The 239,547-nt window shown below is 43.2% G+C and overlaps 5 protein-coding genes and 6 long non-coding RNA genes across 15 annotated transcripts; 6 read left to right on the top strand and 5 right to left on the bottom strand.

Moving 5' to 3' along the window:
• The first annotated feature begins 3,007 nt into the window (after window positions 1–3,007).
• LOC124255715 (von Willebrand factor A domain-containing protein 5A-like) lies at window positions 3,008–56,025 on the top strand. Its single transcript, XM_046689622.1, has 7 exons — window positions 3,008–3,115; window positions 5,137–5,339; window positions 7,164–7,386; window positions 10,593–10,765; window positions 48,966–49,067; window positions 49,346–49,456; window positions 55,898–56,025. The coding sequence occupies exons 1-6, from the start codon at window positions 3,064–3,066 to the stop codon at window positions 49,376–49,378; spliced, it is 786 nt and encodes a 261-aa protein (XP_046545578.1). The 5' UTR covers window positions 3,008–3,063; the 3' UTR covers window positions 49,379–49,456; window positions 55,898–56,025.
• LOC124255719 lies at window positions 49,567–50,215 on the bottom strand. Its single transcript, XR_006892736.1, has 2 exons — window positions 49,814–50,215; window positions 49,567–49,710 (listed from the first exon to the last, which is right to left on the bottom strand). It is a non-coding gene; the product is annotated as an uncharacterized LOC124255719 (long non-coding RNA).
• Window positions 50,296–51,322, bottom strand: LOC124255720. The gene is made up of 2 exons (XR_006892737.1): window positions 51,201–51,322; window positions 50,296–51,051 (listed from the first exon to the last, which is right to left on the bottom strand). It is a non-coding gene; the product is annotated as an uncharacterized LOC124255720 (long non-coding RNA).
• Window positions 56,026–57,708: 1,683 nt separating the features above from the next.
• LOC124255718 lies at window positions 57,709–63,769 on the top strand. The gene is made up of 3 exons (XR_006892735.1): window positions 57,709–57,854; window positions 59,452–59,529; window positions 63,660–63,769. It is a non-coding gene; the product is annotated as an uncharacterized LOC124255718 (long non-coding RNA).
• A 270-nt stretch (window positions 63,770–64,039) lies between these two features.
• LOC124255716 lies at window positions 64,040–83,820 on the top strand. The gene is made up of 3 exons (XR_006892734.1): window positions 64,040–64,197; window positions 77,300–77,485; window positions 83,662–83,820. It is a non-coding gene; the product is annotated as an uncharacterized LOC124255716 (long non-coding RNA).
• Window positions 83,821–83,841: 21 nt separating this feature from the next.
• Window positions 83,842–84,658, top strand: LOC124255721. The gene is made up of 2 exons (XR_006892738.1): window positions 83,842–84,315; window positions 84,354–84,658. It is a non-coding gene; the product is annotated as an uncharacterized LOC124255721 (long non-coding RNA).
• A 10,106-nt stretch (window positions 84,659–94,764) lies between these two features.
• Window positions 94,765–98,896, bottom strand: LOC124255729 (alpha-(1,3)-fucosyltransferase C-like). Its single transcript, XM_046689636.1, is given in 3 exon segments — window positions 94,765–95,446; window positions 95,448–96,533; window positions 98,730–98,896. Coding segments are annotated over 2 exon segments (726 nt in total). The 5' UTR covers window positions 96,036–96,533; window positions 98,730–98,896; the 3' UTR covers window positions 94,765–95,308.
• LOC124255728 (monocarboxylate transporter 12-like) lies at window positions 98,315–159,763 on the top strand. 2 transcript variants are annotated; one of them, XM_046689633.1, is made up of 7 exons: window positions 98,315–98,385; window positions 99,308–99,424; window positions 155,472–155,685; window positions 157,464–157,607; window positions 157,833–158,630; window positions 159,114–159,164; window positions 159,429–159,763. In XM_046689633.1, exons 3-7 carry the CDS (start codon window positions 155,499–155,501, stop codon window positions 159,650–159,652), a joined length of 1,404 nt encoding a protein of 467 aa, XP_046545589.1. In that variant the 5' UTR covers window positions 98,315–98,385; window positions 99,308–99,424; window positions 155,472–155,498; the 3' UTR covers window positions 159,653–159,763. The 2 variants fall into 2 exon arrangements, with proteins under 2 accessions (XP_046545589.1, XP_046545590.1); XM_046689634.1 differs by lacking the exon at window positions 98,315–98,385 and having other exon boundaries at window positions 99,282–99,424.
• Window positions 151,487–175,269, bottom strand: LOC124255730. Its single transcript, XR_006892742.1, has 3 exons — window positions 175,257–175,269; window positions 165,039–165,043; window positions 151,487–151,556 (listed from the first exon to the last, which is right to left on the bottom strand). It is a non-coding gene; the product is annotated as an uncharacterized LOC124255730 (long non-coding RNA).
• An 8,911-nt stretch (window positions 175,270–184,180) lies between these two features.
• On the bottom strand, window positions 184,181–200,332 carry LOC124255713. Its single transcript, XM_046689620.1, has 2 exons — window positions 199,456–200,332; window positions 184,181–184,602 (listed from the first exon to the last, which is right to left on the bottom strand). The coding sequence occupies exons 1-2, from the start codon at window positions 200,330–200,332 to the stop codon at window positions 184,181–184,183; spliced, it is 1,299 nt and encodes a 432-aa protein (XP_046545576.1).
• Window positions 200,333–203,612: 3,280 nt separating this feature from the next.
• Window positions 203,613–226,152, top strand: LOC124255722 (monocarboxylate transporter 13-like). 4 transcript variants are annotated; one of them, XM_046689625.1, is made up of 8 exons: window positions 203,613–203,925; window positions 204,584–204,717; window positions 213,855–214,008; window positions 215,245–215,460; window positions 216,177–216,320; window positions 219,451–220,245; window positions 220,947–220,997; window positions 224,858–226,152. In XM_046689625.1, exons 4-8 carry the CDS (start codon window positions 215,268–215,270, stop codon window positions 225,064–225,066), a joined length of 1,392 nt encoding a protein of 463 aa, XP_046545581.1. In that variant the 5' UTR covers window positions 203,613–203,925; window positions 204,584–204,717; window positions 213,855–214,008; window positions 215,245–215,267; the 3' UTR covers window positions 225,067–226,152. The 4 variants fall into 4 exon arrangements, with proteins under 4 accessions (XP_046545581.1, XP_046545582.1, XP_046545579.1 ...); XM_046689623.1 differs by having other exon boundaries at window positions 203,614–203,925; window positions 213,855–213,990; XM_046689624.1 differs by having other exon boundaries at window positions 203,614–203,925; window positions 204,551–204,717; window positions 213,855–213,990.
• Window positions 226,153–239,547: the final 13,395 nt, after the last annotated feature.

The following is a 239,547-nucleotide window of genomic DNA, read 5'->3' as shown; positions in this document are numbered from 1 at the left end:
GGTGGTTATCAACAATTATTTCCGTGAAAATGGTTAGCGACTAAACTTAGCGAGTTCACGATTTGAATTTGGGCGAGTCGATTGTCATACAGTAGGGGAGATCAATAATTCGCTTGAGAAAAATCAAATAAATGTACTTGCTCACAGTATAAACTGTATTTTTTTATGTATGTATGCTACTTGTTACAAATACAAGCATAGTGGTTCCTTAAATAAGGCATTTATGTTGTTGAAAATGTTTTATTTTGTTCATTACACAACCTGTCCCACAACGGGACGATTCCATGGCAAGCGATTTCCAGGAAAAGGGCCCCTTCGCGCCTTGTGTTCTTGCGCGCCTAACAGTTCGGTTTTAAAACGCTTATCAGTCTTGCTAGAATGAAGATAGCTACTCAGTAGCTTTATCTTCTAATTATAACAGGCCATTTTCCAAAATTGGAGTCATATCCTTTTTACATAAAAAAAAATAGGGTTGAATTAGAATGACAATAGGACATATAATCAATGAGTCTATGGTCTTAAAGGTGCAAACTACACTCAGTTACAGTTTGGCTCTGGGCAGTTCCCATATACCCTTTAACGTATGATTATGCCGGTTGTTTAGTCTACAATGTCACAAAAACACAGGACAGAAAACGAGTGAATTCCTAATTTTTTACGCGTATGTTGTGCCCTTAAACGCGTATTGACAAAAACTAGCAAGGCAATACATTCTTAGAGCGAAACCTCACAAAAGAAACCTGCATTTCATTTATAGAGTGTCCTACAAAGCGACATACCTTGATATGCAAGCTGAACACCCTTTTCTACGGTAAAACGATATGTTTCAATTCAGCTCACGGGTTAGGCCTTATGTTAAGCTCAGCTATGGTGGCCTTGTGTTGCATTGACTGTCTACAAATAGCTCAAGTACAAAAGAAAACATCATATAAATCAGTAGATGTCGGCTACGGCGGTTTTTGCGGCACGATCGTTTTGTGAAACGTGGCCAACAAATATAACGATACAATAATGTTCAAAGTTTATAGGAAGTATGATGTTCTCTGTGCATCTGGATGTTGGCTAGATGTTCTACACATAGTTATTTGTCAGATATATCAGGGATACTCTACAACAGGGATAGGTCACTCGCTTGCTTTCTTTACCATTTGTACTAATTAACGAGTGCCTCGTCATGCTCCAACGCACACAGTGACTTGGTTCGTTCCCAGCGTAACTTCGGCTGCGTTTAACAGTACTGCAGCCAGTGTTTTGTATCAGTCGGAAGTTTACAATGAATGAATGAATGAATTAAGAGCAAGAATTACCGTATATGTGAATGAATGAAAGAAATAAAGAAAAAGAACAAAAGAAAGAAATGCATATGTGAATGAATGAAAGAATAAATGATACACCACGGCCATCCCTCCCCAAACATGTTAAAGAACTCAAAACTATCTGTAGAAAACATGTGTTAACATCAGCTATCCTCTTTTTTAAAAATCTACTTTGAGACATTTGTTTTCATTAGTAACTAATTCAGATATCTTATTGCATGTGTGGAATGGCATGGGCATTGACAGAATGTTATATCTGACACTGTCACAGATCCCTCACAAACAGAAAGTTTAGAACTATCACAAAGCGTTGTAAACACCTTTCCAGTTTTGTCATATACTAAGATTAACAAGAAAGAAAGAAGTTTTAGAACTATAACACTCAAGCATCACAAGCATCAATGGCGTATCAGAACAGATCGGCGATATGTCATATTTTTCACACACCTCAAATACACCCAAACAATATTAAAAAAAATATAATACTATCACTATTACTTGCAAACACCTTTCACCTGATGGTATATTCCCCTCATAAAAATAAAAGGTGTATGTGAAAGATGTTTTAGAACAATAACTAGAAACACTCAAACAACGCCCTGTAGTATTTCAATGGCAGATGGGCGATATGTCATACTTTTCACACACCTCAAATACACTCTAACAAATTTGTTTTAGTTATAAAACTATCACTATTACTTGCAAACACCTTTCAACTAAAGGTATATTTCCCTTCTAAAAATGAAACGAATATGTGAAAGAAGTTTTTAGCGATAGAATCTAGTCTTTCTTCGCTGTGTACTGAGAATTGAAGCCAGTGAGCTACAACATGCCGACTTGAAACTTTACTACAAATCTACTGTACTAATACTGACACTAATAACAATTATTTGACTTAAAATGAAGTGACAGAATAGGTAACTTATCTTCTACATGTAGGTTTTCAGTTGTCACAACACTCAGCGTATGTAATCAGCTGTTGAAAATAAACCGGGCTACACTAGTCACGTGACGAGCCGGGGCAAACGCTAACAAAAACTATATATATATTATTTTTTTTTCTGGAGCGGACACGGCCACTCCCCTGCTCACGCTCTGGGGAGCGGACACGGCCGATCCCCTGCTGTCACTCTGGGGAGCAGACACGGCCGCTCCCCTGCTCTCACTCTGGGGAGCAGACACGGCCGCTCCCCTGCTCTCACTCTGGGGAGCAGACACGGCCGCTCCCCTGCTCTCACTCTGGGGAGCAGACACGGCCGCTCCCCTGCTCTCACTCTGGGGAGCAGACATGGCCACTCCCCTGCTGTCAATCTGGGGAGCAGACATGGCCACTCCCCTGCTGTCAATCTGGGGAGCCTCTGATTCTGGGGAGCAGTCACGGCAACTCCCCTACTATCACTCTGGGGAGTGGACACGGCCGCTCCCCTGCTATCACTCCTTTCCGCTCTGGGGAGCGGACATGGCCATTCCCTTGCTCTCACCTTGGAAGGTGGACATGGCCGCTCCCTTGCTCTCATTTTGCTCACCTACCCTGGGGAGCGGACACGGCCACTCCCCTGCTATTACCCTAGGGGGTGGACACGGCCACACCCTGTTTCAAGACCCTCTTTGGGACGCATGTGTTGTCCCTCTTTGGGACGCATGGTGACCACTCCCCCTTGGATATATATAGGCTCACCGGCATATGCTAATCACGTGATCTGTGTCGATTTCACAACACTGTGGAAACAGCAAATGAAAGATAGACATGGCGCTTGGTGAATGTGTAGGACTTGTGTCTAGCGACAACAGGTCTCAAGGTGGGATTTTGTATTTGTGACAAACCACATGTTTTAGCTCCTTGACACATATACAGCACGGTCGAGCATAACCTGGTAGATCTATATGGTCTTGCTATCCAGCGGCCTGTTCTATTCTCGGCAGTCTAGATATTGTGATAGTATCCCCGTTACTTTTTTTTTCACATGTTTTTATTCAGTTCAAGAGTATACATATAATTGCAGAGTCTTCATATACACTACATTGATTCAGGATACATTTAAATATCAAATATCTACATGTCAAATAGATCTACATAGATTGGAACTATTGAAGCATATCCACCAGTGGTCTCCATTTTTGCTCAAATTTATGTTCTTTATTGTTCTTTGTTGCAATATATCTTTCTATTTTCATTATCCGTTACTTTGTCATTGTGGGCAGACCGTGTCACATTCCGAACATTCAAATCGTGACGCAAACATTGGCCCAGAACTGTTGTCACGGTAACAGCTACGCACAACTAGCACTTCCGCATTTGACGGTGCGCATTGGTTTACGGTTCCCTTGGAAATATTGGCTCTTCCCTATTCTCCGAATACGCTGTGTAGAACTCGTGTACACACAGTCGAAAGTACAATCGATTATTGTGTTAGATGATCTTAAATGTCACAGGCAAGCTTATTTGTCATTTCCAGTGAATGGGTGCATATCGTAGCGTCTCTGTTAGAATAACTTAGACGCTGGCCTAAATTACGCCTCCCTCAAATTGAGCCAAATATAGCAGACTGGCCAATAGGTGATATGACTATATGCCTCAAGTATGGGGAGAGTCGGTGGTCAGACATATCCGGGAACCACACGTGACACTCCTGGAATATTGCAGTGTGCAAAATGAAAAAGCAAGCCAAAACTTTCAAAAGGTCTCCTGGCAAAAATGCATGGTCACCCAGACAGACATTTCAAAGCGAAAATGGAGATTAACTAAATGTGTTGAAGGGGTAGCACAGCCTGGAAAAACAAGAGACAACTCATAAATGAGGACACATTTGCTCCAAAACATTGTGTTCCTCGTAATATATAGTTGACATGGATGCAGTTACAATTGTTCTATCCCACTCTATCATATATGTGTATACACGATAGCCACGATCGACCTGTGAAGGTCCGGGTTAGAATATTGGCCTTCAGTAACCCTTGCTTGTCTAAGAGGCGACTAACGGGATCAGGTGGTCAGGCTCACTGACTTGGTTGACACATGTCATTTCTTCCCAATTGCGCAGATCGATGCTCATGCTGTTGATCAGTGGATTGTCTGGTCCAGACTCGATTCTTTACAGACCGCCATACAGCTGGAATATTGCTGAGTGTGGCGTAAAACTAAACTCACTCTCACATGATAGCCAAACACACACGCATGCACGAACGCACGCACGCACACACACACGCCATATTGTCAACAGGGAACCTAGGTCTGAATGAAGAATACATTCACTAACAAAAAAACATAAGTCAAGTGGTGATTCCAACTCTATTATGTCGCAAGTGCATCAAGCATGTGTATTGTACTCACAGCTTTCAATGTGGCTGCAGTCAGACTACCAGCCTGACTACCAGCATAGATGTAGACATCAACATATAGTAAAAGACAAAACTGGAGAACACAATGGCATTGCCCTGGACACTGGAATTATGGATGTGATGACACTGAGATCGAGAGCCAAGGGGATCATCAGTGAAGGATATAATATATGTAAAAAAACCCCAGTAATTAATGAAAGTGACGGGGGTTGGCTGACAAGTCGACACCATCATGCAATGGTGATGAGGATTTAGTATTTGGTCCCTGAAAGTATTCAGTAAAGGTCATAATGACACTAGGTTTTTTTATTTTGTCTTTTCTTGCCTTTGTTATATGTGATCTACCATGTGAGATGCATTTGTTGTGTTGTTTTCCTGTGCAGAAAACTGTCCAGATTGACAAATAAGAATTATTATAAGAAGATTATTTCCAATTTCATGGTGTTTAAATGCTTAAATTTATCAATTCAATTCTTTGCAGTTCCTTTAAAATCAGTATCAACGGATGTGACAATTCAAGCTTTTGTAGCAAGAGTTGAGGCGACCTTGACCTATCTCAACAATGAAGACAACTGCATGGAAGTGGCATATGTCTTTCCAATGGATGATCACAGTGCTGTCTACAAGCTCATAGCTGACATTAATGGAAGGAAGATTGTTGCAGAGTGCCAAGAAAAACAGCAAGTAACTAACTTGTTTATATTGGTTATGACAGTAGTTATAAATAGCTAGAGCACATGAAGAAACAAGGCTTGTCATTAAACCTCCAAGAGATTATCTAACATTATGGAGACTTCATCCTGTTGTTTTGACAGCACCTTGTTGAATATCCTAACCTAACATTGATATTCTATGGGAGTTCCTTCTGAGATTTATTGTGTATTTGTATACAATTCATGTAAAACATGTTACAGTCATTACTTGAGGAACTGGGTTGACATGTTACTTTTATTGCTGTAGAATTGAACCTGCAGCTCTTTGTATTTGTAGCCTAATGACTATACAACCAGGTTACAGAGGTGCTGATAATCCTAAATGTTTCAAGTGCATGCCTACAATTATTATTTCCAGCAAGACATCTGTTTTATGGAAAGCGCGTTGGAAACATATAAAAGTGTTGATAATGGATGCATTTTTGGGCTTAATAGAGGGACATCACAGGCAACTGGAGACAATTTGAACTCAAATTGTTCATAAACGTGCAAGTGGTGCATATGGACAAAAATGATTAGGCTTGGTCATATGTGTTTCTGAACAATGCTAAGCAACTGAGAAAGAAAAGACATTTATTGAAGTGAGGGTGAATCTAAAGAATCTTATACATGCAACAAAAAATATTTGGAGAACTTTTTTTTTGCCACAGACAAACATGACAATAAAACTATTCACAAGCATAAGGTGAGAGGTTTCAGATATTTCACACCAAGGCAAATACGTGTATTATGAAGTTAGGAAGAAACAATGTGGAGAGAGATAACTATGGGATCGTTTATAATTTATAGGTGATTCTCCCTGAAAATCATCATCAGCCCCACAAACAAGATGTACACTCAGATGAATGGAATGGAAATCAAAGAATGCAATGGTATTCTGTTTAAAGGAGACAAAGTCATTTGCCTAGTAATCCTGCGGCATCACTGTAAACTTTCTGTATTGGTGTAACATGAACTTCATCATTGACCAGTTCCTCTATGGTGTACACATCTGTCATAAAGGCTATGTTTTTCACATAAATCTATTTAATATCTTCAGAGCTTGGTTACAACCTTAATATCTAGAACAATTGGAAGATGTTCGATGTTTACATAGACGATTGCATAGGCTGATGTAATTGACCTCATGCACTTTAAGGTCAACTCAGTTTCACCATTCATCTGTTGCGTCAATGGACAAAGAACATCAACAAGTCGGGGCTGGTTCTAAACCAACAACTTCAATTGTCAACATTGCAAGATGTTCATCTACCTTCACCCCTCCATTGGTGTTACCTTCAGTGGTGGCTGATACAATCAAATATTTGTGATGGAGTTCAAAGCAACACACTATCTGTTCACCCTCAAGACAGTTTTTCTAGACTAATGCTTAGTCCCTGAATATATATGATTTTTATAGTAACAAATAAACCCATTTAAGTTGGAAAGGAGCCCGATTGAGTTGGGGCATCCTGAACCTGGGCAAATCTAGACTTGCTTCATTTAGAACTTTAGCATTGCAGGTTAATCCCACCATTCAGCTGTGGGACAGGTGCATTATGTGAGATAGGATAAGTTTATCAAGAACAAATACAAACCTGGATATTTCTTAAGTACCAAATTGCTGCGACTTACAGTCAAAATATACTTCAGCACATAACATTTCCACTCAACACAATATACACATGTGGCTGTGGTAATAATGAGGATGTATGTACACATTTATTGAGAAAATCTACAAACTGATCTTAACATGACTTTCTGGACTCTTATTGTTCATCCCTTGATGGTGACAAATGGTGATGTGTTCACTCAGGCAAAAGAAACCTACCAAGAGGCAGTGAGGTCAGGACACACAGCCATGTTGTTGGAGGAAGATGACAGAGCGGGTGATATCTTCAAGTGCATGTTGGGAAATCTACCCCCAAAGTCGGAAGCTGTACTCCAGTTTGCCTACATCAGTGAGCTGACTGTGGAGGTTGATGGCTCCCTCAAATTTTTGCTGCCAGCAGTGCTCAACCCTCGATACACCCCAGCAGGTACAAGTCCTGAAAATACACAGTTATCTGAGTGCAGGTATAGGGAGGCCTTGGGTGCAGGGAGAGTAAGGAGTGTGCAGATAGATGGCAGGGGGAGATGAGTTTTAAGGACAGGGTAGTTGAAATGCAAGGGTGGTTTACAGGGATAGTTAGGAGGGGGGAGAAGTCAGGCCACAAGCCTTTATGTCATTGCATAATTATTTTTATATCATAACAAATGTCGGAAATGCACTATCCTATATGAATTCAAGCAAAGCCAGACACTCCGTACAGTACTGCTCACTTTCCTTAAACTTGCAACTCATGCACAAAAACTAGATATCTACATTGACATGGTTGATTATTAACCCCGCCGCGCGTTTAGCGCGAAGCAGGGGATGTAGTATTAGGCTCCGTCCGTCTGTACGTACGAATTGGAATATCTTAAGAACTGTTAACTAGATTATTATCATATTTGATACCTAGGTTCATCACAGTCTCGTCCCAGTCTGGTTTGGTGACCTTGACCTTCATTTGAAGGTCACAAGGGGACTTTAACGTTTTACCCTTGTCAGCAAGATATCTCAAAAACCGTTCACTGGATTTTCTTCATATTCAACACCAAGCTTTATCTAGGAAAGGCGCAGGGCCCCGTTGTTTGTGGTGACCTTCACTTAATTTTCAAGGTCATGGCGACACTTTGAAGATTTCAGTATGTTAACCTGCATGTTAAGCTTGTCAGTGAGATATCTCAAGAACCGTTCTCTGTATTTTCTTTATGTTCAACACTAAGCTTTATCTAGGGAAGGTGCAGGGCCCAGTCGATTTTGGTGACCTTCACCGAAATTTCAAGGTCATGGCGACACTTTGAAGATTTCAGCATGTTAACCTGCATGTAAAGATTGTCAGCGAGATATCTCAAGAACCATTCACTGGACTTTCTTCATATTTGACACCAAGCTTTATCTAGGGAAGGTGCAGGGCCCAGTCGATTTTGGTGACCTTCACCGAAATTTCAAGGTCATGTAAAGATTGTCAGCGAGATATCTCAAGAACCATTCACTGGACTTTCTTCATATTAGACACCAAGCTTCATCTGGGGAAGGTGCAAGGCCCAGTCGATTTTGGTGACCTTCACATAATTTTCAAGGTCACAGCGACACTTTGAAGATTTCAGCATGTTAAACTGCATGTAAAGATTGTCAGCGACACATCTCATGAACAGTTCACTGGATTTTCTTCATAGACTTTCAAGACTTCCCCTGAATGTTTTTCAATAAGCAATTTCTTTATTACTATTTTTGCATATTTCATACACTAAGACATTTATGTCAAGGTGAAAGTGAGCCTTGAAAATATACTAGGCACATAAAGAAACTGTGCATACAAAATTTTATAATCTAAATTTATATCAGAGATTAGTGACATGTATCCAACATGCATGCACGTGCCATGTTCCGTGACGTCAGTGAGTTCGTCCTTGAGACGTGCAATACGTCGTTGCACGTGCATTCCGGGAAAGAGAAACACAGCAAATGAATGCCACACAATACTGTCACTTTGGAAAGCTCAACCCCTGCCCTTGCGATCGTTCCAAAAATTAAACGGCTATTGAAACACATAGCATGCCAAGGCTCACGTCTGCACAACTTCATGAGGCCATTGGGATGGTCCGTGGGGGAATGTCTCAACGACAAGTGGCTGCACATTTCCACCTACCAGAACACAAATGACGTCATCGATTGGCCACGTTCTGGACGTCCACGTGTAACAACGCCAAGACAGGACAGATGGATAAGGGTGACACATCTTCGCCACAGGTTTCAGACTGCAGTGATGACTGCCCGAACCATCCCAGGACTTCCCCAACACAGTTCGACAACGTTTACGTCATCACGGGATCAGACCACGACGTCCCGCCATACAGCCTATCCTGACACAACGTCATCGACAAGTTCGCCGAATGTGGTGCCGAAATCATGTCCGCAGACCCTTGTTTTGGCGGAGAAATGTTGTTTTTACAGATGAGTCCAGGTTTAACATTTCCCATAGTGATGGACGTCAATGTGCCTATAGACGTGTGGGAGAACGTTATGCACAGGCCTGTGTCTTGGAGAGGAATCGCTTTGGTGGTGGTTCCGTGATGATTTGGGGTGGAATAACAGCACGCCAAAGAACTCCTTTGGTGATTGTTCAGGGCAACTTAACTGGTGTGGGCTACAGGGATCAGATTCTTCGACCTGTGGCAATTCCTTTTCTGCAACGTCATGGCCCTGGGTTAACATTCCAACAGGACAATGCCTGCCCCCATACGGCAAGGGTTGCTATGGATTTCTTGCAACACCACAATGTTGACTTACAGCCTTGGCCTGCAAATTCACCGGATCTCTCCCCGATAGAGCATGTTTGGGACGAGATGGTTCGACGTCTTCGCCGTCTTCCTCATCCGCCAGATAACGTCCTTGACCTTGCAACAGACCTTGAGAGAATCTGGCGTGATATCCCACAAGCCTTCCTTGCACGTTTGATAGGCTCTATGCATCGTCGATGCACTGCTGTTCTCAATGCCGATGGTGGACATACCCGTTATTGAGCTTGTGACATGGTTGTTTGACCCCTGTCCCGCTTGTGGACGTCATTGTGATTGACTTTTCAAGTGAAATTCTCCCGACTTGTTATGGTCTCATGATCCCTCCATTAAAGTTTATATGTACCTTTGACATTGTTATCGTACTTATCAACTGGGGTAATATTTTGACACTGCACAGTTTCTTTATGTGGCTAGTATATTTGTGCATTTGAACAACTACAGATCAAGATATCAAGAGAGGTTGACTGCTCATGTGTTTGTTGACATTTAACTTCATCTTAAATTATGCCCATCACTTTCATTACTTTTAAAGTTTGATTTGATAATTTGCGGCGGGGGATTATGTCACCTTAGTGACAATGCTTGTTCAATTGATTCCAATAGCTCTCAATTCTTTATTACTATTAAAACATACTGAGAGATATCAGTCAACTTGCGACTGGAAACCATTTGGACTCAAATGGCCGACATGGCATCTTGTTGGAAAACACCTATCTAATTGGCCAGACCAGAGTTTGTGTTATTTTTCTGATGATTATTGTATTACTGTGAAACATTAGAGTGAGGAGGCAGGAATAGAGAGAGGGTCATACCAGAATGACAGGCTAACTCAATGTATTCTGGGTGATTGTTTCAGACAAGGTTGCCACTAAAGACAATATCATCCCCTTTGTGAGTTCCATGCACTTAGCATACAGTATGGACTTCAAGGCAAAAATCATATCTGAAGATAAAATCCTGAAAGTATCATCTGAACATGACACACTACAAACACTTATGAAAATGGAGGAATCAAGAAACATCATGGAGGTAGGTCTGTACTCTGATGACATTTAGGTGTGTACTGGGCAGGTGGTAGATCTGTGCAGTGGTCAGTGTTGTCACTGTACAGGGGTCACGTGGTAGAACTGTACAGTGGGTAGTGTTATGGCTGTACAGGGGGCAGCTGGTAGATCTGTACAGTGGTTAGTGTGACAGTACAGGAGTCACGTGGTAGATCTGTACAGTGGTTAGTGTGACTGTACAGGGGTCACGTGGTAGATCTGTACAGTGGTCAGTGTTGTGACTGTACAGGAGGCAGGTGGTAGATGTGTACAGTGGTTAATGTTATGGCTGTACAGGAGGCAGGTGGTAGATCTGTACAGTGGTTAGTGTTATGGCTGTACAGGAGGGAGGTGGTAGATCTGTACAGTGGTTAATGTTATGACTGTACAGGAGGCAGGCAGTAAATCTGCACAGTGGTTAGTGTTATGGCTGTACAGGAGGCAGGTGGTAGATCTGTACAGTGGTTAGTGTTATGGCTGTACAGGAGGCAGGTGGTAGATCTGTACAGTGCTTAATGTTATGACTGTACAGGAGGCAGGTGGTAGATCTGTACAGAGGTTAGTGTTATGGCTGTACAGGAGGCAGGTGGTAGCTCTGTACAGTGGTTAATGTTATGACTGTACAGGAGGCAGGTGGTAGATCTGTACAGTGGTTAGTGTTATGGCTGTACAGGGGTCAGGTGGTAGATCTGTACAGTGGTTAGTGTTATGGCTGTACAGGAGGCAGGTGGTAGATCTGTACAGTGGTTAGTGTTATGGCTGTACAGGAGGCAGGTGGTAGATCTGTACAGTGGTTAGTGTTGTGGCTGTACAGGAGGCAGGTGGTAGATCTGTACAGTGGTTAGTGTTATGGCTGTACAGGAGGCAGGTGGTAATGTTATGACTGTACAGGAGGCAGGTGGTAGATCTGTACAGTGGTTAATGTTATGGCTGTACAGGAGGCAGCTGGTAGATCTGTACAGTGGGTAATGTTATGACTGTACAGGAGGCAGCTGGTAGATCTGTACAGTGGTTAGTGTTATGGCTGTACAGGAGGCAGGTGGTAGATCTGTACAGTGGTTAATGTTATGGCTGTACAGGAGGCAGCTGGTAGATCTGTACAGTGGGTAATGTTATGACTGTACAGGAGGCAGCTGGTAGATCTGTACAGTGGTTAATGTTATGACTGTACAGGAGGCAGGTGGTAGATCTGTACAGTGGTTAGTGTTATGGCTGTACAGGAGGCAGGTGGTAGATCTGTACAGTGGTTAATGTTATGGCTGTACAGGAGTCAGGTGGTAGATCTGTACAGTGGTTAATGTTATGACTGTACAGGAGGCAGGTGGTAGATCTGTACAGTGGTTAATGTTATGGCTGTACAGGAGGCAGGTGGTAGATCTGTACAGTGGTTAGTGTTATGGCTGTACAGGAGGCAGGTGGTAGATCTGTACAGTGGTTAGTGTTATGGCTGTACAGGAGGCAGGTGGTAGATCTGTACAGTGGTTAGTTATGGCTGTACAGGAGGCAGGTGGTAGATCTGTACAGTGGTTAGTGTTATGGGTGTACAGGAGGCAGGTGGTAGATCTCTTCAGTGGTTAATGTTATGGCTGTACAGGAGGCAGGTGGTAGATCTGTACGGTGGTTAAAGTTATGGCTGTACAGGAGGCACGTGGTAGATCTGTTCAGTGGTTAATGTTATGGCTGTACAGGAGGCAGGTGGTAGATCTGTACAGTGGTTAATGTTATGGCTGTACAGGAGGCAGGTGGTAGATCTGTACAGTGGTTAGTGTTATGGCTGTACAGGAGGCAGGTGGTAGATCTGTTCAGTGGTTAGTGTTATGGCTGTACAGGAGGCAGGTGGTAGATCTGTTCAGTGGTTAGTGTTATGGCTGTACAGGAGGCAGGTGGTAGATCTGTACAGTGGTTAGTGTTATGGCTGTACAGGAGGCAGGTGGTAGATCTGTACAGTGGTTAGTGTTATGGCTGTACAGGAGGCAGGTGGTAGATCTGTACAGTGGTTAGTGTTATGGCTGTACAGGAGGCAGGTGGTAGATCTGTACAGTGGTTAATGTTATGACTGTACAGGAGGCACGTGGTAGATCTGTTCAGTGGTTAATGTTATGGCTGTACAGGAGGCAGGTGGTAGATCTGTACAGTGGTTAATGTTATGGCTGTACAGGAGGCAAGTGGTAGATCTGTACAGTGGTTAGTGTTATGACTGTACAGGAGGCAGGTGGTAGATCTGTTCAGTGGTTAGTGTTATGGCTGTACAGGAGGCAGGTGGTAGATCTGTACAGTGGTTAGTGTTATGGCTGTACAGGAGGCAGGTGGTAGATCTGTACAGTGGTTAGTGTTATGGCTGTACAGGAGGCAGGTGGTAGATCTGTACAGTGGTTAGTGTTATGGCTGTACAGGAGGCAGGTGGTAGATCTGTACAGTGGTTAGTGTTATGACTGTACAGGAGGCAGGTGGTAGATCTGTACAGTGGTTAATGTTATGACTGTACAGGAGGCAGGTGGTAGATCTGTACAGTGGTTAATGTTATGGCTGTACAGGAGGCAGGTGGTAGATCTGTACATTGGTTAATGTTATGACTGTACAGGAGGCAGGTGGTAGATCTGTACAGTGGTTAGTGTTATGGCTGTACAGGAGGCAGGTGGTAGATCTGTACAGTGGTTAGTGTTATGACTGTACAGGAGGCAGGTGGTAGATCTGTTCAGTGGTTAATGTTATGACTGTACAGGAGGCAGGTGGTAGATCTGTACAGTGGTTAATGTTATGGCTGTACAGGAGGCAGGTGGTAGATCTGTACAGTGGTTAATGTTGTTATGGCTGTACAGGAGGCAGGTGGTAGATCTGTACAGTGGTTAATGTTATGACTGTACAGGAGGCAGGTGGTAGATCTGTACAGTGGTTAATGTTGTGACTGTACAAGAGGCAGGTGGTAGCTCTGTACAGTGGTTAATGTTATGACTGTACAGGAGGCAGGTGGTAGATCTGTACAGTGGTTAATGTTATGACTGTACAGGAGGCAGCTGGTAGGTCTGTACAGTGGTTAATGTTATGGCTGTACAGGAGGCAGGTGGTAGATCTGTACAGTGGTTAGTGTTATGGCTGTACAGGAGGCAGGTGGTAGATCTGTACAGTGGTTAGTGTTATGACTGTACAGGAGGCAGGTGGTAGATCTCTTCAGTGGTTAATGTTATGGCTGTACAGGAGGCAGGTGGTAGATCTGTACAGTGGTTAAAGTTATGGCTGTACAGGAGGCACGTGGTAGATCTGTTCAGTGGTTAATGTTATGGCTGTACAGGAGGCAGGTGGTAGATCTGTACAGTGGTTAATGGTTATGTTATGGCTGTACAGGAGGCAGGTGGTAGATCTGTACAGTGGTTAATGTTATGGCTGTACAGGAGGCAGGTGGTAGATCTGTTCAGTGGTTAGTGTTATGGCTGTACAGGAGGCAGGTGGTAGATCTGTACAGTGGTTAGTGTTATGGCTGTACAGGAGGCAGGTGGTAGATCTGTACAGTGGTTAGTGTTATGGCTGTACAGGAGGCAGGTGGTAGATCTGTACAGTGGTTAGTGTTATGGCTGTACAGGAGGCAGGTGGTAGATCTGTTCAGTGGTTAGTGTTATGGCTGTACAGGAGGCAGGTGGTAGATCTGTACAGTGGTTAGTGTTATGGCTGTACAGGAGGCAGGTGGTAGATCTGTTCAGTGGTTAGTGTTATGGCTGTACAGGAGGCAGGTGGTAGATCTGTACAGTGGATAGTGTTATGGCTGTACAGGAGGCAGGTGGTAGATCTGTTCAGTGGTTAGTGTTATGGCTGTACAGGAGGCAGGTGGTAGATCTGTACAGTGGTTAGTGTTATGGCTGTACAGGAGGCAGGTGGTAGATCTGTACAGTGGTTAGTGTTATGGCTGTACAGGAGGCAGGTGGTAGATCTGTACAGTGGTTAGTGTTATGACTGTACAGGAGGCAGGTGGTAGATCTGTTCAGTGGTTAATGTTATGACTGTACAGGAGGCAGGTGGTAGATCTGTACAGTGGTTAGTGTTATGGCTGTACAGGAGGCAGGTGGTAGATCTGTACAGTGGTTACTGTTATGGCTGTACAGGAGGCAGGTGGTAGATCTGTACAGTGGTTAATGTTATGACTGTACAGGAGGCAGGTGGTAGATCTGTACAGTGGTTAATGTTGTGACTGTACAGGAGGCAGGTGGTAGCTCTGTACAGTGGTTAATGTTATGGCTGTACAGGAGGCAGGTGGTAGATCTGTACAGTGGTTAATGTTATGACTGTACAGGAGGCAGCTGGTAGGTCTGTACAGTGGTTAATGTTATGGCTGTACAGGAGGCAGGTGGTAGATCTGTACAGTGGTTAGTGTTCTGGCTGTACAGGAGGCAGGTGGTAGATCTGTACATTGGTTAGTGTTCTGGCTGTACAGGAGGCAGGTGGTAGATCTGTACAGTGGTTAGTGTTGTGGCTGTACAGGAGGCAGGTGGTAGATCTGTACAGTGGTTAGTGTTAGTGGCTGTACAGGAGGCAGGTGGTAGATCTGTACAGTGGTTAGTGTTATGGCTGTTCAGGGGTCAGGTGGTAGATCTGTACAGTGGTTAATGTTATAGTCATATGACTGTACAGGAGGCAGGTGGTAGATCTGTACAGTGGTTAGTGTTATGGCTGTACAGGAGGCAGGTGGTAGATCTGTACAGTGGTTAGTGTTATGGCTGTACAGGAGGCAGGTGGTAGATCTGTACAGTGGTTAGTGTTATGACTGTACAGGAGGCAGGTGGTAGATAGATCTGTACAGTGGTTAATGTTATGACTGTACAGGAGGCAGGTGGTAGATCTGTACAGTGGTTAGTGTTATGACTGTACAGGAGGCAGGTGGTAGATCTGTTCAGTGGTTAATGTTATGACTGTACAGGAGGCAGGTGGTAGATCTGTACAGTGGTTAGTGTTGTGACTGTACAGGAGGCAGGTGGTAGATCTGTACAGTGGTTAATGTTGTGACTGTACAAGAGGCAGGTGGTAGCTCTGTACAGTGGTTAATGTTATGACTGTACAGGAGGCAGGTGGTAGATCTGTACAGTGGTTAATGTTATGACTGTACAGGAGGCAGCTGGTAGATCTGTACAGTGGTTAGTGTTATGACTGTACAGGAGGCAGGTGGTAGATCTGTACAGTGGATAGTGTTATGGCTGTACAGGAGGCAGGTGGTAGATCTGTACAGTGGTTAGTGTTATGACTGTACAGGAGGCAGGTGGTAGATCTGTACAGTGGTTAATGTTATGACTGTACAGGAGGCAGCTGGTAGATCTGTACAGTGGTTAATGTTATGGCTGTACAGGAGGCAGGTGGTAGATCTGTACAGTGGTTAGTGTTATGGCTGTACAGGAGGCAGGTGGTAGATCTGTTCAGTGGTTAGTGTTATGGCTGTACAGGAGGCAGGTGGTAGATCTGTTACAGTGGTTAGTGTTATGGCTGTACAGGAGGCAGGTGGTAGATCTGTACAGTGGTTAGTGTTATGGCTGTACAGGAGGCAGGTGGTAGATCTGTACAGTGGTTAGTGTTATGGCTGTACAGGAGGCAGGTGGTAGATCTCTTCAGTGGTTAATGTTATGGCTGTACAGGAGGCACAGTGGTGTTAGATCTGTATGCAGGTGGTTACAGTGGTTTATGGCTGTACAGGAGGCACGTGGTAGATCTGTTCAGTGGTTAATGTTATGGCTGTGTACAGGAGGCAGGTGGTAGATCTGTACAGTGGTTAATGTTATGGCTGTACAGGAGGCAGGTGGTAGATCTGTACAGTGGTTAATGTTATGACTGTACAGGAGGCAGGTGGTAGATCTGTTCAGTGGTTAGTGTTATGGCTGTACAGGAGGCAGGGAGTCTGCACAGTGGTTAAGATGGCTGTACAGGAGGCAGGTGGTAAGATCTGTACAGTGGTTAGTGTTATGGCTGTACAGGAGGCAGGTGGTAGATCTGTACAGTGGTTAGTGTTATGGCTGTACAGGAGGCAGGTGGTAGATCTGTACAGTGGTTAGTGTTATGGCTGTACAGGAGGCGGGTGGTAGATCTGTACAGTGGTTAGAGTCATGATGTGGCTGTACAGGAGGCAGGTGGTAGATCTGTACAGTGGTTAATGTTTATGGCTGTACAGGAGGCAGGTGGTAGATCTGTACAGTGGTTGAGTGTTATGGCTGTACAGGGAGGCCCACAGTGGTTGCCTGTGGAGGCAGGTGGTAGATCCAGGAGGCACAGTGAAGCAGTGTTATGGCTGTGTACAGGAGGCAGGTGGTAGATCTGTACAGTGGTTAATGTTATGACCAGCAGGCAGTGGTCCTGAGTGGTTAAAGGACTGTACAGGAGGAGGCAGGTGGTAGATCTGTACACAGTACTGTTATGGCTGTACAGGAGGCAGGTGGTAGATCTGTACAGTGGTTGAGTGTTATGGCTGTACAGGAGGCAGGTGTGGTAGATCTGTACAGTGGTTAGTGTTATGGCTGTACAGGAGGCAGGTGGTATCTGTACGGTGGTTAGTGTTATGGCACAGCAGGAGGCAGGTGGTAGTCTGTACAGTGGTTAGGTGTTATGACTGTACAGGAGGCAGGAGTAGATCTACAGGACAGTGGTAAAGACACACATGATATGAAGGATACAGGAAAGGACCAGGTGGTAGATCTGTACAGTGGTTAGGTACAGGTAGATCCAGGACTGTACAGGAGGCAGGTGGTAGATCCACAGGCAGGTCCCAGGATCAGTGTTGTAAATGAGCCAATGTACAGGAGTGTACAGGAGGCAGGTGGTAGATCTGTACAGTGGTTGAGTGTTATGGCTGTACACAGGAGGCAGGTGGTAGATCTGTACAGGAAGGAAACACAGGAGTGGAGGCCACACAGACCACAGGAAGGCACAGGATCCCAGCACAGGAAAGATCCAGGAAACAAACACAGGAGGCAGGTGGATCCCAGGAAAGCACAGCAGGATCCAGGAAGGAACCAAGGAGGCAACGCATGATCCTGTACACACATGGACCGGTAAGGAGGATCCAGGCACAGGGACCACAGGAGGATCCACAGGACACACACAGTAGATCCCACAGCAGGACCCCACAGGAGGACAGACCCCAGGGATCCAGGAACACCACACACAGGAGGCAGGATCCCAGGAAGACCACAGTGGAAAGCACAGAGGAGGCAGACCCTGTACAGAGAGCCAGGAAGAAGCAGATCCAGGCATCCAGGAAAGAAGCAGGACTGCACAGTGGAGGTGGATCCAAATCCACAGACACAGGATCCAGGAAGGACAGGAGGTGATCCACAGGAACAACACAGGAGGCAGGTGGATCCACACAGCAGGAGCCAGTGGAGGATCCCAGGAAAGAAAAGCAGGACTGTACAGAGTCAAGGATCCAGGACAGCACATGGCACAGGCAGGTCATAGATCCACACACACAGGACCACAGGATCCCAGTGGAAAGACAAGGAACAGGCACAAGAGGTGGTAGATCCAGGACAGTGCACAGACATCCACTGCACAGGAGGTGGGATCCAGCACAGGAAAGACCAGGACTGGACAGGCACAGATCCACAGGAAAGACCACAGGATCCAGACCACAGGATCCAGTGGACACAGGAAGGTGTCAAGGATCCCACACAGGAAAGAAAGGAGTGCACAGGAGGCAGGTAGATCCACAGTGGTGAGCACAGCAGGACACAGGAGGTGAAGAGATCCAGGAAGACCAACACAGGTCAGGATAGATCCACAGGAAAGAAAATAACAGGAAAGGTACAGGACATGGATCCCAGGAACACAGATCACAGTGCATCACAGGAAAGACACAGGACCAGGTGGTAGATCCAGGCAGGTGGAAGACAGGAGGATGGAAGACACACAGTGGATCCCACAGTGGAGGCAGGAAGACATCCAGGAAGGACCAACAGGTGGTAGATCCCAGGAAGGCAGGACAAAAACAGGCAGGTGGTCCAGATCCTGTACACAGGAAGGAGGAAAGGATCCTGTATGGAAAGAATGGACCCTGCACAGGAGGCACGTGGATCTGTACATAGCACAGCAGGACCAAAGGAGGCAGGCAGGTAGATCTGAAATAGTGGACACAGAAGCAGGATCTGTACAGAAAAAGGATCTGAAGGAAAGAGGCAGGAAGGAGCACAGGTAGATCCAGGAACAGATCCACAGGAATGGATCCAGAAGGAAGAATGGACTGTAAGGAGGATCCACACAGGATCCCACAGGAAAATGTGGTAGATCTGTTCAGGAAAGAAAGGAATAAAATAGATCCAGCCCAGTGGAAAGGCATGTGGCATGTGGATCCACAGTGAAAGGAAAAAAGGTGGATCCAGCAGGAAGAGGAAAGTAGACCCTTCAGTGGAAGAAAGAAAGGAAGGAAAATAGTGGAGGCAGAAAAGGTGGATCAGGAATAAAGCAGGGAAGAAGAAAATGGATCTAGTTCAGGAAAGACAAACAGGGAAGAAGATCTAGTAGGAGGGAAAGAATAAAGAAGGGGAAGGAGGTGGTAGATCTGAAATAGTGGAAAAGACAGGAGGTAGGTGGTAGATCTGAAGGAAAGAGGAAGGGAGGTGGTGGTAGATCTGAAATGAAAGGAAAGAAGGAGGTAGATCTGAAGGGAAAGAGGGAAGGTAGATTCAGGGAAAAGAGGAAGGAAGGAAGAGATCTGAATAGTGGAGCAGGTATGGCCGTACGGCGAGCGCAGGCGGCAGATCCGGTAACGGTGGTTAATGCCATGACCGTACAGAGGCAACGCGGGTGATCCGTCTCAGCGGTTACCGTTATGGCCGTACGAGGAGGCAGGCGGCAGATCCGGTACAGCGGTTACTGTTGACCGCAACGGAGCGCGTGGCGGTGATCCGGTAACATGGTTAGTGCCATGACCGTACAGGAGGCAGGTGGCAGATCCGTTCAGCGGTTAGCGTTACGGCCTGCACAGGAGGCAGGCGGTAGATCCGTACTGGCGGTTAGTGATATGGCTGCAACAGGAGGCAGGTGGCAGATCCGCACAGTGGTTATGTTATGCATTGCACAGGAGGCAAGCAGCTTGCAGATCCGGTACAGCGGTTAGTGCTATGGCTGCACAGGAGGCAGGTGGCAGATCCGGGTATTGCGCGGTTCAGTGTCATGACCGCACAGGAGGCAGGTGGTAGATCCGTACAGCGGTTAATCGTTATGTGACCGCACAGGAGGCAGGCGGTAGACCGCACAGCGGTTAACGCCATGGCTGCATCGAGGCAGGTGGTGCAGATCCGCACTGGTTAACGCCATGACCGTGGCCGAGGAGGCAGGTGGTGATCCGTACAGTGGCCAGTGTTATGGCTGCACAGGAGGCAGGTGGTAGATCCAGCCAGTGAAAGCAGTGGCTATGATCAAAAACAGGAGGCAGGTGGTAGATCCGTTCAGTGGTTAATGCCATGACCGGCACAGGAGGCGGCGGGTAGGATCTGGTGCACAGTGGTTACCGTTATGGCTGCACAGGAGGCAGGTGGTAGGATCCGTACAGTGGTTATCAAATATGACCGCACAGGAGGCAGGTGGCAGATCCAGGCCAGTGGAAGCCAATGCTTGCGGATCCAAAATAAGAGGCAGGTAGCAGCTCCTGGTACAGTGGTTGATCAAGCATGGACTGCACAGGAGGCAGGTGGCAGATCCAGGGCCGAGGAAAGACGTTATGACTGCACAGGAGGCAGCTGGCAGCCCCAGAACAGTGGAAAGCACATGGCTGCACAGGAGGCAGGTGGCAGGATCCAGCACAGTGAAACAGGTTCCTGGCTGCACAGGAGGCAGGTGGTGGTGGACTGCACGGTTAGTGTTCCTGGCTGCAACAGGAGGCAGGTGGTAGATCCGTGGCTGAAAGAAGCCAGGCTGCACAGGAGGCAGGTGGTAGGATCCAGGAAAGAAGCAGGGCTGCACAGGAGGCAGGTGGTAGATCCAGGCCAGAGCCAGCATGGCTGAAACCAGGGTCTGGGTGGTAGATCCAGCACAGGAAAGCACAAGCAGGACTGCACAGGAGGCAGGGTAGATCCCGAAACCACAGGAAGGAGGCAGATCCAGGTCAGGAAAGCCACAGGAGGCAGGATCCACAGGCAGGACTGTACAGGAGGTAGAAGCAGGACTGTACAGGAGGAATCCCACAGGAAGAAGGAGGTAGATCCACAGTGGAAACAGGACCACAGGAGGCAGGACCCAGACACACAAGCACAGACCACAGGCAGGATCCACAGGAAGACACAGGACCACACAGGATCCAGGAAGAGGACCAAAATAGATCCAGAACCAGTGAAGCACACACAGGCCAGATCCAAACAGTGGACACAGGACACAGATCCAGAAGACACACAGACTGCACAGGATCCAGGAAGACAGAGGATCCAGGAAAGACCACAGGATCCAAACCAGGAACAGGACCAGGACAGGAGGTGGATCCAGGAGCACACAGGAGGCAGGATCCAGGCAGGAACACAGCACAGGTGGTAGATCCAACAGTGGAACACAGCAGGACCAAGGAGGCAGGCACAGGAAGACAGCAGGACTGTACAAGAGGAAGAGGAAGACCACAGGAGGATCCCAGTGGAAGACAAACAGGACCAGACAGGAGGCAGCTGAACCCAGGAAAGCACAGCAGGAAAAGGAGGCAGGATCCACAGGAAACCCACAGGAGGTGGATCCAGAAGACTGAGCCACACAGGCAGGATCCACAGCACATGTGGATCCAGGCCAGTGGCACGAGGTGGTAGATCCACAGGAAACAGGATCCCAGGACAGTGGAAGACCACAGGACTGCACAGACCAGGATCCAGGAAAGAGGCACAGGAGGTGGATCCACAGGACCACAGGAGGTGGATCCACAGGAAGACCAGCAGGACCTGTACAGGATCCCAGGAAAAGGACTGCAGGTGGTGATCCCAGGCCACAGTGGTAGATCCACAGCAGGACTGCATGGAGGTAGATCCACAGTGGACAGACCGTACAGGAGGTGGTGGTAGGATCCAGGAAACAGCACACAGGATCCAGTACAGTGGAACAGCAGGACCGGCACAGGAGGCAGGAATCCCACAGACACAGGAGGCAGGTGGATCCACACTGAGCCAACAGCACAGGAAGGAGGATCCCAGGAACACAGGATCCCAGGAAACAGCAGGATCCAAAATAGATCCCAAAACCAGGAACACAGGATCCAGGCAGGATCCAGACACAGGAGGTAGATCCCACACACATGGCCACAGTGATCCCAGGCCACAGGAGGCACAGTGGAAAGCACACACAGACTGTACAAGAGGTGGCCCAGTGGAACACATGACCAACGGAGGATCCCAGGAAGACAGACCAAAATGGAGGCAGCTGGACCCAGCACAGGAGGCAGGTAGATCCAGGAAACCACAGGATCCAGAAGACCACACAGGAGGATCCAGGCCAGGAAGAAGATCCAAAACAGCACAGGAGGTGGTAGATCCACAGTGGAACAGATCTGAAAGAAAGGAAGACAAACATGGACTGAAAATAGAGGTGGTGGTGGAGAAAGACACACAGGAGGTGGATCCACAGGAAACAGGACACAGGATCCAGGACCAAACAGGAGGCAGGTAGATCCAGGAAAGAATGGACCAGGAGGCAGGTGGATCCCAGGAAAAGACCCCACAGGAAGGATCCAAACCAGCAGTGGAAGGAGGTAGACCCACAGGAAGGCACAGGAGGCAGGATCCCAGGAAAAGAGGCACAGGATCTTGTACAGGAAGAAGAGGTGGATCCAGAAGAGGACTGAAAAGGTGGTAGATCCAACAGGAACACAGCAGGACTTGCATGGAAGAGGTGGATCCTTGTACAGTGAAAGCACAAACAGGACAAGGAGGTAGGTGGTAGATCCAGAAGACACACAAACAGGACAGGAGGTAGATCCAGAACAGTGGAAAGAAAAGCATGGACAGGAGGCAGTGGTAGATCCAGGAAAAAGAAGGACTGTACAGGTGGTGGTGGTAGATCCAGTGGAAAGCACAGCAGGACTCAAAAGAGAGGCAGGATCCGAAGAAAGGAAACAGGAAGGAAGGAGATCCACAGTGAAAGCACAGGAAGGAAAATAGAGGTGGTAGATCTGTACAGGGAAAGAATAAAGACCAGGAGATTCAGGCACAGCAGACTGGAGGTGGTGGTAGCCTGTACAGTGGAAAGAATAAAGAGGACTGTACAGGGGATTCAGGAAGGAAGAATAAAGAGACAGGGAGGTAGCTGATAGGTTCAGGTGGAAAGAAGGAAAGAAGAAGGAGGTAGATCTGTGTTAGTGAAAAGGAAGGAAGATTCAGGCATTGGAAAGAAAGGTGGAAAGAAGGTGGTGGATTCAGGGATAGTACAGCCGGGTAACAGGAGCGCAGGCGGCAGATCGATCCTGCACAGTGAGCCAGTGTTCATGGCCGTTCCAGGGTCTGCAGATCCGCACAGCCATCACATGGACCTGCACAGGAGGCAGGTGGCAGATCTGTTCAGTGGCTGGGCAAGCTATGGCTGCACAGGAGGCAGGTGGTGGCAGATCCACAGGGAAAGCCAGTGTTATGGCTGCACAGGAGGCAGGTGGCAGGATCCAGCACAGTGGCCAGTGCCATGACTGCAACAGGAGGCAGTGGTAGATCCACAGTGGCCACCGTTAAGGACTGCACAGGAGGCAGGTGGCAGGATCCAGTGAGCTACAGCTGCACAGGAGGCAGGTGGTAGATCCAGCACAGTGGAAACAGGCCAGGACTGCACAGGAGGCAGGTGGTGGATCCACAGGAAAAGACAGCAGGACTGCACAAGAGGCAGGTAGCCCCACACAACAGGACTGCACAGGAGGCAGGTGGTAGATCCACAGGAAGGACAAGGACTGTGGAGGCAGGATCCACAGGAAAACAGGACCGGAAGAGGCAGGACCCAGCAGGAAGGAGGATCCCAGGACCACAGGTGGTAGACCCAGAAGGAACACAAACAGGACCAGGCACAGGACCCAGTGGAACACAGGAAGGCAGATCCACAGGAAGGCAGGAAGAGGTGGATCCCGAAACACAGGAGGTGGTAGATCCAGGTGGTGGATCCAGGAACAGGAGGCAGGATCCCACAGTGGAAGCAGCACAGGAGGCACAGGATCCCCAGGAAGAACAGCAGGAACAGGAGGCAGGTGGATCCCAGAAGCAGGAAGAAGGAGGAATGGACCGAAGGAATGGACACACAGGAGGCAGGTGGAGGCAGGATCCACAGGAAAAAGGATCCCAGGAAGACACAGGTAGATCCAGCCCAGGCAGGTAGATCCACAGTGGCTGCACAGGAGGCAGGTGGATCCAGGCAGCCCCACAGGAGGCAGGACCCAGGAAGACCAAACAGGACCGGCACAGTGATCCAAGACAGCACAGGAGGTGGATCCACAGGACCAACAGGATCCCAGACAGGAAAGACTGAACAGGTGGATCCAGGAACAGGAGGTAGATCCCACAGAGGCAGGTGGACCCACAGGAAACAGACAGGAGGCACAACCCCAGGCAGGAAAATGGAGGTGGTAGATCCACAGGAAGAAAACAGGACTGCACAGGAGGCAGGATCCCAGGCCAGTGAGCACAAACAGGACCGTGGCTGAGGAGGCAGATCCAGCACAAAACAGGAGGTGGATCCCAGACACTTGAAAGACCAGGACTGCATGCAGGATCCAGGAAAGCACACAGGAGGTGGTAGATCCACAGGAAGAGACCAGGAGGTGGTAGATCCAGAAACCAGCACAGCAGGACCAAAAATAGATCCCACAGGAACAAAAAGGATCCAGTGGAGCACAAAGACCAAAACCCCACAGGAACACAACAGGACCCACAGGAGGCAGGATCCCAGGCCAGTGAGCACAACCCAGGCCAGGAGGCAGGTGATCCAGAACCCAGGAAGACAAGGACCGGTACAGGAGGCAGCTGGAATCCACAGCAGGACCTGCACAGTGGAGGTGGATCCCAACACACAGGATCTGTACAGGAAAGAATACAGGAGGCAGGTGATCCACACACAGATCCAGACAGTGGAAGAGGACACAGGATCCAGGAAAAGACCACAGGCAGGTGGTAGATCCCACAGGAAGACCAGACAGGAGGCAGGTAGACACAGGATCCACAGGAACACAGCACACAGGAGGTGGTGGATCCCACAGGAAGACAGATCCAGCACACAGGACTGTACAAGGCACAGGAAAGACAGACTGTAGATCCAGTGAGCACAGCAGGACAGGAGGTAGCCCAGGAACACATGGACAGGAGGCAGTGGAGGAAACCCCACAACAGGATCCCAGCCCCACAGGCAGGACCCACAGTGGAAAGAAAGATCCACAGTGGAAACAGCATGGAGGCAGGTGGTAGATCCAGGAACACAGGTAGATCCCAGCACAGCAGGACTGGAAGGAGGTGGACCCAAAATAGATCTGTACAGGAAGAGGACAGGAAGGAGGTGGATCCAAGCAGGACTGTACAGGAGGTGGTGGTGGATCTGTACAGTGGAAAGAATATGACTGAAGGAGGCAGGTGGTGGATCTGAAGGAAAGAAAAGGAAAAGGAGGCAGGTGGTAGACCACACAGTGGAAAGCAGGATCCCAGGCCAGGAGGCAGGTGGTAGATCCACAGTGGAAACACAGCAGGACCCAGTGGAGGCAGGTGATCCACAAGATCCACAAAAAGGACTGCACAGGAGGCAGGTGGTAGATCCAGGAAAGACAGGACTGCACAAGGAAGACAGACCACAGGAGTGCAGGTAGATCCAGGAAAGCACAGCAGGACCAAAATGGACAGGTGGTGGATCCACAGGAACAGGATCAAAATATGGAGGCAGGTAGATCCAGGACAGTGGACAGGAAGGAGGTGGTAGATCCAGCATGACTGCACAGGCAGGTGGTAGATCTGTACAGGAAGGACAAACAGACTGCAATGAGGCACAGATCTGTACAGTGGAAAGCACAAACATGGCACAGGAGGCAGGTGGTAGATCTGTAACAGTGGACACAGGGAGGTGGTAGATCCAGAAACCAGGAAAAACAGGCACAGAGGAGGTGGTAGATCCCAGGAAGGCACAGGAGGCAGATCCAGGCACAGGAGGCAGGACCCACAGTGGAAACAGCACAGGGAGGCAGGTGGTGACCCCAGGAACACACAGGCATGGTGGTAGATCCAGACACAGGATCCCAGGAGACCAAATAGATCCAGGACAGTGGAAACACAGCACAGTGGATCCAGGAAGGAAAGGAAAAATGGAGGTAGATCCAGGAAGAAAATAGTGGATCCCGAAACGAAAAGAAGAGGAAGGAAGGTGGTAGATCCACAGGCATAAAAGGAGGTGGTAGATCTGTACAGGGAAAGAAAAAGGAAGGAGGTAGATCTGTACAGGGAAAGAAAGAGGAAGGAGGTGGTGGATCTGTAATGGAAAGAACACAGCATGGACTGAGTGGAGGTAATGGAAGATCTGAAGGGAGCACAGCAGGGAAGGTATGGATCCACAGTGGAAAAGACCACAGGGAGGGGTGGTAGATCTGAAGGAAAGAAAAGAGGATCAGGAGGTGGTGGTAGATCTGAAACAGTGGAAAGAGGGGAAGGAAGATCTGAAGAAAGGGGAAAGAGGAAGGAGGTAGATTCAGGTGGAAAGAGGAAGGAAGAGGTGGTAGATCTTGTATTAGTGGCGGTGGAAGGACTGGAGGTAGAAAGAGCAGCGACCGTACAGGAGGCAGGTGGTAGATCCGGTAACAGTGGTTATCGTTATGGCTGCATTGCGAGGCAGGTAGATCCGGAAAAATAGCGGTTAATGTTTGGCGACTGCACAGGATGGGCAGGTGGCAGATCCGGTACGCGTTGCCGCGTATTGCACAGGAGGCAGGTGGCAGGATCCGGTATTGTGCGGTTTAGTGTTATGACCGTAACAGGAGGCAGGTGGTAGATCCGTTCAGCGGTTAACGTTATGACCGAGGCCAGGAGGCGGCGGTGGCAGATCCGCATTGCGCTGGGGCGCGTTATGGCCAAAAGCCGAGGAGGCAGGTGGCAGATCCGGGTAACGCGGTTACCGTTAATGGCTGCAATATGGAGGCAGGTGGCAGATCCGTACAGTGGTTAAATGTTATGATCCCGCATTGCGGAGGCAGGCAGGTGGTAGATCCGTAACAGTGGTTAATGTTGAAAACTGCACAAGAGGCCAATGGTAGCCCACAGTGGCTAATGTTATGACCGGCCAGAGGCAGGTGGCAGATCCGTACAGTGGTTAATGTTATGACCGTAACAGGAGGGCAGCCGGTGGTGGTCTGCACAGTGGCGCCAATGTTATGGCTGCACAGGAGGCAGGTGGCAGATCCAGCACAGTGAAAGCCAGTGTCTGGCCTGCAACAGGAGGCAGGTGGCAGATCCGGTAATACTGGTTAGCAGTTGTGGCCGCACAGGAGCGCAGGTGGCAGGATCTGCACAAAGTGGTTGGCGTTGGTGGCTGCACAGGAGGCAGGCGGTAGATCCGGTGGCCAGTGAAACAAGGCCAGGGCCGTACAGGAGGCAGGTGGTAGATCCAGGCCAGTGGTGCCATGGCTGTTCAGGGTCAGGTGGCAGATCCAGTACAGTGGTTAATGTTATGACCGTACTGAGGAGGCAGGTGGTAGATCCGTCCAGTGGTTGGCGTTACGGCTGCACAGGAGGCAGGTGGCAGATCCAGGCCAGTGGTTTGGTGTCATGGCTGCACAGGCAGGCAGATCCGGTACAGTGAACATGTTATGACCGCACAGGAGGGCAGGTGGTAGATCCGGCACATGGCCATCAGCTATGACCGTACGGAGGCAGGTGGCAGATCCCGCACAGTGGCCAGCAGGCCAGGATCCGCGCGGCCAGGACCGGGTGGCCGAGGAGGCAGGTGGCAGATCCACAGTGGAAGAGCCGGATCCCAGGCCCCAAGACAGGACTGCACAGGAGGCAGGTGGTAGATCCACAGGAAGAACAGGACCAACAGAGGTAGCCAGGATCCAGGCAGGACTGCACAGGAGGCAGGATCCAGAAACCAAGGAAACACAGCAGGAAGGAGGCAGATCTGTACAGCACAGGAAGGAGGATCCCACACTGAGCACAGGACCGGAAGGCAGATCCAGGAAAAATACACAGAACAGGATCCAGGAAACAGGACCACAGGAGGTGGATCCCGAACCAGGAAGACCACAGGACAGGAGGCAGGATCCACACACAGGATCCCAGGCCAAGGAGGTGGTGGATCCACACAGACAGGATCCACAGCACAGCAGGACTGTACAAGGCACAGTGGAAGACAACACGACCACAGGATCCCAGCAGTGGAACACACAGGACCAGGCAGCCAAGCACAGGACAGGAGGATCCAGGAAAGAGGCAGGTAGATCTGTACATTGCCCCATGAGGCAGGATCCCAGGAAGAAGCACAGGAGGCAGGATCCCAGGATCCCACAGATCCCAGAAGGAAGGATCCCAGATCCCAACAGGAAAGCACACAGGAGGTGGATCCCAGGCTATGGAAATGACCGTACAGGAGGCAGGATCCACAGGAAAGCACAGCAGACCGCACAGGATCCAGTGGAAAGAAGAGGCAGATCCCACAGGCAGGACCAGGAGGCAGGATCCAGGCCAGGAAAGACAGACTGTGGCCAAGGAAACACAGGACCGGTGAGGTGGTACAGATCTGTACAGTGGAAAGAAACATGGACCAGACACAGGAGGCAGGATCCAAAGAAAGACACACAGGAGGCAGGATCCAGGAAGGACCACAGGAGGCAACGCAGATCCACAGGAGGTGGATCCAGGAATGGACTGTACAGGAGCCGGCAGGATCCCAGGAATGGAGCACAAAGGACCACAGGAGTCATGGTAGATCCAGCACAAACAGTGGACTGAAGGACCCAGTGGACACAGGAGGCAGGATCCAGGAAAGAAGAAGGAGGTGGTGGATCCCAGAAAGGAAAGGACCACAGGAGGCAGGATCCAGGAACACAGGAGGTGGTAGATCCACAGGACACAGGATCCAGGAAGACACAGTGGTAGGATCCAGGAACACACAGGACTGTACAGGAAAGTCATGGTAGATCCCAGGAAGACCAAGGTGGATCCCAGGAAGCACAGGAGGTGGATCCGAAACCAGTGGCACAGGATCCACAGGACTGGAGGATCCCACAGGAAACAGACAAGATCCCAGGAAGACACACAGGATCCCGAAGACAGGTGATCCACAGTGGAAAGCAGGACTGCACAGGAGACAGGTGGTAGATCCACAGTGGAAAGACACACAGATCCACAGGAAACAGGAAGACAGGAGGTGGTGGTGGATCCACAGGATCCACAGTGGAAACAGGATCCAGGAGCACAAACACAGGATCCAGGAAACAGGACCCTGTAACAGGAGTCAAGGTAGATCCACAGTGAAGACAGGGAAGGAGATCCAGGCCAGGAAGGCAGGACTGCACAGGAGGCAGGTGGTAGATCCACAGGAAACAGCAGGACCAAAATGGAGGTAGATCCAGCACAGGAGGTGGATCCACAGGAAAACAGGACTGTAATGAGTCAAGGATCCAGGAAAGACACACAGGAGTGGTAGATCCACAGCAGGACTGCACAGGAGGCAGTAGATCCAGTGGAAGACAGGACTTGCACAGTGGATCCAGGAAGACAGGACAGGATCCAGGACACACAGGACTGTACAGATCCACAGGAAAGCACAAAGAGATCTGCACAGGAGGATTCAGGACAGTGGAAAGAAAGAGTGGACCAAAAAGGAGGCAGGTGGTGGATCCAGGCACAAAACAGGACTGTATGGAGTCAAGGATCTTGTACAGTGGAAACAGCAGGAAGGAGGTGGTGGTAGATCTGTACAGGGAGCACAGCAGGAAGGTAGTAGATCTGTATTAGTGGAAGAATAAAGACTGTGGAGGTGAAGCAGGATCTGAAGGAAGAAAGGACTGTATTAGGAGGTGGTAGACTTGAAGAAGGAAAGAGGAGAAGGAAAATAGGAGGTGGACCAAGAATGGACACAGCAGGAAGGAAGAAAGGAGTTTGTAGATTCAGTGGAAGAAAGACAAAAGGACTGTAACTTTGTACAGGGAAAGGAATAAAGAGACTGTACAGGAGGCACGTGGATCTGAAAGGAAAGAAGGACTGTACAGGAGATCTGTATAGTGGAAAGAAACAGTGGACTGAAGAGGTGGATCCAGTGGATAGTGAGGAAGGTGGTAGATCTGAAGGACTGGAAGGGGTAGTAGATTCAGGGAAAGACAGTGACTGAAGAAGCAGATTCAGGAAAGAAGGAGGTGGACGAAACAGGGAAGGAAGGTGGATTCAGCAGGAAGAGATCTGAAGGGAAGGAAGAGTGCGGTGGCGGTGATCCGTACAGTGGTTAATGTTGTGACTGTACAAGAGGCAGTAGCCTGGTATTGCGGTTAATGTTATGATCCGTAACAGGAGGCAGGCGGTAGATCCGTACATGGTTAACGTTATGACTGCGTCAGGAGCAAGCAGCTGGTAGATCCGGTACAGTGGTTGGGGCGTTTAAGACTCAACAGGAGCAAGCAGGTGGTAGATCCGTTCAGTGGTTAATGTTATGGCTGGCACAGGAGGCATATGGTAGATCCGTACAGTGAAGCCAGCGTTATGGCTGCAACAGGAGGCAGGCGGTAGATCCGGTAACAGTGGTTGAAGGCGGTTATGACTGTATTGCGGAGGCACCGGTGAAACCACAGTGGTTGCGTTGCGGCTGCACAGGAGGCAGGTGACCGTACGAAAATATGCTGACCGGTACAGGAGTCAAGTGGTAGATCCGGTAACGTGGTTAATGTTAAGGACCGTACAGGAGTCATGTGGTAGATCCGGTACAGTGGTTAATGTTAAGGACCGTAACATGAGGGCAGGTGGTAGATCCGGGTAACAGTGGTTAAAGGTTATGGCTGTACAGGAGGCAGGTGGCAGGATCCGGTACAGTGGTTAAGCGTTACGGCTGCATTGCGAGGCAGGTGGCAGGATCCGTAATAGTAAGTTAGTTATGGCTGTACAGGAGGCAGGTGGTAGATCCGTTCAGGCGGTTAGCGTTATATGGCATTGTACAGGAGGAAGGTGGCAGATCCGGTATATGGTTAGTGTTATGGCTGCACAGGAAGCAAGCGGTAGATCCGTACAGTGGTTAGTGTTAGCGGATCCGCAAATAGTCATATGGCAGATCCGGCATTGAAAGGTTAGTGTTAATATTGCGGCCAGAGGGCAGGTGGGTAGATCCGTAACGGTGGTTTAATGTTGGCGATCAGGCCAGGAGGCACGCAGATCCGGTTCAGCGGTTACCGCCATGGCTGTAACAGGAGGCGCAGGGTGGTAGATCTGTACAGCGGTTACGTTACGACTGTGCCAGGAGGCAAGTGGTAGGATCCTGTATTGTGCGGTTAGCGTTGGCGACCGCGCCAGGAGGCAAGCGTGGCAGATCCAGTGTTAAAGTGGTTAGTGTTACGACTGCGGCAGGTGGCAGATGGCTGATACATACAGTGGTTGAAAAGCTATGGCTGCGTCATTAAGGCAGGTGCAGATCCTGCACAGTGGTTAGTGTTATGGCTGCGCTGAGGAGGCAGCTGGTAGATCCGGTACAGTGGTTATGAAGCGGCTGTATTGCACAGGCAGGTGATCCGTACAGTGGTTAGTGTTGGCGACTGGGTAACAGGAGGTAGGTGGTGCAGATCCTGTAACAGCGGTTAGTGTTATGGCTGCACAGGAGGCAGCTGGTAGATCCGGGTACAGTGGGTAACGTTAAGACCGTATTATGAGTCAGGTGGCAGATCCGGTAACAGTGGTTAACGTTGGCGGCTGCAACAGGAGGCAAGGTGGCAGATCCGTACATTGGTTGACGTTATGCATGACCGTATGAGGCAGGTGGCAGATCTGCACAGTGGTTAGCGTTATGGCCGTACAGGAGGCAGGTGGCGGTGATCCGTAACAGTGAATAATGTTACGACCGTAACAGGAGGCAGGTGGCAGATCTGTTGTCCAGCGGTTAATGCCAGACCGTACAGGAGGCATAGCGGTAGATCCGTACAGCGGTTACTGCGTTATGGCTTCGTACAGGAGGCATAGGTGGTAGATCCGGTACAGCGGTTAATGTTATGATCTGCCGGTGGAGGCAGGTGGTGGTGATCCGGTACAGTGAAAGACAATGTTAAGGACTGTACAAGAGGCATCGTGGTAGGCTCTGTACAGTGAAAGACGTTATGACTGCACAGGAGGCAGGTGGTGCGGATCTGGCAACAGTGCTGACCGTTTATGACCGGGTAACAGGAGGCAGCTGGTAGCGATCCGGTGCCAGCAAAGTTAATGTTATGATCTGCAATATGAGGCAGGTGGTAGGATCCGTACAGTGGTTGACGTTGGCTGGCTGTAACAGGAGGCAGGTGGTAGGATCTGTACATTGGTTAGTGTCTTGGCTGTACAGGAGGCAGGTGGTAGGATCCAGTAACAGTGGTTAGTGCTGTGGCTGCATTATGAGGCAGGTGGCAGATCCGTACAGTGGCGAAAGCCGCACCGTACGAGGAGACAGGCGGTGATCCAGCCAGTGGTTAGGCGTTGTGGCTGTAACAGGAGGCAGGTGGTAGATCTGGTAACAGTGGTTAGTGGGTTGCGGACTAGCCGTTCAGGGGTCAGGTGGTAGATCCTGTACAGTGAAAGCCACGTTAAGTGACTGTAACAGGAGGCAGGTGGTAGATCTGTCTTGTTAGTGTTATGATCCTCGTACAGGAGGCAGGTGGTAGATCTGTATTAAGTGGTTAGTGTTATGGCTGCAACAGGAGGCAGGTGGTAGATCCGTACAGTGGTTAGCGTTAAGGACCGTAACAGGCAGGTGGTAGATCTGTGCAGTGGTCAGTGTTGTCACTGTTACAGGGGTCACGTGGTAAGATCCTGTACAGTGGGTAGTGTTATGGCCGTACAGGGCAGCTGGTAGATCTGTACAGCCATTAGCAGTGACCGTGATCCGTGCAAGCACGGCAGATCCGTTCAGTAGTTAGCGTTATGACTGTACAGGAGTCCCGTGGTAGATCTGGTACAGTGGTCGAGGTGTTGAGCCGTACAGGAGGCAAGTGGTAGATCCAGCACGGTGGTTAATGCTATGGCGGTACAGGAGCCCAGGTGGTAGATCCGTACAGTGGTGCCACGTTATGGCTGCACAGGAGGGAGGTGAGCCAGATCTACTGTACAGTGGTTAATCATTATGACTGTACAGGAGGCAGGCAGTAAATCTGGCACAGTGGTTATGTGTTATGGCTGCACAGGAGGCAGGTGGTAGATCCGGGTATTACAGTGAGTTAGCGGTTCCGGCTGTATTGCGGAGGCAGGTGTGGTAGATCTGTAACAGTGCTTAATGTTATGACTGTACTACAGGCAGGTGGTAGATCTGCAAAAGCCAGTTCCAGCGATATTATGGCTGTACAGGAGGCAGGTGGTAGCTCTGCACAGTGAAAGTGTGGCGTGAGAGCTGTACAGGAGGCGGGTGGTAGATCTGTACAGTGGTGCCATCGTTATGACTGCTGTACCGGAGGGTCCATGGCAGATCTTGCTTCCGAAAAGTGATTTAAATCATGGCAACATACAGGAGGCAGGTGGTAGATCTGTGCCAGTGGTTGAATCAGTATGTAGCTGTACAGGAGGCAGTAGGTGAATCCGTATGCAGTGGTTAGTGCGTTATGACCGCGGCCGAGGAGGCAGGTGAGGTAGATCCTTGGCATTGGTGGTTAGTGTTATGGCTGTACAGGAGGCATAGGGCGAGATCTGGCCACTGGTGGTTAATGTTGTAATGAGCTGTACAGGAGGCAGCTGGATAGATCTACAGTGGGTAGTGTTAGCAGCTGACCGTAGAGGAGGTAGGCGTGGCAGATTCGTACAGTGGTTAATGTTTACACCTGCACAGGAGGCAGGTGGTAGATGTCCTGCACAGTGGTTAATATTAGGGCCGTACAGGAGGCAGCTGGTAGATCCGTACAGTGCTTAGCGTTATGACCGTACAAGGGAGCAGCTGGTAGATCTGTACAGTGGTTAATGTTGACCGTACAAGAGGTGAAAGCAGTAGCCTATTACAGTGGTTGAATATTATGACTGCAACAGGAGGCAGGTGGTAGATCTGTACAGTGGTTAGACGTTATGACTGTACAGGAGGCAGGTGGTAGATCTGTACAGTGGTTAGTGTATATGACTGTACAGGAGGCAGGTGGTAGATCTGTGCACAGTGGTTAAGTATTATGGCTGTACAGGAGGCAGGTGGTAGATCTGTACAGTGGTTAATGTTATGGCTGTACAGGGAGGCAGGTGGTGAGATCTGTACAGTGAAAGCCAATGTTATGACTGTACAGGAGGCAGCTGGTAGATCTGTACAGTGGTTACCGTTATGACTGTACAGGAGGCAGGTGGTAGATCCGTAAGAAAGTGGTTGTGTTATGGCTGTACAGGAGGCAGGTGGTAGATCTGGTACAGTAGTTAATATTATGGCTGTACAGGAGGCAGGTGGTAGATCTGTACAGTGGTTAGTGTTATGAAGCTGTACAGGAGGCAGGTGGTAGAGTCCTATTACACAGTGGTTGAGTATTATGACTGTACAGGAGGCAGGTGGTAGATCCGTACAGTGGTTAGTGTTATGATGACTGTACAGGAGGCAGGTGGTAGATCTCTTCTACAGTGGTTAATGTTATGGCTGTACAGGAGGCAGGTGGTAGATCCTGGACGTGGTGGTTAGTATTAGTGGCTGCAACAGGAGGGCAGGTGGTAGATCTATTTGTGGTTAGTGTTATGGCTGTACATGAGGTAGATGGTAGATCTATACAGTGGTTAATGTTATGGCTGTACAGGAGGCGGCAGGGTAGATCTGTACAGTGGTTAGTGTTATGGCTGTACAGGAGGCAGGTGGTAGATCTGTTCCAGTGGTTAGTGTTGTAGGCTGTACAGGGGAGGCAGTGGTGGTAGATCTCTTCAGTGGTTGGTGTTATGGCTGGGTACAGAGCCGGAGGCAGGTGGTGGAGATCTGGTACAGTGGTTAGTGTTATGGCTGTACAGGAGGCCACGTGGTAGATCTGTACAGTGGTTGTGTGCTGGCCATGGCTGCAGCCACCCAGGAGGCAGGTGGTAGATCTGCACAGTGGTTTGAATGTTATGGCTGTACAGGGGAGGCAGGTGGTAGATCCTGTAACGGTGGTTAATGTTATGGCTGTACAGGGAGGCAGGTGGTAAGATCTGTTCAGTGGTTAATGTTATGGCTGTACAGGAGGCAGGTGGTAGATCTGTACAGTGGTTAGTGTTATGGCTGTACAGGAGGCAGGTGGTAGATCTGCACAGCAGTTAGTGTTATGGCTGTACAGGAGGCAGGTGATCCGTATCTGTACTAGAGTTAGTGCTGTGGTTGCACAGGAGGTGCAGGTGGTGGTAGATCTGTACAGTGGTTAGTGTTATGGCTGTACACAGGAGGCAGGTGGTAGATCTGTTCAGTGTGGTTAGTGTTATGGCTGTACAGGAGGCAGGTGGTAAAAGATCTGTTCAGTGGTTAGATGTTATGTGGCTGTACAGGAGGCAGGTGGTAGATCTGTACAGTGGTTGAGTGTTCCAGGTGTATGGCTGTACAGGAGGCAGGTGGTAGATCTGTACCCGCATTGGTTAATGTTATGGCTGTACAGGAGGCCAGGTGGTAAAGATCTGTGCAGTGGTTAGATGTTATGGCTGTACAGGAGGCAGGTGGTAGATCTATGCGATTGGTTGATCATTATGACTGTAGGAGTAGAGGTGTATGTGGTAGATCTTGTTCAGTGGTTAATGTTATGGCTGTACAGGAGGCAGGTGGTAGATCTCTGTATGCAGTGGTTAAATCATTATGACTGTACAGGAGGCAGGTGGTAGATCTGTGTGGAAAGAAACAGGGAAGGAAGTTGGTGGATTCAGGCATGACTGTGGCAGGAAAAGAAGCGGGTGGATTCAGGAAAGGGAAGTTCAGGTGATTTAGCGGTTATATGGCTGTACAGGAGGCCAGGTGGTAGATCCTGTACAGTGGTTAGTGTTATGGCTTCTTGTACAGGAGGCAGGTGGTAGATCTGCTGTACAGTGGTTAGCACGTTATGACCTGTATTGAGGAGGCACGCAGGATCCATCTAGTAGCACATCAGGAGCAAAGGATCCACAGGAAGAAAGGACCAAAAGGATCCGTTATGAAACTGTACGAAGGAGGCAGGATCCGAAACCCAGGAAATAGATCCAGGCCACAGGTGGTAGATCCAGTGGAAAGGAAAATGACCCACAGTGGAAATACAGGTGGATCCAGGAAACAGACCGTGGATAGATGACCTGTACAGGATCCGGTACAGGAAGACCAAAATAAGGATCCACAAACACGGACCGGTGGATCCAAAATACAAAATAGACCCACAGGACCGGTACGAGGCAGGATCCACCACGAAGACGGATCCAGGCACAGGATCCCAGGAAGATCCAGGCACAGCAGGACCACAGGATCCACAGGAACACACAGACCAATATTAATGATGATGACTGTACAGGCCAGGAGGCAGACCCACAGTGGTAGATCTGTACAGTGGTTAATGTTATGACTGTACAGGAGGCAGGAGGTGGTAGATCTGTACAGGTGGTTAAGGAAGTTATGCACACAGCCTGTACAGGAGGCAGGATGGTAGGTCTGTACAGTGATGGTCCCGATATTATAAATGTATATGGCTGTACAGGGGAGGCAGGTGGTAGATCTGTACACAGCAGGTTGGATGTGCACAGATGACTGTACAGGAGGCAGGTGGTAGATCTGTACAGTAGTGTAATGTTATGACTGTACAGGAGGCAGTGGTAGATAACTGTACAGTGAAGTTGAAAGATTATGGCTGTACAGGAAGCAGATGGTAGATCTGTACAGTGGTTACTGTTATGGCTGTACAGGAGGCAGGTGGTAGATCTGTACAGTGGTTAGGATGTTATGACCAAAATGAGGCTGTGTACAGGAGGCAGCAGATCCATTAGATCTGTACAGTGGTTAATGTTGTGACTGTCACAAGAGGCAGGATCTGTCTGTACAGTGGTTAATGTTATGACTGTACAGGAGGCAGGTCAATGACCGGCAGATCTGTACAGTGGACCTGCACATGTTGCTTGACTGTACAGGAAGACCAGGAGGCAGCACAGTGGTAGGTCTGTACAGTAGGCACACAGGAAGGATGAAACTGTACAGTGGATCCCAGCCCGATGGTAGATCTGTACAGGTATCCAGATGGCTGCACATTACCCAGGTGGATTAGGTGTAGTGGCTGTACAAAGGAGGCAGGTGGTAGATCTATGTACAGTGGTTAGTGTTATGAGGTGTACAGGAGGCGAGGTGGTAGATCTGGACCAAACAGTGGTTAATCAGGATTTTGCACCTGGCACAGGACCCAGGACAGGCAGATCTTATGAGAGTGGTTAGCCCCAGTGGACACATGGCTGTACAGGGAGGCAGTGGTAGATCTGTACTGGAAAGAAGAGGAAGGAGGCAGGTGGATCCAGCCCCAGGTGAGCACACAGTTATCAGTATGCACTGTACAGGGATGGCAGGTGGACCAAAGGATCTCAGGTACAGGAAGAGGATCCAACAGGAATCACCACATGAGCCCTGATCCAGAATGGTGGAAGGCAGGTCCCAGGTAGAATCAAACTGACTGCACAGTGGTTAGTGTCCAGGACAGTGACTGTACAGGAGGCAGGATCCACACAGAGGCTGATCCACAGTGGTTAATGTTATGACCCAACGTGATCCAGCCCACAGTGGAAGAATGGATCCACAGACCACAGGATCCAGGACAGGAAAGACACAGACCCAGGAAAGACAGACCGGTAGGATCCACAGTGGAAACAGGATCCAGAGGCAGGATCCAGTGGAAGACCACAGGCAGATCCAGCACAAAATCCACAGTGGAAGGATCCAAACCAGGTGGAAACAGCACACAGGAATCCACAGGAAAAAAGACAGATCCAGGCCAGGAAAGACAAAGAGGAACAGATCCCAGGAAGGAGGATCCCAGGACCACAGGAGGCACAGTGGTGGAACAGATCCTGTACAGTGGAAGACACACAGGAGTCAAGGATCCAGCAGGAAAGTAGCAGGACTGTACAGGAAGGATCCACAGGAAGACAAATACAAAAAGTAGATCCAGTGGAAAAGAAAGGACCACAGGAGGTGGATCCAGTGAGCTCAATATGGCTGTACAGGATCCAGCAGGAAAGCACAGGAGGTGGTGATCCAGAAAAGGAAAAAGACTGGAAGGAATGGATCCCGTGGTAGATCTGTACAGTGGTTAATGTTATGGCTGTACAGGAGGCAGGTGGTAGATCTGTACAGTGGTTAGTGTTATGGCTGTACAGGAGGCAGGTGGTAGATCTGTACAGTGGTTAGTGTTATGGCTGTACAGGAGGCAGGTGGTAGATCTGTACAGTGGTTAATGTTATGGCTGTACAGGAGGCAGGTGGTAGATCTGTACAGTGGTTAGTGTTATGGCTGTACAGGAGGCAGGTGGTAGATCTGTACAGTGGTTAGTGTTATGGCTGTACAGGAGGCAGGTGGTAGATCTGTACAGTGGTTAGTGTTATGGCTGTACAGGAGGCAGGTGGTAGATCTGTACAGTGGTTAGTGTTATGGCTGTACAGGAGGCAGGTGGTAGATCTGTACAGTGGTTAATGTTATGACTGTACAGGAGGCAGGTGGTAGATCTGTACAGTGGTTAATGTTATGACTGTACAGGGAGGCAGGTGGTAGATCTGTACAGTGGTTAATGTTATGACTGTACAGGAGGCAGGTGGTAGATCTGTACAGTGGTTAGTGTTATGGCTGTACAGGAGGCAGGTGGTAGATCTGTACAGTGGTTAGTGTTATGGCTGTACAGGAGGCAGGTGGTAGATCTGTACAGTGGTTAGTGTTATGGCTGTACAGGAGGCAGGTGGTAGATCTGTACAGTGGTTAGTGTTATGGCTGTACAGGAGGCAGGTGGTAGATCTGTACAGTGGTTAGTGTTATGGCTGTACAGGAGGCAGGTGGTAGATCTGTACAGTGGTTAATGTTATGACTGTACAGGAGGCAGGTGGTAGATCTGTACAGTGGTTAATGTTATGACTGTACAGGAGGCAGGTGGTAGATCTGTACAGTGGTTAATGTTATGACTGTACAGGAGGCAGGTGGTAGATCTGTACAGTGGTTAATGTTATGACTGTACAGGAGGCAGGTGGTAGATCTGTACAGTGGTTAATGTTATGGCTGTACAGGAGGCAGGTGGTAGATCTGTACAGTGGTTAGTGTTATGGCTGTACAGGAGGCAGGTGGTAGATCTGTACAGTGGTTAGTGTTATGGCTGTACAGGAGGCAGGTGGTAGAGATCTGTACAGTGGTTAGTGGTGTTATGGCTGTACAGGAGGCAGGTGGTAGATCTGTACAGTGGTTAAGTGTTATGGCTGTACAGGAGGCAGGTGGTAGATCTGTACAGTGGTTAGTGTTATGGCTGTACAGGAGGCAGGTGGTAGATCTGTACAGTGGTTAGTGTTATGGCTGTACAGGAGGCAGGTGTACAGTGGTAGATCTGTACAGTGGTTAGTGTTAGTGTTATGGCTGTACAGGAGGCAGGTGGTAGATCTGTACAGTGGTTAGTGTTATGACTGTACAGGAGGCAGGTGGTAGATCTGTACAGTGGTTAGTGTTATGACTGTACAGGAGGCAGGTGGTAGATCTGTACAGTGGTTAATGTTATGACTGTACAGGAGGCAGGTGGTAGATCTGTACAGTGGTTAATGTTATGGCTGTACAGGAGGCAGGAGGCAGGTGGTAGATCTGTAGATCTGTACAGTGGTTAATGTTATGGCTGTACAGGAGGCAGGTGGTAGATCTGTACAGTGGTTAGTGTTATGGCTGTACAGGAGGCAGGTGGTAGATCTGTACAGTGGTTAATGTTATGGCTGTACAGGAGGCAGGTGGTAGATCTGTACAGTGGTTAGTGTTATGGCTGTACAGGAGGCAGGTGGTAGATCTGTACAGTGGTTAGTGTTATGGCTGTACAGGAGGCAGGTGGTAGATCTGTACAGTGGTTAGTGTTATGGCTGTACAGGAGGCAGGTGGTAGATCTGTACAGTGGTTAGTGTTATGGCTGTACAGGAGGCAGGTGGTAGATCTGTACAGTGGTTAGTGTTATGACTGTACAGGAGGCAGGTGGTAGATCTGTACAGTGGTTTAATGTTATGACTGTACAGGAGGCAGGTGGTAGATCTGTACAGTGGTTAATGTTATGACTGTACAGGAGGCAGGTGGTAGATCTGTACAGTGGTTAGTGTTATGACTGTACAGGAGGCAGGTGGTAGATCTGTACAGTGGTTAGTGTACAGGAGGCATAGATCTGCTGTACAGGTACAGGCAGGTGGTAGATCTGTACAGTGGTTATGTTATGCTGTACAGGAGGCAGGTGGTAGATCTGTACTGTACAGGAGGCAGGTGGTAGATCTGTACAGTGGTTAGTGTTATGGCTGTACAGGAGGCAGGTGGTAGATCTGTACAGTGGTTAGTGTTATGGCTGTACAGGAGGCAGGTGGTAGATCTGTACAGTGGTTAGTGTTATGGCTGTACAGGAGGCAGGTGGTAGATCTGTACAGTGGTTAGTGTTATGGCTGTACAGGAGGCAGGTGGTAGATCTGTACAGTGGTTAGTGTTATGACTGTACAGGAGGCAGGTGGTAGATCTGTACAGTGGTTAATGTTATGGCTGTACAGGAGGCAGGTGGTAGATCTGTACAGTGGTTAGTGTTATGGCTGTACAGGAGGCAGGTGGTAGATCTGTACAGTGGTTAATGTTATGGCTGTACAGGAGGCAGGTGGTAGATCTGTACAGTGGTTAATGTTATGGCTGTACAGGAGGCAGGTGGTAGATCTGTACAGTGGTTAGTGTTATGGCTGTACAGGAGGCAGGTGGTAGATCTGTACAGTGGTTAGTGTTATGACTGTACAGGAGGCAGGTGGTAGATCTGTACAGTGGTTAATGTTATGACTGTACAGGAGGCAGGTGGTAGATCTGTACAGTGGTTAATGTTATGGCTGTACAGGAGGCAGGTGGTAGATCTGTACAGTGGTTAATGTTATGGCTGTACAGGAGGCAGGTGGTAGATCTGTACAGTGGTTAGTGTTATGGCTGTACAGGAGGCAGGTGGTAGATCTGTACAGTGGTTAGTGTTCTGGCTGTACAGGAGGCAGGTGGTAGATCTGTACAGTGGTTAGTGTTATGGCTGTACAGGAGGCAGGTGGTAGATCTGTACAGTGGTTAATGTTATGACTGTACAGGAGGCAGGTGGTAGATCTGTACAGTGGTTAATGTTATGGCTGTACAGGAGGCAGGTGGTAGATCTGTACAGTGGTTAGTGTTATGGCTGTACAGGAGGCAGGTGGTAGATCTGTACAGTGGTTAATGTTATGACTGTACAGGAGGCAGGTGGTAGATCTGTACAGTGGTTAGTGTTATGGCTGTACAGGAGGCAGGTGGTAGATCTGTACAGTGGTTAATCTGTACATGGCTGTACAGGAGGCAGGTGGTAGATCTGTACAGTGGTTAATGTTATGACTGTACAGGAGGCAGGTGGTAGATCTGTACAGTGGTTAATGTTATGACTGTACAGGAGGCAGGTGGTAGATCTGTACAGTGGTTAATGTTATGACTGTACAGGAGGCAGGTGGTAGATCTGTACAGTGGTTAGTGTTATGACTGTACAGGAGGCAGGTGGTAGATCTGTACAGTGGTTAGTGTTATGGCTGTACAGGAGGCAGGTGGTAGATCTGTACAGTGGTTAGTGTTATGGCTGTACAGGAGGCAGGTGGTAGATCTGTACAGTGGTTAAATGTGTTATGACTGTACAGGAGGCAGGTGGTAGATCTGTACAGTGGTTAATGTTATGGCTGTACAGGAGGCAGGTGGTAGATCTGTACAGTGGTTAGTGTTATGACTGTACAGGAGGCAGGTGGTAGATCTGTACAGTGGTTAATGTTATGACTGTACAGGAGGCAGGTGGTAGATCTGTACAGTGGTTAATGTTATGACTGTACAGGAGGCAGGTGGTAGATCTGTACAGTGGTTAGTGTTATGGCTGTACAGGAGGCAGGTGGTAGATCTGTACAGGACAGTGGTTAGTGTTATGGCTGTACAGGAGGCAGGTGGTAGATCTGTACAGTGGTTAGTGTTATGGCTGTACAGGAGGCAGGTGGTAGATCTGTACAGTGGTTAGTGTTATGGCTGTACAGGAGGCAGGTGGTAGATCTGTACAGTGGTTAGTGTTATGGCTGTACAGGAGGCAGGTGGTAGATCTGTACAGTGGTTAGTGTTATGGCTGTACAGGAGGCAGGTGGTAGATCTGTACAGTGGTTAGTGTTATGCTGTACTGTACAGGAGGCAGGCAGGTGGTAGATCTGTACAGTGGTTAGTGTTATGGCTGTACAGGAGGCAGGTGGTAGATCTGTACAGTGGTTAGTGTTATGGCTGTACAGGAGGCAGGTGGTAGATCTGTACAGTGGTTAATGTTATGGCTGTACAGGAGGCAGGTGGTAGATCTGTACAGTGGTTAGTGTTATGGCTGTACAGGAGGCAGGTGGTAGATCTGTACAGTGGTTAATGTTATGGCTGTACAGGAGGCAGGTGGTAGATCTGTACAGTGGTTAATGTTATGACTGTACAGGAGGCAGGTGGTAGATCTGTACAGTGGTTAATGTTATGACTGTACAGGAGGCAGGTGGTAGATCTGTACAGTGGTTAGTGTTATGGCTGTACAGGAGGCAGGTGGTAGATCTGTACAGTGGTTAGTGTTATGGCTGTACAGGAGGCAGGTGGTAGATCTGTACAGTGGTTAGTGTTATGACTGTACAGGAGGCAGGTGGTAGATCTGTACAGTGGTTAGTGTTATGGCTGTACAGGAGGCAGGTGGTAGATCTGTACAGTGGTTAGTGTTATGGCTGTACAGGAGGCAGGTGGTAGATCTGTACAGTGGTTAATGTTATGACTGTACAGGAGGCAGGTGGTAGATCTGTACAGTGGTTAATGTTATGGCTGTACAGGAGGCAGGTGGTAGATCTGTACAGTGGTTAGTGTTATGGCTGTACAGGAGGCAGGTGGTAGATCTGTACAGTGGTTAATGTTATGACTGTACAGGAGGCAGGTGGTAGATCTGTACAGTGGTTAATGTTATGGCTGTACAGGAGGCAGGTGGTAGATCTGTACAGTGGTTAGTGTTATGACTGTACAGGAGGCAGGTGGTAGATCTGTACAGTGGTTAGTGTTATGGCTGTACAGGAGGCAGGTGGTAGATCTGTACAGTGGTTAATGTTATGACTGTACAGGAGGCAGGTGGTAGATCTGTACAGTGGTTAATGTTATGACTGTACAGGAGGCAGGTGGTAGATCTGTACAGTGGTTAATGTTATGACTGTACAGGAGGCAGGTGGTAGATCTGTACAGTGGTTAGTGTTATGACTGTGTTAGATGACTGTACAGGAGGCAGGTGGTAGATCTGTACAGTGGTTAGTGTTATGGCTGTACAGGAGGCAGGTGGTAGATCTGTACAGTGGTTAGTGTTATGGCTGTACAGGAGGCAGGTGGTAGATCTGTACAGTGGTTAATGTTATGGCTGTACAGGAGGCAGGTGGTAGATCTGTACAGTGGTTAGTGTTATGGCTGTACAGGAGGCAGGTGGTAGATCTGTACAGTGGTTAGTGTTATGGCTGTACAGGAGGCAGGTGGTAGATCTGTACAGTGGTTAATGTTATGACTGTACAGGAGGCAGGTGGTAGATCTGTACAGTGGTTAATGTTATGACTGTACAGGAGGCAGGTGGTAGATCTGTACAGTGGTTAGTGTTATGGCTGTACAGGAGGCAGGTGGTAGATCTGTACAGTGGTTAGTGTTATGGCTGTACAGGAGGCAGGTGGTAGATCTGTACAGTGGTTAGTGTTATGGCTGTACAGGAGGCAGGTGGTAGATCTGTACAGTGGTTAGTGTTATGACTGTACAGGAGGCAGGTGGTAGATCTGTACAGTGGTTAATGTTATGACTGTACAGGAGGCAGCTGGTAGATCTGTACAGTGGTTAATGTTATGGCTGTACAGGAGGCAGGTGGTAGATCTGTACAGTGGTTAGTGTTATGGCTGTACAGGAGGCAGGTGGTAGATCTGTTCAGTGGTTAGTGTTATGGCTGTACAGGAGGCAGGTGGTAGATCTGTACAGTGGTTAGTGTTATGGCTGTACAGGAGGCAGGTGGTAGATCTGTACAGTGGTTAGTGTTATGGCTGTACAGGAGGCAGGTGGTAGATCTGTACAGTGGTTAGTGTTATGGCTGTACAGGAGGCAGGTGGTAGATCTCTTCAGTGGTTAATGTTATGGCTGTACAGGAGGCAGGTGGTAGATCTCCTATGCAGTGGTTAAAGATTATGGCTGTACAGGAGGCAGTGGTAGATCTGTTCAGTGTTAATGGCCACAGATGGAAGGACACAGGAGGCATGTGGTAGATCTGTACAGTGACCAAGATTAAGGCGGTACAGGAGGCAGGTGGTAGATCCAGGACAGTGAGGTGGTAGATCCAGGAAGGCACAGGAGGTTCCACAGTTAAAAGGACTGTACAGGAGGCAGGTGGTAACCAGATCTGGAAGATGGCAGGACTGCACAGGAGGCAGGATCCCAGACACAGGACTGTACCACAGGAGGCAGGTGGTAGAGCACAGTACAGGTCCTTCAGCACACAGGAAGGAGGCAGGTGGATCCCAGGCAGGCACAGGAAGTAGGATCCCAGCAGGACAGGTGATCCACTGTGCAGGTGGCAGGAAAGGCAGGTACAGTGGGATCCTGTCAGGAACACAGCAGGAAGGAGGTGGTAGATCCAGTGGTGAAAAAGACAGAATGTAGATCCAAGAACAGGATCCCAGGATAAAACAGATCCACAGGAAGAGACAGGCAGGATCCCGAAACCACACAGGTGGATCCAAAGGCAGGTGGTGGAGGTGGTGATCCACAGTGGACCAGGAGGTGATCCATGACTGTGTACAGGAGGCAGGACAGTGGCCAAGAAACAGGACCTGCACTAGGAGGCAGGATCTGTACAGGTGGATAGGTGCACAGTGGAAACAGAGCACACAGTGGAGGCTGATACCAGGAGGCAGTGGTAGTGGATCCACAGGGAAACAGGCCAGTGGATCTGTACAGTGGTTAGTGTTATGGCTGTACAGGAGGCAGGTGGTGGAAAGGTGGTTAAAGTGTTAGATCTGTACAGGAGGCAGGTGGTAGATCTGTGAGCCACAGTTAGTGTTATGGCTGTACAGTGGAGGCAGGTGGTAGATCTGTACAGTGGTTAGTGTTATGTGGCTGTACAGGAGGCAGAGGTGGTAGATCTGTACAGGTGGTTAGTGTTACTGTGGCAGGACCCACAGGAGGCAGGTGGTAGATCTGTACAGGTGGTTAATGTTATGACTGTACAGGAGGCAGGTGGTAGATCTGTTCAGTGGTTATGTTATGGCTGTACAGGAGGCAGGTGGTAGATCTGTACAGTGGTTAGTGAGCACTGTTATGGACTGTACAGGAGGCAGGTGGTAGATCCTGTACAGTGGTTTAGTGTTATGACTGGCACAGGAGGCAGGTGGTAGATCTGTACAGTGGTTAGTGTTATGACTGTACAGGAGGCAGGTGGTAGATCTGTGCAGTGGTTGAATGTTATGACTGTACAGGAGGCAGGTGGTAGATCTGTACAGTGGTTAGTGTTATGGCTGTACAGGAGGCAGGTGGTAGATCTGTACAGTGGTTAGTGTTATGGCTGTACAGGAGGCAGGTGGTAGATCTGTACAGTGGTTAAGTGTTATGACTGTACAGGAGGCAGGTGGTAGATCTGTGGTTAATTATGACTGTACAGGGAGGCAGGTGTAGATCTGTACAGTGGTTAATGTTATGGCTGTACAGGAGGCAGGTGGTAGATCTGTACAGTGGTTATGTTATGGCTGTACAGGAGGCAGGTGGTAGATCTGTACAGTGGTTAATGTTATGACTGTACAGGAGGCAGGTGGTAGATCTGTACAGTGGTTAGTGTTATGGAGGCTGTATCTGTACAGGAGGCAGGTGGTAGATCTGTGTACAGTGGTTAATGTTATGACTGTACAGGAGGCAGGTGGTAGATCTGTACAGTGGTTAATGTTATGGCTGTACAGGAGGCAGGTGGTAGATCTGTACAGTGGTTAGTGTGTTATGGCTGTACAGGAGGCAGGTGGTAGATCTGTACAGTGGTTAATGTTATGACTGTACAGGAGGCAGGTGGTAGATCTGTACAGTGGTTAGTGTTATGGCTGTACAGGAGGCAGGTGGTAGATCTGTACAGTGGTTAGTGTTATGGCTGTACAGGAGGCAGGTGGTAGATCTGTACAGTGGTTAGTGTTATGACTGTACAGGAGGCAGGTGGTAGATCTGTACAGTGGTTAATGTTATGACTGTACAGGAGGCAGGTGGTAGATCTGTACAGTGGTTAATGTTATGGCTGTACAGGAGGCAGGTGGTAGATCTGTACAGTGGTTAGTGTTATGGCTGTACAGGAGGCAGGTGGTAGATCTGTACAGTGGTTAATGTTATGACTGTACAGGAGGCAGGTGGTAGATCTGTACAGTGGTTAATGTTATGGCTGTACAGGAGGCAGGTGGTAGATCTGTACAGTGGTTAATGTTATGGCTGTACAGGAGGCAGGTGGTAGATCTGTACAGTGGTTAATGTTATGACTGTACAGGAGGCAGGTGGTAGATCTGTACAGTGGTTAGTGTTATGGCTGTACAGGAGGCAGGTGGTAGATCTGTACAGTGGTTAGTGTTATGACTGTACAGGAGGCAGGTGGTAGATCTGTACAGTGGTTAAGTGTTATGGCTGTACAGGAGGCAGGTGGTAGATCTGTACAGTGGTTAGATGTTATGACTGTACAGGAGGCAGGTGGTAGATCTGTACAGTGGTTAATGTTATGACTGTACAGGAGGCAGGTGGTAGATCTGTACAGTGGTTAGTGTTTATGGCTGTACAGGAGGCAGGTGGTAGATCTGTACAGTGGTTAGTGTTATGGCTGTACAGGAGGCAGGTGGTAGATCTGTACAGTGGTTAGTGTTATGGCTGTACAGGAGGCAGGTGGTAGATCTGTACAGTGGTTAATGTTATGACTGTACAGGAGGCAGGTGGTAGATCTGTACAGTGGTTAGTGTTATGACTGTACAGGAGGCAGGTGGTAGATCTGTACAGTGGTTAGTGTTATGGCTGTACAGGAGGCAGGTGGTAGATCTGTACAGTGGTTAGTGTTATGACTGTACAGGAGGCAGGTGGTAGATCTGTACAGTGGTTAATGTTATGACTGTACAGGAGGCAGGTGGTAGATCTGTACAGTGGTTAATGTTATGGCTGTACAGGAGGCAGGTGGTAGATCTGTACAGTGGTTAGTGTTATGGCTGTACAGGAGGCAGGTGGTAGATCTGTTCAGTGGTTAGTGTTATGGCTGTACAGGAGGCAGGTGGTAGATCTGTACAGTGGTTAATGTTATGGCTGTACAGGAGGCAGGTGTGGTAGATCTGTACAGTGGTTAGTGTTAGTGTTATGGCTGTACAGGAGGCAGGTGGTAGATCTGCAGGTACAGTTATGGTTACAGGGAGGCAGGTGGTAATGTTATCTGTACAGGAGGCAGTGGTAGATCTGTACAGTGGTTAGTGTTATGGCTGTACAGGAGGCAGGTGGTAGATCTGTACAGTGGTTAATGTTATGGCTGTACAGGAGGCAGGTGGTAGATCTGTTCAGTGGTTAGTGTTATGGCTGTACAGGAGGCAGGTGGTAGATCTGTACAGTGGTTAGTGTTATGACTGTACAGGAGGCAGGTGGTAGATCTGTACAGTGGTTAGTGTTATGGCTGTACAGGAGGCAGGTGGTAGATCTGTACAGTGGTTAGTGTTATGGCTGTACAGGAGGCAGGTGGTAGATCTGTACAGTGGTTAGTGTTATGACTGTACAGGAGGCAGGTGGTAGATCTGTACAGTGGTTAGTGTTATGGCTGTACAGGAGGCAGGTGGTAGATCTGTACAGTGGTTAGTGTTATGGCTGTACAGGAGGCAGGTGGTAGATCTGTACAGTGGTTAGTGTTATGGCTGTACAGGAGGCAGGTGGTAGATCTGTACAGTGGTTAGTGTTATGGCTGTACAGGAGGCAGGTGGTAGATCTGTACAGTGGTTAGGCAGGTGGTGATCTGTACAGTGGTTAGTTGTATGGCTGTACAGGAGGCAGGTGGTAGATCTGTACAGTGGTTAATGTTATGACTGTACAGGAGGCAGGTGGTAGATCTGTACAGTGGTTAATGTTATGGCTGTACAGGAGGAGGGTGGTGGTAGATCTGTACAGTGGTTAATGTTATGGCTGTACAGGAGGCAGGTGGTAGATCTGTACAGTGGTTAGTGTTATGGCTGTACAGGAGGCAGGTGGTAGATCTGTACAGTGGTTAGTGTTATGGCTGTACAGGAGGCAGGTGGTAGATCTGTACAGTGGTTAGTGTTATGGCTGTACAGGAGGCAGGTGGTAGATCTGTTCAGTGGTTAGTGTTATGGCTGTACAGGAGGCAGGTGGTAGATCTGTACAGTGGTTAGTGTTATGACTGTACAGGAGGCAGGTGGTAGATCTGTACAGTGGTTAATGTTATGGCTGTACAGGAGGCAGGTGGTAGATCTGTACAGTGGTTAATGTTATGACTGTACAGGAGGCAGGTGGTAGATCTGTACAGTGGTTAGTGTTATGGCTGTACAGGAGGCAGGTGGTAGATCTGTACAGTGGTTAGTGTTATGGCTGTACAGGAGGCAGGTGGTAGATCTGTACAGTGGTTAGTGTTATGGCTGTACAGGAGGCAGGTGGTAGATCTGTACAGTGGTTAGTGTTATGGCTGTACAGGAGGCAGGTGGTAGATCTGTACAGTGGTTAATGTTATGGCTGTACAGGAGGCAGGTGGTAGACAGTGGTTAATGTTATGACTGTACAGGAGTCATGTGGTGGTAGATCTGTACAGTGGGTTATGACTGTACAGGAGTATGATCTGTACAGTGGTTAGTGTTATGGCTGTACACTGGGCAGGTGGTAGATCTGTACATGTCTTCTTTATAAGTTAGTTAATTGTATTGCAGGTGAAACTGGCAACACCTTTTGTGTGTGACCATGATCTCACTCTCTCAACATCTTCTATGAGAATGTCCACAAGCCACAGAGAGCAAGGACACAAGAGGAAGGTGGTAGAGGTCTGAACAAAGGTAGGGATCCACCTAAAGCTTCTTTAAAGTGATGCCAACTATGTTCAGGTTAGCCACAGATCATCATGGTTCTTTCTTGTTTTAGAGTCACTCTAATATCTCAGTAGACAAGGGTTGTGAGCGAGTACAATTCCTACTATTACTTGCTCCCAATATCAAGGCAATACACAGACTAGTGCAGTGTTCAATCAAGTTGTGGAAGTTATACTTCTCAACCCAACCAAAGAAAATATTAACTATTTTTTGTTCTATTTTAGGTGCAGGCAATTTTTTCAAGAAGAATGTGTTGATGGTTAACTTGTACCCCAAGTTTGGTGAGAGTGCAGTATTCGAGAATGGAGAATTCATATTTGTCATTGACAGGTCAGGTATGTCAGCGGTTATTACTATCCTAAGTCAAACTGTATGCATAAAAGGTCAGGTTATTGTTTCTCCTGAGTATCTGAATGTTTTTAAGCTGATGTTATCCTGATATTCCTCCTCTACCTTCTTACACTGACGACAATATCTGTGATCCAGTTTAAGCTGATGTTATCCTGATATTCCTCCTCTACCTTCTTACACTGACGACAATATCTGTGATCCAGTTTAAGCTGATGTTATCCTGATATTCCTCCTCTACCTTCTTACACTGACGACAATATCTGTGATCCAGTTTAAGATGATGTTATCCTGATATCTGTGATCCAGTTTAAGCTGATGTTATCCTGATATTCCTCCTCTACCTTCTTACACTGACGACAATATCTGTGATCCAGTTTAAGCTGATGTTATCCTGATATTCCTCCTCTACCTTCTTACACTGACGACAATATCTGTGATCCAGTTTAAGCTGATGTTATCCTGATATTCCTCCTCTACCTTCTTACACTGACGACAATATCTGTGATCCAGTTTAAGATGATGTTATCCTGATATTCCTCCTCTACCTTCTTACACTGACGACAATATCTGTGATCCAGTTTAAGCTGATGTTATCCTGATATTCCTCCTCTACCTTCTTACACTGACGACAATATCTGTGATCCAGTTTAAGCTGATGTTATCCTGATATTCCTCCTCTACCTTCTTACACTGACGACAATATCTGTGATCCAGTTTAAGCTGATGTTATCCTGATATTCCTCCTCTACCTGATATTTCTTACCTTCTTACACTGACGACAATATCTGTGATCCAGTTTAAGCTGATGTTATCCTGATATTCCTCCTCTACCTTCTTACACTGACGACAATATCTGTGATCCAGTTTAAGCTGATGTTATCCTGATATTCCTCCTCTACCTTCTTACACTGACGACAATATCTGTGATCCAGTTTAAGCTGATGTTATCCTGATATTCCTCCTCTACCTTCTTACACTGACGACAATATCTGTGATCCAGTTTAAGATGATGTTATCCTGATATTCCTCCTCTACCTTCTTACACTGACGACAATATCTGTGATCCAGTTTAAGCTGATGTTATCCTGATATTCCTCCTCTACCTTCTTACACTGACGACAATATCTGTGATCCAGTTTAAGCTGATGTTATCCTGATATTCCTCCTCTACCTTCTTACACTGACGACAATATCTGTGATCCAGTTTAAGCTGATGTTATCCTGATATTCCTCCTCTACCTTCTTACACTGACGACAATATCTGTGATCCAGTTTAAGCTGATGTTATCCTGATATTCCTCCTCTACCTTCTTACACTGACGACAATATCTGTGATCCAGTTTAAGCTGATGTTATCCTGATATTCCTCCTCTACCTTCTTACACTGACGACAATATCTGTGATCCAGTTTAAGATGATGTTATCCTGATATTCCTCCTCTACCTTCTTACACTGACGACAATATCTGTGATCCAGTTTAAGCTGATGTTATCCTGATATTCCTCCTCTACCTTCTTACACTGACGACAATATCTGTGATCCAGTTTAAGCTGATGTTATCCTGATATTCCTCCTCTACCTTCTTACACTGACGACAATATCTGTGATCCAGTTTAAGCTGATGTTATCCTGATATTCCCTCCCTCCTCTACCTTCTTATCCACTGACGACAATACCTTCTTCTGTGATCCAGTTTAAGCTGATGTTATCCTGATATTCCTCCTCTACCTTCTTACACTGACGACAATATCTGTGATCCAGTTTAAGCTGATGTTATCCTGATATTCCTCCTCTACCTTCTTACACTGACGACAATATCTGTGATCCAGTTTAAGCTGATGTTATCCTGATATTCCTCTACCTCTTACACTGACCTTCTTACACTGATGACGACAATATCTGTGATCCAGTTTAAGCTGATGTTATCCTGATATTCCTCCTCTACCTTCTTACACCAGTTGCCAATATCGATGCTTGCAAAGCAACGTATCATCACATGGCTAATCCCAAGATTTACTTGCAAGTATTCGTTGGCACAAAGCGAGGGTGTGGTCAAACAGTCGATGAAAGTAAAAATTCCCTTGAATTTATAAAGAATGTGCAGAATTTGCAAAGCGCTAGCCAATCAGAGGACTTGCCCCACCACACCACCTTTGTGTGCGGACATATCGTCATACATTTGTGTCAAGATCGTTTAGTTGAGGAGTCAAAATTTGGTTTTCAATCGACTTGCAGAAATAACAATAAAGAATTGTAGGTGCGTCATGAGTGTTGCTCGATAGGCCAATCATCCATGATTATGTTTACATAAAGTTTTAATCGATTGCATCTGCGATGGTAGCGTGGCGATCGGCAGCGCCAGTCGGGTAGGGTGCACCCTAGAAGTGTCCGGCCTTGTCATTATGTATTGTACTGTGAAGCATTTTAAATTATGGGTGTCATCTCAAAGCAATATTATTAAAATCATGAATCCTCGGAAAGACGAGTGCCTGGTGACTGACTGGTGCTTGTTATAAAGTTTATAGTCCCAACGAAACGATTTCACATTTTTCCAAAGGCGTTAATGTGTTTATAATGCCAGTTTAGGGCTAGCAGTGATTATGCTTTGGGCCGTATTGAGACGCTTGTTTTGTTTTCAAAGGGAAGCCACTAAATACTAAAGTCACTTGCCTCCGGGCCCAAAATATATGTGTTAAACGGAAACATTACTACAATCTACCCAATCAATTAAAAATTTCAGCAAAGTGTCCTTTAACTTGGCGGGAAAATGCAATAATAACATTAAAACACAACATCATCTGCGTTCTTATATGTACAATGTATTTATTGTAGAATGGGACCATAGATGCCTATAATACAATCATGTATTACTAAATTCAACCATTTAGATATTCTTTCATTAAAAACACGGTAAATGTGAATTTCAACTGTTGCAGAATAAACCTCTAAACTGAATTTGAAATTAAAATTATGCAATAGTTGGTTGCCAATGCTCTTTCAAACCGAGGCATATCTGGCAATCAAGATGGAAATATTGCACTTAATAATAGGCTCTTGGAGTGGCCCTTCGATGAAAACTTTCTTTTTTTCCTGGGCATCTACAAAACAAATGATAATTTTATGATATAAATATAATGTTGAATAATGAGTTCATTTTCATTTTGTTGTTACATAAGACCAGGCTGTAGGTACTCGTCTAAGCCCAGGTAAACTCATAATCAAACTTCATTAGGAAGAATAATGATAACAGAAAATATATTAATTGTAGTCATGATAAAATAAGGGGAAGATGATAACTCATAAACTTCTTGCAACACAACCTGTATAGTTATGTTGTCCATTTAGGACTGATTGTGGATGTAAAGACATAAAACATAAAATCATACAAATCTGTACACAATCTTAATATAACTTCACTATGAGATATTTTAGATATCCATGAAGTAGAACTGTACATTAGTTTTTAATTTCCTGAATACTTCTACTCATGTAATTTTATTACATGTTAAATTATTAGGCAGATATTGTTGAAATAGCTCCTTCACTTATGCCTGCACCAACTGGAATCAAGTTTGCAAATCTGTCTTCATAATTGCCAAACGCAAACATGGTATGTAGACAGTTTTGATAAAAGTTTTTTCATATCTCTTAGAGTGGAGAAAAATGCAGGTAAAACCAATCCAGAATTCATGATTTGGGCCAAAGTCAACGCCGATATTGCATATATTGCTGCTGTAAAGGATGGCTTGATGACTACTGAAAGCTGGACTGAGCCTAGCCAGTCATAAAACTGCACAATAGTAATGTTTCCACGCTTTGTTTCTTGCAGTTGTAAAATTGCCTAACTCATCTACATGCTGAAACAGTCTTCCTTTTTAATGTTAAATATTGGTTGGTATCGTGAGGATGCCATCAACAAATTCATCTACATTGTTGTCCGGATGATACTGGTGAATTGTGTCAAATAAACCCAAAGAATTCATCAGCTTCAACAACCATCAGAATCTGTCGCTTCTTCCAGGCATGGGTATCTGTGGGTTCATCGGGTGAGGTGGTCAATGAAGAATGACTTCCATGCTTTGTCCCACAGTGCATCTCTTGAACTGAAAATGGATTTTACACAATATTAATATTAAAAATATAAATTTAGAAAGATGTTCTAAATAGTTGTTAAAATTATGCAATAGTTGGTTGCCAATGCTCTTCAAACAAGGTCTAGTTACTTACTCAAGATGGGAATATTGTATTTAATAATTTACACTATACCGTTGTTTTACATGAGAAAAAGAAACAATATTAATATTTGATTATACAATTGCTTTGATATCTTTAAACTTATTTCTGCGAGGTACCAGATATACAAGTACCAATAACTACAAAATATCAACACAAAATTACTCATTTTTTTCAAAGACATCATTTGTGAATTTCTTACTTCCATTGCTACTTACCTGCAATCGTCGGTGAACAGTTGATTGAACCGATGAATAAAGAATGTCAGAGAGAGAGGAAGAACTGACACCTAGTTGTCTCGACCCCACTTTGAGTAGCCCTTCCGCGACTGCCGATGAAAACTTTTTCCTGGGCATCTGCCAAACAAATGATAATTTATATAAATAGTGTAATGATATAAATAAAATGTTGATTCATTGTTGCATAAAGTCAGGCTGCTGGTACTATTGTATAGTAATATAATAATATATAGCAATATAACTCTCTAACTTCAGTAGGAAGAATAATGATAACAGAAAAAATGCCATGAATTGTTACATGATAAATAAGGACCTTTTTCCAGAAATATAATCACCAAAATGAACAATAATGGAAATATGTACTTTTTTTCAAACGATTAGGAGAATGAGACTTTTGTAGAATGATTTGCAAATATATATTCAATGCTATATTAATGGACAAAATGAATGTTATGTGTCGCCTGCTGCTAGCATGATAATTGAAATGTTCAGTATAATGACGCAAATATGGGTTTACGCAAAAATCATAAAAAATAAAATACCGACATCGTGAGCTATATAAAAAGTGTACCACGCAAAAGAGGAAATCGCCGGTGAATGTTCACATGTTTATTTTAAACATGCTAGTAATAAAGCTGCTCTTGTGAAAGCGCATGAAAATCAAGTGTGTGGAGTAAAATATTTCGGAAAACATCATATTTCATCGTATTGCACGAGCTAAAAATAAGGAATGACGCCAACGCCACAGACTTATAACTGCCCCTATACAAATCTTTATCTTATTTTCTTTTCATTACACCTCGCAACTAAGGATTTGCATTGAGAATTAGTATCCATTATTGAAAATCAAAATCGGACTTTTGGCCGATTTTACACTCCGCCCATTGTTCTCACAGAACGACGAAAGCACACGGATAGTATTCATCAAATACAAAGACAAATAATGCTTTAGCACCCTCTAATACCTTCTAATGCACTGTTGCAAATGTAAGTATATGCATGAGAATACATGAAAAAATCAAATCTTACCTTTTGCAAATGAAAATAAAGCTAAATCGATGACTGAAGTCAACACACGCTTTTTCCAGCTTCCGGATAGGTTGGCGCAGTACAAGCCGTGAGCGCTGATGGTTTTATGCGCACTGGCTAGAGGGCCGCCCCTCTATTATATGGTCTCTGCTTACACTGACCATAATATCTGTGATCCAGTTTGCTGATGTTATCCTGATATTCCTCCTCTACCTTCTTACACTGACGACAATATCTGTGATCCAGTTTAAGTCATGATGTTATCCTGATATTCCTCCTCTACCTTCTTACACTGACGACAATATCTGTGATCCAGTTTAAGCTGATGTTATCCTGATATTCCCTCCTCTTCCTTCTACACTGACGACAATATCTGTGATCCAGTTTAAGATGATGTTATCCTGATATTCCTCCTCTACCTTCTACACTGACGCACAATATTCGTGATCCAGTTTAAGATGATGTTATCCTGATATTCCTCCTCTACCTTTCTTACACTGACGACAATATCTGTGGATCCAGCTTAAGCTGATGTTATCCTGATATCCTCCTCCTCTACCTTCTACACTTGACGACAATATTCTGTGATCCAGTTTAAGATGATGTTATCCTGATATTCCTCCTCTACCTTCTTACACTGACAACAATATCTGTGATCCAGTTTAAGCTGATGTTATCCTGATATTCCTCCTCTACCTTCTTACACTGCCGACACAATATCTGTGATCCAGTTTAAGATGATGTTATCCTGATATTCCTCCCTCTACCTTCTTACACTGACGAGGCAATATCTGTGATCCAGTTTAAGATGATGTTATCCTGATATTCCCCTCCTCTACCTTCTCTCTCACACTGATGACAATATCTGTGATCCAATGAAATATGATGGCCTACAGTTCTGTGTGTGTTGAATGTTTCCATCAGGTAGTATGCATGGTGATCAGATGAACAGTGCCAAGCAGGCCCTGCTGTTTCTTTCCTCAAGAGTCTGCCAGTTGGATGCTACTTCAACATCATCATAGCCTCGCAGCTCATATAGCTGCTTGTTTCCTGGGTGAGAGATATAGTGTGTTGTATATCTGCTTCCTCTCACAGATTCCAAATGTGGTTGTTTACAGAAAATATTTCACCAGGATTGTTTTTAAAGTTTTAAAACATTTGTAAGAAGAGATGCGCAGAATTCAGTTTGAACTTTGAGAATGCAATACAATAATTTATCCCCGTTGCTCAATGGCAACTTTGAAATGATGTGTCCTTTGAAAAAACTACATGCAAAAATTACAACCTAAGCAAAGTTTATTGTCAAGTGACTTGTACTGCCTGCTCTAAGTGTGGACTTGTGTTGGCTCTTTTATGGTGCCAGCCCATGTAGACAATCCATCTTTACTTTAGAATGTTAGTTTCAAAACAGCCGCTTTCTGAAAGCACTGTAAATGGAAAGAGTTGTAGTATCATATATATCGCTGGTACAGTTGTTGGAGACAACTGTCATGGTAACAGTTAAGGGAGACAACTTAAACTCCTGGGTTTACAGGCTGTTTGCAAAACTGTAGTGCAAGGTAGATAATTCATTCATAATGGTCAGTTTAGAACTATGATCCAGTTGTCTATAATATGCCTCGGCCAAAACTGTAGTCTTGTATTGAGAATGTAAATTTAAATCTTACTAAAATGTTTTGTCATTGTACTCCTGACTGCAGGCCTAATCACAGGTGTGTTGATGTCACCCTTCTTATTCAGTGGGGACAATCTTACTCCAGGAGACCGGTCCTGGCGTAAGAAATGATGTGGCGGCTCAAATGTAGTATTAATTAATATTGTCCTGAATGCACCAGGATGTGGACAATTTAAACATTTCGAAATAGGTCTCTGTCTGAAGCACTAGGCTTTATCTTTAAAATGCTCAAACCACTGATCAACACTTATTCCAGGTTTAGTAAACAGTAAGGCATTTCGCTGCAGATAAATACTCTAGTTATGACTCAAAAATAAATTACCATTATCAGGATCATCCATAATGGCCTTTGAGATTATTTCATGATGAAACAACATTCTCTCTCACCATTAATATATAATAATATATTAATATATAACAGCTGTGTATTGGTTCCCTCTGGCTTTTATATAAGTATTTAATGTGCTCTGGCTTTTGTACCTGTCTAGAAACCTATAACAACCTTTTAATCTTCTTCAAAACGGTGATAACCGCATAACTTGTCAAACCAAACTTGATTACAAAACCTAGGAAATCTTGGTCTCTCCACAAACCATGCTTGGTCGTAAGAGGAGGATCCTGTGGTCAGGCTTGGTTGACTTCTCTTGAAAGTGGTTGCATGTCATCATGACCCAACTGCATAGATCGATGCTCATGATGTCAATCACTGGATTATATCGTCCAGGACTCAGTTATTTTCAGACTGCTGGAATATTGCTGGAGTGCAGCGTTACAATTAACGAAAACAAAACAAACACAAAATAAAGTTGTTTCAAAGCTTCTGTGTTAGGGTTTCAGATAAAGCTTCCTGTATGCATGTAATTCAGGACAAAAGTATCTTTTAATTTTCTTATGTATTATAACACCTGTACCTTCATTGATTAACTCTTTTATCATAGCTATATGTACAGGCTGGTTTCTTGTTTAACATATAAGTACCTTAATGTTGGCCTGTATTATGACAATAACCATGTATATGTTATTCAATCCAATTTCTATTTGACTTCTTTCACATGTGGAAGTGAATTCTATGCTGAGGAATCCTAGCTGAAGCCTCCCCCTGCTACTCAGGAGTCTATGGATTTGCATATATGGGTGGCACTGAGATCCCATGTCCCTTTGCAGTATGTGTACAGCAACAGCTGTATCCAGGGTCATTCTAGACAGGTAGTCCAGGGTCATTCTAGACAGGTAGAGGGTCATTCTAGACAGGTAATTCTGGGTCATTCTAGACAGGTAGTCCCGGGTCATTCTCTAGACAGGTAGAGGGCTCTGCATGGTGTACCCTGCCTCATAGGAACGGTGTCATTCTGCATGGTGTGTCACCACAGGCCCTAGTCATTCTAAGAAAGTCCCAGCCTGCCCTGCATGGTGTAGAGGCTCAATCTGTATGTGTTCTATCACCTGTATGCAGTCCCAGGGCCCTGCATGTGAGTGTCTGCCCTGTATAGGCAGTTCTGGCCCCAGTGGCCTGCCTATAGAGTAACACTGGGACAGGCATTTCTGTCATTCTGCATGTGCAGTCCAAATGGCCTGTATGTGTGAGGCCCACCCAGCATGGTGGCCCTGTCATTCTGCATGTGTAGTCCCAGGCCCATTCTGAGGTAGTGCCCAGACAGGTGGCCTGCCTGCCTGTATGCAGTCCAGGTCAGCCCATGTGGAGGCCCGCCTGGTGATGTACTCTGGCCCGGTCTTAGGACAGGTAATTCTGGGGTCATTCCCAGGACAGGTGTAGTCCCAGGTCACCCCAGATGGTGGGAGGTTTGCTCTGACAGGTACTCTGGGTCGTCTGAGACAGGCAGTCTGAAGTCGCCTGGACAGGTACCAACCAGGGTCACTATAGGTGAGTACTGTTCTTAGGACAGAACATTAAGCCCATGGCAGTCCTGAGGGTCATTCTAGATGGTGGAGTGTCTGGTCTTACAGGGCTCTGTCTTGTGTCCATGTCATTCAGGATGGTAGGAGGTCGCCCAGATAGGTAATTCTGGGTCATTCTAGATGGTGTGTCCAGTCTTCTATGTGTAGAGGAATATTCTTAGACAGGTGGCTCTCAACATTCTTGCATAGGGTCCAGGGCCCATTCTATTATGTAGGAGGGTTGTTCAGATGGTGGTTCTGCCCACCTGTATAGGAGTCCCAGGCCCACCAGATGTAGAGGGCCTGTAGACAGGTTCTGTCATCTCCTGGTGGAGCGGTGTAGTCCAGGTCGGCCCAGATGGTGAGTTCGAGTCTTGTGGCGAGGTAATTCTAGTCATTCCAAAATGAGATAACTCCATTTTAATTTGATGTATATTCATGCTTATTTTACGATGATTCTTTGACGTTCTGACAGAGGGTCAATCAGACAGTGTCTTAGTCATTCTGATGTGTATCCAGGTCACCAGATGGTGAGTGTCATTCTTGTAGGTACTCCTGGGTCATTCAGACAGTAGTCCCAGGGCTCACTGTGACAGGTAGAGGGTCATTCTAGACAGGTAATTCTGGTCATTCTAGACAGGTAATTCTGGGTCATTCCTAGACAGTCCAGGGTCATTCTAGACAGAGTAGAGGGTCAATCTAGACAGGTAATTCTGGGTCATTCTAGACAGGTAGTCCAGGGTCACCCAGGGACAGGTAGAGGGTCATTCTAGACACAGGTAATTCTGGTCATCTCAAAAATATAGAGAGTAACTCCTTCTCACTTTAATTTGATGGGATATAATTCAAGTGTTGATGCATTTTGATGATGTGACAAGAGCTAATATACAGTTCTTGTCTTACTCAGATATTTCCTTCTGACGGATGGGGGCGATCAAATGCAGATGAAGTTATCTCCTAGTCAGAGCCTCATGCTCATGACAAGGTAAGTTAAAGTTATGTCAGCATTTCAGCTCTGCAGTTAACATTGCAATAGTTAAGCGCTACAAATCATGTCTTTAAACTGTAACTTTCTTTAATGGGGTCACCATTTTGAGGAACAGAAACCTGCATAAATAAATGAATCCTTATTTAATGAAGATTTTACAGACAAATTAAGTGTGGGATTATGTATGTCGTGATACAAATTTTTCTCAAAACACTGTCTTTGAAAGAAATTTTTTCTTAAAGGCACATAGTAACAAAACTTATGACAACATAAACCGAAACTACTGAGAATAAACGAGCAGAGTTGTCATGACTTGACTTACTGCTGAACACTGTTTCTGTGGTTGTGTTTGGTATGTTCTGACTTTAACATACAGGTGAACACTACTTCTGTGTTGTGTTTGCAGATTTTTTTCACTATGATGCCTATAACTACCCTTGGCTGAAGCTGGAATTTCAATATGCCTGCACTCGTAGGTTGTGGAATCAGGGTGCAGTTTGTTGCTTTGAGTAACAATGAAATCACATATGAATAAGCTGCTTAAAATCATGGCGATGCACATGAAATTATTAATGAGTCCCAGGCAGGCTTCAAGGCAGGGTATTCCACATTTGATCCCGCATATTTTCTCTTCAGGCTTTAGCTAAAACATATTCTTGTAAAAGAGAGGTAGATTTTATTGCCTTTTATTGATTTCTCAAAGGCTTTGACACAATAAGACATGGTGTTCTCTTGCAATCTTTTAGCCGAAGTTGGTATTTCTGGTAAATTTTATAATATAATATCATCAATGTACAGCAGTTTATCTGCATGTATTAGAACTTCAAAGGGTTTATCTAAGTGTTTTACATGTAATATTGGTATTGGCCAGGGTTGTGTGCTAAGCCCACAGCCGTTTATCATATTTATTAATAAGTTGTTTTCCTTAATGGAACAGGACGGTGGTATAGGTGTTGATGTTTCATCTGATTTTAACAATTTGTGTTCACTTATGTTTGTTGATGATGTTTCTGCACTTGTTTTACGATACTGCAATCAGTTACAAACAGAAGATAAATGCACTTTTGAATGTCTTTTGTAAACAAACTGGAATGTCAGTTAATCTTAGTAAAACAAAAGTTCTTGCTTTTGGAAATGCAGCCTGGCACACGGAATAAGGAAAAAAGTGGTTCTATAATGGTAATCCTATTGAAACTGCATCCTTTATAAATATCTATGACTTGTATTTAGACCAAAGCTTGTATGGAGTAAAGCCGCAGCCGTCTGGTATCTCGCCAACAAAGGCAATATTTTCTGTAAATGTTTTTCTTTATTTAAAGGTCACATGCAACGAAAACACAACTTCTTTGCAGATTCTGATACCTTCTAGCATGGACTTACCAAAACAAATCATCAAAATGCAAATTCAACTTATAAAGTTGAAAAATAACGCTGATGAAAAAAAACGCGCGAAATCGTGAGTTCAAACGATTCACTAATTTTCCCCCAGCGCTTTGGGGAAATTCAAGTGGTTTCAATATTGGCTGGCGCCATAGCACGCAGGCGCAGTGAAATAGGTTCGCAAGCAACTTGGAAGCTGGGTTGTCCGGGTGAATACCGTGAAGGCTTTGTGTGAGCTTATTTTTCTAATGTTTTGTTGATATCTCACAGGCTGGAAGCTTTTTATATGTTATGACAGTAAATTAACTGTTTTATATAATTTCATTTGTCTATTTCACCACACGTTCTTCTCCTTACTCGAGTCACTTTCTCAGTTCGATACTTAAAAGCAAATGTCATTATTTAGCGTTGACAGAATTTCTAACTGTGATATAGATATGTCGCTGTCACAGACAAAACTCAATGTCTTGTTTTATTGACACCTGTGTGTCTGCCTGCCTGTCTGCTAATGACAATATTCAATACACAACTGCGAATCACTGACCACATGCAATTTGAACTTAACACTAATCAGGCTATACACCATATAAACAAAATGCATTGATTTATGGCCCGAGTTCGGTCTCTGTCACATTATGTAATTACACAGACAGGCAGGTGTGATACTTGAACACATGACATGTTATGATGTCTGTTGATTGCAAAATGTTATACACAAAAAATGAGCATGTATTTACAAAACCCAACATCTCTATATATACACACACACAATGAGCCGTGAGGGCATCTGTAAATGAACCAGCCGTTACACTTGAGTGCACACCCACCCGCTCTGACTGGGTTCGGTATCCCGGCTGCTTCTGTTTCTTGGGAAGTAAACCCAAGTACACAATATTGCACTTTTGATTTGCGATTGTACGCTTTATAATTTTGTTTATATGTTTTTCATAACCAGCAATGTATATTATATGTCATGAATAAGTGATAATTGTGTTTTAATTATGTTTGGTTGCATGTGACCTTTAAACTGTAGGGTTTCATTCTATTTTGGTCTGAGATTTGGGGTAAACTAACTATTGTAGCATCATTGAGTCTGTTCAGGTAGTAAATTTTGTAAATATTTCCTTTTGAAAGTTGGTAAACCTACCTGTCATAACATGGCTCTTGGTGATTGTGGCAGACTTCTCTATACAAATTCACTTATATGACTAAAAGTAATTAAATACTGGTGCTCACCCATTGTATATGCCTTATAATAGACTGCCAAAACATTGTTATATTGTGCTCTCAAGTCCTTAGATGATGTTGGCTGCACTAATTTGTGTCAAAAATATTTTATTTAAGTATGGTTTTGGCTATGCATGGATCAGCAGGATGTTGGCAATGTTGATTATTTCATGTCCTTGTTTAAGTAGAGACTTTCGGATAATCTCAAACAATGTTGGTCCACTTGAATCTCAAAATTCTACCAAGAGTTTTATTAATCCCCTGTTGAAGACATTTTTTAAATGTGGAAAGTTGCATTTCTATTTTAAATTTGATATTCCTTTACATCTCAGATCCACTCACTCTTTAAATTTAGATGTGGTAATTTTAATCTAGCTGCTGGAAACTGGAAGATAACAAAGCCAATTACAAGGAGAGATTATGTGTATTTTGTAAATCTGATGACAAATGTTATTGAAGATGAATTCCATGTACACTTTAAGTGTGAACATTTTTCTGATTTAAGGTTAAGATATATTCTAGAAATATTTTGACTGATTCCTTTGGACCTAAATGTTAATTTTATTAACATTATGAAAAACACATAATGATTGTATCATAAGAGATGTCAGTATTTTTCTGTATTATGTACTTTGGCCACATTAGAAATGTTCCTCTTTACACAGCATGTGCAATCTAAACTATCTATATCATATGCAAATGATCTGTATGATGGGCCTGTGGCCTTTACTAAATAAACTTGTCTGTCTGTCGTGACGACATTTTGATGCTGGGGGTCTGTAAATGCTGCATTTTGTATGACTGTTTAACATATTTCCAGGTAGTTTTTTATTCACTAAAAGTTCAATAAAATGTTGAAAACAAATGTAACATTTCCCAATATATCATCAAAAAGGAAAGCCAATGAGGAAACAATAATGTAACGATGCTTGTCACAGGAGCAGCCTCAGATCAACTTAAATTGCAAGGTCAAGTGCTCTGCTTAGTTACGCGACACAATACATCCTGTGAAGTTGAAGCTTTTGCAAAGATCCCAGATATTCATCTCTTGAAAAGTTCTGCCAGCTGACAGAAAAAGTCAAAATGCTGGAAGGGACTTGGAAACGGATATCTTGACCTGTATATCTGTGCTACATTGTACACCAACGACTTTACCCAGAATCACAAAATCGGTTCGTGACAATATTAGAGGCCGTCAGTGTTGGCAGTAAGATCCAATCGCTGTTCAAGCCATCAAGCTGGACTCTCATTGTTATAACAATGTTATTAGCCATGCATTCACAGCACGATGAACAACCTAGGTAGTAGAAGTGACATTATGAACATTCATCACCAGGATCCAGTGTTGCACCAAAACAGTTGTCAAGTGAATTTGTTTTTTGGGAAATATTTTTTTTATCATCTTTATTTCCATTATTTTACATAAGTACATGAAGAATGCATCTACACATAAGTACATCTACATACAAATATTCATATACAATATTAGCTACAAGGCCTTGTTTGTTTTGTGGCTACAGAGTGTTTATATCGTGGGGATCGGCAGTGGGCCCACATCGCTTGTCCTGAGGTGTCATAGAGCAGGGGTGGTCATGCAGAATTTGTTGCAAGCAGTGCCAAGTTGCAAGAGAAGCTGTCAGTCAGTGACAGTGTAATACATCAATGCAAGTAAGCAACACTTGACCAAGAAGCCAGTATGAAGTAGCAATGTCAGTCATGCCAGTCATGTATTATGTCTTTGATGTTATATTCCTGAGTACTCTTGTAATGTCTTAACTACTCATAGATGTTATCAGTAGTTATGTGAGGTGGAATTTTGACATTTTGGAACCACATGACCCAGGGAAATGACAATGAAACGGTTGGTTTTCTGGCATATGATCCAATGTTTAACAGGTTATTCAGCTTCTGAAGAAGTCTATGCAGCTATCAACCACTGATCCTGCTTCTTGATTCCACCACTCAGGGCTGACAGCAGCCCCCTCACAATTCCCTAGCCAGTTGCCGGTTGTATACAGTGGAGACAGGTGTATTCAGTATGTGTCTACTGAAGGAGAGGTATGTCGTCGCGATGTTATGTGTCACAAATAATTCTCCCGGGAAACACCTTTGGCGGGCCAGTCAGAAATTCTCAAGCTTCAATCCCCTGCCCAGTTTTAAAACCAGATGACAGTGGCAATATGTATGACTTCACCATCAAGTGAATCTGATACTGGGACCAATGACAGATGGAACACAATCTTAGTTATGATGCAGGCTAAAATGAGTACATTTTGCACATATGACATGGAGAAGGTCAGGAGAAACAATTTCACCTTTAAATTTATGAAAGCAGAAGACCTAATTATGTGCTTTATCCATTGGTAACAATTAGCAACACAACAGTTTTGTCAGCAAAACATGGGAGTGGTCGGTAGAGTAATTGTGATGGAATGTACATGTATGTGAACAAGGCATAACTATCTTCAACATGGGTGTACCTAACGCATTGCAGTAAGGTAGTCCTTGTCACATATGGTGTACTAACGACATGCAGTAAGGTAGTCCTGTCAAGCAGGCAAGGGTGTACCTTAAATGTATGTAGTAAGTAACGTAGTCCTTGTCAATGCATGGATGTGTACTCAACGCATAGCAGTAAGGTAGTCCTGTCACATATGGGTGTACTAACGCATTGGTGCAGTAAGGTAGTCCTGTCGCGATATGGGTGTACCTAGCCGCATTGCAGTAAGGCAGTCCTTGTCGTGATATGGATGTACTAAACGCATTGTGCAGTAAGGCAGTCCTGTTCACATATGGTGCGCCAACGCATGCAGTAAGGTAGTCCCAGCTTTCACATATGGGTGTACTAACGTACAAAAGTAGTAAGGTAGGCCGTCCTGTTCTACATATGGGTGTACCTTAACGCATAGTGCAGTAAGGCGATGATGATGCAGTCACACCGTCCATTTTCACTCTGTTGGACGGCAATAATTTAAATGTTTTAGCTGGCTGCAGTTTCAGCCAGCTTATCTAAACCATCAAGGCTTGGATTATCATAATCTAAAGCATATTAATTTCGTTCAGTTTCTTCTAAATTGGCAGATAGTGGTAATCTTGACGGCTATCAAATTTAAAGAGTACCTCTTTGCTATGCCAAGAAAACAGATTGACCAGGATAGGTGAGAATAGTCATGTTTCGAGGTCAGTCACCTTCACCTGCTCTTCCATGTTCTTCAATTTCATTGCAGGTGAAGGTGACCGGAACTTAACCTAGGTCTTTGACTTCTCGCCAGCCTCATGTATTGAATCAACAACTGACCTTCATACAGACTAAAATCTATCCATGTAAAAGGCAAACTCAAAGGCCATTATCCCAATTCAGATCTCGTGAGCCAAATGTCACAAAACAAGTAATTTACAGCTATGCAACAGCATCATGGCATAGAGCAAGCCCATGGCATAGAGTCTCCGCACCAGCAATTGTCATTAGTCTAGAGAATAGTTTGAGAGATGATCAAGAATAGCATTTGTTAGTAGGTCTTATCAAATCAATAATATTTCCATTCTGTGTGAAGGCAATACCACATTAGATAGTAGGAATAATAATAATTAGATGCCTCCAGGAACCACCTGTGTATTTCAGAGCAGATCAGCCATTACACATTTTGGTGGAGTCAATGCCTGCTGTCCCATACAAAAAATTCTTGTGAGTCAGGATCAGGAAGGCCATGACTTTTTATATATTCCTCCCTTGGGGCAATTGTATAAAGCATTTAAATGTCCATTTAAAAATCCCTAATGACAGTTGTAAATAATAATATTTGAATAAAAGAGCTATAAAACAAAAATCCACGCTTTTTGTCTTGTAGAGACCACCTTTACAGGGCCCTCCACCCCTTACACAGCCAAGAGCAGGTAACTCCTAGACCAGAACCTCGTGAGACCTCACCTTCCATACTGTTGTTTCCTCATTGATAGACGCGTATCCATTACAAGAAAGTTTTCTTTTCCGGCGAGAATTATGAGTGGGTCAGAAACAGCAATTCGTATGTATGGTTCTCTTTTCCCGCATGGGCAATTTGAAGGCTTGTTCTGAACTTTTCATTCATAATTTTAGTTAGTAACTTGGTACCTGTCGCTGTGTCGGCTCGGCCGGGCGCTGCCAAGATGGCGGCCAGGTAACCTTCGCTAGCATCACTGTTCATTGGTTTCCTCGTGGTGGTTTTCAATGTTACAGGTGGGGTTAGTAATTTTACCGCATATGTGGTTACATAGGTCAAGCTTCCACTGCTTGCATTTTCATCTTTAACGCATAATAAAAAGTCGAGTTTAAGTGGCCAGCGCGCATTATGGGTTATTGTCAACTGTAATGCCACGCTGTCGCATTAGTTGTGTCACGCCTACGCGTATTTTTTCATATATGTCTGCGTGTATGGGGTTGCTTTACTTGTTGCAGCTTTAAATCCTGTACCGTGCAGCCTTGGCGCCATTCCCTCGGGCTAAGGACACAATAATTTGGTCTTCGCCACTGCTACCCCACCCAAACTGACCATGAGGGAGAGGGGTGTGTGGCATGTGCCACTTTTACGCCTCAAACAATTAGTGGTTTCAATACGATCTCGCGGTTGCCTGCCAGCAATCTGACCGGGCGGGGGTGATATCTGCCCCAGCATGGTGGATCCCCCGGGCCCAAACGCTCACACAAAGATAGCCTACGGGAGCCGCTTCCTGGCATGGAGCCGCTCCCCAAAAGCTGCAAAGGTTCCAAGTGGAGGCATCCAATACCAAACCCTCAACTTGCTCCTCTCTCTGCCCCCTGCTGTGTCGGGTAATCAGTTGTGCCCGCTGGAATAACTAAACTCCGCTTTTATTCCAGGAACAGATGGTATGCCAGTGAAATCTCTTCATTGATAATGCAAAGTGCTGGATGGGTTCCAGGAGAAGGTGAAGGAGCCTTCACCGCTACCGTCGCGGGGGTGGATCTGACGATCTAGGGGCTAAGGCTGCCTCCCGGTGTGGCTGCTCCTACACAGGGCTTCCACCCTCAGCTGGAGTTTAGGCTCCCCGGGGAAGCTTCGCCACCACTAAGGTCGCCGAAGGCCGCTTTCACGCGATCCTACCACCACTGGTAGGTGAGGTGGTAAATCCTCTCCTTGACCGGTTCCCCGCCGAGATTTGATTCTCGCCCCTGACGCTGGCAGGAGGTACCAGTTGGGGAGAGGAGACGCGTCCGGAATCCACCAGCGGTGGACTAGCGCGCCTTGCTCTGGGGCAATGCTAGGGGGTTGTCTCGCCGCCCCTGGCCTCGCCAGGCAGGGCAGGCGCCCCTTTTCCTGCTAATTCACTGCTCGCGGAAGTCTGGCGCATCGGGCCATCTCGAGGGAATGCCACCGGCAAGGCCGCCCAGGCAACCTCAAAGCAGTGCAGTCCACTCGCCTACCTGTCTGCACTGTGGTGGGACAGCTGGTGGCCTGCCAGCGCTTGTGGCTCACTCATTGAGGCCGGGTGCTCAAGGCCAGCTCAATGGACGGCACCCCCGTGATCTGGCCTAGGGATAGGCATTCGGTGCTGTGCGCCAGCCAGATGATGGGTGCCGGGCCATGGGCTTGCGCCGCCTGTGGTTGTCTGTAGCGCTGCATTCGCCGCCACACCAAACAAGCTTCCTGTCGGCCGTTCTATACCATGGGATCCTCCCTGTTCCTGGGGCATTGCAGGTAGTAATGGAGGTCAGCTTGAGTTGCCCCTACCCTTCAAAGACTCAAAGCTCTTGTTGGAGCAGCCCCTCCGGCCGGGCCAGCTGCCTTTCCGCTCACACTGGCTTATCCTTCTGCCCCGGCGGGTTGAGCGCGTGCTGGGTGGGACTGCCCTTTGCAGTCCGCTTCGAGCAGGCTGGGCCGCTGAGTGGGGCAAGGGGCAAGCCTGCTCAAGTGCAGCAGCCTTTCAGCGGGCAAGTGGAAGCTGGGCCCGCTTCCTCGCTGATTCCTTCCCCCAGAGTTCTTTGTTGCCCCCACTCACGCAAGCCGAGACATGCCGACCGTGGGGTGCACTGCCCTCCTGCCACAGTCTCCTGTCGGGCGGTCGCCTGTCCCTATTCCTCCGGGAGTGGGAGGCAGCCACCCTAAACTCCTGGGTCCTGTCCACGCTTTCAGGGGATACGTATTTGCCACAAAGTGGAGGCGTAGATCCTCTTGTCCTTTCTTCCGGGTTCGCACACGTTTAATTCTCTCATCTCTCACTTAGCAAGGACGCTTCCTCGCGCCGGGCTAAGCCCCAGTCCTTATTGAACATGCGCAGCTTATCGAGGTGGGGACCCCTGTGGGTCAACAAGGACAGGGGTCTTTATTCCACCTACTTCCTAGTGACCAACAAGTGATCGAGGGTTCAGGACCCATTCTGAATCTCTAGAGGGTTGGAACCAGTTACTTGAGGTGCCGCCTTTCTGGTGATGGAGACACTTTAGGTCAGTGCGGATCTCCTCTTGTCTCTCATATACATATGAGCTTATACTCAAACAGGGCGATCCCCAACCTGTAGGGTTGAAAGCTCATCCGGTTAGGGCAGTTGCTACATCGAAGCTTTACGCTTGCAGCCCTGCCCATTGAGGAGATCTGCCTGAAAGAATGCTGCCATTTGGAGCCGGGCCCCGAGCATGCTCATCCGCCATTACCAACTTGACAGACTCTCCAGTGAGCTGCTGCTCGGTTCGGTCAGTCAGTTCTTCCAGTGGGCATGGTTCCACCTCTCTAGCCGCATTGAGCTTTCGAGGAAGTATGTGAACCATTCTATGCCAAATTTTTAACACTGGTGTTGGGTTTTTAAAAATCTTGTTTACATATTCCCTTGGTGACGGGTTTTATGTGGTGATGGTTTTATTCCCATGTCTTTTGCATTCTGCTCTAGACTTTTACTGGCCTTGGAAGCTTTGCTAAATATATTCATATTAAGGCATTTCGCTTCTGGCGGCTTATTATGGGACCCTTTATCTTCGCCCCAGTAGATTACGGGAAGGAGGGAGGGTGTGTCTCGTTAGTTTGCTTTTAGCTGCAGGTTTCGCTGGGCAATTTACATATGTTCGACCCCGACCCTGGCTCATGCCCCCCGCCTGATTGGCTATGGTGGGACACGGACCGGTAAGTGCTTTTTCTGCTATAATTAGCTTGGGAAATTCCACTTTGTCGGGGGTGTTTTCTGCAGACAGAATGCCGCCCTTAGTCTGCCGGAACCCGCCTTTAGGAGTCTGTCTTATGCTTATAAGTACCCTAAGGAGGAATATATAAAAGAATCGAACTAACCTGTAGAGGTTTCAGATTCTTTGAATATATTCCTCCTTGGGGTACTACCACCTCCCCACATTCTGTCTGATGTCGCTCAGCATGGAAAGTGAGGGTACGAGGTTACGGTCTAGAGTTACCTGCTCTTGGCTGTAGGGGCCAGAGGGCCCTGTAAGGGTGGTCTCACAAGACAAAACGAAGTTTTTTGTTTTGTAAATATTTTATTCAAATATTGTTACAACTGTCGAGGGATTTTAAATGGACATTTAAATGCTTATAAGAATATATTCAAAGAACCCCAAGGAGGAATATATTCAAAGAATCTGAAACCCTACAGGTTAGTTCGAATTTTGGTCGCGAGCTGCGGGCGGTTCTTGGAGGGGCCCTAACTTAATAACTATAGAAGAGGATAAACCGTATCTTCAATGGAGACACCAGCAGCAGAAGTAGCGATATAGCATTGGTAAACGGCTGCAGCAGCAGGATATAGCATTGGCAATCGTGAGGCTGCAGCAGCAGGATATAAGCAGCATTGGCAATCGGGTTGAAGCAGCAGGATATAGCATTGGCAATCGAGGTTGCGGCAGCAGGATATAAAGCATTGGCAAACGGCTGGAGCAGCAGGATATAGTAATGGCAAACGGTTGAAGCAGCAGGATATAGCATTGGCAAAACGGGTTGCAGCAGCAGGATATAGCATTAAGTAATCGGCGTTGCAGCAGCAGGATATAGCACGGGCAATCGAGAAGTTGCAGCAGCAGGATATAGCATTGGGAAACGGGTTGCAGCAGCAGTATATATAGCATTGGCAAAACGGTTGCAGCAGCAGGATATAAAGTATTGGCAATCGAGGTTGCAGCAGCAGGATATAGCATTGGCAAAACGGCGCAGCAGCAGGATATAGCATTGGCAACTCCAGGTTGCAGCAGGATATAGCATTGGCAAACGGTTTGCTTTGGCAGGATATATAGCATTGGCAAACGGGGTTGAAGCAGGAGGATATAGCATTGGCAAACGGGGTTAAGCCAGCAGGATATAGCATTGGCAAACGGGTCGAAGCAGCAGGATATAGCATTGGCAATCGAGCTTGCAGCAGCAGGATATAGCATTGGTAAATCCAAGCTGCAAGCAGCAGCAGCAAAACGATAGGTAAAGATATAATACCGCTGAGAGGCAGGGAATATATTAATATGCTAAAATAGTCCCCACCACTGATAAGCAGCGGGAAAATAATATCCAACCGAAAAGTAGGCCCCCTGAATCCTTTTGTGAACTTTATATGGCACATGTTTAAGCCCCAAAAGAATCCCACCAAAGTTAACGCATTACGCTGAGCTCCACACAAATGAACATTAACTCATCCGCTAATTTCCCACCATATTTCGTCTTTAACAAGCCACTTCGTGCTTAAGGGATTCTCACAGGAGCCAAAGCATTAGCACAGCTAATGTTTTTGATAAAACTCTGGAAAAATTCCCCATGGGAAAGGTGGATCGCTTTGCCCATGAGAACATTGAGCTAAGCCAGCACTTCTGGCAGTGTCATACCTTATTATGGCATGCCCTCTCCAGCTCCTCCTCACTGCCCTAACCTGCCCGTTGAGGGTGGGTCTCAAGGGCCCACCTCGATGGCCGAAAATGAGGCAAGTGGCACCGCCCGGCGGCTATGGGGAGCATGTTGGGCAGCAGCCACTCAGAGATGTCGGCGGTACAGTAAGCTGGTCTTGGTCTGGGTAACCCATACCATTAGATCCGAGTGGATCACGAAGCACCACGGGTGGGCCGGAACGACGATTCCTCGGCTGATTACTGGGGACCAGTTCCTCCATCTCATCCCCCTCGGAATTTTTAAAACACGCATAACGCTGAAGTGCCACCCCAGATAGAGTGCTGAGCTCCAGCCATATAGGATGACCTAACCAGCCACACTGAAAAAAGAGCTAGATAAGTGAAAGGGAAATATATCTTGTTAGATTGTGCCAAGTTCGACTACTGGTAAACCAAAAGCAGGATTCGGGGATACATCGGACTCCCCATCTAAATTAGATATATTGTTTTAATTATAAAAGTGGGCTAATGCCATCTTGCCGTCAGAAGTTGCAGCACCAATCCTGGGAAAAGAATGGGGAGAAAATGCTGAGGTGTCTACATCACTGTGCACCTCATGCTTTTTTAAGCACGTACCTGGAACTGATATCTTGTGAGAGGGGAGTGGCTCGAGTGGGATAAAGGCTCTGCTGTGGACCAGTTGGGCTAATGTTAAGGTAAGAAATGGACAGCTGTCAAAGGACACATAAGGATGGAGGAAATGGCCACAAGCACGCCTTTGTTTAGCCTATCAAATCTTGGAGCGCCCTCAAAGTAAAATTCTAGAAATTTCGCCGCAGCATGTGTCCAGCTTCACATCATTGACAGCAAATGCCTGGTTGGTCAATCCGAGGTCTGGTAATGAGCTCTCCTGTCCTGAAAAATCCAAAGAATGCTGTACAGAAAACAGCTTTGAAAAGACATTGCTCGTGATATCGCTAAGGAACAATCAGCTTTGGAAGATTAAGGATTATTAACTTCAACAAATCAACAGCAATTGGTTTCATGCGGTCATACATTGGCGACTGGTTACTGACATGCCAGCAGGTAACTTCGAAAACAAGAAGTGATCGGCAATCCTGCCACCCATTTGCACTCTGGCGAAAGGACGATAGCGCGGAGACGTGATGTTCTTTAGCTGGTACTCGCTGGAGTAATGGTTAACCGAATAGATTCATATGAAACGCACAACCTGACTCAATCAGGGCCGCCGGTCATGGTGACAGCCTGGCGCGCTTTGTCTGAAGGTGTGGAAATGCCCGTAAGCCAGGTGGTAAGGTCACCGCGGCGTTGGCCCATTATGAAATTGTGTAGCAATCGCTGGACCTCCTACCCAGGAACCCGGCCCGAGGCGTGTTGGTGTCAGGGTCTGCTAAGCTGGCGCATTACGCGGAACTGGTCCCAATTCGAAATCTCGACAGAGAGTCAGCTATAACATTGGCATGGGTGCTAATGTATACAGCTTTGAATGTGATACTGTAACTGCAAGCAATATAACCAATGGTATTACTCACAAGGGACATACAATGGTGGGTCACGAAAGACTGCGTGTTGTTGATTTGATCGACCGCTTAAACAGTCGCACTAAACAGTATTCTTCTGTTGGACAAACGCATCAGCCCCTAAATTTGGATTGGCAGACAATACAATAGGGGAACAATTCCTCGCCCCGCCTCCTCGCGACTCCATTGCTGCTATGGCCACATGTCCACTCTGTCTTGGTTGTAAGCTAACCAAAACCTGTAACTGCCTGCCGTTTGTGCAAAAAGCTGTATTGACCGCGATTTCGATGTCCACGCAGGACTCCTGAAAAATCCATATGCCATTAAAATGTTCTAGGAAATTATAACCACAATACCAAGTCATCCTTTGATGCCCTTTGTAGACCGACATCCATCAAAATGGTGACTTTAACCTGTAATATCCGGCCGATGAGATCGCCGACAAAAATGTCCGCATTCTGGAAATGGTGGTGGACACATGAAATTGAGCTTTACCGACAAGAGACTGGAGTTCCCGCTTTGTTGGCCTTCTCTTACGATCCGCGACTCAGCCACCCTCTGATGCGCGCGGTCGCCTTCAACGATTTTGTTTGTGTGGATTCGAACGCAGCCTGGCAACTGAAGGTCTCCTCTCCAGGCCCTCTCTTTGTTCAGCTTTCTTCAACACAACCTCTGCACTCCACAGTGGGGTCTGCCTCTGCTAATGATTGCGGATTTTTTTGACATTCTTGGAAGACTCTGCAACTTCGAAACTTAAGCTTAAAACCGTAGAAAGCCATAATAATAAATGAGAGGCAAGTAATCAGAAGGGTTAACCAGTGAATAATGAAAGTGAAGAGACTCCAACATGTTACTGACGCTGACCGGAGTTGGAGCTCAAGACATTTCGTCGTCAGTTTCCCTTTGTTGAAGTCCCAACAAATATTGAATGGTAAAATCACAAGGATTGTTTTGAGAAAACCCACCCTGTGCATTGGTACGCGGCTTGATCTGTTAGTGTCAGTACGCGCGCAACCAGAGCTGCTAACCGTCGACATCGCCCCCACTGATCTAAAGTGTGGATCCCTTATTATTTCAGATCGAAATTGTTGATCATACACCCTCCATCCATCTCCTCACCTACCAGGCAGCATTGGCATGAGATGGATTCAGAGAGTGGCGACAACATTCCCTGTAACAATAATTAGGTGAAAAAATGTTTTGACATGTAAATCCCATTATAAAGATATGGAATGCCGGCGTCCATGCACCAAGAGTAATTGGTTTTACTCCCAAGCGCATTGATGCATGGTGACCTAGAGAGACACTAACACCATCTATCGTAGTGATCAGTTCCATTTTCGCTTAGTTATCGACAGCACCAATCTTCACATTAGAAGTAAGTACTTGAAAGATCAACGCACTTCACCGCTGTAGATTTTGCCATCGGTGGCCTTGGGTTTCTAATGTGAGCACAGATTTCCTGTTAATGGCTATATATGAAGAGGGGATCTGAAATGTCAGGACACCAGTGATTTTGAAGCCTATAAAAATGGTGTAGGACAAATGTCCTGAGTGGGTGTCTGGCTATAGGCCATTGACCTGCAAAAGCTCTTTTTGATTTTTTTTAATTCCAATGCCATCATATAACTAAATTGTTAATGACATTTAATGTTGCAACTTTAGATTGAAGATTTACAGCAAACTTTAGGCTTTTTTTCAAAGATTTATGACTTATAAACACATAAATGAACATCAATCACCCTCTTGTGAATAAAGAGAGGACTGAACAAAAACAGAAGTGTTGTTATATTTCTAATATTCAGTTGTTTCAAACAGACCCTTATAAGTGAACATGATGTCATAGCTTCGCTTCTTTTCATCCAACTCGTTTAATCTCAGCTAAAATGTCATAGCTAAGTGGAAATACAATAATTAACAGACTGATTTTCTTTTGTCAAACTCGCTTGTTACACTTCAAAACAGTCAAAACTTCCTGGTTCCAGAAGACAAAATTGGTGTGTAGTCATTTCTGCATAGTGAAGAGCAGTTAACTCTTTCTCAACACCAGTCAACCAGAGGCATTTAGGTGATTTACTGCCATGAATAACAGAGTCTCTAGAGACTCTAAGGTCATTGATGAAGCCAATGTTTATGAAGGATATTTATAAGCTTGTAAAACGCTATTAAGCACACATCCCATACACCATTTAAAGCTCTTAATCCCACTGTTGATAAATATGAAATTTATTTTTCTAATATTATTCTACAACTTAAATAAAATTGATTTTTTCAGTTGAAAAATGCAAGCCGCTTATAATGTCCAGGAAAATTGTGAAAAGAAGCAAAAACTAGCGTGGTGATTTTAAGTATCGTGCATTATGTCATATCATCCCTGTGCCTTTTACGTAATCAGAAAATTATTATAAAAAAGATTTCTTTAAATAATATGTATGGTCGCCTATTTCCTGCATATTAGTGGCTTCTCCTACCAGTAACATGACACAACAACGAAAATACCTCGTTTTTCTAAACTTTTATGAATAACATGGTATTTAATCGCTTGATGGCTGGGTATCAATCGAAAGTTCTGAACATCAACAACATCACTATACCCTTGCTACAAGAGCATTTTCTACAGTTGTGTAAGAAGCTTTATTATTTTATTGGATAGAGATTGGTTTCTAATGACGCTTTTCAAACAGTTCTGCTATATGGGTCATGATTGGTCAAAAATCAGACACGCGGACATAAGGCAGCCAATCATATTGCAGCAATGGATACCGCCCTTTCGTGAAACGTTAAACCTTTCTAGATTTAGACCGAAAGTTTTGGGTAAAATAATGCTATTCTGAACATATTAAGCAAGAAATCGCGATTCCATAAGTAAATAATGGAACTTATTGACATACATCGCATAGGTTATGACCTGTGACAAAAAAAGCTTCATGCATATATTTTTCAAAAGATTAAAACATCGCTTCCAAGCTTGAAAGATTGAGGCGGCGAAAGCGTGAGATATCAGTTGTCAGTGACTTGACTTGGGTTACGACATGATCGCTATCAAAAGATGGAAATAGGTAATTTTATATGTAACGCTTTGACAACTTTATGAATGCTGTTGTTGATTTTATTCATTAGTTTATTCAATTTATTTCTAATGATTTCCTCAAACATCGTGACGCGGTGGTGTAATCGGAAACCCTGTTTCTGGATTGTCCAATGCTTAAAAATAGCAGCTAATCGCTAATCCAATACATGTACATTTGGCAGCTTTATTGTGATAAAAATGGATGCGTAAATACATACATGCCGTGGAAACATGATCAAGATTTCATGGTTAGTTTTGATGAATTTTGTAAAATGATAATGTTCGTAATTCTATTAGGGTCCAATATGTGAAAATACCATCAAATTATCGGTCGGCCCGAAAGGTCCTAATTAATAAGAAAGTAGTCGGGTCATTTGAAAAATGTTTATCGGATCTGGCGACCGATGGCCGATGACAATCTTGAAACCCTCGACAACCGCGTGGAGAGGGAGACAACCGGTTATGAAGATTACTTGGTTTGAAAAAGCAATTTTAAGAATTGGCTTCCAAGTTGGCCCGGATATACTGGGAATCTGCATTTGGCTACCGATGTGGAATCGGAAATTTCAACCGATGCAGATGCTGGGGCTTATGGATTAAGATAATTCTCATTGGGTAAGCACTACAGTTCTCAGAAATACATTGCCTGTAACGACTGCAACATGCAGCCAGCTGCCTTTGGCTGCTTAGGGTCCCTTCCATGTCCCTCACTGTGGTTGTATTGATTGCTGCCTTCCCTCTTTTCCAGGCATGACCTAAAAATGAAGAACAGATTGATTTTACAGAACGACAGGATGATCGCATTGATGAGATCGGGCGAGAAATCGACACTCAGAAAGCAGTCGTAATCGGGCACACATATAATACATAACGCCACTGGTAAATCCAAGGACGAACTATGGCTGCAGATAACAGGAATGCGAAGTAGGACACCGATGAACGCCGGAAGCAAAATGCTAAGGATGCAAGAGAACAGTTTTGATAACCGCGATTTGGTGTGAATCACTAAATGTAATTATAAGTATTTAGGATTGATGATGTCTCTAGGACTAGTATGGTCTACAGCATGCAAGAAAGTTGGGGCACTTCAAGCATCTAAAAGCAATAATGCCTGTTTATAATTTGTCTCAAGCAAAATTTTATATCATTTAATGTAGCTTCCTTAATTTTGATATAAACATTGCACCCATTCTATGGTTCTGAAACTTGGGGTGTAAAACATCATGACTCTATAGATGAAAATACAAACTCTTACATTTTTAAGAAATACTTAGGTGTCGGTAAATAATATGTTTCCAACAAATAGATTCTTGGCTAAACAGGTAGATATATTCTATGTTTGTTTCCAAACACAATTAAGAGCACTCCAGCTATTGTGCATAAAGTTAATGCATATGGATGCTTAAGTAGGATACCTGTATCAATGTTAGGTTACTGCTTAAAACAATTAGATGACAAAGGGAAAAATATATTGGGTGTCTGATATTAGAAATTATTATTATTACACCATTAAATATGAAAATGGAGAGGGGTGACTTGTCAATCAGATTGTGGTCCAGTGCATCTGAGCAGGAGGGCAAGGGTACATCAGGGGTGACATTTTTGTGCCTTTGGGGAACACTCATAATTCTATAAGCTTTAAGCATGGTAGTACTGATGGTGTTAAGGAAGATCATGCAGGTGAACAGGAATAAACTTTGGTCTGGCCCTGTGTAAGTGATGCTGCAATGACAAGTGTCACTCATCCCCCAGGTGGAGGCAGGAATGATGGCATCTGGGAGGGCAAGGCTGACTGGACTTGTTGGTACAGAGTGTTACCGCCAGCAGGATGTAGACATAGATTGGAGTGATCGATGCAACTGAGGATGACCTTGGATTATTTTGTCCACAGGATGGCCCCCAGTTGCCTCATATCAAGGAGCTAAAAAATAATGGCTGGTAGGAATTGTTGTGTATAAGCTGATATGTGCAAAATGATGCTGTCAACATATGTTCATTTAGGGAGACAGTTCCATGGTGATAAACAAATTGAGAAACCACTGGTAGTGTAATATGTGACAACTTTGAAACTAAGTATGTAGACTAAAGTTCTAGTTGGGTTCATTCCCATTACACACGTATAACCTCTGACACAACCTTTGTGTGTCGCTTATCAGTCGTGGTGCAACACGTGATAATAATACATTTCAGAGGAAACAAACTTCTTCATCAAAGGAGAACCCATGTTAACCTTGAAATTGTATAGTCGTAATCGGAGAAATCAATTTTAAATTATGTGGTGAAGTTTCAAACACATTATGAAATGTAACTCTGCAGAAGTCTTTTAGAAGTTATCTTGCAGGGAAAAATAGGGGTGATCTTCATACATATGGCCATTGGTTTCTAAGCGTAATTTGGAACAGCTTGTTCCTTTGTCATTGAAAAGTTTCTGTAAATTCACATGAAAACAACTGTGGCAACAACTTCCAGTGACTTCATCTACGCGGTTCTTGACAGTGCATTGTTTTAATTTGATGTTTATTTCATTAATGATGGCTTCAGCCCTTTGTGTCAGCTCCATGGCCATGATGCTGGGAAGAACAGCATTTCAATAATGAGAGTTGTTTCATAATCTTTAGAGGAACACATGAGTTAAAGGGTTTTAATAATTGCCACATCACAGGTAGAGACAATAATTACACATGAGTTAAATGGTTTTGATGGATTGCCTTACCACAGGTAGAAGTAACTACACATGAGTTCGCTGGGTTTAATAATTGGCCTTACTCATTGGTAGAGACCATTACACATGAGTTAAAATGGTTTTAATGATTATGCCGCACTACAGGTAGAGACCATTACACTTGAGCGTAGGGTCGCCTAATATATCCCTCAAGTGATCGATGTGACATTGTTTTGGCATTTAATATATGTAACATTTTCAACCCGCATTAATAACTAAGAATAGTGCTTAAGAGTATTTGTGGAATTGTGGATAAGCTTACAAACAAAACCCATAATTCATGGTGATACGTAAAACGTAAAACATCGGATGTAAAATGCAGTGAGATTGTAAATGATAATATACTGAGTCAAAAAGAAACTTCACATTCTTTCTTCAGGGCACTATAAAAGAACAAGAGATGGTAAGATGGTTAAATTGTTATTATTTCATTGCTGAGATCTGTGTGTGATGTACTCGATACACTGACAGTGCCATAATCAGTTCCATTAGGCTACAACGCCGCTCCAAAACATGGGTATACAGAATGTCAAGTCACAAGAATAAAATGCGAATTTTCAGTTCAATATCGTAGGTATGGTCACCGCCCCGCGATTCACCACACTGCCAAACACCGTCTTCCTCATCGACCGCCTGATGCTTCGTGAACACGGTTTGGGATTCTGCGCCATTGCTCTTGCAAGGCAGCCAAGTTCCTGCAAATTCTGAGGTTGGTTCCTAAGACCACGAAGCCTTCTCCCCAAGCAAATCCCAAACGTGTTCTCTATTGGATTAAGGTCAGGGGACCTTGATGGCCAGTCCATGACATTAATTCAAGCCGCTTTGAAGGAAATTTCGCATCAACATCAAAAGTGGTGAGCAAGCGCCGAGCACATCATGCTGGAACTGTAGACCTGGGCCATGAGCCACCATGAAAGGAACGAAGTTCAGGGGTGAGCACCTGGTCACGGGTAAGGAGCAGCTGTGAGGTTAAATCCATGGATGACCAGAAGTTGGGAACGGTTGTTCCCACAGAAAACACCCCACACCATGCAACTTCCGGCCACCGAATCTGTCGACTTTCTGTACACAACATTGGGCACATACCGCTCACGACGCCGCTCCAGACTTCTATGCCTGCCAGTCCGCGAATCTGAGGGTAAACCTGATTCATCGCTAAAGATCGCTCTCGATTCCAGTCTCTGGGTCCAATCGGAGGTGACGCTGGGCCCACAGCAGACGCTGACGCTGATGAAACGGGCGGCAATATTGGCCCACGATATGGACGCTCGAGAATGGAGATTGGCAGCCCGCAACCGATTTTGAATGGTCTGTGAGGACAGTCGAATCTCTAAACATCTCAGCCCTGGTTCCGGTAGCCGCGTGAAATCTGTCAGGTGGTAGGTGACGAGGACGACATTTGATTTCCGTCTTCTGCTCGTGACACACGCGGGACAACCCGACCTTGGGCTATCGAGAGGTGGTGCCAGTTTGTTGTAGATCGACTCTCGCAAGTCATACACAGTAATGATGGCTGCATCCCATTACTCTAGCCGTGACGCCAATAACTGATCTTCCCGCTTTGTAACATGCCAACGGCATCGGTGAACGTTGCACATTTGACAATCGTGGTGGCATTTCTGGGCAACCAAGTAGGAACTGTGGTTTAAAAGTGTTTTTCAATTCTGAGGCCATCGCAAACACATGCATATGAAGAAAACTTCGACTGTGAAGATCACGTGATCGACTGCACGCAAAACCTGATTTGGCACTCAACGCCATTCTTTTGCACGACGTAATGGATGGGTTTGAGCCGGGTTTTGCTAACGCTTTTCTAGAGTCGAAAGATAGATTCCATTTCTCGGATACATAGATGTACTCATCGTGAGAAAAATTATTCATTATATTTCAAATTACATTTTGTGAAGTTTCTTTTTGACCTCATCATATTCCAATTGCTTTAAGATTACACTCATAGCAAAACACATCTTTCATCCTAAAACTTATGTTCCACGTGCCCGGCTAGAGCCAGCATGAAAAACTAATTTGATAAACAGAAGACGCTGGTCTCTGGCATAACATCCTCTGGATAATGACTGGATATGGTATTGTTAGATTCTCTGATGATCGATTAAAAATGGCTGACAAACCTTATAGACCTCACACCATCAAGAACAGTTTATGGTGTCACTATTGCTTCATTTTACTGAGAGGGATCCCCTGAGAAAAACATCATTCAAACATTTAGTTACAAACATTCACTTTGATACAGCATAGGATCTCAAGACGTTGTAGCAGGGTAGGGACGGTACTCTTCTTAATGAAAACCAACACCTGCTGGGGTGTATTGGGACTTGTGCCTAGGATTTAAATTTCTATTGCTCAGTGATGTATATTTTGTTTTCACCCTGTAACATAATGATACAATAACAATCAATAACACACTCATATTATCACATCTATACTAGTCAAATTCGTACATTATAGTTACAGATAATGATTATACGTCTAATAAAAATATATTTAATGTCATACAAATTACTTAAACCTGCAAGAACCTAATAAAACATATAAAATGATAACTAAATGCAGTTCACAAAAAGTATTATATAGATATACTTCAATAATAATAATCATGATATGATTTCCTAACTCTCCAATAATATTAATTTTATCAGAAATACATTGAAATATGAAAATACATTTTTGTAAAAGGATAAAATACCTACCAAATTTCTATGGTACTCAGGTGAAAGTGAGCATCGCCTACCTTAGTGAAACAGCATGTCCATCTATAGTGAGTGAGTGAGTTTTAGCTTTACGCAGCACTCAGCAATATTCCAGCTATATGGCTGCCATCTATAAGTAATATAACATACCATTAAGTATATTATGCCATCGTGAATAAAACATATATCACTCTATGCCATAATAATTATGAAATGGATGCTATTGCATTAATCATGATTAACCTATACATCCATAAAACAAAGCTGCATTATTAATATATACACACCTTTACCAACACAACATTATCTGTACCTCGTCATTCTCTTACAAATATATACAATAGTTATTAACATAATATGGGATTTCAAATGGCAGAAACATTACATGTACCCATCAAGTATACAACATGGCTTCAGACAAAGATGGCTGCTGAGCAGGCACAAATGTTCGTGGTGTCACTTGGGTGGGCGTATAATAAATCGATAACCAGAGTATATTGCAATTCTAACTTCAATAATATGATATATTAAGGAACACTTCTTACCTAACTGGTTCACTCCGATATGATCGCATCGCGGACCCTTATCAGTAATTTTCGCGGAAGTAGCTGTCAAAAATACTACTAATAACATATTTGTATTTCCTTTATGTTATTATACATTAATATCCATTTTGAGGAATGCAGATGCTTTTTCTCAAGTTCCAAACTTCAGAGCTTAAGTTCCAATTTGGAAACATTTTCAATTGATCTCTTTGTACAATCATATCTGAGTCCTGACAGTGGCCAGTGGCATTGTTTCAAAAGGAAGGTACAGAGTCAACAGTAATTTCCACATCTTAAACCATGTGTTACACTTTCATTAACATATTGCAATACATATTGCAATACCAACACACATTACAATATATCGTAATACTCTAACATTCTCTTGGCAATAATTCTACCCTATGTGTCACCCGGACCTATTACAGCACATTATATTACTAATAAACATCATAATAATCCTGGATGCATTAAACATGAAAAATTGCCTATAAATATTTGACTCTAATCTTAAAACACATTCACACCTTCACATCACAGAATAAGTTTTAACTTTAAGCAAGAATAATGTCATACAATATAACTATATTTTAAATATTGAACCTCTGGTACATAATGTTTTATAGTTAAGCTAACTAACCTTAAACTGTGAGAGAGTAACTTGTAGACAAAAAGGAGAAAACAGATGTCCTGGCCAAAATATCATGTCATATGTTTAAAGCAGCCATAGTCTCCCTGGTTTAAGGTGCCTTGTGCAGCTGTATGTGGTAGAGACTAACTTAAAATGTGCTGATGTTAGTGAAGCAAAAATAGACAACATTAAACTGGACCAATAAGAGATCAAGGCATAGCTTGTCCCTCTGAGTGAGGAACAAAAGAACACCCTCTCTCCCAATAGAGCCCAGGTCCAGCTTGGGGCAATCAAGTTGGAGACATTGCAACATACATGCTCAATAAAAACCTGTATTCAATAAAACTACTTTCACAACCAAACTTGAATAAAGATGACACCGCATTCTTCACACAAAATAAATAAAATATAAAACTATGACACTGCCACTGTATTGTGTCAATTGCATTGACAGGTACAAATGTTGTAGTCTCAGGGAAGTTGATCTGTATCACTAATTCACTAATTCACCGAACTGACTGCAACATTTACTGGTAGAAATTCTACTGCTTGTCAGCTAATATGCAGCTACATTCCAGTAGTAAATGCCACCCATATATCACATTGTTACGCGGTTGGATTCCAGATAGTATCTAAATAGTTAACCGAATAGGACCTAAAGAGAAACTAACTCTAGCATGAAACAAACAAACGACAAAGAAATGTGGAATGTAGATTACCTGTAATTTTAACTAAATTCACAATTCATCACAAATCTCTGTATACAAACCCGTCACAGTGGCAGTACAAATTCAGGGGTAATCTTAATATAAGAGCAGCAGATTATAGCAATAAAAACAATTATGGTAATATTCATCTCTCAGCAACTGTAATCCTGAGACAGGGTAAGTGACCATCACACATTGTACATGTCTTTAAAAATATATGAGTTGAGAGGCAATAGACTGGCTCCCCTTAGATACAAAGGAAAAGCCTAGAAAAATTCCACAACATCCCTCAGAGCCACTTCGGAGATGCCTATAAGGTATCGTAGCCCCATGTCTGATCTCAACAGGTACAATTGTGTAAACAGGGTGACCAGGTAGGTGGCACAATGTATTAACGCTGTCTCATAACAACATGTAAAGTGTAATAAGTAATATGCAACTCAGCCAGATGTTTGTGCCGTATACTGGAGCATTGAAAACAATGATATGGGGGCTGACATGGTCCTCAATGTGTTCAATAAATACTTGAGAGATACCGAACAAAAGTAGGATAAAAGTTCGCTTTCCTTAATATCTCTACACAGTTTTGTTCCTAGGGCAGCTATGGCCTTTAAAAATCAAAACATTATGTGTGAATTCTATGTTTGCATAAGTCTGTTTTGTGAGAGGTCTTTTAGCAAATGCAAAGTAACTAAAGCGAAAATTGTTATGCCTGTTAAATGATGTAGAAATAATCCATATACTCTGACCACTCTAAACAGCCTCCAGTCAGGATATCATTCGAAAGCATTTTCATTTCAGATTCTCAGTGGGACAGAAGACGTGACATTACCATTGCAAGCATCGCTGCCAATATTGTGGTCTCAAGTATACAGCATTTGTTGGTGTAGACACAGAGATGAACAAAAGCTGCATCTGAAAAGTCAAACCTTAGTCCACAGATCTAAGTGCCAAAGTGAAGCAAGACAACAATTCTTTCATGTACACCAACGGCAGTTTGTTAGTCTAGGAACTGCTGATATCAATGGTAACGGAATTCTTCCAATTAGTCCATCCAACTGAAGTTCCACACCATCACTACCTTAAACAAACTGGACCAAATTGATAACAGATCACTCTATGACAGCAGGTTAAATCTAATTTGTCATCAAAGTGCAGTTAAAATTTATCAATCAATCAATAGCAGGTAGATATAGTTGGTTTTAGATAACCACCAATAGGTATATCAGCCAGTTTAGACTAATACCAATAGCAGGCTGATATAGTCAGTTTAGATTACTACCACCAATAGTAGGTTGATATACTGGTAGTCAGTTTAGGATAACTACCAATATCAGGTTGATATAGCCAGGCTTTAGATAACTACCAAAAGCAGGCAGACATAGTCAGTTTAGATTACTACCAATAGCAGGGTTGATATAATCGCCGAGATACTACCAATAGCAGGTTGATATAGTCAGCTTAGACAACTAACCATTAGCAGGTTGATATAGCTCAGTTTAGATAACTACCAATAGCAGATTGATATAGTCAGTTTAGATAACTACCATTAACAGGCTGATATAGTCAGTTTAGGAATACAAGCAATAGTGAGGTTGATATAGTTGGTTTAGACTACACAAACCAATAGCTGTTTGTACCAATACAATGTTACTTTGATTGCTAATGAAATGACTCTCTTACAGTCAACAACACGCTTCGAAGTGTTACAGAACCTGTTTAAAATTGGGACTTCCATTTCATTGCTCTGAAATATATTTTGATAAAGACTCCCAGTTGAAAATCTAAAACTGAATGGTTGGTACCTGGAATGTCTCATGATTGGCTGAGGTTATTTTTCTCTCTTTTAATAGATCCATCAGTACCAAGGGGATTGGTGGTAAAAGTCTTAGGATTGGTGGTGCTAGGGCTACTACAGGAAAGTCCCTCAGAGATTCAGTGCAAGGGAATTCAGAAGGGAAATTTCCACGCTGCAAAACGAAGCTGCTGTGTTGCTAAGAAGTTCTGGCTTCCATGCATGAAGAAACAAGAGGGATCATTAGAGGTTTTGTGGACAACGCCATTAAACACTCTGTCCAATACACTGAGTGTAGTCAGATCTAAAAACACTGGCATCTCCACACATGCTTACTGGGCGGCCTTAAAAGGCCAAGGGCTTAACAAATGTAAGGTTAAAGATTATGCAGAACTGCTGTATTTAACATATTTCATGATTTCAGTGCTTCCTCCTCCTCTATCTCATAAATTGCCCACGGAAGATAGACCTGTAAGTTATTGTATATCTCTGTAATAACAAACTGAACAACAGACAGTGCCGACATGAAACAGGCTTACGTTAATCGTGAAAAATCTGTAAAATCAGTACCTAATATGCAATTCAGGCTTGGATGCTAATATACTCAATTGGTGGAAGTTGGTCCTGACATGTAAATTATTAGGTTGATGCTTGATATTGGAAAAATTTAACCTTAAAATGTATATATTTATAATTTCTTATCCTATCTCACTCTGACCATCCGACCTTTAAGGCCCCCACTCCAACAGAAGTCAATCATCTCAATAAGTGTGCCGGGTTACTCAGATGATCACGCGACCCTCTGTGCCTGTCATTCCCTTTCTTGTCACTACACCGAAAGTGGACGCAGGTTGTTCCCTTCAGGTATGGCATTACTTGATTGTGAGTATGGTCAAATCAAATCGAAGTTCTTCTAAGAAACACAAACATTTGCAGGATAAGTGTAATTGGCAATTTTTCCGCTAAGCTGATCCATACGCTTTGTGTGTGTGGTCCATATATTGTGTAGGGTATTGTGACTGGTCGTGACATGTTCCTGGCTTGTTCACACCTTGGATGATGAGATGAATTTTCTGAGCATCGACGGGTCGCGATCTAGACGATGGCGGACAGAGATCAGTCAGAGGCCTGCTGGAGGGTCCTTCATCTTCTAAACGCAAGCAACTCCGATGAAGATGTTTCTTTAGATGTGGCCCCTCAGATTCTTTATTTGAAGTGGAAAATTCACGTCATTGCCTTTCATCTTCAAACTATCTGTAGTCCCCCTCACCAGACAAGATATTTCTCCTCCAGAGTGGTAGTGTTAACTACCCTCTTCACAGCACAGTCTTGACTTTCTACATTGGTGATGATTTCACAGGACCCCTAGTTTGCACACTGGTGGTGGTTGTTTCCACTCGCCGCTTGGGTCGGGTGTTACACTTCCCTCTGCTACTGTATGGCGCTTTGGTCAGAGCATTCACTCATGCTGCAAGTGCAGCTCAGTCTCGGCGCTTTCTACCACCAGGATCTACTCACAATATCTATGACTTTTTGGGGGAAACAGGATAGAGGGAGGACAGCTTAATTTATCATTGCATTATATTAACTATTGCTACATATTTTCAACGGGTAGTAAAGATCATAAATATTTGAGTAGTAAGACAAGCATTTTATCTTCAGTCTGTTTTCTCTTTAAATTAGTTAATGATTAATTCGACATGAGATAAAGGGACAAAGTTAAATCCTGACAACATAGAATTGATGTCATCATATTGCTTTGGGCAGATCACAAAAAACATTTTACTCAGACTGTTTCCATGGATGGAATATACATAGAGATTCACATTGACTCCTCTAATCACATGGTGACCAAATACAGATCCAGAATCATTTCATTGTCTCAAGATTCCACAATGACTATAACATAACACTCTGTTTGTGGATCTTTTGCAGATATCCTTGTTTCCTTTGAAAGATCCTGGTATGGCTAGGTCCGCAGGTTCTCTCGTGGAGGTCGTGGTGGTATTCCTCGTGGAGGTCGTGGTGCTAGTTCTCGAGGAGGTCGTGAGTGCAAGTTCTCCTGAATGTGAAATTGTAGCAAGAAAGGGGTGTAAAAGGGCAGGTATGTGAGGAAAAGAAGCAGAAGTCAGGAGAGAAGTTTAGGATACCAGAAGAAAGCTGGAAAGGAAATGTGTCATGGAAGAGGGCATGTATTCTTGAGTCTGAGCTCTGATGATGATGAGCCGCTATGGGTCCACAACTACAAGGGAACATAAGTAATAGCACAAACATCTCTAAGTTATAGTTTCTTTTGATAAATATCAAAACTGGGGTGCATTGAATACATGTTAGCACATAATAATAGTGACTTATATAATCATGGTATGCATAGAAACTCTGATGAATAAGGTCTGTACCGAGGTGAAGGTTATTGCTGAGAACTGGAAACCTTGACCTTATGTATTGTAATACTTCTTTCCTACCTCACCAACATACACATTATCATCTAGCATGCACGCCAGCCATATGAGCTTAAATATTCTCGCTAACTAACGCTAAACCCAATTTCACCTCACCTCACTTACTCACCAAAGCTTTGACCTTGACATGAATTGTGAGACACAGATCTGCATACAAGGTGCCTCTATATTAAGACATTTTATAGTATCTAACAATCATATGAGTTGTCCAGATGGAATATTCTAAAATAACCGCACCATATATTCCCGGTGGGATCACTGTGACTGGCCAAATACCTTCACATGTTATTGGGCATGTAGTGATGGGGTGGGATCACTGTGACTGGCCAAATACCTTCACATGTTATTGGGCATGTAGTGATGGGGTGGGATCACTGTGACTGGCCAAATACCTTCACATGTTATTGGGCGTGTAGTGATGGGGTGGGATCACTGTGACTGGCCAAATACCTTCACATGTTATTGGGCATGTGTGATGGTGTGGATCACTGTGACTGGCCAAATACCTTCACATGTTATTGGGCATGTAGTGATGGGGTGGGATCACTGTGACTGGCCAAATACCTTCACATGTTATTGGGCGTGCAGTGATGGGGTGGGATCACTGTGACTGGCCAAATACCTTCACATGTTATTGGGCATGTAGTGATGGGGTGGGATCACTGTGACTGGCCAAATACCTTCACATGTTATTGGGCGTGTAGTGATGGGGTGGGATCACTGTGACTGGCCAAATACCTTCACATGTTATTGGGCGTGTTGTTATGGGGTGGGATCACTGTGACTGGCCAAATACCTTCACATGTTATTGGGCATGTAGTGATGGGGTGGGATCACTGTGACTGGCCAATCACCTTCACATGTTATTGGGTGGGCTGTGCCAAAATACCTTCACATGTTATTGGGGGTGGGATCACTGTGACTGGCCAAATACCTTCACATGTTATTGGGCGTGTAGTGATGGTGTGGGATCACTGTGACTGGCCAAATACCTTCACATGTTATTGGGCGTGTAGTGATGGGGTGGGATCACTGTGACTGGCCAAATACCTTCACATGTTATTGGGCATGTAGTGATGGGGTGGGATCACTGTGACTGGCCAAATACCTTCACATGTTATTGGGCGTGTAGTGATGGGGTGGGATCACTGTGACTGGCCAAACACCTTCACATGTTATTGGGCGTGTAGTGATGGGGTGGGATCACTGTGACTGGCCAAATACCTTCACATGTTATTGGGCGTGTAGTGATGGGGTGGGATCACTGTGACTGGCCAAATACCTTCACATGTTATTGGGCGTGTAGTGATATGATTGTGAAGAAGGCAAAAACATGGATGAAGAAACAGACCGCAGGCAAGGACAGCATCAATGGATGTCATATAAAGCAGAGGATCTTGTCCGAACTGTTAAGGCAGTGTAAGTTACTACAAAATATTTCAGTTTCACTTCATATCATGATTCAGATGTGATCAGATCACAACCGATATTGCCTAATTCATCCTTTGTAGAGAGTTCTGTGTGTCTGGATCTCAGTTACCTGTTGACCTTGTTTATTCATGTGGATATGTATGACACATCTTATATTGACAGATCTGGCCAAGTTGTGTGCGGACAAATAACAACAACGGCAAAGTTCCAGAAGAAATGACCTGAGGAATTGAAATTATAGCCTTAGTCTGACTATGCCTTCTCTTATATGTGTACTCAAGCATCTACTTATTGTATTTGTTACGCTATACCATGTTGTATAGCCATTGTATAGGTTATGCTAACAGATCCATCTCCATTGTGCCACACATTCATATATTTTTGTATATGCCTCACTGAAATGAGAAAAAAGTTGTGCACGGACAGGTTGTGTCATGTTTAAAGGAGATAACTCCCATGGTGTTAGTAAGGTGCATCTTTGCAAGTAAATCAGCTCTCCCTGTGAGCAGACAACTAACCCTCTCTGCTGGACCCTGAGCAGACAGCTGACCACTCTATCGGGCTGGAACTGCCTCCGTGGTATAGTGCGGTTAGAGTGTCCGCCTGGAGAGAGGAAAGTCATGGGTTGGATCCCCGCCGCCATACCAAAAAAGACGCTAAATATGGCACTTGTTGGTCCCTGCCTGAGCTCGGCATTAATGGGGTACAACAAGGACTGGTCGGCTGAGTCAGTATAATGTGTCTGGAGTGGGGTATTGATGCTTCACCGCGCATGGTATCTCAGTGGCATAGCACTATAAAACCAGCTTAAGTCTGGGCTAGTACAAGGAGCCACACATACACACGCATGCACATCAGTCATATGAGCAAAGTTTTCTTAAGGCAACATAAATACCATTTCACTTCACCTCACCTCACCTCTCTGCTGGATTCTGAGCAGACCGGCCAACCTCTCTGCTGGACGCATGAAGAGACAAGAGAAATCTATGCTATGCCATAGCATCTTGAAGATCTGGCCAGCCCCTAGGCCTGCTGTGAGTGAGAGTGAGTGAGTTTTGTTTTACACCGCACTCAGCAATATTCCAGCTATATGGCGGTGGTCTGTAAATAATTGACTGAGACTGACCCTGCTTTGAAGCAGGCAACAAGTATAATATTCCTACCATTGGGTTTAACCTGATGGGGTGATACGGCTACCACTCACCCTAACCATGCCAGCACCATTGGGTCTTTAACCTGAGGGGGTGATATGGCTATCACTCACCCTAACCATGCCAGCACCATTGGGCTTTAACCTGAGGGGGAGATACGGCTATCACTCACCCTAACCATGCAGCACCATTGGGCTTTTAACCTGAGGGGGTGATACGGGGCTATCAATTACCCTAACCATGCAAGCACCATTGGGTTTTAACCTGAGGGGGGTGATATGGCTATCACTCAATCTCTAACCATGCCAGCAATTATTGGGCTTGAACTCGAGAGGGTGATAATGGCTATCACTCACCCTAACCATGCAAGCACCATTGGGCTTTTAACCTGAGGGGGTGATATGGCTATCACTCACCCTAACCATGCCAGCACCATTGGGCTTTTTAACCTGTGGGGTGATACGGGCTATCACTCACCCTAACCATGCCAGCACCATTGGGCTTTAACCTGAGGGGTGATACGGCTATCACTCACCCTAACCATGCCAGCACCATTGGGCTTTAACCTGAGGGGGGTGATACGGCTATCACTCACCCTAACCATGCCAGCACCATTGGGCTTTAACCTTGATGGGGTGATACGTGGCTATCACTCACCTCAACCATGCAAGCACCATTAGGCTTTTAACCTGAGGGGGTGATACGCTTATCACTCACCCTAACCATGCCAGCACCATTGGGCTCTAACCTGAGGGGGTGATACGGCTATCACTCACTCCTAACCATGCCAGCACCATGACTTCAAACAGAATAATGTCAAGCATCTATTCTGAAATGTACATGTAGTTTGGAAGACTAGCACAGGAAGGGGGTGGGTTGGGACCTGAAATATGATTAGTTTGCATGAACTTAAAGTTCATTCTATTGCAACTTGTTGTCTAAAAGAGCATCAACTCCTACATTATCATCATACAGCTCTATAAGGAGTTTCATGGATATGAGAGAGGAAGTGTTTGTTAATCAAGGCATGTCAGCTCCTACATCAATGTAATATTAAACATAATCATATGTTAATCACAGAATTCCCTGATGCCTTTTCTACCAGAAGTCAATACTTCAATCTACTGGTACAGAAAGAGGTGTTACTTTGGAATGAGGTACATAATCTTGACACTTGTTCATGCAGTTACAAATCCTCGCACAGAACTCTGCATATCATTTTCTTGTGAAGCTGTTTATGATGTGATTCAATGCTGTCGCATAATTTGACCTATATTTACTCTATTTAGCTGAAAATTCTTAAATGTGATGAAATGGGATTCAAGTAGATCCTGTTATGTATAAAACCTATATTATATTAAGGCTTCAACTCCCTCCATAGCTCCATGGCAACTATAGTGACTAGTGTCCAAGTGAAATGTATGGGCCCATTGCTTGTGTACAGCCAAGTGTAGTCCAGGCTTGTGAACATTGTGAAATGCCACACTGACAGAATACATCATGTCATTCTTGGCACGCTGTTCACCCAGCAGAAAAACGGGTACCCAGTTACTACTAACCTAACTTCTAACAGGCAGCTTGGGTTATCCGGGGTAATAATGTGCTGTGCTATTCATTGTTAGCGCTTATGAGCATACCTACGGTGGAGTTATGGTGCTATATAAATGGACATTACTATTATTACATGTGCAGCAGGGTTTATTTATATTGCTCCAAATGTGTTTATTTTTTATTCCATCATTCATTTCCCGGCTATTCACATGTCTCATAAACATCATTATATGTTAAATGTTCATTTGTTCTATATTGTCTTTGTTGGCCGCTGAACGCCTTCTCTATACATCTTCACCTTTTCCTTCTGTTTCCTGGAGCCTTGTCAACAAGGATTTCACTTCATTTCCGCTCTATTATTAGCCAGATAACCCATCCTTTGGGATTTCCCTGTTCTATTTATAGGTCATATCAAAGACTTCCTTTGATGTGTTACCTGCTTCCTAATTGGCTATTGTGTCCTCTGACCTTACTTTGGCCACCTGTTTTCCACCCCACTCCACTTGCTGTTGCTGAAACTCACTCACTCACGCATAAATTCCTATAAAAGGTGCAAAATGTCATTGAAATAATAATAATAGTACAACATTAAAATAATCTTTCACTGGTAATATATCAATTTAGTTTAATAAATCAGTTTCACAATTAGTATAAATTAATAAACATGACAAAACCATGTGCTCCCCATGCATTTTTCCAAAGTGCAATATCTCTTTTATCCTGATATTTAAATTGATAACATGTTATATTTACTGTGATATTTAAAACTGTTCAATATTTATTGTTAAAATTATTTACTTGATTTAATATGGACTCAAGTTGCTGTTGCTGAGATGGAAGCTCATCTTTTCCTTCCTTTTGACCCCTCAGCAACAGCTTCATCCATCATTATTATAAAATCATTCTCATCACAACTGCCCTGTGTCGCCGTTAGCTGCAGCCCTGGAGCCTAACTACAGAAACATCTGCCACACATGTATTATTGTTATTATTACTGCATCAAAGGTTGCATTATGTTACAACTGCCACCAGAAGTTATATGGCCGCCAGCATACCAAAAGTTCACAAGTTATTGTATTTATGTATATAATGACACATATAGCCTCAAGCAGAAATATCCTCCTCCGTGAGTTATATGGCCGCCATACCAAAAAGTTCACAAGTTATTGTATTTATGTATATAATGACACATATAGCCTCAAGCAGAAATATCCTGGGATGTGTCGGTAATAATGCTTGTAGGAAGTTCACTGACCTGAAAAACTCTGCTCATTACTCTGATGCATTTCTAAGCATTCTTGTATTTGTTGTTTATTGTTTTATCATGTAAATTAAACATTCCGGTCAGTTAGAATGTTGTCCTTCATTCTTTAGTGTGTATTCCCTGTCTAATACATACATGTTGACAATGTACTCTGCACACTGAAGTATTTAGCTTAAGTTTGTTAGCCTGCAGATAATAGAGGCTGAACCAAACAATCCAGTGATCGATATCATGAGCAGCAATCCACATAATTTGTATAGGATGCAATCAAGCAAGTCACCAAGCCTCCGATCATTGTATTACATTTGGTTTACTGTAAGAACTAAAGATATGATGCTGAGGGACACATCGAAACATGCAGTCCCTCAGAGGTGGTAAGGTTGGGCTGGGGCTTGCGAAACAGTGTATAATAACCTGCCCTTGAACGCCTTCAGTTTAGTGAAACAGAGTTAGATTCAATTAGATTATTACATTTTTTCGTTGTTATTTGCCTTTTTATAGAAGGCAAATATAACATTCAGATGTGATTAGTGTAAAGCCATTAAATGCCATAAATTACATGTGCATATTCACAACACATATTGTGCATGACCCAATCAGCTCCGACTCCATAGGAGTGCTACAGATTTCAACTCTCGATGTTTCAAGGTCTGCTTACAAGACAGTGGCCAACCACATCCCTGTCCATAGTAGTGGGCTATTCATTTAAGGTCCATTTGCCTGACATACCAATTCTGCAATGACATCTTTGTATGACTAGAACTGATTATTGCTTCCAAAACGAAATTGAAAACATATCCTGGTTTGGCAGAGAATCACAAAAAGAAGAAAAAGACAACAACTTTTTTTCTCTATATACAAGACACAAAGCGTATGTTAGGCAGCACCATATTGGAAGTCCCGGTCCTAGAAATTTCTGCCCCGGCCTTGATTTTTATGCGCTAGATTTATGCCATCTTTGTTTCTCCCTACGAACCAAGTGGTACTCTCAGGTATGGGCACCTCCACCTCGCATCTGGATCCGCCTATGTATCTTTTTCATAGAAATATTTTATCTACGTTCAGTATATTGGGATAACACTGCAAACCAACGAGGATTGATACGATATGACCTTTCTTTCGTCATCCATAAATACACCGTCAGCGTCATTGAACGTGTATGGCAGGATTATGGAAGCTACGTTTAATTATATAATGTTTAATATTAACAATATTGACCAAAATATGCACACCCTCTGAAAGGAATCCCACATAAAAACGTCCCTTCTAATGCGTTCTGTGTTTTGTTCAACCCACTCTCCTAGACAGTAAAATATAACGTAACGTTTCACAGGTGGAAAGCATCGTTTTTGACATGGCACGTCATGTGTTAATACAATTGTCAACGCGTGGTATATGCACAACTGGGGAATTAGCTCATGTTTAAGATGAAATATACGTACAATACGTTGACAAGACGAAGGGAATACGTTTAGCCTCAAACTTCTTTAGTTACATGACAAACAAATACACAAAACATAAAAAGAGGTGTGGAGAGAGGTCCTGCTCAACCTCAGGGAGCGATTCCCACGAGCGGCATTATCCTGCCTCGTGGTCGTCCCAACACAGACAGTCGGAATCCCGGACTCCGTATTCTTTCCTTCACCGTCTAGATGTGAGCATACCAAATAAAGTATATATACAGTTTTTGACAACAATGGACAGGCGACGACTCATCAATGGACAGACAGAAAAAACAATAGCACTTTCTTGACCAGTTGATGTGATGGCAGACACTTAGCTAAGGGGCCGACCAACAAAGGTTATAATGTCATATAGAGAATTCAATTTGTATCTTCTGATATCAATTATATCAACACGAGTTGATAGTTACAAATATCCGAGGCTTGCCGAGGATATTTTTACTTTTATCAACGAGTGTTGATATATTTGATATCAGAAGACACGAGGGTGAGATTCTATTTATCATCCAAAATCACTCTTCATTAATTTTCAATGAAAAATGTACATCTCTGAACATGGTAATTGCCATTAGACTTGCAGTGCAGATGTCATAGCATTGTGATGTCATCAAGTACATGACGTCATAGCATTGTCAGGGCATTGTATTAAAATCTACTGTCAAAACGATATCTCCTAGAGATATCGTTTGATCTCACACAAGCGATATTCCTGTGAACACAGTTTTGGATGATAAATGAATTGAGTCCAAACTGATAGGAGTGAAGCTGAATATAAAACCAACAGTTCAGATCGGTAAATAATCACTAAGGAACAATTCTTGATGTCATTGGAAATCTCGTGCACCAGATATAACTATGCAAGTCTGACGTGTTGTAATGTACATTTCACATCCAGGTATTTACTGCAGTGGACAGATTCAATAAACATTTCATTAAAAGATCTTTGAAATCAGAAGGTGAGGCTCAGTACCAAAAAAATGACAATAATTAAATTGCAGAGAATACAGATTAGCATCATATAAATAATTACAATAAAGTCTCGCATGTCTTGAGTACATAGTTTTTAGTTTTAAATATTTGGACGATGGCTGTCCTGAATTAGTCCTATAACACATTCATAAACTACTACTAATGATGGTTTGTGAACAATAGAAGTGTCAGACAAATCAGTTGTCCGCGGTCACTGATTATTTTGTTTACGCCAAATGAAATCCAAGGTACATGTCATCTTCCGCAGATATCATCTTCTATATAACCTTTGTAAGTCTGTGTATACTTGGGAAGTCCTCAAATCAACGTGGATAGAAGTACAAATATCACACAGCACTGAATCAAGATTTAGTGTTTCTCACAAAGTATTCTCTTGTCCATTCTAGATATTCATTGTACGCTTCGTCGTTTTGATCTAGATATTTGATGTAGCCTGCCAATTCCTCCGTACTTTGATACTCAAGAACATTTATATAGGAGGTGAGGCGGAGCAACGCGGGCGTAATCTCCTCCTCCAGCTACTATAGGTATCTGGTGGCGCCGCAGAGACGACCAGAACTTTTCCGAAATATAGTCTCGACAGTAGCTGTTCTCGAAGGCCAGATAAAACTTATAGTGTTTCAATACTTCATCCGTTTTGTCTGCTGGAAGATCCATTTCACCACAGTATCCAAAGGTGTCGACATGAATGAACTTCCTCAGTTCCTTGACAAGGTTTCCCCGTTGCGCCTGGTCCCTGCAATTACTGGCTACCCACGCCACTCCGTGAGTCTTTGTGCTGGCGAAGTTTGGTACACCACGATTTGGACGTTTCCTTCTAAATGTTCCACCGTACGGGGAGTACACTTCACTGTCACTTCGATATGTACTTGTCCAGTTGAAAACATTGGCATATCTGTAAAAGTTGAATGCTGCATTCGGTGGAGGTTCTCTAGTATGAAATATCCACACTTGGTTTGACTGGCGTTGCCGGGGCAGGCTACCCAAGTCTTGAGCATGAAACAATACCGCCTGACTTCCCACCAGACGTGTCTTGTCCTTGGTCAGGTGGCATTTATAATCACACATGTCGAATACTGTTGAGAAGTTCGCCGCCCAGTTGACATCCTGGAACCACGGGGTCCACAGAAGAATGGATACTGGGGCACAGCACCTCGTCTTGTGCTTCAAGAAAAAGTCTTACAAACGGTCCTCCCCCTCTCCGAGGTCGACTAATTAGAATATGAGGGTCCCACACCACACCGAGAGTGCTTTTATGTGTCCTTAATGCAATGATAGTCATGATAATTATTAAGGCACCAAGAAAATAGTATTTTCGTCGCATAGTTTCTTTAAATAACCTATTCACCTGTAAACGATAGACTCTCGATCTGCTGTACACCGCTGGGAATACAGTACACAACGCCCAACGGGTCGGTGTTTCAGGTTGTCGCTGAACGTACGGCCACGTGTTTTATGGAACACTTTAAGCCACATGCAGTGTAATGGTGCAGGATCCTCAGCAAAACTTGTGATTGATTTGGTCGTCAGTCTCTACTCTCCTTCCCTACCATGTGTTCCTCGCACCTGAAATACAAAGTGAGGAATACAACTGGTAATGACCAATGTCGTGTCTAATAATGTATGTATGTATGTATGTATGTATGTATGTATGTATGTATGTATGTATGTATGTATGTATGTATGTATGTATGTATGTATGTATGTATGTATGTATAATATATATACGAGATAAAATATTTGTGAAATGTTAAACCATACCCAAATATTTTCTCACTGTTCACTTAAACACAGTAACTTGCAAACGTTGCTGATTTTGCAAAAACAACCTGGTTCTGCGAAAAAGTTTTTAGTCCGATATATTTAATTATTCAGAGAGAAATGTCATGACCAACTCCACCACGCACTGACGACATGATGGTCATTTTTAACTCCTAATACGAGTGGTAAAACAGTCATCTAGTTTTCGCTGAAATCCTGTTATTTTCTTTTACCAAACACTTACATCTATACTGCGCTAAGTGAATAGTGAAACATTTTCAACATAAAATTTAAATTTGAAGTCTGACTGGAGATCTTGATTGTGACAAACCATACGAACTACTCCCGCTGCTTGCCAGTCTCACTGCTACTAATGAGGACGGTATTACCAGAGTTTGAGGCAGTGTTTGAAGATGGGGACTTTGTTGCAAAACAAAGTATAGTTGGACTATACTTTGGAACGACACAGTAATTATTGGCTTGACACTGGTTAAAGGTCCAGTTACCATGGTTTCTGGCTCGTCCCATGACTGCACAGTACTCCACAAGGTTCCAAGATTTTATCGGTCATGCTGGCCAGATTGGCACAACAACAGTGTCAGTACCAGGGGCATGTTAAAGACAGATGCAAATGGTTATGACAAAAGATGTCACAGGTGTTTGATGGAGCTAGCATTCATCTGTTTTATCTATCTGCGGAGTCTTCTACACATCAGGTAACTGGAGCAGTTGCACCACCAACCGTGTGAAATAACTTCTTAAAGGGTGACACTTTGGCTTTAACTTTCATTGCTAATCGCCTCATGCACACATGCACGTACACACACACACATGCATACATAAATTTATTTCTGGCCTTTGATTAAACTGGTCATTTTATCTTGCACCGCTGTTCCTGGGTAAACCCCAAAACTGACGTAACAATTGTACTTCCAACAGACTTGCCCATCCGTATCATAGACAAAGGTATATGTATTGCTATGATATGTCACAAATGTATTACACCTTAACAAATGATGTCAGTATCACCATCCACTGTATTGTTTGCATACAGGAGCCCAACCGATATGAATGACAGTTGTATTGATTACAGGGAGTGTATGCACGGTTATACGGACAAGCGTTATACATGGCCACTATACAAGAAAGTCCAAAAACACTTTTACCATTCCTCGATGAAATCCTTACAAGTCAAGGCTTGTAAAATGAAGTTTGACTGACGTTAAGTCGCCTTTCCTTGCAGATATCATATACCCTAATTACAACAGATAGACACAGGTCAAAACAACAACCTGAGTCAGGGCATTAAGATTAACGTCCCCATGGAACATACGTGAAATTGCCCGTTAAACGTAAAATATATGGGAGATGTGGTTGGTAGAGACTTTAATTGTTTTTTTAAGATATCTAGTTTCGGCTTTGTTACGGTATGTGTGTGTAAGAGTCAGTGTGTGTGTGTGTGCGTGCGTGCGTGTGTGTTGTGGTGTGTTATTGCACCAAACGCTCTAGTAACAACACTGTTCTTGCCTATGCAGGCTGGCTGTTTCAACACGTTATCGCTCCGGCAGGACCTTCCTGAACAAATCCGAATGCGCGGCTCCTGTTGTCCGTTAGCTCCTGACGTAGAAACTTCGTTTTCCTGTCTCCATGTGTCAAGGTAAAGAGGTTTAAACACACATTACCAGGGAAAGTGTGCTAGTCCCATAGAGAGCCTTCAATTGTAAGCCTATTTTGACGGGATGTACACAGTTACACATTTGCCGACTATCAGTTTCCAATACTGGGGGAAATATCATGTCGTGTGTAGCGGATCCACACAGATTGAAGATTATCACAGTTAGACAAAAACGCTTATTCAGTTACCTGCAGTTAAGAATGATTTCTTCTTTACAAAAATAGAACGTGACTCCAGCAACACGTGACTACCGTGTACCAACAGGCAACACGACATATTCATTTCTTGTATAGGTCATCATCTGACGACGCTGTAGCAGTACTTACAATATAGATCTTGTTTCGATCATTGGTCGCGGCTAAAAGGGCAGCATAAGGTGATGTCCAGGGTATGACCCTGCAGATGACTGGCCGCGTAAAAATACGCTTGATTTGAATAATACTGAACTGACCTGTATACCCCACATGTACTGACGGGTGTTGATATGACCCTCACCGCCATGCCACTTGTGTCAACAACTGGTGCACGTGGTAACTGGGTGGTGTGTTATCTCGTCACGGTCGCCCCCGCTATAACACTGGTGTTTCTAAGGGCGCAGGACTGACCTCGACCAACTGACATTTCGGAGAGGTCACTGGAATATGTCCTGTCTCATTATCATAGCATCCATTTTCCAATTAAACGATTCCAGCCTGCTCGCGACCGTGTTATCGTATTGTGTTGTAGCAGATATATGTAATGCTAAACTACGATGGAAGTGATGAAAGGGCTGACAGGTTTATAACTGACCTAAACTGTCGTGTCCAGACTGAGTGACTGCTAGTTACTGACAAACATGTCTTACTACAGTGGGCAGTGCATGTCAAAATCATTAACAAAATTGCAATGCATATTTTTCTCAAAGGTCACCGCTACCAATGACAACATTCCATAACTCCCAAACAGTTCTAAACGTTATGGCATCTGGCGATAACGCTGTGATAAGGCTGTATATAGATCAGCAAAGCAACCTCACTGGGAGGTGAGTATTCATACCATGGCATACATGTAAAGAGAATTGAAAAACGTGTGAGTGAGTGAGTGAGTGAGTGAGTGAGTGAGTGAGTGTGTGTGTGTGTGTGTTTGACAGAGAGAGAGAGAGAGAGAGAGAGAGAGAGAGAGAGAGAGAGAGAGAGAGAGAAGAGTGACGATGAACGTGTGTGTGACGATGACAGTGGGTATACGTATTAGTGACGATGTGACGATTGGTTTGATGATGTACGTGTCTGTAAACCTGTATAGAACATCGGTATTGATACCAACCTATGTGGTATGTCAGTGTAACTGCACCTAGCATCTGAATGAACAGAGCCGTGTCATGCGCTGGTAGGTTGGTAACCAAGCAGGAGCCCAACTATACAGGTATTTGTGTACATAGCATGTCTGGCGGCTAACCTTTGCTGTCTTCCAGTAGGTTGTATAGGTTGTACCTCACTTTGCTGTCTTCCAGTAGTTGTATAGGTTGTATCTCACTTCGTTGTCTTCCAGTAGGTTGTATCCAGCTTTGCTGTCTTCCAGTAGATTGTATGGGTTGTACCCCGCTTTGCTGTCTTCCAGTAGATTGTATAGGTTGTACACCACTTTGCTGTCTTCCAGGAGGTCGTATAGGTTGTACCCCACTTTGCTGTCTTCCAGTAGATTGTATAGGTTCTACCCCACTTTGCAGTCTTCCAGTTGGTTGTATCCCACTTTGCAGTCTTCCAGTAGATTGCATAGGTTGTACACCACCTTGCTGTCTTCCAGTAGATTGTATAGGTTGTACGCCACTTTGCTGTCTAACAGGAGGTCGTATAGGATGTACCCCTATGTGCTGTCTTCCAGTAGATTGTATAGGTTGTACCCCAATTTGCTGTCTTCTAGTAGATTGTATAGGTTGTACCCCAGTTTGCTGTCTTCCAGTGGGTTGTATAGGTTGTACGCCACTTTGCTGTCTAACAGGAGGTCGTATAGGATGTACCCCTATGTGCTGTCTTCCAGTAGATTGTATAGGTTGTACCCCAGTTTGCTGTCTTCCAGTGGGTTGTATAGGTTGTACCCCCACTTTGCTGTCTTCCAGAATATTGTATAGGTTGTAACCCACTTTGCAGACTCCCTTGTTACCGTTACGTAATTACGAGATGAGCAAATCATATCAGCTACCTCTTGATGTAATGGAATCTTCCATAACAATGGGACTTGGGTTATAATTACAGGTATTGTGGACTTGAAAGTATAATATGAATTCAAAAACATTTTGATACCGAAACACGAGATTAAAGATCTGTGTGATTGTTATCTTTAACATATGATATAAAAAATATTTACCTTATGAAACTGAATATGCTATTATCCCAAAGACGATGTACGTTTGCATGAAGTGTAAGCAGTTTGGTATCAAATCCAGTCATTTCAGTAAAACTGTCAGACATGTTGATAATACTTACATAACAATTTGCTGAGGGACTGGAAACCCGACTTGACGTCTTGGATCCAGCTGGCAAATGTGTCTCCTATAAATAGTGAAAGATGACATAATATTTGGAAATATTGATATGGAGACACTAATGTTTTCTGGACTCGTATCTGGAAAGTGGTGTGAAAGTGAGAGAGTTAAGTCGACACTACCAATATTAAAAAGTAATTATTAAACAATGTCAACATTTACCAATCAATCCAATGTCTTATAAAAAGCCAATAATTAAATGAGGACTATCATGGTAAAAACAGTTATCCCTTGTGATCGAAAAAACAACACAGTCAAAAAGGACATTCTCTCATCACAAGGGAAAATGGAGGATCCTCTTCTTTCAACAGGTATTCATGAGTATACCTTGAACGACATCGTCGTATGATGACCTCGCCAAATCTGGACTGACAACTCGGTGTGTCCAGTGTTTACAAGTGTTACTAGCTACAACTCGGTGTGTCCAGTGTGTACAACTGTTACTAGTTACAACTCGGTGTGTCTAGTGTTTACAACTGTTACTAGTTACAACTCGGTGTGTTCAGTGTTTACAACTGTTACTAGCTACAACTCGATGTGTACAGTGTTTACAACTGTTACTAGCTACAACTCGGTGTGTCCTGTGTTTACAACTGTTACTAGTTACAACTCGGTGTGTCCAGTGTGTACAACTGTTACTAGCTACAACTCGGTGTGTCCAGTGTTTGCAACTGTTACAAGCTACAACTCGGTGTGTCCAGTGTTTACAACTATTACTAGTTACATCTCGGTGTGTCCAGTGTGTACAACTGTTACTAGTTACAACTCGGTGTGTCCAGTGTTTACAACTGTTACTAGCTACAACTCGGTGTGTCCTGTGTTTACAACTATTACTAGTTACATCTCGGTGTGTCCAGTGTGTACAACTGTTACTAGTTACAACTCGGTGTGTCCAGTGTGTACAACTGTTACTAGCTACAACTCGGTGTGTCCAGTGTTTACAACTGTTACTAGTTACAACTCGTTGTGTCCAGTGTGTACAACTGTTACTAGCTACAACTCGGTGTGTCCAGTGTTTGCAACTGTTACAAGCTACAACTCGGTGTGTCCTGTTTACAACTATTACTAGTTACATCTCGGTGTGTCCAGTGTGTACAACTGTTACTAGTTACAACTCGGTGTGTCCAGTGTTTACAACTGTTACTAGTTACAACTCGGTGTGTCCAGTGATTACAACTCTTACTAGCTACAACTGGGTGTGTCCTGTGTTTAAAAAGTTACTAGCTACAACTCGGTGTGTCCAGTGATTACAACTGTTACTAGCTACAACTCGGTGTGTCCAGTGTTTACAACTGTTACTAGTTACAACTCGGTGTGTCCAGTGTTTACAACTGTTACTAGCTACAACTCGGTGTGTCTAGTGTTTACAACTGTTACTAGTTACAACTCGGTGTGTCCTGTGTTTACAACTGTTACTAGCTACAACTCGGTGTGTCCAGTGTTTACAACTGTTACTAGCTACAACTCGGTGTGTCCAGTGTTTACAACTGTTACTAGCTACAACTCGGTGTGTCCAGTGTTTACAACTGTTACTAGTTACAACTCGTTGTGTCCAGTGTTTACAACTATTACTAGCTACAACTCGGTGTGTCTAGTGTTTACAACTGTTACTAGTTACAACGCGGTGTGTCCTGTGTTTACAACTGTTACTAGCTACAACTCGATGTGTCCAGTGATTACAACTGTTACTAGTTACAACTCGGTGTGTCCAGTGTTTACAACTGTTACTAGTTACAACTCGGTGTGTCCAGTGATTACAACTGTTACTAGTTACAACTCGGTGTGTCCAGTGTTTACAACTGTTACTAGTTACAACTCGGTGTGTCCAGTGTTTACAACTGTTACTAGTTACAACTCGGTGTGTCCAGTGTTTACAACTGTTACTAGTTACAACTCGGTGTGTCCAGTGTTTACAACTGTTACTAGTTACAACTCGGTGTGTCCAGTGTTTACAACTGTTACTAGTTACAACTCGGTGTGTCCAGTGTTTACAACTGTTACTAGTTACAACTCGGTGTGTCCAGTGTTTACAACTGTTACTAGTTACAACTCGGTGTGTCCAGTGTTTACAACTGTTACTAGCTACAACTCGGTGTGTCCAGTGTTTACAACTGTTACTAGTTACAACTCGGTGTGTCCAGTGTTTACAACTGTTACTAGCTACAACTCGGTGTGTCCAGTGTTTACAACTGTTACTAGTTACAACTCGGTGTGTCCAGTGTTTACAACTGTTACTAGCTACAACTCGGTGTGTCCAGTGTTTACAACTGTTACTAGTTACAACTCGGTGTGTCCAGTGTTTACAACTGTTACTAGTTACAACTCGGTGTGTCCAGTGATTACAACTGTTACTAGTTACAACTCGGTGTGTCCAGTGTTTACAACTGTTACTAGTTACAACTCGGTGTGTCCAGTGTTTACAACTGTTACTAGTTACAACTCGGTGTGTCCAGTGTTTACAACTGTTACTAGCTACAACTCGGTGTGTCCAGTGTTTACAACTGTTACTAGTTACAACTCGGTGTGTCCAGTGTTTACAACTGTTACTAGTTACAACTCGGTGTGTCCAGTGTTTACAACTGTTACTAGTTACAACTCGGTGTGTCCAGTGTTTACAACTGTTACTAGTTACAACTCGGTGTGTCCAGTGTTTACAACTGTTACTAGCTACAACTCGGTGTGTCCAGTGTTTACAACTGTTACTAGTTACAACTCGGTGTGTCCAGTGTTTACAACTGTTACTAGCTACAACTCGGTGTGTCCAGTGTTTACAAAGTTACTAGTTACAACTCGGTGTGTCCAGTGTTTACAACTGTTACTAGCTACAACTCGGTGTGTCCAGTGTTTACAACTGTTACTAGCTACAACTCGGTGTGTCCAGTGTTTACAACTGTTACTAGTTACAACTCGGTGTGTCCAGTGTTTACAACTGTTACTAGTTACAACTCGGTGTCCAGTGTTTACAACTGTTACTAGTTACAACTCGGTGTGTCTACAAACAACTGTTACTAGTTACAACTCGGTGTGTCCAGTGTTTACAACTGTTACTAGTTACAACTCGGTGTGTCCAGTGTTTACAACTGTTACTAGTTACAACTCGGTGTGTCCAGTGTTTACAACTGTTACTAGTTACAACTCGGTGTGTCCAGTGTTTACAACTGTTACTAGTTACAACTCGGTGTGTCCAGTTACAACTGTTACAACTGTTACTAGTTACAACTCGGTGTGTCCAGTGTTTACAACTGTTACTAGTTACAACTCGGTGTGTCCAGTGTTTACAACTGTTACTAGTTACAACTCGGTGTGTCCAGTGTTTACAACTGTTACTAGTTACAACTCGGTGTGTCCAGTGTTTACAACTGTTACTAGCTACAACTCGGTGTGTCCAGTGTTTACAACTGTTACTAGCTACAACTCGGTGTGTCCAGTGTTTACAACTGTTACTAGTTACAACTCGGTGTGTCCAGTGTTTACAACTGTTACTAGCTACAACTCGGTGTGTCCAGTGTTTACAACTGTTACTAGCTACAACTCGGTGTGTCCAGTGTTTACAACTGTTACTAGTTACAACTCGGTGTGTCCAGTGTTTACAACTGTTACTAGTTACAACTCGGTGTGTCCAGTGTTTACAACTGTTACTAGTTACAACTCGGTGTGTCCAGTGTTTACAACTGTTACTAGTTACAACTCGGTGTGTCCAGTGATTACAACTGTTACTAGTTACAACTCGGTGTGTCCAGTGTTTACAACTGTTACTAGTTACAACTCGGTGTGTCCAGTGTTTACAACTGTTACTAGTTACAACTCGGTGTGTCCAGTGTTTACAACTGTTACTAGTTACAACTCGGTGTGTCCAGTGTTTACAACTGTTACTAGTTACAACTCGGTGTGTCCAGTGTTTACAACTGTTACTAGCTACAACTCGGTGTGTCCAGTGATTACAACTGTTACTAGCTACAACTCGGTGTGTCCAGTGTTTTACAACTGTTACTAGCTACAACTCGGTGTGTCCAGTGTTTACAACTGTTACTAGTTACAACTCGGTGTGTCCAGTGTTTACAACTGTTACCAGCTACAACTCGGTGTGTCCAGTGTTTACAACTGTTACTAGCTACAACTCGGTGTGTCCAGTGTTTACAACTGTTACTAGTTACAACTCGGTGTGTCCAGTGTTTACAACTGTTACTAGTTACAACTCGGTGTGTCCAGTGTTTACAACTGTTACTAGTTACAACTCGGTGTGTCCAGTGTTTACAACTGTTACTAGTTACAACTCGGTGTGTCCAGTGTTTACAACTGTTACTAGTTACAACTCGGTGTGTCCAGTGTTTACAACTGTTACTAGTTACAACTCGGTGTGTCCAGTGTTTACAACTGTTACTAGCTACAACTCGGTGTGTCCAGTGTTTACAACTGTTACTAGTTACAACTCGGTGTGTCCAGTGTTTACAACTGTTACTAGCTACAACTCGGTGTGTCCAGTGTTTACAACTGTTACTAGCTACAACTCGGTGTGTCCAGTGTTTACAACTGTTACTAGTTACAACTCGGTGTGTCCAGTGTTTACAACTGTTACTAGTTACAACTCGGTGTGTCCAGTGTTTACAACTGTTACTAGTTACAACTCGGTGTGTCCAGTGTTTACAACTGTTACTAGTTACAACTCGGTGTGTCCAGTGTTTACAACTGTTACTAGTTACAACTCGGTGTGTCCAGTGTTTACAACTGTTACTAGTTACAACTCGGTGTGTCCAGTGTTTACAACTGTTACTAGCTACAACTCGGTGTGTCCAGTGTTTACAACTGTTACTAGTTACAACTCGGTGTGTCCAGTGTTTACAACTGTTACTAGTTACAACTCGGTGTGTCCAGTGTTTACAACTGTTACTAGCTACAACTCGGTGTGTCCAGTGTTTACAACTGTTACTAGTTACAACTCGGTGTGTCCAGTGTTTACAACTGTTACTAGTTACAACTCGGTGTGTCCAGTGTTTACAACTGTTACTAGTTACAACTCGGTGTGTCCAGTGTTTACAACTGTTACTAGTTACAACTCGGTGTGTCCAGTGTTTACAACTGTTACTAGTTACAACTCGGTGTGTCCAGTGTTTACAACTGTTACTAGCTACAACTCGGTGTGTCCAGTGTTTACAACTGTTACTAGTTACAACTCGGTGTGTCCAGTGTTTACAACTGTTACTAGTTACAACTCGGTGTGTCCAGTGTTTACAACTGTTACTAGTTACAACTCGGTGTGTCCAGTGTTTACAACTGTTACTAGTTACAACTCGGTGTGTCCAGTGTTTACAACTGTTACTAGCTACAACTCGGTGTGTCCAGTGTTTACAACTGTTACTAGTTACAACTCGGTGTGTCCAGTGTTTACAACTGTTACTAGCTACAACTCGGTGTGTCCAGTGTTTACAACTGTTACTAGCTACAACTCGGTGTGTCCAGTGTTTACAACTGTTACTAGCTACAACTCGGTGTGTCCAGTGTTTACAACTGTTACTAGCTACAACTCGGTGTGTCCAGTGTTTACAACTGTTACTAGTTACAACTCGGTGTGTCCAGTGTTTACAACTGTTACTAGCTACAACTCGGTGTGTCCAGTGTTTACAACTGTTACTAGCTACAACTCGGTGTGTCCAGTGTTTACAACTGTTACTAGTTACAACTCGGTGTGTCCAGTGTTTACAACTGTTACTAGCTACAACTCGGTGTGTCCAGTGTTTACAACTGTTACTAGTTACAACTCGGTGTGTCCAGTGTTTACAACTGTTACTAGTTACAACTCGGTGTGTCCAGTGTTTACAACTGTTACTAGCTACAACTCGGTGTGTCCAGTGTTTACAACTGTTACTAGTTACAACTCGGTGTGTCCAGTGTTTACAACTGTTACTAGTTACAACTCGGTGTGTCCAGTGTTTACAACTGTTACTAGTTACAACTCGGTGTGTCCAGTGTTTACAACTGTTACTAGTTACAACTCGGTGTGTCCAGTGTTTACAACTGTTACTAGTTACAACTCGGTGTGTCCAGTGTTTACAACTGTTACTAGTTACAACTCGGTGTGTCCAGTGTTTACAACTGTTACTAGCTACAACTCGGTGTGTCCAGTGTTTACAACTGTTACTAGTTACAACTCGGTGTGTCCAGTGTTTACAACTGTTACTAGTTACAACTCGGTGTGTCCAGTGTTTACAACTGTTACTAGTTACAACTCGGTGTGTCCAGTGTTTACAACTGTTACTAGTTACAACTCGGTGTGTCCAGTGTTTACAACTGTTACTAGCTACAACTCGGTGTGTCCAGTGTTTACAACTGTTACTAGTTACAACTCGGTGTGTCCAGTGTTTACAACTGTTACTAGCTACAACTCGGTGTGTCCAGTGTTTACAACTGTTACTAGTTACAACTCGGTGTGTCCAGTGTTTACAACTGTTACTAGTTACAACTCGGTGTGTCCAGTGTTTACAACTGTTACTAGTTACAACTCGGTGTGTCCAGTGTTTACAACTGTTACTAGTTACAACTCGGTGTGTCCAGTGTTTACAACTGTTACTAGTTACAACTCGGTGTGTCCAGTGTTTACAACTGTTACTAGTTACAACTCGGTGTGTCCAGTGTGTACAACTGTTACTAGCTACAACTCGGTGTGTCCAGTGTTTACAACTGTTACTAGTTACAACTCGGTGTGTCCAGTGTTTACAACTGTTACTAGTTACAACTCGGTGTGTCCAGTGTTTACAACTGTTACTAGCTACAACTCGGTGTGTCCAGTGTTTACAACTGTTACTAGCTACAACTCGGTGTGTCCAGTGTTTACAACTGTTACTAGTTACAACTCGGTGTGTCCAGTGTTTACAACTGTTACTAGTTACAACTCGGTGTGTCCAGTGTTTACAACTGTTACTAGTTACAACTCGGTGTGTCCAGTGTTTACAACTGTTACTAGTTACAACTCGGTGTGTCCAGTGTTTACAACTGTTACTAGCTACAACTCGGTGTGTCCAGTGTTTACAACTGTTACTAGCTACAACTCGGTGTGTCCAGTGTTTACAACTGTTACTAGCTACAACTCGGTGTGTCCAGTGTTTACAACTGTTACTAGCTACAACTCGGTGTGTCCAGTGTTTACAACTGTTACTAGCTACAACTCGGTGTGTCCAGTGTTTACAACTGTTACTAGTTACAACTCGGTGTGTCCAGTGTTTACAACTGTTACTAGTTACAACTCGGTGTGTCCAGTGTTTACAACTGTTACTAGCTACAACTCGGTGTGTCCAGTGTTTACAACTGTTACTAGCTACAACTCGTTGTGTCCAGTGTTTACAACTGTTACTAGTTACAACTCGGTGTGTCCAGTGTTTACAACTGTTACTAGTTACAACTCGGTGTGTCCAGTGTTTACAACTGTTACTAGTTACAACTCGGTGTGTCCAGTGTTTACAACTGTTACTAGCTACAACTCGGTGTGTCCAGTGTTTACAACTGTTACTAGCTACAACTCGGTGTGTCCAGTGTTTACAACTGTTACTAGCTACAACTCGGTGTGTCCAGTGTTTACAACTGTTACTAGCTACAACTCGGTGTGTCCAGTGTTTACAACTGTTACTAGCTACAACTCGGTGTGTCCAGTGTTTACAACTGTTACTAGTTACAACTCGGTGTGTCCAGTGTTTACAACTGTTACTAGTTACAACTCGGTGTGTCCAGTGTTTACAACTGTTACTAGTTACAACTCGGTGTGTCCAGTGTTTACAACTGTTACTAGCTACAACTCGGTGTGTCCAGTGTTTACAACTGTTACTAGTTACAACTCGGTGTGTCCAGTGTTTACAACTGTTACTAGTTACAACTCGGTGTGTCCAGTGTTTACAACTGTTACTAGTTACAACTCGGTGTGTCCTGTGTTTACAACTGTTACTAGTTACAACTCGGTGTGTCCAGTGTTTACAACTGTTACTAGCTACAACTCGGTGTGTCCAGTGTTTACAACTGTTACTAGCTACAACTCGGTGTGTCCAGTGTTTACAACTGTTACTAGTTACAACTCGGTGTGTCCAGTGTTTACAACTGTTACTAGTTACAACTCGGTGTGTCCAGTGTTTACAACTGTTACTAGTTACAACTCGGTGTGTCCAGTGTTTACAACTGTTACTAGTTACAACTCGGTGTGTCCAGTGTTTACAACTGTTACTAGCTACAACTCGGTGTGTCCAGTGTTTACAACTGTTACTAGTTACAACTCGGTGTGTCCAGTGTTTACAACTGTTACTAGCTACAACTCGGTGTGTCCAGTGTTTACAACTGTTACTAGTTACAACTCGGTGTGTCCAGTGTTTACAACTGTTACTAGTTACAACTCGGTGTGTCCAGTGTTTACAACTGTTACTAGCTACAACTCGGTGTGTCCAGTGTTTACAACTGTTACTAGCTACAACTCGGTGTGTCCAGTGTTTACAACTGTTACTAGTTACAACTCGGTGTGTCCAGTGTTTACAACTGTTACTAGTTACAACTCGGTGTGTCCAGTGTGTACAACTGTTACTAGCTACAACTCGGTGTGTCCAGTGTTTACAACTGTTACTAGTTACAACTCGGTGTGTCCAGTGTTTACAACTGTTACTAGTTACAACTCGGTGTGTCCAGTGTTTACAACTGTTACTAGCTACAACTCGGTGTGTCCAGTGTTTACAACTGTTACTAGTTACAACTCGGTGTGTCCAGTGTTTACAACTGTTACTAGTTACAACTTCGTGTGTCCAGTGTTTACAACTGTTACTAGTTACAACTCGGTGTGTCCAGTGTTTACAACTGTTACTAGTTACAACTCGGTGTGTCCAGTGTTTACAACTGTTACTAGTTACAACTCGGTGTGTCCAGTGTTTACAACTGTTACTAGCTACAACTCGGTGTGTCCAGTGTTTACAACTGTTACTAGCTACAACTCGGTGTGTCCAGTGTTTACAACTGTTACTAGTTACAACTCGGTGTGTCCAGTGTTTACAACTGTTACTAGTTACAACTCGGTGTGTCCAGTGTTTACAACTGTTACTAGTTACAACTCGGTGTGTCCAGTGTTTACAACTGTTACTAGCTACAACTCGGTGTGTCCAGTGTTTACAACTGTTACTAGCTACAACTCGGTGTGTCCAGTGTTTACAACTGTTACTAGCTACAACTCGGTGTGTCCAGTGTTTACAACTGTTACTAGTTACAACTCGGTGTGTCCAGTGTTTACAACTGTTACTAGTTACAACTCGGTGTGTCCAGTGTTTACAACTGTTACTAGTTACAACTCGGTGTGTCCAGTGTGTTTACAACTGTTACTAGCTACAACTCGGTGTGTCCAGTGTTTACAACTGTTACTAGCTACAACTCGGTGTGTCCAGTGTTTACAACTGTTACTAGCTACAACTCGGTGTGTCCAGTGTTTACAACTGTTACTAGCTACAACTCGGTGTGTCCAGTGTTTACAACTGTTACTAGTTACAACTCGGTGTGTCCAGTGTTTACAACTGTTACTAGTTACAACTCGGTGTGTCCAGTGTTTACAACTGTTACTAGCTACAACTCGGTGTGTCCAGTGATTACAACTGTTACTAGTTACAACTCGGTGTGTCCAGTGTTTACAACTGTTACTAGTTACAACTCGGTGTGTCCAGTGTTTACAACTGTTACTAGCTACAACTCGGTGTGTCCAGTGTTTACAACTGTTACTAGCTACAACTCGGTGTGTCCAGTGTTTACAACTGTTACTAGTTACAACTCGGTGTGTCCAGTGTTTACAACTGTTACTAGTTACAACTCGGTGTGTCCAGTGTTTACAACTGTTACTAGTTACAACTCGGTGTGTCCAGTGTTTACAACTGTTACTAGTTACAACTCGGTGTGTCCTGTGTTTACAACTGTTACTAGTTACAACTCGGTGTGTCCAGTGTTTACAACTGTTACTAGCTACAACTCGGTGTGTCCAGTGTTTACAACTGTTACTAGCTACAACTCGGTGTGTCCAGTGTTTACAACTGTTACTAGTTACAACTCGGTGTGTCCAGTGTTTACAACTGTTACTAGCTACAACTCGGTGTGTCCAGTGTTTACAACTGTTACTAGTTACAACTCGGTGTGTCCAGTGTTTACAACTGTTACTAGTTACAACTCGGTGTGTCCAGTGTTTACAACTGTTACTAGCTACAACTCGGTGTGTCCAGTGTTTACAACTGTTACTAGCTACAACTCGGTGTGTCCAGTGTTTACAACTGTTACTAGTTACAACTCGGTGTGTCCAGTGTTTACAACTGTTACTAGTTACAACTCGGTGTGTCCAGTGTTTACAACTGTTACTAGTTACAACTCGGTGTGTCCAGTGTTTACAACTGTTACTAGCTACAACTCGGTGTGTCCAGTGTTTACAACTGTTACTAGCTACAAATCGGTGTGTCCAGTGTGTACAACTGTTACTAGCTACAACTCGGTGTGTCCAGTGTTTACAACTGTTACTAGCTACAACTCGGTGTGTCCAGTGTTTACAACTGTTACTAGCTACAACTCGGTGTGTCCAGTGTTTTACAACTGTTACTAGTTACAACTCGGTGTGTCCAGTGTTTACAACTGTTACTAGTTACAACTCGGTGTGTCCAGTGTTTACAACTGTTACTAGTTACAACTCGGTGTGTCCAGTGTTTACAACTGTTACTAGCTACAACTCGGTGTGTCCAGTGTTTACAACTGTTACTAGTTACAACTCGGTGTGTCCAGTGTTTACAACTGTTACTAGTTACAACTCGGTGTGTCCAGTGTTTACAACTGTTACTAGTTACAACTCGGTGTGTCCAGTGTTTACAACTGTTACTAGTTACAACTCGGTGTGTCCAGTGTTTACAACCGTTACTAGCTACAACTCGGTGTGTCCAGTGTTTACAACTGTTACTAGCTACAACTCGGTGTGTCCAGTGTTTACAACTGTTACTAGTTACAACTCGGTGTGTCCAGTGTTTACAACTGTTACTAGTTACAACTCGGTGTGTCCAGTGTTTACAACTGTTACTAGTTACAACTCGGTGTGTCCAGTGTTTACAACTGTTACTAGTTACAACTCGGTGTGTCCAGTGTTTACAACTGTTACTAGTTACAACTCGGTGTGTCCAGTGTTTACAACTGTTACTAGTTACAACTCGGTGTGTCCAGTGTTTACAACTGTTACTAGCTACAACTCGGTGTGTCCAGTGTTTACAACTGTTACTAGTTACAACTCGGTGTGTCCAGTGTTTACAACTGTTACTAGTTACAACTCGGTGTGTCCAGTGTTTACAACTGTTACTAGCTACAACTCGGTGTGTCCAGTGTTTACAACTGTTACTAGCTACAACTCGGTGTGTCCAGTGTTTACAACTGTTACTAGTTACAACTCGGTGTGTCCAGTGTTTACAACTGTTACTAGTTACAACTCGGTGTGTCCAGTGTTTACAACTGTTACTAGCTACAACTCGGTGTGTCCAGTGTGTTACAACTGTTACTAGCTACAACTCGGTGTGTCCAGTGTTTACAACTGTTACTAGTTACAACTCGGTGTGTCCAGTGTTTACAACTGTTACTAGTTACAACTCGGTGTGTCCAGTGTTTACAACTGTTACTAGTTACAACTCGGTGTGTCCAGTGTTTACAACTGTTACTAGCTACAACTCGGTGTGTCCAGTGTTTACAACTGTTACTAGTTACAACTCGGTGTGTCCAGTGTTTACAACTGTTACTAGTTACAACTCGGTGTGTCCAGTGTTTACAACTGTTACTAGTTACAACTCGGTGTGTCCAGTGTTTACAACTGTTACTAGCTACAACTCGGTGTGTCCAGTGTTTACAACTGTTACTAGTTACAACTCGGTGTGTCCAGTGTTTACAACTGTTACTAGTTACAACTCGGTGTGTCCAGTGTTTACAACTGTTACTAGCTACAACTCGGTGTGTCCAGTGTTTACAACTGTTACTAGCTACAACTCGGTGTGTCCAGTGTTTACAACTGTTACTAGTTACAACTCGGTGTGTCCAGTGTTTACAACTGTTACTAGTTACAACTCGGTGTGTCCAGTGTTTACAACTGTTACTAGTTACAACTCGGTGTGTCCAGTGTTTACAACTGTTACTAGCTACAACTCGGTGTGTCCAGTGTTTACAACTGTTACTAGCTACAACTCGTTGTGTACAGTGTTTACAACTGTTACTAGTTACAACTCGGTGTGTCCAGTGTTTACAACTGTTACTAGTTACAACTCGGTGTGTCCAGTGTTTACAACTGTTACTAGTTACAACTCGGTGTGTCCTGTGTTTACAACTGTTACTAGTTACAACTCGGTGTGTCCAGTGTTTACAACTGTTACTAGCTACAACTCGGTGTGTCCAGTGTGTACAACTGTTACTAGCTACAACTCGGTGTGTCCAGTGTTTACAACTGTTACTAGTTACAACTCGGTGTGTCCAGTGTTTACAACTGTTACTAGTTACAACTCGGTGTGTCCAGTGTTTACAACTGTTACTAGTTACAACTCGGTGTGTCCAGTGTTTACAACTGTTACTAGTTACAACTCGGTGTGTCCAGTGTTTACAACTGTTACTAGCTACAACTCGGTGTGTCCAGTGTTTACAACTGTTACTAGCTACAACTCGGTGTGTCCAGTGTTTACAACTGTTACTAGTTACAACTCGGTGTGTCCAGTGTTTACAACTGTTACTAGTTACAACTCGGTGTGTCCAGTGTTTACAACTGTTACCAGTTACAACTCGGTGTGTCCAGTGTTTACAACTGTTACTAGTTACAACTCGGTGTGTCCAGTGTTTACAACTGTTACTAGCTACAACTCGGGTGTGTCCAGTGTTTACAACTGTTACTAGCTACAACTCGGTGTGTCCAGTGTTTACAACTGTTACTAGCTACAACTCGGTGTGTCCAGTGTTTACAACTGTTACTAGCTACAACTCGGTGTGTCCAGTGTTTACAACTGTTACTAGTTACAACTCGGTGTGTCCAGTGTTTACAACTGTTACTAGTTACAACTCGGTGTGTCCAGTGTTTACAACTGTTACTAGTTACAACTCGGTGTGTCCAGTGTTTACAACTGTTACTAGCTACAACTCGGTGTGTCCAGTGTTTACAACTGTTACTAGTTACAACTCGGTGTGTCCAGTGTTTACAACTGTTACTAGTTACAACTCGGTGTGTCCAGTGTTTACAACTGTTACTAGTTACAACTCGGTGTGTCCAGTGTTTACAACTGTTACTAGTTACAACTCGGTGTGTCCAGTGTTTACAACTGTTACTAGCTACAACTCGGTGTGTCCAGTGTTTACAACTGTTACTAGCTACAACTCGGTGTGTCCAGTGTTTACAACTGTTACTAGTTACAACTCGGTGTGTCCAGTGTTTACAACTGTTACTTAGTTACAACTCGGTGTGTCCAGTGTTTACAACTGTTACTAGTTACAACTCGGTGTGTCCAGTGTTTACAACTGTTACTAGTTACAACTCGGTGTGTCCAGTGTTTACAACTGTTACTAGCTACAACTCGGTGTGTCCAGTGTTTACAACTGTTACTAGTTACAACTCGGTGTGTCCAGTGTTTACAACTGTTACTAGTTACAACTCGGTGTGTCCAGTGTTTACAACTGTTACTAGTTACAACTCGGTGTGTCCAGTGTTTACAACTGTTACTAGTTACAACTCGGTGTGTCCAGTGTTTACAACTGTTACTAGTTACAACTCGGTGTGTCCAGTGTTTACAACTGTTACTAGTTACAACTCGGTGTGTCCAGTGTTTACAACTGTTACTAGCTACAACTCGGTGTGTCCAGTGTTTACAACTGTTACTAGTTACAACTCGGTGTGTCCAGTGTTTACAACTGTTACTAGTTACAACTCGGTGTGTCCAGTGTTTACAACTGTTACTAGCTACAACTCGGTGTGTCCAGTGTTTACAACTGTTACTAGTTACAACTCGGTGTCCAGTGTTTACAACTGTTACTAGTTACAACTCGGTGTGTCCAGTGTTTACAACTGTTACTAGTTACAACTCGGTGTGTCCAGTGTTTACAACTGTTACTAGCTACAACTCGGTGTGTCCAGTGTTTACAACTGTTACTAGCTACAACTCGGTGTGTCCAGTGTGTTTACAACTGTTACTAGTTACAACTCGGTGTGTCCAGTGTTTACAACTGTTACTAGTTACAACTCGGTGTGTCCAGTGTTTACAACTGTTACTAGTTACAACTCGGTGTGTCCAGTGTTTACAACTGTTACTAGTTACAACTCGGTGTGTCCAGTGTTTACAACTGTTACTAGTTACAACTCGGTGTGTCCAGTGTTTACAACTGTTACTAGCTACAACTCGGTGTGTCCAGTGTTTACAACTGTTACTAGTTACAACTCGGTGTGTCCAGTGTTTACAACTGTTACTAGCTACAACTCGGTGTGTCCAGTGTTTACAACTGTTACTAGTTACAACTCGGTGTGTCCAGTGTTTACAACTGTTACTAGTTACAACTCGGTGTGTCCAGTGTTTACAACTGTTACTAGCTACAACTCGGTGTGTCCAGTGTTTACAACTGTTACTAGTTACAACTCGGTGTGTCCAGTGTTTACAACTGTTACTAGCTACAACTCGGTGTGTCCAGTGTTTACAACTGTTACTAGTTACAACTCGGTGTGTCCAGTGTTTACAACTGTTACTAGTTACAACTCGGTGTGTCCAGTGTTTACAACTGTTACTAGTTACAACTCGGTGTGTCCAGTGTTTACAACTGTTACTAGCTACAACTCGGTGTGTGTCCAGTGTTTACAACTGTTACTAGCTACAACTCGGTGTGTCCAGTGTTTACAACTGTTACTAGCTACAACTCGGTGTGTCCAGTGTTTTACAACTGTTACTAGCTACAACTCGGTGTGTCCAGTGTTTACAACTGTTACTAGTTACAACTCGGTGTGTCCAGTGTTTACAACTGTTACTAGTTACAACTCGGTGTGTCCAGTGTTTACAACTGTTACTAGTTACAACTCGGTGTGTCCAGTGTTTACAACTGTTACTAGCTACAACTCGGTGTGTCCAGTGTTTACAACTGTTACTAGCTACAACTCGGTGTGTCCAGTGTTTACAACTGTTACTAGTTACAACTCGGTGTGTCCAGTGTTTACAACTGTTACTAGTTACAACTCGGTGTGTCCAGTGTTTACAACTGTTACTAGTTACAACTCGGTGTGTCCAGTGTTTACAACTGTTACTAGTTACAACTCGGTGTGTCCAGTGTTTACAACTGTTACTAGCTACAACTCGGTGTGTCCAGTGTTTACAACTGTTACTAGCTACAACTCGGTGTGTCCAGTGTTTACAACTGTTACTAGCTACAACTCGGTGTGTCCAGTGTTTACAACTGTTACTAGCTACAACTCGGTGTGTCCAGTGTTTACAACTGTTACTAGTTACAACTCGGTGTGTCCAGTGTTTACAACTGTTACTAGTTACAACTCGGTGTGTCCAGTGTTTACAACTGTTACTAGTTACAACTCGGTGTGTCCAGTGTTTACAACTGTTACTAGTTACAACTCGGTGTGTCCAGTGTTTACAACTGTTACTAGTTACAACTCGGTGTGTCCAGTGTTTACAACTGTTACTAGTTACAACTCAGTGTGTCCTGTGTTTACAACTGTTACTAGTTACAACTCGATGTGTCCAGTGTGTACAACTGTTACTAGCTACAACTCGGTGTGTCCAGTGTTTACAACTGTTACTAGCTACAACTCGGTGTGTCCAGTGTTTACAACTGTTACTAGTTACAACTCGGTGTGTCCAGTGTTTACAACTGTTACTAGTTACAACTCGGTGTGTCCAGTGTTTACAACTGTTACTAGTTACAACTCGGTGTGTCCAGTGTTTACAACTGTTACTAGTTACAACTCGGTGTGTCCAGTGTTTACAACTGTTACTAGCTACAACTCGGTGTGTCCAGTGTTTACAACTGTTACTAGTTACAACTCGGTGTGTCCAGTGTTTACAACTGTTACTAGTTACAACTCGGTGTGTCCAGTGTTTACAACTGTTACTAGTTACAACTCGGTGTGTCCAGTGTTTACAACTGTTACTAGTTACAACTCGGTGTGTCCAGTGTTTACAACTGTTACTAGTTACAACTCGGTGTGTCCAGTGTTTACAACTGTTACTAGTTACAACTCGGTGTGTCCAGTGTGTACAACTGTTACTAGCTACAACTCGGTGTGTCCAGTGTTTACAACTGTTAATAGTTACAACTCGATGTGTACAGTGTTTACAACTGTTACTAGTTACAACTCGGTGTGTCCAGTGTTTACAACTGTTACTAGCTACAACTCGGTGTGTCCAGTGTGTACAACTGTTACTAGCTACAACTCGGTGTGTACAGTGTTTACAACTGTTACTAGTTACAACTCGGTGTGTCCAGTGTTTACAACTGTTACTAGTTACAACTCGGTGTGTCCAGTGTGTACAACTGTTACTAGCTACAACTCGGTGTGTCCAGTGTTTACAACTGTTACTAGCTACAACTCGGTGTGTCCAGTGTTTACAACTGTTACTAGTTACAACTCGTTGTGTCCAGTGTGTACAACTGTTACTAGCTACAACTCGGTGTGTCCAGTGTTTACAACTGTTACTAGCTACAACTCGGTGTGTCCAGTGTTTACAACTGTTACTAGCTACAACTCGTTGTGTACAGTGTTTACAACTGTTACTAGTTACAACTCGGTGTGTCCTGTGTTTACAACTGTTACTAGTTACAACTCGGTGTGTCCAGTGTTTACAACTGTTACTAGTTACAACTCGGTGTGTCCTGTGTTTACAACTGTTACTAGCTACAACTCGGTGTGTCCAGTGTTTACAACTGTTACTAGCTACAACTCGGTGTGTCCAGTGTTTACAACTGTTACTAGCTACAACTCGGTGTGTCCAGTGTTTACAACTGTTACTAGCTACAACTCGGTGTGTCCAGTGTTTACAACTGTTACTAGCTACAACTCGGTGTGTCCAGTGTTTACAACTGTTACTAGTTACAACTCGGTGTGTCCAGTGTTTACAACTGTTACTAGTTACAACTCGGTGTGTCGTGTGTTTACAACTGTTACTAGCTACAACTCGGTGTGTCCAGTGTTTACAACTGTTACTAGTTACAACTCGGTGTGTCCAGTGTTTACAACTGTTACTAGTTACATCTCGGTGTGTCCAGTGTTTACAACTGTTACTAGCTACAACTCGGTGTGTCCAGTGTTTACAACTGTTACTAGTTACAACTCGGTGTGTCCAGTGTTTACAACTGTTACTAGTTACAACTCGGTGTGTCCTGTGTTTACAACTGTTACTAGTTACAACTCGGTGTGTCCAGTGTTTACAACTGTTACTAGCTACAACTCGGTGTGTCCAGTGTTTACAACTGTTACTAGCTACAACTCGATGTGTACAGTGTACAACTGTTACTAGTTCCAACTCGGTGTGTTACAACTGTTACTAGTTACAACTCGGTGTGTCCAGTGCTTTACAACTGTTACTAGTTACAACTCGGTGTGTCCAGTGTTTACAACTGCTACTAGCTACAACTCGGTGTGTCCGGTGTTATTTACAACTGTTACTAGCTACAACTCGGTGTGTCCTGTGTTTACAACTGCTACTAGCTACAACTCGGTGTGTCCAGTCCGACTTCCCACCCGACCGATTCACGACACTTATTGTCCGATTGAACAATGCAAGGGCTGATAACCAGGTAGCAATGATTTTAGATGGATGGTTATACTCTAATCCAATTGTAAGAGCACTTGTATTGTGTACATTGTTTGTCTGCCAACCTGGAAAAAGATCTGAACGTCCAGGGCAACTTCATTGATTCTTCGGTTCGCCCACATGTGTCCATTTCTACACATGATACTGTTAGTAAGGGGCGGTGGGATATCCTGGTTGTTAAAACGTTCGCTCGTCAAGCCGGAGACCCGTGTTCGATTCCCCACATGGGTACAATGTGGTTAGCCCATTTCTGTTGTCCCCACCGTGGTATTGCTGAATATTGCTAAAAGCGGCGTAAAACCTAACCTCACAATTATACTGTCAGTCAGTCTTGGTCCGACTGCTCGTAGGGCTGGCCAGGATCTGCCGCCTTGGTGTTGGGCTTCGAACTTCTCTCATTGCTGACTGCCTGTGTAGGGCTGGCCAGGATCTGCCGCCTTGGTGTTGGGCTTGAACTTCTCTCATTGCTGACTGCTGAGTGTGTGTATTCACCAGTGTATTTGTTGTTTAGCTTCCATATCATGTGTAGCCAGCATTCCGGGAATGTGATGCCGATGTTTTTCCTTCATTTACCCAAGAACTAATACCCCTGTCGACAAACGCTTTGCCAGAGATCACGTTCGATAATCCATAGTCAGTTTAATCGTGTGTATACGACAGCGACAGATATGGACAAGGACACAACCTCTCACTGTCAACTAGACATTCACCGAGTGTCTTTTGATATCAAATATATCACCACGAGTTGATAAAGCAACAACATCCGAGGCTTGCCGAGGATATTTTTTACTTTTATCAACGAGTGTTGATATATTTGATATCAGAAGACACGAGGGTGAGATTCTATTTATCATCCAAAATCAGTCTTCATTAATTTTCAATGAAAATGTACATCTTTGAACATGGTACTGCCATTAGACTTGCAGTGCAGCGATGTCATAGCATTGTGACGTCATCAAGTACATGACGTCATAGCATTGTTAGGGCATTTACTAGTTACAACTCGGTGTGTCAGTGTTTACAGCTGTTACTGGGTTACAACTCGGTGTGTCTGGTGTTTACAGCTGTTACTGGTTACAACTCGGTTGTGTCCAGTGTTTACAGCTGTTTACTGTTAAGCTGATTTGCTGGTTACAACTCGGTTATTGTCAGTGTTTACAACTGTTACTAGCTACAACTCGGTTATTGTCCAGGTGATTTACAACTGTTACTAGTTACAACTCGGTGTGTCCAGTGTTTACAGCTGTTACTAGCTACAACTCGGTGTGTCCAGTGTTTACTGGCTGTTACTGGCTACAACTCGGTTGTGTCCAGTGTTGTACAACTGTTACTAGTTACAAGCTCGGTGTGTCCAGTGTTTACAACTGTTACTAGTTACAACTCGGTGTGTCCGGTGTTTTACAAGCTGTTACTAGTTACAGCTCGGTGTGTCCTGTGTTTGGCTGTTACTAGTTACAGCTCGGTGTGTCCTGTGTTTACAGCTGTTACTAGTTACAACTCGGTGTGTCCAGTGATTACAGCTGTTACTGGTTACAACTCGGTGTGTCCAGTGTTTACAACTGTTACTGGTTACAACTCGGTGTGTCAGTGTTTTGCAACTGTTACTGAATTTATTGCTGGCTCGGTGTTCCGGTGTTTTACTCGTTGTGTCCGGTGTGTCCAGGTTTACAACTGTTACTAGTTACAACTCGGTGTGTCCAGTGTTTACAAGCTGTTACTAGTTACAACTCGGTGTGTCCAGTGTTTACAGCTGTTACTGGCTACAACTCGGTGTGTCCAGTGTTTACAACTGTTACTGGTTACAACTCGGTGTGTCCAGTGTTTACAACTGTTACTAGCTACAACTCGGTGTGTCCAGTGTTTACAACTGTTACTGGTTACAACTCGGTGTGTCCAGTGTCCTGTGTTTACAACTGTTACTAGCTACAACTCGGTGTGTCCTGTGTGTTTACAACTGTTACTGGTTACAGCTCGGGTGTGTCCAGTGTTTACAACTGTTACTAGTTACAGCTCGGTGTGTCTAGTGTTTTACAGCTGTTACTGGTTACAACTCGGTGTGTCCAGTGTTTACAAGCTGTTACTAGTTACAACTCGGTGTGTCCAGTGTTTACAACTGTTACTAGTAACAACTCGGTGTGTCAGTGTTTACAACTGTTACTAGTTACAACTCGGTGTGTCCAGTGTTTTACAAGCTGTTACTAGTTACAACTCGGTGTGTCCAGTGTTTTACAAGCTGTTACTAGCTACAACTCGGTGTGTCCAGTGTTTACAGCTGTTACTGGTTACAGCTCGGTGTGTCCAGTGTTTACAGCTGTTACTAGCTACAACTCGATTGTGTCCAGTGTTTACAACTGTTACTAGCTACAACTCGGTGTGTCCAGTGTTTACAACTGTTACTAGTTACAACTCGGTGTGTCCAGTGTTTACAGCTGTTACTAGTTACAACTCGGTGTGTCCAGTGTTTACAACTGTTGTTACTAGTTACAGCTCGGTGTGTCCTGTGTGTCCAGTACAAGCTGTTACTGGTTACAACTCGGTGTGTCCAGTGTTTTACAACTGTTACTAGTTACAACTCGGTGTGTCCAGTGTTTTACAACTGTTACTGGTTACAACTCGGTGTGTCCAGTGTTTACAGCTGTTACTGGTTACAACTCGATGTGTGTCCTGTGTTTACAGCTGTTACTAGTTACAACTCGGTGTGTCCTGTGTTTACAGCTGTTACTAGTTACAGCTCGGTGTGTCCAGTGTTTACAGCTGTTACTAGTACAAACAACTCGGTGTGTCCGAGTGTTTTACAACTGTTACTGGCTACAACTCGGTGTGTCCAGTGTTTACAGCTGTTACTAGTTACAACTCAGGTGTGTCCAGTGTTTTACAGCTGTTACTAGCTACAACTCGGTTGTGTCCAGTGTTTACAACTGTTACTAGTTACAACTCGGTGTGTCCAGTGTTTACAGCTGTTACTAGTTACAACTCGGTGTGTCAGTGTTTACAACTGTTACTAGCTACAACTCGGTGTGTCCAGTGATTACAGCTGTTACTAGCTACAACTCGGTGTGTCCAGTGTTTACAGCTGTTACTAGTTACAACTCGGTGTGTCCAGTGTTTACAACTGTTACTAGTTACAACTCGGTGTGTCCAGTGTTTTACAGCTGTTACTAGTTACAAGCTCGGTTGTGTCCAGTGTTTACAAGCTGTTACTAGCTACAACTCGGTGTGTCAGTGTTTACAACTGTTACTAGTTACAACTCGGTGTGTCCAGTGTTTTACAACTGTTACTGGTTTACAACTCGGTGTGTCCAGTGTTTACAACTGTTACTAGCTACAACTCGGTGTGTCCAGTGTTTACAACTGTTACTAGTTACAAGCTCGGTGTGTCCAGTGTTTACAGCTGTTACTGGTTACAACTCGGTTGTGTCCGGTCAGTTTTACAACTGTTACTGGTTACAACTCGATTGTGTCCAGTATTTACAACTGTTACTAGTTACAACTCGGTGTGTCCAGTGTTTACAACTGTTACTAGCTACAACTCGGTGTGTCCAGTGTTTACAACTGTTACTAGTTACAACTCAGTGTGTCCAGTGTTTACAACTGTTACTAGTTACAACTCGGTGTGTCCAGTGCCATTACTCCAGTTTACTGTTACTCGGTGTACAGCTGTGTAACAGTATGGTTGTCCAGTGTTTACAACTGTTACTGGTTACAGCTCGGTGTGTCAAGCAGTGTTTACAGCTGTTTACTGGTTACAGCTCGGTTATTGTCCAGTGTTTACAACTGTTACTAGCTACAACTCGGTGTGTCCAGTGTTTACAACTGTTACTAGTTACAACTCGGTGTGTACAGTGTTTACAACTGTTACTAGTTACAACTCGGTGTGTCCAGTGTTTACAACTGTTACTAGCTACAACTCGGTGTGTGTCCAGTGTTTACAACTGTTACTAGCTACAACTCGGTGTGTCAGTGTTTACAACTGTTACTAGTTACAACTCGAGTGTGTGTCCAGTGTTTACAACTGTTACTAGCTACAACTCGGTGTTGTCCGGTGTTTACAACTGTTTACTAGTTACAACTCGGTACTGGCGCACAGCTGTGTCCAGTGTTTACAACTGTTACTAGTTACAACTCGGTGTGTCCAGTGTGTACAAGCTGTGTTACTAGTTTACAACTCGGTGTGTCCAGTGTTTACAGAACTGTTACTAGCTACAACTCGGTGTGTCCAGTGTTTACAACTGTTACTAGTTTACAGCTCGGTGTGTCCAGTGTTTACAGCTGTTACTAGTTACAACTCGGTGTGTCCAGTGTTTACAACTGTTACTAGTTACAACTCGGTGTGTCCAGTGTTTACAACTGTTTGCTGGTTACAACTCGGTGTGTCCAGTGTTTTACAACTGTTACTAGCTACAACTCGGTGTGTCCGGTGTTTACAACTGTTACCAGGTTACAACTCGGCTGTGTCCAGTGTTTACAACTGTTTACTAGTTACAACTCGGTGTGTCCAGTGTTTACGGCTGTTACTAGTTACAGCTCGGTTGTGTCCGGTGTGTTTACAACTGTTACTAGTTACAACTCGGTGTGTCCAGTGTTTTACAACTGTTACTGAGTTTACAACTCGAATTGTGTCCGGTGTTTACAACTGTTACTAGCTACAACTCGGTGTGTCCAGTGTTTACAGCTGTTTACTAGTTACAACTCGGTGTGTCCAGTGTTTACAACTGTTACTGGTTACAACTCAGATTGTGTCCAGTGTTTACAACTGTTACTAGCTACAGCTCGGTTGTGTCCTGTGTTTTACAGCTGTTACTAGCTACAGCTCGGTTATTGTCCAGTGTTTACAGCTGTTTACTAGCTCACAACTCGGTGTGTCCAGTGTTTACAGCTGTTACTAGCTACAGCTCGGTGTGTCCAGTGTTTACAGCTGTTACTGGCTACAACTCGATGTGTCCGGTGTTTGCAAGCTGTTACTAGCTACAACTCGGTTGTGTGTCCGGTGTTTACAACTGTTACTAGTTACAACTCGTGTGTCCGGTGTTTCCAGTGTGTTTACTAGTTACAGCGGTGTGTGTTACTGGTTACAACTCGGTATTGTCCAGTGTTTACAACTGTTACTGGTTACAACTCGTGTGTCCGGTGGTTACAGCTGTTACTGGTTACAACTCGGTGTGTCCAGTGTTTACAACTGTTACTAGCTGGCAACTCGGTTGTGTCAGTGTTTACAACTGTTGCTAGTTACACAGCTCGGTGTGTCCTGTGTTTACAGCTGTTAATAGTTACAACTCGGTGTGTCCAGTGTTTACAACTGTTACTAGCTACAAACTCGGTGTGTCCGGTGTTTACAGCTGTTACTGGTTACAGCTCGGTGTTGTCCAGTGTTTACAACTGTTACTGGCTACAACTCGGTGTGTCCAGTGTTTACGGCTGTTACTAGCTACAACTCAGTTGTGTCCAGTGGATTTTGGCTGTTACTGGAAAGTTACAGCTCGGTGTGTCCAGTGTTTACAACTGTTACTAGTTACAACTCGGTGTGTCCAGTGTTTACAAGCTGTTACTGGCTACAACTCGGTGTGTCCAGTGTTTACCAGCTGTTAATGGTTACAACTCGGTGGTGTCCGGTGTTTTACAGCTGTTACTGGCTACAACTCGTTGATGTCCAGTGTTTACAAGCTGTTTACTGGTTACAACTCGGTGTGTCCGGTGTTTACGAAGCTGTTACTGGTTACTGGCTCGGTGTGTCAGTGTTTACAGCTGTTACTGGTTACAGCTCGTTTGTGTGTCCGGTGTTTTACAGCTGTTACTGGCTTCCTGACTCGGTGTTGTCCGGTGTTTACAGCTGTTTAGCGGCAACTCGGAGTTGGTGTCCGGTGGTGTTTACTGTTTACTGGTTACAACTCGGTTGATGTCCAGTGTTTTGGCTGTTACTGGCTACAACTCGGTGTGTCTGGTGTTTACAGCTGTTACTGGTTACAACTCGGTGTGTCCAGTGTTTCTGGCTGTTACTGGTTACAAGCTCGGTTATTGTCCGGTGTTTACAGCTGTTGCTGGCTACAGCTCGGTGTGTCCGGTGTTTACAAGCTGTTACTGGTTACAAGCTCGGTGTGTCAGTGTTTACAGCTGTTACTGGTTACAACTCGGTGTGTCCAGTGTTTACAGCTGTTACTGGCTACAACTCGGTTGTGTCCAGTGTTTACAACTGTTACTGGTTACAACTCGGTTGTGTCCTGTGTTTGCAAGCTGTTACTGGCTACAGCTCGGTGTGTCCAGTGTTTACAACTGTTACTGGTTACAAGCTCGGTGTGTCAGTGTTTCTGGCTGTTACTGGTTACAACTCGGTGTGTCCAGTGTTTACTGGCTGTTACTGGTACAACTCTCGGTTGTGTCCGGTGTTTGCAACTGTTACTAGTTACAGCTCGGTGTGTCCAGTGTTTACAACTGTTACTGGTTACAGCTCGGTGTGTCCAGTGTTTACAGCTGTTACTGGTTACAGCTCGGGTGTCCAGTGTTTACAGCTGTTACTAGTTACAACTCGGTTGTGTCCAGTGTTTACAAGCTGTTACTGGTTACAGCTCTGGTGTGTCCAGTGTTTACAGCTGTTACTGGTTACAGCTCGGTTGTCCAGTGTTTACAGCTGTTACTGGCTACAGACTCGGTGTGTCCAGTGTTTTACAGCTGTTACTAGTTACAACTCGGTGTGTCAGTGTTTACAGCTGTTACTAGTTACTCGGTGCTCAGTGTGTCGGTGTTTACAAGCTGTTACTGGTTACAACTCGGTGTGTCCAGTGTTTTACAGCTGTTACTAGCTACAACTCGGTGTGTCTAGTGTTTACAGCTGTTACTAGTTACAGCTCGGTGGTGTCCAGTGTTTACAGCTGTTACTAGTTACAACTCGGTGTGTTGTCCAGTGTTTACAACTGTTACTGGCTACAACTCGGTGTGTCCAGTGTTTACAACTGTTACTAGTTGCTCGGTGTCCAGTGTTTACAGCTGTTACTAGTTACAACTCGTTGTGTCAGTGTTTTACAGCTGTTACTAGTTACAGCTCGGTTGTGTCCAGTGTTTACAGCTGTTACTAGCTACAACTCGGTTATTGTCCAGTGTTTACAACTGTTACTAGTTACAACTCGGTGTGTCCAGTGTTTTACAACTGTTACTAGTTACAACTCGGTGTGTCCAGTGTTTACAGCTGTTACTAAGTTACAACTCGAGTTATGTGTCCGGTGTTACAGCTGTTACTAGTTACAACTCGGTGTGTCCAGTGTTTACAACTGTTACTAGTTACAACTCGGTGTGTCCAGTGTTTACAGCTGTTACTAGTTACAACTCGGTGTGTCCAGTGTTTACAGCTGTTACTAGTTACAACTCGGTGTGTCCAGTGTTTACAACTGTTACTGGTTACAACTCGGTGTGTCCAGTGTTTACAGCTGTTACTGGTTACAACTCGGTGTGTCCAGTGTTTACAGCTGTTACTAGTTACAACTCGGTGTGTCCAGTGTTTTACAGCTGTTACTAGTTACAGCTCGGTGTGTCCAGTGTTTACAACTGTTACTGGTTACAACTCGGTGTGTCAGTGTTTACAAGCTGTTACTAGTTACAGCTCAGTTGTGTCCAGTGTTTACAACTGTTACTAGTTACAGCTCGGTGTGTCCAGTGTTTACAGCTGTTACTGGTTACAACTCGGTGTGTCCAGTGTTTTACAGCTGTTACTAGTTACAACTCGGTGTGTCCAGTTTTACAGCTGTTACTAGTTACAACTCGGTGTGTCCAGTGTTTACAACTGTTACTAGTTACAACTCGGTGTGTCCAGTGTTTACAACTGTTACTAGCTACAACTCGGTGTGTCCAGTGTTTACAACTGTTACTAGTTACAACTCGGTGTGTCCAGTGTTTACAAGCTGTTACTAGTTACAACTCGGTGTGTCCAGTGTTTACAACTGTTACTAGTTACAACTCGGTGTGTCCAGTGTTTACAACTGTTACTAGTTACAACTCGGTGTGTACAGTGTTTACAACTGTTACTAGGTTACAACTCGGTGTGTCCAGTGTTTACAGCTGTTACTAGTTACAACTCGGTGTGTCCAGTGTTTACAACTGTTACTAGCTACAACTCGGTGTGTCCAGTGTTTACAGCTGTTACTAGTTACAACTCGGTGTGTCCAGTGTTTTACAACTGTTACTGGTTACAACTCGGTGTGTCCAGTGTTTACAACTGTTACTAGTTACAACTCGGTGTGTCCAGTGTTTACAACTGTTACTAGTTACAACTCGGTGTGTCCAGTGTTTTACAGCTGTTACTAGTTAGCTCGGTGTGTCCAGTGTTTACAGCTGTTACTAGTTACAACTCGGTGTGTCCAGTGTTTACAACTGTTACTAGTTACAACTCGGTGTGTCCAGTGTTTACAACTGTTACTAGTTACAAACTCGGTGTGTCCAGTGTTTACAACTGTTACTAGCTACAACTCGGTGTGTCCAGTGTTTACAACTGTTACTAGTTACAACTCGGTGTGTCCAGTGTTTACAACTGTTACTAGTTACAACTCGGTGTGTCCAGTGTTTACAGCTGTTACTAGTTACAACTCGGTGTGTCCAGTGTTTACAGCTGTTACTAGTTACAACTCGGTGTGTCCAGTGTTTACAACTGTTACTAGTTACAACTCGGTGTGTCAGTGTTTACAGCTGTTACTAGTTACAACTCGGTGTGTCCAGTGTTTACAACTGTTACTAGCTACAACTCGGTGTGTGTCAGTGTTTACAACTGTTACTAGCTACAACTCGGTGTGTCCAGTGTTTACAGCTGTTACTAGTTACAACTCGGTGTGTCCAGTGTTTACAGCTGTTACTAGTTACAGCTCGGTGTGTCCAGTGTTTTGGCTGTTACTGGTTACAGCTCGGTGTGTCCAGTGTTTACAGCTGTTACTAGTTACAGCTCGGTGTGTCCAGTGTTTACAGCTGTTACTGGTTACAGCTCGGTGTGTCCAGTGTTTACAGCTGTTACTGGTTACAGCTCGGTGTGTCCGGTGTTTACAAGCTGTTACTGGTTACAACTCGGTTGTGTCCAGTGTTTATGGCTGTTACTAGTTACAGCTCGGTGTGTCCAGTGTTTACAACTGTTACTAGTTACAACTCGGTGTGTCCAGTGTTTTTGGCTGTTACTAGTTACAACTCGGTGTGTCCAGTGTTTACAGCTGTTACTAGTTACAACTCGGTGTGTCCGGTGTTTACTGGCTGTTACTAGTTACAGCTCGGTTGTGTCCAGTGTTTTACAGCTGTTACTGGTTACAGTGTTTTGGCTCGGTTGTGTCCAGTGTTTACAGCTGTTACTGGTTACAAGCTCGGTGTGTCCAGTGTGTTTACAGCTGTTACTGGTTACAGCTCGGTGTGTCCAGTGTTTACAGCTGTTACTAGTTACAACTCGGTGTGTCCAGTGTTTACAGCTGTTACTAGTTACAAGCTCGGTGTGTCCAGTGTTTACAGCTGTTACTAGTTACAGCTCGGTGTGTCCAGTGTTTACAGCTGTTACTAGTTACAGCTCGGTGTGTCCAGTGTTTACAGCTGTTACTGGTTACAGCTCGGTGTGTCCAGTGTTTACAAGCTGTTACTGGTTACAGCTCGGTGTGTCCAGTGTTTGGCTGTTACTGGTTACAGCTCGGTGTGTCCAGTGTTTACAAGCTGTTACTGGTTACAGCTCGGTGTGTCCAGTGTTTACAGCTGTTACTAGTTACAAGCTCGGTTGTGTCCAGTGTTTACAGCTGTTACTGGTTACAGCTCGGTTGTGTCCAGTGTTTACAGCTGTTACTAGTTACAGCTCGGTGTGTCCAGTGTTTACAGCTGTTACTGGTTACAGCTCGGTGTGTCCAGTGTTTTACAGCTGTTACTGGTTACAGCTCGGTTGTGTCCAGTGTTTACAGCTGTTACTGGTTACAAGCTCGGTGTGTCCGGTGTTTTACAGCTGTTACTGGTTACAAGCTCGGTGTGTCCAGTGTTTACAACTGTTACTAGCTACAGCTCGGTGTGTCCAGTGTTTACAGCTGTTACTGGTTACAGCTCGGTGTGTCCAGTGTTTACAGCTGTTACTAGTTACAGCTCGGTGTGTCCAGTGTTTACAGCTGTTACTGGCTACAGCTCGGTGTGTCCAGTGTTTACAGCTGTTACTGGTTACAACTCGGTGTGTCCAGTGTTTACAGCTGTTACTAGTTACAACTCGGTGTGTCCAGTGTTTACAGCTGTTACTAGCTACAGCTCGGTTGTGTCCAGTGTTTACAACTGTTACTAGTTACAACTCGGTTGTGTCCAGTGTTTACAGCTGTTACTAGTTACAGCTCGGTGTGTCCAGTGTTTACAGCTGTTACTAGTTACAACTCGGTGTGTCCAGTGTTTACAGCTGTTACTAGTTACAACTCGGTGTGTCCAGTGTTTACAGCTGTTACTAGTTACAGCTCGGTGTGTCCAGTGTTTACAGCTGTTACTAGTTACAACTCGGTGTGTCCAGTGTTTACAGCTGTTACTAGTTACAACTCGGTGTGTCCAGTGTTTACAGCTGTTACTAGTTACAACTCGGTGTGTCCAGTGTTTACAACTGTTACTAGTTACAACTCGGTGTGTCCAGTGTTTACAACTGTTACTAGTTACAACTCGGTGTGTCCAGTGTTTACAGCTGTTACTAGTTACAACTCGGTGTGTCAGTGTTTACAACTGTTACTAGTTACAACTCGGTGTGTCCAGTGTTTACAAGCTGTTACTAGTTACAACTCGGTGTGTCCAGTGTTTACAAGCTGTTACTAGTTACAGCTCGGTGTGTCCAGTGTTTACAGCTGTTACTAGTTACAGCTCGGTGTGTCCAGTGTTTACAGCTGTTACTAGTTACAACTCGGTGTGTCCAGTGTTTACAAGCTGTTACTAGCTACAACTCGGTGTGTCCAGTGTTTACAGCTGTTACTAGTTACAACTCGTTGTGTCCAGTGTTTACAGCTGTTACTAGTTACAACTCGGTGTGTCCAGTGTTTACAACTGTTACTAGTTACAACTCGGTGTGTCCAGTGTTTACAACTGTTACTAGCTACAACTCGGTGTGTCCAGTGTTTACAATGTTACTAGTTACAGCTCGTTGTGTCCAGTGTTTACAGCTGTTACTAGTTACAACTCGGTGTGTCCAGTGTTTACAGCTGTTACTAGTTACAACTCGGTGTGTCCAGTGTTTACAGCTGTTACTAGTTACAACTCGGTGTGTCCAGTGTTTACAGCTGTTACTAGTTACAACTCGGTGTGTCCAGTGTTTACAGCTGTTACTAGTTACAGCTCGGTGTGTCCAGTGTTTACAGCTGTTACTAGTTACAACTCGGTGTGTCCAGTGTTTACAGCTGTTACTAGTTACAGCTCGGTGTGTCCAGTGTTTACAGCTGTTACTACAAGCTCGGTGTGTCCAGTGTTTTACAACTGTTACTAGTTACAACTCGGTGTGTCCAGTGTTTTACAACTGTTACTAGTTACAACTCGGTGTGTCCAGTGTTTACAACTGTTACTAGTTACAACTCGGTGTATTGTCCAGTGTTTACAGCTGTTACTAGTTACAACTCGGTGTGTCCAGTGTTTACAGCTGTTACTAGTTACAACTCGGTGTGTCCAGTGTTTACAGCTGTTACTAGTTACAACTCGGTGTGTCCAGTGTTTACAGCTGTTACTAGTTACAACTCGGTGTGTCCAGTGTTTACAACTGTTACTAGTTACAACTCGGTGTGTCCAGTGTTTACAACTGTTACTAGTTACAACTCGGTGTGTCCAGTGTTTTACAACTGTTACTAGTTACAACTCGGTGTGTCCAGTGTTTACAACTGTTACTAGTTACAACTCGGTGTGTCCAGTGTTTACAGCTGTTACTAGTTACAACTCGGTGTGTCCAGTGTTTACAACTGTTACTAGTTACAACTCGGTGTGTCAGTGTTTACAGCTGTTACTAGTTACAACTCGGTGTGTCCAGTGTTTACAGCTGTTACTAGTTACAACTCGGTGTGTCCAGTGTTTACAACTGTTACTAGCTACAACTCGGTGTGTCCAGTGTTTACAACTGTTACTAGTTACAACTCGGTGTGTCCAGTGTTTACAACTGTTACTAGTTACAACTCGGTGTGTCCAGTGTTTACAACTGTTACTGGTTACAGCTCGGTGTGTCCAGTGTTTACAACTGTTACTGGTTACAACTCGGTGTGTCCAGTGTTTACAGCTGTTACTGGTTACAACTCGGTGTGTCCAGTGTTTACAGCTGTTACTAGTTACAACTCGGTGTGTCCAGTGTTTACAACTGTTACTAGTTACAACTCGGTGTGTCCAGTGTTTACAGCTGTTACTAGTTACAACTCGGTGTGTCCAGTGTTTACGGCTGTTACTAGTTACAACTCGGTGTGTCCAGTGTTTACAGCTGTTACTGGTTACAACTCGGTGTGTCCAGTGTTTTGGCTGTTACTAGTTACAACTCGGTGTGTCCAGTGTTTACAGCTGTTACTAGTTACAGCTCGGTGTGTCCAGTGTTTACAACTGTTACTAGTTACAACTCGGTGTGTCAGTGTTTACAGCTGTTACTAGTTACAACTCGGTGTGTCCAGTGTTTACAGCTGTTACTAGTTACAACTCGGTGTGTCCAGTGTTTTACAACTGTTACTAGCTACAACTCGGTGTGTCCAGTGTTTACAAGCTGTTTACTGTTACTGGCTACGGCTCGGTGTGTCCAGTGTTTACAACTGTTACTGGTTACAACTCGGTGTGTCAGTGTTTACAAGCTGTTACTAGTTACAACTCGGTGTGTCCGGTGTTTACAACTGTTACTAGTTACAACTCGGTTGTGTCCAGTGTTTTACAGCTGTTACTAGTTACAACTCGGTGTGTCCAGTGTTTACAAGCTGTTACTGGTTACAGCTCGGTGTGTCCAGTGTTTACAAGCTGTTACTAGCTACAACTCGGTGTGTCCAGTGTTTACAACTGTTACTGGCTACAGCTCGGTGTGTCCAGTGTTTACAACTGTTACTAGTTACAACTCGTTGTGTCAGTGTTTACAACTGTTACTAGTTACAACTCGGTGTGTCCAGTGTTTACAGCTGTTACTAGTTACAACTCGTTGTGTCCAGTGTTTACAGCTGTTACTAGTTACAGCTCGGTGTGTCCAGTGTTTACAGCTGTTACTAGTTACAACTCGGTGTGTCCAGTGTGTACAGCTGTTACTGGTTACAACTCGGTGTGTCCAGTGTTTACAACTGTTGCTGCTTACAACTCGGTGTGTCCAGTGTTTACAGCTGTTACTAGTTACAACTCGGTGTGTCCAGTGTTTACAGCTGTTACTAGTTACAACTCGGTGTGTCCAGTGTTTACAGCTGTTACTAGTTACAACTCGGTGTGTCCAGTGTTTACAGCTGTTACTGGTTACAACTCGGTGTGTCCTGTGTTTACAGCTGTTACTAGTTACAACTCGGTGTGTCCAGTGTTTACAGCTGTTACTAGTTACAACTCGGTTGTGTCCAGTGTTTACAGCTGTTACTAGTTACAACTCGGTGTGTCCAGTGTTTACAGCTGTTACTAGCTACAACTCGGTGTGTCCAGTGTTTACAACTGTTACTAGTTACAACTCGGTGTGTCCAGTGTTTACAGCTGTTACTAGTTACAACTCGGTGTGTCCAGTGTTTACAAGCTGTTACTAGTTACAGCTCGGTGTGTCCAGTGTTTTACAACTGTTACTAGCTACAACTCGGTGTGTCCAGTGTTTACAACTGTTACTAGCTACAACTCGGTGTGTCCAGTGTTTACAACTGTTACTAGTTACAACTCGGTGTGTCCAGTGTTTACAACTGTTACTAGTTACAACTCGGTGTGTCAGTGTTTACAACTGTTACTAGTTACAACTCGGTGTGTCCAGTGTTTACAGCTGTTACTAGTTACAACTCGGTGTGTCCAGTGTTTACAACTGTTACTAGTTACAACTCGGTGTGTCCAGTGTTTACAACTGTTACTAGTTACAACTCGGTGTGTCCAGTGTTTACAGCTGTTACTAGTTACAACTCGGTGTGTCCAGTGTTTACAACTGTTACTAGCTACAACTCGGTGTGTCCAGTGTTTACAACTGTTACTAGTTACAACTCGGTGTGTCCAGTGTTTACAACTGTTACTAGTTACAACTCGGTGTGTCCAGTGTTTACAACTGTTACTAGTTACAACTCGGTGTGTCCAGTGTTTACAGCTGTTACTAGTTACAACTCGGTGTGTCCAGTGTTTACAACTGTTACTAGCTACAACTCGGTGTGTCCAGTGTTTACAAGCTGTTACTAGTTACAACTCGGTGTGTCAGTGTTTACAACTGTTACTAGTTACAACTCGGTGTGTCCAGTGTTTACAACTGTTACTAGTTACAACTCGGTGTGTCCAGTGTTTACAGCTGTTACTAGTTACAACTCGGTGTGTCCAGTGTTTACAGCTGTTACTAGTTACAACTCGGTGTGTCCAGTGTTTACAACTGTTACTAGTTACAACTCGGTGTGTCCAGTGTTTACAACTGTTACTAGTTACAACTCGGTGTGTCAGTGTTTACAACTGTTACTAGTTACAACTCGGTGTGTCCAGTGTTTACAACTGTTACTAGTTACAACTCGGTGTGTCCAGTGTTTTACAACTGTTACTAGTTACAACTCGGTGTGTCCAGTGTTTACAACTGTTACTAGTTACAACTCGGTGTGTCCAGTGTTTACAACTGTTACTAGTTACAACTCGGTGTCCAGTGTTTACAACTGTTACTAGTTACAACTCGGTGTGTCCAGTGTTTACAGCTGTTACTAGTTACAACTCGGTGTGTCCAGTGTTTACAGCTGTTACTAGTTACAACTCGGTGTGTCCAGTGTTTACAACTGTTACTAGTTACAACTCGGTGTGTCCAGTGTTTACAACTGTTACTAGTTACAACTCGGTGTGTCCAGTGTTTACAACTGTTACTAGTTACAACTCGGTGTGTCCAGTGTTTACAGCTGTTACTAGTTACAACTCGGTGTGTCCAGTGTTTACAACTGTTACTAGTTACAACTCGGTGTGTCCAGTGTTTACAGCTGTTACTAGTTACAGCTCGGTGTGTCCAGTGTGTTTACAACTGTTACTAGTTACAACTCGGTGTGTCCAGTGTTTACAACTGTTACTAGTTACAACTCGGTGTGTCCAGTGTTTACAACTGTTACTAGCTACAACTCGGTGTGTCCAGTGTTTACAACTGTTACTAGTTACAACTCGGTTGTGTCCAGTGTTTACAACTGTTACTAGTTACAACTCGGTGTGTCCAGTGTTTACAACTGTTACTAGTTACAACTCGGTGTGTCCAGTGTTTACAACTGTTACTAGTTACAACTCGGTGTGTCCAGTGTTTACAACTGTTACTGGTTACAACTCGGTGTGTGTGTTTACAGCTGTTACTAGTTACAACTCGGTGTGTCCAGTGTTTACAGCTGTTACTAGTTACAACTCGTTGTGTCCAGTGTTTACAGCTGTTACTAGTTTACAACTCGGTGTGTCCAGTGTTTACAACTGTTACTAGTTACAACTCGGTGTGTCCAGTGTTTACAACTGTTACTAGTTACAACTCGGTTTGTGTCCAGTGTTTACAGCTGTTACTGGTTACAACTCGGTGTGTCCAGTGTTTACAACTGTTACTGTTACTGTCCAGTGGCTACAACTCGGTTGTGTCCAGTGTTTACAGCTGTTACTAGTTACAACTCGGTTGTGTGTCCAGTGTTTACAGCTGTTACTAGTTACAACTCGGTGTGTCCTGTGTTTACAGCTGTTACTGGTTACAAGCTCGGTTATGTGTCCAGTGTTTACAAGCTGTTACTAGTTACAACTCGGTGTCCGGTGTTTACAACTGTTACTAGCTACAACTCGGTGTGTCCAGTGTTTGGCTGTTACTAGCTACAACTCGGTGTGTCCAGTGTTTACAAGCTGTTACTGGTTACAACTCGGTGTGTCCAGTGTTTACAGCTGTTACTAGTTACAACTCGGTGTGTCCAGTGTTTACAACTGTTACTAGCTACAACTCGGTGTGTCCAGTGTTTACAACTGTTACTGGTTACAGCTCGGTGTGTCCAGTGTTTTACAGCTGTTACTAGTTACAACTCGTGTGTCCATTGTGTCCAGTGTTTTTACAACTGTTACTAGTTACAACTCGGTGTGTGTCCAGTGTTTACAACTGTTACTAGTTACAACTCGGTGTGTCCAGTGTTTACAACTGTTACTAGTTACAACTCGGTGTGTCCAGTGTTTACAACTGTTACTAGTTACAACTCGGTGTGTCAGTGTTTACAACTGTTACTAGTTACAACTCGGTGTGTCCAGTGTTTACAACTGTTACTAGCTACAACTCGGTGTGTCCAGTGTTTACAACTGTTACTAGTTACAACTCGGTGTGTCCAGTGTTTACAACTGTTACTAGTTACAACTCGGTGTGTCCAGTGTTTACAACTGTTACTAGCTACAACTCGGTGTGTCCAGTGTTTACAAGCTGTTACTAGTTACAACTCGGTGTGTCCAGTGTGTTTACAACTGTTACTAGTTACAACTCGGTGTGTCCAGTGTTTACAGCTGTTACTAGTTACAACTCGGTGTGTCCAGTGTTTACAACTGTTACTAGTTACAACTCGGTGTGTCCAGTGTTTACAGCTGTTACTAGCTACAACTCGGTGTGTCCAGTGTTTACAACTGTTACTAGTTACAACTCGGTGTGTCCAGTGTTTACAACTGTTACTAGTTACAACTCGTTGTGTGTCCAGTGTTTACAACTGTTACTAGTTACAACTCGGTGTGTCCAGTGTTTACAGCTGTTACTAGTTACAACTCGGTGTGTCCAGTGTTTACAACTGTTACTAGTTACAACTCGGTGTGTCCAGTGTTTACAACTGTTACTAGCTACAACTCGGTTGTGTCCAGTGTTTACAACTGTTACTAGTTACAACTCGGTGTGTCCAGTGTTTACAAGCTGTTACTAGTTACAACTCGGTGTGTCCAGTGTTTACAACTGTTACTAGTTACAACTCGGTGTGTCCAGTGTTTACAGCTGTTACTAGTTACAACTCGGTTGTGTCCAGTGTTTACAACTGTTACTAGCTACAACTCGGTGTGTCCAGTGTTTACAACTGTTACTAGTTACAACTCGGTGTGTCCAGTGTTTACAGCTGTTACTAGTTACAACTCGGTGTGTCCAGTGTTTACAGCTGTTACTAGTTACAACTCGGTGTGTCCAGTGTTTACAGCTGTTACTAGTTACAACTCGGTGTGTCCAGTGTTTACAACTGTTACTAGCTACAACTCGGTGTGTCCAGTGTTTACAGCTGTTACTAGTTACAACTCGGTGTGTCCAGTGTTTACAGCTGTTACTAGCTACAACTCGGTGTGTCCAGTGTTTACAGCTGTTACTAGTTACAACTCGGTGTGTCCAGTGTTTACAACTGTTACTAGTTACAACTCGGTGTGTCCAGTGTTTACAGCTGTTACTAGTTACAACTCGGTGTGTCCAGTGTTTACAACTGTTACTAGCTACAACTCGGTGTGTCCAGTGTTTACAACTGTTAATAGTTACAACTCGGTGTGTCCAGTGTTTACAACTGTTACTAGCTACAACTCGTTGTGTCCAGTGTTTACAACTGTTACTAGTTACAACTCGGTGTGTCCAGTGTTTACAACTGTTACTAGTTACAACTCGGTGTGTCCAGTGTTTACAACTGTTACTAGTTACAACTCGGTGTGTCCAGTGTTTACAACTGTTACTAGTTACAACTCGGTTGTGTCCAGTGTTTACAGCTGTTACTAGTTACAACTCGGTGTGTCCTGTGTTTACAACTGTTACTAGCTACAACTCGGTGTGTCCAGTGTTTACAGCTGTTACTAGTTACAACTCGGTGTGTCCAGTGTTTACAACTGTTACTAGTTACAACTCGGTGTGTCCAGTGTTTACAACTGTTACTAGTTACAACTCGGCGTGTGTCCAGTGTTTACAGCTGTTACTAGTTACAACTCGGTGTGTCCAGTGTTTACAGCTGTTACTAGTTACAACTCGGTGTGTCCAGTGTTTACAGCTGTTACTAGTTACAACTCGTGTGTCCAGTGTTTACAACTGTTACTGGTTACAACTCGGTGTGTCCAGTGTTTACAGCTGTTACTGGTTACAACTCGGTGTGTCCAGTGTTTACAGCTGTTACTGGTTACAACTCGTTGTGTCCAGTGTTTACAACTGTTACTAGTTACAACTCGATTGTGTCCAGTGTTTACAGCTGTTACTGGTTACAACTCGGTTGTGTCCAGTGTTTACAGCTGTTACTAGTTACAACTCGGTGTGTCCAGTGTTTACAGCTGTTACTAGTTACAACTCGGTGTGTCCAGTGTTTACAGCTGTTACTGGTTACAGCTCGGTGTGTCCAGTGTTTACAGCTGTTACTAGTTACAACTCGGTGTGTCCAGTGTTTACAGCTGTTACTAGTTACAACTCGGTGTGTCCAGTGTTTACAGTGCTGTTACTAGTTACAACTCGGTGTGTCCAGTGTTTACAGCTGTTACTGGTTACAGCTCGGTGTGTCCAGTGTTTACAGCTGTTACTAGTTACAGCTCGGTGTGTCCAGTGTTTACAACTGTTACTAGTTACAACTCGGTGTGTCCAGTGTTTACAGCTGTTACTAGCTACAACTCGGTGTGTCAGTGTGTTTACAGCTGTTACTAGTTACAACTCGGTGTGTCCAGTGTTTACAGCTGTTACTAGTTACAACTCGGTGTGTCCAGTGTTTACAGCTGTTACTAGTTACAGCTCGGTGTGTCCAGTGTTTACAAGCTGTTACTAGCTACAACTCGGTGTGTCCAGTGTTTACAACTGTTACTAGTTACAACTCGGTGTGTCCAGTGTTTACAGCTGTTACTAGTTACAACTCGGTGTGTCCAGTGTTTTACAACTGTTACTAGTTACAACTCGGTGTGTCCAGTGTTTACAACTGTTACTAGTTACAACTCGGTGTGTCCAGTGTTTACAACTGTTACTAGTTACAACTCGGTGTGTCCAGTGTTTACAACTGTTACTAGTTACAACTCGGTGTGTCCAGTGTTTACAACTGTTACTAGTTACAACTCGGTGTGTCCAGTGTTTACAACTGTTACTAGTTACAACTCGGTGTGTCCAGTGTTTACAGCTGTTACTAGTTACAACTCGGTGTGTCCAGTGTTTACAGCTGTTACTAGTTACAACTCGGTGTGTCCAGTGTTTACAACTGTTACTAGTTACAACTCGGTGTGTCCAGTGTTTACAACTGTTACTAGTTACAACTCGGTGTGTCCAGTGTTTACAACTGTTACTAGCTACAACTCGGTGTGTCCAGTGTTTACAACTGTTACTAGCTACAACTCGGTGTGTCCAGTGTTTACAACTGTTACTAGTTACAACTCGGTGTGTCCAGTGTTTACAACTGTTACTAGTTACAACTCGGTGTGTCCAGTGTTTACAACTGTTACTAGTTACAACTCGGTGTGTCCAGTGTTTACAACTGTTACTAGTTACAACTCGGTGTGTCCAGTGTTTACAACTGTTACTAGTTACAACTCGGTGTGTCCAGTGTTTACAAGCTGTTACTAGTTACAACTCGGTGTGTCCAGTGTTTACAACTGTTACTAGTTACAACTCGGTGTGTCCAGTGTTTACAACTGTTACTAGTTACAACTCGGTGTGTCCAGTGTTTACAACTGTTACTAGTTACAACTCGATGTGTCCAGTGTTTACAACTGTTACTAGTTACAACTCGGTGTGTCCAGTGTTTACAACTGTTACTAGTTACAACTCGGTGTGTCCAGTGTTTACAACTGTTACTAGCTACAACTCGGTGTGTCCAGTGTTTACAACTGTTACTAGTTACAACTCGGTGTGTCCAGTGTTTACAAGCTGTTACTAGTTACAACTCGGTGTGTCCAGTGTTTACAACTGTTACTAGCTACAACTCGGTGTGTCCAGTGTTTACAACTGTTACTAGCTACAACTCGGTGTGTCCAGTGTTTACAACTGTTACTAGTTACAACTCGGTGTGTCCAGTGTGTACAACTGTTACTAGTTACAACTCGGTGTGTCCAGTGTTTACAACTGTTACTAGCTACAACTCGGTGTGTCCAGTGTTTACAACTGTTACTAGCTACAACTCGGTGTGTCCAGTGTTTACAACTGTTACTAGTTACAACTCGTTGTGTCCAGTGTTTACAACTGTTACTAGTTACAACTCGTTGTGTCCAGTGTTTACAACTGTTACTAGCTACAACTCGGTGTGTCCAGTGTTTACAACTGTTACTAGCTACAACTCGTTGTGTCCAGTGTTTACAACTGTTACTAGTTACAACTCGGTGTGTCCAGTGTTTACAACTGTTACTAGTTACAACTCGGTGTGTCCAGTGTTTACAACTGTTACTAGTTACAACTCGGTGTGTCCTGTGTTTACAACTGTTACTAGCTACAACTCGGTGTGTCCAGTGTTTACAACTGTTACTAGCTACAACTCGGTGTGTCCAGTGTTTACAACTGTTACTAGCTACAACTCGGTGTGTCCAGTGTTTACAACTGTTACTAGCTACAACTCGGTGTGTCCAGTGTTTACAACTGTTACTAGTTACAACTCGGTGTGTCCAGTGTTTACAACTGTTACTAGTTACAACTCGGTGTGTCCAGTGTTTACAACTGTTACTAGTTACAACTCGGTGTGTCCAGTGTTTACAACTGTTACTAGCTACAACTCGGTGTGTCCAGTGTTTACAACTGTTACTAGTTACAACTCGGTGTGTCCAGTGTTTACAACTGTTACTAGTTACAACTCGGTGTGTCCAGTGTTTACAACTGTTACTAGCTACAACTCGGTGTGTCCAGTGTTTACAACTGTTACTAGTTACAACTCGGTGTGTCCAGTGTTTACAACTGTTACTAGTTACAACTCGGTGTGTCCAGTGTTTACAACTGTTACTAGCTACAACTCGGTGTGTCCAGTGTTTACAACTGTTACTAGCTTCAACTCGTTGTGTCCAATGTTTACAACTGTTACTAGCTACAACTCGATGTGTACAGTGTTTACAACTGTTACTAGTTACAACTCGGTGTGTCCAGTGTTTACAACTGTTACTAGTTACAACTCGGTGTGTCCAGTGTTTACAACTGTTACTAGTTACAACTCGGTGTGTCCAGTGTTTACAACTGTTACTAGCTACAACTCGGTGTGTCCTGTGTTTACAACTGTTACTAGCTACAACTCGGTGTGTCCTGTGTTTACAACTGCTACTAGCTACAACTCGGTGTGTCCAGTCCGACTTCCCACCCGACCGATTCACGACACTTATTGTCCGATTGAACTTTTCAATGCAAGGGCTGATAACCAGGTAGCAATGATTTTAGATGGATGGTTATACTCTAATCCAATTGTAAGAGCACTTGTATTGTACATTGTTTGTCTGCCAACCTGGAAAAGATCTGAACGTCCAGGGCAACTTCATTGATTCTTCGTCTGCCCACATGTGTCCATTTCTACACATGATACTGTTAGTAGGGGCGGTGGGATATCCTGGTTGTTAAAACGTTCGCTCGTCAAGCCGGAGACCCGTGTTCGATTCCCCACATGGGTACAATGTGGTTAGCCCATTTCTGTTGTCCCCCACCGTGGTATTGCTGGAATATTGCTAAAAGCGGCGTAAAACTAACCTCACAATTATACTGTCAGTCAGTCTTGTAGTCCGACTGCCTGTGTAGGGCTGGCCAGGATCTGCCGCCTTGGTGTTGGGCTTGAACTTCTCTCATTGCTGACTGCCTGTGTAGGGCTGGCCAGGATCTGCCGCCTTGGTGTTGGGCTTGAACTTCTCTCATTGCTGACTGCTGAGTGTGTATTCTACTCAGTGTATTTGTTGTTTAGCTTCCATATCTTGTGTAGCCAGCATTCCGGGAATGTGATGCCGATGTTTTCCTTCATTTACCCAAGAACTAATACCCCTGTCGACAAACGCTTTGCCAGAGATCACGTTCGATAATCCATAGTCAGTTTAATCGTGTGTATACGACAGCGACAGATATGGACAAGGACACAACCTCTTCACTGTCAACTAGACATGTTTAGCCTCTTTGGCAGGATCAGAGAGACAGTCACCAGTGGTTGGAAGCGCTCAACATGTTTCGAGTATTCTCAAGACATATAGAGAATCTCACCCGAGTGTCTTTTGATATCAAATATATCACCACGAGTTGATAAAGTAACAAATATCCGAGGCTTGCCGAGGATATTTTTACTTTTATCAACGAGTGTTGATATATTTGATATCAGAAGACACGAGGGTGAGATTCTATTTATCATCCAAAATCAGTCTTCATTAATTTTCAATGAAAAATGTACATCTTTGAACATGGTACTGCCATTAGACTTGCAGTGCAGCGATGTCATAGCATTGTGACGTCATCAAGTACATGACGTCATAGCATTGTTAGGGCATTGTACAAAATCTACTGTCAAAACGATATCTCCTAGGAGATATCGTTTGATCTCACACAAGCGATATCTCCTGTGGAACACAGTTTTGGATGATAAAACGAAATATCATCGTCTTTCGTAGAAAGCAATGGATACGGATATATACACAAATTATATACTAGTATACTATTTCACAGAACAAAGACGCGTCTTTTATTCACTGAAAACATCGTGTTCCAACACCGGTCAACACAGTGAGACTATTTAAAGTACTGTTCCCGGTGCCATTTGGCCCGAACAGTTATACAGTCACCTGTGAACGAATTACGAAGGTGTACAGAGACACATGATTCCTATTCTTCTCGAATTATTATGTTTGCGTGTTACGAACGCTGAGCTCAGTAACATGACGATGACCAAGGTGCCGTTCCACTAACCGATTTTATCTAAGATCAATCTTAGCAAGTTACGCCAATTTTACAATCGTCTTAGTTAAAAGTTACACCCGCTCCACTAACCGATCTTAGATCGATCGTAGCCGGTCCAGATCTTACGATCCGATGCATGCTTAGATCGAGACTCTTTCGTGCGAGAGATAGAGGAATGCGAGGCACGAGTTATCTCCCTTTGCATAGTCTAGCAAATGATGGAGTAGTTTACGAACCAACTGAGTGAGTGAGTGAGTTTAGATTTACGCCGCACTCAGCAATAGTCAAGCTATATCGCGGCGGTCTGTAAATAATCTAGCTAAGATGCATAGCGTTCACTAACATGAGCGTTCATGTTAGTGAACGCTATGTATCTTAGCTATAAATAATCGAGTCTGGACTAGACAATCCAGTGATCAACAGCATGAGCATCGATCTGCGCAGTTGGGAACCGATGACATGCGTCTACCAAGTCAGCGAGCCTGACCACCCGATCCCGTTAGTCGCCTCTTACGACAAGCATAAGTTATTGAAGTTCAATATTCTAATCCGGGCCTTCATGGGTATTTTTCCAACTAGCCCAGCGGATAAGTGATCAAATTGTGCACTTTGTGTTACAAGCATGAAATTTGGCATGATTGTAGCTTATACCCTTCTTATTAAATAAAGATCGAGAGGCCTCACAGATTTTTTTAAATTTTCATATTTTGGTGGGGAAAAGTGAAAAAAAACCCAATTTTTCCACTATTTCCGTCATAACTTTTCTCAAAATTCTCCAATTGTCATAAATCATATATCAAATTGTAGGACATTCATAGCTGATCAGTATTCATCTATACATGTCTTTCTGTCTTTTAACGGTTTGGTCTTCGGAATTCATTTTATATCATAACTACCCAAAAATAGGAAATTTGATGCACATTTTTCAAAATGGCCGCCATATAGACTACATCAGTGAAATAAGCATTTAATCAGTACATGATGGAACATTCTTTTTATCATTTCTTTGCATATTCAAAATGGGAAGCCTTGCAGATTTGGGCAATTTTTCATTTGGGAATTGGGAAAAGATGTATTTTCCCAAAAAAATTCATCTTAACTCAATTTTACATATCCAAATCCAAATACGTTATGTATCAAGAATATTGTGAGGACAGATGAAAGTTATTTGAGGGAATATATCATTAGGTTTACTTACATGTATAATGTATGAGCTTGGTTGGCTGTGGATCAACTATAAAACCATATCAAAATCAACACAAACATGTTTGATTTCAATATCAGTGTAAAAGTGCAATCATCAATCTGTGGCAGGTTACTCAATCATTTCTTGAGTGTAATTGTATCTGGTTTGACTGAATCATAAAATCAGTTACAGTCTCCTCCACATTTGCACAGTGCAGTGCACTTAAGAGCTGCTTTTACGAACTTACACCGGTTTGAACATTTTTTGCACATGCATTTCAGCAATTCCTGGCAGCTCTTTGATGCCTCCGGGAGAGTTGTCCATAGGGGTCCAAGCTCACCCCCAGGGAGTTGTTGCTAGCCCCAGTCCAAAGGGCTTGGTAAATCCTGTGTTTTCATCAGGGATTGCCCCCAACTCCCCTGATATACAGCTCTCTTTATGTGTTGGATCAAAGCTGATTCTGTTGGGGGTATATTGTCCAGTGTTCTGCCCTTTGTGGCGAACAAATGCTTTCTTGCCTCATTCACAGTCATGAGGTTGCTTGCACTGTCATATAGCAGCACAACAAATCTCTCAAGCTGATGAATCTGTGCAGTAGTGATTTCAAGTGGTGGACAAGCGGGCAAATAAAGGTGCCTGTAATTTCAGGAAAAGCGTTCCATACATTCCATGAGGTCTTCTTTCCAATTCCACCAAAGGATGACACACTGTCACAGCCTGTGAAGCTGTGAAACATTGGAAGGGATCTACTTTTCTCAGGACCCAGACATGATGCAAGTTCATGAATTGCAATATAGCGGAAGTGTTTTCCGGTACCAAACCCCACCCATACTTCTTCAAGATCGAGAACGCTTGTTGTAGCAATGGCTAACACAACCACATCAGTGTCAACAGTACGGATGTAAAACCTCTTCCATCCTTTATGTGCAGCATCACACAAGTGAAGCAGCATTCTTGTGTCTGCCTCTTCATGGTTACAAGGTGCCAATTCCAAAAGGTCTTCTGGTTGATTGGACACCACTTGTTCGCCAATAGTGCTGATGACTTGTTTATCTGTTTCTACTGAGGCTGTTTTATGTGCAAGGAAAGCAAAAAGTTCTTTCTTGTTGGCATCACACCTCAGAAATTCTTGCCAGTTCTGGGGTACACAGGAGTTGGATTCCACTCGTCGTCTTTTTCCACTTCCTCGTTTTGTTCTTGCACTGGATTTTATGCTGTCCTTTTTGTATTCATCCCAGACAACATCCACTCTCTGATTGGAGTCCAGAAGAGTCTGCAAGTACCTCAAGAACACATTGTGAGCATATTCATCAAATGTCATTTGAGTTGCTGGCTTTAGCATGTTTATTACTGCAGCTCCATCAAGGATTGATACATCAACATCTGGTTTTGAGTCAGTTGGTGGTGAAATTTCTTCAAAGCAGTTGAGCAGAATTGATTTTGAGCATGGACGTAGAGAACCTTGATGAGATATAGATGGAGGGCAAGACTGATTTTCATGTCTGAAAAACTCATCCAGGTTTCCATCACTTGACTGACAAGATATATACAGACGAGAAAACAGGCTGCAGTCAAGTTTGAGACTGTATATTTGTAACTTTGTCAAAGAAGTCTTTTTCGTCTCAGGGGAGGAGATCAGTGGCAGTTTGTTCTTCTGCAGTGTTGCTGAAAGGTGGAAATTGTTCACAAGCCTCTCTGTCACAAAGCTTTCATATTGTTCCCTGCCAATCTTTTCCACTTCCTGAAGCGTTCTCAAGACAGAGTCATCCACAACATCCTTTGTTGTTATCACAAGCTGTTCTGTACTAGCATCTAGGAAAGGGTTTCCACACTCCAAAATGACATCAGAAAGGGATTGAACGTCATTCAGAAAATTTGTCTGAGTTGATTTCTTTTGTTCATGGTGGCAGTTGTCTTCATGGATAGTTCCTGCAGATTCCAGTGATGTTTGAAATTCTTCCAGAAGTCTGGCAACTTCTGGTCCACCTACAGTCCATCTTCTTAGGGCAGCATCATTTTCAGTTAAGCCAATAGCACCACCTTCACCCTTGATTGAGGCATTATTTTGTTCATGGGCTTGGTCTATTGGGAGACCTAAGAACACTTTCTTTGTTTTGTGAACAACAAAGTTTCCATTCATGAATTCAGCTTCTACGGCTGGATGTGCTATCTTGAGAGCTTTCAAGTCATGTATATGGACAGACATCCATCTGGCATAGTTTGTATGATCCAGTGCAAACACCCATGGTGATATTGCCTCCAACATCTGAACATACAATTGGAAGTCACCACTACGTTGTGATTTGACAAATGCCATCAACAACACCTCCAGATTCAATGTAATCCACCAATATTGGAATGTTGGATATTTCTGTGCACTGTTTTTGCACCAGACATCAAAACTTACTGATGGCATTGCTGACTCATACGCTTGTAGCATGAGGTGGTAGAGAACACAGACTGTTACTTTATGTGCTCGACGTGTTCGGCTAACATGATTTCCCCTGAGGAAAGAATCAGCTCTTCCAGGTGTTGCAATGTGTGCATTTACTAGCATGTCAGTCCAGCCACTATCTCTCAGCCAGGAACCCAACAGCTTGAGAAATGCTATTTCAATGTGTAAGCCACCAAGAAGAACTACAAACTTGTCCTCACCATGAGTAAGAGGATATTGCCATTGAATCTGTTTCATGAGGGCATAGAGTGGTTGGTCTGCTGCAACAACAGATACTTGATCTGGATGGACAAAAGATGTGGCTTTTTCAATCATATTCATTCCATGCTTAAGCATCGATATTGATTCAGCCTGCTCACTGAAAAGAGGAAGAAGACTTGATATGGATTTTGTCACCTCTTTGTTGCTGATATTGGAGTGGTAAGCTGCAAATGTCACATTCAGGGGTTCTTCTGAGTTTCCAAGAATTCTTTGGTCCACATGTTCAAGCCATCTGAAATGACAGGCACGAATAGGTAAGTATTTCTGGTACATTCTCATAGGAAAATTATATGTTTCATTTTTCAAAGAACTTACATGTAAATTTTTTGTGTGAATATAGTGCTTGCATGTTATTGGAAGCAATAATATTTGCTTCATCAATCATGACAAATACTGACCTGATTTCAAGGTCGTTTAAATCCTCCACTTTCATGGCTTCTGGTTTCTCAATTACTTGTCCTGGATAGATGAGATCATTCATCCGGAAAACATTTGGTGGAATATCTCTGTACAAGGTAGCTCTCTTACCGACTTGGACTTCTGTTTCGGGGCGTCTTCCAATGATAAAGGAACCCTTTGCACACCAGGATTGTCATCAGATGGGTGTTGACATATGGAAATCCCGGTACCATGAAATGAGCCTTGTGCCGTGGTTGAACTGGGATTGTGATCTATATTGTCTATTGCTGAAGTTGTGAAGAGTCCAGATTTCAGCTGTTGAGGACAAACCACTTCATCATTTTCATATTGAACGCATGCTTTGTTCGCCAGATCTGTTGAAAGTTCCAAAACCCTATCATAAGAGACTGATATTCCAAGATCATAAAGCCTATCCACTAACTCTCTTTTCCGGGTCTTTGCATGAAGGTACAATCCAATGTATAATGGAAGTGGTGTTTCTCTTTCTTTACTGTGCCGAGCAATCAGTGGAGTTTCCTTGCGTCTTTTGGTGCTGTTGAAAACTACCAATTGTGATAAGGAAAGTGAGGACTGTGATTTGGTATGAAGTGTTGATTTGATATTGGTTCCATCGAGAATCATTTCAAGTAATGACAGAAGAGACTGTGGTATAGATCCTGTTTGGCAACTACCATCAAAGGATCCGAGGTTGTCTGATTTCATGTTCAATATGTCTCTTCGTATAATTTGCGCAGCTTTAAACAGAGTCAATCCTTCTTCATCATAATCCTTTTCTCTGAAATCTTTCAAAACTTTTCCTACATGTTGAGAGGAAACAAGCATGCTTTCCCTTCCTTCTGGATGGTCATGTAAGTCAGGAAAGAAATCAAGCAATTTCTGTTTCAGTCTTGTGCTGTGAATTCTGTTGGTCATAACAACACCCTGACTTGACAGGCTACTGACATACAGTCTTGTAAGATCTGAAAGTTTAAATATTGGTGTATCTTCTTTCTGTAGGCAATCTTCAATGTATTGAGTAAGCTGTGCAAACGCTATACCTTTGCACAACTCATCTCTTTCATCTATATTTTCTGACTCTTTTCCTTTATCAACCATGGTTGCTTTTCTGTAAAGCTTGGAGAGACAGATACTATGGTATTTTGCCTCCAGTGCCATCAAGTCCCCACAACTGACTTTTGCTAAAAGATCCATGTCTTGAATTTTCAATGCACAGTCTCTTACACGGCAATCTAGCTGAAATGTTGAAACTGATCTGAGTTCATTAAGAGGTTCTTGTTCGTTGCAAAGAAAACACTTTTTTTTATCAATGTTCACTTTGTTAGTCCGCATAAACTTTGCATCAGATTCACGTCCTAGTTTTTCAGAGGATTTTCGTTTCTTTTCCGCTTTTAGTAGCATTTTGTTATTAAACTTCAAACTGCATGATTTGTGCCAGGAAGCTTTGTTCACCAAAAAGGAATTTTCAATGTTTCCTATTCCACCTAAACGGGCGAGATTTATATTCATTGGACTGTGTCCCAACTCTTGGAATGCTTCCAAATTGTTTGCTAGTGAAACATACCCAACCCCAGCATTTCGAGTAGCATTTGCTGGACATTGTAGGTTTTCTTCAGTTGTTGCTGACAGAAGACACAGATGTTCCAGTTTGTAGATGCTTTTAGCTCTCCAAAATTACTCATCTTGCCAAGGCAGGACTGAAATAGAAAAACGAACCTGAGTAAAACCGAGTATGTTTAGAATAAAACCTTTTTCATGAAATATATCCATTAATGGGCTCTCAAAGGCTTAATGAATATAATTTTTTAGTTAGTTTTTTTTTCTTCCAAATTACAAAAAATATATTGTATACTCTGTTAAAATATTGATTTACCTTTCTTATCAGAAGGTGTGCTGGTTGTAGATGCAGTTTAGGATTCTCATTTATTGTTTGAAGTATTTCCCACTACTGGAAAATTCCAAATTCCAAAGTCTGGCATCTTGTCTGAAAGCTAAAAAAACATAAAAACATAATTAAATACAGTATAGAAAATAATAAATATTATTTTCTAATTTTACTTTTCGCTTTTTATCGATTTTGTTACAAAAAGAGGATCAACAGAGGTCCTGTACTTGATCCTAAAGTTAAAAACGAAGAAGATTTTTTTCCAAATTACCAAAAAATATATCATATATTCTGTTAAAATATAGATTTACCTTTCTTGTTGTAAGGTGTGCTGGTTGTAGATGCAGTTTAGGATTGTCATTTATTGTTTGAAGTGTTTCCCACTGCTAGAAAATTCAAAATTCCAAAGTCCAGCATCTTGTTTGAAAGCTAAAAAAACATAAAAATATAATTAAACACAGTTTAGAAACTAATGAATATTATTTTCTAATGTTAATTTTCACTTTTTATCGATTTTATTACAAAAAGTGGATGAACAAACGTTCTGTACTGGATCCTAAATGTAACTAGTTGAAAGAACATAGTATCTCACTGAGAATGTCAACAAGGGTCTTGGACATGTTTTCTGAGATCATATCATTTTTTCAGGATAATATAGGCATTTGCAAGTTAATACTTTGCTTGAATATATCATTTCAAAATTATGTATATGTGTTCTGGTACTTGTTATGATTTTTGATGATTTTGGCAAATTAGATATTTTTTTTAAAAATTATCTCAATTTTTTTTTTCTTTCAAAGTTGAATTCTACATAGAAATCAAAATGTCTTACCTTGCTTTACAAGTCTTTTTCCGTAATATTTACATTGTGCATGTAATCCAAGTCTAGAGGTCAAGCTGTGATGAAAGGTGACTCCATTGCAAAAGGGGAGATCACTCTAGTTTTCTTTGTTATTGTACTGCTGGAGGTACAACTCTTTGTTATTAGGATCAGTGAATGAGGCCTCAGATAAATAAAAACTTTTAATGTCATTACTATGATTTAAAAGTTTATGTTGGCAATGCCCATTAGTTTCATAAGAGGTCACAAAATATTTGTGGGAAGTTTAAACAAAATTAAGTCAGCCATTTTCCCCATTTTCTTGAAAAATGACACCCCTGGTAATATATAAATACTTCTGGAGTCCTAACCGCTAAAGATAGAAAGACATGTATAGATGAAAAATGATCAGCTATGAATGTCCTACAATTTGATATATGATTTATGAGAATTGGGGAATTAAAAAAAAGGTATGATGAAAATAGTAGAAAAAATGATTTTTCCCCACTTTTTCTCCCCAAAATTTGAAAAATATAAAAAATCTGCGAGGCCTCTCGATCTTTATTTGATAAGAAGGGTATAAGCTACAATCATGCCAGATTTCATGCTTGTAACACAAAGTGCACAATTCAGTGAAAAAACTGCACTTATCCGCTGGGCTAAACCAAGTGTAAACGTGGAGAAAAAACCTAGAGCAAAATATTAGGGTAGTGAGCACCTTGATTTCAGGTGCAAGTGTGTGTGAACGCTGGGTATCAGGCATAGTAATAATAATAATAAATGCATATTTATAGTGCGCCTATTCAACATCCTGGGGCATGCTCAAAGCGCTATGTACATATAATTTACACGAGAGTATTTACAGCCGAGATTATAAGTAATATACTGAGAACAGGTTTTAAGTCTGGACTTAAAAAATGTCAATTGTGTCAGTGGTCTTAACACGCGGCCTGCCTTTAGAATCCCCCACCAAATAAGCGCACGTGAAATCAAACATATTTGTATCTTTTTGTTTCAGAACATTGTTCACTTCACGGCCTGTCCCTATTCTTAACCATGACGTTGCAATATTGTTGTACAAATGTGTTACACCGACTCGCTCGGTTGTGTTCCCATGACGACAGTGGTCAGACTGGCCTGACATTTGTAAGGCTTCAGTGCAGTGTTTGTTTACATCACAGAAATATACAAATTCATTTCATGGGGGATTTTAGGGGACGCTCACGGTGAAACGCTCACTCTTATTTTTCACATAGAATAGGAAAGCTACCATTTTGGTTTCTCTACGATTGATTTTAGCTATCCTAAGTTGGTCATGGGCAACTTAGACTTTGAATCTCAGACTTTGAATCTCAACTTTACGATTGACTTGGGTAAGATTGGTTAGTGGAACGGTATGCCGATCGTAACGTCACGCTAAGATTTAAGGGGTTTACGACTGGCATAGGGCTAAGATCGGTTAGTGGAACGGCACCCAGTAAACAATTGCGTTTAACCAGGCCAACCAGTAACCAGCCACGTCGTACGATCACGCTCATTATAAACCGACAGTGACGTCACTGTATTGTACTTGCAAGGCAGTATTTCTAGTCATGTCCCGATGGCCCGTCGATTAGGGAGGATTACTTAAATATTGTCCCTCTGCCCCGGGATATTACTTAAATATTGTCCCTCTGCCCCGGGATATTACTTCAATACCGATCATTATTGATTGAACAGTCTTATACAGAAACAATTAAACTTGAATACTTTGCTGTATGCAGATACCATATCGGTATATAAACTGATGTGCAAAAGAAAGTACATAGGTTGTGTTTCTTCCAATAAGATAAAAATAACAAAACCTTTTGATGAAATGGAAAATGTATGTTGAAGCACACTGCAATACACGTGTTTTATCAGCAAAATGACATTGTAACAATAAACAGCGATGTGGTGATGACCACTGCAGACGGTTCCTACGATGCTGGAAGGTCAAGGCCATTCCACGCAGCGGTCGGTAGGCTCATACATGCCAGCAGGACGAAGTCGTCTTGTCACTGTGAATCGGTTTACGCAATGACCCAATGATGTGGCTGCTGATAACGTCACCGTCAACATCCAGTTGCGTAGGTGAATAACCCGCAGATAGCGATCCTCTTGGGGTGTTGTGACTTTGGAACGTCCACTTATGGGTCGATCACATGTCTGGCCTGTCGTACTTAAACGGTTAAACAGCCGAATTATGGTTTGTCTTGTGCAACCCAATGTCCTTGCAATGTCCTCGTGAGATTTCTGTCAAGTGATTGTTCAGTCTTCACGACAAACAGGTTTTATACTCTCTGTCAGAAAAGTGATGGTGCATGGGACAATAATCACAATTGTGCAAAAATTCGTAAAAAACACGTACAAATGTTTTTGGCTGCATTTTGGCAAATGAAACATGATGGTTGCGTTCTATACAATCAATGTTTTTCAATAATTTTATTAGTTAGAACGCATATTTGGGTTTGCAACAACAATAACACCTGTGTATTTTCTTTTGCACGTCAGTTTATATAGCCACTGGCCCGCTAGTAAAAATATAGTCGGACCATTAAATCTCCACCATCACTGGCCCGACTGGCTAGTGAATTTTCTTTTGTAAATATATCATTCTGTGACTTGTTAACTTAACTTAACTATCACTTGTTAAGTTATAATACACTTGTTTAATACACTTTTAAATACTGCAAGGTTAAAATGTATAAAAATGTTTACTATATTTGTAACTTAATGCTGAAATTCGTGTCATGCCGACAGTATCTTATTCTCATCTATTTTTGTAATCTTTTGCTTAGTTTCTACTTTCAAATTCCGGGCAAGTAAATAATTTGTTGGCTGATAACTTTCAGGCATAGCTTGTCCGACTGGCTAGCCAAATTTGGAAACGATTTCGCACACTGTACCCTGGAAATCTCGTTTTCATCAGTGTTTATCCTCCAATACAGGTAGGTGAAATTATGATGACATAGTTAACGTATAACTTAAACTGAACATAATACAGGTGGGTGACATTATGATGACATAGTTAACGTATAACTTAAACTGAACATAATACAGGTGGGTGACATTATGATGACATAGTTAACGTATAACTTAAACTGAACATAATACACTAGGGTGACATTATGACATAGTTAACGTATAACTTAAACTGAACATAATACAGGTGGGTGACATTATGATGACATAGTTAACGTATAACTTAAACTGAACATAATACAGGTAGGTGAAATTATGATGACATAGTTAACGTATAACTTTAACTGAACATAATACAGGTGGGTGACATTATGATGACATAGTTAACGTATAACTTAAACTGAACATAATACAGGTAGGTGAAATTATGATGACATAGTTAACGTATAACTTTAACTGAACATAATACACTAGGGTGACATTATGATGACATAGTTAAGGTATAACTTAAACTGAACATAATACAGGTGGGTGACATTATGATGACATAGTTAACGTATAACTTAAACTGAACATAATACAGGTGGGTGACATTATGATGACATAGTTAACGTATAACTTAAACTGAACATAATACAGGTGGGTGAAATTATGATGACATAGTTAACGTATAACAAACTGAACATAATACAGGTGGGTGACATTATGATGACATAGTTAACGTATAACTTAAACTGAACATAATACAGGTAGGTGAAATTATGATGACATAGTTAACGTATAACTTAAACTGAACATAATACAGGTAGGGTGATATTATGATGACATAGTTAACGTATAACTTAAACTGAACATAATACAGGTAGGTGACGTATAATTATGATGACATAGTTATGACGTATAACTTAAACTGAACATAATACAGGTGGGTGACATTATGATGACATAGTTAACGTATAACTTAAACTGAACATAATACAGGTAGGTGAAATTATGATGACATAGTTAACGTATAACTTAAACTGAACATAATACAGGTGGGTGACATTATGATGACATAGTTAAGGTATAACTTAAACTGAACATAATACAGGTGGGTGAAATTATGATGACATAGTTAACGTATAACTTAAACTGAACATAATACAGGTGGGTGACATTATGATGACATAGTTAACGTATAACTTAAACTGAACATAATACAGGTGGGTGACATTATGATGACATAGTTAACGTATAACTTAAACTGAACATAATACAGGTGGGTGACATTATGATGACATAGTTAACGTATAACTTAAACTGAACATAATACAGGTGGGTGACATTATGATGACATAGTTAACGTATAACTTAAACTGAACATAATACAGGTGGGTGACATTATGATGACATAGTTAACGTATAACTTAAACTGAACATAATACAGGTAGGTGAAATTATGATGACATAGTTAACGTATAACTTAAACTGAACATAATACAGGTGGGTGACATTATGATGACATAGTTAACGTATAACTTAAACTGAACATAATACAGGTAGGTGAAATTATGATGACATAGTTAACGTATAACTTAAACTGAACATAATACAGGTGGGTGACATTATGATGACATAGTTAACGTATAACTTAAACTGAACATAATACAGGTAGGTGAAATTATGATGACATAGTTAACGTATAACTTAAACTGAACATAATACAGGTGGGTGACATTATGATGACATAGTTAAGGTATAACTTAAACTGAACATAATACAGGTGGGTGAAATTATGATGACATAGTTAACGTATAACTTAAACTGAACATAATACAGGTGGGTGACATTATGATGACATAGTTAACGTATAACTTAAACTGAAACATAATACAGGTAGGTGAAATTATGATGACATAGTTAACGTATAACTTAAACTGAACATAATACAGGTGGGTGACATTATGATGACATAGTTAACGTATAACTTAAACTGAACATAATACAGGTGGGTGACATTATGATGACATAGTTAACGTATAACTTAAACTGAACATAATACAGGTGGGTGACATTATGATGACATAGTTAACGTATAACTTAAACTGAACATAATACAGGTGGGTGACATTATGATGACATAGTTAACGTATAACTTAAACTGAACATAATACAGGTGGGTGACATTATGATGACATAGTTAACGTATAACTTAAACTGAACATAATACAGGTAGGTGAAATTATGATGACATAGTTAACGTATAACTTAAACTGAACATAATACAGGTGGGTGACATTATGATGACATAGTTAACGTATAACTTAAACTGAACATAATACAGGTGGGTGACATTATGATGACATAGTTAACGTATAACTTAAACTGAACATAATACAGGTGGGTGACATTATGATGACATAGTTAACGTATAACTTAAACTGAACATAATACAGGTGGGTGACATTATGATGACATAGTTAACGTATAACTTAAACTGAACATAATACAGGTGGGTGACATTATGATGACATAGTTAACGCATAACTTAAACTGAACATAATACAGGTAGGTGAAATTATGATGACATAGTTAACGTATAACTTTAACTGAACATAATACAGGTGGGTGACATTATGATGACATAGTTAACGTATAACTTAAACTGAACATAATACAGGTAGGTGAAATTATGATGACATAGTTAACGTATAACTTAAACTGAACATAATACACTAGGGTGACATTATGATGACATAGTTAAGGTATAACTTAAACTGAACATAATACAGGTGGGTGACATTATGATGACATAGTTAACGTATAACTTAAACTGAACATAATACAGGTGGGTGACATTATGATGACATAGTTAACGTATAACTTAAACTGAACATAATACAGGTAGGTGAAATTATGATGACATAGTTAACGTATAACTTAAACTGAACATAATACAGGTGGGTGACATTATGATGACATAGTTAACGTATAACTTAAACTGAACATAATACAGGTAGGTGAAATTATGATGACATAGTTAACGTATAACTTAAACTGAACATAATACAGGTGGGTGACATTATGATGACATAGTTAAGGTATAACTTAAACTGAACATAATACAGGTGGGTGACATTATGATGACATAGTTAACGTATAACTTAAACTGAACATAATACAGGTGGGTGACATTATGATGACATAGTTAAGGTATAACTTAAACTGAACATAATACAGGTAGGTGAAATTATGATGACATAGTTAACGTATAACTTAAACTGAACATAATACTGGTGGCTGACATTATGATGACAAAGTTAACGTATAACTTAAACTGAACATAATACAGGTGGGTGACATTATGATGACATAGTTAACGTATAACTTAAACTGAACATAATACAGGTGGGTGACATTATGATGACATAGTTAACGTATAACTTAAACTGAACATAATACAGGTGGGTGACATTATGATGACATAGTTAAGGTATAACTTAAACTGAACATAATACAGGTGGGTGACATTATGATGACATAGTTAAGGTATAACTTAAACTGAACATAATACAGGTGGCTGACATTATATTTAAACTGAACATAATACAGGAACACAAAAATGTGGCGACATTATGTCGTCAGAGTTCACCCTATAGGTAGATGAAATTGTGATGACATTGTTATTGTCAGAGCTTACTCTCTATTACAGGTGGATAAGTTGTGACGAAATTGTTATCGCCATATCACGATTGTTACAGGCATTTCGCATTTTCATCTGATCGTCATTTCTTCGTTATTCTCAGAAAACTTTCTTTTGCCGTGATCTTACTGACATAGTGAAACAGATGATCGTCAACAATGTCATGATAATTTGTACCTTCTTTATTTGAAGTGTATGTTTCTTTACGCATACAGATAACATATCCTTCACTGCATTACATTATGGAGAAGAAACGCGATCCATGGCGTCACGTGATCGTGGGAGCCTCGCTATCAACATTGCTGTTTTGTCCGTCAACTGGTTATGCCAACGGTGTGTTCCTGATGGCCTTCATGAGGACCGGCCTGTATGACGCCGAGACGGTCTCCTGGCTGGTCTCAGTGTCCAACATGATGCATGCTGTTGGAGGTGGGTGCCATTTAACCAGGCTCAATGTCAGCAGCCATTCTCTTGTCACATTCGAGAGTACAAAAGCTGAGCAGAAGAATAACACGCAGATCTACTGAAAGCACAAATAGTTGTTATTAGAGGGAAAAATATTTATTTCACCACGTACCACTTGTGACTATACATTAATCAAATCAAATCAAATTCACAACAACATTCTGATTCAGGCAAATGTATCACAACGACGGGAGCTTTGGTGGGAGTGTGTACTAAAACAAGAGGGATAGGGAGGAGCGAAGTGTTCTGTCTTTCATCAAAAATGTTTCAAGATCATTGGCGAAGAGACAAAAAACAGAGATCATAAATTTAACACGGACAATAATCTGATACAACACCATCTGTAGACACGCATGATCTTATATTTGCATACATATGTTGAACCAACTGGAAGAATTTACACATTTTAGTACTGAATGACATAACCCATCTGTTTTATCAAAGACTTAAAATTAGTAAAAGCGCATTATATATTTCTCTTACTTTGTTTAATAATTTGTAACTCTTTCTCAATCCGGATTGAAGTTTTAAATATTATTTATCCCCAGGACATGTTTACATATATTATTGAGAACAGTGGTAAAAAGGTTTCCAAAGGTAGCTGAGTATTGTGATGGGTCTGTAAGCGTTCGGATTTGATTTGATACTTTTCCCTTTGTAGAGTCAGAAAGCCACGCTTCAGGTAATATTCCTGAAGATAATATCAAATTGAAATATTCAACAAATACATTTCCAAAGACATTAAAAGAACCAATAAGGTAGTCATTATCAACGTTATCGGTGCCTGAGGCGTTGTTACGTTTAAGACTCTTACTGGACTATGCTATTTCATCAAACGTTTTCTCCCGATTCAACACGTTGTCTTCATAATCTAAAACGTTGTTTCATCATTTATTTCCAAATCATCCACGTGGTGTTCACCATCATTAATGTTCTGGAAATGTTTTAAAATGTCAGTAATATCGTGTTTTTCCGACTTTTGGTTTCTGTCTATTACTTTATTGAAAATCTTCCACAATTGTTTAAGTGTATGTTTTGATTTATCCCTCTTATCCATGTGCTTACTTGTTTTGCACCTCTGTTTTTCCTTTGAACTGTGTCGATAGTTAAGTGCATTATTTGCAGATTTATGTGTTAAGTATCACGTTGTGAAATGTTTTACGTTTATGTCTACGTTCTGTCCAAAACTAGGGTTTATTTTTATTCTCTTCCTAAAATATTTAAGTAACTCGAGAAGATGACAGCAGGATATTGTGTCAATGATAAAACTGTGACATGTTCGTACTGTAACTGTTACCAGGATCATATGGGCCTTATCGTCATTTCGTCCACCATATGCGATATGTGCTATTCAACCTCTACCCCAATCCACTTTTTCAAACCGAAAGTAGTGTAAAGTGAAAACGGTCAATTATATGTTGAAATATACCTCGATCTCATCAATGCGTGTAAGATTAAAGGTTGGTTGTGGGATACCATTTAACGGCATGCACTATTTAATACAGCTAGTTAATCGGTAAAATTACGTTCTAAACAACAATCACTTTAAACTCTAGTCACTACCACTCCCCCACTCGTAAAATCAATAAGAGCAAAATAACAGAAATGAAAACATAGAAGTTATGTTTCGTATAAGAATTCAGTCTAGTTGTTTTACTTACTGACATGCGACGATAATAAGGCAATACATATTGGAATGCTGTTGTGATTAATTCTGTTCATTTGTATTTTTCCGATGACAGGACCTGTTGCCAGTTTTCTGATCAGCTTAAGTAGTTGCAGAACGGCCATCATCATCGCAGGACTCTCTGCCTTTCTTGGTTTCTCCTTGGGAAGCTGTACTTCGGATATGAGGATACTCTTTGTGACGTTTGGCTGCATTCTGGGTAAAGATCTTGATGACCACTCTCAACATTAAGGCCAGTCAGACATGAAACTTTAAGTGCACGAATATCAGCAGTACCCAAAACAAAACTAACATTTGTGCTGATCTTCTTTGAACTACGTATACTATGACCAAAGAGCATGATAGAAGTATCTGTACACTAACATGTTCATCGACCTATATTCAAGAAACATTTATATCAACATCTCTTTTTCTGCTGATTCAGGTGTTGGTCGTGGAATAGCCTTTTCTACTGTAAGTATCAACATTGGTTACTGGTTCCGAGAGAACAGCAACATGGCTTCTGGACTAACGTTTATCGGAGTGGGCATAGGAATGCTTGTACATCCTCGCCTTGTCCAGGCTTTTGTCGATTGGTATGGTGTGAACGGAGCACAGATGATGATGGGAGCCATCTCGTTTCACACATGTATATGTGGGCTGCTTCTTCGACCTTCTGTCTATGAATTGGAGAAAAAACGGTCTGTGGCGACCGATAAGCTTGAGAGAAGAGGAGAAAGTTGTAAGATGTCATGTTTTAAGTCATTTATTCATTTCAAGCGGGCAATCTTAACAAACTATCCGTTTCTTCTTATCGCGTTAGGGGTATGTTTTTTCAGTATGGGATTTTCAATCATCTTGACTTTTATGCCAGACTTCTTCAACTTCAATGGCGCAACGCCCCAAGAATCTGCCTTAGCTGTGTCACTTTCAGGAATGGGAAGTCTGGTAGCACGGATTCTTGTTGGTGTTATGACAAACGACCCTGGTATCGGATCAGTGCTTGTGCTGGCAGGTAACTGCGGGTTATCAGCTGTCGTAACTCTACTTCTTCCATTCATGGTCCATTCGACTGAAGGGAGATACCTCTACTCCATCTGCATTGGTGCTTACTTAACGTCGATATTTGTTATCCTTGGACCTGTTACGCTGGAGAAAGTTGGACTGGAGAACCTAGCATATGGATTTGGATTCATTCTTCTCAGTACCGGAATAATGAACCTGATAGGCCCACCTGTAGCAGGTAATTCATATTATTGATCCAGTTGTTTGGTTCCGTCTTTCAAGTCATTACCATTATCATTTGTTCAGGATATATTCTAGTGTTATTCTGTTTTGCAAACAAGCTGGATGAGAACTGACCCAACTTTAAATAAAATGAACAACTGTCATGACACTGTGTACAAGGTTGGTGCCAGAGCGTTCTCCAGCATCCTAAGCTTGTAGATACATCCAGTCCTGATTGGTTGAGTGAAACTGAGTGATGACGGGGACGCGGTAATCGGTTCTAACGAGTATGAGGAACTGAAATATTGGTCTGATATATTTGTGTTAACTTGTTACACTTGGCAGGTAGAACTGGGTTTCTTTTGCCTGTATTCCAGTACCAATGTATCTGAATATGTGTACTGATGCACCGTTGAGATCACTTCAAAACCAAACTGTCAGGGTATATTATGATTATGCTGTGTATGCTGTTTGTAATGTGATATCCTCTTAACTGCAGTTCAAGTAAGGAAACTGACAGATTCCTACTATGCAGCGTTTGTGTTTGCCGGTAAGTGGGGATCATAGCATACTTAAGTTCTTTGCGAGGCATTTTAATAGTTGTAAAGATGAAGGACACCGTTATGAAGCAACTCCCAAGCTAGAGCTTGATAACGGTGTTAGAACCTACGCCGAAACGTCGCACTCAATGCAATAAAGAAGTTGACTATCCATAGAACTTGGTTTTCCTTCATAGAATCATATATCACTCTTGAAAAAACATTTAACCACGTGAAACATGGAATTAAACACATATTTTTCTTCTTTCTTCCAGCGGGTCTTCTTCTTGCTACAAGTGTGTGTGTGTTTCTATCGGAAGTAGTTAAAGACATAGACTTTGAAAAGAATAACCCAAAGCGGGGACCTCTGCTGTCGGCGTCTCTAGTCATCGATGAACCGTGTGGTTTGTCCACAGTGGGGGAAGCAGCAACTGATTCACTACTGAATCAAACTGTTACATTGAACGATGGGGAGCATTTTAAGGAAACGAATGTATGAACCTTCTCAGAAGGTCTTTTATGATATTCACACATGTGAGCACAGTTGACAATAAAGGCTATACGACCATAAGCTACCAGGAACTGGGGAGTTATCTGGTACTCGCTAGTATCTACTACTTGTTGTTTGTAATGTGGGGATGATGCTACTGAGATTGCTGAGAACATTTGTAGCATATACACTTATCAACATTTGCCTTTACCTAAATGATACCGGTGCTTAGAACACGTTTTCATAGTGATTCCTACGAGAGAACACCACACAAAGGTTAGGCGATAACTGAGAGTATGTCCCAACATTATTCTGCTGAAGTAATATTCCCAAATTACATTTTGAAAGTCAGAAAGGTGCAAAGCGACTCGTGACTCACACTCAATGCTTAATGAACACTCTTACCAAATCGCGAAAGTTAACATTCGCACATACCGTTTGAACCTTTACCTCAAAAACTCGAACGATTCCGAATGCTATTTTCCACACGATCGCGTCCGAGTGATACACGCAATGAGTAAACAGTCGCTGAAAATAGCGTATTTGTCAATATGCAAGGATGTCATCTTGCGAAAATATAAGCAAATAGTAACCATGTCATTAGAAACCCCTAAGCGTATATACTGCAGGTCAAATATCTGTGTTTTATGCGGATTTTCGTTTGTTGATAGATCAGCGTCAGCGACCAGGGAAGAGAAAATCCAAAAACCGTTTTGTAAGTCCCGCCGAACCCTAACAAGTAGTCGTTGTCTGATTGGTTATATCCGTTCGGCCGTCTCGCGTTTGATTGGACGGTCATAGGTCGCTCAAAGGTTAGCTGACGCGACCTTCTACTAGGTTTTGTTAGACTCAGTATAGCAGTGTCACGAATAATACTGAGCCTAAGTTTACTTAGACTGAACAAGCCAATGATACTATACAACCAATATTGCAAAAGAAATCATTAATAGTAGAATATTGACAGGAGATCAGTACGTGTGTCAACTATGTCACAACTTGAGTTGTCCTTGTTGACGTTCATCACGGATGCGTCCCTTTTATTCAAAGTTTTATTCACAAAATAAGCCATTTCAAAATCGTTGATTTGTTTGCACCATGTATTGGCTCATGAGGTCACAAATGTATCCATTAAGTGAAAGACTGGTGTCATCTTTTGAGCTCCGCCATAATGATAAATGCTTTCAAAGCGACGTTAAATCCACACATTCACTTAATTAAGTCCCTGATGATCTCCCTAACTGCCAGTTTTATTGTTGATGTACTTTCTCTATTTGTAAGTATTAGTAAGTGACACGCGGTACATTACAGTTGCCTCCCTTACAACATAATCATTCAGCAGTCATTCGAGATCAATGGAGCTTGTGACAATCAGCTGTAGGATATACAGTGAAATCAGTGTCGCTAGCACCTAAAAGGTAAAGGATGTTACGAGGCCATCTCACAAGTTCGTGTGAGGACCTATGCAGTTATAGCCACTGCGTAGACCCTAGTAACACCATACACTTACAATAACGGGAAGCAGATGGAACTAACTGAAGCCGAAATTCAGATTACCGACTTTGGGTTGTTCTGGCAAATACTATGCAGCCTTGATAAACCCCGTATTAAACACGCCGTCGAACTCAGTGGCTGTAAATATAATACACACGAGGATGTTTCTCTTTTACATTGTCTGCTAAATAGATGGGATAATTATTTTCTCTGTGAGTTATAGATCAACTGAGTTCGTGACCAACTCTTTCCGCTCTTGTCCCACCCGATGGAGGACATGTTGTAAACCATCCATTTTATGGTTGTGACTTTATTGTTGAGGTATTGTGTTTTCAACCAACCTGTGACACATGTCTCGAGTTTCAGCCATCTGTGAAATATAGGTATGTGATACGAAGTAACACAGAAACGAAACATATAACTTTACGGATAACAAAGTCTTGTTTATTGAACTAAATGACTACAGCCAAGTGATGAGAAGTATAATGCATGTATACTTATGCAACAGATGACATCAACAGCCAAAGGTAATTGGTAAGTAGTACATTATTGGATGAGGCCAACTGGAGAGTAAAAGCAACACAAACACAAGTTCACAGGAAGGAGGACGCTTTGGTTCACTGTTGATTGACACAGGCAATGTTGCCCTTGGTATTACCCGCAATTCCGGCTAAAGAGATAACCCTACCTCCGCCTGGGAACATCTACCTCGGTGGCATTGGTTGTGTCAGTGGTGTACACTCTCCTCCTGGAAACATCTACCTCGGTGGCATAGGGTGTGTCAGTGGTGTACGCTCTCCTCCTGGGAACATCTACCTCGGTGGCATAGGTTGTGTCAGTGGTGTACACTCTCCTCCTGGAAACATCTACCTCGGTGGCATAGGTTGTGTCAGTGGTGTACACTCTCCTTTTGGAAATATCTACCTTGGTGGCATTGGTTGTGTCAGTGGTGTACACTCTCCTCCTGGAAACATCTACCTTGGTGGCATAAGTTGTGTCAGTGGTGTACACTCTCCTCCTGGAAACATCTACCTCGGTGGCATAGGTTGTGTCAGTGGTGTACACTCTCCTCCTGGGAACATCTACCTTGGTGGCATTGGTTGTGTCAGTGGTGTACTCTCTCCTCCTGGAAACATCTACCTTGGTGGCATTGGTTGTGTCAGTGGTGTACACTCTCCTCCTGGGAACATCTACCTCGGTGGCATTGGTTGTGTCAGTGGTGTACACTCTCCTCCTGGAAACATCTACCTCGAGGGCATTGGTTGTGTCAGTGGTGTACACTCTCCTCCTGGAAACATCTACCTCGGTGGCATTGGTTGTGTCAGTGGTGTACACTCTCCTCCTGGAAACATCTACCTCGGTGGCATAGGTTGTGTCAGTGGTGTACACTCTCCTCCTGGAAACATCTACCTCGGTGGCATAGGTTGTGTCAGTGGTGTACACTCTCCTCCTGGAAACATCTACCTCGGTGGCATTGGTTGTGTCAGTGGTGTACACTCTCCTCCTGGAAACATTTACCTCGGTGGCATTGGTTGTGGTGGCAGTGGTGTACACTCTCCTCCTGGAAACATCTACCTCGGTGGCATTGGTTGTGTCAGTGGTGTACACTCTCCTCCTGGAAACATCTACCTCGGTGGCATTGGTTGTGTCAGTGGTGTACACTCTCCTCCTGGAAACATCTACGTCGGTGGCATAGGTTGTGTCAGTGGTGTACACTCTCCTCCTGGAAACATCTACCTCGGTGGCGTTGGTTGTGTCAGTGGTGTACACTCTCCTCCTGGAAACATCTACCTCGGTGGCATTGGTTGTGTCAGTGGTGTACACTCTCCTCCTGGAAACATCTACCTCGGTGGCATAGGTTGTGTCAGTGGTGTACACTCTCCTCCTGGGAACATCTACCTTGGTGGCATTGGTTGTGTCAGTGGTGTACACTCTCCTCCTGGAAACAGTACCTCGGTGGCATTGGTTGTGTCAGTGGTGTACGCTCTCCTCCTGGAAACATCTACCTCGGTGGCATTGGTTGTGTCAGTGGTGTACACTCTCTCCTCCTCGGGGAACATCTACCTCCTGGTGGCATTGGTTGTGGCAGTGGTGTACACTCTCCTCCTGGGAACATCTACCTTGGTGGCATTGGTTGTGTCAGTGGTGTACACTCTCCTCCTGGAAACATCTACCTCGGTGGCATTGGTTGTGTCAGTGGTGTACACTCTCCTCCTGTCAGTGGTGTCACACTCTCCTCCTGGAAACATCTACCTTGGTGGCATTGGTTGTGTCAGTGGTGTACACTCTCCTCCTGGGAACATCTACCTCGGTGGCATTGGTTGTGTCAGTGGTGTAATCTCCTCCTGGAAACATCTACCTTGGTGGCCAGTGGGTAAAACATCTACCTCGGTGGCATTGGTTGTGTCAGTGGTGTAAACTCTCCTCCTGGAACATCTACCTCGGTGGCATTGGTTGTGTCAGTGGTGTACTCTATCCTCCTGGAAACATCTACCTCGGTGGCATTGGTTGTGTCAGTGGTGTACTCTATCCTCCTGGAAACATCTACCTCGGTGGCATTGGTTGTGTCAGTGGTGTACACTCTCCTCCTGGGAACATCTACCTCGGTGGCATTGGTTGTGTCAGTGGTGTAACTCTCCTCCTGGGAACATCTACCTTGGTGGCATTGGTTGTGTCCTGGAACACATCTACCTCGGTGGCATTGGTTGTGTCAGTGGTGTAAACTCTCCTCCTGGAAACATCTACCTCGGTGGCATTGGTTGTGTCAGTGGTGTACTCTATCCTCCTGGAAACATCTACCTCGGTGGCATTAGGTTGTGTCAGTGGTGTACACTCTCCTCCTGGAAACATCTACCTCGGTGGCGTTGGTTGTGTCATACCTATCCTCCTGGAAACATCTACCTCGGTGGCATTGGTTGTGTCAGTGGTGTACTCTATCCTCCTGGAAACATCTACCTCGGTGGCATTGGTTGTGTCAGTGGTGTACTCTATCCTCCTGGAAACATCTACCTACTTGATCTTCTTTTCTAAAATTCTGGAAAAAACTTCCCGATGCTAGCAATCAAATGGCAACACGAAACTATCCTACGGATTTTTTACAGCTGATAACGAAGGCCATAGCGGTGAAAAGAATTCACAAAACAAATGTTTGTGACATTGAGGAAATATGTTCTGAATCTATATAATACCTGTAATGAATCACAAATGACTTATCGAAAACTGAATTCACAATGTTCGAATACACTCTGATGATGCTAAATATTCTTAACTTTGGATAATAGTAATGAAAGTAAACACATCTAATATTAATTAACGAAATCGAAACCCAGCATTGTAGAGTTGACTTTCACACACAACAGGATATAAACGTGTTTTGAGAGACTAATTACCAGTTCAATGCTTATTCTTTAATCTCATAAACCATCTTGGCAGTACAAGAGCATATATTGTAAACATATATACAAATGCAAATTCAAATTCAAGATGGCAGAAAACAACATATTAACAATTTTTCTGACAAGAGATGATAGATGTAGGATATATTTTGATATATTTACTATGTCTCGAGATGTTTTTACAGATAATATTTTCGTGAACTTTGTTTCATTGGGAAAAGAGGTTAGATGGGAGGGTAAATATTGTTTCCTCAAAGTATCTAATGCTTTGCAATGAAATATATGCTCATGCCAATAATGGATGTCACCCCCTTCAATTTTTTTTATTGGAGAGGGGTGGTGGGGTTGGGGAGGGGAGGGGTGTGTGTGTGTGACAACCATTATTGGCATGAGTATATAATGATATTCATCTGAGATGCTTTTAATGGTGCATAGTTGACACATTCGAATTCTCTCGTCCCTTGGAATATTATACCAGCGGCCCGTCTCAATAGGTAGACTATGGTTACATGTTCTAAATCTCAATAATGGTAAAGAAATCAGTTTTGGGTAGAGGAGACATACGTCAGAATTAGGAAATGGCTTTAGGTGCTGATAGTAAATTCCCTTGGGACTAGAAATAATGTCATTGTGCCAGTTTTGGATAAATTGATCTTTAAGAATATTTTCAACTTTTGAAACCAGCCACTGGGGTGTACAAATTGAGGGATTTTCAAAAACATACGAGAGTCCAGTATTGTCCAATATATTTTTAACGTGCGAGAGCCAGGGATTATCTTGTTTATTCATTGTTCTTTGAAGTGATAAATACTTGTAAACTAAGTTCGTAAGCTTAAAAACACCTTGTTGGTAAGTTAACTTGTGCTAAAAGTTTAATAAACGTTTATATATCATAATTGTAATAGGGAATCTTCCTAGTTCTCCATACAGCATAAAACGAGAGGTTGAATTTCTTAATCCTGTAATGAGTCTTAAGAATTTGTAATGAATTTTCTCCAAAACTTCAAGGTTTTCGAAAGACCAGACCTCTGCACCATAGGTCAAGATAGGTATTACCATTAAGTCAAATGCTAACAATAAACAGTCTAAAGGCAAGTCTAATTTTCTAGATTTTTTCACTAAACTATACTTTGCTTTTGGAGCACTATTGCTTACAGTTTTAATACTTGATACGAGTTTTCTATTTCAATGGAGCGTTATACCGAGGTAGGTATAACTATCAACTATTTCAAGTGATTTACCATCCAAATGAAATTTAATTTTTGTGCTTTTTGATGGTCCTCCACCGATATTACTATATTAGTTTTGATAATATTCACGTTTAGCTTCCATGAATCACAATAGTCCTTTGGCGATTCAACAAATAATATTGTATCATCTGCATATAATAAAACTAACAACTTTACAAATATCACCAAATCTTCGTCTTCAATATTGTTTAGATTTACACCATTAAGGCTGAAGTAAGTAAATGAGATTCAATATCATTTAGGAAAATGGAGAATAATAATGGTGACCGATTTTCCCCTGACTGATAGTTTGATACATCATTATGACACTGTACAAGTGATTTGATATTGTTATACATTGATTTAACAAGATTCAGGAATTTACCCTCTATACGAATCGTTTGCATTTTTTCCACAATCCCACTCGCCAAACAGTTTCGAAAGCTTTTGTAAAGTCTGTAAAGGCACAATAGAGTTTGTGTTCCCTATCTTTCAAAATTTGCATCAGATTATAAATTATAAATGCATTGTGGAGAATGACTTTCTAAACCCGGCTTGGGCATGTGTTAAAACATTATTAGTATCTAAGAAATCTGAAAGGAGGTTGTTTAATATGTTAGTGAACAATTTTCCGAAACAACTAAGTATGAGTTAGAATAAGATTTATAGCCTTTTTTCTTATAGATCGGTTTCATTATTCCCGTTAACTATGATTCTGGTAAAACACCCTTCTCAAATATGAGAATAAATAGTTCAACTAATAATGGAACCATAAAGTCAACACTAGCTATAGACTATTCAATTTCTATTAAGTCTATTGCAGAAATGATTTCTTCTTTCGCAATGACTCTATCTAAAACATCACATGTAATGTGAGGAGCATTGTCAGCATTATCGTTATCTCCTTGTTCGTGTTGTTCTGATTCATTCAATGATTTGAAGTGTTCGTAAAGTACGTGGATATCTAAAAAAGAATTGTCATCCTCTTTATTTGGATGCCATTTAAAATTTTCCAAACTCTTTCGGGTCATGTTTCTGTTTTTCTCTCAACATTTTATCTAATTCATCTTTGTACAGTGTGATATGTTTATCCATGCAGTTTTTATAATTCTTGGATTCAAGTCTATAAACGCGTTTGTTATCAACAGATTTTAATTTTTAAAATCGCCGTTTGGCTTTATTGAATCTTTCCCTAGCATTATGACACGCTACACTAAGGGCCTCTTCGAGTATTGCGAAACTGGTATTGGTTCCTGAAACTGGTTTCTCCTGTCATAAACGAGTGTCTAGTTTCGGATACATCGTTTCAAAGTGAAACTAAATTCTATTTTTATAAACGAGTGGATGGTTTCACCATCCGGTTTCAAAATGGATACCCCAAAAATGTCCCAGCTACTATATATGTGGAACGAATTGGATTGCAGCAAATTGTTTTGTTATTTTATCAGTGAATTAACAAATAATAAAGAGATAAGATACTTTGGAGGCGTAATGATACTGTTACAAGTAATTATATGTATACAATTTACATAAAATAGTCATGTTCAGTAGACTGGGGTTTTGAATAATATTTTCCTAGTTCTCAGTTGGTTTTTATCATTATTTTGGTCACAGAAACTGCTGCTGTTTATTGCCACCAAGGTCAATTGAACTTGGCGCATGCAAATGCAGCTTAGCGTGGTGGTTTCCACCATGTTTGTTATGAGAGAACGCGAAACCGAAACTGCGAAACCTGCCTCGAAGATGGTTTCGAAGTTTCAGAACCCAGTTTTTGGTTTCGACATAATCGAGTGCATGGTTTTCCAGAAACCCAAACCGGTTTAGCATAATCGAATAGGCCCTAAACCACGGTTTATATTTCTTAGCATTGCCACAGCAACATTGCACAGTGCCTGTTTACGTTGGACCGTGGCTCTGGGTTTCCGGTGGGGCTCACCATGTACATGGTACTACTTGTACTGTGTACTATGAACAGAACGCCAAAGCCTAATGGTGCCACGCAGGTAGCATAATCTTTTCAGACCGAAATGTCTCCATATTTTCATAATTCCGATTGTTTTTCGTCATTTCAAGTTTATTCTAGTAAGGCCAACTGTGTTAATACCTATTTGTATGAGAATATTGCCATCGATTGTTTCTCTATATATCTGAGAATTATTGCTTATACAATGCCCATTTGACCGTTCTTGTATAACAGCTTGGATGACTTGGATAAACAAAGAAGTTTATTCTAAAACCCGAAATTGGGAATTTTTCTCATTTCTTATATTTTCTCGTATTTTGTTGTTATTTCAAGTTTCCTTAAATAACTTAAATATCAAGATTCTCCCTTGATTCTAAATTTCTTTCTAAGGCTCGAAATGAGACGAGAAAGACTCATAAACAGAAAACCTAAGTAAAGAGAAATAACTAAAGCAACGTGAAATTTCGGCATATTAGATTTTCGCACGGATACAGCCTTTCATCGCAGCATATGTCAGTTTTCCGTGTATTGCCTGATGTCATGTCTACAATATGTCATCAGTCACTTCCCCACATAAATTGGGAATATGCGTTTCTGTATAGAACAATCTGGTTTGTTCCTGTACAAGATATAACATTCCCAAATTCCCAAACATTTCTGTTCATGCAGTCGGATGCTTGACACACGGTATTTGGGCACAAGTCCAAGCCGTGCAACTGTCACACACATTGCAGGGCGAGGATTCCACAAGCTCGGGTCCAAATACTCCTACCATCCATACTCAGGATATACAGAGCGTTTGGGGAGGCACACTGTGGTCACAATTGGTACTGAGAACAAGGCTCACTCGAGAAGTGACGTCATCACTGAGTGAATTATATCGACCATTTCATTGTGTATTTTCGGTGCAAATGATATTGTATCAAACGGATTATCCTACTTTGAACACACCAGATTATATATGAGAAACCTTATCTGTGCGTTTCTATTTGGGAGAGTACATATTCCTAATTTACAAAACTTGTAAGAGTCGTTTCGTACAAAGGACTATGAGAAATGAGTATTGTTTATTGCTATTGGTATGGTGGTAACAAAGAAAGAAAGTACGGGTATTTGAACCCACCATAGAAACGACCATAGTGTCTACCATAGGACGCAAACTTTCACGGATAATTCATGAACTTGAGTGAGTGAGAATGTTTAACGCCGCAAAGCTTTGAACCGTATTTCAGTTCTTTCGCGACTGTTTAGGGAAGAACTTGATGCATGGGTATAGCTCTTGGAGTTTTCTAACAGCGAATTTCGCCGTCCAGTGGGGCAAACAGTGCCTACTCTTCGATTTGAGACCACAATTATATGAAATAGAAATGCAAAGGGTTATATATCTATTGGTGTTATGACCCACTGGGTAAATAGCAAGAATCTGTGAGTTTAGTTTTACGCTTTTAGCAATGTTCAAGCAATATCACGGCAGGGAACACAGGAAATAGGCTTCACACATTGTACCTATGTGGGGAATCGAACCCGGGTCTTCAGCCTGGCGAGCGAACGCTTCAACCACTCAGTTACTCCACCGCCCCCTAAAATATAAGACACCGACGATACAGATATTTGACAATTTCTAAATGAACAACCAAAGGTGTGTATCCATTTCGGGAAAAGCAACCTTGTTCCCGTTGGTAATTTTGGTATCATTTGGAACTAAAATTGGCGTAAAATATTACATATTTTGGCCTTGCATTCTTTTACGTTGACCAAAATAATTATTCAAAGTGGGACAATGCAGCAAAGCGAGGCATGAAGCGTTGGCGCACTTTCGTTAATTATGATACGTTTTGTATGTTGTGTGGGTGAGGACGCAACAGTTTCCCTTCTTGTATTCCATAATCAGAACATCAATAGGTAAGGTCAACCAACAACCCTGCAGACCCACAGGTAGTCGTGCATATGAATCGGGACATCAGCGGTTTACACAACTCTGCAATGACTTTGCATAACAGTTGTTTCTGGGTCAGTCAGTAGTTTGAAATGACAAAATGTGTCGGATAAGAAGCTGATATGAATGCAGTCTCCCCACGTATGAATATTTGCAATCTTTGATCACTGATGTTACAGTCGATAAGACCTGAGTCCAGGTGAGCAGGTCCAGGTGAGCAAGTCTAGGCGGTCAGAAATAACAGCAAAAGTGTACTTGCAGTGTTCGTCCGTTACTTCAGTCAAATTTGTGTTGCAGTGCTGCCTTCCATTTGTCTCTATAAGCTGACCAGACAAAGATGTTTCTGTGAGTCCAATATCAATGAACACAAACAGGATACACATATATGTCATCTAAAACTGTTGGTGTGGGATTGGTGGGTATAGTGTTTCGTGAACTTTGGTTCTAACATTGAACAATGTATCTTTCAAAACATGTAAATCTCCCAGATATCTCGTGATTTACCATCAGTACGTGCATGTTGCATATTTGGATGCCTATTTTTCTGGTCAACAGCACTGGTTGTATAGCCATTATGCTCATATTAAACCTTTTAGAACGTTTATACAATGCCATGGTTTGCTGAAAATCAACTTCTGAATATTAGGAATGGCACAACTGAAGGTGGCCGGACTTTTAATGTATATTATTCCTTGGTTGAGACATATTAGTGTCATAACTGCACGCAATGAGCTGAGATAGCACGTCAGCGATACGTCGGGCACTGTAGACAGCTATGCAATGTGGTTCTGATGACAAGATTGATATCGTAGATTGTTTACAGATGAGTACAGGTTTCATCTGATTGCTCTGATGGTCGTGCAGAAGAACGTTTTACGGATGCTTGCGTTTTACAACGTCGACAGTTTGGGTGGAAGTGTAGTAGTATTGAGTGGTATCACATACTCGTGTTGCACGTGTTGTAACAAATTCTGGCGCAGCATATCATTGCTGTACTGCCATGGCCATCTGTTCTTCCATACACCATGCCTTGGACGAGACGGAGCTGAAGAAGCCGGTAATGCAAGCTCACATGAATCAATCATGAGCTGGCTTTTGGAACAATATCCTACAGGCTCTTTCCAACCATCTTGTGTCTTCAAGGCGAGATCGCTGCCCCTACGGTTTCAAAGCAAATGGTGATCACAACTCATACTTACAATTTTAATCTAGTATTTTCACCATCCCTCTTTAAGGACATGTTGCAATGATTCCTGTAAACAGGGTTTAGCTAATAAACTCGGAATGATAATACATTGATGAAACGAATGACAAAATGTGTGAATTCTTATTTTCACGACTATAACGTTTACACCACTGTGTATTAAGCTGTGATACTGTTACCTGTATGGGTATATGTAGATGGTCCGCAGCAAGTAGTAAGTACAGTTAGATAAGCATTGGTACATGTCGGTACCAGTGCTTATCTATGTTTCCACAATTTAAAATAAAAACCTAAGGACCCGAGTGTATGACACGTGTTATGTTTTGTTAATGAGAAGTTGCAGGAAATTCCGTAACAACTGAGATAAATTTGTTCGAAAACCCGTCATAACTAGCTATCTCTGAATCATTATTTACCGCGGATGTCAGGAATTAAGGATGAATGCTGTTTTATCTTATATTGAAAGCATAGTAAATGACCTACTTACCACTCTTCTTTGTCTTGCAGATAGTACTTGGATACAACTTCAGCCGTCAGCTCACGCCCATCCTTCAGCGGTTATGGCTGATTCCAAACGACCAAGACAAGGCCACTGGCAGAAGGCGATTATAGGAGTCTCGGTTTTGACACTGTTGTTCTGTCCTTCCACCAACTATTCTAACGGCGTGTTTCTAGTGGCCTTCAAGGACACCGGTCTGTATGAAGTCGGCACGCTGTCCTGGTTGATGGCTGTCAATAATATGATGCACGCTGCTGGAGGTACGTCGTTGATGGTTCTACATTAGATGGATCTCTTGTAAACACGAGGCACTTCTAGTAACTGTTTATGTGTGTTGGTGAGTGGGTTGGGTGTAGTTACGGTCAACAATTTGGATGCACATAGTGTAACCTTTGTGACAATTGTGGCACTTTTGTGAAAGCCATGATTTACAGACAGATATTTAGTCAGTATAAAGGCCACTGGCCCAAAATACAATCATATTGACATATAAATTCTGCGCATTGTACAAAATACATTTTAAAACCATGGAAAATTTATATAAATTATATATTACTCCTGTAAATAATTTGCTGGACCTTAAATAAATATAAGGAAATCTTTCTCAACTGACTGAAGTGAGCTGATATTAAGTTAACAAATTTAATATCAGAATTACATGTACATATGCCCAGTATATTATGCCGCAACTGATGATATTGTTCACAGATTAATAATATATGTTCTTCATTCTCAATGTAATACTTCCCTTGTCTTAAACAATACTGGCACAACCTATCGCCATACAATGTAGAGGAGTATCTTACCTTATTAACAGCAATTCTAAAGTTACATCTAAATCTGGCTAAAACAACCTGAAACTGTAATGGTAAGAATGACATAAGATATGTTTCAACTTGTAAAAGAGATTTAAACTGTTTGTATAAAAAGGAATCTGACAAATTATCAACTTGCATATGCCATTCCTGCTTAAGGTTATCAGCTAATCTCAGCCATGATTTACAGTAGGTAATTATTGTGAAGACGAATCAATCATCGGATATTGACTTGCATAAAAAAACAACTCTGTACTTTCGAAATCGGCGGCTAAAGTTTAGTTTTATAATAGTTACATCAACACATCCTTATTAATGCGTATCGTACTTCCAAATTTCGATAGATCATTTATGCATCTTCACACAATGAGATGTATACTATTGTATATATGAATGCACATAGTTTAACAAACCTCAGAATTCTGTATCTAGCAATATATTTTCAGGGCCTGTTGGCAGTTGTCTGGTTAGTATGACCAGTTGTCGAATAACTACCGTCATCGCCGGACTTTCTGCATTAGGTGGCTTCTTATTGGGTGGCTTAACGTCTGACAGCACTTTTCTTTTCATCACATACGGCTGCATACTGGGTAAGTCATATTTCATCTAACAACATCAAATAATAACTTGACTGTCACCTCCCACTCATCCTTTCATGGTTTATCTGACTGCCATCTCAAGCTCTTCATTTCATGGCTTCCTTTGACCGACAGCTCACTAGCTCTTTCTCCGTGGCGTATCGTGACAATCAGCTCTCTCTCTATCTTCCATGGCTTTGACGTCAACCCTTGCTTTTCCATTAGAATATTTGGTATTTATCTTCCTAAACCCGAACAGGAAGGTTACTGTCTGGTTCAACTGATCAGATTGTATGGCAAACATTTCGGGCTTTCAGCGAAAAAATACGCATCTTTAATGTGAACAGTTATTTCAATTGAATTGTGGTAACCTGGCAAATGACATTGTTTGGAAGCTTTCACGAAGCGTTTTGGCGCTTTTCCTCAAGCAAAATGGGTTCCCGGACGTAATGTAACAACTTCCAAAATTGTAACATATATTTGTTTGGAATAATATTTGCATGCTGATAAGGAATAGAAGATTGAGAGTAGATGTTATAACCGCCAACGATCTTGAGATGAGGTGAAATGCGTTTTAACGTCGTACTTAAGAATATTTCGCTCATATGTGTGTCTGCTTGTACGAGCCCGGACTTAAGCTGGTTTTATAGTGCTAACTCACTGAGATACCATACCCGCAGACTCCGAGCCGACCAATCCTTGTTGTACCCATTAATGCCGATCGCCAGACAGAACCAACAAGTACCATATTTTAACGTCTCCAACGATCTTGAATGACCGTTCGTTTTGCACAGTACTGCCCCGATTTGTCGAACGTTTATTCACGTCACGAGCAGTTCCCAGTGACGATCTGAGAGAGTCCGTACCCCTCTTCTTGTAGTGCCTGGCCAGGTGTAGCCAAGTGGTCGATGACGAATTTGAACAAGCAACAAGCAACGATTACCCCAGATTCCTCGTTGTTTACGCCATTGAAAAACTCATTATCTGTTGGCAAAAGTACTATTTGCAAGTGGCCTGAAGCAATTTGATCTCCGTTCTGAAGGGCCTGGTGTCTGGTTAACCCGATCATCTAGTGTTGTCATCGTAAAACTGAACGGGGAAAAGAGTCAACAAACTGAGAATCATGAAACGTATTGTCATTGCACAATTACCTCTGCTGTCAGTAGCCCATAGACGCTCCGCAGCATTGGTGCTTCACACATAAAATATCACAACTGACAAAGCGATTTGATAAGACCGAAAGGAATCATGGTCCACCCTGCTTGAAAGTGTATAAATCAAGAATGCTACCCGACGTTAATGTGTGGCTCGTGCAAGTTGTCGCTTGTGGTGTGGTATTAACATTTACCGACAAACGTTCTTGCACAGGATGTATGTCTATGTTCCAATATTTGGTCTGACCCTTTACCTTGTAAAAGAGTTGGACATATTCAGGTTTTACAGTGATGTTCATCTGTTGCAGGTATTGGTCGTGGTATGGCCTTTACCACCACCACCATCAACATTGGTTACTGGTTCCGAGAGAACACCAGCATAGCTTCTGGAATAACGTTTGCCGCAGTTGGCATAGGAATGCTTGTACATCCTCGCCTTGTCCAGTCTTTTGTCGACTGGTATGGTGTGAACGGAGCACAGATGATGATGGGAGCCATCTCATTTCACACATGTATATGTGGGCTGCTTCTCCGACCTTCTGCCTATGAGGTGGAGAGACATGCAACTCGAGTGGAGGAAAAACTTGTCCCAAAACGAGAAAGCTTTATGTCCTCATGTGTGAAGTCTCTCGCGCACTTTAAAAGTACAATTTTGACAAACAATCACTTTCTTTACTTTGGATTAGGTGTGTGTTGTTTTAGTATGTCTCTGTGCATTATTATGACCTTCATGGCTGACTTCTTCAACTTCAGCGGTGCAACACACCAAGAATCTGCCATGTCCATGTCGCTTATAGGAACAGGAAGTCTGGTAGGACGGGTTCTTGTTGGTGTTATGACAAACGACCCTGGTATCGGATCAGTGCTTGTGCTGGCAGGTAACTGCGGGTTATCAGCTGTCGTAACTCTACTTCTTCCATTCATGGTCCATTCGACTGAAGGGAGATACCTCTACTCCATCTGCATTGGTGCTTACTTAACGTCGATATTTGTTATCCTTGGACCTGTTACGTTGGAGAAAGTTGGACTGGAGAACCTAGCATATGGATTTGGATGCATTCAGTTTGGTACAGGAGTGATTAACCTCATTGGCCCACCATTAGCTGGTAAGATACTCTATAAATCAGTGAGACCTATGCCCTATGATGTTAGTATGTTTGCACGTGTAATCGTCTTGATATGAGTTCTTCTTTGCTTCAGTTCAAGTAATGAAGCTGACTGGATCTTATTATTCGGTGTTCGTCTTCTGTGGTGAGTTGTGAAACCTGAATGTACTTACACGAAACAAAGTAGGAGAAATACACCATCCAAGAGACACATAACTACATACGTGATAAAACTGATATTACTGTCATTTGTTTAAAACATTATCATTATCTTCCTATTTTCACAACCGCATCCGTGGTGTAGTGGTTAAAGTGTCCGCCTGGAGAGCTGAAGGTCGCGGGTTCGATCACCGGCCGCGTCATACCAAAACACGTAAGATGTGGTACTTGTTGTTCCCTGCCCGGCGCTCGGCATTAATGGGTACAACAAGGACTGATCAGCGGCTCGGAGTCAGTATAATGTGTCTGAGTGGGGTATTCATGCTTAACTGTGGCATGATATCTCAGTGAGTGAGTGAGCTTGCACTATGAAACCAGCTTAAGACTTGGCTAGTACAAGCAGCCACACATACACACGGATGCACGTCGTCATATGAGCGAAATATTCATAAGTACGACGTTAAACCCCATTTCACCTCACCTATTTTTACAGTTTGCGTTTTAAACCAAATCCAACAGTGAGTTTAAGATTATCGTTGCATCAGCATTTTTTTCAAGCATATAGGGACGTGTAGGGACAATTTTAAAACCCAAACAAACAGGACAAGACGATAGGAAATTACGTCTCAAGAAGTCTCAAGAGATATTTCAGACCTGACAATAAAAGGTTAGTGTTTTTGCCAATCCCTGGTCAACCATTGCGTGCTAGGTACCATGGGTCTCATGTTATCTAAATGAAAGTCAGTGACAATGACTATGTTGTGCCAACACCAAACCATCCTGGACAGACAACTTAGTCATGTCAATAAGATTGGAAAGTGTCATGAAAGAAATTGCAATTCTACCTACCCAGTGTGTAGCCACTGCTGCTAGTTACTGTATCAGATTGTGATAGTGATGAGAGAACTGTAAAGTACTGACTATGCTAGCCATAAGCTACGCAATTCTGATATTTTAGTTAAAATACATGGTAAGCCCGGTGATTTGACACCTGAGCAAATGGAAGTTCGGGCTGCTGTTTCTAAAAGGGACTATGTCAAATAATCAGCCAGTTTGACTCAATGAAGATTAAGGGTACTGGCAGATTCCACTGACAGACAGAGCCTGTCAAGCAGGTTACAACTTTTGTGACACCAGAGGGAATTTTATCAATACAGAGTTATACCATTTGGGCTCAAGAATCCTCCAGTCACCTTCCAGCTTCTTATCAACAACATTAGTGGGTGTTGGCACCTGTATCGATGATACCATCACGTATTCCATGGGATGAGAGGAACACCTAAAGAGGATCCTGAGTCTATCGTAAACCTCATTTAAGCCAAGCTGACTGAATTTAGCTTAATGTGAATTTGCACAGGCACATGTACAAGTTTTAGGTCATGTTATCGGCCAAAGAAAGGTACAGCCGGTTCAAGTGAAGGTTAATTCAGTTTTGAAATCCCAGTCCCAAAAGGGAAATTCTGGGAATGGCTGGTTACTGCTATAAATTTTGTCACAATTCTTCCTTTTCTAGCAGTCCCTCCTAATAATTTGCTTGGCAAAGGAGTGATAATGACAGCATTTGTCAGGCTGCTTTTGCAATCTCGGGAATTCTCATGTTCTCCGGGCAGCAGATTTGTGACAGTGGTGCTGGAGTTGTCGTGTTGCAGGAAGATGCATCATTCTTAGATCATCTTGTTTATTATGTTTTTGCAGCAATTTTAAGTCCTATTCAATGTGTTCTTAAGTGTGTACTGATCAAATTCGCCGACCTTTCTTTATAAAATGAACAACAAACAGCAACGCCTCTCGCCCTGGAACTTGTCTTTGCAGGAATTTGATTTAGACGACAACTCTATCGCAATTGCATTATCACTAGTTGGTTAAGGGTGACCAGTTCCAATTGCAGACATGATTTGACTTCCGTGTAAAAATGTCATATGGTGATATACTTAAAACGCACAATGTTTGATGTGATTAACAGGTTTGATACTCTAATTAGCAAGGAGAACTCTAACATTCAAAACTTTCTCATAACGAGGGGAGAGAGTGCAATGGGGGTAGTGTTTTTCATTGTACAACTGTTATTTTGACGTCATAAAATGTCATTTCGATCACTATTGTCGACTCACTAATTGCAAACATTCCGATCACGCTGTTACAATTTTAACCAACTGATGCCAGAATTTAGTGTATTATTTTCATATTACCTTTGACATATCTCTGTAACTTACTATTATTATCAACATACATTTTCTTGTTAAATAATTGTGTCTTCTTTTACAGCAGTTCACTGCATGTCATGTATCTTTCATATAGCTTGAAACAACTCACCGTTATGTTGCCTTGCTTAGCATTATTTTGTATATAAACTGAGGGGCAAAAGAAACGTCCCCGATCATTTTTTTATCATAAAATGATACAAACACGTGCAATTCAATGTTGAAATGTTTTATATAATTGTTGAACATATTATGCAGACTGTCATTACAGAACAATTGAAACAATTTGCTGTAAGTAGAGTTTTTGTGACGTTTTTCACAGGAGGTTCAAATGTCCGGGTTTCGATCATGACAACACATGCACATCAGTACTGACAGAGTGTCTTTGAGTGTCCAACTCCTCAGTAGCGAGTGTGTCCACCTCTTGCAGCGATACATGCTGCCACACGACGTCGTGCAGAGTGCACAAGACGTCTGATCACGTGATCTGGGATGCGACGCCATTCTTCCTGTAGAGCTTGAGCCAAAGCAACAACGTGCTGTGCGTTCGTTCCGACGTCTGTAGACTCGTACCCGACCATCAGCTTTGTTCAACTGGAAGCGGCTCTCGTCACTGAAGAGTACCCGGCGCCAGTTCCGCGGCTGCCACTGCCGAACTCTACGTGCCCAAGCCAAGCGACGACGTCGATGTTCACGCGTTAACGTCACGCCCCGGAATGGTCTGTAGGCTCTGATACCGAATCGGCGGAGTCGTCTGGATATGGTCCTTCTACTGACTGGATGGGTAAGGCTGGTTGTTGCTGATGACGTCACAGTCAGGAATCTGTTGCGCAAGTGAAGCACCCGTAAATGGCGGTCTTCCTGAGGGGTGGTTACGGGTGGTCTCCCTGTCCTAGGCCTGTCTGCAGTCCGACCTGTTGTTCTGAAGCGTGTCATCAGTCTGGTGATGGTTTTCTTGCTGCAACCCATGATTCTTGCAACGTGACTGTGAGAAGCACCCAGCTGCAACATCCCAATAGCTCGTTCTCTCTGTTCTGCCGTGAGTCGAGGCATGTTCTTTGTGTCCAACGTATTGAAGTGATGAATTCGAACAGTCGAGCATAATTTTTATACTGTACTTTCATACGGGTATGTTTCCACCGAAGCATGCAAAAAACGTGAATAAAAGCAATTTTCATGCTTACAAAAAAACTCCACGTGGATTTCCTTTCTGTGAGACGTGGGGATGCGTTCGGGAGATGTGTTCCTAAATAAATTTCCGTCATAACGACAACAGAAGAACTGTTTTTTCAAATTTTACTTTGGGGACGTTTCTTTTGCCCCTCAGTTTAGATTATTCACCTGGAAACGTTTGACGCACTAGATAAATGTTTACTTGTTCGTGTTGGAATGGTGCAAGTCGTAATGTTATGTTTAACTATGTTTCAGCTTGTCTTCTTTTTGTGACGAGTGCTTGTGCGCTTCTCTCGGGAGTATATACGCACGAAGACAGGACACAGAATGCCCCCGTTGCAGAGGACGCTGTTTTGACAACGTCACTTGTCGTTACTGATGAACATCTGCCTGTAGCAGCTGGGAGGGATTCCGCACCGACACCTACAACTGTATAACACACCGGGACAATCGCTGAAAACAAACAAGGGCTTTGGCTTTATCCCACGGTGCACGGCATTAAGTAAATACATAAACAAGATTTATCTTCTATGACTTTTAGTATTTTACCATTACATTTTTATATCTGTAATACAGGAAAGTCGATTAATAAAAACACCGTAATAATAGGTAATTTTATATTCCAGACAGCAGTGACCCACTATACCTCTCTTGGGCAGATTACCTCCTAGCCTAACTGAATAAGGTGCCTAATGTGGGTTGCGTGCGTACCTACCTGTACGTGCCCAGACTAATGCCTGTGTCATCATGCTGGACAATGGAGATATGGTTGGTTTGTTGTTAACGCCGCGCTCAGCAGTATGCACGCGGTCTGTAAATAATTGAGTTTGGACCAGACAATCCAGTGATTGACGTCATGGGCATGGATATTCACAGTTGGGATACGATGATATAGACACATGTCATCGTATCCCAATTGCGTACATTGATGTTCATGGTGTCAATGGTTTGTCTGGTCCAGACTCGATTATTTACATACCACCACCATATAGCTGGAATATTGCGTAAAACAGCAAACCAAAGTAAACCATGTGCAAGGTGCGTTGTTCTTATGGATTGTGCATTGTTATCATACCTTCAGATTTTTGTGTTTCCATGTAAGAACACTTCATCAACAACATAAACAGTAAGTTTAACACTGATTCTGTTTGTTGTTTTGCCCCTGAGAAAAGTTGGGTTTAACTTGACCATATTCCAGTTGTATCAAAGGTGTCAGATTAAGGAGGGAGAAAAGTCTCAGACGTTTACTTGTCAGCAATTAAGTTACTGGCTCACGTCATCAGTGCGATGATCTTTTTTTATATAAAACATTTCAGTAGCTTTAAGTATTAAAGGTCATGTATGTATGGTGCCAAATGTCTGAAACTGTCACCATCTTGTACACCACGTGTTACATGTTGATCCCTGTACTCCCTGTGCTTCAATCATGTCTTGTCATAGACTTCTGTTGGTTATCGTCGTGATATAGCTGTGTGTGCAATATTGACTAAGTGTGTACTGCTGAATGTCCACCATTGTTACACCCATGACATTGTCTGCAGACCGGTTACATATGCCATTTCCAGGAGAAAGTCTGTTTGTAAGAAATCATGTCAGTTTCGAAAGTTTCAAAATAGTATTACTGTGCACTCATTTCATCTAGTCATACTCCAAAGTCGCAAATCAACTGATCATTTACAACTGATCTTTCTTGGGATTCAGTTTATCCGAAACCTTTTTAAACAACCGGGGATACAACATTAAGTTGGTTTCAGTATCGCTTGCTTCTATGCTGTATTCCGACCTTGACTGGACCTGACGATATAATAAGGTTAAACACATATTGAAGATTTCAACGTACATAATTGTACATGTAATAGTTGTTTCCGGATGTTTTGGTCAGATTTGAATGACGGAAATGTTCTTATTGCTTATCGTCAATTTGAAGTTTATTTTTGTGAAGGTGATTAAGATTAAATTCTTTTGTTTAACAACTGGAAAAGAAATCAGTGGCTGTACCCACTGAATGTGTGTGTGGACGTTGTGGAGGACCCTACTTATGAAACATCTTACAAACTACGAGTCCTGTAATGCTAACACTTAGCAGTACTGATGTCTGTTTGCAGCAGTTATCATTGAATATGCATTTTCTCAGCATCAGTCCATATATACTTAAACCATTTGATGTGTTGTAAGAATGTGGAATACTATGGTGCTTCGATATATTTTGATTTTTGTCTTATCTGTGATCTTTGGGATTACTGCGCATCTGTTTGCCGTGTCGTGTTACCGTTTGACAAAATAAGTCAATGAAACTGTGAAAATTGTGCCGTAAAACGACACTTTATAATTATAATGATTGATATAATGACATAAACGGGATATGCTGTACCAGGGAGACTATACAAACAGGAAGAGGACAATCAAACTTATCTTACTTTCAGTTGACATAGTGAGGGACTGTGAGACATATTTCATATACTGCACAATTTAATCCGATACTTTACTTCACTTCACTTTGTCGCTGTTTACATCCAGGTTATGATATCTCGTCTGATTCTGTTACCATCTTCTAAACTAGATTGATATCATTATAAACAATATTTTTAAATGATTATTTTTTTATGCTAAAGGCTGATTTAGCCACAGTGCTATGTAGACAATGGTTGCAGACATTTCCGCCATGGACAGTTCACAGATCATTGTGTCGATTAAGTTGAAAATCCTGTAAATATTATATGTTAGGGAATAACGATACGTCCAGATACCCAATGAACACGTTTATAACCAGATAATGCAATATGTTGACTATCTTGCGTACTTTAGTACGAATATGTTTGAGAATTTGCACGAATTTCCGCACTTCAGCAATATACATATTCAATACGAGCAGATGGCAACAACTAGCAAGTTGAGAGTTTGTGTTATGAACACGGACAATGCTTTTGATTAACGTTTTTTGTCAATAGGATGTATTGAATAGGTCATAATGCTGAAATGAGACAGGCGAGAGAGACGTCAGATAATGCTGAAATGAGACAGGCGAGAGAGACGTCAGATAATGCTGAAATGAGACAGGCGAGAGAGACGTCACGTAATGCTGAAATGAGACAGGCGAGAGAGACGTCACGTAATGCTGAAATGAGACAGGCGAGAGAGACGTCAGATAATGCAAACAAATCTCACAGCGCTTTGATTTCGATTATTGCCAATCGAAATAGCACAATTATTATATAAAGAACAATCTAGTGGCTGTTGATGCTTTCTCTGTAAGATATTCTTGATTTTGTTACCGATTCTTTTATGTTTGTTTTAGTTTCAAAATCACAACTTAGAGGCATAGCGGTCAAAGTTTAAACGGAAATATAGTCAATGTCAGCAGTTGCCTATTCCGCAAAATCTTTCAGATTAATTACATGAGTGACTTACAAAACCATGCGTCTCAAGGTCAAGAGAAGTAGTTGACTGCTAGTCGGCGCTGTTAGCGGATGTCAGTGAGACAAACACCGAAGCGCCGTCATATATATGTTTTGAGCGTTGAGCTTTCGTATGCTCCACACATGAGATCTGACACGTGTTTTTGACATAGCAATGACAGACAAGCCAGGGGCATATGGGGCATATAGTGCAAGGGAAATGTGTGTACATTAGGTCAGGTAATATGCCGGGCATGTAGATCAGTTTATGTATTACGGTTGATACCTTTGACAGAGCGCTCTGATCTCTGTCTTGGCGTATTTGGACATTGTCACGTGTGTTCGATGGTGGAATTATGTAAAGCTCTTGGCAACTATGATGAAGATAAAAGCAGCATTTGAGTTTTGGAGTTGGTCCCGGAGACATATAGGGGAAAATGTTAAAAGAACAATTTCCATTTTTTACCTGGGGAGACTTTGTGTACTAGGTGGTCTTTGTCGAAGGATCTCTGGTAGAATTGTAAGAAATTGGGGAATGCGATGTTTTGACATCTGTGGATGTGGCATCTGCTAATTCCGATGTTTGTTAAATTAAAGGACACCGGTGGAGTTACGTGTTCGCCCCCCATTTTGGCGTCTCGGTATTTGCGACAGTTGATGTCAAGGGGACATTTTAAAGCGCTGACTTGGTTGTTGGTAATGACTTTGCTGGGCCCAATAGTTTGTCTGATCAGTGTGATGATATTGAACCAGAAACTTTACTGAATCTAATCAGGAAGACATATTTCCCTCCTTGTGCAAGAACATTTTCTGAAAAAATGTGGTTCCATGGATTTATCATTTCAATTGGTGAGTTTAGCACACATAATAAGTCATATGCCTGGTCCTTTTGGTCTTTTGGGGGAACTTCTGACAAGATTTCAGCTGAAATCCCCTTGCCCAGTTTGCGTCCGGATGGCTCGCAGTTTTGCAAGACATTTCAGTTAGAAGTTACCAGTGAAAGTAATCGCTATTCTGATATGGTAAAATCCTGGTAAAAGGCATTTGGTGTAGGTGGCCATCCCTGGTCAACCAAAGGTTCTCCTGTGACTGACAAGCAAGGCAGATCCGACTGGATCCGATTACATTGTTCAAACTAAAGGCCCTCGAAAACAAGCACTGTTGCGATACCTGAATATAATCCAAGCGATATGTCTGATGTTGTTCCATCAAACGTTATTGTGCTAGCTTAATCTGCCTCAGATGACTGCAGTTCTGAGTTTACAAGTGATCATATGAAATTTGATGATTTAGGTAAAAAGGGTAGCCCCAGGCATAAAATCTCTCAAGAATTAAAACGCCCTACTCAAATGCCCACCCTACCCCAGAAAAGAGACACCTTTCAGATTTAATTGATCAGTTAATTCGTCATGACACAGATTCAGATACACTACCTGAAAGACAGAAATCTTATCGTATGGACCCACTGAAGTTGGAGCTATAATAGATGAACTACAAAGTTAAGCTTTGGTTTCTGCACCGGCTACCTTTCAACGTCCCATCAATAACATCAGTACAGTCCTCCAAGGTACAGTAGATTACATCGACGACATTATCGCGAATGGGACTGAGTGGAACGACCATTGCAAAGGATCCATCCTGTCTTTGAGAAACTATCATGGTTGAAACTGATTGTAAATCTTGCCAAGTGTCAATATGCTCAGACTAATATTGTGTTTTCAGATCAGATAGTACAAGTGATTAATGTAAAGTAACGGCAATTGCAGATTTGTTGAAGATGATTCGATCAGGGTATATTGTAGTTGTTTTAATTATAGCATATATGACTCTAACACTTATCTTCTTTTTTATCGTGCTAAATAAAGTATGTTATGGAAATTTTTTATCCGTGATTTGTCCATTTCCGTCTGTGTAGATTCTATGACTATAAGGACCGTATTGCGTGCGCTGAACAAACACAAGCAGACTAACGTCAACTATCTTGCAAAATATAACAAACCAATCACATCTTGTTTAACAATACTCAGTAATTGTAATATTGGTATGACCATGTGTTGGGGTATGGAAACGACGCAATATAAGAGTTGTTTAAGCAATTTGTCATCCATATCACGGCGGTCGCTAGAATTCTTCATGAAGTATTGGTGACATGTACAAATATGAGTGTGCCACAAAATATCATGATTTCTTAAAGGTAATACCGGCATCTTTATTATGATAAATGACCTTCAGCATTTCATTAATGTTGGTGCAAGAGTACCCCACCAAAGTATGATTCTTGGGTGCCGAAGAGTCGGTCAGTGCCACTGTACTTCTCCAGCCAAACGACATCACCTCTCCTTAGCTCGGCGGCTGTCATGACAGAAGCGGTACTTTCCGTGGAATTGTTATTGGCGATGCCCGTTCCCTGTGCCAAACAACCATGGCGGTCTTGATTCAGGATTAGTCTGATTGTGACACGGGAGTTTCTCCCAAAGGAGCTGACACCCGCCCAAAATATGAACGTCCCAGATACCGGTGCTGTGAACATCCCCGTCTTGCCATCGTAACTATTTCCGATGTTGTAGAGGGCCGAGTCGAATATCAGTTTCTCAGTGTCTTTCACGTCAAAGTAGTAGGCACTGGGACTAGTTTGGAATGCAACGGCTGTTTCAAGTCCTTCTAGATAAGTAAATGACAGATTGTGGAAGTGAATAAGAAATTGAATGCTCTTTCATGATCAAATATGCCTTATTTGATTTCCTAGTGAATGTAAGAAATATGTCAAAACAACACACTAATAGAACCGACAACCCAAAGAGAATAGTTCGGACAATTTATGTGAAAAGGTGTTCTTCAAGATTACCACCCAAAATATACAATAAGATAATAGACAGAATACGCCATCAACACAAGTAACAACACCATGAAGAATACCACCACCAAAATGTCATCCTGACCATGAACTCGACACCAGCTTCATCCATCATTCTGGCATCCAAACCAGCATCATCCACCAAAATGACATCCAAACCAGCTTCATCCACCAATCTGTCATCCACAACAGCTTCATCCACCAATCTGTCATCCACAACAGCTTCATCCACCAATCTGACATCCACAACAGCTTCATCCACCAATCTGTCATCCACAACAGCTTCATCCACCAATCTGTCATCCACAACAGCTTCATCCACCAATCTGACATCCACAACAGCTTCATCCACCAATCTGACATCCACAACAGCTTCATCCTCCAATCTGACATCCAAACCAGCTTCATCCTCCAATCTGTCATCCACAACAGCTTCATCCACCAATCTGTCATCCACAACAGCTTCATCCACCAATCTGTCATCCACAACAGCTTCATCCACCAATCTGTCATCCACAACAGCTTCATCCACCAATCTGACATCCACAACAGCTTCATCCTCCAATCTGTCATCCACAACAGCTTCATCCACCAATCTGTCATCCACAACAGCTTCATCCACCAATTTGACATCCACAACAGCTTCATCCTCCAATCTGTCATCCACAACAGCTTCATCCACCAATCTGACATCCACAACAGCTTCATCCTCCAATCTGACATCCAAAACAGCTTCATCCTCCAATCTGTCATCCACAACAGCTTCATCCTCCAATCTGTCATCCACAACAGCTTCATCCACCAATCTGACATCCACAACAGCTTCATCCACCAATCTGACATCCACAACAGCTTCATCCACCAATCTGTCATCCACAACAGCTTCATCCACCAATCTGTCATCCACAACAGCTTCATCCACCAATCTGACATCCACAACAGCTTCATCCTCCAATCTGTCATCCACAACAGCTTCATCCACCAATCTGACATCCACAACAGCTTCATCCACCAATCTGACATCCACAACAGCTTCATCCACCAATCTGTCATCCCACAACAGCTTCATCCACCAATCTGTCATCCACAACAGCTTCATCCACCAATCTGTCATCCACAACAGCTTCATCCTCCAATCTGTCATCATCCACAACAGCTTCATCCACCAATCTGACATCCACAACAGCTTCATCCTCCAATCTGTCATCCACAACAGCTTCATCCACCAATCTGTCATCCACAACAGCTTCATCCACCAATCTGACATCCACAACAGCTTCATCCACCAATCTGTCATCCACAACAGCTTCATCCACCAATCACATCAACAGCTTCATCCACCAACTGTCATCCACAACAGCTTCATCCACCAATCTGACATCCACAACAGCTTCATCCTCCAATCTGTCATCCACAACAGCTTCATCCACCAATCTGTCATCCACAACAGCTTCATCCACCAATCTGACATCCACAACAGCTTCATCCTCCAATCTGACATCCACAACAGCTTCATCCACCAATCTGTCATCCACAACAGCTTCATCCTCCAATCTGTCATCCACAACAGCTTCATCCACCAATCTGACATCCACAACAGCTTCATCCACCAATCTGTCATCCACAACAGCTTCATCCACCAATCTGACATCCACAACAGCTTCATCCTCCAATCTGACATCCAAAACAGCTTCATCCACCAATCTGTCATCCACAACAGCTTCATCCTCCAATCTGTCATCCACAACAGCTTCATCCACCAATCTGACATCCACAACAGCTTCATCCTCCAATCTGACATCCACAACAGCTTCATCCACCAATGGATCATCCACAACAGCTTCATCCACCAATCTGACATCCACAACAGCTTTCATCCACCAATCTGACATCCACAACAGCTTCATCCACCAATCTGACATCCCACAACAGCTTCATCCTCCAATCTGACATCCACAACAGCTTCATCCACCAATCTGACATCCACAACAGCTTCATCCACCAATCTGTCATCCACAACAGCTTCATCCACCAATCTGTCATCCACAACAGCTTCATCCACCAATCTGACATCATCCACAACAGCTTCATCCTCCAATCTGTCATCCACAACAGCTTCATCCACCAATCTGACATCCACAACAGCTTCATCCTCCAATCTGACATCCACAACAGCTTCATCCTCAATCTGTCATCCACAACAGCTTCATCCCTCAATCTGTCATCCACAACAGCTTCATCCACCAATCTGTCATCCACAACAGCTTCATCCACCAATCTGACATCCACAACAGCTTCATCCACCAATCTGTCATCCACAACAGCTTCATCCACCAATCTGACATCCACAACAGCTTCATCCTCCAATCTGTCATCCACAACAGCTTCATCCACCAATCTGACATCCACAACAGCTTCATCCACCAATCTGACATCCACAACAGCTTCATCCACCAATCTGACATCCACAACAGCTTCATCCTCCAATCTGTCATCCACAACAGCTTCATCCACCAATCTGTCATCCACAACAGCTTCATCCACCAATCTGACATCCACAACAGCTTCATCCACCAATCTGACATCCACAACAGCTTCATCCTCCAATCTGACATCCACAACAGCTTCATCCTCCAATCTGACATCCACAACAGCTTCATCCTCCAATCTGACATCCAAACCAGCTTCATCCACCAATCTGTCATCCACAACAGCTTCATCCTCAATCATCACTGAATGGCTTCATCCACAATCACATCCTTCAGCTTCATCCACCAATCTGACATCCACAACAGCTTCATCCACCAATCTGACATCCACAACAGCTTCATCCACCAATCTGACATCCACAACAGCTTCATCCTCCAATCTGACATCCACAACAGCTTCATCCACCAATCTGACATCCACAACAGCTCAATCATCCATCCACAATCTGTCATCCACAACAGCTTCATCCACCAATCTGACATCCACAATAGCTTCATCCACCAATCTGACATCCACAACAGCTTCATCCTCCAATCTGTCATCCACAACAGCTTCATCCACCAATCTGACATCCACAACAGCTTCATCCTCCAATCTGTCATCCACAACAGCTTCATCCACCAATCTGACATCCACAACAGCTTCATCCTCCAATCTGACATCCACAACAGCTTCATCCTCCAATCTGACATCCACAACAGCTTCATCCTCCAATCTGTCATCCACAACAGCTTCATCCACCAATCTGACATCCACAACAGCTTCATCCTCCAATCTGACATCCACAACAACCAAGCATCCACAATAGCTTCATCCACCAATCTGACATCCACAACAGCTTCATCCACCAATCTGACATCCACAACAGCTTCATCCACCAATCTGACATCCACAACAGCTTCATCCACCAATCTGACATCCACAACAGCTTCATCCACCAATCTGACATCCACAACAGCTTCATCCACCAATCTGACATCCACAACAGCTTCATCCACCAATCTGACATCCACAACAGCTTCATCCACCAATCTGACATCCACAACAGCTTCATCCACCAATCTGACATCCACAACAGCTTCATCCACCAATCTGTCATCCACAACAGCTTCATCCACCAATCTGTCATCCACAACAGCTTCATCCACCAATCTGACATCCACAACAGCTTCATCCACCAATCTGTCATCCACAACAGCTTCATCCACCAATCTGACATCCACAACAGCTTCATCCACCAATCTTCATCCACAACAGCTTCATCCACCAATCTGACATCCACAAACAGCTTCATCCACCAATCTGACATCCACAACAGCTTCATCCACCAATCTGACATCCACAACAGCTTCATCCACCAATCTGACATCCACAACAGCTTCATCCACCAATCTGTCATCCACAACAGCTTCATCCACCAATCTGTCATCCACAACAGCTTCATCCACCAATCTGACATCCACAACAGCTTCATCCACCAATCTGACATCCACAACAGCTTCATCCTCCAATCTGACATCCACAACAGCTTCATCCACCAATCTGACATCCACAACAGCTTCTTCATCCATCCCAATCTGTCATCCACAACAGCTTCATCCACCAATCTGTCATCCACAACAGCTTCATCCACCAATCTGACATCCACAACAGCTTCATCCTCCAATCTGTCATCCACAACAGCTTCATCCTCCAATCTGACATCCACAACAGCTTCATCCACCAATCTGACATCCACAACAGCTTCATCCTCCAATCTGTCATCCACAACAGCTTCATCCACCAATCTGACATCCACAACAGCTTCATCCACCAATCTGACATCCACAACAGCTTCATCCTCCAATCTGTCATCCACAACAGCTTCATCCACCAATCTGTCATCCACAACAGCTTCATCCACCAATCTGACATCCACAGCTTCATCCTCCCAATCTGACATCCACAACAGCTTCATCCACCAATCTGACATCCACAACAGCTTCATCCACCAATCTGACATCCACAACAGCTTCATCCACCAATCTGACATCCACAACAGCTTCATCCACCAATCTGACATCCACAACAGCTTCATCCACCAATCTGACATCCACAACAGCTTCATCCACCAATCTGACATCCACAACAGCTTCATCCACCAATCTGACATCCACAACAGCTTCATCCACCAATCTGACATCCACAACAGCTTCATCCACCAATCTGACATCCACAACAGCTTCATCCACCAATCTGACATCCACAACAGCTTCATCCACCAATCTGACATCCACAACAGCTTCATCCACCAATCTGACATCCACAACAGCTTCATCCTCAATCTGACATCCACAACAGCTTCATCCACCAATCTGATCATCCACAACAGCTTCATCCTCCAATCTGTCATCCACAACAGCTTCATCCTCCAATCTGTCATCCACAACAGCTTCATCCACCAATCTGACATCCACAACAGCTTCATCCTCAATCTGACATCCACAACAGCTTCATCCTCCAATCTGTCATCCACAACAGCTTCATCCACCAATCTGTCATCCACAACAGCTTCATCCATCAATCTGTCATCCACAATAGCTTCATCCACCAATCTGTCATCCACAACAGCTTCATCCACCAATCTGACATCCAGGCTTATCCACCAAGCATTCATCCTCCAATCTGACATCCACAACAGCTTCATCCACCAATCTGTCATCCACAACAGCTTCATCCACCAATCTGACATCCACAACAGCTTCATCCACCAATCTGACATCCACAACAGCTTCATCCTCCAATCTGACATCCACAACAGCTTCATCCTCAATCTGACATCCACAACAGCTTCATCCACCAATCTGACATCCACAACAGCTTCATCCTCCAATCTGACATCCACAACAGCTTCATCCACCAATCTGACATCCACAACAGCTTCATCCTCCAATCTGACATCCAAACCAGCTTCATCCTCCAATCTGTCATCCACAACAGCTTCATCCACCAATCTGTCATCCACAACAGCTTCATCCACCAATCTGACATCCACAACAGCTTCATCCTCCAATCTGTCATCCACAACAGCTTCATCCACCAATCTGGCATCCACAACAGCTTCATCCTCCAATCTGTCATCCACAACAGCTTCATCCACCAATCTGACATCCACAACAGCTTCATCCTCCAATCTGACATCCACAACAGCTTCATCCTCCAATCTGTCATCCACAACAGCTTCATCCTCCAATCTGTCATCCACAATAGCTTCATCCACCAATCTGACATCCACAACAGCTTCATCCTCCAATCTGACATCCACAACAGCTTCATCCACCAATCTGTCATCCACAACAGCTTCATCCTCCAATCTGACATCCACAACAGCTTCATCCACCAATCTGTCATCCACAACAGCTTCATCCATCCAATCTGTCATCCACAACAGCTTCATCCACCAATCTGTCATCCACAACAGCTTCATCCTCCAATCTGTCATCCACAACAGCTTCATCCACCAATCTGTCATCCACAACAGCTTCATCCACCAATCTGTCATCCACAAACAGCTTCATCCTCCAATCTGACATCCACAACAGCTTCATCCACCAATCTGTCATCCACAACAGCTTCATCCTCCAATCTGACATCCACAACAGCTTCATCCACCAATCTGTCATCCACAACAGCTTCATCCTCCAATCTGTCATCCACAACAGCTTCATCCACCAATCTGTCATCCACAACAGCTTCATCCTCCAATCTGACATCCACAACAGCTTCATCCACCAATCTGTCATCCACAACAGCTTCATCCACCAATCTGACATCCACAACAGCTTCATCCTCCAATCTGTCATCCACAACAGCTTCATCCTCCAATCTGTCATCCACAACAGCTTCATCCACCAATCTGTCATCCACAACAGCTTCATCCACCAATCTGACATCCACAACAGCTTCATCCACCAATCTGACATCCACAACAGCTTCATCCACCAATCTGACATCCACAACAGCTTCATCCTCCAATCTGACATCCACAACAGCTTCATCCACCAATCTGTCATCCACAACAGCTTCATCCACCAATCTGACATCCACAACAGCTTCATCCACCAATCTGACATCCACAACAGCTTCATCCACCAATCTGACATCCACAACAGCTTCATCCTCCAATCTGTCATCCACAACAGCTTCATCCACCAATCTGACATCCACAACAGCTTCATCCACCAATCTGACATCCACAACAGCTTCATCCACCAATCTGTCATCCACAACAGCTTCATCCACCAATCTGACATCCACAACAGCTTCATCCACCAATCTGACATCCACAACAGCTTCATCCACCAATCTGACATCCACAACAGCTTCATCCTCCAATCTGACATCCACAACAGCTTCATCCTCCAATCTGTCATCCACAACAGCTTCATCCACCAATCTGTCATCCACAACAGCTTCATCCACCAATCTGACATCCACAACAGCTTCATCCTCCAATCTGACATCCACAACAGCTTCATCCACCAATCTGACATCCACAACAGCTTCATCCACCAATCTGACATCCACAACAGCTTCATCCACCAATCTGACATCCACAACAGCTTCATCCACCAATCTGACATCCACAACAGCTTCATCCACCAATCTGACATCCACAACAGCTTCATCCACAACAGCTTCATCCACCAATCTGTCATCCACAACAGCTTCATCCACCAATCTGACATCCACAACAGCTTCATCCACCAATCTGACATCCACAACAGCTTCATCCACCAATCTGACATCCACAACAGCTTCATCCTCCAATCTGACATCCACAACAGCTTCATCCACCAATCTGACATCCACAACAGCTTCATCCACCAATCTGACATCCACAACAGCTTCATCCACCAATCTGACATCCACAACAGCTTCATCCACCAATCTGTCATCCACAACAGCTTCATCCACCAATCTGACATCCACAACAGCTTCATCCACCAATCTGACATCCACAACAGCTTCATCCACCAATCTGACATCCACAACAGCTTCATCCTCCAATCTGTCATCCACAACAGCTTCATCCACCAATCTGTCATCCACAACAGCTTCATCCACCAATCTGTCATCCACAACAGCTTCATCCACCAATCTGTCATCCACAACAGCTTCATCCACCAATCTGACATCCACAACAGCTTCATCCTCCAATCTGACATCCACAACGGCTTCATCCACCAATCTGTCATCCACAACAGCTTCATCCACCAATCTGTCATCCACAACAGCTTCATCCACCAATCTGACATCCACAACAGCTTCATCCACCAATCTGACATCCACAACAGCTTCATCCACCAATCTGACATCCACAACAGCTTCATCCACCAATCTGACATCCACAACAGCTTCATCCTCCAATCTGACATCCACAACAGCTTCATCCACCAATCTGACATCCACAACAGCTTCATCCTCCAATCTGACATCCACAACAGCTTCATCCACCAATCTGTCATCCACAACAGCTTCATCCACCAATCTGACATCCACAACAGCTTCATCCTCCAATCTGACATCCACAACAGCTTCATCCACCAATCTGTCATCCACAACAGCTTCATCCACCAATCTGTCATCCACAACAGCTTCATCCTCCAATCTGACATCCACAACAGCTTCATCCTCCAATCTGTCATCCACAACAGCTTCATCCACCAATCTGTCATCACAACAACAGCTTCATCCACCAATCTGACATCCACAACAGCTTCATCCACCAATCTGACATCCACAACAGCTTCATCCACCAATCTGACATCCACAACAGCTTCATCCAATCAATCCACAATCCACAACAGCTTCATCCACCAATCTGACATCCACAACAGCTTCATCCACCAATCTGACATCCACAATAGCTTCATCCACCAATCTGACATCCACAGCAGCTTCATCCAACAATCTGACATCCACAACAGCTTCATCCACCAATCTGTCATCCACAACAGCTTCATCCACCAATCTGACATTCCACAACAGCTTCATCCACAATCTGACATCCACAACAGCTTCATCTCACCAATCTGTCATCCACAACAGCTTCATCCACCAATCTGATATCCACAACAGCTTCATCCGCCAATCTGACATCCACAACAGCTTCATCCACCAATCTGACATCCACAACGGCTTCATCCACCAATCTGACATCCACAACAGCTTCATCCTCCAATCTGACATCCACAACAGCTTCATCCACCAATCTGTCATCCACAACAGCTTCATCCACTCCAATCTGACATCCACAACAGCTTCATCCTCCAATCTGTCATCCACAACAGCTTCATCCACTCAATCTGTCATCCACAACAGCTTTCATCCACTAATCTGACATCCACAACAGCTTCATCCATCAATCTGACATGGCCACAATCTGACATCCACAATAGCTTCATCCACTAATCTGACATCCACAACAGCTTCATCCACCAATCTGACATCCACAACAGCTTCATCCACCAATCTGTCATCCACACAATAGCTTCATCCACCAATCTGTCATCCACAACAGCTTCATCCACCAATCTGACATCCACAACAGCTTCATCCACCAATCTGACATCCACAATAGCTTCATCCACCAATCTGACATCCACAACAGCTTCATCCACCAATCTGACATCCACAACAGCTTCATCCACCAATCTGACATCCACAACAGCTTCATCCACCAATCTGACATCCACAATAGCTTCATCCACCAATCTGTCATCCACAACAGCTTCATCTCACCAATCTGACATCCACAACAGCTTCATCCACCAATCTGACATCCACAACAGCTTCATCCACCAATCTGACATCCACAACAGCTTCATCCTCCAATCTGTCATCCACAACAGCTTCATCCTCCAATCTGACATCCACAACAGCTTCATCCACCAATCTGACATGCACAACAGCTTCATCCTCCAATCTGTCATCCACAACAGCTTCATCCTCCAATCTGTCATCCACAACAGCTTCATCCACCAATCTGACATCCACAACAGCTTCATCCACCAATCTGACATCCACAACAGCTTCATCCTCCAATCTGACATCCACAACAGCTTCATCCTCGAATCTGTCATCCACAACAGCTTCATCGACCAATCTGTCATCCACAACAGCTTCATCCACCAATCTGTCATCCACAACAGCTTCATCCTCCAATCTGTCATCCACAAGAGCTTCATCCACCAATCTGACATCCACAACAGCTTCATCCTCCAATCTTACATCCAAACCAGCTTCATCCTCCAATCTGTCATCCACAACAGCTTCATCCTCCAATCTGTCATCCACAACAGCTTCATCCACCAATCCGACATGCACAACAGCTTCATCCTCCAATCTGACATCCACAACAGCTTCATCCACCAATCTGACATCCACAACAGCTTCATCCACCAATCTGACATCCACACCAGCTTCATCCTCCAATTTGACATCCAAACCAGCTTCATCCTCCAATCTGACATCCACAACAGCTTCATCCTCCAATCTGACATCCAAACCAGCTTCATCCTCCAATCTGTCATCCACAACAGCTTCATCCACCAATCTGACATCCACAACAGCTTCATCCTCCAATCTGACATCCACAACAGCTTCATCCACCAATCTGTCATCCAAAACAGCTTCATCCACCAATCTGTCATCCAAAACAGCTTCATCCTCCAATCTGACATCCACAACAGCTTCATCCTCCAATCTGTCATCCACAACAGCTTCATCCACCAATCTGTCATCCACAACAGCTTCATCCACCAATCTGACATTCACAACAGCAGCATCCACCAATCTGACATCCACAACAGCATCATCCACCAATCTGACATGCACAACAGCTTCATCCACCAATCTGACATCCACAACAGCATCATCCACCAATCTGACATGCACAAGAGCAGCATCCACCAATCTGACATCCACAACAGCTTCATCCACCAATCTTACATCCACAGCAGCTTCATCCAACAATCTGACATCCACAACAGCTTCATCCTCCAATCTGTCATCCACAACAGCTTCATCCAACAATCTGACATCCACAACAGCAGCATCCACCAATTTGACATCCACAACAGCTTCATCCTCCAATCTGTCATCCACAACAGCTTCATCCACCAATCTGACATCCACAACAGCTTCATCCACCAATCTGACATCCACAACAGCTTCATCCACCAATCTGTCATCCACAACAGCTTCATCCTCCAATCTGACATCCACAACAGCTTCATCCTCCAATCTGTCATCCACAACAGCTTCATCCACCAATCTGTCATCCACAACAGCTTCATCCACCAATCTGACATCCACAACAGCTTCATCCTCCAATCTGTCATCCACAACAGCTTCATCCACCAATCTGACATCCACAACAGCTTCATCCACCAATCTGACATCCACAACAGCTTCATCCACCAATCTGACATCCACAACAGCTTCATCCACCAATCTGACATCCACAACAGCTTCATCCACCAATCTGACATCCACAACAGCTTCATCCACCAATCTGTCATCCACAACAGCTTCATCCTCCAATCTGACATCCACAACAGCTTCATCCACCAATCTGTCATCCACAACAGCTTCATCCACCAATCTGTCATCCACAACAGCTTCATCCACCAATCTGACATCCACAACAGCTTCATCCACCAATCTGACATCCACAACAGCTTCATCCACCAATCTGACATCCACAACAGCTTCATCCTCCAATCTGACATCCACAACAGCTTCATCCACCAATCTGTCATCCACAACAGCTTCATCCTCCAATCTGTCATCCACAACAGCTTCATCCACCAATCTGTCATCCACAACAGCTTCATCCACCAATCTGACATCCACAACAGCTTCATCCACCAATCTGACATCCACAACAGCTTCATCCTCCAATCACATCCACAACATCATCCACCAATCTGTCATCCACAACAGCTTCATCCACCAATCTGACATCCACAACAGCTTCATCCTCCAATCTGACATCCACAACAGCTTCATCCACCAATCTGACATGCACAACAGCTTCATCCTCCAATCTGTCATCCACAACAGCAGCATCCACCAATCTGACATCCACAACAGCTTCATCCTCCAATCTGTCATCCACAACAGCTTCATCCTCCAATCTGTCATCCACAACAGCTTCATCCACCAATCTGGCATCCACAACAGCTTCATCCACCAATCTGGCATCCACAACAGCTTCATCCACAATCTGGCATCCACAACTGCTTCATCCACAATCTGGCATCCACAACAGCAGCATTCACCAATCTGACATCCACAACAGCTTCATCCACCAATCTGACATCCAAACCAGCAGCATCCACCAATCTGTCATCCACAACAGCTTCATCCTCCAATCTGTCATCCACAACAGCTTCATCCACAATCTGGCATCCAAACCAGCATCATCCACAATCTGTCATCCACAACCAGCATCATCCACCAATCGGACATCCACAACTGCTTCATCCGCCTATTTGAAATCCACACATTTGACCGATTAATGAATTTGCAACCCTTATGATATTAAGACAAATACTACCCATTACCAATTCCATCCTTATTCTGTGTACAATTTACGTTGTCACTGCTACCATAGCATTTCCGTTGTTAAATATCTCACGATGTGACGACGTTGTATTATTACGTCCATGCAACGTTATTCTGAAGGACTACTGCGAACGTTTGAACCGTTGTCAAGCCACATTGTGTTAGAAAGTTGATTTTTTAACTAGTAAAACGACTCATCGATATGTCATCACCACTTGTGCCATTAACCAACACACATATTGCCAATAAAATTGTCGTTTAAATCGTCTAAATACGCAATATGTCAGCGACAACAGTATCATCCACGACTGGTGGTGTCATCAGCACAAGAATCACCCACCAGTATGCCTTCTACATCAGTATCATCCACGACTGGTGGTGTCATCAGCACAAGAATCACCCACCAGTATGCCTTCTACATCAGTATCATCCACGACTGGTGGTGTCATCAGCACAAGAATCACCCACCAGTATGCCTTCTACATCAGTATCATCCACGACTGGTGGTGTCATCAGCACAAGAATCACCCACCAGTATGCCTTCTACATCAGTATCATCCACGACTGGTGGTGTCATCAGCACAAGAATCACCCACCAGTATGCCTTCTACATCAGTATCATCCACGACTGGTGGTGTCATCAGCACAAGAATCACCCACCAGTATGCCTTCTACATCAGTATCATCCACGACTGGTGGTGTCATCAGCACAAGAATCACCCACCAGTATGCCTTCTACATCAGTATCATCCACGACTGGTGGTGTCATCAGCACAAGAATCACCCACCAGTATGCCTTCTACATCAGTATCATCCACGACTGGTGGTGTCATCAGCACAAGCATCACCCACCAGTATGCCTTCTACATCAGTATCATCCACAAATCCTCTCATCTGGACGAGTACCGCCCACCAATATGCCAACACGAATGTCGGTATTAAACAAATTATAAACCAAAACCCACCACTTTCTTATCATGACAACAACCACTCACCCATCTAGCATTAGCCATATGTTATCAACACACGTACGACGCATTGTCATGTTATCAACACAGGCACCAACCATTGTCATGTCATCAACACACATACCACTCACTGTCATGTCATCAACACAGGCACCACACATTGCCATGTTATCAACACAGGCACCACCCATTGTCATGTCATCAACACACGTGCCACCCACTGTCATGTCATCAATTCAGGCACCACCCATTGTCATGTCATCAACACACGTACCACCCATGCCGCGTCATCAACACACGTACCACCCACTGTCATGTCACCAACTCACGTACCACCCACTGTCATGTCATCAATTCAGGCACCACCCATTGTCATGTCATCAACACACGTACCACCCATTGCCGCGTCATCAACACACGTACCACCCACTGTCATGTCACCAACTCATGTCATCACCCACTGTCACGTACCACCCATTGGCATGTCATCAACACACGCACCACCCACTGTCATGTCATCAACACACGTACCACCCATTGCCGCGTCATCAACACACGTACCACCCACTGTCATGTCACCAACTCACGTACCACCCACTGTCATGTCATCAACATATGTACCACCCACTGGCATGTCACCAACACACGTACCACCCATTGGCATGTCATCAACACACGTACCACCCATTGGCATGTCATCAACACACGTACCACCCATTGTCATGTCATCAACACACGAACTACCCATTGTCATGTCATCAACACATGTACCACCAATTGTAAACCTATCAGCCCGACTGACATCCACCAGAAAGCCATCAACACAATCACAACCAGTCAGTAATCCATATCAGAAACAACTTTCGTGTATGAACTACAGTGGACTCTGTATAATCCGACACTCACTGGGACCGGGACAAAAGGTCGGATACAGAGTGTCGGATGTCTCCTTGCTTGAATACGTTTCAAACAGTACCATACATTGTAACTAGCTGCTATGAGGAAATTAATGTTTAATAGCTATTTTCTTGGTAAATATAGGGAAAAAAACAAATCCACCTGATTGCATCAATGACTGATATAGATTTGCAAAGTTCATCTGTCTTGTGACAGTCTTCCATCCTGACGATAAGTAACTTGAGAAGATGTAGTCGATACCTGGCCTTGAATGCTCGAATCACAGCCCATTCATCCTGTGCTTGACAAAATATACCTAGGTCCTCGCACTGGCCACTCAGCTTGTAAAAACAAAGGTACAGGCGTTCTCACACTGCTAATTACCTCCCAGTTAGTAAGTGCTGGGACCAGAGAGATTGCCAGTAACAGGATGTTAGTTGCCAACTGGCCATTGACAGGTTGATTGGCAATGTTAGTCCAATATAGGGAGAGGATGTCGGATTGTACAGATTAATAGTGTCATTGGGGACAGAAAATGGAGTCGGAATGCACAGATTGTCGGATAATTAAGATGTCGGATTATACAGAGTCCACTGTACCTCAAAGATTTGGTCCACACAAGCTCAAAATAATTCTGTACTAGTGTGTGATTGTAAACCACTCGTTTGGTAATTGCACAATATGTATACTCACCTATGGAAGAGGAAATATTATTCAGCATTTTACTTTGGTCCTCGACATTTTGTTTCAAGTCATAAAGGTCTTTCTTCAAATGACTGACTTCAATCTGCGTTGTGTTCGCCTCCAGGGTAGCGTTTTCCATTGTTTGTGTCAAGGAAGTTAGTTCTTTTTTTAAGTCCCCAACAGCTGCAGATGAGGAATTCATATAATCCTGAATCATCTCCACTTCACACGCAGTTCTGTTCGTATCAGCCCTGGTGAGGGAAATTTCCGCTTTTAGTGAATCTATTTCCGCCAAATTCGACTTCAGGTCAGAACTGATTGCATCCAAAATGGTCTCATTTATCTGGGCGTTCAGTGTCTTCATAGAGGAAGTTAGTTGTACAAGTTCATGCTTAATAGCACTCTGCTCAGACGAGGTTCCGTTAAGCTGAGATCTTGCAGCAGAAAGTTCAGTTTGAACAGTTTTAAGCTCAGTCTTCAGATTGGGCAAATCTGATAGATTTGAAGATTGTAGCTGAAATTTCACTAGAGCTAATTCTGACTGTGATTTCTTGAGATCATCCTTCACAGTGTGTAGTTCTGTCAATGCATCTTTCAGCTGTGTCTGCGTAACGGTGAGATCCCGCAGTGTCCCAGTGTGCTGGAGTTGAAGGGAGGATAATTCTGTCCTCGTTGTTTTCAAATCGGCTTTTACAGTTGTCAGATCGGTTGTTACTGTCTGGAACCGGGCCTCGAGACTCTTCACCGTCTGTTCCATCAAAGTCACGTGACTTGTGATGCTGTTCAAATCTGCATCTCCATTTGGCTTTGACATGGGCCCAATCAGGCTGGAAGCAGGGGACACGAACAGGGCCAGGAGCAACGGGGTCCAAGTGGCGCCACACATCGTGATCGGATGAAGTGATTACCCTCGCGCTCTCTCAGGACTAATCGCCAATACCTGGGAATAGTCACACGCGGACAAACCATTGATAAGACAGGGATACCACTCCCCTGTCCCAGGGCAGCTGCTGGTCACGTGGAAAGGGCCACAGAGAATAAGCTAAACGCTCATACTGCCATTTTCTTGATCGTTACGATTACTGGAGTCTTAATCAGCGTCAGGCAGTGATTTATACATTTAACAAGTAGAAGATATACGGAAATTGTGAGAGGTGTTAGTTTCTAGAAAAAGTTGTACGACAATAATGAACGAAGTGGGCACACGTGACAAAACGCGGTGAAGCATGTGAGTAGATGTTATGACTGCCACTGATTGTGAAGGACGAATGGGGTATAATGGAAACTGTCAAAGTTGATGCATTTTGGTCAGTAGCACAATACCGCCATCACATTTTCAAACGTTCTTTCAGTCGAGGAGGCAAACTGCGAATGTGTCTCTCAATGATGATTTGAAAAAGTCGGTCACACTCACTTGCATCGCCTGTCCAAGTTACTGAAGGGCGTCAGTATGTTCCGCCAGAAATGCCATCCCACACCATACCAGATCCACCACCAAATATATTACCACATCAAACCTATTCATTGTTTGGCTAAGTATTCTGGGATGTTTCCTGGCATCATAAGTAAAGATCAATAAATAGCTGTTAGTTTCTGTACAATCATGATTCAATTCACAAAATGTGATGACCTTTGAATAATGGTAGAACTTGTTATTTTAGTTGCTTTGCCTTAAATCATTATACGCTTCAAGGACACACGCACATAGACATATATTGAAAACCTAACATCAACATAACATCCGTACGTTTTGTGATGTTACACCCAACAAGTGTTTACGTGTATAACTTCTTCTTGTATTTGTTATCCAAGTTTGTCGATATTGTACTTGCCAACTTCTACGATGCTCATCTTTTGATGAGCCTGCAAGAATGTTATTTGCTAACAAATAAATGTTATATGCGTCCTTGGAGCAACTACTTCTAAAGCACACATCAAAGTATTTATATAATGAAACAATTTCTGCAGGTTTCCATTTAGAATGGGATTCAGGTACTTTCTTGGCGGACATTAATGTTATTTTTAAAATTATACGATTTAGCGCCATTGTTCCAAACACACATGTTTATATACACACTGCAGTTTTCCTGTTTTGCTACTAAACTCATAAGTTCGACCACATGTTTTCCCTTTTCACCCCGTCAATATCCTTTACCCCGCCAAAGACAGTGTCAGTTGTAGAGTGTCTCTTTCTAAAACTTGCGACACATGGAATTTATTATTTCACTTGAGTGAGTGAGTGAGTGAGTTTAGTTTTACGCCGCACTCAGCGGTCTGTCTGTATTTTGTAACATCAATTGTAATGTAGGCCTTAAGGCCAGAATTACCGAATAAACTGAATCTGAATCTGTATCTGAAACATCAAGACAATGTACAATTCATTCAGTAAGGTATCACTCAAAGTCAAAACACAGGAGGGCGATTACTATAAAAGCCAAGCATCTTCACTGGTCAGTAGACAACACCACTGACAGTAAACTGCTTGACTGTAATCGTTCCTCTTCTTCTTATTAAGGTAAGAAACATTTACGCCTTGTTATTTGATACTGTTGTCTTATATATGTATGGAATAATCTAGACAGTTTATGATTGTATTGGTTGCTCACCTTCTAATATAAACCCACTTAGACACGTGCACTGTTATGCGTAATTATCCCTTGTTTTTATATGGGTAATACGTATTAACTATTTCTGTTATGAATGATCATGCACAATACGTTGTGTGTTTTAAGATATGTATTTACCTTAATTTGTATGTATATGTTGCGTATATATCTATCATCATGTAATGAAATACGCATCATAGTTTAGAGGTATTAATCCAAGCATATATGTATTCATTTTCACTTACATGTCGAATGCTCTCTCTAGACATGAACGTATACTTAGCTATATCCCCTATCTATCTAGCTTCCCCTTAAGTTATACAAATATTGATATTTCATATCGAAGTTGTTTGTATATATTTCATGTATTCATATTATTGTCAATCCAGATGCCATGTATTTCTGTTTATCAATTGTATCCAATTCTGTAACACAACACCACTGACAGTAAACTGCTAGACTGTTATCGTTCCCCTTCTTCTTTTTAAGGGTATAATCAAGTTCCCAAACACGGGTCAAAATCTTGATTATAATACTGTTTGTGTCCTGAACTTATTTGCATCATGCCGTGTTCCACTGAACTGGAACAAAGGTCCGTTAGACTGATAGTTCAACGCACAGTCACAGTCATGGCTGCTTTGATATTGATTGTGTCCTTGGCCTAAAACTAATTTGCTAAACTAATTTTCCACTGACCTAGATAGACTGACATTTCTTTGTCGGAGAAATAAGGTCATCTCTTTTGAAAATAGATAGATAGATAGATAGATAGATAGATAGATAGATAGATAGAGAAATACCCTTAAAAAACACAAACGTCATATGATTATTGTTGTAAATAATAGGTTTTGTCATGCTGTCATGGTTGAAAGTACAATCTTTTGCATTTTCTCCCTTACTAACATCATACAATTGATGGACATTCACTGAATAACGAGTCCGGTGCTGGTTCGTTTCTTGTTATTCAGAAGTGATGAAAAACTAAACAGCTCTTGCACAGTGGTACACCTGTAAAAGTAACCTGTTGTCTTTCATTAGACGAGTTTCAGTTTCGAGAAACCAACAAAAAAAAAGCACGAATACGCTGCTGACTTCAGACTGCCGGAAAAGTCTGAAAGAGTACAAGTTAATATTGAAAATCGTTGACACGAAGCAGCGGTTACATGATCGGTTATAGCAGCTGGTGTACTGCATCGCCTGCACAATCCCAGTAGCAGGAAGCGAAGGTTGGCTGAAGTTGACTTGTGAAAGTCTGTATTGTAGCCGAAATGTCCGTGTTTGTACACAGTAACCAAGCTGTTTAAAGGCAAATCAGTATCAGCAGACTGTACAGAACGATAGTGTTTTATAGGGACAGCGTGTTCTTATCATTTACACCATCTAGAAATGACATCTTTAACTTATTATCATTTCCATATAGACTTGCGTGAGTCTATGATTAAAGTTCCGCGCTAGTATCTATACATAGCACACACTGATAGAAATATCGCCAGTACGCGTTCTGCTTGGCGCACACCAATAGTTGTCCCAACATATAAAGTAAATAAAGCAAAAGGTAAGCTACTACAACGTAATACTTCATTCATTAGACATATACCGCGACACGATCCTTTCACAATCAATATTTACCAAAACTCATGTGGCAAACAGATTACGGTTGAGTGCCAAGTGGTGACTATCTCCAGCTTGTAGCTATTTTCTGTTATAATGCTAGGTTGAGACTGACTAGATAAACACAGAGACCGTCACTGACCTGTTTGCTACCACAGGCAACCCACATATACGCTGCCTGACATGAATATTGATTCCGGTTGTGCGAGGACAGGCTGGCTGAGGACAGTGTAACCATCCCGACACACTCTCAACTCTCAAGGTGAGCAATGCTGTTTCATGTCTGTCACTGTTCACACAAAGCCCCGACTAACTGTGCGGTTTATATATGCAGTAACCTGGTCATTCACTGCTGTACACGCCCTGCCAACAGTACATCAGACCATGTCAGTTGGCAGCATGTGGCGTGAGGCGTGTGTATGATTTAAACATAGTTCTACTCAGTGATTAGTGAACAGGGATTGGTGAACAGGTGTTGTAAGTCATGCGTGTATGAAGGACTGATTGTAAAAAAAAATCGGTTTGGTGAATAAGCCCTCGCGCGAAGAAAGCAGAAGGGCAGTGTTATATGAAAATTGTATCCGAAGAGGGAACATAATATACTATTTATAACATGCACATCACGTAAACTGCCTGTGCCCGCACGTACATGTGGTCGCTCTGTATCTGTCTGTGATTGTGAACAAGCCAGGTGGTAATGAAGACAATGCACTCGACAGGTAAGTATAGCTCACAGAAGATGAACAACAAAATAGGGTTGCACAAGGCTGCAGTTAAACTGTATAAAGTACAATTCTAAATACCATATGTGAGATGAACATGATGCGAAAACTGAAATTAGAATGACCAAATGTAGAAGAAACTATTCTTTATTCGATGTGTTCCAGACGTCAGTCAGATTGTGAGGTTTCTGTCAACAGAGTAGCTGTCCTAGTCTGTTCCTAGTGGAGGCCAGCTCTTCTCAATGAAGACAAGTGCATACATGTGGACGTTTGAACAATGATTCGCTCGACATGCTTTCATGCTCATTGACAGGGATACACCCAGTTGAAGTGTAAGTATTATAACCCTGTAACGTGAATCATTAAAGTTTAAGCAAGCTGTTACAAGCTGAACTCAGACGGGTGAATACACAGAAGACAGTACAAATATAAAACTGCCCCGATCTAGATACACACAGGGTGTTAGAGCTACACACGTAAAGGAGACTGCCTAAACACGGAACAAGAAAAGCGGCTTAGGGCCGTTCCAATGGTTAATATTAAAAATGGATTTCCGTATGTTAAAACGAAACCTGCACATGGGGCAGATACACCTTCAGCGTTAAAAACATAGCAAACTTACTACATGTGACATCTTTTGTGTTTGCCTTGATAGACCAATACTATATTTTTCCCGAATACGACAATTTAATGTGTCCGTTTATCGTATTCAAGAAAATCTCGTGTTTCGTCTCACCTGGTCCGGGTTGTACATAACATCATTGTATCTCCCTTAATTAAACTGTATCGTCTCACAGCCCATAGTGATTACAAAACCCCTTGCTCAAAGTGGAGAATGAGCCGAGCTACATTCCTATAAGTCTGGATCTAGATCCTCGCTTGTGGGTAGGGGAGTCTTCTCACATCGGCAGCATGGCGGGACTCGCTTGTAGGTAGGGGAGTCTTCTCACACCGGCAGCATGGCGGGACTCGCTTGTAGGTAGGGGAGTCTTCTCACACCGGCAGCATGGCGGGACTCGCTTGTAGGTAGGGGAGTCTTCTCACACCGGCAGCATGGCGGGACTCGCTTGTAGGTAGGGGAGTCTTCTCACACCGGCAGCATGGCGGGACTCGCTTGTAGGTAGGGGAGTCTTCTCACACCGGCAGCATGGCGGGACTCGCTTGTAGGTAGGGGAGTCTTCTCACACCGGCAGCATGGCGGGACTCGCTGTAGGTAGGGGAGTCTTCACACCGGCAGCATGGAGGGACTTCTTCACACCGGCAGCATGGCGGGACTCGCTTGACAGGTGGGGGAGTCTTTCTCACACTGGCAGCATGGCGGGACTCGCTTGTAGGTAGGGGAGTCTTCTCACACCGGCAGCATGGCGGGACTCGCTTGTAGGTAGGGGAGTCTTCTCACACCGGCAGCATGGAGGGACTCGCTTGTAGGTAGGGGAGTCTTCTCACACTGGCAGCATGGCGGGACTCGCTTGTAGGTAGGGGAGTCTTCTCACACCGGCAGCATGGCGGGACTCGCTTGTAGGTAGGGGAGACTTCTCACACCGGCAGCATGGAGGGACTCACTTCTGGGTAAGAGAGTTTTCACTTGTGGGTAGGGGACGCAAGTTTCTCATACTGACAGCATGGAGGGACTCGCTTGTGGGTAGGGGACGCGAGTTTCTCACACCGACAGCATGGAGGGACTCACTTGTGGGTAGGGGACGCGAGTTTCTCACACCGGCAGCATGGAGGGACTCACTTGTGGGTAGGAGACGCGTGTTTATCACACCGGTGGCATGGAAGGACTCACTTGTGGGTAGGGGACGCGAGTTTCTCACACCTGCAGCATGGAGGGACTCACTTGTGGGTAGGGGACGCGAGTTTCTCACACCGGCAGCATGGAGGGACTCACTTGTGGGTAGGGGACGCGAGTTTCTCACACCGGCAGCATGGAAGGACTCACTTGTGGGTAGGGGAGGCGAGTTTCTCACACCGGTAGCATGGAGGGACTCAATTGTGGGTAGGGGACGCGAGTTTCTCACACCGGTAGCATGGAGGGACTCACTTGTGGGTAGGGGACGCGAGTTTCTCACACCGGCAGCATGGAGGGACTCACTTGTGGGTAGGGGACGCGAGTTTCTCACACCGGCAGCATGGAGGGACTCACTTGTGGGTAGGGGACGCGAGTTTCTCACACCGGCAGCATGGAGGGACTCACTTGTGGGTAGGGGACGCGAGGTTCTCACACCGGCAGTATGGAGGACTCACTTGTGGGTAGGGGACGCGAGTTTCTCACACCGGTAGCATGGAGGACTCACTTGTGGGTAGGGGACGCGAGTTTCTCACACCGGCAGCATGGAGGGACTCACTTGTGGGTAGGGGACGCGAGTTTCTCACACCGGCAGCATGGAGGGACTCACTTGTGGGTAGGGACGCGAGTTTCTCACACCGGTAGCATGGAGGGACTCACTTGTGGGTAGGGGACGCGAGTTTCTCACACCGGCAGCATGGAGGGACTCACTTGTGGGTAGGGGACGCGAGTTTCTCACACCGGTAGCAGGACTCACTTGTGGGTAGGGGACGCGAGTTTCTCACACCGGCAGCATGGAGGGACTCACTTGTGGGTAGGGGACGCGAGTTTCTCAGCATGGAAGGACTCACTTGTGGGTAGGGGACGCGAGTTTCTCACACCGGTAGCATGGAGGGACTCACTGTGGGTAGGGGACGCGAGTTTCTCACACCAACAGCAGGGGACTCACTTGTGGGTAGGGGACGCGAGTTTCTCACACCGGTAGCAGGACTCACTTGTGGGTAGGGGACGCGAGTTTCTAACACCGGTAGCATGGAGGGACTCACTTGTGGGTAGGGGACGCGAGTTTCTCACACCGGTAGCATGGAGGGACTCACTCGTGGGTAGGGGACGCGAGGTTCTCTCACACCGACAGAATGGAGGGACTCACTTGTGGGTAGGGGACGCGAGTTTCTCACACCGGTAGCATGGAGGGACTCCCTTATGGGTAGGGGACGCGAGTTTCACTGACACATGCAGGATGGAGGGACTCACTTGTGGGTAGGGGACGCGAGCTTCTCACGCCGGCAGTATGGAGGGACTCACTGAGTGGGTAGGGGACGCGAGTTTCTCACGCCGGTAGCATGGAGAGGGACTCACTCGTGGGTAGGGGACGCGAGGTTCTCACACTGACAGAATGGAGGGACTCACTTGTGGGTAGGGGACGCGAGTTTCTCACACACATGCAGGATGGAGGGACTCACTTGTGGGTAGGGGACGCGAGTTTCTCACTCCGGCAGTATGGAGGGACTCACTTGTGGGTAGGGGACGCGAGTTTTCTCACACCGGTAGCATGGAGGGAGTCACTTGTGGGTAGGGGACGCGAGTTTCTCACCCCGACAGCATGGCGGGACTCACTTGTGGGTAGGGGACGCGAGTTTCTCACATCGGTAGCAGCATGGAAGGACTCACTTGTGGGTAGGGGACGCGAGTTTCTCACACCGGCAGTATGGAGGGACTCACTTGTGGGTAGGGGACGCGAGTTTCTCACACCGACAGCATGGAGGGACTCACTTGTGGGTAGGGGACGCGAGTTTCTCACACCGGTAGCATGGAGGGACTCACTTGTGGGTAGGGGACGCGAGTTTCTCACACCGGTAGCATGGAGGGACTCACTTGTGGGTAGGGGACGCGAGTTTCTCACACATGCAGCATGGTGGCACTCACTTGTGGGTAGGGGACGCGAGTTTCTCACACCGGCAGCATGGAGGGACTCACTTGTGGGTAGGGGACGCGAGTTTCTCACACCGGTAGCATGGAGGGACTCACTTGTGGGTAGGGGACGCGAGTTTCTCACACCGGTAGCATGGAAGGACTCACTTGTGGGTAGGGGACGCGAGTTTCTCACACCGGCAGCATGGAGGGACTCCCTTGTGGGTAGGGGACGCGAGTTTCTCACACCGGTAGCATGGAGGGACTCACTTGTGGGTAGGGACGCGAGTTTCTCACACCGGTAGCATGTAGGGACTCAGCATGGAGGGTGTGGGTAGGGGACGCGAGTTTCTCACACCAGCTGCATGGAGGGACACTCTTGTGGGTAGGGGACGCGAGTTTTATCAGACCGGTAGCATGGAGGGACTCCATTGTGGGTAGGGGACGCGAGTTTCTACGCCGGAAGCATGGAGGGACTCACTTGTGGGTAGGGGACGCGAGTTTCTCACACCGGTAGCATGGAGGGACTCACATTGTGGGTAGGGGACGCGAGTTTCTCACACCGGTAGCATGGAGGGACTCACTTGTGGGTAGGGGACGCGAGTTTCTCACACCGGTAGCATGGAGGGACTCACCTGTGGGTAGGGGACGCGAGTTTCTCACACCGGTAGCATGGAGGAAATCCTTCTTATGTTAGACAGTCTCTCTTGTCGTAGCTAGGTACGGGACCAAATGCGTAACTGTATACGTCCAGCTGCATAGCATGGAGGGACTCAATTGTGGGTAGGCGACGCGAGTTTCTCACACCGGTAGGATTGAGGGACTCACTTGTTGGTAGGGGACGCGAGTTTCTCACACCGGTAGCATCTACTGAAATCGTTCTTATGTTAGACAGTCTTCTTGTCGTAACTCGGTACGTGACCAAATGGGTATCTGTATACGTCCAGCTGCATGAATGGAGGGACTCACTTGTGGGTAGGGGACGCGAGTTTCTCACACCGGTAGCATCTACTGAAATCGTTTTTATGTTAGACAGTCGGTACGTGACCAAATGCGTATCTGTATACGTCCAGCTGCATGTGGGCTAAATATATAGACATCCCGGCGACTTGACTGCTGTCTTCGGTGACCTTTTAGCTGTAGCTGTAGCTGAAGCAAGTCTAAGGCGCTCACTAGACACGAGAGGACAACAGTCTTATAGATGGGTAGGAATATGTCCTGTGTCTTTCCGGGTAGCCTCTTCTAGAGGGTAGTCCGCCCACTACACTAGATAAAGCAGACCCTTTAATCATAAAATGTAATTTCGATTAATAAAACCCCCTCAGAAATAAGCCAAGTATTAATCCATTCATGTAGCCCACATTATATTTTGAATTCTTTCATGAAATTACACTCGTGTAGGTATATCTGTATTTTACCAGCCGTGTGGGCTTGTTGGTCGTTTCAATTAATTTCTTTCGTGATTTTCGTTATTTTACATTGATACCTGTCCATGCTGTTATATATAATGAATAATGTTTATGAGAGATTGAGAAACATATTCGAGGCGAACCGGCTAACCGCTACCAGGCATTGGGAATGATGGTGCCTTAGACGACCTTGAAGTCAGTAGAATGCATGTATGTATGATAATTGTTAAAGATAATTAAAAAATATATAAAACATTAACAAATAATGCAGTATTTCTAAATATAGCGTTTAAGATTTCTTTTTGTCTTCATTATATTCGATATGGACACAGCCATTTCAGTTTGAAAAAACTATTCTTCAAAAAGCATGATTGGTCGAAATCTTGACAATTTTTTATAATATTACAATAAGAGAACTCCAGTGAGTTCTGCTTACATTCTAACCTTGAAAAACTTCATGTTTTATGTTGGTAGACTGTTTACACAAACATGTAAGTTCTACATAGAGATCATATTGTCCACAATCAATTGTTAGGTTCTTCTTTGCGGACTGTTTCCTACACGGCGATGTATCGCGTTTTGTCAAAAAGAAGTTTTGTTAAAAAAACATTTTATTTATTGAATATTTATATAGCGCACATATCCACGCACTAGTGCATGCTCAAGGCGCTGGTATTTTCCCCTCGATCATTGGATGTCAATCTCAACGCCACATCTTAGTATCAATCTCAAGTCCCTGGGGATCATACAACTCTTGCTGCCACAAGGCGCACCGAGTTATTCCCATCCTTACGAGGTAGCCATTCACAGCTGGGTGGACAGTCACAGTACTTTGTCCAAGTTTTGCTGCACGTTGCTGTACCCGCAACAAGGAACTGGTTGATTGTACAGGAGATAAAATGCATCTTGAAAATCACCTTTATCATGTTTGCATGGTCTCTTGTGTTATTATCAAGATATATATTGGTTATCACACGAGTGTGTTTTGGGATGGTTAACATCCTGCATTACGAATAATCATTGTATTTAGTGAGCCTTGCATTAGGAATAAACACTATGTATTTAGCTCGCCAAGGCTCGCTAAATACAATGATTATTCCTAATGCAGGATATTAACCATCCCAAAACACACTCGCGTGATAACCTATATATATCAACATACCCGAGGAGACTTTCAAATGACTCTCTGTACTGGATAGATCCCAACAGTGACACAGTTGCTCACAGATTTGTTCAGAGCAAAGGTTTGTCCTTCATGGAGCTGTCTATAGTTTGTGACTGTTCGCGGTCGAAGTTCCATTTTTAACATTTGACGAACTGATTACACCAATGAGATTCTGCAAACTTTTAGAGCTTATGCTTTCTATCCAATTTAAACACAACAATAACGGCCTTTCGTTGCTCTCAACCGTCTTTACAGTACAGCTAATGTTGTTATAGAAATTCGAGTCTGACAGGTGTAACTCCCATCAATCAAGGAGCAGTATAGACACACATTATCGGGTACAGACAGATTCGAAGGTTATGAACATCTCCTGTTTAACTTAACTTTGTTTTGCGATGTTGAGAAAACAGCATTGTTCTGTGTTTAACAGGTGTGTTCCCTCATCGTCTGTGGAAATAGATTGTTATGAAACTTTGCATGTCCCGTAAAATACTCTCAGAATGCCGCAGGCAATGAAATTCATACATTCGTTGCTGCCATCAGTAGATGTGTTATGCATTGACAAAAACATTCTATCATAACATTGAAATATCCACTACAATCTACTCAATATATATACAACAATGATACCGTACCTATGAGTAGACATTGTTGTAATTTGTTTTAATGGAGTAATGCAACCTGTTTCAATTCTCAGTAATATGACCCATTGTATATCTATGGTCAACACCAGATATTCAGGATTGATACCGTTCTACTTTCACCACCAGGAACGCTTTGTCAAGAACTAAATCTAACTACAAGCGCCCGGGGTGACACACTGCAGGAGGCTGAGCATGGCCGTTTGGGTCCAAAGGGGAGACCACATGTGCTGTCATCTATATTGAAGGGCACTAAAATAATCAGAAGATAGAATCGCAGGTGCAATGACATGACGAGTAGCATGCCCTTGTTTGCACGTTTGGTTGCACGTGTGTGCATGGAGCGCCAACAAGGCCATGACACAAATAGATGGACATGCCCAACCTTATCATATTCATTGAAAGCAGGGCAGTAACAATTTATATTTTAGATAGATGATCAGGAAAGCATAGGTGCGAGTTCGTGTACCAGACAGACAGACATCCCAGCTTGTTTATCCCCGAGATCATGTTTATAAGTGCCTTTGGCCCAAAATACAGACAGACATATAGATTTATTCAGTAAATATCCCTGCGCATAATACATATTTATCCATACATAATACATATTTACATACATTACCAATGCATGATACAAATGCATGATATGAATATTATATTACTTTGCCTTATTTGTTGTGCTTTAAATAAAAAGATTGAAGTGTTATGCAAAATATCATAATTATGAGAAGCGATTATAGAAATAAAGTTATGTTGAGAGGTAGTATTGATGTATTTACCAATAAGTGTATTACGGAAAAAACTATAAGCTTCACAGATTAGAAGTACATGATATTCATTTTCAATAAAATACTTTTTGGGGATAAACAGAGAGGACAGAGTCTTTCTTCATATGGTGTAGCTTGATGTCTTCCAGTGTTGGCAGCTATTCTAAAGTTACTGCATCTGAAGCGTGATAAGATCCTTTTTAAGCGAGATGGAAGTGATGAGTTCAGATAGTATTCAACAGTCAGTAGGGATTTATATTGTTTATATGAATAAGAGTCAGATAGGTTATTAACATTTACACTCCAGGTTTGTTGTAGATTGTCAAATAGTCTCTGCTTAAACATTGATAAGAAAATATTTTTGTCTCCAACATCTTGGGAAATCCATGCATATCCAAATCCAAATCTGAATAAAATATTTTTAATATTAGTAGCATAAGTGGTGCGTCCCATATCATCAAGGGCAGTGAGCATCCTGTAGCACTGGTGGGGGAGTCTCTCAGGGCCCATTTGTATCAGCCTACACCAGTACTTGACAGCTCTTGTCATATATGTAAGCTGCATTGGAGCTCTACCACACTCACCTAGCACCATTACATTACATGTATTCTTTGACACTTTGAGAAAAGATTTGCACATTTTCACATGAACATCTTCAATTATTTTGCTGTAATTAAATCCCCAAATTTCAGAGCCATAGCGCAGGATAGGAATAACAATACTGTCAAATATTTTGAACAAATCTTTACAAGGAATATCACCAAGTGTCCTCTGATACCTATTTATAGCCATCACAGCTTTAGAACTCTGGGAAGCTAAATAAATTTGAGCCTGTGTCCATATCAGTTTGGGTGTAAACATAATGCCTAAATATCTGTAGAATCTGTCTGAACTATTGGCTCGCGATTGAATGTGTTTGTTGTGTGTCTCAACGGTGGGCAGGGTGAACTCACCTTTTCTCAAGCACACGTGTCATTTCTGAGAGGTGGAAAATGTGCAGTCAACCCTGCCAGGTATTTATTACGATTATGGATTTTATGGACATAGTTAATTGCTAAACATGAATATATAGTGACCAATTGTAAGTCCATCTTTCATTGCCTTATCATTTAGCATATAGAACTATTGGACTTTGACCCACAGGTCTATGATCTGAGTCACGCTCTATGATCTGAGTGGTATGCATGTCTGGTAGATAAACCTGTTATGATGGGAGAGGCGGTAGGCAATTTTAGAAAATAATATTGCACTTCAGAGAAACTATTGTGGCAAACATATTCATGCCAGTTTAGCCTCATGACACACAAGAAAAGCGACACAAACAATATCCTTGTGTTTATGTTTATTAGTGAGTGGAAATTACGTCCTTTGATTTCGTTATATACTACAAACAAAATATAAGGGAACACCCTAAAATTTGATAGTCATACATAAACTGAAACGTGGTGAGGTCATTTATACTCTAAGGTAAATGCAACTTTTTGTGTGCTTAATGGGTACTTTAAACGACATGTTGGAACATGCAGTGAAGCAACTGATTCAATATTCGTTGAGTTTGAGTGAAATGAAACATTGTTAAAAACAGCGAAAAACAAGGGTGCTGAAACACACCAGAACCATGTTTGAGTCAAACGCCCAAACACAACAGCCTAGTGCATGTGGAAGACAGCCTTCACATCTTCTTCACCATGCCACAGCACAAACCGTTAAGCGCCTGCAACAGAAGCAGGGCCATTGCATGGTTACAGGATGGTGAATCCATAAGAAGTGCTGCTCTCTCTCTTCAGGTGTCTCCCTCTGTCATTCATAGACTGAGGGACAGGTTCGAGGCCACTGGTAGAGTAAAGGACAGACCTCGCTCTGGAATACACAGAAAAGCATCAAGGGCAGATGACCTACACTACAGTGTGTACTAACACTACAGTAGGTACCAACACTACGGTATGTACCAACACTACAACACAATACAGTGTGTACCAACACTACAGTAGGTACCAACACTACAGTAGGTACCAACACTACAGTAGGTACCAACACTACAGTACGTACCAACACTACAGTGTGTACTAACACTACAGTAGGTACCAACACTACAGTATGTACCAACACTACAGTGTGTACTAACACTACAGTAGGTACCAACACTACAGTATGTACCAACACTACAGTGTGTACCAACACTACAGTAGGTACCAACACTACAGTATGTACCAACACTACAGTAGGTACCAACACTACAGTACAGTAGGTACTAACACTACAGTAGGTACCAACACTACAGTGTGTACTAACACTACAGTAGGTACACTACACACTAACACTAGGTACCAACACTACAGTCTGTACCAACACTACAGTAGGTACCAACACTACAGTAGGTACCAACACTACAGTAGGTACCAACACTACAGTATGTACCAACACTACAGTAGGTACCAACACTACAGTGTGTACTAACACTACAGTGTGTACCAACACTACAGTAGGTACCAACACTACAGTATGTACCAACACTACAGTAGGTACCAACACCACAGTAGGTACCAACACCACAGTAGGTACCAACACTACAGTATGTACCAACACTACAGTATGTACCAACACTACAGTAGGTACCAACACTACAGTAGGTACCAATACTACAGTGTGTACCAGCACTACAGTAGGTACCAACACCACAGTAGGTACAAACAGCACAGTAGGTACCAACACTACAGTAGGTACCAACACTACAGTGTGTACTAACACTACACTAGGTACCAACACTACAGTGTGTACTAACACTACAGTGTGTACTAACACTACAGTATGTACCAACACTACAGTATGTACCAACACTACAGTAGGTACCAACACTACAGTATGTACCAACACTACAGTAGGTACCAACACCACAGTATGTACCAACACTACAGTATGTACCAACACTACAGTAGGTACACCTACGCTTACACTGAATACAGCAGAAAGACGTCAACAAGTGACGAACACAAGATCTATTCAACTGGTTATTGGCGGAACTGATTATGCTTCACGATTATTAAAACAATAAATAGCAAAAATAATAAACTGCATAGCTTAACAATTACTGATGTGTGACTCAAGGAATATGTGCTGGAAAGTGCTAGTATGGTATGTTTAATGACTGTACATAATGAACGAACACTGCTTTTGTAGTAAACGGCGACCTCTTGACGAAAATGGACGAGAACACACGCTCGGACGCTTGGCGTTACATGATCGTTGCCGCTTCGTTTTCAACACTGTTGTTTTGTTCCTCATCGATGTATTCCAACGGCGTGTTTTTGGTGGCCTTCAAGGATACTGGCCTGTATGACGTCAGCACGTTGTCCTGGCTCATGGCTGTGTCCAACATGATGCACGCTGTTGGGGGTACGTATCCTTTCCCATTTTACCGGAGGTATGATGCAAACTTAATCTAAGTTGGCGAGTTAATATCAACGAGAAAGTCAAAGTATCGTCATACCACGTTATTGTTACACACGATCATACGTCTAGGATTTGTATATATTCAATTGGGGCATTTAACGTGAAGTGACGACGCTGTAGCAGTACGACGAGGACCTAACTAAAGTATATATCTATTTATCTCTCGTTATTTGTTTCTGTTCTACTTTTTTTCGTTACTTCGATTATATTTTTATGTATTGCTATTACTTTCTAGTTATTTCAAGTATATCAAATACTGGAAATGTCTAATGTTTTTCTCGTTGTTTCGACTATTCTCGCATTATTGTAACCGGAAATTTCGATTTAGGTGAATTTGAAATGATGAGAAAATAATCGAAACCACAGTCGAAGTAACTAGAAATAACCCCAAATGTCGAAAATAAATTTGCGTACATATATGTTTACCAGAAATTTCAGTTTGAAATAGTAGTAAGTGAATATTATTTTAAACGGCTTTTAGCACTGTTCAGCGGGGAGTACCAGGTGTACCAGAACAGATGTGGGGAATCGAACCCTGACGGGTAGACGCTTTGTAAGCACCAAACTACCCCGCCGATCCTTTACAAATGTAAACTAATGCTTCCATGTTAACACCACCAGGCTTTCGTACAGTACAGTGTGTATCCTACATTTTACAGGACCAGTAAGCAGCCTTCTAATCACATTGACCAGTTGTCGAGTTGCAACTGTCACCGCAGGGATAGTCACATTTCTTGGCTTCATTATTGGAAGCTTCACGTCCGATTTGCGGGTTCTCTTCTTGGGCTTCGGTGTTCTTATAGGTGAGTAGACGTCGTGTAATGTAGACCACGCAGTGGATGTGCAGGGTTGCGACGTTTGGGCATGCCATGAACCACTTGATCTAAAAACACCGAGGGTGAAATCCTAATGTCTTGTTATGTCTCAAGGTTTGTCAGCACCAACGCAGTGAACGCCGAACAGCTGCCTCACCTTAATTCTCTACAGACCGCATACAGCTGATACACTGTGATCTAACTGTAATACTGTTCAACATGGCTCTACATACAGCTGATACACCGGGATCTAAGTGTCATACTGTTCAACATGGCTTACACCCTACATACAGCTGATACACCGGGATCTAAGTGTCATACTGTTCAACATGGCTTACACCCTACATACAGCTGATACACCGTGATCTAAGTGTCATACTGTTCAACATCGCTTACACCCTACATACAGCTGATATACTGTGATCTAACTGTAGTACTGTTCAACATGGCTTACACTCTACATACAGCTGATACACCGTGATCTAAGTGTAATACTGTTCAACATGGCTTACACTCTACATACAGCTGAAACACCGTGATCTAACTGTAATACAGTTCAACATGGCCTACACCCTACATACAGCTGATACACCGTGATCTAAGTGTAATACTGTTCAACATGGCTTACACTCTACATACAGCTGATACACCGTGATCTAAGTGTAATACTGTTCAACATGGCTCTACATACAGCTGATACACCGTGATCTAAGTGTCATACTGTTCAACATGGCTTACACTCTACATACAGCTGATACACCGTGATCTAACTGTAATACAGTTCAACATGGCTTACACTCTACATACAGCTGATACACCGTGATCTAAGTGTAATACTGTTCAACATGGCTCTACATACAGCTGATACACTGTGATCTAACTGTAATACTGTTGAACATGGCTTACACTTTACATGCAGCTGATACACCGTGATCTAAGTGTAATACTGTTCAACATGGCTTACACTTTACATACAGCTGATACACCGTGATCTAACTGTAATACTGTTCAACATGGCTTACACTCTACATGCAGCTGATACACCGTGATCAAAGTGTAATACTGTTCAACATGGCTTACACTCTACATGCAGCTGATACACCGTGATCTATGTGTAATACTGTTCAACATGGCTTACACTCTACATACAGCTGATACACCATGATCTAACTGTAATACTGTTCAACATGGCTTACACTCTACATACAGCTGATACACCGTGATCTAAGTGTCATACTGTTCAACGTGGCTTACACCCTACATACAGCTGATACACCATGATCTAAGTGTCATACTGTTCAACATGACTTACACCCTACATACAGCTGATACACCGTGATCTAAGTGTAATACTGTTCAACATGGCTTACACTCTACATACAGCTGATACACCGTGATCTAAGTGTAATACTGTTCAACATGGCTCTACATACAGCTGATACACCGTGATCTAACTGTAATACTGTTCAACATTGCTCTACATACAGCTGATACACCGTGATCTAAGTGTAATACTGTTCAACATGGCTTACACTCTACATACAGCTGATACACCGTGATCTAACTATAGTACTGTTCAACATGGCTTACACTCTACATACAGCTGATACACCGTGATCTAAGTGTAGTACTGTTCAACATGGCTTACACTCTACATACAGCTGATACACCGTGATCTAACTGCAGTACTGTTCAACATGGCTTACACTCTACATACAGCTGATACACCGTGATCTAAGTGTAGTACTGTTCAACATGGCTTACACTCTACATGCAGCTGATACACCGTGATCTAAGTGTAGTACTGTTCAACATGGCTTACACTCTACATACAGCTGATACACCGTGATCTAAGTGTAATACTGTTCAACATGGCTTACACTCTACATACAGCTGATACATCGTGATCTAAGTGTAGTACTGTTCAACATGGCTTACACTCTACATACAGCTGATACACCGTGATCTAAGTGTAATACTGTTCAACATGGCTTACACTCTACATACAGCTGATACACCGTGATCTATGTGTAATACTGTTCAACTGTGGGTTTGTTTGTAGCTTAAATGTTATGAAACGTAAGAAAGAAATCTTGGAACATTGCTCGATATAGAGGGACTTTTGGAAAGCTGAAGTCAACCCTCTGAAGTCATCCTTAGCAATCTTCCAGCAATATCACGGCGGGGGACGCCAGAAATGGGCTTCACACATTGTACCCATGTGGGGATTCGAACCCGGGCTTTCGGCGTGACGAGCGAACGCTTTAACCACTATGCTACCCCACCGCCCAGTCACCCTTATAATTGAGCAAGAAGTATCTGAATGAAATATCAGCGGCGTAAAATCATACTCCCTCTCTCACTCGTGGAGCTATTAATCAGGTGAAAGGATTGTCGAAATGGGGCCTTTGATTTCAAGAATTTTTTTTTTTATATTTTGGTTTTCCAAGGCAACGCGTTCAAGCCAAACGTTTCATTATTCCTCCACGTATTAGGGTAGTTATGACAGATTCCGTAAGAGTTCACCGAAATGAAGATTGAATTGAAATGAATGGCTCTGTCTTCATGTTCTCCCTATTTATCTAATTCAGGTGAGCTACTGTGTCGTATTGTTTTAATGCTCTATCAGGCTACCACCTTACATTCTTCTCTATACGCATTAATAATCCTCGTTTCATTCAGATCCTTCAACTGTTAGTTATGTTGGACTGTTTGTCCGGACTCACTGTTACGCTATATGTTTATCGGTATGTGTGTGAAATATACGTTGTAGCAGAAAGTACATGAAAAAATCATTTTCAAACAGTTTTGTAAAAAAGATAGAAAAATGAACATCGTACGTTTATTATTTTACTGTGTTTGTTTGGGGGTAATTATGTACACGTGTTAAATATAGTCCTAAATTTAATACATAGTCCTAAACCTTTAATACGTGTCACACATAAACCGACTGTCAGACAGACTTGTATTTCGATGAGGAAGATGCTATCTGGAGGCTATATAAGTCTATGCTAACGCTAATTTAAACAAAGTGTGCATATCTGCCAATAGATAATGTTTTTCTAGAGATACTCAAACACTGGGTCACCGCAAGTAACATGTCTAACTATTTCTGCAGGTATAGGCCGTGGCACCTCCTTTGCTACCACCAATGTCAACATTGCGTACTGGTTTCGAGAGGATAGCAGCATAGCTTCTGGCTTGACCACAGCTGGAGTTGGAGTTGGAATGTTGATACATCCACGTCTAGTCCAGGCCTTTATTGACTGGTATGGTGTACACGGAGCGCTCATGCTGATGGGAGCTGTATCACTTCATACTTGCATATGTGGTCTTCTTCTACGACCTTCCTCCTTTGAAAGAGGGAAGCACAAGAGAAGTTCAGAAGAAACTCCTTCACGTGTAACAGTTCCCTGTGTGCAGAGGGCGACTGGTGTCATTGAACAGATGAAACCTATATTGACAAATGGTCCTTTTTTACTGTTCATGGTTGGAGTGTGTTTATTCAATACATCATTCCTTGTGATAACGACATTCATCCCCGATTTCTTCAACCTTAGAGGCTCCACACACCAGGAATCGGCTATGGCAGCTTCTGTAATCGGGTGTGGAGGTCTCATATCGCGTGTTTTGGCTGGTGTCATGACAAACGACCCAAAAATAGGCACAATGATTCTGTTATCGAGTAATTGTGGTATTTCAGGCATTCTGACTTTGCTGCTGCCATTTCTAGCAGATTCAGAGGCGGGGAGGTACATGTATACCTTCTGTATCGGTACATACCTCACCTGTATCTATGTCATCTTGGGGCCTACTACTCTACAAAAAGTGGGTCTACAGCATCTTGCGTATGGATTCGGATTCATGTTCCTAAACACTGGCATAGGGAACCTGGTTGGCCCCCCAATAGCAGGTAATACAACATTCTGAATTATTACGTCTTTGATTGGCATTCTAGAAGTTGAGAAGATGAAGAATGAGGACAATTGTTATGGATATACAACTTTTTCATTCTGTATAGGCGACGTTTCGATATAGATTCTAATGTCGTTGTCGTCACTTGCTTCACAACGACATTTGAATCTATGTCGAAACGTCGCCTATACAGAATAAAGAAGTTGTATATCCTTAAACGTTGTCCTCATTCTTCTGACTTATTGTCAAAGTGGAAACCACTTCAAAGGCGATTTTAATGGCAGCCGTTGAAAATGTCCGTTTGGTTTTGTAGACTGAGCTGGTAGGTCACTGGTCCACGCCCCTCTACTAACATAACATTCGATGACTTATGGAGATGCTCATGATCAGAGGGGATGTTTACTGAATATCTTAAACAAACGCATTAAAACAATTAGGCATGTGTCATAAGTGGAATTTTAAAGAAGACTATTGAAGTAGTTTGCGCTGTGACAATACCACTTTTATCCTAAATAGCTTTTAAGAAATTGTGGTACAACACATAACATGATGTATGTTTTCCACAATTATTTTCGTTACATCCTTCCATTACTGTGGCAATCCTAATGGACAAGATTACTTCTATTTATGTACACGTCACAAGCTCTGTCAATGTACAGACAATAATGCGTGCAGTAAAATGTGCTATTCTTTTTGCAGCATACATTTGGCGTCAGACAAATTCCTACTACGCTTTGTTTGTTTTCACAGGTGAGTAGTAATGATAATGGTACAACTGTTCTGGTAATCAATACAATCTGTTGTGTTAGGCTGGCGGTGATGTTATAACTGATGGTGCGGGTGAAATTTAAATTCGGTTAATATGATGCCAGATCTCAACACTGTCAACAGGTACGCCGTTCTCCAGGCTCAGTGAATATCTGAAGATATACTCGCCGTCATTAATGAAGGATCAAGCTATTGGTAACACTGTTTCTTAAAAGTTGTAATATCTTCGTTTTTGTTTGAAATATGTACAACTGAATATTTTGCAAACCTTCTTAACAGTATGGAAAAAACACATCAGGCCGTTGAAATGTCATTATTACATTCTTTAACGTCCGATACATTCTGTTCCACATGACACATTTTTTATTCAAATTGTCAATATGGAAATCCACCTGCCACTTAATGTCAACGATTTGTTCGTACAAGTCGCTCTATCCATGGAAAGTGGAGGACAATACACATGCATTGGTGCTTTTTCACTGTCGTTCACTGTTCAGTTACCGCTTTGAAATCTCAGCTTAAAATGAGACGGGTTTTTTACACTTGCCGAAAGGGGTCAGACTATAGGCCTTTTGGAATCTGGTTAAACTCAGTGGCAGGTTGCTGTCCTCTTTAATGTGAGTCAGAGCGCTATTGGTAGACTGTGGCAGACATTTCAAGCCAATGAATCCGTGGAATATGCACGTCGACCAGGTCGCCCCAGAGTCACAACAGTCCGAGATGATAGGCACATGATTAACACTGCGTTACGTAAAAGATTCCTTAACATAGCAGATCTTCAGACTGAACACTTCAATGTTAACAATGTATGGATATCCAGGAGCACCATTCGTCGATGTTTAAGGGCAGCCGGACTCCGCTGTAGGCGACCTGCAGTTCGTCTACCATTAACACCACGTCACAGACAGGCGCGTTTGAGATGGAGTAGACGTCATGGCCGCTGGAATCAACGTCAACAGTCTCGAATGCCCTTCATAGATGAAAACAGATTCAGTTTGTCCTTCCATGATGGTCGGCAGAGGATTTATCGTCGCAATGGAGAGCGAACCACAGATGCAACTGTGGCCACACATAACCGATTTGGCGGGGGGTTGTCATGATTTTGGCAGGGATAACTCCTTCTGGACGTACGCCACTGCACGTAGTCGACGGTAATCTTACCGGACAGAGTTATCGGGACGAGATTCTGGCTCCTATGGCAGTACCATTCCTGCAAGCTATGCATGGCTTTTATGGTCGACCCTCTTTACTGCAAGACGACAATGCTTGGCCTCAAAGGGCCAGGATTGTCACAGAATTCCTTGGACAGCAGGGTGTATCTATAGCTCGCCAGTCCTCAACCCAATTGAGCATGCCTGGGATAAACTCGGTCGACGTGTGTACACACGTCACCTAGCACCAGTGGATCTCCCAGGACTCCGCAGAGCTCTAGTAGAGGAATAGAATGCGATTACGCAAGCTTTCTTTATGGACCTGATAAGGAGCATGAGAACAAGGTGCACCTGTGTCTTGGGCCCGCGAGGAGGGTACACAAGATATTGAATGACCGAGTGCTTCATGTTTGTCATTTTCATTTTGGGGAGTTGGTCAAAACAGCTGATGTTTGCTAGTGCTGTCTGAACTTCAGTGAGTGAACAGGGTTTACTGTTGCTTCAATATATACAAATGGGAACAAGTATCGGAACACCCCATATTGTTCACGATATCAATATTTTACTATTAACAACAGAAGAGGAATCCATCCAAGCCTCAGTTGAACTTACGATCTGGATCGACCTTCAAATAATTAAATGACAAATGTTAACTATAAAAAAACACGACAAACTATAGTTTATTCAGAGAAGCAAACAATCGACTCATTTTGTTGTACTGATACCAATGATCGTATGACTCCAACCAGTGCTGTCATTTTCAAGCTTCTGGCCTACAATCCTCAATAAATCACAACAGTATCAATAACCGAGCACAATGTGAATATCTTGTGTAAGCTCTGCCAACTGCAATGACATTCCTGATCTTCTACCTCACTAACAGTATTGAACGTTGAATTTGACGTTGAGGTATTGCGTTCCGATTCTGATGAAGGGCTTGTTCCAATTTATCAAGATTTTGTACTGGGGGATATCTCTTACGTAATCCGCGACCCATAATGTCCCAAACATTCTCTATGGGATTGGGATCTTGACTTCTGTCTGTCTCTAGACGTGTGAAATGACCAACGGTATATGTGCGATGTGCCATGAACCCTGACCTTGTGTTCAGAGGATGGCCATCGAAATGTGATACAACAACCATATCTAGTTTATCAGTGATTTACATTCAAATATTGTCTGATCGTTTACAGTCATGCGAGAGAACTCACTCCACCCCTACCCCGCCCAACCGCACACACACACCATCAGTGAAGCCCCGCCAAGCACAACTTGTTCCAGGATATTCCGTTGTGTATATGCAGTGTTTCTGAATCTGAACTCTGAAATCGACTTATGTCTGACCAGTTGACCTTCCTCATGTCGTCAAATTCAAGTGACGTCCTGCTCGACACCAAGCTAATCGTGCTGCCTTGAGCTCTATACCAAGTCGATGTTAGGCGCTTTCAAACCGTTCTGGTGGACATACGACGATGTGGAAGTCTTTCTGTTTTTAGCACACCACTTGACATAAGCGGAGGAAGTCTTGTGATTCTGAGAAAGGTTATATGCTTCCCTAACAGGTGTCACTAAGAGCTGGCGGTCCCTAACGTCATTAGTTTGCTGATGTTTTCTGGCCAGCCTTTGATCAGTTGTTAATTGAGTAGACCCCTTGTTTGCTTATCAACAATGAAATCAGTTGGTTTTCCAAGTTATCGAGCTGTAAGAACAGTTTAATGATATTTGCTTAATGACGGGTACACGTACTGCACGTGATGCTCGCCTGTGGTCGTAGTATGTGTATCTAACATCAGTGTATGGTGAGCCCGACCGGTCAAAAAACCCATTACAAAGGTAATTACGGTTTAAATATAAATGGCTATATAGGTGTTAATAATCACAGGTGTTGCGATACTTTTTGACATGTGTATATTATTCAGCATCGCGGAGTTTACTCTTAAGAGAAGGAGCTCTGAATTTCTAGACAGGTAGAAAGAGTGATCTCTCAGTTCAGAGGTCAAACAGCTAGCTGTTAATTTGATAGACAGTTTAGATAGGTAGATAAGAATGATATGAATTTCTAGACAGTTAAAACAGGGAGCTGTGGATATATACACAGGTAATATAGGGAGTTTTGAATTTGACAGACGGTTACGAAAAGGGCCATTTTAATGTGTATAAAAGCGGGGGAGATCTGAGCTCATGGACCATTAAGAAAAGGGATATATAAATGTCTCGACAGTTAAGAAAGTGAGATCTGAACTAGTGGACAATTGAAAAAAGAGATACATAAATGTATCGACATTTAAGAGAGTGAGATCTGAACTGACAGACAATTAAGAAAAAGGATTATATATGAATTTAGAGACATTTAAGAGTTGGAGATCCGAACTGAAGGACATTTAGGAAAATGGAAATATGAATGTGTTTACGGTTAAGACAAGATTCCTACACGGGTAATGTAAGGAGATTTAAACTTAAAGACAATTAAGAAAGGGATATCAATATTTAAAGACAATTATGAGACATTGAGCTTTGAATTTATCGACAGCTATTATCGTTACAAATGTTAGTTGATACCCTAATGCTACTTCATAATTTCAAAACTATCGGTATTGATAAATTATCCTTAATTTTCACTTAGTGTAAATACAACTTGAAATGCCCGAGTAGCTCGATCAATCGTCATACTGTTTATGTCATGTGTTTCAGCGTGCCTTCTACTGGCAGCAAGTTGTTGTGGATTTCTGTCCGAACTTGTCTCGAATAATGATTTGAAGGATATTAGCCCAGCACAAGACATCCTCTTGAAGATAGATCCAGTGGAACAGGTTAGAATGTCAGGGTCTTTAGACAGAGAACTGGTTATAATGGCAGCATCGGAATCCGAAGCTGAACAGCAAACACAGACTGTTGTGTGACCTACACTATATTTTCATTACATGGTTATCAGGGAATCTATATGGTCAGCTTACAAGTTACATATCCTGACGAGTTCGGACATATAACAAATCCACCTGATGATGCACTCTACAATGAGACAACAACCAACTTCATATGTGCACACCATGCAGTCGACCTGAGAAGTATGTTCGCATGCGGAGGACTATGATGATTTTGATGATTCAGTCCACATTCTAAGGGAATCGCAAGACGAATCACCGGATTTAGGTTTAATGCCGAATTCGAGGTACCAACATTAGTTCTCATACAAAGAAATCCACAATTTACTATATTCATGACTCTCAGTTAAAACGTTGCAAGCATAAAGAATCTAATGTAATATTTTAAAGTGAAAGTCAGATTTTGTTACCACACTGACTTGACTGTTTTGAGTGACATCGGCTTTCAATCACATACACATGATTCATATTTTGAGATTATATGACGCAATATTTACTGCAGGAACAGTCAGTAAATATATTTTGTCAGATATTTTAATACTTTCGCAGAGCTCACTCTACATCAAGGTCTTTGTTTACCAGTTCACGCAGAAGAATCATATCGTTTTTAGCACAAGCCTGAATGTTGGTATTTTATCAGTATTGTCATTATTCATTTTACAAATGTATTTACAAAATATTTCAGTGGCTTATTCTATATTTGTATGATATTATATAAGTATACATGGACAATTCAATGGTTTGGATAAGCAATTGCGGCGTTTTTCACCCTACAGAAGGGGAGGTTTTGTATCCTTAGGGGACGACAGTTTGGTCTTTGGAAGTGACCTGATCCTCCTACACCGGACGGTGCGAACTATCAAAGAAAAGGAAATAGTGTTATTTGGAAAGCTGACTCGATGTCTTGAAGCGGGGATATTATGGCCGGGGAACGGTGCGTTATGCACTTGACACGTGTACTGCAGCTAGGGTGAACGATACATGTACTGCAACATGATGGTGCTGTCGTGTGGGTTGATATGGTGTATTTGATGTCCAACAACATGTTTATTCAAGAATGTATTATAGCATCCCATATTGCAAATAAATATAATTGAAAACATATTGCTATTTCTGAATGAATACATGTATCAAGTCTGGTCAATTGATCCGCATTATGCTGATATCACAAATGATGGAGTGTTTAACAAACGGAAGTACTGTGAAACGTGTGAGGTTACTTTGTTGTTAAACGTCTCCGTCAGCAATTTTACAGCTCTATGAAAGCGGCCTGTATTTATCGATCCTGGACCAGTCGATCCATTGATTTTGATGCATTTCATCGATCAACGCAATTGGGATACGATGACATGCATCTACCAAGTCAGCGAGCCTGACCACCCAATCCCGGCAATCGCCATTTACGACAAGCTGAAAACCAATTTTAACCCGGATCTTCCCGAGGCTTGCAGTGAGCCCTATACGTCGAGCATCTCTTACACTTACAGAAAGTAAACTGCAACATCTACCGCGAGACGGCTGTCACCTGCAAGCAAGACGTCTGTGAAGGGTGTGGCTTAAAGCAACTCGACATAGTCGGCAAAGATTGATTGTGTGCCAATAAACCACCACTTATACAGACGAATCAACGGTGGAAATATCTTCAATGAGCAAAACATTTGCACAGGGGATAGACTAGAGGCATGCCTCTAAAATTCTTAACCAAAACGTATTGCTTAACAGGATTGAAGTAGAGGTTGACATTGTCGATCGGAAATAAAATATAGTACATATATACTAGGCACATAAAGAAACTGTGCATACAGAAATTTAAAATCTAAATTTATCAAACCTGTGTACACACATACGGATTTAAACTCAGAGATTAGTGACATGTATCCAACATGCATGCACGTGCCACGTTCCGTGACGTCAGTGGGTTCGTCCTTGAGACGTGCAATACGTTGTTGCACGTGCATTCAGAGCAAATGAATGCCACACAGTACTGTCACTTTGGAAAGCACAACCCCTGCCCTTGCGATCGTTCCAAAAATTAAACGGCTATTGAAACACATAGCATGCCAAGGCTCACGTCTGCACAACGTCATGAGGCCATTGGGATGGTCCGTGGGGGAATGTCTCAACGACAAGTGGCTGCACATTTCCACGGCCACCGGAACACCATTTCTGCAATGGTGAGACGCTGCCAGAACACAAATGACGTCATCGATCGGCCACGTTCTGGACGTCCACGTGTAACAACGCCAAGACAGGACATATGGATAAGGGTGACCCATCTTCGCCACAGGTTTCAGACTGCAGTGATGACTGCCCGAACCATCCCAGGACTTCGCCGTATTCACCCCAACACAGTTCGACAACGTTTACGTCATCACGGGATCAGACCACGACGTCCCGCCATACGGCCTATCCTGACACAACGTCATCTACAAGCTCGACAAATGTGGTGCCGAAATCATGTCCGCAGACCCTTGTTTTGGTGGAGAAATGTTGTTTTTACAGATGAGTCACGGTTTAACATTTCCCATAGTGATGGACGTCAACGTGCCTATAGACGCGTGGGAGAACGTTATGCACAGGCTTGTGTCTTGGAGAGGAATCGCTTTGGTGGTGGTTCCGTGATGATTTGGGGTGAAATAACAGCACGCCCAAGAACTCCTTTGGTGATTGTTCAGGGCAACTTAACTAGTGTGGGCTACAGGGATCAGATTCTTCGACCTGTGGCAATTCCTTTTCTGCAACGTCATGGCCCTGGGTGTCATGGCCCTGGGTTAACATTCCAACAGGACAATGCCCGCCCTCATACGGCAAGGATTGCTATGGATTTCTTGCAACACCACAACGTTGACTTACTGCCTTGGTCTGCAAATTCACCGGATCCCTCCCCGATAGAGCATGTTTTGACGAGATGGATCGACGTCTACGCCGTCTTCCTCATCCGCCAGATAACGTCCTTCACCTTGCAACAGAACTTGAGAGAATCTGGCGTGACATCCCACAAGCCTTCCTTGCACGTTTGATAGGCTCTATGCGTCGTCGATGTACTGCTGTTCTCAATGCCGATGGTGGATATACCCGTTATTGAGGTTGTGACATGGTCGTTTGACCATGTCCCGCTTGTGGACTCGTGACGTCATTGTGATTGACTTGTTATGGTCTCATGATCCCTCCATTAAAGTTTATATGTACCTTTGACATTGTTATCGTACTTATCAACTTGGATAATATTTTGACACTGCACAGTTTCTTTATGTGGCTAGTATAGTACATATTTTGAACGTTAACGCACACCGCTTGAGTAGACATACGCTAGTGTTGTTTCAAGTATACCATATGATGTTCAGGAGGTCATACCCCACCAGTTCCAGGAACACACACAACCACCATCAAGATCAAGTTTAGTTCAGAAAATATTTATGCATATTTATTTATGTCTTCAGTTACCATTTTCTCGTTTTCTGAAAATGTACGAAATATGTATTTATGAATTTTATCATGAAGATAAAATGTACCAAAAATGTTCAACAGTGTGTACTTTCTTTGGCCGAAACAGACTATAAGTTAATACCCTATTGTTTAAAGGATTATCGCGCATCAGTGAATTTTTATCTATAACAAAAGCGTCCGGCAAAACGGGAACCCCCCGTTCAGGACCGGCATGTGATTAAGTACCTCAAATAGCACGCCATCCTTGAGAAAACATGTACACACTTTGGACACAACTGGTGGACTTTCTTGTGGATTGTAACACACATGTGATCGTAATGAGATGGAGATGCTGACAACACTATGTAGGTATATGTAATATAACACAATGTAATCTTCATAGTCAGATGTGATTAACTCTACTAAACGATTGGGATGTGACCAAGTGCCCTATCACACCAGTTTAGATAGTCACCTTACACGTAACGCATAACAACATAATCAATGACATACTGGCTTAACAGAACTTGTTTTGCCTAGAAAAACGTCCAACACCCAAAAAGTTTTAATAATGATGAGGTATCGTTGCCCTCACACAGATAGACTGGATGATAATGAGCATAATGAAACGGCTAAAGTTTCCTTACCCAACCTTTGTGCATGTAAAACAGGTTAACAAAACCCCAAAACTCGAAATACAAGTCTTATTGGAACTGTTACCTGCAACAGTTATTCCTGATACATGTAAGCAAGAAGGAATAGTCATACAATGTCACATACTCTGCACTTTTCTATGTACTGATTCAGTTGGTGACTATGTACATTAGCTGTTATCTACGTTTCATTGTGTAAATGTATTTCTGTCGAAAGGTAGGTATCTTCTATAGAAAGTTATGTATCTCCTGTAGAAAGTTAGCTAAAATTTTGTGTCGGGAGAGGGGAAGATATAGAATATATAGAAAATCCCTGTGTCATATTTGGGTTTTGTCCACCGTTATGGGTGAATACATACGCCATGGATGTGACAAATCACATGGCCTACTTCTTACGTGGACAATCGACAGTAAGGGGTTAATGACCTCGTTTCGCGAGCAACAGCAAACTTACTCTTTTCACTTAACATAGCCCAATAGTTTCCTGACAGGCGATGTGTTTGCTTGGTGAAATATCATAGCTTCTGAATTACTCTAAATATTCCCTCACTGAACTATGTTTAGAAATATAATATTTTCTCAGTGAGGTTGGGACACATGACCTTGACCCGTGAGGGTATCACTGACGACGCACGTCAAGGGGCAATGCAGGAGTAGGGTAAATACCGGCACAGGTGTGGGGAGAGGCTGGCTTATTCTGTCATAACACACACACTCGCTTTACCTTCACATAGTCATACCATGTTACAATCATAACATAATTAAACAATCTATAATAATTAAAAACCCGTCGCTTCATAACAGTTGCCACACAGAACATCCACAACATAACACGTGGCTTTAAGTTGTTGCCAAACAAACACTACCGCCTGATACTGATGCCAACCAAAGATGTGACACCTGGAACTATTTATAGTCTCGGCAGTACTTTGCTTGTAAGCAACTAAATTCTTCAACAACCAGATCGTGTTCTTTGGTGATAATCAGCTGATAGTCAACATTGTTGACAAACAGTCCCACCAAAATCACAAGGTCGTGTCTGAGGTCCGCCTCGTGCTTACTGTTCTAAATCACAACATTATTGTCGTGTTTGTTTGTACTCATACCAGTTATATAGCTGTGGCTACAGGTGTCTGATGGACAAGTTCACACTTTGGCTACACCCGTTGCATTGGACATTTGGAATATTTAGTACGGGAACCAGCAAACTAATTAGAGGGGTTATCCTTATCGGACAACGCGCGGCGAACCTACAACACAGCCTTGCAGACCTTCGTTAAGTTTAGATTGCCCCCACTGTCTTCCATTAGTCTGGTCAGCTCCACTAGACCAGTGGTTGTTTTAGTGGACGTGTTGTCATCAGAGGGTAAATCACCACTCACTCTGTTCCTACTTCTATCTGCGCTGGGTAGGTGGCACCAACTACATGCCAGATCCTACACAACTGGTGAGGAAAGCCCATTCAGGTACACGTAGATCAAGCAATAAGCATGGCTGTAGTCGCCCTGTCACAGAGCAATTATAAAGAACAGTACTTCAGCTTGTTTATATTCCTTCCACCACAGCTAACTGGTGGCGCGCTACCTCAAATACCCCCAGTAGAGGGCATATATTCATCCACTTTCCGATCTACAACGCTGACTTAAGGTTCGCTTCAAGTACTCCAAAGTGAACCAAACAATCACCTAAATTTTCAGATTCGATCCTTAAGTGATGTTAGAGAGTGTAAGATTACTGCACTCATGTTGTCAGATACCATTAACTTAGAACTCTGTTAAAACGTATGTACGCAGCTGCGTGAAACAACTCGATATGGTATCAGACATATGGTATCAGACACTCATGTTGCAAACGTTATTTAACAGTATTTCAGTGACATCAAGCCGTGTCGTCGTGAGAAGAACGCCCAGAGTGGTGCATGTCTTCAACGTTTATCAAACTCACAAACCCAGAAACATCATCTGAACGACTCTGGGCCGAACATGGCATGGTGTCCAGCACTCCGAGGTGGTGGGAGAAATGAGAGAGTGAATGTACTAAAGATCACAGGATACCAACGATACAAGCATGCCTGTGCTGGTGTCTGTATAGGGGGGTTAGATCACAGGACACCAATGATACAAGCATGTCTGTGCTGGTTTCTGTATATGGGGGTTAGATCACAGGACACCAATGATACAAGCATGTCTGTGCTGGTGTCTGTATATGGGGGTTAGATCACAGGACACCAATGATACAAGCATGTCTGTGCTGGTGTCTGTATATGGGGGTTAGATCACAGGACACCAATGATACAAGCATGTCTGTGCTGGTGTCTGTATATGGGGGTTAGATCACAGGACACCAATGATACAAGCATGTCTGTGCTGGTGTTTGTATATGGGGGGTTAGATCACAGGACACCAATGATACAAGCATGCCTGTGCTGGTGTCTGTATATGGGGGTTAGATCACAGGACACCAATGATACAAGCATGTCTGTGCTGGTGTCTGTATAGGGGGGTTAGATCACAGGACACCAATGATACAAGCATGTCTGTGCTGGTGTCTGTATATGCGGGTTAGATCACAGGACACCAATGATACAAGCATGTCTGTGCTGGTGTCTGTATATGGGGGTTAGATCACAGGACACCAATGATACAAGCATGTCTGTGCTGGTGTGTTGTATATGGGGGTTAGATCACAGGACACCAATGATACAAGCATGCCTGTGCTGGTGTCTGTATATGGGGGTTAGATCACAGGACACCAATGATACAAGCATGTCTGTGCTGGTTTTGTATAGGGGGTTAGATCACAGGACACCAATGATACAAGCATGTCTGTGCTGGTGTCTGTATAGGGGGGTTAGATCACAGGACACCAATGATACAAGCATGCCTGTGCTGGTGTATGTATAGTTGGGTTAGATCACAGGACACCAATGATACAAGCATGTCTGTGCTGGTGTCTGTATAGGGGGTTAGATCACAGGACACCAATGATACAAGCATGTCTGTGCTGGTGTCTGTATAGGGGGTTAGATCACAGGACACCAATGATACAAGCATGTCTGTGCTGGTGTCTGTATAGGGGGTTAGATCACAGGACACCAATGATACAAGCATGTCTGTGCTGGTGTCTGTAGGGGGTAGATGATGGTTAGAGGGTTAGATCACAGGACACCAATGATACAAGCATGTCTGTGCTGGTGTCTGTATAGGGGGTTAGATCACAGGACACCAATGACATGTCTGTGCTGGTGTCAAGGGGGTTAGATCACAGGACACCAATGATACAAGCATGCCTGTGCTGGTGTCTGTATAGGGGGGTTAGATCACAGGACACCAATGATACAAGCATGCCTGTGCTGGTGTCTGTATAGGGGGGTTAGATCACAGGACACCAATGATACAAGCATGTCTGTGCTGGTGTCTGTATATGGGGGTTAGATCACAGGACACCAATGATACAAGCATGTCTGTGCTGGTGTCCAATCACAGGACACCAATGATACAAGCATGTCTGTGCTGGTGTCTGTATAGGGGGGTTAGATCACAGGACACCAATGATACAAGCATGTCTGTGCTGGTTTCTGTATAGTGGGGTTAGATCACAGGACACCAATGATACAAGCATGTCTGTGCTGGTTTCTGTATATGGGGGTTAGATCACAGGACACCAATGATACAAGCATGTCTGTGCTGGTTTCTGTATAGTGGGGGTTAGATCACAGGACACCAATGATACAAGCATGTCTGTGCTGGTGTCTGTATATGGGGGTTAGATCACAGGACACCAATGATACAAGCATGTCTGTGCTGGTGTCTGTACATGGGGGTTAGATCACAGGACACCAATGATACAAGCATGGCTGTGCTGGTGTCTGTATAGGGGGGTTAGATCACAGGACACCAATGATACAAGCATGTCTGTGCTGGTTTCTGTACATGGGGGTTAGATCACAGGACACCAATGATACAAGCATGTCTGTGCTGGTGTCTGTATATGAGGGTTAGATCATGGCCTCTTGAAGGTTATCTTGTTTGAAAGCCCATTCCTGTCTCTGTTTTAGACTCATTTGTATCTGGACATATTGTCGTTTCTAGCCAGGTCGCTGAACATACAGGAAACAAACATTCTGACGTATGTCGCATACTAACAATACGATATTCAACATAACAAACCCCCAAATGTATGTGTACACTTAGCGCTTGATAGTGTGTGCCAGTGTGAAGGTGCGACTATTAACAACTAGAGATCTGACTAGAGACAGCAAGCAATGGACTTGAGTTGTAGTCTGGTCGGACCAAAAGGAGGTTGTCTGTCGCTTGTTGCCAGTACAATTATTTGAATATGTTCGTGTAATTAGTGATAGAAATTAAATTTGATCAAATCAATTCAAGATTTAGTTTGTTATAGGAGGGGTTCGTCCAGACTAGTCAAGATAACACCCAAGGTGATACTGTAACATACGACGTAACATTACATATGAGGCAATAAATATCTCAGTATTTTGTTATTCGTGTCAATTGTTTGCCAGATATAAACAGGCGGTTAGTTTCACATATGTTTGGTTATCGTCTATTACGTTCACAAGTGTTTAAGAACAAAATAACACTGAGCTATGTAGGAAGCTCGTTGTCAACGTTGGATCACGTTATGGTTATGATACCAATATGAAACAATTGTTGACACGTTAGGCAGTTTTATGTCAAAACCCAGTGAGGTGTCTGTGCTCTGGGTGGCGACTCCGGGGCCTTGCCACGTTACCTATCCCCTATTTACAGTGCAGACGGGATACCTGTGTGAATAGTGACTTATTGTCGGCTTCCAACACTGTCTCCTGGATTCAGGAAGGGAGCACGCGCGGGTGCATTGTCAGCACTCTAGGAGTTCTTCTGCATGGTTTTATTCTTAAAATATAATTAGATCAAAACTTTGAAATTTTAAAATCTCATGAAACGCAATGGCCGGTGAGCATCTTAGACATCTATCTTTGAAAAATCAAAACAATTATTTTAAACAAATATATTTTACACACAATTACTCAGCCACAGAATACCTTTTACAAAATGTTGCAGATATGAGTCATTATTGAATAGTTATAATCATATTTCACAACATTTATTTTAGTTCTAAATGACATTAAAATCTCGGTCTACCTTCTTTTGTCCCTCAAGGTTATATTGTTACTGCCACATGTTTGACCGATTATATTCCCCATGGGGCTGTAAACCCAACCATGTGTGTTTTAATATCAGTTGTTATTTATTCTGCTATGAAGCAATGCTATACGTTCTGAACAATGTGTCAACTGTTACACGTTGTGGTATGTTTATACTTTACACAGAATAATCTGGAAAGTGCTACAAGGAACGTATTCCAGATTCATCTGCCTTAGATAACCCTTGCCTCTCATTCACATTACATCTCGTCACAAGAAGTCCAGCATTTTGTGTGATCACTCTGTATCCTGGGTTTCTCAGTCTTACAGAAGTTGGAGTACTGTTGCCGAGAAGTGAATATTGCTGTAATCACTGCTATTGTATCATATTACCCTGAATTTGTACTGTCATAGTGATAACTTCGTAGTGATTTATATTGGTTTGTAAACATAGTTCATTTTAGAATACAGTTGTTAATTACATCGCGTAGCCCTGTTGTTAGCCGGTTTCACAGCTAGTTCTTTCACACCCTGATTCCGTGTTAACGTTTTAGTTTCAACTTGGGAATCAACACGCAACAGATTTGCTGATATTTTGTGATTACATATCCTCGTGTTATGGGATTTCGGATGCTTAATAACATTCGTTGTTTTCTCGATTATTGCATGAACAACTGTAAAACATTTCACCAACTTATCAAAGACAAGTTTATCTTAAACGCATAGGCATCGTTATGGCGAGAGAAAACACTGCTGTCCGAAAACGTGCGACGTGCGGTAACATATAATCTGACGATTTCACAAATTAGTTCTGAACTGTTGTAAGGTAAATATGTTATGTCAAAAACAAAATTGTAACAAAGTCAACCCTTAAAGGTCACATGCAACTTTGCAGATTCTGACACCTTTCGGTGTGTACTTACAGATACAAAACATCAAAAATGCAAATTCAACTTATAAAGTACGCGATGAAAAATGACGCGACGAAATAAACCCCGCGAAATCGGAGTTCAAACGATTCACTAAATTCACCCCAGCTTGGGGTGAAAAGTGGTTTCAACAGCTGTGCTGAGCTGCGCTGGGCTGCGCTCATAGCGCATGCGCAGTGAATAGGTTCGCGCAGCTTGGAAGCGGGTTGTCCGGATTATAAGGTCGTGAACGGGAGTAGTCTAATCAAAACAAATAGCAAATAATCTACTCGTTGCATAAAAGAACCTTGGTGTCAATAAAGCAGACATTGAGTTTTGTCTGTGACAAAGACATATCTATATCACAGTTGGAAATTATGTCAATGCTACATAATGACACTGCTTTTAAGTATCGAACTGAGAAGTGACTCGGTAAGAATATCTGGTGTAACCTCCGCCAGCTGCAATTCTAATGTATATGGGCCGGAGGCCTGAAATACAATAAACAACTTTCACTTGGCTGTGATGCCATGGATGAACTCTTCAAAACGTTAGAATTACGTGTCACTTGTTCGGAGTTGATTATCAGCCTGAAACACGAACGTTGAGTATTTTTTCCTGAAACCTGCTAGCAATTCTGGAATAACATGTTTCATATTTGCCCATTTTGATAGTCGATTATTTAGAACAGTATTAAAAACTTTGCCAAAAGTACTTATGAGGGAAATACCTCTGTAATTATCAGGGTTTGTATAATCCCCCTAACTGACATTGCCCAACTGCGTGGAAATATACTAGACTCGAACAACTTATTAAAGCACTTATTAAAACGTAAAAACCGCACCACAGTCAACGAGGTAAGCAATGAAATCTACGTTCGGATATAAAGGCTTGTTTGTAATTCCAACCCTTCGATAAGTGACACGCATTAAATAAGACTATATTTTTACAATTTATCATTTAAGTCAAGACATCTCAACCCAACCCGTGATCCAAGTACTCGAATTGTCGTCACATCCCTTCTCCCAATAATTCTATGACATATTTAAGCCAGAGGAAGATGCTATTATTCATAGGACATACATAATACGGATCCATAGGTAACTAAATGATCACACTGTATGCTGTCCATCGATTATAGTAACACTGCAGGACATGCTCGTAGTAGCAACTCATGAAAAATCTCGCGTGCGAGAAGTGGCTCAACGACACCAGCTCTTAACACAGGAGGAGATGACTCAATAACTCATGCTAAAAATGTGACGGTGATGTACTGACTAATGTTAGTTCCACAGGCAAATATGGCTCAATGAGTGGCTAAAACCAAAAAAGTTGGTTCAATTACTCTCCTGCTGCAGACCAGTGAAGATCTGGGTTAGAATTGATCTTAAGTAACCCATGCTTGTCGTAAGAGGCGACTAACGGGATCGTGTGGTCAGGCTGGCTGACTTGTTTGACACATGTCATCGCGTCCAAATTGCGTGGGTCGATGCTCGTGCTGTTAATCAGTGGATTGTCAGGTCCAGTCGCGATTAAAGACCGTCGCTAAATAGCTGGAATAGTGCTGAGTGCTAAATTTGTAACTTAACTGTATGTGATTGTGACTGTTGGCACCTACTGGCAGACAATGCAGGAAGGGTTCACTGAAGACAAGGAGGACGTGTTGGCTTTATGTGACTGTTGGCTCCTACTGGCAGACAACGCGGGAAGGATTCAGGGAAGACAACAAGGAGGTGTTGGCTATATGTAACTGTTGGCTCCCACTGGCAGACAATGCAGGAAGGGTTCGGGGAAGTCAACAAAGAGGTGATAGCTGTATGTGACTGTTTGCACCTTCTGGCAGACAATGCAGGAAGGGTTCGAGGAAGTCAACAAGGAGGTGATGGCTGTATGTAACTGTTGCCACCTCTGGCAGACAATGCAGGAAGGGTTCGGGGAAGTCAACAAGGAGGTGTTGGCTGTATGTGACTGTTGGCTCCTACTGGCAGACAACACAGGAAGGGTTCACTGAAGACAACAAGGAGGTGATGGCGGTATGTGACTGTTGGCTCCTACTGGCAGACAACGCGGGAAGGGTTCAGGGAAGACAAGGAGGTGATTGCTGTATGTGACTGTTGGCTCCCACTGGCAGACAATGCAGGAAGGGTTCGGGGAAGTCAACAAAGAGGTGATAGCTGTATGTGACTGTTTGCACCTTCTGGCAGACAATGCAGGAAGGGTTCGAGGAAGTCAACAAGGAGGTGATGGCTGCATGTAACCGTTGCCACCTCTGGTAGACAATGCGGGAAGGGTTCGGGGAAGTCAACAAGGAGGTGTTGGCTGTATGTGACTGTTGGCTCCTATTGGCAGACAGAGCGGGAAGGGTTCGGGGAAGTCAACAAGGAGGTGAAAGCTGTATGTGATTGCTGTCATCCACTGGCAGACAAGGTGGGAAGTCAAGGGAAGTCTGACAAGGTGGTGGGAAGTAAGTGACTGTAGAAAATCCACTTGGAGACACTGCAGGGTAGATTCATGTCTTTTATGAACTGAATGTAGTGAAAACATACACCATGTCCTTGTAATAGCATTTAATAATCAGTTCAACCATACATGTACATTTTTACACATAATTACAATGGCCTTAGCCAAACATCAACTTGCATGCTATTAAGACAATAAATCATTAAATAAAACAACTTCAGTTATCTTAATGGTTAGATATAGTTTAAGATGAGAATCAAGTTTTATTGTGTTAAACTGAGGGTTGTGGAGGCAAACATTCCTTTAGAATGTGAAAGGAAAGCTGGAATTCATGCATGTCTCAAGATTTCCACCACTCTAGTGAAATGGAGAAGCACAGTTCTGGTGTGGACATATTTGGAGCAAATCAGGATTCAAAACCGCAAGCATGTTTTCGATGTGCCAAAGGGACACAACTCTGCACAGACAACTGTGCCACCCATATTCCCCCTAAAATAGCAAGAAGCCAAGAATGTCCTATCATTCTTTCAGTTTTCATTAAGGTGAATCATGTAACACCGTTAGGCATAAACATATTAAAATCTTTTCCACAGGTATTTGAATGGAAAAGCTTTGCAGACTTAGATGCAGCTCATCCCTAAGTGTATGAAAATGATGAATGTATATTTTGAACACTGATTTCTGCATGTTTATCAGATCTAACAGTTCTGAATAAATTACAAATACTGGAAAGAAATGACAACAACTCAGCAGAACATTCCACATGTAAATCTTTGTAAAACATGTTCCTCATTCAGACATCTCCCACTGGGGTGTCAACTAGGCCCAGCTCTTGCCGCTACAGACATCTCCCACTGGGGTGTCAACTAGGCCTAGCTCTTGCCGCTACAGACATCTCCCACTGGGGTGTCAACTAGGCCCAGCTCTTGCCGCTACAGACATCTCCCACTGTGGTGTCAACTAGGCCCAGCTCTTGCCACTACAGACATCTCCCACTGGGATGTCAACTAGGCCTAGCTCTTGCTGCTACAGACATCTCCCACTGTGGTGTCAACTAGGCCCAGCTCTTGCCACTACAGACATCTCCCACTGGGGTGTCAACTAGGCCCAGCTCTTGCCGCTACAGACATCTCCCACTGGGGTGTCAACTAGGCCTAGCTCTTGCCGCTACAGACATCTCCCACTGGGGTGTCAACTAGGCCCAGCTCTTGCCACTACAGACATCTCCCACTGGGGTGTCAACTAGGCCCAGCTCTTGCCACTACAGACATCTCCCACTGGGGTGTCAACTAGGCCTAGCTCTTGCCGCTACAGACATCTCCCACTGGGGTGTCAACTAGGCCCAGCTCTTGCCACTACAGACATCTCCCACTGGGATGTCAACTAGGCCTAGCTCTTGCCACTACAGACATTTCCCACTGTGGTGTCAACTAGGCCCAGCTCTTGCCACTACAGACATCTCCCACTGTGGTGTCAACTAGGCCTAGCTCTTTCCGCTACAGACATCTCCCACTGGGGTGTCAACTAGGCCTAGCTCTTGCCGCTACAGACATCTCCCACTGGGGTGTCAACTAGGCCCAGCTCTTGCTGCTACAGACATCTCCCACTGTGGTGTCAACTTGGCCTAGCTCTTGCTTGCTACAGACATCTCCCACTTGGGTGTCAGCTAGGCCCAGCTCTTGCGCTACAGACATTCCCACTTGGGTGTCAACTAGGCCCAGCTCTTGCCACTACAGACATCTCCCACTGGGATGTCAACTAGGCCCAGCTCTTGCCACTACAGACATCTCCCACTGGGGTGTCAACTAGGCCCAGCTCTTGCCACTACAGACATCTCCCACTGGGATGTCAACTAGGCCCAGCTCTTGCCACTACAGACATCTCCCACTGGGGTGTCAACTAG

This window comes from Haliotis rubra, unplaced genomic scaffold (assembly GCF_003918875.1).
Source record: "Haliotis rubra isolate DU_JTF1 unplaced genomic scaffold, ASM391887v1 Scf607, whole genome shotgun sequence".
NCBI lineage: Eukaryota > Metazoa > Mollusca > Gastropoda > Lepetellida > Haliotidae > Haliotis > Haliotis rubra.
Note: the sequence above shows the minus strand (reverse complement) of the source record. Positions and strands in the feature narration are given on the sequence as shown.

Coding starts and splice junctions, on each gene's coding strand:
- LOC124255715 (XM_046689622.1), top strand. CDS start 3,064: ATGGCGCTTGGTGAATGTGTAGGACTTGTGTCTAGCGACAACAGGTCT. Junction 3,116..5,136: donor TAGCGACAACAGGTCTCAAG/GTGGGATTTTGT, acceptor AATTCTTTGCAG/TTCCTTTAAAATCAGTATCA. Junction 7,387..10,592: donor CCCTCGATACACCCCAGCAG/GTACAAGTCCTG, acceptor TGATTGTTTCAG/ACAAGGTTGCCACTAAAGAC.
- LOC124255728 (XM_046689633.1), top strand. CDS start 155,499: ATGGAGAAGAAACGCGATCCATGGCGTCACGTGATCGTGGGAGCCTCG. Junction 155,686..157,463: donor CATGATGCATGCTGTTGGAG/GTGGGTGCCATT, acceptor TTCCGATGACAG/GACCTGTTGCCAGTTTTCTG. Junction 159,165..159,428: donor TGCAGCGTTTGTGTTTGCCG/GTAAGTGGGGAT, acceptor TCTTTCTTCCAG/CGGGTCTTCTTCTTGCTACA.
- LOC124255713 (XM_046689620.1), bottom strand. CDS start 200,332: ATGTGTGGCGCCACTTGGACCCCGTTGCTCCTGGCCCTGTTCGTGTCC. Junction 184,603..199,455: donor TAATATTTCCTCTTCCATAG/GTGAGTATACAT, acceptor TTACTTATCTAG/AAGGACTTGAAACAGCCGTT.
- LOC124255722 (XM_046689626.1), top strand. CDS start 215,268: ATGGACGAGAACACACGCTCGGACGCTTGGCGTTACATGATCGTTGCC. Junction 215,461..216,176: donor CATGATGCACGCTGTTGGGG/GTACGTATCCTT, acceptor TACATTTTACAG/GACCAGTAAGCAGCCTTCTA. Junction 220,246..220,946: donor GGTTGGCCCCCCAATAGCAG/GTAATACAACAT, acceptor TTCTTTTTGCAG/CATACATTTGGCGTCAGACA.